This window comes from Scyliorhinus canicula, chromosome 11, assembly GCF_902713615.1.
Source record: "Scyliorhinus canicula chromosome 11, sScyCan1.1, whole genome shotgun sequence".
NCBI lineage: Eukaryota > Metazoa > Chordata > Chondrichthyes > Carcharhiniformes > Scyliorhinidae > Scyliorhinus > Scyliorhinus canicula.
In genome coordinates, this window is record NC_052156.1 from 138,656,522 (window position 1) to 138,908,983 (window position 252,462).

A 252,462-nucleotide genomic window follows, 5' to 3' on the forward strand; every position below is an offset into this window, starting at 1 on the left:
GTTAACACATGGATGAAGTCTTCAAATGTACAAGAGGGAAATGGGATCACGCTGTGGCTTCAGGTGCTACGATGATTGTGACTCAACCCCTCAGCAAGATAAGGAAAGCCCCCTGTTCAGCAGGACTATTATTAACAGAATACTATAATCGAGGAAGAACAGATGAAGCAACGCAGTGTTAACCAAGATTAAATAACCTTTGGAAATTCTTGAAATGTTAAGCTGTATGGTTTGGTCCAAGTGTGACATTTCCAGTCAAGTTACGTTACTAAACTAGGTAGGATTACAATTCATACAATCTCTACAGTGTGGAAGGAGGCCATTTGGCCCATTGAGTCTGCACACACTCTCTGAAAGGGTAACCCACCATATGCCCTGCTCCCCCCCCCCCCACCCCACACCGCCCTACCCCTAACCCCACCTAACCTTGTTGGTCGTTCTAAGTTAGTGTGTTTAACACTCCTCCAATAGAGGCAGTGTGCTTAACACTCGTTTGGCTCTGTTTCTTATTTCTATGCTCTGGAGTCGCCAGGTGCCGTAAGAGACACCGTCACAAGTGCTAAGGTCAAGTTCAAGTCAATAAAGTCATACACCGATTAGTAAGTCCAAAACAATTAGAGTTTATTATAGCAATTATAATAAATACTCATGCACACGCTAAAAGACTAATACTTATCTAAGTAGGAACAAGCAAGGTCAGGGGACAAGGCCTTTGTTCCTTTCCGGTCTGCAACTTCTGTTCGCTAATAGTCGGCAAGAGTACAAGCAATGCCTGGGTCACGTACCGATCGTCGTTTTGGCACTTACTGATAGATGGCTGTTGCTCAACGGCCGGTGATGAAAGACAGGATCTGGAGGCTGGAGTCGGAGGCCGAAGTCGGGATGCAACAGGCAGAACCATGTGCGGGTCCTTCTTTTTATAGGTCCCCAGAGGTCCGTGCCCCTTGGGGCGGGCTCTCTCACCTGCTGGGGATCGATTGGGTCTTTCCCAATCGATATGATTCGAACCCCCCTATCCTAGGGTCGTTCCTTGATGGCTGGGGCGGTTCTTAGGGCTTATTGTCCTGGTTTCGTTGGCGCCATCCTGTCTGCTTAGCTATTGAAAAGTATCGATTGATACTTAAATGTATCTATTGTATCTGGGACTGTCCCGGTATCACCTCATTAGTATGCAGATCGTTTTCCCATTAACATCGCTGCCTGGACTCTGCAGCTGTGGGGAAACTGGTTTTCACGAGTGTCTCACTTGTTGAAAGCTTCTGCAAGCTGTTTGTCCTGGACTATGTCCGTTTTTCCCTGCAGTCTTTGCAGTTCTCCACTTTGTATACTGGTGTCAATTTTAGATGGCTACAACCTGCACATCTTAGGACACTAAGGGGCAATTCCTTTTAGCATGGCCAATCCATCTAACCTGTGCACCTTTGGACTGTGGAAGGAAACCTGAGCGCCCAGCGGAAACCCACGCAGACATGGGGAGAACGTACAAACTCCACACAGACAGTGACCCAAGACCGGAATCGAACCCAGGTCCCTGGCGCTTTGAGGCAGCAGTGCTAACCACTGTGCCACCAAGCTGCCCATGGCTCAGTAAAATCTAATCCTCAGGTTATTTATCTATCCAACTAGCTATTCAGCTCATGATATTGATATTTTGATATTGATTTATATTGTTCAGTCCCTGAAGTGACTTCGTTTGATCCTGTTTAATGTAAGAGATTGGTGTTGTTCTAACAGATTAATTAGGATAAGTCTGAATGGACCCCATAATGGGCAGGTGAAGGTTGGAGGATTACTTACCCCCCAAACAAGAGCCGCAATGTGGCAACTAGGGCCTTTTCACAGTAACTTCATTTGAAGCCTACTTGTGACAATAAGCGATTATTATTATTATTACATTTGATCTGACTCTAACCTGCCATAAACATGTCTACTTCTGGTTTAACCTCAATGAGATTGGAGTCAGCCAAGTAACCCATTCTATAAAGGTGTGACACTAATTATAATATTTGAATAAATTAAGTAATTTACAGAACAGCCTCACACCAGGAGCAGGAGGTGCTCAGTGAAGTTTAAATCCCAGCCCTTAAAGCAAATATGCAGCCATCTCACCCTTTCACATAGTTGTTAATACCTCCCCAAAATCAGCTCACTGTACACAAAGCAATCGCTTACCCCATGAAATCTCTCCCTCACAATCATTTTGTTTATGATCGCTCCTCCACACTCACTCTTAAACACCCACAATCGCTGATTCACCCCCTTTGATCGCTCTTACCCCCATGGTCACTCTTACCCTCATGATCGCTCTTACACCCGTGATCGTTCTTACCCCTGTGATCACTTTTACCCCTGTGATCGCTCTTACCCCCGTGATCGCTCTTACCCCCATGATTGCTCTTACCCCCGTGATCGCTCTTACTCCCATAATTGCCCTTACTCCCGTGATCGCTTTTACCCCCGTGAACACTCTTAACCCCGTGATCACACTTACCCCCATGATCACTCTTACCCCCATGATCCTCTTATCCCCGTGATCGCTCTGACCCCCGTGATTGCTCTTACGCCCATGATCACTCTTACCCCCGTGATCGCTCTTACCCCCATGATCGCTCTTACCGCCGTGATCGCTCTTACCCCCGTGATCGCTCTTACCCCCATGACAGTCTTACCGCCATGATCGCTCTTTCCCCCGTGATCACTCTTACCCCCATGATCACTCTTACCCCCATGATCGCTCTTTCCCCCATGATCGCTCTTTCCCCCGTGATCGCTCTTACCCCCATGATCACTCTTACCCCGGTGATCGCTCTTACCCCCTTAATCGTTCTTACTCCCGTGATCGCTCTTACCCCCATGATCACTCTTACCCCCATGATCGCTCTTTCCCCCGTGATCGCTCTTACCCCCATGATCGTTCTTACTCCCGTGATCACTGTCACCCCCTTAATCGCTCTTACCCCCATGATCGCTCTTAACCCCGTGATCGTTCATACCCCGTGATCACTCTTACCCCCGTAATCACATTTACCCCCGTGATAGCTCTTACCCCCATGATCGCTCTTACCCCCGTAATTGATCTTACGCCGGGATCGCTCTTACCCCAATGATCCTCTTACCCCAATGATCCTCTTACCCCTGTGATCGCTCTGATCCCTGTAATCGCTCTTACCCCTGTGATCACTCTTACCCCCATAACTGCCGTTATCCTCATAACTGCTTTTACCCCCGTGATCGCTCTTACCCCCATGATCACTCTTACCCCCATGATCACTCTTTCCCCGTGATCACTCTTACCCCATGATCGCTCTTACCCCGTGATCACTCTTACCCCGTGATCGCTCTTACCCCGTGATCACTCTTACCCCCGTAATCACTTTTAGCCCCGTGATAGCTCTTACCCCCATGATCGCTCTTACCCCCGTAATTGATCTTACGCCGGGATCGCTCTTACCCCAATGATCCTCTTACCCCAATGATCCTCTTACCCCTGTGATCGCTCTGATCCCTGTAATCGCTCTTACCCCTGTGATCACTCTTACCCCCATAACTGCCGTTATCCTCATAACTGCTTTTACCCCCGTGATCGCTCTTACCCCCATGATCACTCTTACCCCCATGATCACTCTTTCCCCGTGATCACTCTTACCCCATGATCGCTCTTACCCCGTGATCACTCTTACCCCGTGATCGCTCTTACCCCGTGATCACTCTTACCCCATGATCACTCTTACCCCCGTGATCACTCTTTCCCCCGTGATCACTCTTACCCCATGATCGCTCTTACCCACGTGATCACTCTTACCCCCATAATCGCTCTTACCCCCGTGATCACTCTTACCCCCATGATCGCTCTTAACCCCCTGATCGTTCTTACCCCGTGATCACTCTTACCCCCGTAATCACTTTTACCCCCGTGATAGCTCTCACCCCCGTGATCGCTCTTACCCCCGTAATTGATCTTACGCCGGGATCGCTCTTACCCCAATGATCCTCTTACCCCAATGATCCTCTTACCCCTGTGATCGCTCTGATCCCTGTAATCGCTCTTACCCCTGTGATCGCTCTTAACCCTGTGATCGCACTTACCCCCATAACTGCTGTTATCCCCATAACTGCTTTTACCCCCGTGATCGCTCTTACCCCCATGATCACTCTTACCCCCATGATCACTCTTTCCCCGTGATCACTCTTACCCCATGATCGCTCTTACCCCGTGATCACTCTTACCCCCATGATCGCTCTTACCCCCGTGATCACTCTTTCCCCCGTGATCATTCTTACCCCGTGATCGCTCTTACCCCGGTGATCGCTCTTTCCCCCGTAATCGCTCTTACCCGCGTGATCACTCTTACCCCCTTAATCACTCTTACCCACGTGATCATTCTTACCCCCATAATTGTTCTTACCCTCGTGATAGCTCTTGCCCCCGTGATCGCTCTCACCCCTGTGATCGCCCTTACCCCCATGATTGCCCTTACCTCCGTGATTGCCCTTACCTCCGTGATTGCTCTTACCCCCGTGATTGCTCTTACCCCCATGATCACTCTTACCCACGTGATCGCTCTTACCCCCATGATCGCTCTTACCCCCGTGATCGCTCTTACCTCCGTGATTGCTCTTACCCCCGTGATCGCTCGTACCCCCGTGATTGCTCTTACCCCCGTGATCACTCTTACCCACGTGATCGCTCTTACCCCCGTGATTGCTCTCACCCCCGTGATTGCTCTAACCCCCATGATCACTCTTACCCACGTGATCGCTCTTACCCCCGTGATTGCTCTTACCTCCGTGATTGCTCGTACCCCCGTGATTGCTCTTACTCCCGTGATCGTTTTTTCCCTCGTTTTTTTCCTCGTGATCGTTCTTTTTTTCCGGTGATCGCTCTACCCCGTGATTGCTCTTACACCCGTGATCGCTCTTACCCCCATGATCGCTCTTACCCCCCTGATCGCTCTGACCCCTGTGATCGCTCTGACCCCCGTGATCGCTCTTACCCCCGTGATTGCTCTTACCACCGTGATCGCTCTTAACCCCGTAATCGCTCTTACCTCCGTGATTGCTCTTACCCCCGTGATCGCTCTTACCCCCGTGATTGCTCTTACCCCCGTGATCGCTCTTACCCCCGTGGTCGCTCTTACTCCCGTGATCGTTTTTTCCCTCGTTTTTTCCCTCGTGATCGTTCTTTTTTTCCCGTGATCTCTCTTGCCCCATGATCACTCTACACCCCGTGATCGCTCTTACCCCCGTGATTGCTCTTACCCCTGTGATAGCTCTTACTCCCATGATCGCTCTTACCCCCGTGATCACTCTTACCCCCGTGATCACTCTTACCCCCCTGATCGCGCTGACCCCCGTGATCGCTCTGACCCCCATGATCGCTCTTACCCCTGTGATCACTCTTATCTCCATGATCGTTCTTAACCCCGTGATCTCTCTTAGCCCCATGATCGCTCTTACCCCCGTGATTGCTTTTATCTCCATTATCGATCTTAACCCCGTGATCGCTCTTCCCCCTGTGATTGCTCTTACCCCGTATTGCTCTTAACCCCGTAATCGCTCTTAACCCTGTGATCGCTTTTAATCCCGTAATCGCTCTTACCCCTGTGATTTTTCTTAACCCCGTAATCGCTCTTAACCCCGTGATCGCACTTACCCCCGTGATCGCTCTGATCCCCGTAATCGCTCTTACCCCGTGATCGCCCTTTCCCCCGTGATCACTCTTACCCCTGTGATCACTTACCCCCGTGATCGCTCTTACCCCCGTGATCGCTCTTACCCCCGTGATCGCCCTTACCCCTGTGATCACTTACCCCCGTGATCGCCCTTACCCCTGTGATCACTCTTACCCCCGTGATCGCTCTTACCCCGTGATTGCCCTTTCCCCCGTGATTGCTCTTACCGCCATGATCGCTCTTACCCCTGTGATTGCTCTTAACCCCATGATCGCTCTTACCCCCGTGATCGCTCTTACCCCCATGATCACTCCTACACCTGTGATCACTTACCCCCGTGACTGTTCTTTCCCCCGATCGCTCTTACCCCCGTGATTGCTCTTACCCCCGTGATCGCTCTTACCCCCATGATCGCTCTTACCCCCGTGACCACTCCAACCCCATGATCTCTCTTACCCCCGTGATTGCTCTTAACCCCATGATCGCTCTTACCCCCGTGATCACTCCTACCCCTGTGATCACTTTTACCACCGGGATCACTCTTACCCCCGGGATTACTCTTAACCCCGTGATCACTCCTACCCCTGTGATCACTTTTACCCCCGTGATCACTTTTATCCCCGGGATCACTCTTACCCCCGGGATCACTCTTAATCCCGTGATTGCTCTTACCCCCGTGATCGCTCTTACTCCCGTGATCACTCTTACCCCATGATTGCCCTTACCCCGTGATTGCTCTTTCACCCGTGATCATTCTTTCCCCCATGATCGTTCTTTTTTCCCCGTGATCGCTCTTGCCCCATGATCACTCTTCACCCCGTGATCGCTCTTACCCCATGATCGCTCTTACCCCTGTGATCGCTCTTACCCCCGTGATTGTTCTTACCCCCATCATTGCTCTTACTCCCGTGATTGTTCATACACCCTGCTGCAGATCGGAGTTTTCGATTGGAGTCCCAGTCAAATAATCATGCTGCGGTTGTGAATACTTGGCTGTGATGTGTACCTCAAGTGGATGTTGCCAATGCAGAGAAATATATTAATCTTCTAAAGACCTATCAGAAATATCTGTTGCAAAATGAACTCCATGGACCTGACTCAACGGTCTAATTGCTTCCAACGTGGTGGAGGGATGAGGCCGTTGAATCCTGCATGTGTCTTCTCGCGAGGATCGCAATGATTGACACATCTCCTGCGTTTTAAAGGTGTCTCGCAAGACATCGGGGCCTGGATCTCGCCCTCGGTCGGCGAGATCCAGATATGCATATTTAAATTAGCCATTCGGCTCACATCTGAGAGACCTTGCCAGGACGCTGTTTAGTACTGTGATCCACTCATAATGGTACCTGGGGGTGTGGTCTCCAGGCCATTGGAGACGACCAGGTGGTTGGATATTGGGCAGGGTGGTACCCTGGCACTTCTGCTGGCACCCAGGCACCGTGGTGCTGCTAGCTTGGCACCTTGGGCACCTGGGCACAATGACAGTCCACTATGACACTACCAATGTGGCTGAGTGGCACTGCCAGGATGGAAGGGACACTGGTAGGATGCCAGGCTGGCAGTACCAAAGTGCCCAGGTTCCAGGTTGCCCATGCCAAGCCTGAGGGAGCCTTGCCTATAAGAGGTGGGCTGAGAAGCGGGGGGTCAAGGACCCTGCAAGAGGTAAGTTGGGTGTAGTGGGTGCGTCCAGAGGCTACTGTGAGTTCGCTGTGAGGGGGTCAAACGATTTACCCTAATCCCTGGCTGGTGAATCCCGGGCACCAGGAGAATCTGGCGACTGCATATTAAAATGAGCTGAATGGCTCCTTTAAATATGCATATCTGGATCTCGCCCTGCTCGCCAATGCAGGAAATGAGATAAGTGCGGCCTCGACGGGGTGGCCAGTTACAACAAATCGTCTAAGTGTTATATTTTACAACAGCAACTCACATTTATAAAGTGCCTTTCATATACATTCCATGCACAGCACAAGAGCAGTGTTGACTTGTGTAGAACTTAGAAAACAGGTGTTTAAGCACTGCACCAACATCCTCCCACCCATCTTTACCTAACCTTATCATAGAATCATAGAATTTACGGTGCAGAAGGAGGCCATTTGGCCCATCGAGTCTGCACCGGCTCTTGGAAAGAGCACCCTACCCAAGTACACACCTCCACCCCATCCCCATAACCCAGTAACCCCAGCCAACACTAAGGGCAATTTTGGACAATAGGACAATTTAGAATGGCTAATCCACCTAACCTGCACATCTTTGAACTGTGGGAGGAAACCGGAGCACCCGGAGGAAACCCACGCACACACGGGAAGAACGTGCAGACTCCGCACAGACAGTGACCCAAGCCGGGAATCGAACCTGGGACCCTGGAGCTGTGAAGCAATTGTGATAACCACTATGCTATCGTGCTGCCCGGTATCAGCAGATTCTTCTATTCATTTCTTCTTAGTGGTATCAAGCTTCCCTTAAAACGTACCAAGGGCACTCATCTCAAATACTGCATGTTTTTGCAAGTGCCACAATCTAATCACTCTGGATATAGTGCTTTTCTTGAATTCCCTATTGGATTTTTGCCCTCACGTACATCTTGGTATTGATATGCGAGCTACTAGAGATTGGTAGTACTGATGTGCCACAGTTAGTTTTCCTTTCAGCAGTCATGAGGTCTGTACACTCAGATCAATGTTGAAATTGTAACTGGAAGGCCCGAAACATACAACCTCAAATATCTATTGGTATTGAATATTGCTGTTTGTTTTCACTTTCAGTGATAGTAACTCGCAATTAGCATCAGAAGTAAAATACCTCATGGCAGAAACTTTTGAAAATATTCCACATAGGACCCAATTAAAGGCAGGAGTCTTCAGCTTTTTTTCATAAGATGTAACAGTTTATCCCTTTCTGAAATACTATGTGGTGCTGGGACACCTCCCCAAGCCTGGGGTTATCTGCATCAGTGAACAAAGGTTGACTACGTTACAGAAATACAAAATACCATTGCCGTACTGCTTGGCAGGACTTTCTCTTTAAGCAATGTATAACAAAAATTCACAACTACTCAAGGGAACAAAATGCATCACTGCGGTTTTTGTCATTACACAGCATGGTATCACACATTATAGTGCCAGTGGCATTTAATGACAATTCAAAAGCAGTCAATTCTACCCGCTCTATAAATACATTGGAAATCAATATTGATCCATTTTTAAATATTAAAGGCTGCACCCATTAAGCAAGTGGGAGGGGAGGGTTAAATAGGGATCAGCAGTAGATATTACAGGCAGTTTTCGTTCATTTAGCATTTTTTTCTTGCGTTTGCACAATAGCGGAATAGCAGCTCACAAGAGGAGCAAGGTACTAACTGTGATACGATGTGTGAGTTGCACTAGCAGATGCCACTGTCTGTATATTGAGTACTGCCCTGTGGGTAACTGTGCCAAAGACATGCTGGGTAAATGGACGGCATGCCTGCAGTTCTGTTTATTTAATGTTTTGGCAAGGCAGTGGGTCCATGCCACCTGCCACCAGCTGTTACTAAAGCCAGTGTATAATGAAGACTGTATACAATGTATTCTCCTGCTCGAAGAAAATGAGCGTCGTCATTCTGTATTTAACCAGCATGCACATTAAAGTTGGCAATGCACATCGAATAAATAAAAATCTTTCCTGACTAAATGGATGTAAAATAAGACTTAATAAACCACTTGTAATTCGGCTTACTGAGGGGTTTATAAAAATCCTACTGTTCGTAATTTCATCAGGATTAGCTGTCTTTAGAATATTACGTGGATTATTTACAGGGTAAGCTCTTTAAGGGGGAAATGCTCATAAAAATGTCTCCAATCTGCTGCTTCAAAAGTACTTTAATATTTTTAATAAAGGAGAACATAATGTGAAAGTTCAATGAAATGTCGGAGTTGTCACTGGGACAAGTGTGTTTAAGTGTTTCCTGAATATTACTAGCTTTGTATTCAATGTGTGCAATGCCCTATAATATATAAGTAATTCTGAAAATGTGGAATCCCTTTATGGGTTCCTGTGGGTTTCGTTTACTGGCTGATTACTTCAGTTGATGATAGTCCAATAAATGAGTAAGTTAAATATTAAAGGATTCTGCAATGCTTGATCTTGGTGTTACAATGTCTTTGTGAGCTCCATTTAATTGGTGTGCTATGTGTCTGCTGCCCCCACACAGGAATGCTGGCATGGACTGGCAGATTCAAACAGGCATATTAGCATAGCAACTGGAAGAGGATTAATGCCTGCTTTCGGTTACTGGAATAAGCATGATCAGTTAGAATTACAGCTTTATCGCATTAACTTCAATTTCTCTGGTTCTGTTTTTGTCAAGCTGTCCATGACCCAGCAAGGTTGAAGACTAACTTCCTTCAATACAAAATTAGATTGCTGCTGGTGACTAACTAACGCTGAAAGCTACAGTTTTTGAACAGATCTCGTTCTGGTCCAGTACAGGCTCCTCGTTTCAATAATCTATTTAAGCTTGGGCGACTCTCTGATGAATGATGTCATTGAATGCTTTTGACCATAGTAAGAAAAGCAGTAAACAGTGGAAAGTGAAACAATAGTGTACAGTGGGCTAAACGCTGCTGGAGTTACTACATATGGCTGAATGTGAGGTAAGGTAATCTGTTTTGAAATTGCAATAGGGGTTAGTTTGTTATCCCAGTGAATTTTTCTCATTTTATACTGCTCTTGGCTTTGAATCAGGAGTTAAACAGACGCCTTTCTGTATCTTAACGCAGTGAGAGCTTCCCTCTGTTGTTCCATTTCACTGTTTAGCCAACTTGAAACTGACTTGGAGGCACACACTGCGTTATTAAAGGTTGCACAACAACCTAGCAACCAAGAACGTTAGTGGCTGAGGGAAACCCAACCAGTTTCGGAAAGTATTGAGCCACTGCGTTTCCAACCAGCTTTTGAAAAGAGGAAAATACCTAGGGCAGATGTTATGACTCATTCTTGCGTAATTTCACACACACTGGAGTGCTGTCCAGGTTGGTTACCAGTTACTGATTCCTGCAGCCTCTGTTCACATTTTCGTGCACAGTCACTGTGAGCTTGAGGTCATGAGATTGATCGGGACAATTTAGGAAGCAATTCTCGTTGTGAGTAAATGTTTCCGTGCTCTTGGATAAATTTTTCAATCGCTGCTAGACGAGCTTGTGTAGTGGGAGTGCAGTGTCTTTGTGATGATATCTATTCCCATAAAGTTACTTTGATCCAAGGAAGTATATCTAGGTAATGACTGACTATATATATACTCAATGGGGCTAATTCATTCATGACAAATAAAATAATGACTGGAAGAACAGAGACATTTTTAAGAACCATGTGGATGCTTGGAAATCAGTCTGAATTTATCTTGCTTTCTCAGCAGTCTTTGTCCTTTAATTCCTCACCAGCTATGATATAGAATTAATATACAGGGTTTATGATAATCAAAGTTTATATTCCTATTAATGCAAGATTGGATTTATTGTTGTTTCTGAGTGAATCACTGGATGGAGAGATTCCCTGGGCTTTGCTGTTTTGAAATTCATCTCAGGATTAAAGTGAATGGGACATAATCTCATTGCTCCAAGAGAGGGGGATTTTTATTGACTTCTGGCAAATGTTTACATTATTCTAACTGAAAATGAAAATTTCTGTCCTGGGCTAAGGGCGAAGGATTGAAAGGTTGTTGATTGCTACAAAATATCTATTTTGTGCATGAATGTTAGAATTTTAAGCTGTGACCATTCTTTCAGGAAAACCGGCCATTGAAAATGAAATGAAAATCGCTTATTGTCACGAGTAGGCTTCAAAGAAGTTACTGTGAAAAGCCCCTAGTCACCACATTCCGGCGCCTGTTCGGGGAGGCTGTTACGGGAATCGAACCGTGCTGCTGGCCTGCCTTGGTCTGCTTTCAAAGCCAGCGATTTAGCCCAGTGTGCTAAATAGCCCCTTTGTTAATTTCTGTTCATTCGTAGCTAAAAGGTGAAATTATTAAACCGGTGTTAATAACTATTAATATTGTGAAATACTTTGCTATTATTAACAGTCCAATCATTACTGGGTAAAAGGTCAGTAAATGGCCAGCCTCTTAAAATACAAGTAATCAAATTGTAAATGTAGCAGGAATCTTAACTCCTGGGTATACGTGAACAGGTGGCAGCTGGATTCTTCACCTGTACAGAGTAAGTAGCTCAGGATATTGGTGTTGAAAGTTTCTTCAACATCTGGTGTATATTTATTTTGAGGGAGAACTTGTATGTGGGTGCAGCCTGTCCTGTGGTGATATGTGGGGTTGAGGTGGCCGCACCTTCCCTTATTTGAAAGATGTTTCAAAATTGTACTGAGTCCAGTTGTGCTCAGTGAGTCATATTCAATGGAGACGGTCTTCCAGACATTTCAGAGTATAAATAAAATGACTAATGTAAGTCGAATGAGTGTAACACAGCACAAAGGAAGGAGGAACAGGGGATTTCAGGATGTATAAATAAATTGAGTACAAATTGCTCAGCCCTCCGCGTACACATATTCTAACTCAGAGGTTTCCTCTTTAAGATACTGTGTAGACGTGCGAAAGCAAGCTACAGGAAAAACTCTGCAGCAACGGACACAAGGTGACACAGTAAGTTGTGGTAAATGCACATTTTGTTTTTTAGTTTAATGGCTTTTGCAGTTGAAAAAGATTTATGATTAATGATGTGAAAGTTCCTTGTGTTGGCAATGGTTTTCTGGGTGTAATTATATATCCACACGATCACATGAAACACAAGTGTTGCTGTGTTAGTAGTCAGAAAGTAAAGGGGCATAGATGGTGTATTTTCACAAGTTGTTTTTCATATCGCATTTCAAATCTTTTGTCTGAGAAGAAAAATATTGGCACTTTCATACTTAGTGCCCAATGTTAAAGGTCCCATTGACTTTATAATTGGCGCATTGAACCTTTGTTCAGCAGAGGTGTGTAGTCATTTGTATTTTAACATGGGGTGCAGCACTGTGACACTAAAGAATGTGGGTCTTAACCATTGAGGATAAAACAGTGATGGAGAGCCCAAGCATTAGTGCAAAAGATAAGGCTGAAGCATTCCCAACCAACTTCAGCCATAAGTGTCGAGTGGATGATAGATTGGCCTTCTCCTGGGGCCCCAACATCACAGATGCCAATCTGCAACCAATTCAATTCACTCCGTGTAATATCAGGATACAACTGAGACCAAGAGTCCTGAAAACATTCCAGCTGTAGTACTGAAGCCATACTCCGTAACTAGTCAAGCCCATAAGTAACTGTTGCAGTACAGCTACAACACTACCGTCCACCCGACAATGTGGAAAATATCCCCAAGTATTTCCTATTCACAATAAGCAGGACCAATCCAATCTGGCCACTTGTCACCTCTTCGGTCTCTTCTCAATCATCAGTAAAGTGATGGAGGATATCTTTGACAGTGCAACCAAGCAGCAGTACTGAACAATAATGTGCTAATTGGTGTTCAGTCTGGCTTCCGTCTGGGCCACTCAGCTCCTGACCTCATTACAGCCTTGGTCCAAACTTGAACAGTATAACTGAATTCCAGAGGAAAGGTAAGAGTGGTATCAAGGCAGCATTGGATTGAGTATGATATCAAGGACCACAAGCAAAATTGAAGTCAATGGGTATCAGAGGGTAAACGCTCCACTAATTGGAGTTATATCTAGCACAGAGGAAGATGGTTGTGGTTCTTGGAGGTCAATCATCTCAGCTTCAGGACATCACTTCAGGTGTTCCTCAGGTTAGTGTGCTAGGACCAGTCATCTCCAGCCGTTTCATCCATGACCTTCATTCTATCATAATATCATAAGGGGAGATGTTCACTGATGATTGCACAATTGTCAGTTTCATCGCAACTCCTTCAGTGCACACATGCAGCAAGACCTGGAGTACATTCAGGTTTGGGCTGACACATGGCAAATAATGTGCATGCCACACAGGTACAGGCAATGATTATCTTCAAGGGATATATTAACCATTTCCTCTTGATATTCAATGGCATTACCATCACAGAAACCCCCACCATCAACATCCTTGGGGTGCCCATTTACTAGAAACTTAACTGGGTGAGCCATTCAAATACTATGGTTACAAGAGGAGAACATGGGCTGAGAATAATGCAGCAAATAACTTAACGCTTGACTCCTTAAAGCCTCTCCACCATCTGCAAGGCACAAGAAAGGAGTGTGATGGAATACTCGTCCCCTGACTGGGTAGACGCAGCTCCTACAACCCTTAAGAAGCTCAACAACATCCAGGACAAAGCAGCCTGCTTGACCGGCACCCCGTTCACTACTTTAAACGTGAACTCCCTCCACCACTTGCACTCAGTGCACCATCTGTAAGATGTACTACAAGCCCTCTTCGATAGCTCCTTCCAAACCTGCAAACTCTACCATCTAGAAGCAGATACACGAGAACACCAGTACCTGCAAATTTCCCTTCAAATCACAAACCATCCTGACTTGGAAATAGATCACCGTTCCTTCATTGTTCCTGGGTCAGAAACCTGGAACTCCCTTCCTAACAGCACTGTTGTCCAACTACACCACATGGGTTTTTTTTTCAGCTGAAGAAAACAGACAGCTCTTCTCACCTCCTTAAGGGAAATTAGAGATGGAGAATTGTTATTGGTCTTGCCAGTGATGCTCACATCTCGGAAGGTAAAAAGCAACATTCAACAATCTGTTCAGTAAACCTCCCACTATACTTACAATTTTGCTGCTCTCCTCACAATCAACATCTAATCCCCTCTCCAAGCTGATGATCATCTGAGCCCTCTGATCGCCATCAGAACACCCTCTGCAAACCCCACCCCACATTGCCCAGCATAGTTGGGACACAACCACCCCCTTCCCCCCCCCCCCCCCCCCATTCCCCCGAACTCCCAAGACCAGCATCCAACACATTGTGTTTGGGTCCCTGGGAACCTTCCCGCCAGCAACCATGGGATCCTCCCATGACAATCTCTCTGGCTCTCCCAATAGTAGGCTTCGGCCTTGTGAAGCAGGCCTCTGGCTTGAAAGTCTATCAATTATGGCTATGGGTCAGAACTTCTCCGAAAACGAGCCTGTAGTTACATTCTGTCGCCCATTCAGCAAATATGTTCTTCCGAAGACCCCAACCTCAAAACAGCAACCACCTTCCACAGAGTTTACCTCCAGGCTAAATTCCAGGCTATGGTGTCAGGTATTCTGGATCAATTCAGGGCGAACAATTTGTGACCTTTCATTTTGACAGCAATAATACAATTGAAAGCTAAGCTCCCTGTCTGAAATAATCAAAAGTAAAGACACTTTTCAAGTGGTATCACCTGAGCTTCTATTCCCAGGCGGTACATAGCTGTTTGGAAAGCATGCCCTTGAGGATTTCATTGCACCTTTACTGCACCAATTCATCATCTGTGATGCGTCTGTATGAGGTTTCTCAATCTTTAACATTAAAACAATCTGCTGCACACAGGCTGCAGTGTTGTAGCAACCATTGTATATATGGGGCTGCTGCTTTCAAGTTGAATCTGATCAGTGCTAGACTGCTAAGATTTTACTTCAGGTCCCATACACGACACAGTGCTCACATATAAACCCTGTGGTACAACAGGAATATAACTATTCATTGAAGAGTGAATATTCAGATTGGCGATACTTACCATGAGATCCTGGTGTGTGGCGAACGGGAATTTTAATATTCACCGTGACCTATTGAAAACTCTCCCACTAACGCCCATTTGATTTGTGTTCATCCCGATTGGGAGCCTAATTTTAGTAACATCCTGCATGCTAATGAGGTCTTTGGCAAACTCCAAGTCTTGTAATGTTTAGGGGAAAGGTTACTGCCCAGTGGTACTTCCAGTAATTCTGAGCAGGCATTAAAAATAAGCCACTTGGTAACTCATAATTTAAAGGGCTGATTTTTTCTTTACTGATAACTTTGAATGGACTTTTCTTTTGTTTATCACGTCAGATGGTGAGGGGGTATTCATGTAATGTGACAAAAACCATTGTCACAGAAAACCTTCCTGTTAAGAAACTGTTTATAGAAACTCATCAGCATTGAAGGGTCCCTAAATAAGACAATCTTCGTAAAATGCCCTGCACTAAAGCATGTCATTGTAGGTCACATAGTATCTAACTGGAAGCTATCAAGTCCAGTGCCCCTTGTCAAGTTTCTTATCTCTTTATGCTGAGGGTTACTTTAAAGCAACATAATCACATTTTTTTTAAAATTAAGTACTGCTAGATTAATGGAGATTATTAATTGCCAAAGCGTGACTGTTTGCACTTGCCATGATGTCATCAAATCTATATGCAGACCTGTCACATATCTGACAATGACTCGAAAAATTGTCTCCATTGACTTTATGTCGGCATTGAGCCACATGTCGATTTGTTCCATCTGGTGCCTGGTCTGTGCAACGTTTTTGGTTTTTCCTCCTTTAAGTCTAGTACAGGGATTATCAACAATATCTGCCAAAGTGCTGCCCACTGGTGTATGGAACAATTGACTGATTCAGTCCAGCCAGTTTTATAATCTGCTTTAATAAGCACAAGGATGATTACGCAGCCACCTGCTAACATGACACTGATGCTCTTCTCAAATTCCAGTAGCTCTTTGGTTTGTTAACAGCTTCCTTCTGATCTTCTGCTGGCATCAATTGTTTTGCCACAGCTATAGCCTGTGACTCACCCTATATTGCCACCTCAATGTTCACAATCTGCATCCTCTGGGATTTGTGCAGAACTGTTGGGGTGCTTGCAAATATCAGGGTGCAGGATTGTGTCAAGTGTCCTTGCTTTCCAAGCGGACAGCTGTTTCCCGCCTCAAATGATAAGAAAGTGACAACTGTGACCAACCAGCTACTTTAATCAGAGCTTTCACCATAAGCTAATCATGGCTGATGCTGTTTATATGGATGTGCAGGTGGGAATGAGTGCATGATACAGCATTGGGTGATACTATTCCATAGCTGAGAAGATCGGCAGCTTTATCTTCTCTTACTCCCTGCATCCTGTTCCCTGTCACAACATTGTCCAGGATGATTCCTTCAAAAATTGTCAAAGGCCTGAATCTTTCATAGAACTTACAGTGCAGAAGGAGGCCATTTGGCCCATCGATTCTGCACCGGCCCTTGGAAAGAGCACCCTACTCAAGCACACACCTCCCCCCCCCCCCCCCCCCCCACCCCCCCACCCCCCCACCCACCCCCCATCTCCTTAACCCAGTAACCCCAATTAACCTTTTTGGACACTGAGGGCAATTTAGCACGGCCAACCCACTTACCCGCACATCTTTGGACTGTGGGAGGAAATTGGAGCACCCGGAGGAAATCCACGCACACACAGGGAGAACATGCAGACTCCACACAAACAGTGACCCAAGCCCGGAATCGAACGTGGGACCCTGGAAATGTGAAGCAACTGTGCTAACCACCAAGCTACCGTGCTTCCCCTGGTTCATGTCTTGCCTCTAAGTGGAGCAATAGTATTGCCACCATTGTAAATTGAAGCACCACGTGCACAGAGTTAGACATGGGCCTACGAAGCTGCCAATCCACATATCATGTGCTGCTATATGTGAAGTTGTTTGAAAATATTAGGCACGATTTAACCAAAAGATTTCTAAGTATCAATTTGGGCGAGATCTAGCAAGGCATCACGATCTGGATCCCGCACATTGAGGTCGGGATCCAGATTTGCATATTCAAGTGAGTAGTTAGTCTTACTTGAATATGCTAACACTAGATCTACCCAGCACCTGGGATCGAATAGCCTTGGTTCAGAGAATCCAGGCAGGCACAGTTTAGCACTGGTTTCCACACTAGCAGGTCAGATCCAGATCGCAAAGTCTCGCGAGATTCAACCGAACCTCGCGAGACGTCTTGAGCGTCGCGAATCACATGAGTGGCTTCTCTTCAGATTGAATGGCCTCAGCGCTCCACCAAGCTGGGTATGACGAGGCCGATGAATCACCTCCATCATTGACTTGTGCGTGGCTGACCAAACTGTAATTTACAGCTGTAATGCATACCACATGTGTATGCATAGTCAGATGTGAATGCAATCTAAGTTTAGGCGAGGACTTGTCATGAGCTAGTATTAACATGCAATACATGGCAGGATAACATTTAACAGCATTGATATGTCAGACATATACTGGTAAATGATACTGTTGGTGGGATATGCTCACCTTGGTTAGTTCTGATGGTAAGCACATGGGGGACCAGAGGCTTGCCTATGTTTATGTTGTAATATTGAAGAGATCTGCCATGCGGATCTAGTGAAGTCTTGCAACACTAAAACTCAGTAGAAATTTGAGTTAAACGTCTCGGATGCAAATAAGAATCTTTTATTGCCTCTATTTGATTACAATTGAGAGAAACATGAATCAATAAAGTCCAGCTAGCAAAAAGACTTGAAGAGAAGTAACTTATAAACAATTTAAAATAATACAGAAATGATTTCTTGCTTACGGCAAAACAGCTTGCATTTACTTCAAGAGTCAGAGTGGAAAAGTGAAAATATAAAAATAGAGATAGAGAGTCGTTAGATCAAAGTATAGAATGATCCCAGAATAAAGATGGCCATACGGACCATCATGTTTAAGGAGAATTTAGAGCAGCACGGTGGCCTAGTGGTTAGCACAACCGCCTCACGGCGCTGAGGTCCCAGGTTCGATCCCGGCTCTGGGTCACTGTCCGTGTGGAGTTTGCACGTTCTCCCCATGTCTGCATGGGTTTCGCCCCCACAACCCAAAAATGTGCAGAGTAGGTGGATTGGCCACGCAAAATTGCCCCTTAATTGGAAAAAATAATTGGCTAATCTAAATTTATTTTAAAAAAAATTTTTTTTTAAATGTTTAAGGAGAATTTTATCAGTCTAAAGTCATCTGTCTACACCTCTATCTTGTCCTAATTGGTTTGGGTGAGAATCAAATACATTTGCTTCGATGGTTAACTGTCAATCCTCAGTGTGCAACATAAGTTCTGAATGTTTCATGTTTGAATATTTGTGTATGCTACAGAATGCGATTTTGTGCTATTATCAAGACTGTTTTTTAATGGTTTTCTGCTGACTTCGCTTTATCCACATTCTGGACAATGGTGCCTTCATATTGCTACGGTGCTCACTTGGCCTTGATCTGATTATTGGCACAGCTTATTTCTTGAAGGCAAACTGACTTTGAAAATCTGTTCATTAGGACAATAGCTTGTTCATTTTATCAGCAAAAATGTTGTTTTATTCTACAATTAGTTTGTGCATGTGTCAGGCTTTTGTGCTTCTGTTGAAATGATGTCTTTTGTCATGGTCTAAGGTTATGAGTACTGAAATCCTTCTTTTAAAATGGGTATTAAAACTGGGCTTTAATATTTACATTAAAATAGCTTTTTACCTGTCAGATTAGGGGCCTCACGGTAGCATGGTGGTTAGCATCAATGCTTCACAGCTCCAGGGTCCCAGGTTCGATTCCCGGCTGGGTCACTGTCTGTGTGGAGTCTGCACGTCCTCCCTGTGTGTGCGTGGGTTTCCTCCGGGTGCTCCGGTTTCCTCCCACAGTCCAAAGATGTGCGGGTTAGGTGGATTGGCCTTGCTAAATTGCCCGTAGTGTAAGGTTAATGGGGGGATTGTTGGGTTACGGGTATACGGGTTACGTGGGTTTAAAGGAGGGTGATCATTGTTCGGCACAACATCGAGGGCCGAAGGGCCTGTTCTGTGCTGTACTGTTCTATGTTCTAGATCTATCAGAAAATAGTTGATTACTATCAAATATGCCTTAAAGGGATATCAGCATGATATCACTGGAAGGGAAATGTGTCATGCGCTGCAGTCTTAGTTCCACCTTTGCATTGAGCGAAACACACACACGCACACAGCTCCTAATAGCCAGCTATGTTAAACTATCATGAACCTAGTCTTAACAAAATTAACCCACAATGTTTACCCAATCCCCAATAAGTGATTTGTGCCTTTTGTCTCATACAACAAATAAGCTCAAGGAATATAAAAATAATTTATTAGACTACATTGAATACAGTGAGGCTCCAGGTGTGTAGGATGGATCTGACAGGGAGGGCCTCAATCATCATCAGCCAAGCTACATTTTAGTGCTTGTTTAGAAATTCTGGGATTGAGCCATTCTGCCAAATGATTTTGACAGTCAGGGAACCATCTGACAGAATTCATCATCTCCTTTTCTTGCAGGGCTATGAGGATGTTACATGCAGACCACTGCTTGATAGACTTGTGGTCAAAGGTGTTTTTATACATAAAATTCTCCACGAGGGACAGGTGATGTGGCACAATTCAACTGAATGGAGCATTCCATGGCAACATAGCCAGACCCCTTCTACACAACACCAGGGACAGATAGAACCTCTGTAGTGACACGTGGTGTTTGTGTACTGAGTATCTATGCACAGAGTGAGGCAGCCACACACAAAGGTGACCATCAGGATGAGGGAAATGTTGGGTGCTTTCTACCCTTCCTATCCCGCTTTGTTCAAAGACTTGTACATTATGATTTTGCGGACTCTCTCTATTTTTCATCTTCAGAAAAAGCAGAAGATGGTTCTAGTGATCACCACAGTGCAGGGATGAGGAATGGACCAGACCTGCACCACGTGCAGCAACATTGAGAGCATCTCATACCCGGTGACTAGGTTCTTTAAGCAATAGAGCAGGAGAAACACTCCGACATGCCCATTTATTGGTTCACCAGAGCTGGCTGTTCCTTCCAGTTTTTGGCACACGCCCCAGACCCTCTGGAAATCCTAAGCACCTTCAGGCAACCTGACCTAACAGGGAAGGATTGGGCAGCCAAAGAACATGACCGTCCTCTTGCTTTGGGTTTGCTTTGGCTCTCAAACTGATCATAGATGCTCACTGACGATAGATTCAAGTAAAAGATGGTGATGTCATCGATGTACAGAGAGGCTTTGAGCTGCATATCTCCACTGCCTGGGATTGTCTGTGCGCGCATCATTCCTGACAGACTTAGCAGAAGGTTCGACAAAACACGAACTGGACAGGGGAGAGAGGACAGCTTTACCTGATGCCAGATTTGATCAGAAAGCTTTTTGATTCCCATCCATTGATTGAAACTGCACTACTGAGAGCAGTTAAGTCCAATTGTGAATTCCTTCCACAAACCCATTTGGGAGAACACATCCATCATGTACATGTACAATTTTTAAGGCCTTTTCTGTTCTCCTGTTCCAAGCTGATCAGGCAGCTGTCCCCCCTCCCCACCGTCCTGAACATGGGCAATTGCAGCACAAGGCTCTCGGAGATCCTCCTGCTGGGTAGAGCGCAGATCCAGTCTGGGTATATCATCAACTCCAGTACAAACGTCACTGCATGATGACATTGGAGAGAATTTTGTAGCCTACATCAAACAGTGAAATGGGTCATCAGTTTCTTACTTCCTCCCACTCCCTTTTCACTTGTAGATTAGGGTCATAATGCCTTTCTTCATTGATTCTAACATGTAGCCAGCCTGAGCATATACTCCCATACAGCTCCGGCAAGTCTGGGTTGATCCAGTCCCAGATTGTCAAATAGAAATCAGCCATAAGTCTTTGGTTCTAGGAACTTATTTTATCTCAAAGGGTTTGAGAGCCTCAGTCAGCTCATCCAAAGTTAACGTTTGTCCAAACTATCCCTCGACCGACATAGGAGGCCTCCACGATAGAGGACAGGAAGGTCTGGGAAGCCATGCTATCTGTAGGCTTTACAAGATACAGTCCAACATAAAAGGATGTGCTGAGCCTTAGTATGTCAGGCTGTGATTATGGGTGGAATATTCGGGACTCTCTGGAGGTCAGCTTGGAGGGTGGGGATGGTGAGATGGTGGCGAACTTGAACCCGACATCTTCCTCTCTCCGGCAAAATTAAGATCCGGGCGGGAAGGCCCACAGTCGACCTTCCCACCACATGCCAATTTAGGCCCTTAAGGGGCCAAATAATGACCACTTAAGGGCCACATCCTAATCTGTTGGGATTAGCCCAAACAGGCTATCACCATGAAGCATGTACAACTGGTAAAACTGTGTGGCCTGCTTTTCACTCCCAGGGGTGGGTGGCTGGTGCCTGATTGAGGGACTGGATATTGGGAATGGTGGGGGGGGGGGGGGGGGGCACTGACAGCATCCCCCTGCCCTTGCTGCTGATGCTCGTTTCTGAAACCCCACCCCCACTACTTACCTGTGGCCTGGGTCGCTCTGTGACCTTGGGACTCCTGAAATTCCGACAACAACCACAGCTTCTCCAGTGGCACTGCTGAGCACCGGAACTGCAGGCAACTCTCGGTAGGTGAGGCTGCCACCCCCAGGGTCTTGCTTTCAGGGGAAAGCCTGCCTCTGGCTTCGCCACTGTCAATTGGCTTGTGGTTAGGAGGGCAATCTGAAAAAAGAAGCCGTGTGGCTCTCTCACCAGCTCTCCAGCCAGCAGGCGAGATCACCGGCACCTCAACAAAATTCCGCCCAGTGTTACCAAGCTGTCTTCTTCCTTCAGGCTGCTGATCACAGAGATCTCTGTCTGTATCTTTTGGAAGAAGAAACGCGAGCGCGGTTCAACCTGCTCCGCGGATGGACTCTGGACCGGACGCTGGATGTGTGACCTCTGAGTTGTGTGCCCTGTACCATAAACCGGAGGCTATGGTAGTACTAGTAGTCGAATACTAGTTAGTATAATTGTTTGAAATGTGAACTTTTATTCCATTTAATCACATATCTTGTCTTTGCCTTAAAAGAGCTGATGCTTTTCCCCAGACAGTGCTCTCTCCTGCTCGTGTGTAAGGCTTTGTATCAGAGTAAAGGAAAGGTTGATTAGGAGCGGATAAAAACAGTCACTGCCTACTTTATGTTTAGAGGCACACAGTATATCCTGTTATGTTATAATTTCCAACAGTATATTTCAGCAATGAGGACGTCATCTGATTATTATTTACAAGCAGCACATCATGTTTTGCTAATCATGCAATCCCATATGGGGTGAGCTGCAGTATTCGCGAAACGGGCAGTTGAGCAGATTTCACTGAGCTCAATGTAATTGGAGACCTCCAGTTTGCTTTGGGTCCCTCCCCAGTCAGACAGCGCCTTGACTGCAGCCTTGTTATTTGCTCTGACAGTGAGGAGCACGAGCGTCTGTTTCAGCTGTCACAGGGATCTTAAGGAACAGTTTGAGGCAAACCTTTTATATTGGTGGGGAGCAGGAAGACAATGAGGTTCCCAACGAGGTGTTAAACAAATCATGCATTGGCCAATTGTTTAACATTTGAACTGATTAACTACAATTCAACCAGTCGTCAGTCATTCAAAACAGTTTTCTGCTGAATATTCCTCTGACTGATTATAGGTAGGTACTGATTCTATATTGTTTTGTGATTTAGAAATGTGTGCACGGAAAAAAAAAGCATGCGGCATTGATGTGCTCCAGATAAGAAAATGTGCAATGACAAGTTTGACTATTTAGTAATATTAAATAGGGATTTTAGTGTGCAAGCTAATAGTTCATACTTAACCAACATCAGCGCTTTTACTTTTTAACTTAGATTTGTTGGAGAGTGGTAAAAATCTGTATTCTTTGGGCGGAATTCTCCCGTCGTTGCGATTCACTTTTCTTAGCGGGAGCGCACCCCCGCCAGCGGGTTTCGCAGCGGCATGGGGTGGTTACAGTAGAAAATCCTATTGACAAGCATCGGGAAAATAGAATCCCGCCACCAGCGAACACATGGCCGAGAAACACGTAGCAGGGGAACTGGAGAATCCCGCCTTTTGTGTCTTTAGTTGTATTTATGCCACAGAGGCCAGGCACGAGATTGAACTTCTATGATAATGTACACATTAAGATAATAATATAGAATCCAATTCATATAATGTTCAGATTGTTGAAATTTATTAGAATTTTCTAACTAATTCTTCAGGTATGGATATTGATCACTGCTATGTTCCAAAGCCTTTGTAGCACTTGATAGATATTACAAGTCTCTGCATAGCATGGTGCACTTCTTCTATGCACAGGCACATTATAGAAATCTGCGGTGGTGTAATTTTGTCATCCATCAATCTCTTGCTGTATGGCAGAAAATGCCATCATTCAGAATCCTGTGTCAGCTTCATTTGGCTTTGCACAGTAACAGTCAGATGGACATTCACAACTGAAAGACTGTCCGTTTTGATTCCTTTTTGCACCGTAAAATCTCACTGTCATTTCCAAACATTGTAGGTTTTTAAAATAAGTCCCTATTTTGTCTTTTAATTTTATGTTTTAAAATATTGATAAGGAGAGATTAATTAATGCCTTTGCAATAAGAAATAGGACAAAATTCTCCATGTGGGAGATGCTCTCTTTCCGAACCTGCACTGCACCTGATTTTCACTCCCGCTGAGAGTGCAGATCAGGAAACGATTCCCAGTCCTTCGCCATTTAACTTTATGGTCGGCGAGGATTGCGAGGGATTCCTGCTGCCGGTCATGATCATAATGAATGACGGAGCAGGCTTGAAGGACTGGATGGCTTACTCCTGCTGTGATTTTCTATGGGCATGATCTACTGGCTGTACTGCACCCGAATGGCAGCGCAATGCGGCCAGTAGATGCTGGGAGATCCCTCTTCCGGGATCTACGCCGCTCACCACCGCATCGTGAGATGGCTGTGCGGGATCACCATTTGGCAAATCTGCATATTAGAACGAGACAGCTAATCTCACTCTAATATGCACCTGATCTATCGAAACCCTGGGATCTAACCCCTTTGCATGGGGTGTCTCAGGCAAGTGCCATTCAGTGCAAGTCCTCAGAAATGGGGACTGGACAGAATGGCACTTGGGGAGTCCCCCGGGGATCGGAGGCCCCCAGCTGATTGCCATATGGCAGAGTGGCACTCTCACATTGCCAATGCCAGATGGGCACCTTGGCACTGCCAACATGGTGCCCTGGCAGCGCCACCTGGGTGCCAGTCTGGGTGTCCACACCAGGGATTGGGCCTGGGGGTGCCCTGCTCATGTGATGTGGGGTACAGGGGACCTGAGGACCCCCTTATAGGTGAGTTGGGATTCTAGGGGGGGGATCGCATTGAGGGGTCGAGAGATCAGGGCACCATTTAAAAATGGCGTCCTGATCTCTTCCTGCACTGAGGAGTTCTGGCGAGAGGAGCTCCTCAGTGTAGGAAACAGGACTGTGCCGACTCAGTGGGGCATTCCCTGCTGAGGCACCGGATTGCAACAAAGTCCCGACAGATAGCACAGTATTTAGGGGCGCTGTGAGTGCTGGGAAACAGCTGGCTAAAAGCACTCATCACGTGACTCTGTTGCCATTTGGTTTGATCACACCCTAAGTTTCTATAAAAATATAACAGGTGATGTCATTTGAGACTTTGGTTAGAGCCATTTTAGTGTTCCCCCAGGGATAGAAATCTGATTGGATCATTTCAAACATGGAATTGCAGGAACATTGTACACAGATTTTGGGGGTGACACCTCTTTCAGGGGCCTTGGAAGAGAAAGAGCTTTTGGAGATGGGCCCATAGTTTGCAAGGACAAGGATGGGTTTTATGAGGAAGAGTGATAATGCATGTTTTGACAAGGACGTGACTGTACTAGTGAAGTGGGAACCATTAATATGTCAGTCACTATAGTGGCAACAGGGATGTTGATTAATCGGTGAGTCAATAGTATTGAGGCCAAGGCAGCAGGAGCCGTGGCCCAAAGAAGCTGGACAGAGAAAATGCAGGAGGGAGACTCAGGACTGGTCGGTGAAACCTTGGGAAGGTTCAGCATGTTGGGGAACAGAGGGTGTGGATAGATACAAAATGGATGCGTATCATAAGATACATGTGACATGGATATAGTAAAGCACATGTAATGTTATTCTCTTATACTTGTGTCTCAATAATATGGGAGATCAATAAATTTAGAATGAATATTAGCACAGCTAAGTTATGCTTTATCTCTCAAAAACAGGTATTGTGTCAATAATATTGTTTCCAGCATTATACATGTGAAGGTGGTAGTGGTGGTACTGGTTTGTCCCAGGAGGCACAAATTTCCCTTGCGATTCTCATGGGCTAATGGTTAAATTTGCTGCATGGCATTTTTAAAATAGTTTAGATCTGACTTGAACATTTCTTCAAATCTAAATCAGTACTTTTGTCCGTGGGTTACTGCACAGGGTAACAAAATCGGTTTGAAACATTTCACAAGCAATCTTGACATTTTTCTAAATTTAATCAATTAGCAGACTAAGATATTTCCCAAATGTACAACCTTGTTTTAACAAAATTACATGAAGCATCTAAATGAAAAAAAAGTTTGACCAATCACAAAAATTGTTGCATGAACTGTTGTGGATTACCATAATTGGCAACGTACGTCGTCACCTTGCATAATAATACGCAGGAACTTGTAGGGTGAGGGTGCAGTTTATTCTCAGTTGATGTCAAAAGCCACAACAATAAAGTGCCAAAAACATCTGAGATTAAAGAATAACCTGATAATATCATAAGAGTTCTTCAATCGAATACTGCATTGAGAAAGCTCTTGACTTTTTAAATGTCCTTTCAGACTCTCAATATGCAATGGTGTCTGTTTTGTACAGAAAATATCCTTTCTGCTGTGTCAAATTTCTTCTGCCCGCCAAGGTGTTATGGCAGATAGTGAAGGGCGTTCTGCTGCCGCTTGTGCCTGGATTTATTTTTACGAGCAAATTTAATGGAGTGTCAAGGGGAAATTATCCACATTTAATACACAAGGCTGAGCAAGAGCATTGTCCAATTCTTCACAGAGTTACAAGATAATTACAGATGAGGACAGCCAGGCTAACCTTTTCAATGGCCTTAACAACGTCTTATTCCGATATAAGATCACCTTTCAGATGCGGGATTAAAAATTCCAAGTCTATTCAGTCTGTTCCTGACACTTGGTATCAGCTTTATGGTTCTCGCATGCACCTCCTCCAATTTAACTGCCTCTGCCATTCCTTGTAAAATGCGTGACATCTGCAAACTTTGCCAACAAAGTCTTTTCTGATTATCTGTCTCAAAAGATTTGTTCTTTTTTTTGCTGGTTCATATTTTAAAGTTACCGTGCACTATAGTAAATTATTTTACTCTTACACTTCACTCTGCTCATTGGATGCAAGAACATGGTGCTTATGTTTTAGATTTGGTAATGAATGGTGCTAAATGGAATTTCATGTGACTATCAATAAGTATCAAACCAGATTAAACATCATTCTCTTCTTGGACTTATACTTTATGTTCTTGGTCATGGTTATATTTTCAGTATTAGCTGCATTTGAGCTCCAGCTTGATAGACTTAGTTAAGGTTGGTTCATTGAAGAGTTTCAAAAATGGTTCTCTTTTACCTGTGGACTCATTTATATTGCAATTTAAAAAATGGTGTTGATCATAAAGTGTTAAAAATGCACCAGGTTATTAGCCATGAGCTTAGTTGATGTAATTCTGGTACAAAGATGATTTCTGTAGTAAAATATGCACGTCCAACAATATATTTAAGTCAGTTATAGCTCTGTAATGATTAACAATGGAAATTACATATTATACAAAGATGGGTATTCTCATAGAATCACAGAATTTACAATGCAGAAGGAGGCCATTCGGCCCATCGAGTCGGCACTGGCCCTTGGAAAGAGCACCCTACCTAAGCCCACACCTCCACCACATTCCTACACCTCCACCCTATCCCCGTAACCCCACCTAACCTCGTTTGGACACTAGGGGCAATTTAGCAAAGCCAATCCACCTAACCTGCACATCTTTGCACCATGGGAGGAACCGGAGAACCCGGAGGAAACCCATGCAGACACAGGGAGAATGTGCAGACTCCACACAGACAGTGACCCAAGCTGTGAATTGAACCTGTGACCCTTGCTGTGCAGCAACCGTGCAAACCACTGTGCTACCGTGCTGCCGAGCAGCACATTTTATTCTGAATGTTTCATATTCGAGAGGGTAAAAATCCACTTTGTCTCCAAATGGGCATTGTTTCAAAATATTGTTTCATTTAGTTTAAATTCCACTTGTCCAGTTGCTGTAGGTAAGGTCAATTTAAACAGAGACATAGAACATACAGTGCAGAAGGAGGCCATTCGGCCCATCGAGTCTGCACCGACCCATTTAAGCCCTCAATTCCACCCTACCCCGAAACCCAATAACTCCTCCTAACCTTTTTTTGGTCACTAAGGTCAATTTATCATGGCCAATCCACCTAACCTGCACATCTTTGGACTGTGGGAGGAAACCGGAGCACCCGAAGGAAACCCACGCAGACACGGGGAGAACGTGCAAACTCCGCACAGACAGTGACCCAGTGGGGAATCGAACCTGGGACCCTGGCGCTGTGCTATCCACTTGTGCTACCGTTCTGCCCACAATTCTGAAGCCAGCACATAAAATTTGACTTGCCTGATCATTTTCTGACTGCGCAGAAAAGTAATTCTGTCCATTTTAACATGGGTGATATCAGCCTGATATGTACTAGCTGGTCACAATAGCCTGTGGGTTAAAATGCAAAACACAGCAATCTTTCTATATGGATAGTATCTGTCGAGTAAACTCTAATTTGAACTTGAAGAATACCATAGTGCTAAACCGCGAGAGAAGGATAATGTTTAAAAAAAACTCCAAAAGTTGCTCAACAATATGCTGTCAGGTGTAACAAAATTATATCAGGGACTATACACACAGACACCGACCCGTAGATATTAAGGTGCATATTTAATGCGAGTGGTTCGCACTCCACTGGTATTACTTGGAAAAACAATCATTGATATGATAATCATCATCATTGCCATCAACTGAGACAAAGATAAGATATGGTGTAACTCCTATTAATATGAATGCCGCATACATTGTTGTCTGTGACTTATATTAAAAAATTAACCTTCCTGTTCAAGTTGGCTAAATGAGACTTTGGAGAACACCGTTGACTAGTTGTTTCATTAACAACATAATTGAGTATTTGAGGCAGATCTGGAAGTTCTGCAGGTGATGGTTAACATTTCTATAGCAACCCAGTATCACAGGTAACTGAGCATCTACAGCAAGACAGATGGCTATGAGCCTGAGGCCCAAACAATCTGTCATTTATGTTCATCTACTACTGCAGAATGTTGAGGTTTCTTAGTTCTCAAGCTGTCAGATGAAACAGTATCTCAGGGAAAGGGAGTGGGTGGTGGGAGATTCAAAATTTGAACGATCAGCTTGTCTTCCGTCTCCAACCTCCAATTTATCTACCACCAGCAAATCAAATCCCAGCATGTGCTTGCGGTAATCACAGAAATGCCATGTTTCAGACTGTTCCCCTGTTTCTGCTAAAGGTGCCGTCTGCTGGGGAAGAGAAACTTCACAAAAGGATATCAGAATTTCCAGTCTTTGAAACACATGCTGTTTCCATTTTACAGTGTTGCTGAGTTTATACAGAACAAAGCATGCACTAAGTTTGAGTAAGTCACTCTTCCTGCCGTGTGAAAAGATCTCACATTTTCTTTTCCAGTAAAACCACATGATATCCTATTGTGTTATCATTAGTGAGAAAATATGAACATCAATCAGCCAGATCCGGTCTGCTCAGCCGAGGGGTATTGAGACCAATTGTAGCACTTTCACTGCCGTCCCAACTAAGAATTGATAAATTCAGCACAGAGATTGACACTGGGATCTTTCTGGTTTTAGAATCAACATGGTAATAACTTTGCCCATTGATCCACTGGTGGTATGATGTGGAGAGGGGAGCAGGAGAGCACGAAAAACAGTTTGCTCTTACATTTTTAAAAAACGGCAACCGGGCAAGTGCTTGGAAAATCCTAGCAACTATCGTAGTGTCAAATTGGCAGATGTAGAGAATATGTATCTGTGCTAACTAAAGACATGAACGTGTGTGTGTGTGTGTATAGCAGAAAAAAATCTACAGATATGTTTTAACATACTCTTGGGATTCAGATGAGTTTTCATAAACATTGCAACAGAATCCCAGCTGCAAGATAATAGCACAGCCTTGGAACACATTCCCAGCCATCTGTTATACTTTAGCAGTGTCACAAATTGACATGACATTAATATGACAAGTTTGCTACTTCCTTATCACAATTTCTGATGTACCCTTCGCTTTCTACTCTGGTGATGCCCTTCACTTAAGGCCGTTGTCCTCCCCTACTTTTCCCAATAGAAATAAAACACTTGTGTCGGCGCAAAGTTATTTTCGTATTTTGTAAATGCTAAGGACGCGACAATATGGGAAATATTCGTGATCCTGCAATCCAAGGGAACCCACGGGAACCATGAATTACAGAATCAGGATGACTTCCTGTGACCTGAGCCACCTGTGAACACAACTCCCCATTTCGAAGGTCAGGGTCAAAGAATTAGCCATGTGATGCCCAAATCTATCTTACAAGATACTACAAATGTATATTTGCCTCCTTGATGTAAACGCTGATCCAGTATCAATCTGAGAAATCAACTGAAGATTCACTGTCGATGCTGTGCTTTGCAACATGCAAATAGAATGCCCTGGCGATAAAAGACGAGGAATAAGGCAATTGTTGGGCAGCACTAAAGAATTAATTGATGATCGGTGGATTTTATGTTGATTACAGTTTTTGTACTCCAGCACTAATGTTTCTAAAGCATTCACTTGCATATTTTTCATGTACAACAAATGGATGTGATCGGATATTGAGTTGTAAATCATGATTTTGTACAACAATGGCAGCTTTTAAATCTGCTTGCCATATGCTGTCTTCAATGTAAATTCAATGCTCTGTGATCGAAGCATCCTATTGTGATTAACCAGGACCTTTTCAATCCTTCTTATATTCAGTCAGCTTCCTGAACACTATTACTCTAAAGTGTTCTTTCATATTTCTCTTTTCATTACACTTAATGACTTTACTTTTGCATTTGAATCACTCCAAAGAGCTTTCATCATTAATATTACTTCACTTCAGCAATTAGTTTCAAAGAGGAAAAGTAACATTTATTAAGAACACTCTGGGCGCAATTCAACTAATTGGGAACAAAGTCCCAAAGTGAGAGCGTTTAGCCACATGTTTCCCATCTCGAAAGATCGCGTTAGATCTCGCAAAGCGTTGCGAACCGGGTAGATCCTGGGAGCAGGGTCTCCCGGCTTTTATCAACCATGCAGCGCCACAGCGGGCTGCTTTTTGTGTGCAGAGTGGCCGTTGGAGTTCTGTGTGCCACTAATAGACTGCTAAAAACGTATGTCCATACTAACAAAGAGGTTCATAGATAAAGATTTATAAAATAGTTAATGTTAGCATGAATGTGATGATGGTTAAAGCAGGTGGTGGTTATATGCACTAAACACCATATCAAAGGGCAAATATTTATCCCTCAAAGCCAGAAAACTAGTAAGTGTTTACATTTTTCATACACAGGATCCCACCACTGGTGTGGTCGATGGAAACAATGTTCATTCCTAAAAGGTTTTTCCAGGAGTGGGCCCTGTCCATATACAATGAAGATGGCAAACAGCTGGAATGGTCATTTCACTATAACACTGACAGAATAACACAGACAAGAATTGATTTCTAAACTGGAGATAATTGCACTTTGGGTGAATCAAGTTAATTTTGGCTTCATGAAGCTGTGTGGAATGGGATCGGGTCCGATGTGGCAATATGTAGTGACAGACATGCCAACTTGTTGGTAACTAACTCTCCATGTACAACCATGGAACCCGAATGACACAACTATTATCCTTTCATTATTTTAATTCAGTTTATAAACAACAACTTACATTATGGGTGGGAATTTCCAGCCCTTTCCGGCAACTGAATCTTCCGGTGCTGCTGAAGGTGACCCCCCACCCCCCTTGAGGCAGGGGTAGAAAGGTGGAGAGGTGTAACGAGGGTATTCCGGAGGTCAGGACCAAGGCAATTCAAGGTACAGTCACCAACAGTCGAGCAACAATCCAGGATGCACAAAAGGCCAGAATATGAAGAGGCCGGATATCTCAGAGGGTTGTGGGGCTGGAAAGGTCTACAGAGCTCAGGAGGGGCAAGGCGATGGCGACATTTGAAAACAAGGATGAGAATCTTAAAGTGAAAAAAAATTGCTTGGCAGGGAACCATAGGACAGTGAGGACGGTGAATTAAAGGAGGCAGAACTTGGTATGAGTTGAGACATGAGCAGCAGTGTTTTGGATAATAAGAGGGTAGAATATTGGAGAGCAGACAGCAGTGTGTTGGAATAGTTGAGTCCAGAAGTAACAAAGGCATGCTTTCAGCAGCAGATCAGCAGAGACAGGAGCAAAGTCAGGCAAGGTTACGGAGGTGGAAATTGACAGCCGCAATCATAAAAATGTCGATTGCTTCAATCTGATCACTTTCAGGTGCAGAAACTCAGGCAAGGCTTCAGAGAACATTAAACCAAAGTCGGTGATTTTCAATGTATTCATAAAATTGTAAACTCTTCCAATCTGATCCCAAGTTGGCAACTCACTTATGCCCTCCCTGCCAAAAATGGAAAGCAATTGTTTGGAGGACACCAATTGTTTCGGTGAATTAAAATTAATACATTATTCTCGATTGTCTCTCAACAGAATGGGCATGTTTTAAAAATATCTGTGTAACAGTTCTCTCTTGAATTTTCTGCAGCTTATTCTGATCGAATAGAATATTGATTGCTCGCAAAATGGCCAAATTATTTCTTCTTGTGGTCCTGGGAATTATTCTGGAGTCCAGAAAAATGATCAGCCATCAGCAGACCTTGCCACGTGTGCACCTCACTTTTGAAGGTAAGTGCAACATTGAAAATATAAATTCCAACCTTCCACACTGTTGAATATCTACTTCCTGATGTGCTTGGCTTTTCGTCAGCAAAGCAGAAACTAAAAGAAAGGTGTGTCTGCATGATGTGGAATAGACGCAGCTGTGATTACAATTCTGTGGAAGTTACTGAGGTCAAACTGTCCACGAACTTCTCATACAGAGTCCTTTTTTTTGCAAGCAAGTAAGAAAGTTCTTAAACCGATCGACAGATCTGATGTTGGCTGATTAGGAGCGAAGTGTGTAGTAAAGGGATTGTCTGTTAAGCAAAGACCATTTTGGGCAGCACGGTGGCGCAGTGAGTTAGCCCTGTTGCCTCACGGCGCGGAGGTCCCAGGTTCGATCCCGGCTCTGGGTCACTGTCCGTGTGGAGTTTGCACATTCTCCCCGTGTTTGCGTGGGTTTCGCCCTCACAACCCAAAGATGTGCAGGGTAGGTGGATTGGCCACGCTAAATTGCCCCTTAATTGGAAAAAATGAATTGGGTACTCGAAAAAATTTTTTGAAAAAGCAAAGACCATTTTAAACAGCATCAACATGTTAAATGATTTGTCTCTTCGATCAGCTCTCATATTCACTTCAACAAAAAATTAATTGCACCTTTGTATTTTGGGGAATTTCATTATGTGCAGTTGAGAAAATCTGTGCGTTAAGTGGGTGGAATAGAGCATCTGAGCTGAAATGCAATTTAGAAATGAAGGAAAGACGTGTATTTATTTTGTATTATAGACAAGAATTTACCTACTTCCATTGAAACATCTTTTTTTCACATTCAACAGTATCTGATTAGATTAACATGTCTGACACAACAATGAAAGAGGGACAATTTTAACCGAGTGACCTGAAAGTGGCAGCAAGAGGACATTGATGTCTCAGTGAGGGGAGAGAGGAAACCAGAGTTCAGATCCTGATCTGACTGGTTTTCATTTGCAGTGTTTTCTTGTATTTTAGGGAGCAATGATATAATCAATTACTAGGACTCTGAAGGAGGAGGGGAAACTCTCGGGGGAGGTGGGTGGTGATGGTTGTTTCTTTTATCCGCACAATGCATGGTGATATGTCATTGGCGGCAGCGGTAGAGAGCTCAGTGAGATTGGTCCATTCCAATCTTCGGCCGAAGGAAGGCACAATAGATGCAAGAGGTTGAAAACAATTGGGCAAGAAGAAAAATAACTCTGCACTCTGCCCAAATAGGTTCAGTTGTCCGGCTCATGCTAAAGAAGTTGTTTTTGTACCTTTGGACTCTAAGAAAGAGTAGAGAAATTTGCAAACTGGTTAAAAATCTGATAGGCCACAAAGTCAAATGCTACTTTCTTCATCAGAACCTTCTTTACACCTGCTGTTATACAGAGAGAGGGTTTTATCAGCTGAAACAACTCTTAAGATGGCACTGACATGGGAAAACCAACACCCACCAATCTCAGGTATCCCATTGATTGTCAATCCAGAATTCAGAGCTGGAACTCTGACCCCAGCTCACCAGAGATGCAGAGTGGGGTTGGAACCCTATACGTTCTGACTCAGAGTCAGGAATGCTATCAGTATGAAGCCATTATGATTTTTTAATGAAGTAGTTTCAATGCAAGGCTACCACATTTTTCACGATCAGTTGAGTTGTTGGCTAAAATAATACATTGGAAGGAATGTAAAATGTTCCTCTCATTGACGCAATGTGAAACACTCATGAAATAAATATCATGGAGGTTTTTGAGGATTCAGTGTTATGTCCACTTCCTGTTTGGACCTGCCATTTGTGTCAGAACGACCAATACAGCAGCATTCACCAAATGTCCATTATGGGGCCTTCAACAAGCTCTGCTCGACTGAACTCCTGCAGCTTGACATTTCCAGCCCTTCTGTCATTTGGGAGAAATCTGAGCTGGCAAACGTGAAGATGTTGAGAACACAGCAGAATTTGCTGAACGTGAGTGCAAATGTCATGCTACCCTGACATCCCCTGTGTTCTGTGACTCAAATTATTAGTGGCCGTGGTTGAGAAATTAAACGTGCACCCAAAACGGGCACAAAGTCAGCAGAGCAGCTTCCCCACAGGTTCATACTGATGGCTCCAGTTAAAGTCGGATATGAGTTTCATTTTCATGTCACAGGCACCAAGCAGGCAGCACACTTCAGCTCACCTCTGCAGGAAGGCAGTCAATCGCGCTGAGTCAGCCAGCAGCTGATGTATTAGATCATGTAAATATGCTGCTACCTTTGAAGGGGATCACTTACCTGCTGTAGGCTCCTCATTTAACTTGATTTCACTGGCAACAGAGTGGGTGACCAATTGCCTACATTGCAGCAGTCACTGTAATTCACTGTAATGAACTAAAGATTGTTGAGTATTGAGATAAATGTAAATGTTGTTACTAAGGTCAGTTCAACAAACTTGAAACCAGCAGTTTATTACCTTGATTTTAATTGCAAAAGTTTTCTGTGGCATTGCTAGGAGCATAATGCAAGATATCATTTCAACCTCGGAAAGTTGGAGTGAATTTCTCACTGTGGGCTATTGCTCTATGAGGAGCGGTTGAATAAACTCGGTTTGTTCGCACTGGAAAGACGGAGGTTGAGGGGCGACCTGATCGAGGTCTACAAAATTATGAGGGGCATAGACACAGTGGATAGTCAGAGGCTTTTTCCCAGGGTAGAGTGGTCAATTACTAGGGGGCATAGGTTTAAGGTGCGAGGGGCAAGGTTTGGAGGAGATGTACGAGGCAAGAGGGTAGTGGGTGCCTGGAACTCGCTGCCGGAGGAGGTGGTGGAAGCAGGAATGATTGTGACGTTTAAGGGGCATCTTGACAAATACATGAATAGGATGGGAGTAGAGGGATACGGACCCAGGAAGTGTGGAAGATTTTAGTTTAGACGGGCAGCATGGTCGGCACGGGCTTGGAGGGCCGAAGGGCCTGTTCCTCCGCTGTACTTATCTTTGTTCTTTTCATTTGCTGCAAAGTTTTAGTGATTTGCCAACACGGTCAGAGCCAGCATTCTAGGTATTTGGCAATCGATGAAAGCAAGTGATTCAATCTCCATCACGAAGAGGGTTATGAGTATCGAAGAAATCTGAGCTTGATTTACGTCTTAAAGTCAACCTTCAGAGAGGGCACAGAAGAGATTAACTCGAATAGTTCTCAGGATGTTACAGTTACATGGGTCACACCTCAGCTCAAGGGACTGGAGGAAAGCAAGGTGACCACCAGGCAATCCAATAGAAACAGGCAGGTAGTGCTGGAGTCTCCTGGGGTCCCACTCTCAAATGGCTTTTCCATTTTGGAAGCTGGTGAAAGTGCTGGTTCCACAAGGGAGTACAGTCAGTGCCAAGCTTCTGGCCCCACAGGTGGCAGACAGTACAGGAGAGGAGGAAGAAGGAAAGAAAAGTGATCATGATAAATGATTCATCAGTTCGGGGAACAGACATGCATTTCTGCAGCTGTGATGGAGTCCCCAGAGGGCGTTGTGCACTGTGGTGGTCTGCTGCATCCTGCACAACAGAGGGACAACATGCTGGAGGAGGGGGAAGAACTGCAGGCCTCTTCGGGCGATGATGGTGTCCAGGGTGAGCCAGACGAGGACCCGGAGCTGGCTCGACAGCACAAGGACTTCAGGGCTGTAGAACCAGGGAAACCTTAGCAGCTCCCAATTCGTTGGGTAGGAGGCCAAAAGACCAGCAATTCCATCGCCAGCACCACCCCCCTGCCCTCAGTCCTTTCTGTCCCATAACTCTCCTCCCCGCCTTCCCCTTAACCTTTCACGCCAATTTCCCCTGAGCCTTTCACCCCAACTTCCCCTTAACCTTTCACCCCAACTTCCCCTTAGACTTTCACCCCATCCTTTGTGGTCCATGGATTTTTAATGGAGACATCCCTCTCAGCCGAACAGAAGAAATGAGGACCTGAAACGTTTCAAAATAGTACACTGTGCTATGGGGTTTTAGATGTTGAACAGCAGAACCTAGACTTTATGGAACCCAAAATAATGGCGCGCTCCAGTTCAATTGGTTGGCCGGTGGTCAATGGATTGGCCAGGGACAGTATTCTGCCAGGCAACAGACAATGTGATGCACAATTATTGGACACGAAACGTAGATAAAGTCTGAACAATAGGCTTTAATACACAAGAAGTGTACCCGGCAGCAGACGTACAGAAGAATGGCAGACTGCTGGGGAACACGGGATCTTATACCCCGCCTCGTAGGCGGAGCTACCTACATGACAAACCTGGGCCAATGGGCAGCAAGTCCTCTGCACCAATGGCAGCTCACACTTCCAGGTACCATAATACCCCTAGTCACACTACCACATTCACCCCCTGTTGAAAAAGGAACCGGGGGGGGGGGGGTACGGGAAACACGGACATGTTGCCCCGTGAGTACGTGAGAGACAGGTAGTATGACTAGAGATGTTAGATCGTACCATTGCATTGATGGCTGCCCACTGACCCGCAATTATGTGCAAAATACAAACAACACTATGTACAGTGCATAAACAAACTGGGGGGGGGGGGGGGGGAATAAATGGAGAACAGACAAAAAAAACCAAGAGTCCATCAGCAGGTCACATGGATTCGATCAGCCGATCGGGTGCCTTGGATGTCCTGTTCGAACTGCGTAGCTGTGCCGGCGACCTTGGAGTGGTGGACGTCCGTGACTCCGGAAGCGATGATCCTGTTCTTGCGTCCGTACCCCTAGTCGGAGCTAGCGGGGGCCAGGCCGGGGGAGGGTCGTCCTGTCCGCTGAGCCGAGGGTGTGTAGGTGTCGGTGGGACCGGGGAGGGGGCGCCTGCCGGGGGCAGTTGGGGTTGGGGGGGGGGGGTTGAGGGGTGCTGGTGCCGGGGGGGGGGTCGCCGGGATCCGGCGGGTGCCAGGTCCTGAAGGGAGACCGTGTCCTGTCGGCCGTCGGGATACTCCACATACGCGTATTGCGGGTTTGCGTGGAGTAGCTGGACTCTTTTGACCAATGGGTCCGACTTGTGCACCCGCAGGTGCTTCCGGAGCAGGATGGGCCCGGGGGTAGCCAGCCAGGTCAGGAGCGGGGTCCATGAGGAAGACTTCCTGGGAAAAACAAGAAGGCGTTCGTGAGGCGTTTGGTTAGTGGAGGTACAGAGGAGTGACCGGATAGAATGGAAGGCGTCTGGGAGGACCACTTGCCAGTGGGAGACTGGGAGATTCCTGGACCGCAGGGCCAGCAGGACGGTCTTCCAGACCGTACTGTTCTCCCTCTCGACCTGTCCATTACCCCGGGGGTTGTAGTGGTCGTCCTGTTGGAGGCGATGCCCCTGCTGAGCAAGAATTGACGCAGTTCGTCACTCATAAATGTAAGCGGGGAAACCGAACAGGGAGAAGATGGTGTGTAGGGCTTTGATGATGGTGGTGGTGGTCATGTCAGGGCAGGGGATGGCGAAGGGGAAGCGGGAGTACTTGTCAATCACGTTGAGGAAGTACGTGTTGCGGTTGTTGGAGGGGAGGGGACCTCTGAAGTCCATGTTGAGACGTTCAAAGGGGCGGGAAGCCTTTATAAGATGCGCTTGTTCAGGGCGCTAGAAATGCGGCTTGCACTCCGCGCAGATGTGGCATTCCCTGGTTACTGTCCTGACCTCCTCAATGGAGTAGGGCAGGTTGCGGGCCTTTATAAAATGGAAAAAGCGGGTGACCGCCGGGTGGCAGAGGTCCGCGTGGAGGGTTTGGTGGCGATCCACTTGTGCGTTGGCACAGGTGCCGCGGGACAGGGCATCGGGTGGCTCGTTTAGCTTCCCAGGACGATACAAGATATCGTAGTTGTAGATGGACAGTTCTATCCTCCACCACAAGATCGTGTCATTCTTTATCTTGCCCCTCTGTGCATTGTCGAACATGAAGACCACTGACCGTTGGTCTGTGAGGAGGGTGAACCTCCTGCCGGCCAGATAGTGCCTCCAAATGTCGCACAGCTTCGACTATGGTCCATGCTTCCTTCTCGACTGAGGAGTAGCGGATTTCGGAAGCGTGGAGGGTACTGGAGAAGAAGGCCACGGGTCTGCCCGCTTGATTGAGGGTGGCTGCCAGAGCTACATCGAACGTGTCGCTCTCGACCTGGAATGGGAGGGAATCGTCGATAGCATGCATCGTGGCCTTTGCAATGTCTGCTTTGATGCGGCTAAAGGCCTGGCGGGCCTCCATCGACAGGAGAAAAGTGGCTGATTGGATGAGTGGATGGGCTTTGTCGGCGTAATTGGGGACCCACTGTGCGTAATATGAAAAGAAGCCCAAACAGCGCTTGAGGGCTTTGAGGGAGTGGGGGAGGGGGAGGGGAGCTCCATCAGGGGGCGCATGCATTCAGGGTCGGGACTTATCACTCCGTTACGCACTACGTAGCCGAGGATGGCTAGACGGTCGGTGCTAAACACGCATCCTTGTTATAGGTCAGATTAAGGAGTTTTGTGGTTCGGAGGGATTTTCGGAGGTTGGTGTCGTGGTCCTGCTGGTCTTGGCCGCAGATGGTGACGTTATCGAGATACGGGAAGGTTGCCCGTAAACCGTATTGGTCGACCATTCAGTCCATCTCCCGTTGGAAGACCGAGACCCCGTTTGTGACACCGAAGGGAACCCTTAAAAAATGGTAGAGTCGCCCATCCGCTTCGAAAGCAGTGTACTTTCGGTCACTCGCTTGGATGGGGAGCTGATGGTAGGCGGACTTGAGGTCCACCGTGGAGAAGACCTTGGACTGCGCAATCCGGTTGACCAGGTCGGAGATACGTGGGAGAGGGTACGCATCCAGCTGCTTAAACCTGTTGATGGTCTGACTGTAGTCTATGACCATCCTATTTTTCTCCCCGGTCTTTACCACCAGCACTTGTGCTCACCAGAGGCTGTTGCTAGCCTCGATGACCCCCTCCTTCAGAAGCCGTTGGACTTCGGACCTGATGAAGGTCCGGTCCTAGGCACTGTATCGTCTGCTCCTGGTGGCGACGGGTTTGCAATCCGGGGTGAGGTTTGCAAACAAGGACGGGGGATCGACCTTGAGGGACGCGAGGCAGCAGAAAGTAAGGGGGGGCATAGGGCCACCGAATTTGAACGTTAAGCTCTGGAGGTTGCACTGGAAATCTAACCCCAGGAGTGCTGCCGAGCAGAGGTGGGGAAAGACGAAGAGTTTGTAATTTTTAAACTCTCTCCCCTGGACCGTGATGCCTGCTATTCAGCACCCTGTGATCTGGACTGAATGTGAATTGGAGACCAGAGCGATTTTTTGTTTGACTGGGTAAACAGAAAGAGCGCAGCATCTTACCGTGGCAGGGTGGACAAAACTCCCTGTGCTCCCGGAGTCCAGCAGGCATGTTGTCTCATGGCCGTTGAGAAGGATCTTCGTGGTTGCCGTGGATAGCGTGCGAGGCCGCGATTGGTCCAATGTGACTGAGGCGAGTCATGGCAGAAACTCTGAGGAGAGCGGGGGGAAGGACCCGCGGTCGCTGCTCAGGACCGCAGCGACCGCTTTCGACTGACAGACGGCCGCAAAGTGGCCCTTCTTGCCGCAGCCTTTACAGGTTGCGGAGCGGGCCGGGCAGCACTGACGGGGGTGCTATGCCTGGCCACAAAAGTAGCAGCGGGGCCCCGTGGGATTATTGCTGCGCCCTGCGGCACAGGCCTGGGGGGGGGATTCCGAGTCCGCGGGGGTGAGGGAGGTCGCGTGCCACGCTGCCCAGGGGGCCGTCGCGCGGTCGGGGGCGTTACGATTCGCAATGTCTAGGGAGGAGGCGAGGGCCCGTGCCTCCATGAGGCTTAAAGTCTCTCTCTCTAAAAGTCTTTGGCGGATCTGCGAAGATTGCATACCCCCAACGAAAGCGTCTCTGATCAAAAGTTCGGTATGCTCAGCAGCAGAAACTTGTGGGCAGCCGCAGTTCCTCCCCAGAACGAGGAGGGCCCGGTAAATTTCGTCTAGAGACTCAACAGGAAGTTGCTGCCTCGTGGCCAGTAAATGCCGAGCATAGACTTGGTTCACCGGCCGTATGAAATGTCCTTTGAGCAAGTCCATGGCCGCGTCGTAGTCTGTCGTGTCCTCTATGAGCGTGTACATGGCGGTGCCTACGCACGAGTGGAGGATGTGCAATTTCTGTTCCCTCGTCGGGACATTTTCGGCTGTACTCAAGTAACTATTGAAGCAAGCCAGCCAGTGCTTAAATGCTGCTGTTGCATTTGCTGCGTGCGGGCTGAGTCGAAAACACTCCAGCTTGATGCAAAGCTCCATCCTTTAAAATTTTGTGTATTAAATTGATGCACAATCAATGGACACGAAACATAGATAAAGTCCGAATGATAGGCTTTAATACACAAGAAGTGTACCCGGCAGCAGACGTACAGAGGAATGGCTGACTGCCGGGGAACACAGGTTCTTATACCCCGCCTCGTAGGCGGAGCTACCTACCTCTCAGCCAATCGGTGGAGAGGCACATGACATACCCGGGCCAATGGGCAGCGAGTCCCCTGCACCAATGGCAGCTCACACGTCCAGGTACCGTAATACCCCTAGTCATACTACCACACAATGATTGAGTCCTGACAGGTGGGCCTTTCAGAGGACCCAGCAGAAAGCTTCCGGACTCTGAGACGAAAAGCTGCATTATAGTTCTCTCTCTCTCTCATATGTCTCCTGCCTGCTGTTTCTGAGTTTGCTGAGAAGACTCGAGACCCTGAAAGAAGAAGCGGTCTCTCTCTCTCGAATGCTGGCTGCCTGCTATTGCTGTGCAACTACAGTGAAAAATAACAGTAAGACATAAGCCAAAGATATCACCCAATTGTAGGCCTAGGCTGAAGGAAGAATCTAACTGGAAGATACCCATCTGAAACAGAGACTTATATTCTTTTTTTTTAACGATCCTCTTTCCCCTGTTTGTTTGTCATGTGTGTGTGTAGAGGGTGGGGCGAGTTAAAGGGGGAGGCAGGTTTAGAAATTAGATAGTTGTTAATCAGTTGTATTTGCTGCCTATTTAATTATAGTTATACTTTTTAATAAAAGTTAATTGTTTTTAAAATTACAAACCATGGCCGGGATTCTCCCCTACCCAGCGGGGTGGAAGGTCCCGGCATGATGGAGTGGCGTGAACCACTCCGGCGTCGGGCCGCCCCAATGGTGCGGAAGTCTCCGCACCTTTAGGGGCCAAGCCCTCACATTGAGGGGCTAGGCCCGCGCCGGAGTGGTTGGCGCTCCGCCGGCTAGCGTGGACGGCCGGTCAGGTAGGTGCTTTGATTTCCGCCGGCGGGAGTGGCTTGACAGCGGCGGGACTTCGGCCCATCGCGGGCCGGAGAATCACTGTGGGGGGGGGGGATCCGCCGACCGGCGCGCCGTGATTCCCGCCCCCGCCGAATCTCTGGTGCCGGATAATTTGGGACACAGCAGGAGCGGGATTCTCCGACCCCCCCGCCGGGTCGGAGAATCCCGCCCCTGGTGACTGTAGTTATTGAGCAGCCAAAGACTTTGGGTATTTTGAGTTAGCTTCAGTTGTGTTACGACTCTGGGTCAAGTGGAGCTGGAATTGACTGCACACTAGCCCAAGGGGTCGTAACAGTGCTCATCAGATTGCATATCAGGAGTGGAGGTGGCCTGCTCCTTGTCTCGCCCTCTGCCCCATGATGCTTTAACCTGCACATCCCTGGGCACTAAGGGGCAATTTAGGATGTCCAATCCACCTAACCTGCACGTCTTTGGACTGTGGGAGGAAACCGGAGCATCCGGAGGAAATCCATGCAGACACGGGGAGAATGTACAAATTCCTCACAGTCACCCAAGTCTGGAATTGAACCCGGGTCCCTGGCGCTGTGAGGCAGCAGTGCTAACCACCTGGGCCCCATCCCTTCCTCCTCCCTCAAGGAGCTCGCTGACCCCCTATGACTCTATGACTGGACAAGTTGAGGTGGTTTTTCGTGAGAGCAGGGAAAACCAAAAGGGGATTTGTTAAAACTTTGTAATATCTTGTAGCTTGGGATGATAAATAAAGAGAAGCAGTTTCTAATCGATAACCAGAGGGCATGAATTTAAAATAAAACAGAAAATGCTGGATGAACTCAGCAGGTCGAGCAGCATCTGTGGAGAGAGAAACAGAGTTAATGTTGCAAGTCTTCTCAGCGTCACACAGACTCGCAACGTTAACTCTGTCTCTCATTCTTTCTCCACAGATGCTGCCTGGCCTGCTGCGTTTATCTAGCACTTTCATGTTTTTATTTCATATTTCCAGCAGCTGCAGTATTTTTCTTTAAAAGGCGTGAATTTGAAGGTGACCCACAAAAGAAGCAAAGCTGACATAAGAAAAATCTTACTAGCACAAGTTCTTAGGATTGGGAATGCACTGCCTGATAGGGAGGTGGATATAAGTTCAATAGTGGCTTTCAGTAGGAAACTTTATAAATATTGAAGGCGAAAATCAATGTAGGTATAAAGAGGAAAGAGCAGGGGAGAGAGACTATCTGTACTGTTTCTTTTTTTAAAACACCGATGCAGACTCCCTGGATCAAATAAGTTCCTCTGTGCTGTCATGTACTCTTCAATGTATGATTCTATGATTGGATAAACATTGTTTCATCATTTAAACTATACTACAATACAACCGGTACTCTCAAAATATTACAGCAGGCATAATACATGTGTTAATCAGGATTATTGCTGAAATAGGAGCTGGAGGTATGTAGAACTGTGTGATGGTTATGTGTTAAAATCACTTGCTTGGTCCCTATTCATTTCTCCTTCAAATGTACAGTTTTGTAATTGAATCATATTCAGTCAGTAAAGAGTAAACAGGTGCAAGTTGCAGAGCTTTGTAAATAGTAAAGGAAAAAGCTCAGCAGTGAATGTGGAATGCAGAAAGCCCAAATGGTTTTCAATTGTACCACCGCCAGGTGTTCCTCACAATGATGCAACTGCAGGTGGCCCTGTGTCTATAGTTTAATTTGCGATAGTTCTATAAAAGTGCCGATGAGAATAATTGCGCATGTCGCAAATATATTCGCTTTCCTTGGTTCATGAAGTAGAACTCGTTTTAAAAGCCTGTGCAGCCATTCTTAATGATTATTTCGCAAGGCTGCATGATTTTCTAAACGGCAAGCAGTTCCCAGGCTCTTTGTAACTCTGTAATTGTGCACTGTTACCGAATGAATAATGTTGCCATTAGCGCTTGAACAGCCAACGTTAAAACAGATCTGCTTTACATTACCATGTGCCCATTTATTTCTCTAAATGCACTTGTCAATTCACAGGGCTTTTGTAAGTATGGCACAGTTTAATTTCTATACAAACATTAAATTAGTGGGGGAAAAATAGTCAAGGGTCACACAAACTCCATGATTTTTTCTCAGTTTCAGCATTAATCAATTAACTCACCCACTACCACCCTGAAAAGGCAGGAGTTTGAAGTCATTTACAACCTGAATGTGTAGTTAAATGAGTGAGTGTGTCCTAATTGGAAGTGCACAATATTTAATATATTCAACTTCTGTATGGGGTGGCACCTGCCAGGGAGGGATTACCCACAAATAATAACCATGATGTTGAGATGCTGCCGTTGGACTGGGGTGAGCACAGTAAGAGGTCTTACAACGCCAGGTTAAAGTCCAACAGGTCTGTTTCAAACACTAGCTTTCGGAGCGCAGCTCCTTCAGGTCAATTCACCTGAGGAAGGAGCAGTGCTCCGAAAGCTAGTGTTTGAAACAAACATGTTGGACTTTAACCTGGTGTCGTAAGACTTCTTACTGTGCCCACAAATAATAGAAATGGAGTCTAGCAGTGCTAACGAGTGCAGCTCTGGGCTGGGATTCTCCCCTACCCGGCGGGGCGGGGGGTCCCGGCGGGATGGAATGGCGTGAACCACTCTGGTGTCGGGCCGCCCCAAAGGTGCGGAGAAATCCGCACCTTTAGGGGCCAAGCCCTAACCTTCAGGGGCTAGGCCTGCACTGGAGTGGTGGCGCTCCGCTGACCGGCAGCAAAGGCCTTTGGCGCCACGGCAGCCGGGGCCGAAGGGACTTCGCCGGCCGGCGGTGTCCGCGCATGCGCCGGAGCGTCAGCGGTTGCTGACGTCATCCCCGCGCATGCGCAGGGGAGGAGGTCACTTCCGCGTCCGCCATCGTGAAGGCTATGCCGAGCGCGGAAGGAAAAGAGTGCCCCCACGGCACAGGCCAGCCCGCCGATCGATGGGCCCCGATCGCGGGCCAGGCCACCGTGGGGGCACCCCCCGGGGTCAGATCGCCCCGCGCCCCCCCAGGACCCCGGAGCCCACTCGCGCCGCCTGGTCCCGCCGGTAAGGTAGGTGGTTTGATTCCCTCCGGCGGGACCGGCATGACAGCAACGGGACTTCGGCCCATCGCTGGCTGGAGAATCGCCGGAGGGGCCCGCCGACAGGCGCGGCGTGGTTCCTGCCCCCGCCAAATCTCTGGTGCCGGAGATTTCGGGAGACGGTGGGAGCAGGATTCACGCCGGCCCCCAGCGATTCTCCGACCCGGCCGGGGGGGGGGGGGGGGGGGGGGGGGGGGGCGGAGAATCCCGCCCCAGATTCCCATTTTCCAACATGGGGTAACAAGTCACACTGCAATTGTCAGCTTCTCCTCCAGGATGCAGACTTCAGTAAATTCAGGACCTTTTGGTCTTAAGCCCTGGATTGAACCTCCCCATTAGGGATTAAACAGTCGACTTTCACAAGATCAGCACAGTAGCACAGTGGTTAGCGCAGTAGCTTCGCAGCTACAGGTTCTCAGGTTCGATTCCCGGCTTGGATCACTGTCTGTACGGAGTCAGCACGTTCTCCCCGTGTCTGTGTGGGTGCTCTGGTTTCCTACCACAGTCCAAAGATGTGCAGGTTAGGTGGATTGGCCATGATAAAATTGCCTTGAATGTCCAAAAAGTGAGGTTCCTGCGTTACGGGAATAGGGCGGAGGGGTGGGCTTGAGTAATGTGCTCTTTCCAAGGACTGGTGCAGGCTCAATGGGCCGAAAGGCCTCCTTCTGTACTGTAAATTCTATGATTCTAAGATCAAATATTCAGATTGTATTTTGCAAGCCCCTCGAGCCTGCTCTGCCATTTGATATGAACACAGTTGATCTGATTTCAGTCTCCACTTTCCTGCCTATCACATGTACCCTTCGAGTCCCTTGTCAGTCAAGACGGTATCTACCTCCGCCTTTAAAATATTCAGTGACTCTGCTTCCATTGCTCTCTGGGGAAGAGAATACCATAGATTCATTCTACCTGAGAATTCCATAGACTGTGAGGAAAAAATTCTTCTCATCTCCAACTTAAATAGGAAACCCTGTATTTTTAAACTGCATCCCGTGGGTTTAGTCTCTTCCACAAGGGAAAGAGTCTCTCAGTATCCACCTCAATGGGATCTTACATGTTTCGATAAGATCACTTCTCATTCTTCTATAGCTCTTGGGGATTAAGGGATCAAGGGATATGTGCGAATGTCTAGATCAAGGTATTGAACTTGATGATCAGCCATAATGAATGGTGGAACAGGCTCGAAGGGTCAAATGGCCTTCTCTTCCTTCTGTTTTCTATGTATGTTTTTAAACTCCAAAGGATAGAAGCCCAGCCTGCCCAACCTTTCCTCATACGATAACCCCTTCACCCCAGAATCAGTCATGTGGACCTTCACTGAACTGCTTCTAATGCAAGTATGTCCTTTCTTAAATAAGGCGACCGAAACTCTACACACTGCTCCAGATGTGGTCTCACAAATGCCCTGTATAATAGTAGCAAAACTTCCCAATTTTAATATTCATTCCTCTTGCAATAAACAACAATGTTCCAGTTGCCTTCGTAATCATTTGCTGTACCTGCTTACTAACCTTTTGTCACTCATATAGCACGGGGCAGCACGGTAGCATGGTGGTTAGCATAAATGCTTCACAGCTCCAGGGTCCCAGGTTCGGTTCCCGGCTGGGTCACTGTCTGTGCGGAGTCTGCACGTCCTCCCCGTGTGTGCGTGGGTTTCCTCCGGGTGCTCCGGTTTCCTCCCACAGTCCAAAGATGTGCGGGTTAGGTGGATTGGCCAAGCTAAATTGCCCGTAGTGTCCTAAAAAGTAAGGTTAAGGGGGGGGGGGGTTGTTGGGTTACGGGTATAGGGTGGATACGTGGGTTTAAGTAGGGTGATCATTGCTCGGCACAACATCGAGGGCCGAAGGGCCTGTTCTGTGCTGTACTGTTCTATGTTCTATATATCTGGACACTCCGATCCCTCTGTTCTGCAGAGCTCTGCAATCTCTCCCCATTTAATTAATGTGCGGATTTTTGATTCTTCCTGTCAAAGCGGACAAGTTAACATTTTCCCACATTACACTCTGTGGTGATATGCATCACTGTAGATACACAAGAGATTAATGTAAGTACACATAGACTAGCTCGACACTAGAGGGAGCACCAGAGACATGACATACAGACACTCAACCAATAGGTGAGTAAGATAGGACACGACCAATGGGCATTCATGATACACACAGAGGTGACACTACCACAGGGGGGCATTACACCAACCCATATATAAAGGACACAGCACACATGATCTTCCTCTTTCCAGTGGAGACACTCAGTGAGTACAGACACAGGGTTGATTGAACGTCGCACCCACCACGTGGATTGTAGCAGGCTGGTTCGTCAGTCTGAGTAGCTATAGAGGGATTAACAGTAGAAGCGAATCCGTGTAGGAGAGTTGTTAATAGTTTATGTTTTGCCCACATATCCTTTGCAGACTAAGGGGCGGAATTCTCCTGTCTGCCAGCCGCATTTCTCGGTGCGCCCCCCCCCCCGCACCCCCACCAGCAGTGGGAATCTGCGGTCCTCCAGCCTTGTTTTCCGTGGCATGCCCCCGCCCCTCCCCACACCCCCCCCCCCCCCCCAAGCCGGAAAATAGGGTTTCTCACTGTGGCCACCTGATGTGGGCACGCTTCCAGTGGAGACAGGAGGATCCCACCGACGGAGAATTCCGCTGCTTATCTCCTCTTCACAACATTACTTTCCTCCCTATCTTTGTGTCATCAGCACATTCCGTCACCATACCTTCAGTCCCTTCAGCCAAATCATTGATATGAATTGTAAATAGCTGAGGGCCACACACTGATCTCTGTGGCACTTCACTCATCTTGCCAATCTGAAATGAAGACCAATCTTTTTATTTTTCGGTAAAATTATCTAATTCTTTTTCTATGTTCTTAGCTTCCTGTGACAAGCAGATGGTTACAGGAAGGTTGAGGCAACTTAAAAACAGTTCTCTGTGAAGAGTGCTAATTCATGGCCTGTAGACCTTTATACATTTCCTGCTGCATTAAAAATCAAATCTGGTGAAATACATAAATCTCCTGCACATTTAAAGTGCCATGTCAGTATTCCTAACGCTTCACTGTTGGATTTGAAACTTATTTCTAAACTGCACTTTGCAATGATGCATTCTCCCGGAAAGTTAGAGATTCTTTATTTGGTGCAAAAGTATTTCATACAGTATCCCCAGTTTGGGTAAAAATAGTAAATCAGTAATAACAAATAAATACAATGATATAAAGTCTATCACAATTTATTTACTTCTTGAGCTGTATGCACATGATTATGACCCCTGGCTGAAAACAAAATGGAGCCTATGGGGCAAAGGTGGAATTATAGAATCAAGAATTTTCACACATTCTGGTTGTTTATTTTCCTGGATCCCACATGTACTTCTTGCTGAGGACTATTTTGGTTCAGTTTTCTATTGCAGCAATTCAGACCCAATGTGTTCAAGTTACTTGTTTCCTTTCATTCAGCCTCGTCACTGTGGTTTCTTGCAACCAAGAGATACGTTCATTCTTTTCTCTCATCCACCTCTCTAAGAGGAGAAATTAGGATCATCATTAATTTCAACCACTTTGCATCAAATTTCTCCTTGTACTATTTTAACGTCGACATTAGCTGTTCAAACACTTGTACAAGTAAAGCACTGAGAGGAATTTGATCAAAGCAAATAAATGGTCATAAGAGCATCAATCATGTGTTTCACATAGAAATTGTGACTTCGGCTCAATTGATTTTGGTATTAAAAACCAGTAGTTAGCTTGGACAGGTCTAGATCACTTTCAACCGTGCTCCTTCATTCCGCTCATTCAAAACGTCAACCATGTCTAAGGGACTAATCGCATTCCGCATTGGCATAATAGCTTCCAACTCTTGGTTAGCGAAAATAATCGTAAGGTATTGATGCACTCATCCACACTTCTCCGTGAATCTTGTTTGCCTGCACTAGAGTGCAAGGTTACCAAAGGTCAGCAGATCCAACGTCCAAGGTATTGTTTAAGAGCTTCCTCCTCCACAGAGCACACAATGACTGCTCAGCTTTTACACTAGGAATTGTTGAGTAAGAGCACACGAGAGCAAGCTCAAACTCAAACTCAACTCATGTGGGAAGATTCTACGGATGAAGCATGTGATATAGAGGGAAAAATAAGAACTTAAGAATTATAATGATTCCTTCAAAAAAAATGCAACGATTTAATGTTGCAGCTTGCATCAAAATAATCACCACCTCTGTTTTAACAAAGGTGCAGATTTCCACCACAGTGCTGACCCTCTCCAACACAGGCGAAATAGCAGAACTGAAATGAAAATCGCTTATTGTCACAAGTAGGCTTCAATTGAAGTTACTGTGAAAAGCCCCTAGTCGCCACATTCCGGTGCCTGTTCGGGGAGGCTGGTACGTGAATTGAACCGTGCTGTTGGTCTGCCTTGGTCTGCTTTCAAAGCCAGCAATTTAGCCCTGTGCTAAACCAGCCCCAGAACTGCCAGAACTGCCTGAAACAAGAACTGCCTGAAAATCCAAACTTCCTCCCCCAAATTTCCATTTTTGTGTGGGGATGGGAATGGAGGCGGGACATGTTTGGCACACATGCTCATTTTACAGAGGCAGCTAGTCATTTAAATCAACAGCTCTCGTCAGACTGTGGTAGCCTCGGAGCGTGGAACCCAAAGTGTGTGCAGAGTTGACCTGGTAAGATCAAATCTGAACTTCGTGTATTTCTTTGGATAGACAGAAATAACCCTCTGGCGAAGTAGGGTCTCCCTAAGGAATTTTCTTAAAAATGTTAATCACAGTCCCAGAAGTGACATAAAACAAATTCCAACTGTCTTCCTTTAACCCGAGGGAGTAGGAGGATGGGGCTCCAGGTCTCGCAGGTCAATTATTTTTGCTCCTATTGTTTCACTTGCCCTGGTGCAAGGGAGAACTTTGTGCTGGAGAAGGGAGTATAACATGTCTAGTGGATATACAAGTTGGGTACGACACCCTCACATATAGAGGCCACAGAAGCCAGTCACTGTGAGCAATGGGGGGGGGAAGGGGGGGGGCAGCAGATTAGGAGGAAGAGGCAGCTGTCCGCGCACCAGGAAGTTGGAAGAGGAGATGAGGGAGGAAAACTCAGTTCTCCCCTGTGGGAAGGATGTACAGATCTAGCACATGCTACCTCAATATGACAGAGAATCAGTGCCTAATGTGACCGAGGTTAAGCCATGAAATGTGACAGACATGGGCTGCATGGTCCAACAGCAACTTGACCTAGTAGGTAAAGCAGATTAATTTAGGGCTTGGATTAGTACCTGGGAGTTTGATGTTATTGCTATTACTGAGGCTTGGTTGAGGGAAGGGCATGATTGGCAACTAAATATCCCAGGATATCGATGCTTCAGGCAGGATAGAGAGGGGAAAAAAAGGGGTGGAGGAGTTACGTTACTGGTCAAAGAGGATATCACAACTGTGCTGAAGGAGGGCATTATGGAGGACTCGAGCAGTGAGGCGATATGGCCAGAGCTCAGAAATAGTAAGGGTGCGGTAACAATGTTGGGGCTGTACTACAGACCTCCCGACAGTGAGCATGAGATAGAGGTACAAATATGTAAACAGATTATGGAAAGATGTCGGAGCAACAGGGTGTTGGTGACAGGAGGTTTTAATTTTCACAACATTGATTGGGATACACTTAGTGTCAGAGGTCTAGATGGAGCAGAAATTGTAAGGAGCATCCAGGAGGGTTTTCCAGAGCAGTATGTAAATAGTCCAACTCGGGAAGGGCCATACTGGACTTGGTATTGAAATGAAATGAAATGAAATGAAAATCGCTTATTGTCACGAGTAAGCTTCAATGAAGTTACTGTGAAAAGCCCCCAGTCGCCACATTCCGGCGCCTGTCCGGGGAGGCTGGTACGGGAATCGAATCGTGCTGCTGGCCTGCTTGGTCTGCTTTAAAAGATTGGTGGAGTTGCAGATAACGAGGGGGACTGTCAGAGAATACAGCAGAATATAGATAGATTGGAGAGTTGGGCGGAGAAATGACAGATGGAGTTCAATCCGGTCAAATGCGAGGTGATGCATTGTGGAAGATCCAATTCAAGAGCGAACTATACGGTAAATGAAAAAGCCCTGAGGAAAATTGATGTACAGAGAGATCTAGGTGTTCAGGTTCATTATACCCTGAAAATGATTGCGCAGGTCGATAGAGTGGTCAAGAAGGCATACGGCATGCTTTCCTTCATCGAAAGGAATACAAGAGTTGGCAGGTCACGTTATAGTTGTTTAAGACTTTGGTTCAGACAGATCTGGAATACTGAGCACAGGTCTGGTCGCCACAATCCCAAAAGGATGTGGATGCTTTGGAGAAGGTGCAGAGGAGGTTAACCAGGATGTTGCCTGGTATGGAGGGCGCTAGCTATGAAGAGATGTTGAGTAGATTAGGATTATTTTCATTAAAAAGACGGAGGTTGAGGGGGCACCTCATTGAGGTCTACAAAATCATGAGAGGTATAGACAGGGTGGATAGCAAGAAGCTTTTTCCCAGAGTGGGGGACTCAATTACTCCGGGTCATGAGTTCAAGGTGAGAGGGGGATAGTTTAAGGGAGATATGCGTGGAAAGTTATTTACGCAGAGGGTGGTTGGTGCCTGGAACGCATTGCCGGCGGAGGTCGTAGAGGCGGACACGATTGCATCATTTAAGATGTATCTAGACAGATACATAATGGGCAGGGATCAAAGGGATACAGATCCTTAGAAAATAGGTGACAGTTTTAGACAGAGGATCTGGATCGGCGCAGGCTTGGAGGGCCGAAGGGCCTGTTCCTGTGCTGTAATTTTTCTTTGTTCTTTGACCCACAACCCATTGCCCCCCCCCCCCCCCCCCCCCCCCCCCCCACCTCCAAGCCCTGCCAAAGTTGTGAAGGTAACCGTCGTTCTCGGATCTTGTGCCTCAGGATCTTTTCAGGTATCATCAGGAAACTAATCTGGTATTTCCCAGTCAACAGCACACATCTGTTGGCATCTCACACACAGAGAGCCATGGCCTTTGCCCAATTGGCAGGCTTCCCTCAGGTACAGGGTGTTATGGATTGCACCCATGTTGCCACACCTTTGTCAACCAGATGTGCTTCCACTCAATCAACATGCAGGTGGTTTGTGACCACCACAAGGCTTTCCTTCATGTGTGCAAGATTCCCTGTGATAACTGCTCCAACTTCTTCATACCAATGCATTCCCAGCTCCCTCAGCTATATCAGCCACCAACGTAGATCCATTAGTGGTGTTATTACACTGATCATTGAGGCTTCTTAAAATCAAGCTTGGATGGACAATAAAAGGTTCAAGGACCATCTCAATGCTTGAGGTTTTGACCTCGAGAATCTTATGTGGTACTGCGCAGAAGGAAGAAGCTCTCTGAAGTATCACAAATCAGCTGAAAACTATACTCCTCCTTACAGGAAGATTACATGGATCTCAGCATTCTGCCCACATTGTTACTGGTTAGAACCACCTTAATAATGTTACCGTTGTCTGAAATGTTAGACACTTTGACCAGTTTATATTAAAATCCGTTTACCCAGGTGCCCTTACTCATGAGACGATCAAAGGACAAGAGTGGATTTGTGGTTCAACCCAATTTTATTACAAAATCTTATTATCCAAACTCTTTTCACACAACAACTCTAATTCCTTAAACAAACTTGTCTGTCTGAGACTCTGATACTGCCCATGCAATTGAGCTTGGCCAAGCTGCTCCGCCGGGTGCGATTCCGCTGAGCTCTGTCAATTCCGATGACCTTGCCTGTGAACTCAGGGTCTTCTTCGCAAAGGTTGGTCTCACACATCCTCTTCTGTCGTTGCTGTGTCTTCTCTTCACTGGGATATAGTCTTCACTCGGGGTGGAATCTTAGCTGGGGGTTGCTTCCAGGTAACTCTTCTTATACCCCCTCCCTTCTCTCTTTTGTGCCCTTCTGGAATGTTCTCTGGCTTCTAGCCAATTAGGCAACCGGTGGTCACAACACCCAATGGAATTGCCGATTCCATATATGGGAGAGGTTCCACGGGAGTAGCCCTTTCCATATATGGTGTTGAGGCGTTGTTGAATCTGGCCGATATTGGACCTGAGATGCCGTTGAGTCTGGTCGATACTGGCCAACACACAAAATGCTGTTTTTATTTGGTCAAGGTTGAGGACCGCTGGTCCCAGCTTCCAGGACAAGCCCAGACTTGCCTTTGTTCGCATCTGACCAGTGGCTGTGTTTATTTGACCTGTCAGAATTCCCATCAGACCTGGCGGCTCAAGCTGTTGGCTCCTGTTTAATTTAGATTGTCCAATTCTGTATCTGTCCTAGCCTATCAGGCTGTTGGCCATTTTGCCACATTACCATTCTTCTTGAGCTCTCCAGTGTGTGAACATACACAAGTCATGTACAAGTGCAGTAAATATATTAAAGAAGTGCTCAAATGCGCAAAATACAATTTGAGATATGTTACCACAGTAAATGCATTAATGCTCTAAGTGAGATGATGCCCTTTGCTCTTGCAGACTCCTACAAAGTACCCTTCAGATAGAATTGATGGGACTGGCTGCTGGTGCATCGCAGTTGTCTATTACAAATATTGATGTACCAATAATGCGACCTTCATGTTAGGGGCATACAGCTCCTCACGTTTCCCATGGATGTCAGCTCTTATACTCTGAGCAGACTGATCCAGATCACTGAGGGAGGCTTTTCTGACCAAATCACTGGTCTTGCATCCATTTCCAAGTGTTGCTGCTGACGTTTCTCCATGAGATTGATCAATCTCTCATGCTCAGAGCTCTGGGGTTGGATTCTCCGTAGTCCGATGCTGAAATCGTGATCGCCGATTGGCCAGAGAATGGGTTCTGACTCCGGAATCGGGACCGGCGCCAGTTTGACACCAGTCTGCCGTGCTCTGCCCCCTCCAAATCGGTATCATCGTGACGCGCACCCCGTGCCATTTCAATGCCGTTGGAGGGTCATCGGCCAGCCTACTCGGGATGCTCCACCCCCCGATGGGCCAAGTTCCCAATGGTCCGGGCCACGTGTGGTACCAGCGGTTGGGAACCTAGCATGTTCACTGCAAACAGTGTCCAGCGGCGCCACACTGGACCAGGATCCATGCCGCTGGCTGGGAAGGCTTCTGCCTGGGATGGGGGGGACTGAGGTGGCCAGCGGTTGGGCTGTGGGATCGCTGATGGCGGGTTAGGGTTTGAGCATAGCCGGCGCCATGTTTTATGCTCGACCGGTGGAGGTTGTCAGCCCTATGCATGCGCGGCCCGGGACATATCCATTCTTCGCCCATTTTCGGCATGATCTGCGGGAGTTTCGCGCGCTGTCGATGCTAGCCCTTCATGGGTAATAGAATCGCTGAGGGATTCACGCCAATTTTTCTGTCGTGAACCTCCCGCGGACTCTCCTTTCGCGCCGGCACTTAGCCTCAGAAACGGAGAATCCGGCCCCATGCGTTTGAGCCCCAGGAACAATGTGGATCAAGTGACTACGATGGGTTCACCTATTTGCAGTCCTGGAGCTCCCACTGCCTCCGGGAACTCTGCTTAATGTCAGCACATCTGCTGCTCATTATCAAAATACTGTGCCCCAAAAGGTGACTCCTGAGGACAACTGGTTCGTGATGCAGCCATCAGCGCAGGTTCAATTGCCGTACTGGCTGAGTTTATTCATGAAGGCTCTGCCTTCTCAACCTACTCCTCGCCTGAGGTGTGGTGATACTCAAATTAAATCACCACAAGTCAGCTCTCCCACTCCAAGGAAAAGCTGACTATGATGACTTTATGTTTTTACTTAGATCTGGAGGTAGGTGAGCACTTTGGAAACAGTGACCACAATTCAGTGACCTTTACGTTAGTGATGGAAAGGGATAAGTATACCCCGCAGGGCAAGAGTTATAGCTGGGGGAAGGGCAATTATGATGCCATTAGACATGACTTAGGATGTGTAGGTTGGAGAAGTAGGCTGCAAGGGTTGGGCACACTGGATATGTGGAGCTTGTTCAAGGAACAGCTATTGCATGTTCTTGATAAGTACGTACCAGTCAGGCAGGGAGGAAGGGGTCGAGCGAGGGAACCGTGGTTTACCAAAGAAGTGGAATCTCTTGTTAATAGGAAGAAGGAGGCCTATGTGAAGATGAGGCGTGAAGTTTCAGTTGGGGCGCTTGATAGTTACAAGGAAGCGAGGAAGGATCTAAAGAGAGAGCTAAGACGAGCAAGGAGGGGACATGAGAAGTCTTTGGCAGGTAGGATCAAGGAAAACCCAAAAGCTTTCTATAGGTATGTCAGGAATAAAAGAATGACTAGGGTAAGAGTAGGGCCAGTCAAGGACAGTGGTGGGAAGTTGTGTGTGGAGGCTGAGGAGATAAGCGAGATACTAAATGAATACTTTTCATCAGTATTCACCCAGGAAAAAGATAATGTTGTGGTGGAGAATGCTGAGACCCAGGCTATTAGAATAGATGGCATTGAGGTGCGTAGGGAAGAAGTATTGGCAATTCTGGACAAGGTGAAAATAGATAAGTCCCCGGGGCCTGATGGGATTTATCGTAGGATTCTCTGGGAAGCCAGGGAAGAGATTGCTGAGCCTTTGGCTTTGATTTTTATGTCATCATTGGCTACAGGAATAGTGCCAGAGGACTGGAGGATAGCAAATGTGGTCCCTTTGTTCAAGAAGGGGAGTAGAGATAACCCCGGTAACTATAGGCCGGTGAGCCTCACGTCTGTTGTGGGTAAAGTCTTGGAGAGGATTATAAGAGATACGATTTATAATCATCTAGATAGGAATAATATGATTAGGGATAGTCAGCATGGTTTTGTGAAGGGTAGGTCATGCCTCACAAACCTTATCGAGTTCTTTGAGAAGGTGACTGAACAGGTAGACGAGGGTAGAGCAGTTGATGTGGTGTATATGGACTTCAGTAAAGTGTTTGATAAGGTTCCCCACGGTCGTCTATTGCAGAAAATGCGGAGGCTGGGGATTGAGGGTGATTTAGAGATGTGGATCAGAAATTGGCGAGTTGAAAGAAGACAGAGGGTGGTGGTTGATGGCAAATGTTCAGAATGGAGTTCAGTTATGAGTGGCGTACCACAAGGATCTGTTCTGGGGCCGTTGCTGTTTGTCATTTTTATAAATGACCTAGAGGAGGGCACAGAAAGTTGGGTGAGTAAATTTGCAGACGACACTAAAGTCGGTGGAGTTGTAGACAGTGTGGAAGGATGTTGCAGGTTACAGAGGGACATAGATAAGCTGCAGAGCTGGGCTGAGAGGTGGCAAATGGAGTTTAATGTAGAGAAGTGTGAGGTGATTCACTTTGGAAAGAATAACAGGAATGCGGAATATTTGGCTAATGGTAAAATTCTTAGCAGTGTGGATGAGCAGAGGGATCTCGGTGTCCATGTACATAGATCCCTAAAAGTTGCCACCCAGGTTGATAGGGTTGTGAAGAAGGCCTATGGTGTGTTAGCCTTTATTGGTAGAGGGATTGAGTTCCGGAGCCATGAGGTCATGTTGCAGCTGTACAAAACTCTGGTACGGCCGCATTTGGAGTATTGCGTACAGTTCTGGTCGCCTCATTATAGGAAGGACGTGGAAGCTTTGGAACGGGTGCAGAGGAGATTTACCAGGATGTTGCCTGGTATGGAGGGAAAGTCTTATGAGGAAAGGCTGATGGACTTGAGGTTGTTTTCGTTAGAGAGAAGAAGGTTAAGAGGTGACTTAATAGAGGCATACAAAATGATCAGAGGGTTAGATAGGGTGGACAGCGAGAGACTTCTCCCGTGGATGGAGGTGGCTAGCACGAGGGGACATAGCCTTAAATTGAGGGGTAATAGATATAGGACAGACGTCAGAGGTAGGTTTTTTACGCAAAGAGTGGTGAGGCCGTGGAATGCCCTACCTGCAACAGTAGTGAACTCGCCAACATTGAGGGCATTTAAAAGTTTATTGGATAAGCATATCGATGATAATAGCATAGTGTAGGTTAGATGGCCTTTAGTTTTTGACTTCCCATGTCGGTGCAACATCGTGGGCCGAAGGGCCTGTACTGCGCTGTATTGTTCTATGTTCTATGTTCTATGTACTTTAGAGGAATACCCTCGCTGCCTCTGTGCAACACATGTGTTCTGTACGCACCTACATGAGCTGTCCTCAATGCTGAATCAGAGGAATGTGTCATGTCTCACACCTTAGCTGCAGCACGCAGATATGGCCCTTCCCTTTGGATGAGCCAAGCAGCTCACCTTACCGAAAACGGAAACTTTTCCGGCACTGAGTTTATGAATGCTGATAATCCCCTCCTGCGTTCATCACAGCTACAATTTCAATCCAAGCCCTCTTTGTTGCTGCAAAGGCCTCACTGGAGCCAGCAGGGTGGAGGATTGGTCTCCCCTTCCAGACCTCTTCCACAAAATGTGAAGATCCTGGTGAGAAAAGTGAGGACCCATCCCATCCTTCCCCTGCATCTCTTCTGTGTACCATTCTAAAATGTAAGGTGAAAAGGGTCATGGATCATTGAGATTACAATGCTCTCATCCATTTCAGTGTGCTTAGGTGCACTAATCATTTTTACCATATCAACAGTGACTACCTGTAAGGTTTTGTGGCTCTGTGCACATTCTTGGTGGCTGTGACTCTGAGGTAGTGATCTGCGACCACCTACCACCCCAATGGGTTTCCTTTCTCTTAGCCACACTGTTACACAGTGACCAGAATGCAGCTTTGAGGGCCCTGGTCAAGGGTCCACAGTGTGGGCACATTCTGATAGATGAGAGATAAGAGGGCAAGTGACTGGGATAATGACCGGCGGCCAGGATGGCCAGGATGGTAAAATCTGACACAACAGTAGCTAGTGCATTACTGGATTGGCTTAACAAGTGTTAAAGTTTAACAGTGTTAAACTGTTCATCATTCATCCACCCACTGAGTCTCAGCAGCTAATGACATGACTGTGTTATATCTGTACCAGGTAATGGTGGCAAGACGATGCCATCTCCATGGCTGTGGCTTGTGAATCCATTCCATGCTTTCAGTGGTTCACTCTGATCAGGCAGCAACAATGACAATTTTCCCACAGGGAATGATGGGCCCTCCATTCAAGGATCAGCACACAGATGGACAGCATTTATAGCTTTCACACTCACCTGGCAAGGCCATGCCATCTCCTCCAAGGCCTTCAAGGAGGAGTGACTCCTCCTCTCACAAATGGGTCTTTCTGAGGCCTTACTCTTTATCTGCGCCCGAGTTGCCCAACCTGTGCTTGATCTGCCTCCAATCCCTCAGCAATCCTGGGGTTGCCCGGCCCAACTCAAATTCTAAATACCCCCTCCCCGACTCCAGACTAAAAATTGGATGTTTGAGCAGACATTTTTAGAGGTGGGGTTAGTGGAGCCAGAAACTCTCCTGTATCTGTGCACCTGACCCAGGAGCAAACATCTGGGCCATAGTTTGAATACTTTAATACATTAAAAATTGACAAGAATGGCCAGGATGGTAAAATCCGACACAACAGTAGCTAGTGCATTACTGGATTGGCTTAACAAGTGTTAAAGTTAGGGTGGCCGGGTGGCACAGTCCTTAACACTGCTCCTTCACACCGCCAAGGACCCCGGTTTGATTCAGGCCGCCGGTCATTGTCTGTGTGGAGTTTGCATATTCCCTTGGTGTCTGTATGGATACCATCCCCACAATTCAAAGGTGTGCAGGTGGATTGACCGTGCTAAATTATCCCTCAATTGGAAAAACTAGAAAAAGAAACAAGTGTTAAAGTTGATGTGGGTCACAGGTATAAGTGAATATGGGCTTTCTCTGTGTGGAGTTTGCACATTCTCCCCGTGTCTGCGTGGGTTTCGCCCCCACAACCCAAAGATGTGCAGAGTAGGTGGATTGTCCGCACTAAATTGCCCCTTAATTGGAAAAGAAATAATTGGTACTCTAAATTTATAAAAAAGAAAAAATATGGGCTTTCTGATGCATAAAACCATCTGAAAAATATACTTCTGCACTGACATTTAAGGTTATTCCAGGAACCTTAATATTTCCATCAAGAGGGCAGCATGGTAGCCATGGTCCCAGGTTCGATCCCGGCACTGGGTCACTGTCCGTGTGGAGTTTGAACATTCTCCCCATGTTTTTGTGGGTTTCGCCCCCACAACCCAAAGATGTACAAGCTAGGTGGATTGGCCACGCTAAATTTCCCCTTAATTGGAAAAAATGAATTGGCCACTCTAAATTTATAAAAAGAAAACAAAAATATTCCATCAAGGTCACACAGAATTCATTCAACATTGCTGGTTTCTCAATATTAATAGGCAAAACTGACATAAATCAAGATATTGTGAAATATATTCTGCTCTCTACACATGGGCCAGTCCAGCTAAGTGTTGCCAAACTTTAAATTTTTCTTACCTGAGTCATCTTTGCCTGGGTGTGCATTGATTCCCCACTAAAGTGTCATACAGTCAAGAACTGGAATGCAAATGTTAGTTTGTGCCTTTTATGGGAAATGCTTTCCAGATCCTTCTAATTGCACACTTAGACACTGCTTGCAAGAGTCCCAGTTGGCTTACATTTTGATATGTTTCATATTATTTAATTTTAATTGATATGAATGAAGTAACTCAGGGGCGTGTGTAAATAACAATTATACAGCAGATCTTCTAACTGAGCTTATCTGCATTAATCCCCGGCAGACCAGAAATTAATTTTGCTATTTCAGCAGATGAGGCAAGCTGTGGGGAGTACGGGTGCTGTCCCTTAAGTGAAATGTTAAACAAGGCTGATTAAGTCGATATTAGTGATTTTAATACACTATTTCAAGACGTACAAGAAGTTATTCCGGCTAATGTTCTTCCTTCAACCAAACCACCAAAAATCTTGTCATTCACATCCTTTGTTCCTCATGGGACGGAAGTGACTGACCTGCCTACTCACAACACCAACACAAAGTAATTCATTGGATAAGAAACATTTTGAGATATTGCTGAGCAAGCTGATAAGTCAATACAAGTTGCACTAAAGTATCAGTACCATAAATATGTGTATGCTAAGCATTAAATGGAAAGATTTATGCTTTTAAATGACACAATGTTAAAATTGGCCGACAACTAAGTCACGACCAAAATATCATAGAATCCCTACAGTGCAGAAGGAGGCCATTAGGCCCATTGAGTCTGTACCAACCTTCTGAAAGATTACCATACCCAGGACCAGTCCCCTGCCTCATCCACATAATCCCACCTAATCGTTGGACACTACAGGACAATCATAGCAGGGCCAATCCACCGAACCTGTACATTTTTGGACTGTGGGATGAAACTGGAGCACCTGGAGGAAACCCACACAGACACGGGGAGAAAGTGCAAACTCCACACAGACAGTCACTCAAAGCCGGAATTGAAGCTAGCTTCCTGGCACTGTGAGGCAGCAGTGCTAACCATTGTGCCACCGTGCCTTGCTCATCTAGAGAAAATGCAGATTGTTTTCTACCTAGAAGCAGGTCACACTGAGCTATTGAATAAAAGATACCTATTATTTATGCTTAAAATCACCAGTTATTGATGATTTCAAATGACATTACCCTTCAGTCCTTGCAACCCTCTGGACCAGAATTCTCTGGACATTGCGATTCACTTTTCCGGCTGGCAGTGTACCCATGTCCATGGGGTTGCCAACAGCATGCAGTGGTTATAATGGGAAATCCCATTAACAAGCGGTGGGAAGATAAAATCCATCCCACCAGTGATTGGCACGCCATCTAGAAATACGAGGCTGGGGAATGGGAGAATCCCACCTATGGCTTCTCTATCAGTTAATTTCTTTCCTTCCTCAGAGAGACAGCCCAATTGCCTCTCAGAGTCCCAGTAAACCCCATCAATGAAATAGTATGTTATTTGGAAAGTATGGACAGGATGTCACTTTTTGTTTTGGGAAATCAAAGCCAGCTACCATTATGTAGCGGAATTTCCCTCCACCAGGTGCTGTGTGACTGCAGTTGTCATCAAATAGAAATGGGGTGGGGTGCCTCAGAGTCTGCCTGGAGCATTGGCCCCCTGCTGTGTCACTGGGAGGCTGCCTTGCACGCAACACCATGGGTACCCCCATGCCTCAGAGTCTGCCTGGAGCATTGGCCCCCTGCTGTGTCACTGGGAGGCTGCCTTGCACGCAACACCATGGGTACCCCCATGGCTTACTCGAAAATGTCATTCAACCTCTGATCAATTACCTTAATTGACCTTTAAATGACTTGAAGTAACTATCTGCCATTTGTGGGCAGGTAGCCCTTCCAACCCCCTGTTCTTGGCTACAGGAAAATAGCCCAGATAAGGATGGTGCCAGGAAACTGGCACACTGGCTGATTGCAAAATTACATGCCCACTTGCCTCAGCACCACCCCCCCCCCCCCCCCCCCCCCCACCCCCACCACCACCACTACCATCATGAAAATCTGCCTCAAATATCTTTGATGTGGAGATGCCAGCGTTGGACTGAGGTGAGCACAGTAAGAAGTCTTACAACACCAGGTTAAAGTCCAACATGTTCGTTTCAAACGCTAGCTTTTGGAGCACTGCTCCTTCCTCAGGTGAAGGAAGGAGAAGTACTCCGAAAGCTAGTGTTTGAAATGAACATGTTGGACTTTAACCTGGAGTTGTAAGACTTCTTACTGTGCTCAAATATCTTTGGTCTCCTAGTCACAAAGGTTCCCAATTGGCGCACCACTCATGCAAATTCTCTCTCGTCAATTCAACTTCATAATTTCCTCCTAACCTGGTCAGAATTCTGCAGAAAAAACATTGCAATTGCGCCTTTTTGTTTCATTAAAGTCTTTATGAGTTCATCGTTGCATGTGACATGACCTGAACACCACCCACTCACCCTTTCCATGCCTGCTGTGTGCAGGTCCAATGTCTGGCTCTGTGCAGCTAAAAATGGGAAAGCTGTTTTAAGGTATGAATCGTTAACACTGAGAGGATATTTTATGCTTGCTGCACATTTCCACTGCAGTCCTACTGTGTTTCAGTTGAAAATGACCCAGAACAATTCTTTTCAGTTGAGCACATGTTCTACTTATACGGTACAGCACAATCTGTTGGAAGAGCTCCTATCCTAATAACAAATCTAAACAATTACACAAAGCAAAACTTTGGAGAAAGAATTTTCCAACAGAGACCTCACCCGGAGTATTGTACAATCGTTAACATAACAAAACTTTCCCTGCGTGTGTGGCTTAATCCATTGTATGTAAATGATAATTAATACAACGATCCAAATTTTTAAAAGTGTGTGGTCCTTCTGAGCAGCATTTTGTTATGAAGATATAATCAGTTCAGTTTGCAGGAGACCTCATCACTTGATGATCAACATTTGAGCATCACAAGTTTCGGAAAATGAATGTGGAGCATTTTTCGACAAAATTGTTTCTACAAGAAACAGTTGTAAAACTTAACTATAACTTGTACTCTTTTCTTCTGATGAAGGAAGCCATCGGTATTGTCATCAGCTTTAAATGGATGTTTTATCCACATCTTCCGGAGCGGTGTAGCTGTTGCCTTCAGGGAAAGTTTGTCAACATGGTCATTCAAAATCCAGCTCTGCTGATCCGGACACTGTTTGCACATGTCAAACATCCAGCTTTCGAAGTAGAGTCTCTTCTCACACGAGGACAGAGCAATTGATTAAACGATGCCATGAAGGCCTCATTGCAAAGGGGCTAAATTGATATGGGAGGAAGTTGCCACAAACTGTGCCATGTGGCAGCGCCTCATCCCTTAACACGATCAAGCAACTGACTGCATGATCCCTGCTTCAGAAGGGCGATGGAAGTGGAAGGCGGGAGAGGAGAGAACCCTCGTAAACGGGTTCAAGCACCCACTCGCACTGATAAAATTTTGTCCTCTCTGATCAAAGGCCAGCATTGACCTGGGCTGTTGACTCCCCTGAGGATAAATCATGAAGCAGGGCAGACGTCATCCTTATTTCAAGGGACTGACAATGACAACACTAGTTTTATAGCTGTTAAGTGGTCATATTTTCTTTTCCTGATTATTATCTTTTAAGGTGTCAGCCAAGGGCAGCACGGTGACACAGTGGTTAGAACTGGGTACTCTAAATTTCTAAAACAAAAAGGTGTCAGCCTTGAATCAGTGGAGAGCACTCTCGCCTCTTGAGTCAGAGGTTCTATGTTCTGTTCCCACTCCAGAGAGTAGAGTATTATAATCTAGGCCGACACCTAGTACTAAGTTACCATTTTTCAGATGAGATGTTACACCAAGGCTCCCATCTGTACTCTGAGACAAGTTTTTTTTCCCTCATGTTCTGACCAATCCCGCAGCCAATGTCGCTGAAACATGGGCTGGATTTTCCATGGGCTGGATTTTACGCCTCCACCACACCCACCACCCCCTCACTCCCTCAGGCCTGTCTTCAGCAGTAGTGGCAAATAAAATATGACGGGTAGCTAGCCCACTGCCTGCCTCAACCTGTTCCCCATAATACAGTAAGTGGGCCGCCGCTGGAATTGGCCGCCCATGTGCCATTTATTTTATAAGTGATTAGCCAGAAATTGAGCTTGTTACCAGGGCAATTGACCTGAATATAACACCGGCCGTGCTGCCCATGCTATCAAATGGCTGGCGTAGGCAGGTGGCTGGAAGTGGGTAGGCCACTTTCTTTAAGAAAGCTATTTAAAATATGGGAAGGAAGGGGGCCACGTCGTTTGTGGAAGGGGGGGGGGGCTGGAGGATGCCCTGTCCATTTCGGCGGCACCCTACTCAAGATATTACCCCTCCTTTTGTTCCTTCCCGTCTGGGCTCCAAAACAAAATCAACAGCCATCACCCCACCCCCCTCCACAATAGGTCCCCTGATCCCTCCCTGTCCAATACCTCTGCCTAACATCAGGAACCAGGGGCGGGATTCTCTGACCCCCCGGGGGGTCGCCCGGGGCCGGCGTCAATCTCGCCCCGCTGTGTCCCAAATTCTCCGCCCCCCGAGATTCGGCGGGGGCGGGAATCGCGCCGGTCGGTGGGCCCCCCGCAGCGATTCTCTGGCCCGCGATGGGCCGAAGTCCCGCCGCTGATAGACCTCTCCCGTCGGCATGGATTAAACCACCTATCTGACCGGCGGGATTGGCGGCGTGGGCGGGCTCCGAGGTCCTGGGGGGGGCGCGGGGCGATCTGACCCCGGGGGGTGCCCCCACGGTGGCCTGGCCCGCGATCAGGGCCCACCGATCGGTGGGGGCCTGTGCCATGGGGGCACTCTTTTTCTTCCGCCTTTGCCATGGTCTTCACCATGGCGGAGGCGGAAGAGACCCCCTCTCCTACGCACGCACTGATATGACGTCAGCAGCCACTGAAGCTCCGGCGCATGCGTGCACTGGCGCCGGCCGGCAAAGTCCTTTCGGCCCTGCTGGCGTGGCGCCAAAGGCCATTCACGCCAGCCGTCAGAGTGGGAACCAGTCCGGCGCGGGCCTAGCCCTCAATGTGAGGGCTTGGCCCCTAAAGGTGCGGAGACTTCCGCACCTTTGGGGCGGCCCGATGCCGGAGTGGTTCACGGCACTCCGACACGCCGGGACCCCCCCGCCCCGCCGGGTAGGGGAGAATCCCGGCCCAGAACTTCATCATCCCAGGGCCTAGCTGCAGTGCCAGCAGCAGTCACCACTGAGTTCCAGCACAGCTGGGACTGCTGGAGATGCTGGCCAATCAGAGTAACTGGTAGTTCTCGAGGGTTGGACTTTCCTCCCATTGAGGGACTGAACTCCCACTCTCATCTGAAGCATGCTGCCAGCATTGCTTTATTGGTGTGCGGCAGACCTGTTGAGGTTCGGTTGGAGTGGCACCGACTTTGTTCCTCGGGGCGAGCAAGACACCCCAGTCCCCTTAAAAGTCAGCCATGTTTTGTGGGATCTTCCTGTCAACAAATTGGCTTTCACAATTTTTACACAGCACCTTGAGACATCCTGAGATCATGATAGACGTGATATAAATGCAAGTCCTTTCCCTTTTGAGTACTGGAATAATAGGGTCGGAAACACCTGCACTTTCAATTCAAAATATTCATATGATATTCTGAAAATGTAACTTTTGAATTAAATGATGATTATATTATGTCATAATGGATGGCTGAGTGTAACTTTCCAAATTCCAAACACATTCTAAACCACCAGAATGAAAGATTTCTTCAAGAGTATCATTTGAATTTTTTTTTCAATTCTCTCACAGGATGTGGGACAAAACCAGCATGTGTTTCTCATCCCTAATTCCCCTTGAACTGAGTGGTGCGTTCAGCCATTTCAGAGGTCAGTTCAGCATCAACCATATTTTACTGTGGATCCAGAATCACATGCAGCATTGCCAGATTTTCTTTGTGAATCAGACATTTTCATGGTCACCTTTCAGTTGGTTTTCAGTGCTAGATTTGTATGAGATGAATTTTAAATTCCACCAGTTACTGTGGTGAGATTTGAACCCATGTCCCTCAAACCTAGGCCTCTGGCTTATTGGTCCAGTGACGTAACCACTATGCCACCGTCTCCCCCTAGCCATGTATCTACCCCTTGGTGTTGCATAAAAGCAGTAAATACTAAGAACTGGATTGCCGTTGGCCAGATAGGATGTGAATGGAGATGAATATCTGACGCAGACAGTCGGCATGCTGGTGTACTACCTCTGTTCACAATGCCAATATTCAGGAGGACAGGCCAGCAAATTAACCCACATCAGTCATGAGGCAAATTGCAATAGTTAAAGGATTAATTAGGAGCTCGGTTTTGTCATTCTCACAAAGAGGGCAGCTGGCTGCTACACGTCAGCGCAATGGGGGTGATGACCAGGTCAGCTGTGAGTTCACGTGAGAAGATACAAGGCTGAACAAGGCAGAGAGGACCTCATTATGTAAATATTCACTCAAATTTGTCAGGAAGGCATGTCCTGTTCATAACTTCAAACACGGACTGTGTACCTGTGGAAGCTTCAGGAAGAGGGGGACAGGAGGTCAGGTGGACTTCTGTTCCACCCAACCCCCCCCCCCCCCCAATCAGTGTCTCAACCTGCATGGATACAGGATATCCCTCCGCCTCTGGACCTTCTCCACCAGGGTCTGCTGTGCCATGACCAATATCCTGTGTGCTCTCTCACTTGGTCCCTGAGCCATTCTGAAAGGTGCTGGTGTGGGTCAATCAGCACACTCCATATCTTCAATGCAAGTGAGTGAGCAGGTATCACATCACTTCCTCCACAGTGTTGGGCTGTTAAATCTGCAGATGTATAGTTTAACGTGTCCAGGGAAGATCAAATTCTGATTATCAACAATTCAAACCAAAACTGTGTGTTTCATCCAAATTCCAGTGTCTCGGGATCATAGGATAAATTTAATCATTGGAAGATCAAAGTGCTGTTAAACAGAGATGCTGAGATTCATTACCTGACTCACTAATTCAGCCTTGGGAGTGTAACTTTACAAAATATGTCTTTATAAGCCCTAAAGTAGATGTGGGTGAGAAAATGCTTTCATAATTACAATTTTTGATTTACAATTTGCAAATTTATGGACACAGCACCATTATGTTCTTTGTTGTAGCCACAAAGCAAAAGAGTTGTTGTCCTCAAGTCTGGCAGGTCAGAGGGCAGCACGGTGGCGCAGTGGTAGCACTGCAGTCTCACAGCGCTGAAGTCCCAGGTTCGATCCCGGCTCTGGATCACTGGCCGTGTGGAGTTTGCACATTCTCCCCGTGTTTGCGTGAGTTTCGCCCCACAGCCCAAAGATGTGCAAGCTAGATGGATTGAACAGGCTAAATTGCCCCTTAATTGGAAAAAACAAATTGGGTACTCTAAATTTATAAAACAAAATAAAAAAAAGTCTGGCAGGTCATTGTCCATACGCTCTGTGGTGTAAACATCTCGTACAATTTCTGTACTCCTGCTACATGCAGACAATAATTGGTCAGCATGATGATGCCAGATTGTTCATCGTCAGTTTTGGCTAGTACAATTACTGGTGTCCATTTTTTGCCTGAGGTGTTCTTGCAGGACAGTCATAAACTCATCATATAACTTGTCTGCAGGTTTTGCTGGGTATATTAAATTCTGTAGTAACAGTAATGTTTTCCTCCCAACTGAGCTGAGAAACATTGCAGGATGAAGGACAAATGGAATTTTGTCCTTCATTGCTAGAGGGATGGAGTTTAAGATTAGGGAGGTTATGTTGCAATTGTATAAGGTGTTAGTGCGGCCACACCTGGAGTATTGTGTTCAGTTTTGGTCTCCTTACTTGAGAAAGGACGTACTGGCGCTGGAGGGTGTGCAGAGGAGATTCACTAGGTTAATCCCAGAGCTGAAGGGGTTGGATTATGAGGAGAGGTTGAGTAGACTGGGACTGTACTCGTTGGAATTTAGAAGGATGAGGGGGGGATCTTATAGAAACATTTAAAATTATGAAGGGAATAGATAGGATAGATGCGGGCAGGTTGTTTCCACTGGCGGGTGACAGCAGAACTAGGGGACATAGCCTCAAAATAAGGGGAAGTAGATTTAGGACTGAGTTTAGGAGGAACTTCTTCACCCAAAGGGTTGTGAATCTATGGAATTCCTTGCCCAGTGAAGCAGTTGAGGCTCCTTCATTACATGTTTTTAAGGTAAAGATAGATAGTTTTTTGAAGAATAAAGGGATTAAGGTTTATGGTGTTCGGGCCGGAAAGTGGAGCTGAGTCCACAAAAGATCAGCCATGATCTGATTGAATGGCGGAGCAGGCTCGAGGGGCCAGATGGCCTACTCCTGCTCCTAGTTCTTATGTTCTTATGTTCTTATGTCTGCTAGTGCCTGATTGGCTTTAAGGAACGATTGGAACCCTTCCTCATAAAGAGTTCCATGTCTCCTCCTCCTCATCAAACGCATCCATGGCACCTTTTCTTTCTGCCATTTTTGGATTGCAGCAGCTTGATCAGTGTTATTCAACCTTCAACTTGTCTTCCCTGCTATTTGTTTTCTCTCTGTTTAAAGCAGACAAACTTGCAGCGCACAAGTAGACTAGCTGATTCTGTGCCGCTCTATCGATTCCCAGGCGGTAGCTTGCGGAGTAGCAAACCCGTAGGTTTGTGTTCCCGTGGCCCATTTCAGTACCTTGTGCGTTGTCTCTGCAGCTCTACCCACTACAGGGGTAAGTGTATTGAAAACTTTGATCCTCCATTTGAAGTAAGCCCCCAGTAACTCTCAGCTGTCCAATTGCTTTTTGGAAAAAATCCTTTGAATTTGTATTAGCGGCTGTCACGATCGATCGGATGATTCGCCAACGTCCTGCTACAACATGAGAGTTGTTTTTACTGCCGCAATAGTGATTTTGTCTTGGAGGTTGATGATATTTCTCCCGACCTCACTCCCGATTATGTATGTGTCTGGATCGCCATCAACGATTCCTTCTTCAAGCTCACACAATTGTCGTCAAACATTGTTTTTTAATGGCCCAGATCTCGTCGCCAGTTTCTCTTTTGCTATGTTCTTTGTTGTAGCAGCAAAGAGAAAGAATCAAAGGTGGCACACATCGAATTCATATAACAAAGTGCAAGGGGTTTATTTTGAGATCAGGGTGCAATGGTGAACTCCACAAAAGCACGTGAAACACTCCGATGACATCATTGCGTAACACGTGACATTGCACCAGCCAATGGTGTTACTCTGATAAATATCAAATATTCAGAAACCGATTGTCCAAAATCAAACTGACCTCATGCAGAGCACAAAGGAAACTTTGCCTTTCTTTATACTCCCACTGTCTGTTTAGAAAGTGGTGAATTGAATGGCGACTTCCTACCGTTTAAACCAGTTGATATTTTCTGAACAGTAGGCACTCAGTGAGGTGGCACTGATTATATTACTATGTATGGTGTTTCTATCTCTGTTGTATGTAATGTTATAAGTGCACAAAATGGAATAAAGTTTCATTATCCACCACACAAGGACAACATCAAACTACATTTATATTTTGTCATTAACACAATGAACCATCCTGTGATGCTTCATAAACTGCTGATGAGGGGTAGGTAGGAGAGCGGGTAAGTAAAATAAACACCAAGTAGCTCCAGGAACCTGAGTGTGCAGTGAGCGATGACATTGATGTTAGTGTGGAGGCAGGCACAGTAAACTTGAGAAGGCAGAGTAGGCAGTACAAATTGGGATTATGGTGTTGGAGGGTGCGGGCATATGGTGGAGCAAGGTCACAGAGAGTCAATAAGCCAATATAAGGTTACATGGCGAAATACACTGTATTAAAGAGTTTGTTAATATTCATATGGGTTGCCTGGTTTGACTTTTTAATCTCATGGTTGTAAGGTCTATTATTAACATGTGAATTCAGTACATAAAAAGCACAACTAATTACATGGATCTGCCAGGAATTTACTGATATCAATAGTAGTCACCATCAATTTCAAACAAAGATCTTGACTCTTAATTTATACCTGCTCTGTATCTTGTGTCTTGTGCCAGTTAATTTTGCATTTAGTAATTTCCCGACCATGTTCTGATGTGACAACACAAAGAAGCTGCAAGATATTTTATAATTACTACTTTATTTAGTTCAGCAGTATATTTATAACTGCAATGAACTGGTGAACTGTCTGTCACATGAGGCTAGAACTCAGGGACTTCTCTCTGAATTAGCTCTCCTGTATAAAGCCTCATAGGAATAGTCATTATTGTATTAAGGCCTCGCATCAACATTTTTGCAATGATTATTTAGGGTTCAGGCTTGGAGAGTTAAACTAGTTTAGTGCTCAATGAGAGTCTAAACCCTGACAACATTTATATTCCAATGCCTATGGAGTGGAAGCTGCCTGAAATCTGTGGCTGGAGTTTTACAGCTAGAGTTCCTTTGGGGTATAAGGTTTGTCTGCTTGTGGGTTACCAACATCACTTCAAATTGCATCCCTACTGAATTAGTGCTGGCACAAGTTTAATGGAATAAATAGATGTTAACCCAGTTGAACCTGGTCACGGTTCATTTCTTTTATTTTTAATATGAGAGATTATCTTTTCCTCGGGACAATTGAAAAGTATTACTGTTAAAATGGAATGGCCATGAAGTGGAATGTTACTACTTTTCAGGCACAGGCTAACTGAGGTGTCGGAAGCTGTTGCAACACCAACATATTCAGGGAAACAGTTAAGAATTTCACACAAGACTATATGAACTTTCAGATGGGGTGTGGCTATGATATGCAAACTTTAATATTTTATGTTCTAGATGCATTGGATAAAGACTCAGTTCTGTTATTATTGATTTTTGATCCATGTACAGCAACCAGTGCTTCAGATGTCGTTTTTAATCTGCATTAAATGAACTTAACATTAAATGCAAGCTCATTGAAGGCAGCACTAAAACTGACATAGTCAGTGCGTGTGCTGGTGAGTAAGTGGTACAGGAGAGTCTGAGTCATAGGCAGATGGGAACGTTTAGCAAGTGTAGCAGATCGCAGAGTGGCAGCGGAAAACAATACATCAGGGATGATAGTCCACTCCTCTCCTCTTCCTTGGCACCTGTCTCCCAACTGCAGTTTCAATTGCCCAGAACTCTACTACCCCCATTTCACTGCCCCTTTCCTCCATACTTGACCCATGATCCTAGAGCCCTCCTGTCAACTTTTTTCAACTGCTTTACCTTCACAGAGGCCCAGTTGCTTCCACCAATCCTTCCCCTCTTTCATATTTTCCTGTTCTTCTCCTTTCCCAGCTCTCCTCTTCTCTTCCTCACATTCCCTTGTCCCTCGTTCTCCTGGCCTCTTCTTCTACCTATCATCCAAAAGCCTTCTACTCCCATTGCGCTCTGCATTTCCCCGAGGTTTGAGCCGCCTCTTTGTCAATTTCCCACCACCCACCTGGGAAATTGAATGTTTGGTTCCGAAAGCATGTATGGAGTTTTAATATATTTGTTTCCAGTCATATCATAAATACAAAGCACACTTTAAAAACAAAAAGGTCTGAGACAGAGAACAGGTGGCAGAAAGTGGGACGGGTAGGGGCCGAAAGAGGAGCCTGAGGGTATATGGGGGCCTGAGGGAAGGTGAGGGGCTAGGCAGTAAGAGTGAAGCCATGAGGTATGACCGCCCAAGGTGCAAAGCCAAAGGGGGTGGAAAACAGCTGGCAAGCTGGAGTTTGAAGATTCAAAGAGCAGGCAGAAAGTGGGAACTGCAATGGCAATAAGAATAGAGATTCATGTGACCGTGAAGCCTGGTAAGGAGGCCATGGGGAAGGAAAAACATGGGTGGTGTGATGAGGTGCGAGGGAGACAATAGCAGGCAGAAGGGGATCAAGGTGGGAACAGAGATCTGGCTGCAATGGGAAGCAGGAAGGCCTGATGGGTTGCGCCAATTTGTGAAGTGGGTATTGCTCTGTAATGCTGTAGATCTGAGGTTTAAATCTCGAGGTACGAGGCTTGAGGTCAGTGGAACCAAGAAGCCACAGCAAAAGAGACAGAAAAAAACATGAACTGTGCTGGCAGTAAAAACAGAAGATGGAAGGTGAGGACAGGTGACCAAAGTCTAAAGGTGCTGGTGATAACTGGGGTGGACGTACATACCTTAAACAGCTTGGAACTGAAATGTGATTCCCAGGCAGGATTCTCCCTGTGATTGATAAATGTAATTTCTTCATTATAGAAAGATAACAAAAGTTTAACTTAGAATATTATTCCAATTAATACAGGTTCGGAGGGTCAAAGAGCATTAATTTATGATAGATATGTTTAGAAAGAACTTTGTACTCAAAGGATGAGAAATATTTGGAATAATCGAAAAGACAAGAGAGCAGAAGCCACGGATATTAGATGTTAGATTGTATACTAGAAGAGTTATGGCACGAGAAAAATGAGCTGTGATAATTCAAGTTACCTTTCCTGAACCTTGGCTGTTCCTTTTCACCTTATCTGTTGTGGAATGCCAGTTGAACAAAAAGCCATCTGTTGATCGGATATCAAAATGGAAATCACATTGCATGTAAAACATAAGACCATTGGTGAACTGTTTTGTTATATTCTTTCATGAGGTATGGACGTCACTGGCAAAGCCAATATTTATTGCCCGTCCATAATTACACTTGAACTGTGTGACTTGCACGACTATTTCAGAGGGCAGTTAAGCGTACAACCACATTGCTGTGCATTTGGAGTCACTGGTAGGCCAGGCCAGGTAAGGATGGCAGATTTCTTTCCTTGAAGAACATTAGTGGGGTTTTACAACAATTGATAATCATTTTAATGGTCACCATTCCTGAGACCAGCTTTAGATTCTAGTTTTTTTGCTAATTGAGTGTATTTTAAATTCCACCACCTGTCAATGTGTTGTGTTTCCCGATTTCCCCCACCATTCACCAGCAATGTCATGAGGTTAATGGCCACAAAGGCGTGAACCTCATTTAACTAGATTTCCATGAATTTAAATGTTATTAGCAGCCCCCCGCCACATGATTCCCCCCCTAGCCCCCCACCACATGATTCCCCCCCCCCCACCCCCCCCACCCAACCACCCTACTAAATATTGATACGTTGGTGATGTTTACAACAGGCCTGGCCAGATAAGAAGCAGTCAAGGGATCTCTCCAGGGGCGCAGAGCTAAGTATAGCCCTCGGAGGGGAGAGGATCATGCCCGTGCAGTGGTCTGGCACTGCCCCAGCATAGATTGGCATTGCCAGCTTGGCACAGTGCTGACTTGACAGTGCAAACCTGTGTCAGGGGCATTGGCAGGGTCAGGCCCGAGTGGGAGGCTCATGTGGGTGGGTTCATTGATGTGTGGTGGATGGGGGGTTGGAGAGTGGGCACTGGGGGGGAGGGTAGAATTCCGGTGAGGATTGTCGGGGGGGGAGAGGGGTGGGGAGATGAATGCCAGTGAGGATTGTAGATGTGGTGGGTGTGGTGATATGCATCACTGTAAATACACAAGGGGTTAATGTAAGTACACGTAGACTAGCTAGACACTAGAGGGAGCACCAGAGACATGACACACAGACATTCAACCAATAGGTCAGTAAGATAGGACACGACCAATGGGCATTCACGATACACACAGAGGTGACACTACCACAGGGGGGCATTACACCAACCCATATAAAAAGGACACAGCCCACATGATCTTCCTCTTTCCAGTGGAGCCACTCAGTGAGTACAGACACAGGGTTGATGCAACATCGCACACTAGTTCGTCAGTCTGAGTAGCTATAGAAGGATTAACAGTAGAGTTGAATCCAAGTAGGAGAATTGTTAATAGTTCAATAAACGTGTTGAAGCTATCTCCACATTTGAACCTTCCTTTGTCAGAGTACACATCAAGGAAGCAGCTTATGCTACACCAAGAGCATAACAAGACAGTGGGGGAGGGGGGGGGGGGTGGAGAGGCAGGGGAGGGGTGAGCCCCCGTATCTCTGTGATGGGGGCTGGGGGCCAATTGCCACTTCCATATTGCCCCACTCTTGAGAGTGACGGTGCAAACCACGTCCACTCAGTTTTATTTCTCTAAGAGGCTCAATATTTGGGGAGAAAACTGATCTGTGGAACTGGAGAGTTACACGCCAGTTTTCAGTTTGAACCTGACATTTTGTCAATCTTATTCCAGCCGGGTAGATGAAGTGGATTGTTCAGAGTTCCAGAAAGAATTCTGCAAAGCACCAGATCATTTGGAGTAGGTTGCATGCCACATGAAATCGAGCTGGGTAATGCTAGGAGGCATGCTGCCAAAGCTTGAGCCACTCAAAGAGGATTGGCTCACTCTCCTGGCCCATGCCCAAGTTCCACGCTTTGTCTCGCAACTTGTCCAACTCACGCAGGTAACCACTGGCAGGAAAGATTGTTTGCAAATGTAACAGTGTTTCTTTCAGTGCCATGGAGATAAGGCCCCAGAGGGTTATGTATTCATGTTCCAGTTGGCATTCCCTGGGAATGTAGCTGAGAAATGTTTTTTAAAGAGTGGAGACTGAGCATAAATTGCAGGAACCAGTGGCAGTTTGAATATGAGAATCCAGGGGCTAACATAAGCGAAGCGACCAATTTTATTCTCCCCGAGTCACGATACTGAGCTAGATGTGTAACCTGACAACATTGTGTCCTGCAGTCACACCAAGTTCAGAGGTGACAGCCAATGCAACGTATGCAGCGCCGGCCCGAGGGTTGCTGGCGCCCCGGGCAAGCTGAACTTCGCCGCCCTTCGGGGGGGGTCGGGTCGGGTCGGGGTCGGGTGGGGGTCGGGGTCGAGTGGGGGTCGGGGTCGGGTGGGGGTCGGGGACGGGTGGGGGTCGGGGACGGGTGGGGGTCGGGGTCGGGTGGTGGTGGGGGTCGGGTGGGGGTCGGGTGGGGGTCGGGTGGGGGTGGGGGTTGGGGTCGGGTGGGGGTGGGGGTCGGGGTCGGGTGGGGGTCGGGGTCGGGTGGGGGTCGGGTGGGGGTGGGGGTTGGGGTCGGGTGGGGGTGGGGGTCGGGGTCGGGTGGGGGTCGGGGTCGGGTGGGGGTCGGGGTTGGGTGGGGGTGGGGGTCGGGTGGGGGTGGGGTCGGGTGGGGGTGGGGGTCGGGGTCGGGTGGGGGTGGGGGTCGGGGTCGGGTGGGGGTCGGGGTCGGGTGGGTCGGGGTCGGGTGGGTCGGGGTCGGGTGGGTCGGGGTCGGGGTCGGGTGGGCCGGGGGGGTCGGGGTCGGGGGGGTCGGGGGCGGGGGGGGTCAGGTCGGGTCGGAGGGGGACCGGAGTGACCTGGTTATATGATCGGGACTCACCGATCGGCGGGCCGGTCTCTCTGTCGGCAGGTCTCTGACGCCGGTCACGCACTCATTGATGGCGCCCCCTAGCACATGGCGCCCCGGGCGACTGCCCGAGTTGCCGGTACCTTGAGCCGGCCCTGAACGTATGCCTCAGGAGCACTAACCAGTCTTCATCACTTATGAATGGAGCTGATCGTTGATTTTCCACCACTTAATTATGTGAATGATAAATTGGCATTTTTCTGGTTAAAAACTTTGTAAACTATAAAGGAAATGTACACGTTTGAAGGAGATGGTTGGTCACCAACAAGTGCAGTGAAGTTTATCTTTCCCATCTGCTCACAATTTTTTTTAGAAGGAAACTTTCATACATATTAATAGCAAATGCATTTTACACATCTTCTCATCCTGTGATTTCTCCAGCCTTGTGCTGGGTACACATTAGCTGCATTGTATAAGCGGTGAGAGTTGAATTGGAGGCTGTTTCACACTCTTGAAGAAAAACAGACCTTATCCAAACACCAACCAGCAGAGCAGTGCCCTGCTATCCAGCTGTGAAGAAAAGACAAAATACACTTTCAGCAACACTTTCCCTTGACAGCTTGCTCATAACATTGACAGAACCTTGAAAACAACTGAGCTAGACTCTATCAATACCCAATATTGTCTGGCACATGGACGTTCTGTAACTTGTGTTTCATAGAGTAGTTATGTGATTCTTTTCAATGAGTAATATCCTGTGCTGTGGAGTATTTGATGTGGCAAAGAGTTATAGCCACCATAGGAAACGTTTGTTATGGAAAGGAAACGTATAACGGCATATGTGTAAGAAATCAATTTTAACCCCAACTTGCCTGACAGGCAGTTAAAATGGTTTGTGTGCCATACCCACAACCGTCCTGCGATCTTCTCCCAGGTTGCAATCTTGACTTGCTTTCCTTAGCAAGTGAGAGGAACAGTGGTCAGAAGGTAACGGGGGCCATCTTTAAAGCTGTCGATTGGGCTCCAATAACTGACAGTGATTTTGTCTGGAGGTCTATGTGGAGCGGTTGTGGCTTCCCCATCAGGATAACCTGACAAGAGGAGACAGGGGGACCAGAAGAATGGTAAAAAATAAAATACATTTGCCTAGTTTCTTTGTCATTCACAGTTAACTTCATTGATGCTCAGGTGAAATGTACAAGAGTCAGGAAGACGAAGAGGTTCATCAAGACATGGTGTTAAACCGCAGCAGTATTACACAACGATGACACCAAACAACGATTACACAACGATTGACACATGTAACAAGACACGGGCCAGGATTTTAGGGCCCCACCAACCAGTGGTACAGTCCCACTGAGCTGATTGGAAATTTGAATGACTCGCTGTATTCACTGTGGGGAGATGCACTGAAACAGGACTGTAAAATCCTGGCCATGGTGACTTTGTTCCAATTCAAATTTGACATTAAAAATGCTGTACTTTCAGTTCCAGTTTTCTGTGACCTTTGCGCGAATCATATCATTGCCCAATACTGCTGTATGGTTTGGATCTGTGGTTTCCCCTCCCTGCAAAGCTCAGGGGACCTCTGCTTCAAAAGAGTTTCTAACCTACTCACAGGAAATCAGTACCATACCACAGCAAGCAGATCAATAACTATAGAAAAAAATTACTAAGCTGATAACAGGATACTTGTGACTTTTCAGATCAACAAAAGCAGTTTTTACCCTTGGATCATAAAACCATAGAACTTACAGTGCAGAAGGAGGTCATTCGGCCCATCGAGTCTAGGCCGGCCCCTGAAAGAGCATCCTATCTAATTCTGATTTGATTTGATTTATTATTGTCACATGTATAAGTATACAGTGAAAAGTATTGTTTCTTGCATGCTGTACAAACAATGCATACCGTACATAGGGAAGGAAGGAGAGACTGCAGAATATCATGTTACAGTTACAGCAAGGTGCAGAGAAAAGATCAACTTAATTCAAAAGTCTGATGGCAGTAGGGAAGAAGCTGTTCTTGAGTCAGTTGGTACATGACCTCAAACTTTGGTATCTTTTTCCTGACGGAAGAAGGTGGAAGAGAGTATGTACGAGGTGCGTGGGGTCCTTAATTATGCTGGCTGCCTTTCTGAGGCAGTGTGAATTATAGATTGAGTCAATGGATGGAAGGCTGGTTTGCGTGATGGACTGGGCTACATTCACGACGTTTTGTAGTTTCCTGCGGTCTTGGGCAGAGCAAGATCCATACCAGGCTGTGATACAACCAGAAAGAATGCTTTCTATGGTGCATCTGTAGAGATTGGTGAGGGTCGTAGCTGACATGCCAAATTTCCTTAGTCTTCTGAGAAAGTAGAGTAGTCGGTGAGCTTTCTTAATTATAGTGTCGGCATGGGGGGACCAAGACAGGCTGTTGGTGACCTGTACACCTAAATACTTGAAGCTCTCGACCTTTTCTACTTCGTTCCCATTGATGTAGACAGGGGCATGTTCGCCACTATGCTTCCTGAAGTCGATGAAAATCTCCTTCATTTTATTGACATTGAGGGAGAGATTATTGTCGTCGCACCAGTTCACCAGATTCTCTATCTCATTCCTGTACTCTGTCTCGTCATTGTTTGAAATCCAACCCATTACGGTGGTGCCATCAGCAAATTTGAAAATCGAGTTGGAGCGGAATTTGGCCACACAGTCACAGGTGTATAAGGAGTATAGTAGGGGGCTGAGGACCTCAGATTGTTGTAAAGAGAGGTTGAATACGTCTGCGAATACCCCCGCCAGCTGATCCGCGTAAGACCTGATTGCTCATCCGGGTATCCCATCCGGGCCACTGACTTTTCGTGGGTTGACCTTCGAGAAGGCTGCTCTGACGTCTGCAGTGGTGATCTCAGATACAAGTTCATCCGCGGCTTCTGGCGTGGAGGGCTCGCTCTCGCTGACCTCTTGCTCAAAGCGGGCATAGAATGCATTGAGCTCATCAGGGAGGGAATCCGTGTGGCTAGCCTGGGACTCGAGCTTGGTCCGGTACTATCTTTTGGCATCTTTAATGGATTTCTTTAGATCCTATCTGGTTTTCTTGTAGAGGTCAGGGTCGCCTGACTTGAACATTTCAGACCTAGACTTCAGCACAGTAAGAAGTCTTACACCAGGTTAAAGTCCAACATGTTTGTTTCAAACACTAGCTTTCGGAGCACTGCTCCTCAGGTGAGGAAGGAGCAGTGCTCTGAAAGCTAGTGTTTGAAACAAACATGTTGGAATTTAACCTGGTTGTAAGACTTCTCACTGTGCTCACCCCAGTCCAACGACAGCATCTCCACATCATAGACTTCAGCAAGCAGTGGATATCCCAGTTTATCCAGGGTTTCTGGGTGGGAACCATGGGGATTTGCTTCTTTTGCACACAGTCTTCTACACACTTACTAATGAAGTCAGTTACTCTAGTGGCGTACTCGTTCAGGCTGGTCACAGAGATTTTAAATACTGACCAGTCCACTGACTCTAAGCAGTCCTGTAGGAGATCATCCGATTCCTCAGACCAACAATGCACGACTTTCTTTGATGGATTTTCCCGCTTCAGTTTTTGCTGATAAGCCGGGAGCAGGAGCACAGCCTTGTGGTCAGATTTGCCAAAGTGTGAGTGGGCGATAGAGCGGTAGGCATGTTTGACATTTGTCTATGAGTCGCCCAGGATGTTTGGGCCTCTGGTGGAACAGGTGATGTGTTGGCCGTAACTTGGTAGTACGCTCTTGAGCTTGGCTTGATTGAAGACCCCAGCTACAATGAACAAGGCCTCAGGATGTTTCGTTTCAAGGCTATTAGTGGTGGTGAATATTCGTCCAGTGCGATTTTCACGTTCGCATGGGGTGGGATGTAAACTGCCGTCAGGGTAACGGAGCTGAACTCCCGTGGAAGGTAGTGGGGGCGGTATTTTAGCGATAGATATTCTAGGTCCGGGGAGCAGAAATCCGCCAGTGTTGCTACATCTAGGCACCAGGAGGTGTTGATTAGGAGGCAGACCCCACCTCCCCTTGCCTTGCCTGAGGCCCCCGTACGGTCTATTTGGTAGGTTGAGAAGCCGTCTAGTTGTAGGGCACAGTCCGGTGAAACAGGTGTGAGCCATGTCTCCGTGCAACAGAGCACACAGCACACCTCCACCCTATCCCCGTAACCCAGCAACACCACCTAACTTTTGGACACTATGGGGCAATTTAGAGTAACCAATCCACCTAACCTGTGCATCTTTGGAGTGTGGGAGGAAACCGGAGCACCCGGAGAAAACCCACGCGGACACGGGGAGAACATGCAGACTCCGCATAGACAGGGAACCAAGCCGGGAATCGAACCCGGTTCCCTGGCGCTGTGAAGCAACGGTGCTAACCACTGTGCTACCGTGCCGCTCAATAATACTGGCAGGATGACATTTATTTCCCAATCCTTAATCAATCTGAGGGCCAATGTATTAGTCAGTCAAATAATTTGGGACTGGAGTCATGTGTAGACCAGGCCAGATAGAGGGGGCAGGATCTCCCTGAGGAGGTAATTAGGGAAATAGCGGTGGGGTGGAGGGGGGAGTTTTCAAAAATTCAGTTGTTTTCATGTTTCCCACACCCCTACCCACCCAATTACCAGATTTACTGAGGTAAACATTTGGCTGAAGCATTGACATCCTGTCCACAGGCAGCTCGCGTCTCACTAGCAGTGGTCCAAAACTAAATCCCAGGATTTAGCTGCTGGGCCTCATTTCAATGCTGCTTGAATTTCCACCTGAGTGGTTGTGAAGAGGGTGCAGTGTGGCTGTGGGAAGTTGATGATCAGACAACCCGTAGGCACCCACCAATTTCCAAGCAGTGTCAGACAGGGATTTCAGGAGAGGATCGCATGTGATTTGGGAGGTGGAGAGCGAGGGGCAGCAAGACTGTGCCTGGGGCAGTTACAGCCTTCTTTATCACTCTGCTGTTTTCAGACCTATTTCAGTCTGTTGGGGAATGTGCAGCCACGTCAACCTTCAGATCTGGTTAGAAATGCAACAGCGTCCTGTCAGGACGATAGACCAGGATTTGCACATGTTAATGAGATCCCTCTCTATTTTAGGCGGAGCTCAACTGCCTGTAAAGTTCTGTGGGTTAATATAGCTCGTGGTTAGGATCTCTGTCAGATTTAACTGCTCGTTTTTACTTGCTCGGTTTCTACCAGAGAGTTAAAATCAACCCCTTCATTTCAGTTAGCATCTGAAAATAAAGGATTCATCCAAACCACGACAAATATTTGTGGCGGTGGTGAGGTCACTCAGAGTCTGCTGCACACATGTTGTAGTCTAGAGCTATGGGTAATGAAGCTAGAAGCACCAACTTCCTTTCGATCATGTGACTGACCAGGAGTCTCCCTCGCTCTTACCACTCGCCATTGGTGAGTTTTGGAAGGATTTGCAGGTTGACAATCAACCATGTTATGAATGAACCCCGCTTCCTTGACCATCAGGTCCTGGAGTGGGACTCGAACCGGCAACTTCTGGTACCAGAGGCAATGACACTACCCATTGTGCCACAAGACCTCCTCCGATAAGTATTTAGGAATGGATAATTCCAAAATGTTAACCTTTCTTTGATTTCCAAGTACTAACTAACAAGTGCATTGTGAGAATTTCCTGTGGTATTTCCTTTTGACCTTAAAGGCCAGTGAGTCCTGGCAACATGAAAGCAGCCCTTTTTATGTTTCCAATGATAGATACAAGCATGCTGGCCATTCAACTGGCTAACAATAAATATGATGAACCACATTTGTACTTAATAAGGCAACTAAGTGGGTTTTTGAAGACTACTTCATCACTCTCCACGGAGGCAAGGGGTGTTGTACAAAGGGACAGCAGATGGGGTGGATGGTGCCACATGAAACCAGGGAAAAAATAACAGAGAGAAGGTGAGAAAATGTGAAAGAGTGCTGTTTGTTTTGTTTAATTATTTCAATGTTTATTCAACTCGGAGTATTACATTTCTCTCCCCCACTCCTCGCAGGCATGTTTTCAATCACATAGCATCTGTATAGTCAATACTTTGTGAATTTCTCACACGGAATAAGGTGGAGAAGAATTATTGAAGTGTGCAGGACTTTTGCTTGAATTAGTCTGAATAAACTTACATATTATGCACTGTTTATATGTTTTCAGTTGGTTCAATTTACAACTGTGGCTCTGTACAATATTATCGTGCAAATACGTAATGTGAATGATCAAGCTCCTTGTCTGCTATTTTCAGTGAGGCATTAAGAGAGTTATTTTAACTGTTTCTGCTAAAATAATCAACAAAGGAATATGATACAAACACCCAAAGCATTTATACAATAATATGGTTCATTGTTATTTCTAGACTTCAATTCTCAAGGGTATAATCCCAAAGATGCTGGAATAGTCACAATCTTATTGACGTTTTATAGTGCACAATGACATCTTGTCTTGTTTAAATAGCCAGCCTATTTTGAAATGTTTCCATTTCAAAGAAATGTTGACAATGCCTTCGATTTTAGAATTTTCACCCTATTCATGGCCTTGTCCCTCCTTGTCAGGGTTACCTTCCAGCCCTGCTAACACCATCCACAAACTCTATAAAGGGGCTAGTTAACATCCCCGAAAGGGACGGAAGAGGGTCAGGGTGAACATTGAATTGTTAAAAGTTGTGAAAGCTGACCTCAACCAACCACACACCTGGTCCAGTTTGACTACAATGGGCCTGGAAGCCTCTAGAGAAGCAGGTCCACCATTATGACATTTATAAAGGGAGCTTCACTCCTCAGATATCTGGAGCCATTTAAAATCAATAGATTCCCAAGGATTGGAAAGCCCAGTAGTGAAGTGAAGGTGGAAGTTTCCAATCCAGCATGTAAATGATTTTCCAGCACTGCTTGTGGACCAAAAAGAGCAGAAGCGCTTCCCACACCCGCAGTCCCTGAAACAAATCTCTGCCACTATTGCCCCGTATAATTTCCTTCCCATGTGACCTCCCCTGCTGAGAATCTCTTTACTTACAATCTCTTTCCACACTGGCTCTCTCTCCATCCTGGCTCTCTCTCCCCTGCCCTGCACTCTTTCTCCACCATCTTTCCCTGTGCCATGGGAATGTCCCTTTAAGAAAGGTTTTTGTCTTGTCACATGGCTTCAGTGATGTCATTGTGTGGGTGGAGCTGGGCTGTGGCTTTGGGAGGTTTCTTTTGGTATCGCTTTCACATTTGGCTGCTGTGGACTCAGACAGAGGACAAAAATTTTCTTTTTGGCCTGACTTTCTTCGTTTTAAATGCTGTCCCAGACTGCTTGGTAACTTAAAAGAGATAATTGCTTTCTGGAAGGAATTCAAATCTACTGTTTGAAAAGGGGAACAGAGTGGCAATAACAACAATCTTACACAAGTGAGAATGCCGGGTGCTGGGCCGCGCCTTTGAAAAGGGGTTTCTAGTTTTACTTGGATTTTGTTATCGAATTGGAACAGTTAAGGGGGAATTCATTAAGGGTTATACATAGATTACTGTAGCTGTGTGGGGTCTTTATGTTTGTAATTGGTAAACATTTTTGCTGTATGTGTTGATACAAATGTTAACTAAATTCTGAGAATAAAGCTTGTTTTTTTATTAAAAGTGCCGAAGAAGTCTGTTGAATATCACCTGAAAGGCAGGCTCTTGTGCTCATCCTAGCAAAGTTCAACAAAAAGTTATAGGTCAGGTGAACCCCGCAATACACTTTGGAGTTTTTTAAACCCTGGCCCATAACATCTGCCACACTCTCTCTCCCACCCCATTCTCTCACTTCTCCCACCCTTTCTCTGACATCATTACTCGCTCTCTTGCAACCCCTGTCCTCTCTTAGTCTCTCTGTGCCTGTCCCCCACTTTCTCTCTCTCTCTGCCCTGTCCCATTCTTCTTGCTCTGTCCCAAATTCTCTCTCTTTCTTATTGTCCATCATCCTTGTTCTCTTTCACTCCTTAGTGCTCCACGCTTACACTCGCCATGCTCTGATTGTCTCCAGTTGACGGGTGCAGTCCCCAGTGATGGGTGGCTACAGAATTCTCCAATGGAATTTATTAATAATAATAATCTTTATTAGTGTCACAAGTAGACTTACACTGCAATGAAATTACTGTGAAAATCTCCTAATCGCCACGCTCTGTCGCCTAGTTCGGGTACATTGAGGGCGAATTCAGAATGTCCAATTCACCGAACAAGTCTTTTGGGACTTGTGGGAGGAAACCAGAGCACCCGGAGGAAACCCACGCAGACACAGGGAGAACGTGCAGACTCTGCACATACAGTGACCCCAGCCGGGAATCGAACCCGGGTCCCTGGCACTGTGAAGCAACTGTGCTAACCACTGTGCTACTGTGCCGCCCCAGCCGTACCATGCCGTACCTGGCAGCCAGCCAGTCTGTCAATTCCACCAGTGGTCAGGCAGGAAATTGAGTACAAAATTGCTCACGAGGTCTGACCATTAAATTCAACCGGACGACCACATTCCTGAAAATAGTGGGTTTCCCAGCTATATTTCACACCTTAATTCTCCCTTTCTTTGCCTGTAAATATCAAGGCCTATGATCCTGTGACTCTGACATCCTGTACAGTCCTCCCACTTCTACTCTACTATCAGCTGAAATACGTTCAACTGTGATGGCTCTGAAATACCTCTCCCTATACCCTCAGCTGCTTTATCTTCTTTGCCTCTTTTAAAACCCAGCTCCCCAATCATCTTCTGAACAAACCCTTTTCACATTTCTTCCATTGACTGGCTGTCCAATTTTGTCTGATTCGTTTCTGCGAAATGCTTTTCAAGACCTTCCTTAAGTAAACATGAGTTGTTACTATTCACGCCATCAAAATCATGGTTTGCAGTCTCCACTATAATCCTTCCAAATTGGATTTCTGTAATGAAAGCCCCAGCTTATGAATTCACCAAGCGCTTCTTGCATTGTCACGTTTGTGATTCTGTGCAGAAGTGCTACTGTTGGAGTTGGAATTTTTTTTCTCGCGAATCAGAGTGGTTATCAACCAATATCCTGCCAGACCTTCTGCACACATCACACTGCCGATACCAGCCTGACTAACATCTGTGTCATTTGCTGATGTGGTGTTTAGCCTGGAGGTTTAGCAGGTTTAAATGTCAAAGCCTTTGACAACAAAATCTGTGACACTGTTTTGAGGGCAAAGCTAATTGCTTGTTCGAGTAATGATTTAGTTTGGGAAAGTCTAGGGGTGAGTAAACCTCAACAACCCCGAAAGGCAAGAATTTGGTTAATGTGGCAGAGGTGATATAGAATGTAGCCACTGCAAGCTCCTAAATCAATTTTATATCCTTACCAAATGGTTGCTGCCAACATTACCTGATCGCTGACTGAGAACAGATGTAAGAATGGAGCTTTAAAACATAGTGCATATTTACAAATGAGCAGTGATTTAATGTTTTAATGTTTAGCTTTAGAATCAGATAAGATAAATATTTTGTGAAACTATCTTTTCTTCTCCCTGGTTCCTTGTAGACTGTTCTGGCTCTGAATCGTCGCTTGGACATATGGCAGTGTTGTCTATTCAAAGTTTACTTCAATGAGATCCTATATAACTTTTAATCATAAATTGTAATAACGGTTCTATAATTGCTACTATGCTACTATGTTCCTAAAGGAGGTGCTAATAAAGCACACAACTTCACTGATGCAGAATATTTTCAGTGTAACTCTTAAATTCTGGTTTATTATTCTTGTTTGTCAGTTAACTTTTTCAACATAACTATGCTGGTGTTATGAGGCATTAAAGCATTTAAAGGTACAGATTACACCAATAATTGCCGAGTTATTTATTAATGTTTTGAAGCATGGTAAGGTTTTGACTTGCCTGGACTTCATTCTAGAGGGTTTTCCATCACTCTTTAACTGAGCCAATTGTGGTGGGTGAGCATGTTCAAGAGCACATCTGACTAATGAAGTCTCAGTACTTAAAGACGTAGGACTGAATGGAAGCCTTTTACAACTGGAAACTGAGAAACAGCAACAGAAGTGATGGAATCCCAAAGTCCCAAACTGCACCCCAGTTCCCAGAGATCAGGAGATTATGCTGCGGGACTATTTGAACTGACAAAGAAACGTTGTCCCCAGTGCGCTGGAGGATGAAACCTGCAGGTAAAACCAAGGTCATTGAGGAAATGAGCAACAAGAGTGTGCTCATTTGCCCATGAATACGGTTGCATTGGCTTGCAGGATGGCTGCACTACCTCAGGTCAGCCCAAGCATGGCTGAATATCTCTGCCCGTGGTCGCTAATATTTGTGGCTGAAGATACTCTGGCTAAAGTATGCTACTCCTCTTCCTCCATTGAGGATGCATAGGAATCATCACGTCACTCCTCCTGCTGCTGCTCCAGTCCTCTCTACTGTGCTATATAATGCAAGATACAGCAGGCTGCCATCATCCTGAATGCCCTTGTCTGTACATATTGAAGGACAGCCCCAAATCAACCCAAGTAAAATCGTAACTGATGCTTGTTGAATGAGTATTCTTGTGTTTGTGCGACTTCAGTTGTACCTTTCCTGTGCGGCGGTGTTAAAGCTGCTCATATATGTCATCAGCCACTTCCTTAGAGGGGAGCAATTCTCTCCAAGGAGTCACCCACTGATATTGCATGGAGGTGTGAGAAGCTGTAGGAGATGTGACTGGTGTAGGCCAAAGGCATGAGACACTTTACAAGGATATCTTGCAGATGCGTCCATAGTCATCTTACAGTGACCATATTCCATATTCATACCTCTTCATTCACCTGAGGAAGGAGCAGTGCTTCGAAAGCTAGTGTTTGAAACAAACCTGTTGGACTTTAACCTGGTGTTGTAAGACTTCTTACTGTGCTCGCCCCAGTCCAACGCCGGCATCTCCACATCATATTCCAGTGAACATTGATGGATAGGAATCCCTTCCAATAAACAAATCCTGCTAGTTAATCTGAGAGTTCAAGTGGACAGCCCCAATGACTCCCTGTGCCTGCAGTAATCGAGCCACGGCAGCCAATCCCAATGCCCTCTCATTCTGAATTCAGTAGTGAAATGAACGCATGTGGCAGCCCTGGTCAACATGGCATCAGTGGCCCGGGAGATGCACATCCCGACAATAAATTTTGAGGTTCTGCAGATATCAGCAGCAGATTCCTGGAAGGAGCTGGATGTGCAGAAGTTCAGGATTTTGTGACATGCACTGACAATGTGTATCCACCTGGCTGACTGGGCAGGGGATCTTCCTCCAGTAGGTTGCAAATATCGGCAGTAATCTGTCATGTATGTCTGAGCCTCCTGAGGAACGGGTGTACAGTAATGTCAAGAAAGCTGATTCGCTGCCTGCGTACCCTGTGCTGGGGTATCGGCTCCTGTAAACTGGAGCTTTGTTTTCATCCTGTCTGTCCTGAGGGAGTAGCAGGTGGCTGAGGAGAAGGCAGCTGCTGATCCTTCCTGTTGTTGCTGCTTCCTCCTGTTGTTTCTCCTGCTGCTCCTGTTCCACACCAAAAGTTCAAGTTGCCCAAGCTGTTCCCATGCTACTGAAAGGCTGACAGCTGGAAAGGGCAGAAGGCAGGAATGACCTCCAAAGTCTTGGAAGTCGCCTCTGATGTAGTGAAAACTCCCTCTCAGAACAACCATCGTGAGATGAAGCTTTTCACTTCGGCAAAGAAGCAGCTGTCTTAGCTGAATATTTGAAGACTTTCCAACCTGTCACTCACTCCGCCCTGTCAATCGCTCACCTTGTTCACTTTGGTGAGTTTCAGAAAGCCAAGGAAACCAGTGCACTGGCAGGTAAAGCCAAAATCCAAGTTTAAAGAATCAACCAATTGCCTTTCAACCTACGTTAATCGCAGATCCACCTGTACCATAGGTTGGTTCCCATCCACTGATACATCCACATGTGCAAAGTGCAAAAATCGGCAGGTTTCTCCGGAATTCCTGCCCTTCCAGCATTTTCTTTTTTGCTCCTTTAACCTGCCGAATGCACCAAAGCCCGCCCATCATGGCAGGTTCAAACCCTCCCCCGGAAAATATCGGGTGGGATTCTCCGTCGCGCGAGCTCCATTTTCCGGTGTGGCGCAATAAACAGTTCCACCCTGCATGGATTTCCTCCAACATTGAGAGAAATCTCCTGTCATTACAATGTTTGCAATACTCGAAACACATGAGAGCGATATTTGACTTGGAGTGTAGGACGTAAACCAGTCAATATTGCATCTGTTCCCATTTTATACATCTCACTCACCCGATTATTCAGTTCCTTTGAAGTCAATAAAGCAGAATGTAAGGCGAGGCGTTTAATGGACAGCAGCTTTGCCACCACCTGTTTGACATCTGCAGGCCAAGTTGAACTCCCCCATTCCCCAGCCCCCATTGAGACACATCTGCCATTTGGAGCAAAAATCATTAAATATTCCAAAAGGGCAGTGGAGCCCAGTGTTACGTTTTTGACATGAATGCTCATCCGGCTGTAACCATGTGAACTTTTCCACCACATTTCTCATGTTGAAGATGCGATAATGGAAGCAAATTTCCCTTCACTGTTTCCAGAATTCCAGAGTGCCCTTTTACTTTCCCTAACAGAGACAGTAACCCATGTGTTACGGGTATTTAAAAGTGGGTTCAATTCCCGTTGAGGCTGAAATTATTCCTGAAGGCTCTGCCTTCTCAACCTTGCTCCTCACCTGGGGTGTGGTGACCCTCAGGTTAAATCACCATCAGTCCATCTCCCCCTCAAACGTGGGAGCAGCCTATGGTCATCTGGGACTCTGGCGACTTTACTTTATTTAAAGGTTTCCCAGCCTCTCATTTACTCGGCCCCATCAATCTGCATTGTCCTCTTGCCTTTTCCAATTTGGCGAGTTGCAGACAGACCAGGAAACCTGTGCGCTGGCAGGTCAATCCCAGGTTATATAATTAACCAATTGCCTTTTCAACACATGTTAATCACAGATCTGACTGGCGCCACGTTGTGGTTCCTTGTGCTAACAAATGCATGCATGTTAAATGCAGAAGTCAGCAAATTTCTATGACATGCCAGCATTTCTTTTGCTGCTCCCACACGCAGCAACACCTGACCACAATAGTTGCCCCCAGTCACCTAGTGCTGCTCATTTCACATTTTAGAACATGGAGCACATTTAATGTGCAGAGAGCTGTCTATCAAAAAGAAGCACAAGAACCACTGCAGCTGAGTGACAGTTTAATGTTATTATAGTGTAACAGTAGCACAACTTCAACAAATAATGATCTGAGGGATTTGACAAAGTGAAAAAACAGGGATTAAAACAGCAGTAAGTGAGGATTAAAGCTCAGAGCATTGCCCCTTCAAACTCCTCCACTATTCCAGCTCAAGTTCCTTTATTTTCCCATGTATGATTAAATTGGGTCCTTCAACACTAACATGTTATACGTGTTTTATCTGTTTGCTGCTTTGACTTCATTGATGGTGTTCTGCATCAACCTATATAACACCAATTTATTTTTAATGAAAGAAGTCTGCCAGTGACAAGGTGCTGGATGTGAAATGACATATTGCAGCTCCACCGTAATAAAAGTTTCCTGGTAAATGCTCTTTGCTATCTATTGTAACACCTCTTATGCTGCAATCTTTAATGATCTCATCTAAAGGTACCTCAATATCTGTGCTGCGCAGCTATAAAATGGCTCAAGGTTGTCATATGAAGACCGAAGCAGATGGCTGTCATTCTGTGTGACAGCCTTGACAGATGGAGTCTCGAACCTGTCTTCTCCTTGGCAGCTGTAATGGAGACAGCTGGATATTGACTTCTGCCAGTGACATGACCCTTAAACTGAGCTGCTGTTTACATATTCTGGCTTGAGAGCTCCTGGCATCATCTTGCCTGAAGCGTAAGAACTAGGTTTGTGCTCTCAGGGCTGTGTGAGAATCTGACATTTCACACAAAGTACAGTGCGTTATATAGCTGCAATGAAAAGAACCATAATGGCTTCAGTGTCTCATAGCTAATACCCAAATAATGGCAAATTATTGAACGAGTTAAGAATGGATTGTCTTGTTTAATCAATGGTCTTGTTCTGAACTTTGCAGTTTCTAAATGTCAAAGCATTGTGAGAATGTCTAATGGGTAATTTGAGCTCATGTAGCAATGAGGTCTGATATCACTGATTCGTGTCACTGGATTCTCTTGTGCAATACGAATATCACACCTCAGAGTCCTAAATGACCCCACCAAAACCATTCGGGGACTTGAAAGGGCCTTTGGCCAATCTTACTCAGCTGTACCTCCTGTTGTAGTCATGGTGTTATTTCCCTTGTCTCTGGCTCTTTCAAGGAGCAGCAGTAGGCAGTAACGATGATGTACTCACTCGCCTTGTCTGCCGATACGATTTTTATTTTCTTCAAGATTGAAAAATTCAAGAGTGTTATAGCTTGCATAGGATGTATATTGTAGGTGCTCAGGCAAAAACATGCACATATGGGCCAATTTAATAGATTTGCTGCTTTTTATCTTTCAAAAAAGAAGGTTGTTTTGATGAAATTTAGATGTCTCCATTAACCTCAAGATGATTGTCAGATTCCAGAATGTATCTAATAACACCTTCAATTCACATTGCAAAAACAGCAAATATAATTCACACACGATGGCCGTGATTCTACGCAACAACGATGGGTGGGAGAATAGCGGGAGGTCCGCTCCCGCACCTCCCGCTATTCTCCCACCCCCCAAAATGGCGTGTCCGGTTTTCCGACATGCCGCTCGGTGAAACGCGGGCCGCCATTTTTCACGGTGGCCCGCAATTCTCCGACCCGGATGGGCTGAGCGGCCTGTCGTTCCCAACCTGTTCACGACGGCGGCAACCACACCTGGTCGCTGCCATCATGAACATGGTGCACCAGGTAAGTGTGGGACCTAGGGGGGGCCGGATTGGGGATGGAGCACCACGACCGTGCTCGGGAGGGGACTGGCCCGCGATACGTGCCCACCGATTGTCGGGCCGGCGTCTCAAGGGGACGCACTCATTCCCCTCCGCCGCCCCGCAAGATCAAGCCACCACGTCCTACGGGGCGGCTGAGGGGAAAGACGGCAACCGCGCATGCGCGGGTTTGAGCTGTCCAACCCGCGCATGTGCGGCTGACATAATTAGGCTCCGCCGCGGCGTCATTCATGGTGCGCCGGGCCTTGAAGCCAAGGACAAGGCCCGGCCGCCGAGTTTCCAGGTACGGCCCGCCTATCCCCCCAGGTAGGGGAGAATAGGGGCGGCAGAGGCTTCCGACGCCGTCGTAAACCTCTCCAGGTTTCACAACGGCGTCGGGCCTTGCGGAGAATTGCGCCCATTGATTGTAAATAATTTCCCAGCATTTCCATAAACAGGGGAGCAGTTAATCTCACAGTCCCATTGTATTCTCTTGTATACCAATGATTTCTTAAAGTGAATCTTGGTGAGAAAGTTTGAAGAGGTCTTCACTTTGTTTCAGGAGGAGCAGAGTTCCTGCTGACATAGCAAATTATACTCTCCTCATAACCAGACTTCACGGTTATTTGACTTGCAAACGAGCTATGTCGTTTAGGTACAGTAGGAAAACAAACGCTGGTACTAGATTTCAAATTCCAAGTAGTAGTGGTGTAAGAGTGTCATGTTAATGCTGGAAGAAAACCCAGTCCACATTTGTCAAAAGGTCTATGACTTTCAGCTTGAGGTAAGCTCGGGGACATGGAGAGGGGGAAATAAGTGGTATATTTCCTCCAACTCTGCCAATGAGAGGAACTTGGGGTGCAATGCACGAGGAAAACGGAGAGGATGGATTTTGCAAGTCGCAGATCTTTCGTGTGACGGCCAACCTCCTGGCTCCCCACTGACTACATAAAGACTGTTTTGGGGGTAAGGCAGATCTGAGAATCATGAAACAGCAAAAAGCCGTTATTGCGCATAGGTGATCCTTCAGCAGCTGGTGAAAATCAAGGCAAAAAACACTGAAAAATTACATCAAAAGCGAAAGCTAAGGCTGAAGGCAAAAAGTTGGAGGGAGACTTAATCCAAGTCTCTCTCGGTGGTTAATTCGCCAGTCCAGCCTCTCAGCTGTGGTCAGGTCAGAACAGAAAGAAAATGTCCCAAAGGAAAGGCATTTAATATTCCAACCAAACTGTCATTATAGTTGATTGCCTCAAGTCTAGGGTTATGTGCAGGAGGAGGGAACTCCCACCCAAAGTCATTAGAAAATAATTATGCACCATTGCTCAGAGTTTCCTTGCTCCCTGAAACACATGCATTTAACTATCAGTATTGGCCGGGAACAATCTGGCTGAACATATTGGCTGATGGAACGGGTTGCTGATCCAATTCATCTTCTGCCAGATACCATAGGCTGTCCAGCCCATTGAGATGACTCGCAACATTTCTCCTGAGATATCGGATAGTCTTCCTGTGGGGCGTAGTAAGAGGGCCTCAAGTTTTACTTGGCTGACATGCCTCCGAACTCCAGTCCTTAGACCCACACCTGAAGTCCTGCATCATAACCATCGCAAAACAGTAAACAGTCGGCACACAAAAGAGCAGAGAATGCAGCCAGGGTTGCCAGTTCTCCAGGATTTGCCTGGAATCTCCAGGAATTGAAGATCAAACTCCGTGGCATTGCAGTGTGTAATCATCGGGACATTGGGAATACATTTTGTTTTGTCATTTTCTTTGGATATTTCTCTTACTAGAAGTAAAAATATTGCAAATGGGAAGAAAAAGCTGTTTGGCCAACAGTCAAGCATCATCCAATTGGGTAATAAGCTGTTTTGCTTTCCAATTGGCCTAAGAAGGCAGTGCGTCACAAGGTGGATGTGTTGGCCAACTAATAGCAAGAGCATGCGGCAAGTCACAGGATAAAACTCCCAGGATCCATCAAAAATATTCAAACAATCTCCAACCTCAGTTTATGTGGTTTTCGTATCTCCACTTTCCATTTGTCTTTTTCACAATTAAGTCACAAGGTTGATTTCACCTTGTACAAGGGGCACTGGGTTCAGACTTGTTCTACGGAGCTACTGGTTTCAGGTGAAAGATTTGCTATTTTGTTTGAAGATTTATCTCTTCTGCTTGTCTGATTAAGTTACTGCATCAGTGTCGACATGGCATGCAAAATGAAATTTCCTTGTGCAGTAAAAATGTCTGGAAAGAATCACCATTTTGGACAAACACAATTGTAATTCTGTAAGTGCAAACAGGGAGTGCACCAATGTCTGAAAGAGAAATGTAAGTGAACATTTTAGACCTGACCCTTGGAGACCTGACCCCTGACAAAGATCCATCTCACAACTCTAACGCGTCCTTGGGCGAGATTCTCCGACCCACTGCCGGGTGGGAGAATCGCTGGGGGTCGGCGTGAATCCCGCCCCCGCCCCCCTCCCAATTCTCCCGCCCCCCAAAAACCGGCCCGGCGTGAGTCGAGCCGCCCACCTCGGAGAATGGCGGGGTCCGGCTCCTCTCAATGGGCGCCAGGGCAGCCCGGATTTTCCGACCCCCGATGGGCCAAAGTCCCGCCCATCTGTAGTCGGTCCCGCCACCGTAAATTAGAGTAGGTCCCTTACTGGCGGCGCGGGCGGGCTCCAAGGTTTCTGGGGGGGTCGCGGGGGGATCTGGCCCCAGGAGGTGCCCCCATGGTGGCCTGGCCCGCGGTCGGGCCCACCGATCCATAGGCGGGCCTCTGCCGTGGGGGCACTCTATTGTTCCCAACCGGAGGCCGTGGTCCTCCGCCATTCCCGGTGCGGAACCTATTCCCTCTGCGCATGCGCGGGGATGACATCAGCACGCGCTGGCGCTCCTGCACATGCGCCGACTCTCACCGGCCGGCGGAGGCCCTTCGGCGCCGGTTGGAGTGGCGCCAAGCCCCATCCCGCTGGCCAACGGGGCGCCAACCACTCCGGGACGGGCCTAACCCCTGAAGGTGCGGAGGATTCCACACCTTTGGGGTGGCCCGACGCTGGAGTTCACGCCTCTCTGTCCCGCAGGGTATGGGAGAATCCCGCCACTGATCTTTCAAACAGTGATGGAGCTGCCCTACACTTCTGTTAGCTTCCTTGCTTTTGTTTCAGACTTCCAGCACGTGTGGTTTATCTTTCCATCCCTGGAATTTTTTATTTTATCTTTCGAAACCTTTCGAATTCATTTTGTTAACCAGAGTGAACGGTTCGAAACTTGTTCCAGAAATTTACGTCATCCTCAAAAGTCATCCTTAATGCATTGGCAACCCTCACAGCAGACCTGGCAATGTCTGAGCTTACGTAGTGTAAGAGAAGAAGTTTCAAAAAGTCATCTAACTTTATGAAAAATTGCCAGAACTACAAGTGAGATTGAAGCATATTCAGTCTTAACTCTTAAAGGATCCCTGTCAAATCAACAAGGTGTTTTTTAATCAAGATTCATAAACAAAGGTGCAGCACAGTGAACTGATGATGAGGCAATGATGCTATTACTTTTCAGTTCCATTCCGCCAACAAGCCCCTCCCCACACCCCCGGGTTAATTTTTAAAAGACTAAATATTTTGCAGAATGGATTGTTCCAGAGCGTCTGTATGGTTGAGTTGTCATCCCAAACTGTTCGAATGAATGCAATTCTAAAGAAAAGAACAGCAAATAGTGGAAATATCTGATTTGAAAAACAGGAATGATGGAAATATGTAACGGTTCAGTCAGCATTTGAGGAAGCTCGTACTCAATGTGTAACTCTTCATCGCAACTGGTGGATGAATCCAACCGAAAAGGTGATCTATCTTTCTTTATCAGCTACTAAGCAAGTTACTTTATATTTCCACTAGGCCCTCTTTCTCCCCCATCTCACTCTCCAAGAAGCTGGCTATCGATATTATTTGCCTATAACCACCTCTGCTTGCTTCTGCTGAGGTTATTCCACCATCAGGCCCATTTACCCACCCTCCCATTTTTTTAAATTTAGAGTACCCTATTCATTTATTTTCCAATTAAGGGACAATTTAGCATGGCCAATCCACCTAACCTGCACATCTTTGGGTTGTGGGGGTGAGACCCACACAGACAGGGGAACAATGTGCAAACTCCACACAGGCAGTGACCCGGGGCCGTGATCGAACCCAGGTCCTCAACGCCATGACCCATACCCCTACCAATAGTGCGATCTTCTCTGAAGCAGGTATGTCATCACCTGTGGGCATATCTTTATTTAGCATTAGTGAGGAGGAGGAACAGTTCAGAATGGAGAGTTTGATGCCACGTGAGAAGGATGCAACTGTCCCTAGGTATTACTCCACCCCCAGAGGAAACCTGGCATTGAAATTACCACAAAGAAATAGACCATTCAGCGCAACCAGTCCACATTGGCATTGACCTTCCTTGCAAGAAAGTAGTTTGAATCGCATTTGGCCACCATGTTTCCATGCCCTTTGAGACCTTTTTCCATCATCCATTTCTCCAATCTAATCTTGAATGTTGACAATTTTTCTATCAAATGTCGAAGTGAGTTCCCAAGTCTCAATGCTCCGTAGATAAAGGTTTTGTCCTCTATTCTAAACCTCTTGCATTTGATCTCTGTTAGGGCTTGTCCTCACATAAGCCTGAGAGTCAGGATTGAATAAACTGGTTGGCTGCTCATTCTGTCCAGAAAGCTCATGATCTGAGGCGATTTTCATCCCTAAGGTAGCATGCTCCAGGCTGCGACTTTCTCCTGTTTGCATTTCGGAAGTTTGCTCCTGAACAGCCTGGTGTCACTTTCCAAATTCAATTTGTGTGAAGGGGAGGGGAGGCCCAACACCTTCATGTGCTGCCTTCGAGGAGCAGTAATATCAAGCATGAAGACTGCGGCCGTCACGCTCCACGGGACACCGGATCTGTGACCCTGTTGATCAGCAAAGTGGCTGGCCCAGTGACAGGAATCTGATCATAAAAGCCTTGAAAGCTGCATGCATCCTGACTGCCATGGTCTGGAAGCCAACAAGTGGGTTGTTTTTTCATAGAATCATAGAATTTACAGTGCAGAAGGGGGCCATTCGTCCCATCGAGTCTGCACCGGGCCTTGGAAAGAGCACCCTACTTTATCCCCATGCCTCTACCCTATCCCTGTAACTCAGTAGCCCCACCTAACCTTGTTGGACACCAAGGACAATTTAGAATGGCCAATCCACCTAACCTGCACATCTTTGGACTGTGGGAGGAAACCGGAGCCCCCAGATGAACACGGGGAGAACGTGCAGACTCCACACAGACAGTGAACCCAAGCCGGGAATCGAACCTGGGACCCTGGAGCTATGAAGCAACTGTGCTAACCAGTATGCTACCGTGCTGCATATTTATTCCAGTCCTGTCCTGTCACCAGAGCTCTGTGGAGGGGAAGACACTGTGCAGCCCTTGGCTACTTCTTAGCTGGTATCTGCTGCTGATAATAATGAAACTGTAACATACTCCATCTGTTCCTGCATGAAAACAAAGAATCCATAATGTCGCTACAAAGAAGGACTATTCCCTCCTCCTCATTATCATTAATCTACTTCTGTACCCCTGAGACGAAGGAGACAACATTGCTTCCTGTAGGATATTTCAAAATTGCAATCATGGTCTCTAATGAATATTTTGTGTCAACACCTCTTGCATGAATCTTGGATACATGAGAAGAAGACTAGCGGTTGAGGAACGTGTACAAGTGGCATAAAAAGTCTGCAGGACGAGATGTAGAGATATCAAACAGCCTGTTGACATGAAGGAAGAGTTCTTGGGACTGAGAGGTGAAGTCGTGAATAGAAAGATAAGAGGAAAGTGTCACTGAGCCTCAGTTCTGCAGTCAATAAGATCATTAGTAATCTGTGATTTAATTCTATATACCTGTCCTTGTTCCATATACCGAGGTATTATCAGTCTCAGATTAAAACATTTTTTTTTAAATAAATGTTTTTATTGGGTTTTTTTTTCAGATTTAACATTTAACAATCGATTTAGTATCAATTGCTGTTTGCTAATGAGTTCAGAGTTCCTTGTTTCTAATTTCACTTCTGCAATGTTTGTCTCCCAGATCTAGACTACCCTACCCAACAGGCAGAAATAGATTTAATCTGCCCTTCCTTTTCCTCTTATTGTGTTGAAAACTTTCATTGAATATAAAATCTAAGGTGGCACCAGCAGTGCCAGGGCACTACCCTGCCCAAAGGGGATGCATCTGGGGACCTCCGATCTCTTTGGAGACCTCCACGAGTGCCATACTGCTCCCAGTTTATGGGGACCAATTTTTTTTTTTCAAAAAGTGGGCGAGGCCGTGACCCACGGTAGCCTTCACGCCCACTTCCGGGGCCGATTCTCCCCCCCGGGCGGGACTAGGAGTGCGGCCCCGTGCGTCACGGCCGCACGTCAAGCGTCACGCCGGCTGACGCGGCCAATGACGTCGGCCGCGCATGCGCAGGTCGGACAATGCCAACCCGCGCATGCACAGTTAGCGTCTTTACCCTCAGCCGCCCCGCAAGACGTGGCGGCTTGATCTTGTGGAGCGGCGGAGGGAAAAGAGTGCGTCTGTTACGGACGCACGGCCCGCGATCAGTGTGCACCAATCGCAGGCCTATGCCCCCCTTGGCACGGCCGTCATACTGCCGTGCCAATCGGGCCCCCAGATGCCCCAAATGGGCATTTGGCGCCCGTTTCACGACGGCAGCGAGCAGGTGTGTTTGCTGCCGTGTTGAAACGGGCGTGAAGGCCCGGCCGCTCAGCCCATCAGCCTCGGAGAATCGCCGCTCGCCGTAAAAAACGGCGAGCAGCGATTCGTGGCGTGGGGGGGGGGGGGAGAATAGCGGGAGGGCGTGAAAAATGTCGGGAGGCCCTCCCGCTATTCTCCCACCCGGCGTGGGGGGCGGAGAATCACGCCCATACTTTATTCATAAAATCTCTAATAAACATTACAGAACATTTTGAATTGTCTTGACTGTACAGTTCCATCAAAGTTACACATTCACTTGACTTTCTTCCATTCAATTGGGATGACATTACACACATATCCCTCTTTACGTTACAATTCTTTCTTAAATATTTACATTGTCATGTTTCTTTTATACTTTGGAGTGTTAATGACCCAGACCGAGGGGTTTTACACTGTTACCAGCCCCTCGGTGTACATTTGTTGGAAGACCTTACACAGTGGTCTTTCCCCATTACGCCTTGACGACAGCTGCCCCAAGCTTGAGTGCGTCCCTCAGCACGTAGTCCTGGACCTTGGAATGTGCCAGTCTGCAACACTCGGTCGAGGACAATTCAAGGCACATTCCACAAGGAGATGGGTGATCGTCTCATTTTCCCCCACAACCACTCCGAGGGCAGCATGCAACGGTGCTGAGCCTTCGGGTGCACATGAAGAATCTGACGGTGAGGGCCCTTCTCACCACCAGCCAAGCTAGGTCTTGGTGCTTGTTTGAAAGTTCTGGTGATAAGGCATTCTGCCAGATGACTCTGACAGTCGGCTCAGGGAACCATCCAACGTCCTCCACAGTCTCCTTTTCCCTGAGGACCTCGAGGACATTACGTGCTGACCACTGCTTCATTGCCTTGTGGTCAAAGGTGTTTTTCTTCAATACCAAACAGCGCTCGCCTGAAGTCACCGAGGTGAAGTGATTGAATCCCAAATCCTCAGGTACCTCAGGAATCTGCACATTAAAGTGAGGTTTACTGACCTGCTCTAATATGAAGATTTGCTAAAAAGTGATCCCGCCCATTGTGGGCGGCATTCCTCTTGCAAAGTCTTGCGAGAGTGCATTGAGTCTGGCGAGGTGTTGCGAGCCGGGTCGATCCTGGTAGCGGGGTCTCCGGCTTTCACCGGCCATGCTGTGGTGCGGCGCAGCGAGCTGGTTTTCCGGTGCAGCTTGGCCGGAGGATCGCGCCCAATATCCAAGAGTGGGCCAAACATTACAACTGCCTTACCTGTTTGTCTTAGTAAGACTGTACTGCCCTGCAACTGAAAATGGAGTTTAGCATGCATATAAAATTGAATCAAGTTTTTAAGGTCACAAAGGCGTAATGAGTGTAACTTCACAGAAATACAAAAGATATTAACCAATCTGATCTGCAGAGCGATCGAATCGTGAAAAACATTGCAAAGTATTAAAATTGTTGTTTTCAAAGCAACTAAATGTTAGTTATCATCCTTAAAGTGGTTGCAGAATATCATTACAATGGACGAAGTCTTCAATTGTCAATCCCATTTCAAAATGACATCAAACATCCATGTCCTGCAGTAACGACAGGCAATCAGATTCATTGCAATTGGGATTTTCTTGACAGAAGTGAAATAAGTACCATAGCGCTGAAAATTTGATGAATGTTGCAGAGCAGTCTATAACTGAGCACGTTTTACATTAAAATATAAACATCTGAAAGCTGTTTGCCAATAGTTGTTTTCAGTTTGACTGAAACTAAGACATTCTGGAAAAGTCAGTCACAAACCCTTTGGCAGATGTGACTGAAGCAGCTGTTTGGCAATGGACAGTGACTAGGAGTCATCTTTCAACAAAACTGGGAAAAATTGTTGCTCTTAGACCAAAATCTCAAGTATTTCACGGAGGAAAAATTCAACAACTCCACCCAACCTTTAGCCTATTTTTCCAAAATGATTTTTATTCCTCCAGTCTCTTTTCAGCGCGTGTCATTCACACCCGCGCCACAAGCTGTATGAGTTGCATTTACTGAAGAACTGTAAACACACCCATAGTTTCTCAGTGCAGCTTATTGTTCTCTTGTTGGTGAGCTGTGCTCACTGGCGGTTTAAGTGGCCTTCTCAGTTTATCGGTGACTATTTTGTGAGGATAAGCACCTGTCGGTAACAGAATACAGATAATTGCATCAGTGGTGAGGTGAACAGATTACATGTCACGACTGAAGGGTACTGAGAGCATCAAGTAAGAGAAAAAGACGTGCGTGTCTATAGCACCTTTCACCACCTCAGGCTATCCCAGTGCACTCTACAACTAATGAAGTGCTCTTTGAAGTATGGTTGCTTTTGCAATGTAGGAAACTTGGCAGCCCACAGCAAGCTCGCACAAACAGTAAGGCGATAATGACAGGATAATCTGGGCTTTTTTACGATAAATGAGGGATACATATTGGCCAGGACAATAGGTAAATGTCGACCGAGGAATTCCTCTGAGCTGCCCTGGTTCCACAACTGTGACTTTGCTGGAGGTTCAGCAAAAACCAGCTTGTGAAGGCCCAATGTCAGCTATGGAACATAAGGAAAGAACCCATGGAATATAAGGAAATATGAGGAAAAAGGGCAGTCGACCCACTGCTTCTTCACTATCTACCAGTGAGCAGTTTGTAACACATCCTGGTAAAGGCCTGGGATAATCAGGCTTTCTTATTGGGACAGGAATGGGAAAAGAAGAGAATTGTTGAACAACATTTCTGTTTCTCCACCACAGAAGGCTGCGGAGGCCAAATCACTGAATATATTTAAGAAGGAAACAGATTTCTAGTCTCGACGGTTGTCGAGGGATATGGGGAGAGCACGAGAGAATGCTGCTGAGTTACAGGATCAGCCATGATCATATTGAATGGTGGAGCAGGCTTGAAGGGTCGAATGACCTACTCCTTGTTGTATTCTTTGTTGTAGCCATAAAGCAAAAGAACCAGAGCTGGCGCACATCGGATTCATATGACACAGTGCAGGGGGTTTATTTACAGGATGTTGCTTAAACAGGGTACAATGGTGAACTTCACAAACGTCCCTAAAACACTCCAAAGATGTCATTGCAGAACACATGACATTACACCAGCCAATGGTCTTACTCTGATACATTACATCCCTCACTCTTTGCTCCTTTAGTGTCCCCAGCATTTTTACTTAATCAAACAATTTAACACAAATCCAACTCATTCTGCCATAACTAACATTGTTATGTTACAGATGCATATGTACATTAGTTAGTGTGGACGTCTGTCTTATTTTGGCCGAACACGACGTTCAGGAACTTGCCTGTTCGGGGTACTAGGAATGTTTTCCCGTAGACTGGTCGCTGTTACAGCTGGTGAAACCAACTCAGAAACTATCCATACTCTCTGTGGTGAAAACATTTGGTATAGATTCTGTACGCTCGCTACATGCAGACATAATAGTGTGTTGACGCTGAATTCGTTCATCGCCAGTTCGCACAGTATATGAAATCTGACCCATTGTGGCTAGTATGATTGCTGGAGTCCATTTTTCGCCTGATGTATAGTTTCGCGCAAGGACATGTTTCCCACAAAGACTCTGCTTTTGCAAAGTTTTTCACTTCTAACCACTTGCAGTGACGTTGTTGCCTGGCTATCTTTGAAGTTGAAGGGGAGTTAAAAGGTTGAACTGTGTGTGTAGTTTCCTTTTGAACATCAGTATAGTCGGTGAGCTATGTGTTGTTGAATGCGCAATGTTTCTGGATGTCATTAGAAAACTATTGCACATTTAGGTGGAGAGCCTTTATCCCTTGAAAGCTTCACTGCATGTTTGAGCGATTGTATGACATTTTCAGCTAAGCCATTGGTACTTGGATGTTAGGGGGCAGATTTGATATGGGGATGCCACACCCCTTCAGGTAGTCATCGCATTTGGCTGATGTTAACTGAGTATTGTCATCACCCATGAGTTGTTCAGGTAACCTGAATCTTGCAAATACCTCGTTAAGCCTCCTATGGTCTGTTCCGTAGTTGTCAATTTCATGACGTCAACCTCCGGCCACTTGGGATGCGCATCACTCACAACCACAAACATGTGTCCTTCGACTGTTCTGGTGGGCATTCCCATGGATGCAAAGGTTGTAGTGGAAGTACATTTCTCCATGCAACACAGGATTGACATAACACCACCTTCTCTATTTGGGCATCCAACTTGGGCGATCAGAAGTAGCTTCTCACCAACACCTTCATTCTAACAACACCATGATGGCCCTCATGCAGTTCCAGGATTCTACTTTGCATACACGACAGAATGGTTACTCTAAAACTCCATTTTGTACTATCAACTCAAGATGCCTGGTAAGATAGGGTTTAAGGTCTGGATTCTTTCTGTGCTCTTGTGTTAGAGTGATGTTTTGAAACATGTCTAACAGATTCCCCATCAATGGATCTGTTTGGGTAAATTTTTGCACCTGAGGAAACGTTATTGGAACATTTTCCACATGAGATAGATGGAATATATCATTGACATGTTCATTAGATACCTACTTATCTTTTTGGTCTTGTTGATCTTACTGCCACAGTCTAGACAAAGCGACTATGTTTGCATGATGTTCAGATCCACGATATTGGATGATATGATCGTGTGCTGACAGGATTAGCACCCAAATTTGTAATCGACTAGCAGCGGGTGAAAGTGTTCCCTTATGCAGTCCAAAAATTGGTGTTTAGGTGTGATGGTCAGACTTGTAATATTTTTTGACATTTGGGTAAGCATCCTCACAATCATTCGTCCACAGGCAAGCTTAGTTTTTACAAAGCAACGTGTGAAAAGACTTCAATCTTGTTGCTAAATGTGGTACAAACTTTCCACAGTAATTCAGTAATCCGAGAAATGATCTTAACTGAGTGATGTTCTGCAGTCGTGGAGCATCCAGGATCTCCAATATCTTCTTAGATTCTTTGTACAGACCATCTTGATCGGTGATGTGCCCAAGATAGTGAATAGAAGATTTTAAAAATCCGCACTTCTCCTTCTTGACCCTGAGATTTTGTAGCCTTGAAAGATTAGCTTCCTGGAGCGAGATTCTCCGCCCCGGCCCCGGCAGGGTCGGAGAATTGCCGGGGACCGGCGTCAATCCTGCCTCTGCCGTGTCCTGAAGTCTCCAGCACCAGAGATTCGGCGGGGGCGAGAATTGTGCCGCGCCGGTCGGCGCCCCCCCCCGGCGATTCTCCGGCCCGCGATGGGCCGAAGTCCCGCTGCTGTCATGCCTCTCCCGGCGGCGTGGATTAAACCACCTACCTTACCGGCGGGACCAGGCGGCGCGGGCGGGCTCCGGGGTCCTGGGAGGGGTGCGGGCCGATCTGGCCCCGGGGGGTACGGTGGCCTGGCCCGCGATCAGGGCCCACCGATCGGCGGTCGGGCCTGTGCCGTGGGGGCACTCTTTTCCTTCCACCTTCGCCATAGTCTTCACCATGGCGGAGGCGGAAGTGACCCCCTTCCCTGCGCATGCGCGGATTGACGTCAGCAGCCCGACGCTCCGGCGCATGCGCGGACTTCCGCCGGCCGGTGAGGTCCCTTCGGTCCTGGATGACGTGACGCCAAAGGCCTTCCACGCCAGCCGGCGGGACGGGAACCACTCCGGCGCGGGCCTAGCCCCTCAATGTTAGGGCTTGGCCCCTAAAGGTGCGGAGACTCCCGCACCTTTGGGGCGGCCCGACGCCGGAGTGGTTCATGCCACACCATCACGCCGGGATCCCCCGCCCCCCCCCCCCCGGGTAAGGGAGAATCCCGGCCCAGGTTCTTTACACGCTCTTCACCGTTAGAAACGGTGGTCAAAATGTCATCCAGGTAATATTGCACACCTGATAGCCCGCTCAAGATCTGATCCATATATCACTGGAAGCGAGCCACTGCTGATGTTATCCTGAACGGAAGCCTCCGGTAACATAACAGACCCTTGTGAGTTACTATGGTTAATAACGGTTGAGACTCAGCGCTTTTCGACCTTTTGGCTAAGATCAAGCCCAAGATGAGTTGCGATGACTTTTCTTGTCAGCTTGGCTCTTGCATGACCCTCTTGTGGATACATGAATTGGCTTCAATTTGAATTTGAATTGGTTTTTGAAGTAAGCAATGAGATGGATTAAGGGTTTACCCTGTCCACTCTGCGCATTGCCTTTGTAACTTTAACTTTAAGGATGGGATAAAAACATTTTTTTAAACAACGGTTGAGACTCACGAGCTACAGCACTATGGCTTCACAGCGCCAGGGTGCCAGGTTCGATTCCCGGCTGGGTCACTGTCTGTGCCGAGTCTGCACGTTCGCCGCATGTCTGCATGGGTTTCCTCCGTGTGCTCCGGTTTCCTCCCACTGGTCCCGAAAGACATGCTGCTGTTTGGTAATTTGGACAATCTGAATTCTCCCTCTGTGTACCCGAACAGGCGCCGGAATGTGGCAACTAGGGGGCTTTTCACAGTAACTTCATTGCATTGTTAATGTAAGCCTACTTGTGACAATAAAGATTATTATTATTACATTCATTTGCAGATAGGCTTAATGGAGGTCAATTTTGCTGAATTTTTGGCTACCTTAAAGGCCTGCAGAAAGATCGTCAGTAAGTGGTCGAGGGTACTGATCAGCACATAATACAGGGGCCGAGATTCTCCGCAACCACGATGGGTGGGAGAATAGCAGGAGGTTCGCTCCCGCATCTCCCGCTATTCTCCCACCCCCCAAAATGGCGTGTCCGGTTTTCCGACACGCTGCTCGGAGAAACGCGGGCCGCCGTTTTTCACGGCAGCCCGGAATTCTCCGACCCGGATGGGCCGGGCAGCCTGCCGTTCCTGACCTGTTCACGACGGCGGCAACCACACCGGGTGGCTGCCGTCGTGAACATGGCGTGCCAGGTAAGTGCGGGGCCTAGGGGGGGCGGATCGGGGATCGAGCACCACGACCGTGCTCGGGAGGGGACTGGCCCGCAATCGGTGCCCACCGATCGTCAGGCCGGCATCTCAAGGGGATGCACTTTTTCCCCTCCGCCGCCCCGCAAGATCAAGCTGCCACGTCTTGCGGGGTAGCTGAGGGGAAAGACGGCAACCGCGCATGAGCGGGTTTGAGCTGTGCAACCCGCGCATGCGCGGCTGATGTCATTAGGCTCCGCTGCGGCGTCATTCTTGGCACGCCGGGCCTTGAAGCCAGGGACAAGGCCCGGCCGCTGAGTTTCCCGGTATGGCCCGCCTATCCCTCCGGGTACAGGAGAATAGGGGGCCGGGAGAGGCTTCCAACGACGTTGTGAACCTCTCCAGGTTTCACGACGGTGTTGGGCCTTGCGGAGAATTCCGCCCAGGGTTCGTAGTCGTTTTGAAATCCCCACATATTCGTACTGAACCACCCTTCTATAATACAGGAACAGTTGGGATTTCCCAATCGCTGGTGGTATCAAGCTCAGACACCTGTCTTCAGTACCCTCTCAAGTTCTTCTTCCACTTCAGGTCAAATAACATAAGGCAGGATACATGCTTTCAAACACTTAGGCATGCTGTCTGCCTTTATCTTGAGTTTTACTTCAACCCCAGTCACAGATCCAAGTGACTTGTCGAATAATGTATACTTTCTCAGAAGTGGCTGAAAATCTTTCATAAAATCAACACGATGGTTCATGATAGCCTAGTTTAGCTTAATCTTTTTTCACCAAGACCTCCAAAACAATGTTGGAAAGTTTCCTTGAACAATATGAAGAGACAACTCCACTTTCTGCTTGTTAACCTCCGCAGTCACCTTGATGAAGCCCTTCAGCGGCACAGCCTCCTCGGTATATGTCCTCAAGACTACATCAGATGGCTGTACTGGCAGAAACTTCCATTTCTGAGGTATATAGATTCAGGTATAAGTCATACTGCAGCACCAATTTCCACTTCCATCATAATAGTGTGCCCTTTTACTTGTGGATCGACCCAAAATCATTGCTGGTCTCCTTGTACTGCTAAAATGCTGAGCTTAAATTCCCTAAGCTGACTTGACCTTTGGCTCTCGGTGAGTCTTCAGTTGGATCACTGAACTGGTAAACTTGCCCTGTGGACTTTGCAGTATTTTTTTGGTACACTTCTTTTGTGCTGATGAAGGTTGGTGTGAACAACATATCTTGGCAATGTGAACAACTTTACCACAATTTTAGCATTTATTCTCCTTGCTCCAACAATCTCCAGCCATATGTCCCACTTGGTTGCAATGATAACATGGAAGGTTCTTGGTGGGCCCGCTTCTCACAGACTCTATCTTATGGACATTAACTCAAATTTTAGGGTTAATGCATCTTCAGTCAAGAATTTGCTTTGGATGGCTTTATTCCTGAAGCCACAAGCTAATCGGTCGTGAAGTGTATTATACAGAGTCTGGCCATTTCACAGTACTTTGCCGGCTTTCACAGTGATACAACAAGTTGTGAAATGTTTTCCCCTTCCTCCTGAGCGCGAGGATGCAAGTGGAACCTTTCAACTATTAATAGTGGCTGGGGAGAGTAATGGTCTTGCAGGACCGTCATTAACTCTTCATATAACTTGTCTCCAGCTTTAGCTGGGTGCACTAAATTCTGTTGTAACAGGAATGTTTTCCTCCCAACTGAACTGAGAAAGGTCACAGTATGCAGGTCTGCTGATGTCTGATTGTCTTCATGGTACGACTAGTTGTTTCTGTGCTTCACTATCGATTCCTGGGCAGTAGGTTGCAGAGTCGCAGACCTGTAGAATGGCACAGTGGTCAGCACTGCTGTCTCACAGAGCCAGGGACCTGGGTTCAATTCCGGATTTGGGTGACTATCTGTGTGGAGTTTGCACTTTCTCCCCGTGTCGGTGTGAGTTTTCTATGGATGCTCCTGTTTCCTTCCACCATCCAAAGATGTGCAGTTTAGGTGGATTTGCCATGCTAAATTGCCCCTTCGTGCCCAAAAGGTTAGATGGGGGCCAGGATTCTCTGAGCCTCCGCGCCGCAATCGCGCTTGGCGCGGGGGAGGAGAATGGCGCGTCAGACTCTTGATCGGTTTCGACGCCTTCGCACGATTCTCCGGGGAGAATCAGCACCAGACAGGGGCCATTGAAAGAGGCCCCCGCGGCTATCCTCCGGCGGGAACTCGGCTAGTTCCCGCTGGCATGGTTCACTCACGGTACAACCCGGCAGGCACTCGGAGTGGTGGCTGCAGACACAGTCCGCTTCCGCCCTGGTGGGGAGCGGGGGGATCCAACACCGGGGGGGGCCTCCAGGACGGCCAGGCTCGCGATCGGGGGCCACCGATCGGCAGGCGCACGTGATCTGGGGGGGGGGGGGGGGGTGAGCTATATTGTTGGGGCTGGCCCGCTGTGTGGATCCGCCATATTGCGTGGGGCCGCCGCTACATGCAGTCGTCGTGCACAAGCCCGGACCCGCGGCCGGAAGTGCAGGGCCCCATATCAGTAGCCGGAGCTGCAGGGAGCACTCCGGGGCCCTGCAAACACCCTCAAAATGGAGAATCACTCTGGTCTTTCTCCAGGAAAGTCCAGAGTGATTCGCACCCCGTTTTCCTGCGGGCGTGGGGACATAGCCCCATTATCAGAGAATTCCACCCGGGGTTACTACGTTACAGGGATAGGGTGAGGCATGGCTTAAGTAGGGTCTTCTTTCCAATAGTCAGTGCAGACTTGATGGGCCGAATGTCCTCCTTTTGCACTGTAGGGATTCTCTGAATTACTAGTCCAGCGACAATGCCGTTATGCCACTGTAACCATGAGAATTAACCAAGCATACCCTGCATTAATTGTGCCAGTAATTGTTGTACTTTGGGTATTAGTTTTGTACGGTTGTGATTTAAACTAATGACAGGATATTGGACCTATTTGAAAGAGAAGATCAATCACTTCCAACTGCTGACAAGGGAGTCTAAACCTGCAGCCACCTGTCACACTGGCCGAGCTGTCAATCCAGTGATTTAACGTAAATATTACTATAACTGAAATGAGAACCATATGTAACATCTTTACACAACAACGCACCCTTTATTTGTAGAAGACAGGCACTTGACTTACAGCTCAAAGCAATTCAGTGAGAAAGTCATCACAGACTTACAGAATAAATAAACAAAACAATTGGTTTGTGAAACACAATCCTGAGGGTCCCAGACTCCATCTTGAAAGATGTCCAACATTTCTGGTTGGATGCTCAATTGGATTAAATGGCTAATTATGCCAAATCAAGCGAGATATGCAATTCATCCCACCGTCAGTGGAATTTCCCCCCTGGATAGGGCCTTCCTGAATTTACATGTATGGAGACTGAATTTTGATTACAAAAGGGCATTGGTGTGAGAGTTAGGCTCCTGTCGGCTCGATCATTGCCTTAGGATTTAATGAATGCAAAACGTACAAAGGGAATGTAAACCTCCCAATTAGCGATCATAATGAATAGAATCCTTCTGAAATCCACTTGGAAAACTGACTATGTTGCCAATGTGTGGTCAAGCTAACTCTAATTTGTGGAACTAAAACAAAGGTGCTTTAAGTAGAGTAGCGGGATATCATCAGGAGCACCTGCTACCGATGTAACTGTGACAAAATGTCACGTGATTAAGTAACCGACCTTTCCCCACCTGCAGCTCCAGGGGCTACAGGACAAGATGGCGTCAAAAACAGGGGTAGGTGAGGGCAGAGTGTCGGAAATCTATAAAGAGTTAATGGATTGGGAGAGAGCACTGATAGGGGTAGTGAAGCGCAAGTTGGAGGAAGAGTTAGGGAAGGAGGTGGAGGCTGGGTTGTGGGAGGAGGCTTTGAAGAGAATGAACGCATCCTCTTTGTGTGTTAGACTTAGCCTTAATCAGCTTAAAGTGGTTCACAGGGCGCATATGACTGTGGCCAGGATGAACAGGTTTTTTTGAAGGGGTGCAGGATAGGTGTGGGCAGTACGCGGCTGGGCACGCTAATCATGTCCACATGTTTTGGGCCTGTCCGAAGCTTGAGGGATTCTGGCGGAGATTCTGACGAGGGTTCGCTGACGTTATGACGGAGGTGTTGAGGGTGAAGGTGGTCCCGAGTCCAGAAGTGGCGATCTTCAGAGTATCAGAATATGTGGGAGTCCAGGGGGCGAGGGAGGCCGATGTTTTGACCTTTGCCTCCCTGGTAGGCCAGAGACGGATTTTATTGGAACGGCAGGACTCGGTGCCGCCGAAACCGGGGGTTTGGGTGAGTGACCGAGCAGAGTTCCTCAGTCTGGAGAAGATAAAGTTCACCTTGAGAGGATCTGTGGAGGTGGTTGTTCAGAGATGGCAGCCGTTCATCGAGTTCTTCGGAAACAGTTAAGATGTCAGCAGTGCAGTGGTGGGGGGGGGGGGGGGGGGGGGGGGGGATTAAAGAAGGAGGTAGGAGTTGGGAGCGGGAGGCAGGACGGTGGGGTGTTAGATATTTATTTGTTTTGATTATTTGCATTCCTGTTTGCTTGCTTTTTTATGGTAATGTTTGATGTATTTCAATATATATGCCTCAATAATATATATTTTTTTAAAAGTAACTGAGGTCTGGTGGTTAGCGAAAGTACAACCTTGTGTTGACACTGAGATATAAATAGGCCTGTCAATAAACAAGGATATTTTACAAATAACGGTCCATGGTAGCACTCTTAGGGAAATAGGCAAACCCTAAAGAAACCCCATCCAGACCCTGAACTCAAGAAAAAACATGGGGCAGTGGACAGAGTGTAAAGATCCAGACAAACTTCAAGAGAAGACTGTAGAACTGAAAGGCCAACAAATCCATGGGAAAAGGTTCAGAAGAAAAATAGATCGAAGACTCCACTGTGAATGGAGAAAATGGGTACAGCGGATGCAGGCTGGCGCCCAGCCCTAGAGTCCAGACTGCAGTGAATACAGATTACAATCTGCATGCCAAACTGCAGAAGCAGAAACAGATCCAGAGTTTTGGACAAATGTGAAGTCTATATTAACTTCCAAAACCTTTCTGAAATGCTGATGGCTTAAAACTGGCTCAACATTGGTACAATGGAGGAAATATTCTCCAGGTACAGAACTGCTTCAGGTTTACATAAGAAGAAACAAAAGAAACAGGGACGAGATTCTCTGATCCTGAGGCTAAGTATTGACGCCGTCGTAAACGCCATTGCGTTTTACGACGGTGTCAACAGATCCCCAAGAGCAGCTATTCTGAGTCTAACAGGAGGCCAGCACAGCACTGAAGCGATTCACACCGCTCCAGCTGCCGATACCAGCCTCAAATGGGCGCCACGGGTCTGCACATGCGTGCTGCGACCAGCGCAAATGCGCACATGCACACCACGACCAGCGCAATTGGCCACATGCACAGTGGCTTCCTTCTCCGCGCCGGCCCCGACGCAACATGGTGTACAGCTACAGGGGGCGGTGTGGAGCAAAAGAGGCCCTCAGCCCGCGGGGCCGGCCCGCCGATCGGTAGGCCCCCGATCGCGGGCCAGGCCACAGCGGAGGTCACCCCCCCCCCTCGGGGTTAGAAGCCCCTCCCCCCATCAGGCCCGCCCCAGGTCTATACTTTGCTTTATGTATTAGCGGCTATTGCAGACAACGTAATAGTGAGACAGGCAGTCACTGAAGCTTCAACTCATATAATTATGTCCTCCAAACATGTGGGGCGTGATTCTCCCAGACAGGGAGAAATCGTAAGGCTGGCGTCAAATCCGGGCGGGTTTGACGCCAGCCTCCCCCTCCCCGACCGGGAACCGATTCTGGTCCCCGGTCGGGGCTAGTATGCCGTGGCCGTGAACTCCGGCATCGCGGGCTTAACGAAATTCGTTAAGCCCGCTTGCCAGAGTTTGCGCCGGCTGACGCGTCACATGACGTCAGCCGCGCATGCGCGGATTGGAAGACTCCAAACCGCGCATGCGCGGATGACGTCATCGCGCATTTGCGCGAAACCCCCGCATGCGCGGGCCAGGATGCCCCTCAGCCGCCCCGCAAAGTGATACAGCGGGGCGGCGGAAGGACAGAGTGCGCGGAAATCGGACCCGCTGCCCGCGATCGGTGGGCACCGATCGCGGGCCCATGGCACCCTTGGCACGGCCGTGGTACTGCCGCGCCAATCGGTGCCATGGTTGGCAAGATCGGGACTTTACGGCCGTTTTTACGAACGGCCAGACCAGGTGTGTTTGCCGTTCATAAAAACGGCCGTAAAGGGCTTGGAACTCGGCCCATCGGCCAGCTGAGAATCGCTGCTCGCCGTAAAAAAACGGCGGCAGCGATTCATATCGGGAGTCGGGCGTGGGGGGGGGGGAGAATAGCGGGAGGGCGTCGGACTAGCGTGGCCGTAAAAATTTACGAACCCCGCTATTCTCCGCACCAGTGTTCGAAAAAAAAAAAATAATCGACAGAGCACAATTTAAGAAGAGTAAACAAAAACTGGGTGAATGCATGGATTCTGTGGTGGTTTGTGGTGATTGTCCCATTAAGGGCGACACAGCAGAAGAGGGTCACCTGGTTTGAGGGACCAATTGGGACTGAGAGTGGGTAAACCCCAGGTGCTGTAGCACTCCCTTACACAGAAGCCATCTAGAAGACACGTGGAAGATGTGTAGGGACTGGGGCAGCTGGTGGGCTGCTCTTGGGCAGTTGGGGGAGGGGGATGGAGGAGGGGGGCAGAGTTGGTTGCTGGCCTCTGTACAATGTTTCTAACTAATAAATACCTTTTTTTGTTTCTAATGAAGTCTGTGAACATGCATCTTTACAAATTCATTTATAAGTGACGTCTGCATGCTCGCATAAAATTGCGACTGCAGGATCCTCAAAGATGAATTAATACCCGATTGTGCAATAGTTGGGACCTTGGATGAAACCCAATCAGATGTCTTGCAAATGAGGGAAGGTTTATCTCTCACAAAGGCAGTCCAGCTAGCATGGCAGGCCGTGCTTGGGAAGCTAAACAAAATGGTTTGTCGTGGGGCAAGTGAATGTCCCGGGAAAAAATGTGTGAGACGATTCAATACGCCAGACAGGAAAAAGAAATCACAGTGAAAAGAAACCCTGTAAAATTGGGAAAACGTGTATCACTTACCGTATTGAAATACTCTCCGTGTCTGGAAAACCCTACACAAACAGGATGAGTGCCCAGCAGGGGGAGCAGAGTGCCACCCCTATCGGAAGACATTTTAAAACTGTCTGCCGATCTACAATAGAGCTCACAGGAAGAAAGGGAAAATGACAAGGCTAATTCAAAGCCATGAAGCGAAAGAGCAACTGTAACTTTCCTCGGAGAAGCGCGCACCTGAGACGTACATGGGCTGTTAAAATTACCTGCGGGAATTCAATGGCAGGTCTCGTGAAAGTTTTAATCTGCTCTTTCCTTTCTGTGAAGCCCCCCCCCCCCCCCCCCCCACACTGCCCCATACCTCCCCCCCCCCCCCCCCCCCCCCCCCCCCCCCAGGCCCACAAAAAGTTGTGAATGGTATGCTGTTGCTGATCCTGCAATAAGGTTTTAGGCCACCCATTCCCTGACACCATTCCGGGAGCACTCCGGAAACTCACTTATCCAAGTGCTTGGGGACTGTTTCTTCAGTTCCAAATATGGCTTCCTGCTACTTGACATTGAGCTCCTGCCTGCTCATCAGCTCCCGCTGATACACCATCAATAACACACGACGAGTGATGAACGTAACTGAGGCTTTAATACACTAAACAGCAAGCCTGCTGCCTCTGGACCCGAACTGGGTCGGAGGTGGAGACTTGCCACCTTTATATATAAGCCTGAGGGGAAGAGCCACAGGCGGAGCCAGCCTGGACAAGCCTAGGCATGCACAATACAATACAATGCCATACAATGCAATACCGTGGTTAACCACACCTACTTCCCTGTGGCTTTTGGTGGGAATTAACTGGGGGGCGAACCCTATGAAGACTGGGAGTTAAAATCTCCTGGGCCTCATGCTGACAAAAGTAAGAAGGGTTTTTACTGCTCTGTTTGGCTCCCAGTCACTTGATCCACGCGTCAAGTTAAAATAGCAACTAAAGTGTTTTTATGGGAATCACTGAGTGCCTCAGGTTCTCTGTTACAAGTACCTATTTGTGACCTCCCTTTTCTTTTACCCTCCAGCCTGCCAAACATCTTTTGCCAGCTGGAAAGACATCCTGTGGCTCAGGAACTTTTTTTTTTCCCTTGCGTAGTTTGTTAAAGGGAAGCTGGAATATGTTGAACCGACCACAAAATGTTGAGCTCCCTTCTGCTGGGGATATTTTGATCCGGCCTGCCACTGTACAGGCAGGAACTTGGAGATCGCACTCAGTGCGACAAGCCAGTTGTGAGTGATTGATGGGCTCAGGGTCCCAGCAGGTTTCACACTTAGCAATTCCAGAGAAACCTGGTGAAATGCTGGACGCACCACATAAATCGGACCTAACATTTTTCTTGGTGCCTGTTCGAAATCCAGACTTATTTATTTAGATACTGAAGCTTGTGAGCGTGAACAGACTGCAAGCTGCAACTTCACAGCTTCAGGAATCAAATGAGCTGCAGCATTCTAGGCAATAGCAGCAAACCCCAATCCATTTTTGGACAAGGGACCGCTCTAACTTTCCACTTTCACACTTCACTGGTGTTGTGTTGAAAACATATTTTGTAAAGATCGAGACTGCTTGCTGACTGACAAACAACGTTTTCACCCTGCTTCATTCAGAAGGCAGGAAGAACTTTCTGAATGGGGACCACAAGACTATATTTATACACGGCCAGAGATTAATGTAGATCTACCAAGTCTGTGAAAGGACATTGTAATGCATTGACCTTGCTTGTTGAGAAAATGAATACATTTCTGTCAGGTTTCGGAACAGCCTCTGAAAAAAAAACAGATAAATGTTCTTCTTTGTTCTTCCCCCCTTATCATGTTTCTTTTCAAAACCAATTACTTGTATAAAGAATTGTGCTAAATATTCTTACTTTAAGGCACCATTGTTCATCTCTCCGAATATTTGTGACCCAATGAATGCTGATTACATCAGTGAGGGAAACAAGCTTGTAGAAATCTCAGAGCCTGACAATGGGAGGGACTGGAATGAACACACACAATTGAAACTATTAGGGTTGCTGAAGTATTTTAAGTTAATGAATGCATATACTGACAATTAATCTCCCTCATGCTGTTTGGAGCAGTCAACTTCTTTCAGCCAGCTCCTTTCAGAACATGATTGAATAGCTAAGGGTGCAGTCAAATTATAATTGTCGTGTTGGTGTGAAATGTTGCACTTCGCATCAACACCCCTGTTTTCGTGCAAATATAACTGGAATTCCGAGATATGGTCCGATTTTACATTGGAGCAAAGAAACAATTAGGGCCAGACTGTTCAGGTTAGATGTTAGGAAATACTCAAAGGGTGGTGGAGGTTCAGAACTCCCTCCCACAAACAACAGTTGAAGTTAAAACAGTTGTTAATGATGCGCGATCAATAACTACAGAAACGAAGGAGTAGTCCGAATCGAAGGCTTTAATCTACAAGATGCTCGAGTACAGAAAGAAGGATGGCCGCTGGGAAACACGGGTTCTTATACCCCGCCTCATTGAGCGGAGTTACCTTACGTCTTGACCAATGAAAAGGCAAACACTTGGGCCAATGAGAAGCGAGCCTTCTCCACCAATGGTAGCTCACATTCCCAGGTATCATAGTACCTCTAGTCATACTACCACAGTTAATTTCAAATCAGCGATAGATTTTTGCTAAGCAAAGATATTAAGGGATATGCGCCAAAGGCAGATACATAGAGTTAGGCCATAGACCAGCCATGATCTCATTAAATGGCGGGATGAACTCGAAGGGCTGGATGGCCTACTCCTGTTCCTATGTTCCTGTTATAACCCTCACAGAGACCATGGGGGAAACATTGTTAATCTTCCCATAGGACCCGAAGAGCACGAGCTTCCCAGAGAAAGGTCGGATGCCACCCAGCTGAAGCTAGTTACAAACGAACATAAAAGCTGGCCCAAAGCAGGGTCTGGTGTGGTTAGTTTTCCCAGCAAGGACTGTACTGGGAGAGAGTTGCTGCCTTGAACAGAATATTGTAAATAGTTAAATAAACCTCTGATCTCTTACTGCTGGCTTCCTCAAGTTACTAAAGTTCCTATGTAAAGCAAGAACCTCTGGAGGACGTAGTTTTACTGTACTGTGCTACTGTGAGACTTGCCACCCAGTACGTCCCAAAAGGGTCTCTGCACAGAGGAGAATTTTGAAGAAATTGTAGAAAATAGTGATGTCTTGAATTATAGGCAGCACATATTTATTCAAAAGCTTGTTCAAAGAGGTAGATTGTAAGGAGTATCTTAAAGAAGGAAAAGGAAGTGAGGGGCGATGAGGTTTCAGCGATGGAATTCCAGAGCGTGGGGCTTCATCCAACTGAAAGGACAACCACCAGCAGTGGAGAACATTGAGAAGAACAGATGTCTCGGAGGCTTTATAGGGCTGGTAGAGATTGCAGAGCTCGGGAAGAGAAAGCTGGGCCATGGAAGGATTTTAAAACAGGGGTGAGAATATTAAACGACAGAGGTCATTTAACTAGGAGATCGGTGAGAGCAGGAGGTGAGTGAATTTGGTGCGAGTTCGGACACAAGTAGCTGAGTTTTGAATGAGAACCCGGGAGTAGGGTCTCCCGGCTTTTATTGGCCATGCTGTGCCACATCGAGCTGCTTTCCGGGCACAGTGTAACCATTGGATCACGCCCAAGAAATCAATAAAACATGTATCTCGCGTGTACATAATATATGTAATGGAATATTTCACAGCTTCTACAAGGAAGAGGCCTGGACACGGTACAAAGAAGAATGAATTTTTAGGGGTCACTTGGAGAGCCTGTATTACGCAGGGCTACAACTGTTGTTTTCTGTTGCACTTTCTATATATCAAGCAAGTGGGAGACTCCAAGGGAACATTTAGATGGCCATTTACCTAAAACACCTGCCTGTCTTCCATTGACTTGGTGGCAAAAAGTCACCGGAATCCTGTGGAATTTCCTCGGTAGGCTCTTTTACAGGACTTTTGAAGGCAAGTCACAGAGATAGGAGAGTGGTTTTAAAACAAGTATCCACAATGCAGGGGTTTAGTGATGAAATAATCAGTTGCTGATGGTAGAGCAAAAGGTGTACTGAACAGTGAGGGAAGTGGAGATACACGTGACTGCAGGAGGGCACTCAGATAGCGCAGAGTGAATTTGTGAATGTATTTGAAGAAGTGGGAAAGGAACTTGGAATTTTTAAACAGATGTACAAAAAGCTAATGGAGTTCTTCAGGGATGTGGGTGATGGGTGTATAGGTCTTTGCGTAGCAGTGACCATGGACTGCAGATTTCGAGCAAACATGTGAATTGTGGAGGTTATGAAAAGTTAACTCTTCAGCTGATGAAGATCTGGATTAGAGTTTCAACATTGGATTGGAAGTGGTAGCTCTTGAAGCAGACAATTCTCAAAGTGGAGAAGTGCATTCGTGGTGACACCCTGAGTGAGGAGAAATACGAGCTTGAAAAGAATACCATGGATGTGGAGGTAGATGCAGTCCAACAGGGTAAATGGGAAGATTGATGGAGTTGGAGCTAGAGACACATGGAGGATGGTGGGATCTAAAAATCGGTTTTGCGAACACCAATCTGAAGGAAATTGCAACTTATCCAAGGCTTGATGTTAGGCAAGCTGTTGGAAGATATACTAACAGTCTTAATAATGGAGAGGGAGAATTGGGACCTCAGCTGGAACACCTACCATTTAACTGCCTTTTACTTTTAGTTATCTTACTTCATCATATCGTACTTTATTTTAAAGGATTCATTCGAGCAGTTATATTTAACTAATCATTATCTTAAATATATTTTGTTAACAGATTTGAAGGCCACTCATACATCTCAGTTTTTTAGCCTATCCTCGAAACCTTTGGACTACAGAATCTTGCTAATGGATGAAGATCAAGATCGCCTATATGTGGGCTGCAAAGATCACATTCTGTCTCTCAATGTAAACAGTGTCAGCCAGAATCCTCTTACTGTAAGTTTCCTTCCTGAGGTTCTTTGTACATGGAAATGACTTCTGATTAATGCTGCTCCTTCTTAGATTTCCATCTGCCTTTTGTCGTAACACTGTTGCAATGTGATATTGTACGGACCACCCAGTGATCTATGAGCATTATTGGGTGTATCGAACTGTTCTGGCATCCTAAGATGTGACAGTAAGCTTCCTATCATGTTTCCTCTGGGTTTTAAGAAGCTCCAGCCAGTCCAGGAAATTCAGGAGCTGCTTTTAATAGGAAATTCCTGACCATAATCATGTCAACACATCCAAAAATCATACAATATTGCATTACCTTCCAAATAAACTGATAATAAAAGAATGATTTGTTAAAGTACCAGAAGACGACCGATTCAAGTGGCTTGGGCGAATTCCTGCTTTTTTCCTTTTTATGGCAGGAATGGAGGAAGGCTCTTCACCTGATACCTCTTTCTAATTGACCTCTCCTCCCCAACAACCTTTCTGTTGTAATAATACCTAACCGAAACATCTAACAAAAAGCACATTGTGGAGTCCCATCTACATTGGTTGTATTTTTCATTTATTGTGTCCTACATTGCTTTAATGGTGTGTTGAAGTACTGTGATATCTTTCATCAGGTTCACTGGCCAGCATCAAGCAATAAAATGGATGAATGCAAAATGGCTGGCAAGGATCCAAATGTAAGTAGCAAATGTTTAGATTCGCCATGTGATGATGGATATTTTTTTTGACAGACACGGAATGACTGAGAACTGCAACAAGGAAATGGGCCACTTGGCCCAAACTACCCATATCGGTGTTTATCCTCCATGTGAGCAGTGATTCTAATCCCAAGAGCCTACCCTGTTCCATGTCCCATTATTCCACTTTCCTTTTGTTACCTCCCAAATAATTTAATGTTGGCATGGTTTCTGCTGCAGTCACAACTCTCGGTGTAAACACATTTCCAAAGTCTCTCTCTCAAGTCTCTTCCATTTGATCCTAAATCTATGTTCTCTTGTTCAAGACTCCTCAACTATGAAAAACAATCAATCTCTAGCCATCTGTCCCCCATCTGTTCATAATTTGAAACACCACTGTCAAATTATCCCCTAGCCTGTTCTAATGAAAGTAGCTTCCATTTTTCAAACACGTCTTTGTATTTGTACCAAGCCTGTGCTTGCTGGCCTGCATTGGCTCCCAGTCAAGCAAGGTCTTCCATTTAAAAATTCTCATCTTTGTTTTCAATTTCCTCCATGGTGTGCCCCTCACTACCTCTGAAATCTCCTCCAGTGCTACAACCATTTAAGATATCTGCACTCCTCTAATTCTGTCCTCCTGTGCATTCACAATTATTATCCACCATTGGCAGCTATGCTTCCAGTTGTCTAGGCCCCCAACTCTGGAACTCCTTTCCAAACCTCTCGGCCTCTCCACCTTGCTTCCCTTTTTCAAGACATGTCTTAAAACCTACCTCTTTGACTAAGCTTTTAGTCATCTGTCCTACCATCTCCCCATGTTTCTCGATGTCAGACTTTGTTTTATAATGCTCCTGTGAACCATTTTGGAACATTTCATTATGTTAAGGTGCCATATAAATATATGTTGTTTTTTGTATTTCCTCAGACTGAATCTGTGCTGTATCCTATCTATTGCCTCAAAGATTTTGGATAGTGTGGAGCGAGACCTTGCACATACCAACTGCGATCTTAATAAAATTCCATGTATATTTCATGTACATTTCAACTATTCCAGCTCTCTTACCATTAAAACCCAGTATTTCAGCAACAGTCTTTTAAATAGTCTCAGCCACTGAGGCACTGCTCTTTTTTCTTTGTGAACCTGAACCCACAAATACCTCTGTTCTTCTACATTGCTCAGCCTTCCTCCATTCAACGTGTAATAATACACTTATCTTCTTTATCAAAATGTGCCACTTTGCATTCACCACATTTGAATTCCATCTGCCCATTTTTTGCCCCTTCGCCTAATTTATCAATATGCTCTAGTAGCTTCCTAAGGTCCTTTTCAATATTCGTTCAATGCATAACTGCCTGTTTTGAAGAAATGCTGGGCGGTTTTTGGACTTGAAAATCAGGCAGGGGGTGTGGCTGACAAGAAATGGGCACCTCAGCTGCCCCGTTAAGGCTCAAGGACTGCCTGCTGCCCGGCTCAGGGAGGCCTGTAAATGGACAGGCAGCCTTCCAACTCAAAGAGGCCTAAGGTTGCTACACTTTGTAAACTGGGATCCTTTGTCATTTTAGGACCCCAGGAAAAAAATCAGGGTCAAAGGCAGAGCGTGCACTTAACGCAAGCTCCATGCAGTTGTACCAGATCCTGAGTTGCATAACATCAAAGGACTGCTGGATTTTAACCATTCAAAAATGTTTCCAAAGTTTTTTGTTTTGTTGTGGAGGCACAGGAGCAGGGGTCCCGCCCTACACAAATACCTGAGGCTGCTGCTGGCCCAGGCCTATGTTGCTTGGCCTCACCTCCCCACCCACACCCATCGCCGTGCCTCCGTGCCAGCTGGTTCAGCACAGGAGCCAATCCTGTCTGACCCCATTTGACACCTGCAGCTTTCCATTTCCACTGGAATGTGGGCTGATCCCAACTTTGGTCTCAGGTCAGCTTGGAGTAGCATTGGGAGCAGCAGCTTCACTTTTGAATTTCGCCTTCCCCGTCCCCCTTCCATTTCCTCCTTGTGAATTGATTTCTATTCTAATTTGCAACCTTCACCCTAATTCTATAGTCTTTAATCTTCTCTAATAATTTTCTAGGCAATATATTGCCAAAGGCTTTAAGACAGTCCATGTACACCACATCCAATGCATTTCCCAATCCATTATTTCTGTTTCTTCCACAAATAAATTTATGTTAGCTCCTTCTAATTGGCTTCTCGTCATCTTGGTATTTAGAAACTCCAAAATGTTGTCAACCACAGATGCTAAACTAATTGGCTTGTGGATACCAAGGTTAACTCTCTCCCGCCATTATCCATTCCCATCACACATCCACTCTCCATGGAACTCTTTGCAATTTTTCCCCATTTCCCTCAGGATCCTTTCATATATCCCATTCTATCACTTCTCATCTAGTTTTTAACTAATTCAGTATATCATTCACTTTGTACACACTGAAACAAAATACTTGTTAAATGTCAATAACAATAATGCATCAAAGCTTTGAAAAAAGCTTAGAAGTGCAGTGTTGGTGCAAATAGTTCAGCAAATGTGTAAACAACAGCACTATGAAAAAGGGAAGCACAATTAATATTCACTGTGTCCCTTGAAATCATTAAATGCGTTTTAAAATTCTCATATTTGTCAAAGAGAATATTTCATTCGGTTGTATCTGTTAATATGAACGGATGGAAAACCCATGTTGATTCTGTAGGGAATGCTTGATCAAGTGTAGGGGCAGCATGGTGGCATTGTGGATAGCACAATCGCTTCACAGCTCCAGGGTCCCAGGTTCGACTCCAGCTTGGGTCACTGTCTGTGCGGAGTCTGCACATCCTCCCCGTGTGTGCGTGGGTTTCCTCCGGGTCCTCCGGTTTCCTCCCACAGTCCAAAGATGTGCAGGTTAGGTGGATTGGCCATGATAAATTGCCCTTAGTGTCCAAAATTGCCCTTAGTGTTGGGTGGGGTTACTGGGTTATGGGGATAGGGTGGAGGTGTTGACCTTGGGTAGCGTGCTCTTTCCAAGAGCCAGTGCAGACTCGATGGGCTCCTTCTGCACTGAAAATTCTATCTATGTAAAATGAAATGCCTCTCAACCATATAACTGGCTGGCAGCGGGATAACCTGGGATTTAGACCCTGAGTCAGAAATCCCATCTGCTGAGAGCTGCCGGCCAATCAGGGACTGGCATTTCTCCATTGCCAGCAGCTCCATTGGTAGCAGTGGCTGCTGCCGGTAATGCTGTTGAGACTTCACCAGCAGTTGTCGTTGGATTCCCCACACTCAGGTGAATGAAGGTGGGGTGGAGTATGCGAGCAGAGGACTGCAGGAGAGGGGAGGATGTTGGAGACAAAGGCAGGGTTTGACTTTCAGTGGCTCCCACTTTGCAATGTCAATTCCCTCAATTGGATACTGAGTACCTGACAAGGGCACCCCCCCACCCCACTCCCTCCATGGCCCCTATCTGCCCCAGATTCTTCCCCACAATAAGCCACTAGAACCCCCAAAAGGGAGGCACAGGAAAGCCACGTGGCTTCCATTTGATCCTTGAGCCACCACTAAATTCTGGTGGACTCAGGGATAACTGGTGACAATTGGCTCATTAATGAGCCTAACTGACACCCCACTGCAGGTGGGTGAGCTTCCTGCATGGGCCTTATGGTGATATGCATCACTGTAAATACACAAGGGGTTAATGTAAATACACGTAGACTAGCTAGACACTAGAGGGAGCACCAGAGACATGACACACAAGCATTCTACCAATAGTTCAGTAAGATAGGACACGACCAATGGGCATTCACGATACACACAGAGGTGACACTACCACAGGGGGACATTACACCAACCCATATAAAAAGGACACAGCACACATGATCTTCCTCTTTCCAGTGGAGACTCTTAGTGAGTGCATAGAGGGTTGATTGAAACACATCACACCCACCATGTGGATTGTAGCAGACTGGTTCGTCAGTCTGAGTAGCTACAGCATGATTAACAGGAGAGTCGAATCCAAAACGGTTTAATAAATGTGTTAAAGCTATCTCCAAGTCTGAACCTTCCTTTGTCAGAGTGTACATCAAGGAAGCAGCTTATGCTACGTCAAGAGCATAACAACACAGGCCTCTTCCCCAACTCTAACGTAATCATCGCAAGGTGCTTTCCTGCAACTCGAAGGCTGACACACGACATCTCCCACAATTAAGTGAACCTGGCTCCCATGTTTGATGGTTAAATGCGACTAAATTCTGCCCTTCATTGTTTTTAATTCATATATATTATAGGTTTTTAACAGTGACTCCTTGATTACTGCCCTCTTCATGATTTTCTCTTGTTGTTGACAGAATGGATGTGGCAACTTTGTTCGTGTGATACAAGTTTATAACCGAACTCATCTATTTGTTTGTGGGAGTGGTGCATTTAGTCCTGTTTGTACATATATTAACAGAGGTCGCAGGTCAGAGGTTAGTATCATATCATCAATGAAATGGCCATTCTATAACATCGACAAATATTTGACTCAAGAACTAACCACAGGGATGATTCTTTGTCATTGTAATGCTGTGATATCCAGTTTAATATGCTGTATGCACATTAGTTTTAGATCCTTCTCATTCTCGCCTTGCATTCTAGCTCCCAATTATTTCCAGTTCTTCTACTTTGAAAGGCTTACATTTACAAAATACTTTATCACGTTGCTCAGAAACATTTCAAAGTATTTATTTAATTAATTATTTTGATGTGAGTTGTTATTGTTAGGTCAGGAAAAGCTGTTCACTGAACTGCGGTGCAATGCGTTAAAGCGTTCTTCGGGCATGAGAGGAAATATAGTTTCAGGGGATCACATACAAAATGGTATAACGAGCTCCACCTTACTTTTAAATGGCATTTACCGAAATTGCTACACAGACTTTGTTAGCTGCCAATAAAAGTGCCCTGAAGTGTCCAACTTTTGTTCTTAGAAATGTTAATTTTACAAAATACAAAGGGCACAATTTAATGTGGAGTCTCATTTTGGGCATATTTAGCGGGGTGTTTCCCAGCGCTTGCTGCACCGATTACGACCCTGAATTAAATGGGACTCTACTTCTATTTTTGGCCCTTATCAAGGAATGCCCCACCAAGGCTGCACTTAGATTCATTTTTACATGAGCCATTTTTGAACGGCGATCCAATCTCCCGATACCAACCCCCCCCCACCCAACCTGGCCACCAGATCCTCCAAAGCTCCAATTTAGGGGATTCCCGAGCCCCACCCCACCACCCACCTCATAAGGGCAGGGCACCCCTGGGCCCAATCCCTGGCACATGGATACCTTGGCACTACCAGCCTGACACACTGGCAGTGCCTCCTGGGTATCCTAGCCGTGCCATGGTGACATAGTCAGGGTCGCAGTGCCAAGGTGCCTGGGTAGCATCGGGAGTGCCGGGGTACCACCCTGCCCAGAGCCCGACAACCTGGGGCCTCCGAACTGCTGGGACATCCTCCCCCCTCTCCCCTCCCAAGTACCGTTTGCCTGGTCCAAATTTGTGGAAACCAGTGCTAAACAGTGCCATGGCAGGGTTTCTGAGGCAAGGCTGTTCGATCCCGTGCCTTGGGTAACTCCGGTGTAGACATATTCAAGTGAGACTAACTGCTCACTTGAATATGCAAATCTAGACCCACTCATTGAGGGCGAGGTCCAGATCGTGATGGATCTCACGTCACTGAGTTGGCTGTGATGGGGCTTGTAGATTGCACCCAAAATTACAACTTACTTAACCAATTTACATCATATTGTTTCTATTTCTGATGATGAACGGTAACATGTCATCAAAACTAGCTTTGATATCATGGAATTTTTTTTCCCCATTTGAATCCAACCTGTGGTCCAATACCACCATGCAATGATGCTGAATGTGCACGAGGCCCATCAGTGTAAGGCCTACGATTCACTTGAGATTTTGTTTCCAGTTTTTTAGCCTACGTTTATTTCATATCCTTTCACACTGTCTTCCAACTGAGAAAGGAAATAGCAGGTTATTTAATTCTTCATGGTTTTACTTCCTTAAGGTTTGCTACTTGACCTAATGGATTGCTTTAAAAAAAAACCCTTATCACAGATAATGGGAAGAAACTCAAGTGTTGGCCAAAATGACCTCTACATTATAGAGACAAGGGTGTACAGTAGTAGAAGCATGAATAATGAAGCTTACCCTGTATCTCTAACCAAATAGGCTGGAACACAGAACGCAGCCGGCACAGTGGTACAATGGTTAGTACTGCTGTCATGCAGCGCCAGGGACCCGGGTTCAATTCAGACCTCCAGTTACTGTCTGTGTGGAGTTTTCACATCCTCCCCGTGTCTGCATCGGTTTCCTCCCATAGCCCAAAGATGTGCAAGTTAGGTGGATTGACCATGCTAAAATTGCCAAGGTTAGGTGGGGTTACGGGGATAGGGAATGTGATAGGGTGCGGATTGAGCCTAGGTCGGGTGCTCCTTTGGAGGGCTGGTGCACACTCAATGGGCCAAATGGCCTTCTTCTGCACTGTTGGGCATCTATGATTCTATACTTTATGACTTCTACAACCTTTAAGGTGGTAATTACTATTGGCTGCCCCAAACCTGAGAATCTGGATTCCAGTAAATGTTCTGGCACAGTTTGATGTATGGACACTGTAATGAACTCCAATTGGCTTTATTGGTTGTCCAAGTGGAGTATGAGCTCCCTCAATGATAGCTCATTGAGGGGGCCCATATAAGCACCTGTGTAGGCTTTGTGAGCCAGTCTTAAGTTGACTGGACTGCTAGCAGCACTGTTTGTAGCTGCTCCTGTAATATCGTTATTGTAAATAAATATTGGTGTGGTGACGGAACTCCTGCCTCCCGTGGATTGCTACAGTGGCGACGAGGTAAACTAAGAATTTTGCGGAGACCAGCTGCCGCACTTGGAGGGTAAGCCTTGCCATTTTAAAAATGCCGTTTTTTGGGAGGTTAGAGGCATTCGACCCAGCTATTGAGGACTGGTCCCAGTATGTGGGGAGAATGTGTTACCTCTTCTGGGAAAATGATATACTGACGGACGAAAGGAGACGGCTTATCCTGCTGTCGGCGTGCGGACCTTCAGCTTTCGCCATTATATGTAGTCTGACTTATCCCGATGCGCCGGACACGAAAACTTTCCAAGAATTAATGGAATTGGTGAAAGAGCACTACGACCCAAAGCCACACCTCATTTTGCATAGGTACAGATTCTACACAGCGAAGTGGGAAGACAGGGAGTCAGTCACGAATTTCTTGACCCGCCTGAGAAGGCTGGCGGAAAAATGTGAGTTCGGCCCGACGCTAAATGAAATGCTTCGGGACCGGTTAGTGTGTGGTATAAACGACCTCACAATACAGAAACGCCTGTTGGCGGAAACGGAGCTAGACTGCAGGCAGGCGTTACAGCTCGCACTGTCCCTGTGGGGCGCAGAAACTACAGGGCATGCCAATGGAGGTATATACCTGTGATAGGGACTACCACAACGGGTCCTGCTACCAGATAGCCACTCTCAGTTAAAGCCTGAGGAATAGAGGTAAAAAGAAAAACCCCAGAACTTCCCCCAAGTCTGCCAGGACTAACTGGAGACAGAGGGAAGTACCGGCTGAGGCTCCCCCAACAGAGAAGGACCGTTTCTGGCACCAGACAGAGTGGGGTAACAGCGACAGAAACCCTAGAAGGAGGTGGCAAAAGAGGAATAGCAGGTGGGGACGCAGGGAAGTACACAACCTAGACGCCCCATCCTCCTCCGAATGGGAACAATTATATAATATTGCAACGAAGAAAGCAGAACCCATTAGGATTACCCCACGGGTGAACGGGCGGCCGACAATAATGGAAATAGACATGGGTGCGGCCGTATCAGTAATGGGAGTGGCAGCATTTAGAAAAATCAAAGATTGACTCCAGCCACTAACTCTAACAAAAACATCGACAAAACTTAAAACCTACACAGGGGAAACCCTGGGAGTTCTAGGCACGACTCATATACCCGTGGAATATGAGAATCAATTGCTCAGATTACCGTTGACGATAGTAGAGGGCTCCGGACCGAGCTTAATTGGACAAAACTCGCTGAAAGACCTAAAATTAGATTGGATGAAAATTTTCCAGAGTGGAAGCGGGCAGTTGAGTGGAGTACTCCAAAAATACCCAGAGGTCTTCCAGGACGGTTTGGGGAAAATCATAGGCACCAAAGCAACTTTGCACGTGGACCCAGAAGCCCTTCTGAAATTTTGTACGGCCAGGCCGGTACCTTTTGCATTAAGAAAGAAAGTAGATGACGAAATAGAAAGGTTACGGAGCGACGGCATTATCAAACCAGTACAGTTATCGGAATGGGCAGCGCCGGTGGTACCAATTTTGAAGCCAGACGGCTCGATACATCTCTGTGGAGATTTCAAACCGACTGTAAACAAATACGCACTGCTGGACAAATACCCAATCCCGAAAATAGACGACCTAAATGCCAAATTGGCAGGTGGGCTTTTGTTCACGAAACTGGACATGAGCCATGCCTACCTGCAGTTAAAACTGGACAAGGACTCCCAGAAGGTCGCTACGATCAACACCCATGAAGGGCCTTTTTCGTTATACTAGGCTACCTTTCGGAGTGTCATCAGCCTGCGCTATATTCCAGCGTACGATGGAAAATATTCTGCAGGGACTACCGCAGGTGGCAATTCATTTGGACGATGTCTTAATCACAGGTAGGACAAACAGGGAACACTTAAGGAACCTGGAGGAAGTGCTCAGGCATTTCGCAAAGGCAGGCATACGGCTAAAAAGGGAAAAATGTGTTTTTCTGGCCCCACAAGTGACGTACCTGGGATATAAAGTAGACGAGTCAGGCTTACACCCATTAGAAGACAGAGTAAGGGCAATAAAAGAAGCCCCAGCTCCCACCACGGTCCAGGAGTTACGATCATTTCTAGAGTCGGTAACCTATTATGGAAAATTTATTGAAAATAGGGCATCCATCCTAGAACCCCTCCACCAGCTACTAAAAAAGGGGCAAGAATGGAAATGGTCCGCCCGCCAAAACCGAGCATTTAGGGACATTAAGGAACAGCTGTCATCTGAAAATGTCCTAGAGCATTATGACCCAAGGAAGGAGTTGGTGGTCACTTGTGATGCATCCCCCTACGGGGTAGGAGCCGTCTTAGCCCATAGAGGAAGGAATGGGAAAGAACGGCCAATAGCCTATGCTTCGAGGACCTTGGCGATGGCTGAGAGGAAGTACGCCCAAATCGAGAAGGAAGGACTGGCGGTGATATTCGCAGTAAAAAAATTTCACCAGTATCTGTACGGGCGGAAATTCACCATAGTGATGGACCATAAGCCGTTATTAGGGTTATTAAAAGAAGACAGGTCAATACCCCCGATTGCATCAGCTAGGAATCAATGCTGGGCATTGCACTTGGCGGCATATAGATATGTTCTGGAGCACAGACCGGGATCGCGAGTAGCAAATGCAGATGCTTTGAGCAGACTTCCCCTCCCGGACACTCCGCCGCAAATACCAAAAGTAGAGGAGACAGTAATGACTCTAAATATTTTGGACACCCTACCAGTAGACGCACAACATATTCGGTTGTGGACGCAAAAGGACCCAGTTTTAGCCAAAATGAAGCATTTACTGCTAACAGGGGAACTGGAAAGACCAGTGGAGCCACAGATGCACCCATACTGGAGCAGAAGGGACCAAATAACCGTAGAAGACGGTATCCTATTATGGGGAGACCGGGTAATAGTCCCAGCCCAGGGCCGTCAGGCAATCTTAACCGAGTTACATCACGGACACCCAGGGGTGTCTAAAATGAAGATGCTAGCTCGAAGCTACGTTTGGTGGCCAGATTTGGACACAGACATAGCAGCCTTGGTACGTCAGTGCCAGGAGTGCCAACAGGGGCAAAGAGTGCTGCCAGCAGCGCCATTGCACCCGTGGGAATGGCCAGGCAGACCGTGGACCCGCCTGCATATTGACCACGCTGGCCCTTTCATGGGCTCAATGTTTTTGGTGATAGTGGACGCCCACTCCAAATGGTTGGACGTCCACCGGGTAAACGTGGCAAACACAGCATCAACAATTGAAAAGCTCAGGGCCTCATTTGCAACACATGGACTTCCGGAGGTATTGGTGTCGGACAACAGAACGGCATTCACAAGTGGGGAATTTGGAAAATTCCTGAAGGAAAACGGAGTCCGTCACATCAAAACAGCCCCTTACCATCCAGCGACCAACGGCCTGGCAGAGAGAGCGGTCCAGACACTTAAAGCAGGACTCAAGAAGCAGCCGGCAGCGTCAATGGACACAAAGCTCTCCCGCTGGCTGTTTGATTACAGGACCACACCGCATTCCACAACGAGCATACCGGCAGCTGAACTCTTAATGGGAAGGCGGCTGCGAATGAGGCTGAGTCTCCTTTTCCCAAATTTAACGGGGAAAGTGGAGAAACAACAGGAGGCCCAACGCAGGGGGCATGATAATAGTCGGCAGCAGAGACATTTCCAGGTGGGGGCACCGGTTTGGGTCAAGAATTATGGGAATGGACCAACATGCGTCAAAGGCACGATAGAGTCCCAAACAGGGCCCATATCCTATGAGGTTTCGATAGGAGGTAAGGTGCTGAAGAAACACCTAAACCAAATAAGGGCAGCGGAACCATACCTGGAGGCAGGCGAAGCAGGACCGCCTCAAGCTGGGATAGCCCAGACGGAAAGGATACCCACACCTCAGCCCCGAGCAATTTCTCCAGACCCCGTCATCCACCCATCAGAGTCGGAGATGGACACGTTCGACGAGGCCGCCGCGACACCTCTCCCCAAGGAGGAGGAAGAACAACTTCCAAGGAGGTCGTCAAGGAAAAGACGGGCACCTATAAGGTACACCCCGCCCACTTCGGAGAACGACCCGGCGGACGACACAGAGGTGACAGACCCAGACATGAGGAGCAGGAAGAAGCTCAGAGGAATGCCAGCTGGGAGGAATTCCTCGGACCTTGGGGGGGAGGGGTGTAATGAACTCCAATTAGCTTTATTGGTTGGCCAATTGGAGTATGAGCTCCCTCAATAATAGCTCATTTAGGGGGCCCATATAAGCACCTGTGTAGGCTTATGTGAGCTAGTCTTAAGTTGACTGGACTGCTAGCAGCACTGTTTGTAGCTGCTCCTGTAATATTGTTATTGTAAATAAATATTGGTGTGGTGACGGAACTCCTGCCTCCCGTGGATTGCTACAGACACCAAATAGAAGAGGGAATTGGCACCAACTTGTTTTAGCGCTGAAAGTAAAAGGAAAATAAAGTGAAAAAATTGAACTTTTACCATTTTTAAGCTGACAACATTTGTCCACAATATTACTTCAGCACAGAAATAATGGGGGGATTTTCTGGCTGCTCTCAGCAGTGGGATCTTCCGGTCCTGCCAACAGTGAACCATGGCGGAAATCCCATTGACAGTGGCAGGACTGGAAGATCGCACCGCCAGCCAACGTGGGCCCCTCCCGCTGCCGAGAACGTGCACGGAAAATCCCCCCAAATAGTAGTATTTTAGAATACTATATATTTCAATGTGTGCGTTTCTCATTATAATTAGCTTCCCCTTTGAAAACAATGATGGATTTATCAAGTGCAGTGCCTTTACCCAAAACCCTCATACAGCTGGATCTCATTGAAACAGCAAATATTTAAATATATATTGAAATCGGTGGGAAATTTGACATTAAAATTGTGCATGGGTAGAAATTGGCCCTGAAGCTTCCCAAATGTGGACCAATTTAAAGAAAACAGTGTGCTATTGCAAAGGAGGTCTGAACGGATATTATTCAGAACATTTCTGAGGTGTTCCTGTGGTTGCGCAGTCCAGGCATTAAGCTGCTTCCATAGCCCAGTGATGGGTCAAACACTGATTTAAGTTTCCTCGGTGGAAATTGGTTTGCGATGACTGAGAGTAGGAGCAGGATCTGACTCACTCCATATTCCCCAGTGTCAGCTGCTAACGAAAGATGGGATTTTATTTGTACTTTTAAATATCATTCCCGTGGAGCTAAAAGGATGTCGAGCGCCTGTAGGCTCCACATCACCCCTCAGTCAGACCACTACACATTCCTGCACCACTGCTCCATTGCTATTCCACCATCCCCCCCACCCACCAAGACCACCCAGAAAGAAGCATCACAGCCTACATTTGTGTTCTACCTCTTACTCACTCCAGCTAACTGCATGTTGCACTTGTTTTATACTTCAGCGAGTAACCTCACCCCACTGTACCTTTTTATTTTGCAGGATCAAATGTTTATGATTGAATCAAAGAATGAGTCTGGAAAGGGCCGCTGCTCATTTAACCCTCAGGTTAACACAGTATCCTTTATGATCAGTGAGTAGATAGACAGACTGAAAGAACCGATCATATTTTTAAAATGTGACAATTTTGGAATATGCTTTAAATATATTACATTTATGATCACCTTGTCATTTTCTCTCCAGATGAAGAACTATTTTCAGGAATGTACATAGACTTCATGGGCACCGACGCAGCAATATTTCGCAGTGTAACAAAAAGAAATAGCATCAGGACAGACCAGCACAACTCCAAGTGGTTAAGTGGTATGTGTCTTTCTTTGGAACTCATGTTATGGATCTTGGTCAAGACCCCACCCCATGTTGTTGGCAAGACCCACTTATGGACCAATAAAATTTTGTTTGAAGTTCGCAAGGTTTGAAGTTCAAGACACTTGTTGGATTCCTGGGTTTTGAACAAGCAAAAATGAACTTACTGCACAAGGTCAGAAAGTTCAAGCAATTTATATCATCTACCCTCATATTAACTCTGAATGTTAGAATATATACGATTGACAAGCATATGGCCCAACTTGCCACACTGCACAATAGATGCCAAATGTAACCAAAACAGAGTCCCTGGATTTCTCAACAATACACCCAGACATCTGTAAATACTGAGTCAACATAACTGAAACTCTGTCTCTGTCAAGAGGGATTCTAACCTTCAACTTTGAAGATCTAACCTGGGAATTCGCTCTAAAAGTCACTCCAACTCGGATGAAATCAACAACAGCCTACCCCACAGTGTTTCACTTTTGTCTCCCAAGATCCTGTTTCCCTGGATTCCTGAGTACTCACGCAAACACCAACTGACAAGCACAGCTCCAGCTCATCAGCTGTGCTGGGCAGAACACTATATCTCCAAAGGGATACCTTCAACCCAACGGCTCACAGCATGCAGTCACCAACCTTTAGCTGCCTTCTTGGATGTCCAGCTACTCCTGAGCCCTCTTCACTTAACATTTCCTATCCACATCCCTTTTCCTGTTTCCAGCCTGTTACTGTGTTCCTCCCTTTTTCTCTAACTTAAAAATTAGTAATTTCTGTCCCATATCTCTGTTGCCTACCTGGGACTTCCTTTTGGGGCTCTCCCTTTTGGACCATTCCTGTTCCCCTCTCCCTTTTGGAATCTCACCCTGTCCCCTGTCTGGGACGCCTGTTTTAAATGACAATCCGCTCCCAGTCACATGATCTAGGTTTTCACGTCATTTTTCTTTGTGCACGGGCAGGCTGGCAGGGATCCTCGCCCCAACGTTCTCAAGATGCCAAACTGCACATGTGTATCTCGCTCCCGGTCTGTGAATGCATGGAAACTCTGACGCCTGCCGGAGCTTGGAGTTCCCAACTCCGTTGGGACGAGAAGTAAATCTGGCTTTCATAACACTCATCTGCATGATTAGATTATGGTGAACGTAGTCACAGTGGCATAGTTTAGTCGAAGCTAATCCACCAATGCAACCAATAATTAAATATAATGTTTGCAAGTTTTTTTCCCCCACTTGATTGAACTTAATGCCACGTCTTGTTTAAATTCTCACTTTCAGAATCACGTGGGACAGAACTGTAAACAAGAAAGCTCCATCAGGCGCCCTCGCTGCAAAACTATAACTGTAAAGCAGGGATATTTTTAGGTCTAATTATATTTTTAGTTTAGTGTGCATATAATTTAGTAATTTCTGACATATGAAACTGACCTGAAATTTGTTTGTGGACTATTAAGAGAAAATAGTAAATAAATGGCAGCTGTAAGCGATGTTACTTCTTACGCGGTTATAGAAACTAGTCATTTCAGATGTTTCGGTCATATGGACCATCATTTTGTATAATATTTTAGCTGGGCTTATTAAGTAGTGCTTTTCATCTTTGAATCAGAAGGTTGTGGAATCAAACCCCGTTGCAGAAGAGAAGTATGTAATGTAATCTGCTTTTTAATCACAGTGTTTCAGATAAATTTAATTGGTCCACCATATAGAATTATACATGATAGCGTTGCATACAATTGTCAGCAGAGAAGCAGCATTTCAGCTAAGATAGTCCATGCCCCACGACTATGCTCCACATGAGCCTCCTCCAACCCTCCTTCCTCTCACCCTCTCTGCATATCCTACTATTTGTTTATCATTTACTTATCTAGATTCTCTTTAAATCTACACACGTACTGTTTCATTAACTCTTTTCATGTGGTGATGGTCATATTCCAATATGTCCTAAAGTTTTGAACTATCTATTGGATCACAGAATCACAAAATTGTTACGGTGCACAAGGAAGCCTATTGTGCCTGCATCGCCTCTCCAAATAAGCATCATGACTCAGCTCTGTTTCCCTGTCTTTTCCCCATACCCCTGCACATTGTTTCTATTCAGGTAATCATCTAATTCCCTCGTGAATGCCTCGCCTTAACCTGCCTCCACCACCAGCAGTGCATTCCAAATTCCGACGACTTGCTGTGTGAAAACGTTTTTTTCTCACATCATATTGGTTTCTTTTGCAAACCACTTCCAATCTCTCGTTCTTGATCCTTTTATGAGTGGGAGCAGTTTCTCCCGATCTCTGTCCAGCCCGCTCCTGATTTTGAACATTGCCATCACATCTCCTCAGCCTTCAGCTCCCCAAGGGGAACAGTCCCAACCTCTCCAATCTATCCTCACAACTGAAGTTTCTCATCCCTGGAACCATTCTTGTAACACAAACAGAAAATGCTAGAAAATCTCTGCAGGTCTGACAGCATCTGTGGAAAGAAAACACAGCTAACATTTCGAGTCTAGATGACTTCATTTATTTTTGTTTCAGATTCCAGCATCTGCAGTAATTCACTTTTACCATTTCTGTAAACCTCTTCTGCACTCTCCCCAATGCATCCACATCTTTCCGATAGTATTGCACCCAGAATTGTACATTCCAGAATTGTATATTCCAGCTGAGGTCTAACTAATGTCTTGTATGGGCAGCACGGTGGCACAGTAGTTAGCACTGCTCCCTCATGGCTCCGAGGACCTGGGTTTGATCCCAGCCCCAGGTCACTGTACGTGTGAAGTTTGCACATTCTCCCCATGTCTGAATGGGTCCCACCCCCACAATCCCAAAGTTGTGTAGGGTAGGTAGAATGACCACGCTAAATTACCCCTTAATTGGAAAAAAATTGGGTACTCTAAATTTATTTTTAAAAATTAGAGTCTTGTATAAGTTCAGCATAATCTCCTTGCTCTTGTACTCTATGCCCCTATTAATAAAGATCAGAATACTATAAGCTTTATTAATGACTCTCTCCACCTCTCTTGCCACCTTCAATGATCTATGCATATATGCACCCAGCTCCCTCTGATCCTGAACCCCTTTAAGAATTTTACCGCTTATTTTATATTGTCTCGCCATCTTCTTCCTACCAAAAAGCATCAGTTCACACTCCTCTGCATTTAACTTCATCTGCCACCAATCTGCCCACTCCACCAACTTGTCTAGGTCCCTTTGACGTTCTCCATTGTCCTCTTCACGGTTTACAGTACTTCCAAGTTTTGTATCATCCTCAGACTTTGAAATTGTCCGCTGCACACCAAGATCTAGATCATTAAGGTATAATCGAGAAAATCAAGAGTTCCAATACCGATTCCTGGGGAACATCACCATGAAACTTCTTCCAGCCCTAAAACATTTGACTTGAGTTTGAACTCTCTTTAATGTAAGCTCAAAGACGTTCATCTCCTATTCATTACTGGATCTCGCCTTCTCTTTTGTTAGAGCCTGTGTTTGTGGATGCCCAGATCATTCCTGACGGCACAGATCCAAATGATGCAAAATTGTACTTTTTTCTTCGGGAGAAGGTGACAGATGATAATGGTAATACCAAACAAATTCACTCCAGGATTGCCAGAATATGTCCCGTAAGTAAAGCTCTTGACCGCATCATCATATTACTGCAAGGTTTATTGAGTATACGTCTGCCAGGTCGCAAAGATGTTGAATAAACAAAGCCTGCCTTGTTTTAAAAGATTGAAGTTCTGAAGCAGATTTAATTTTGGGATCAGAGTGACTACCTCACTCACAGTATGAGTGACAGTCTAATTTTAGTGGGGGCTTAATTTATGCCAATCCCGTGACTCAGCCCTTGACCCAGCCTATTTCCTAAGGGTTAGAACTATTTATATAATTTGAAGGACTCCAGGCAATGCTTCAGGTAGGCCAGGCCAATTGTTTTGGGAGAGTCAAGCAGTTGTGTCGGTTGGCTGGTGGTGTTGTTGAAGTGCTGGAACTGTTTTTTGTATTTTATGATTTCAAAGTTCCTGCTTTGCTGACCTCAAATAATCACTCTGTGCCCACACGAGGCAAAGTGGCCGTTCAATTTTAAAATCCATCTCTGCAGCCTATCGAAAACATAAATGTAAGGAACACATCAGACTCCTAGTGCCCATAGTTGCTAAGATACCAATGACAGAAAATATGATTTATTCTTGCTGTTTGCGTTTCATTGTGATACAGCTGCCCACATCAGAACTGATGTAGGGGCTGTTTAGCACAGGGCTAAATCGCTGGCTTTGAAAGCAGACCAAGGCAGGCCAGCAGCACGGTTCAATTCCCGTAACAGCCTCCCCGAACAGGCGCTGGAATGTGGTGACTAGGGGCTTTTCACAGTAACTTCATTTGAAGCCTACTTGTGACAATAAGCGATTTACATTACATTTAGGGACAGCAGGACAGCAGGGTAGCATGGGGGCAGCAGGGTAGCATGGTGGTTAGCATAAATGCTTCACAGCTCCAGGGTCCCAGGTTCGATTCCCGGCTGGGTCACTGTCTGTGTGGAGTCTGCACGTCCTCCCCCTGTGTGCGTTGGTTTCCTCCGGGTGCTCCGGTTTCCTCCCACAGTCCAAAGATGTGCGGGTTAGGTGGATTGGCCATGCTAAATTGCCCGTAGTGTCCTAATAAAAGTAAGGTTAAGGGGGGGGTTGTTGGGTTACGGGTATAGGGTGGATACGTGGGTTTGAGTAGGGTGATCATGGCTCGGCACAACATTGAGGGCCGAAGGGCCTGTTCTGTGCTGTACTGTTCTATGTTCTATTTACATTACTGTAAACCTTGGGGATGGGACGTTTCGGCGTGGCCCATTCGGCGTGGCCCTTTCGGCGTGGCCCTTTCGGCGTGGCCCTTTCGGCGTGGTCCATTCGGCGGAGGAATTTTTCGGCGGAGGAATTTTTCGGCGGCGGGACAGGCTTCAGAAAGACAGGTTAGTGCAATGAGCAGACATTTAATATCGGTCTTGCTCTTGCTCTTAGTTCTAGGATGCGCAGCATTTCTCTCCCGCTTTAGAGGCTGTCCCTGGTTTGCACATGAGCAGTGGGTGACTCCGGAAGGAGCCGGCGAGGTGAAGCGGACAGGCGGCCCAGTTCAGGGGGACAGCAGCCGGCGAGGTGAAGCGGACAGGCGGCCCAGTTCAGGGGGACAGCAGCCGGCGAGGTGAAGCGGACAGGCGGCCCAGTTCAGGGGGACAGCAGCCGGCGAGGTGAAGTGGACAGGCGGCCCAGTTCAGGGGGACAGCAGCCGGCGAGGTGAAGCGGACAGGCGGCCCAGTTCAGGGGGACAGCAGCCGGCGAGGTGAAGCGGACAGGCGGCCCAGTTCAGGGGGACAGCAGCCGGCGAGGTGAAGCGGACAGGCGGCCCAGTTCAGGGGGACAGCAGCCGGTGAGGTGAAGCGGACAGGCGGCCCAGTTCAGGGGGACAGCAGCCGGGGAGGTGAAGCGGACAGGCGGCCCAGTTCGGGGGACAGCAGCCGGCGAGGTGAAGCGGACAGGCGGCCCAGTTCAGGGGGACAGCAGCCGGCGAGGTGAAGCGGACAGGCGGCCCAGTTCAGGGGTACAGCAGCCGGCGAGGTGAAGCGGACAGGCGGCCCAGTTCAGGGGGACAGCAGCCGGCGAGGTGAAGCGGACAGGCGGCCCAGTTCAGGGGGACAGCAGCCGGCGAGGTGAAGCGGACAGGCGGCCTGGTTCAGGGGAACAGCACCCCCCCACCCCCAAGGTTTAAAAGGTTTATTCAAAACCTTGGAACCATTTCACCTTTGCTCCCGAGAGGGGAATGGGAGGTTTTTAAAATATTTTTAAAAGTGACGCCGAAATGTCCTGACACCTAAACGGCCACGCCGAATCAGCCAATTATTTCCCTATCGCCGAATCGGCCACACCGAATGGGCTACGCCGAAACGTACCAAACCCGTAAACCTTGTACCAATTCTCGCATTATATTAAATAAAATAGCATGTGGTAGTGGAGAGGCAGCAGAATGACCTCCGGGCTGAGTTTCCTCTCCTGCCAGCCAGTTTGTACTGGTGAATTGAGGTGGAAATTCAATTCCACGAAGTCCAAATAGCTGGAATAAAAAACAAATGCATTTGTCAAATTTATTTCTTTTGTTAGCGAAATGTCTTTTCAGGTTAATGGGTATTGTGGGGGATAGCAGAGATGATAGCGAGAAGGGCATCACGGTGGCCTAGTGGTTAGCACAACCGCCTCACGGCGCTGAGGTCCCAGGTTCGATCCCGGCTCTGGGTCACTGTCTGTGTGGAGTTTGCACATTCTCCCCGTGTCTGCGTGGGTTTCGCTCCCACAACCCAAAAATGTGCAGAGTAGGTGGATTGGCCATGCTAAATTGCCCCTTAATTGGAAAAAATAATTGGGTACTCTAAATTTATTTTAAAAAAAGATGATAGGGAGAAACTGATCTCATTGGTGGAAGGGTCAAGAGCTAGAGGACACTGATTTAAGATGTTTCTCAAAAGAGCAAATGGGGACACGAGGAAAGCTTTTTTATGCAGCGGGTGATTAGGACCGGGGGTGCACTGCCTGAGAGTGTAATAGAAGCAGGTTCAGGCCTGGCTTTCAAAAGGGAACACAATAAGTATCTGGAGAGATACAATTTTCAGGGCTATGGGGGAAGGCAGGGAAGGTGGGACTAGCTGTGTTGCTCCTGGAGAGAGCCAGCATGGACACAATGGGCCGAGTAACCTCTTTGTGTGTTGTAATCATCATATGATTCAATGACTCTGTGGCCCACTGATTGGAAAGCATTAGTGATTTGCCTCAAGGGCGGTATGGTGTGCACTGGTTAGCACTGCTACCTCACGGCGCCGAGGAACCGGGTTCGATCCCGGCCCCGGGTCACTGTCCGTGTGCAGTTTGCACATACTCCCCATGTTTGTGTGGGTCTCACCCCCACAACCCAAAGACGTGCAGGGTAGATGAATTGGCTACGCTAAATTGCCCCTTAATTGGAAAAGAAAAGAATTGGGTACTTTAAATTGTTTTTAAAATTAAGCTAATGACTGAGGGCTATTCAGTGGATATAATTTACAGAAATTTGAGAAGGCATTTGATAAAGTTCCGTATGTAAAACTTTTCAAGAAGTTCAGGGTTTAAGGCATTAACATCAAATTAATTGGCTCCACTGGAAGCTGGCCAGTTAATAGGAAACTAAAGCAGTATTAACTGACACAAAGCTCAATGTGGGAGTAGTGACTAATAGAGTTCAGCAGGATTCTGTTCCAACTCTCATGCTGTTCACATTATTCATGAATAATTTGGTATTGCGCATTTGTAATATAATTTAGAAAATATCAAGTTAAGTGATTAGACGGGAGAGGTCATTCATATGGGAACCGGGATAGATATAACAGTAGATATTTTACATTAAAACATGAAAAGCAGGCAAAATGGTGCATGAGGAAGGGTGTGAGATCATTCAGATTTAAAACAACATTGGAGCAACCACATCACTAAGTACCTCCACTTTATCAACACAGTGCACAGAAACCCTTTCACCCATTGGCGAACGGTCAGAGTTTGGATGTAATTATTGGTCATGACTGAAAGTTTCTAGTCCACATGAAGGTGTTGTCGACATGGCTAACCAATTGAAAACAGAATACATTAGAAATACTCTGCAGGTCTGGCATTATCTGAGAAGAGAGAAGCAGTTAACGTTTCAGATCAATGACTTCGTCAAAATAGCCCTCCGTTAGCCCTATTCCTCTCTCCACAGATGGTGCCAGACCTATTCCAACATTTTCTGTTTTGATTTCAGATTTTCAGCATCTGCATTATTTTAAGGTTAATCAAATATTATTTACTGTGTGAAGATTTTTGACAAAGGAATATGGGATCCATGTTTTCAAAACCCTGAGTCACATAGATCAGAGAGAGAGAGAGAATGAAATCTCTTGATATTATCTGCAATAATTAGGGAGCATGGGATGAATCATAACAAACCTCAAGAAAGACTAGGCATTGGAAAGCTTTAAAAGATCTTCAAAATTACTTGGTTAGAAAGACATATCAGGGTAGATTTAGATTGTGGTGATTATGTACTCCATGATATGAAGGGGAGGAAGCTTCTGATGATTACTGTGAGGATCTTAGCGTAATTTTAGAGAAAAGTCCCCATGAGATTAAGTAAAGAAGAAGGAAGTGATGCAAGAAGAAGGCCTGATAGGCCAAACCTTGTTTTGTCTCCTCTTATGTTTGTTATAATCCCGGTTGATGTTACAACTGGACGGAATGATCTCAGAATAGAACCCTGGCTCAAAAGACCATAATTTTGTTTTATAAAATGTGGAGGAACAGAGTCAAGGGATCACTAATTAGTTTTAACAACAAGAAAGAGGCATTTTTAAACATGAAAGAAATGAATTATGATACAATACGCCTTTACGCACTCTTTGGCTGAAGAATTACACACAGGTTTTAGGATTAGCATGGAGTATAAAGTACATCTTAATCTACAATGATCTCATTAACACAAAATCCCTTTAAAGCATACAAGATGACTGTGGGCAAATACACTCTCCACTCTGAACCCTAGGTGAATGTTTGTGGATGACTTCTCAGAATCCCTCCAGAACCCCCCCAGGGGCTGGTTGAGCTCACTAGGGGCTGGTTTAGCTCACTGGGCTAAATCACTGGCTTTTAAAGCAGACCAAGCAAGCCAGCAGCACGGTTCGATTCCCGTACCAGCCTCCCCAGACAGGCGCCGGAATGTGGCGACTAGGGGCTTGCAACTAGGGGCTTTTCACAGTAACTTCATTGAAGCCTACTTGTGACAATAAGCGATTTTCATTTTTCAGATGACTGTCACGTGAGAGTTTCCACACTCCATTCCCAAAAACATGTTTAAAATCTTATCTCATAATAATAATGTTTTCCCTTGGCGATTTGCATTCTGAAATCCAGACCAGGGGTTCCAAATGACACATTTGAACAAAGCTTCCACTCCATTCTTAACAGTAAATCCAGTCCATGATTTTACACTAACTCCTTTTGGATTTCTTTGTCTTGACTGCTGTGCAAACTCTTTAACTCTCGATTTCCAGAATGTATTAAATTCTGGACGCATTGGACGTTTCATCTACCTCTGAAGTCTGCTGTCCCCCTTTAAATCTTGTTACTGCAATTGTCTCTTTAATTCCGAACCTTTTGTTTACTCTTCCTTTAATTCTCCTCAACAATACCCTGGGCCGGGATTCTCCCCTACCCGGCGGGGCGGGGGGTCCCAGTGTGTTGGAGTGGCATGAACCACTCCGGCGTCGGGCCACCCCAAAGGTGCGGAGAAGGGGCCAAGCCCTCACATTGAGGGGCTAGGCCCACGCCAGAGTGGTTCCCACTCCGCCGGCTGGCGTGAATGGCCTTTGGCACCACGCCAGCCGGGTCCGAAAGGACTTTGCCGGCCGTGTAAGTCCGTGCATGTGCCGGTGCATCAGCGGCTGCTGACGTCATACCGGCGCATGCGCAGGGGAGGGGGGTCTCTTCCACCTCCGCCATGGTGAAGGCCATGGTGACGGCAGAAGAAAAAAAGTGCCCCCACGGCACAGGCCTGCCCGCCGATCGGTAGGCCCCGATTGTGGGCCAGGCCACCGTGGGGACACCCCCCGGGGTCAGATCGCCCCACGCCCCCGCCCCCCCCCCCCCCCCCCAGGACACCGGAGCCCGCCCGCGCCACCAATTCCACCGGTCAGGTAGGTGTTTTGATTCCCACCGGCAGGAGAGGCCTGTCAGCGGCGGGACTTCGGCCCATTGCGGGCCGGAGAATCACCGTGGGGGGCCCGCCGACCGGCACGGCGCGATTCCCGCCCCCGCCGAATCTCGGGGGGCAGAGAATTTGGGACACGGCGGGGGCGGGATTGACACCGGCCCCGGGCGACTCTCCGACCCCCTGGGGGGGGGGGGGGCGGAGAATCCCGCCCCTGGTCTCAGTTCACTTAACTCCAGTCATCTTAAACATTCTTTCTATCCCAGTTCCCTGGTTATCTGGGCTGTAACTTGTACTTTAGGAGGCCTGCCTCCTTTCAGATCCTGTCCTGTCCAGTCTTTCTTCTGGCATAGTTGAAAGCTTTCCATTCCCCAGTTTCCTCTCCAACTGCTCTGGATTCCAGTTAAAACTAAGAGCAAAGGAAAGCCCTTCCCTCTGGAAAATGGCCTTCGTTGCTAAGTGCTGATTTACTTTTATTTATTATTCATAACCCTCTCTCAGCACAATAGAAATACAGTTAGAACTTGACCACCCATACAAAAATCTACGTCCAGTATGAATCTAACTGCAAGGTTTACCCTTGTAGGCGCGGAAACATTAAATTAAACCCACTTAAAACTACACCTTATTTCTAGTGTTTACCTACAAATATAAATTCCTTGAAACTACCTTTGTTTTCCTAACATGTTCCTAATGTCACATAGGCACATAGTGAATACTTTTTTGAAGTCGTGGCCAGGTGCATTGTACCTAACTAAAGTCCAAAGTCCTGGCACCCAGAATTTGCATGTGGCCTGATCATTTTGAATGTATGTTCATAATGGTTTTTAAAAGAAAAATGACAGCAAATGTATATATAAAACTGAATAAAGAGCAGGGTTTTCAAAAGAATGTAAGGAAGATCAGTTTTCCGAGTTTATTGTGAGATCTCGTCACCGTAGCATTCGGCTCTTCTACAACATAAGCAGAGCAAAGATATTGCAAACCTCCAATTTAAACTCTGTACCTATGTGGGTAGGATTAGAATGAGTTAAAATTGGGCCCTTTATCTTTGTTAGTGGTGTGCAAATTATGGGTTCTCTGCTTGTCTAAAGGAGTGACATGACCTTCAAATAATACCAAGAGACAAAAAAATGATTTAGAAAACCGCAGACAGCACGTTTTTATATGATGATTCATTGTATAAGAAAATTCCACCAGGCAATCTTGGACAGGGCGAGGGCTCTCCAGGGAGTCTCATAGGCTGATCTTCCTTTAGTTCAAGTTAGGAATGTGCTTGCGACATTTCTTATTACCATCTAAAACCATCATAAAAAAGGTTTTCACCGCAAAATATGAGTTTGCAAGGCCATCAGAGAGCTGGGAAATAGAGATATTTGTGGCATTCCAGATGTTTAACGTGCCTTTGTTGCTCTGCAAAGAAACAGGTTGAAAATAAACTGCAATAAAACCAAAATATGAAATTATAACAAATGATGAAGATACAAGTGTATTTTTCAGAATGTTGACATTGTGGGTGTGAAATTAATTCATGGATAAAGCCCAAAATGAACTGAGAGCAAATTGCCAACCCATTTTCTACAACAACTGCCCATTGGCTTCAAAATGGTTTGTCAAATAAACACATTCATATTGCAAATATAGCAAGAAAAAGTATATGATTACATTATATTAATTTTGATCTTTATAATCATGAACTTAAAGATTGTCAAAGCAGTTTAAGGCCATACCATAGAACATTGAGAAAGCATGGAGGTCAGCCCCAACTGTTGGTTACACTCAGTTCTACCTCGCCACCATCACTCTCAACTCCTCCACTGCTTCTATCTAGATTGTAAAATGTTTATCCATCACCCCAGTCTTAAATGAATTGCAGTTTCCTCCAATTGAATACTGGGAAGACAGAAAGCATTATCTTTGGAGCCTATCACAGACTCTGCACCCATTTCACTGATTCCACACCTTTTTCTGGCCGTGGTCTCCAGTTGAACCAAACTGTTCACAAGCCTGGCATCAAATTTAATTCCAAGGTGAGCTTCCAACACCATATCCTCACCATCACAAAGGATCCGCCTCCCTTCACCTCTGCTACATCACCCCCTTCGTACCTCCGAGCTCCTCGCACTGAAAACCTCATCCACAATTGTGTCAATTCCACCCACGATTGTTCCAATATTCGCTTGACCAGTCACCCACACCCAACAAGCTCGGTAAATTTCAACTCTGCCACAGCTCTCCTGCCTGCATCCTATTCTGCACCAAGCCCTGCTCACATATTAGTTCCATTCACGATTACCTACCATGGCTCCTAATCAGGCGTCAGGTTAAAAATTTTCATCCTCTTTTTTAAAATCCCTACATATCTTATCCTCTGTTTGACTTATCTATAACTTCCTCCAGCCCAACAACACCCAACCTGAACTCTACATTCATCAATAATTGCATTTGATCCTGTTGTGCACCACCCTACACTCCATCATCGACTGTCATGACTTCAACCATCTTGACACCTTCACTATGGGATGCCTTCCGAAGGCTGTTCCAACATGCTCACCTACTTTAGGCAGGTTGTGAGATGTTTCTATGTCCCGTCCTGGAGAGATACTCATTATCATATTTGAATCATGCCCCAACAATGCAAATGAGAGACTGATTTAAATTTATAAACTGCCAGCTGGGTTTTGAAGGACGCAGAAAGCCCAGCAGCAAAAGGTTGGCAAGCTCCGAGCTAAAGAAGGTAAGTACTCTCAAATCAATTTATAAAACTGCTTATGGATGAGGAAAAGACTGAATTCTCCTCTCGGCCTCTCAGATTATCCCGCCTTCCTTCTGCCCATCACAACCATCTGTCTCCATCCTGCTCCAATCACAGATCTCCTCTGAAACCTGCCTCAGTCCTTGGCCAACTCTGTAGTCACAATTACCGGGGATTGTCCCCATGGGTCAGTCTTCTACAGTTTCTTTTCCTCCCGACAGCTGGTCAATCTGGTCAGTTGTAATGAAAGAAAAACAAGGAAAGTTTATAATGAGAAGTACTGCTGTCAAATTTGGCCAATGTTTCTGTGGCAGTCTAATGGGATCTCTGCAAAGCACCAATCCAGTGCCCTGCTTGATAGGAGGTTCTTCATGGAGCAAACTTGAAAGAATATAAATGTTCCATACTGTGTCTTATATTAAAGCTATTATGCACAATTTAAAACATTTGACAAACAGATGTGTAAAGTATTTTGAAAACCACCAGAATCCGATATAAACCTATGTGGTTGTGATGTTGTGCTAACAATGCTGTAACTGTGAGTCACAGACCATTGAGCAAGTGTTAAATCTATTTTTAATCCCGCAGATGTTTTAATGTCTTCCTTTACTTCGCATTTACTATAACTTTCCTTTACTGTTTAGAATGACATAGGTGGTCAACGTAGTCTTGTTAACAAATGGACAACTTTCTTAAAGGCCCGGGTGATATGTTCAGTGATAGATGATGATGGCACTGAAACTCACTTTGATGAATTGCGTAAGTGAAAAATTTTATAACCATATTTTATGACTCATGTGTTTTATTGTTAAATCTATTATAATGGGAAAGTTAGAACTTACCTTTTTGCAGGTGCTTTCTTAACATAAGAACATAAGGGCAGGAGCAGACCATATAGCCCATCAAGCCTGCTCAGACATTCAATACAATCATGGCGAGTCTTCTGCCTCAATACCCATGCCTGCTTGGCTCATGGTCACACCTCCTGTCCCCAACCATTGACGAACTCTAAAGTTCTACTTAACCTAAGGGGTGTGACTGATTTCTGCATCAAAGTGCCCAGGTAGCTCTCCCCATACCTGATGCCCCATAATGTCTGCAGCTCAGACTCCAACTCAACACAGTTCAGTATGCAGTGGTCCAATTCAAATATTGAAACAGAACTTTTTAAAATATGAGTGGTTTTCATTTATGTCTTGTGGTGGGTCACGTTAGAGCTGACAGAAATCAACAGAATAGGAAAAGACCATTACAGTCCATCTGGTAGATCACAAGTTTATAGTTTATTCCTCAGTTTCTTCTGTTGGCAATAATCAGCCCACTCCCTGTAGAAATTGCTGAAACTATCCAGCTCCATCATTTCCCTTGATAGCATGGGCCACACGTTCACTGTCCTCTCTGTGAAGTTGTCAAACCTAAACCATGTGTTTCATAAGGTCATAGGTTGGGATTCTCTGTTCCCCATACTCACCCAGCCTAGAGTCCCGCTGACGGGAATTGGTGCAAGTCCTGAGAAGAGTGGGCTTGGCGCCTTGCAGTCTCAGGGGTGGCAAGGTGGCAAGTACCCTCCCAAAAATTTTCACCAGGGTGCCAAGGGTGTTTCTTCCTGGGAGGTGGGATTGGGGGGGGGGGGGGGTCATGCTGTACTGGTGGGGCTCAGGTCAGAGGTCTTCATTGGGATGGGGTTCCTTTGGCTGCTCTCCACATCTGTAGCCATGAAACCCATGTATGTCAAGTCAGTATGTTAAGGTTCAAGTTTTCCCATAATGAAATGAAAATGTGCCCATCTGTACCCCATATACCATTCAAACATTCATTAATTATCTCATAAATATGCATCCCAAATAATAAAGTGAAAGTGATCCCATCTGAGTCCCTAAACCCTTTAAAACATCTGTCAGTATGCCAAGTTTATTTTTTTTTAAATTCAGGGTATGCAATTATGTTTTTCCAAATAAGGGGCAATTTAGTGTGGCCAATCCACCTAGTCTTCACACCTTTGGGTTGCTGGGGTGAGACCCAGGCAGACACGGGAGAATGTGCAAACTCCACACGGTGAACCAGGGGCGGGATCGGACTCGGGTCCTCAGTGCCATGAGGCAGCAGTGCTAATCACTGCACCACCGTGCCACCCCCACCCTCCCACCCCCCAGTATGCCAAGTTTAATGGTCTGTGAGATGAAGGTGAAAGTTATGAACTTTAAAAAGGTGGAAACCTTTGAAGTGGTTTTCGCACAGTCAATTTCATTTCCTTTTGAAGTATTGAAAGCAGTGCGTATGGCTAGGAGGCCAAATACTTTGAACTGTATTGTTTACATTGCATTCGCACTCCATTGCTTGCTAAAAGCATTGTTATTGACACCTTGCTGGGATTTCAATGTGATGAATCAGATTGTTATTTATATAGCTCTGCAGAGATCCATTAAGCCAGGGTAGCAGCAGTTTCTCTAACTCTCGCATCTTTTTATGAGTCTACATCTTTGTTCTCAAGGAAGTTCATAGTTCATAGAATTTACAGTGCAGAAGGAGGCCATTCGGCCCATCGAGTCTGCACCGGCTCTTGGAAAGAGCACCCTAAACCAAGCCCATACCTCCACCCTATCCCCATAATCCAGTAACCCCACCTAACACTAAGGGCAATTTGGACTCTAAGGGCAATTTATTGGCCAATCCACCTAACCTGCACATCTTTGAACCGTGGGAGGAAACCGGAGCACCCGGAGGAAACCCACGCACACACGGGGAGGATGTGCCGACTCCACACAGACAGTGACCCAAGCCGGGATTCGAACCTGGGACCCTGGAGCTGTGAAGCATTTGTGCTATCCACAATGCTACCGTGCTGCATTTTCCCTAACTGGATCAATTAATGACTAGACTTGCTGTCGAATTAAGGTTGTATGTGTGTGTGTGTGTTCGGGGGGAGGGATTGGTGGTCTTAGAATTGGAGGGTGAAAATGGGGCCATCAAGCTCATAAGAAACAGCAGATTGCCATTCAAGTGAGGGAGAGGATGCCCCCAGATGGGGGCACCCTCTCTCCGGCTATTTTATATCTAAGATTTAAAAAGGCTTTGCAGGTGGGTTGCAGGACAGCCTGTGTCTGCAGCTGAAGATAAGCAGGCAGAGAAGGCAGCCATCCCTTCTCCAATGCTGTGGAGTCCTGGAAGTCAACCGGCAAATCTTAATCACAAGCCTTATCATTGTTAGCAATCTTATTCATTTAGGTTTTACTTTTCCATTTTGGAAGACTAAATTTGGATGATGAAAATTATTAAATGAGGAAAAATCCTTCCATGGCCATTAAATCCAGGCATAAATCTGAGTTCTCTGTACAAATGTGAGGGTTTTCACTTTGGTACAATGCAAAGCAGCCCTACAAGTTTAATAGCAGAAGCTTTGTATTTCATGAAAAAACACTCTGACTGTTCAGCTCCTTTCCTTTCACATCAGGCCAAGGATTTATCAGTTTCGAACACCGGAGAATCCCTGATGGGAATGTTTTCAGAATCAACAAATGACTAATAATTACATTTTTTTCCCTCTCAGAGGATGTATTTTTATTAGAAACAGAAAATCCTAAAAACCTCCTTGTCTACGGACTGTTCACCTCTTCAAGGTAAGGCATAATTCAAACTTTTCAAACTCAATTCTTAATGCTTGTTTTTATCCTGAAAAACATTTTGCTGTATTTTTATTGCAATGAAAACATTTGTTTTATCTTGTTAAAAAAATGACAGAGATCGCTTATCAAATACTTTGATTGCAAGGCAATTTACGTGACTGTTGCTGTCCACAACTGACTTTTTTCTAAATTAACGCTAGTAAGCTTCTGCCGTGCCATTTTTGTTTGCTGGTCAATAGGAATAAGAATAATATATAGTGCTAACTAAAACACAGACACATTTTTTAATGCTTGAATTAAAACGATCTTGAGACAAAATTTTGCACTTGTGCCACATCCAGTTCTGAATGATGGTAGACAATTGAACAACTAATTGGAGGAGAAGGCTCCACAAAGCTCAATAATGGAGGGACCCCAGCACATCTGTGCAATAGATAAGGTTGAAGCATTTGCAACCATCTTCAGCCAGAAGAGCTGAATGGCTGATCCATCCCGGCCTCTTTCTGAGGTCCCCAGCTTCACAGATACCAGCCAATTTACTCCATGTGATATCAAGAAACTTCTGAAGGTGGTGGATACAGCAAAGACTGTGGACCCTGACAATATCCCAGCTGTCATGCTGAAAATCTATACTCCAGAAGTAGCGATGTCCCTGACCATGCTGTCGGGTACAGCGACAATTCTGGAATCTACCCAACAATGTTGAAACTTGTCCTGGTATTTCTTATCCATGAAAAGCAGAACAAATCCAATCCGGCCAATAACTCTCCAATAATCTACCCTCAATCCAATAATCTACTCTCAATCCAATACTCTACTCTCAATTACCAGACAAGCAAAGGAAAGTATCTTCAATAGTGTAATCATGTGACACTTGCTCACCAACAACCTGCTCTCTGATGCGCAGTATAGATTCTGCCAGGGCCACTCAGCTACAGTTCTTATTATAGAACATAGAACAGTACAGCACAGAACAGGCCCTTCGGCCCTCAATGTTGTGCCGAGCCATGATCACCCTACTCAAACCCACGTATCCACCCTATACCCGTAACCCAACAACCCCCCCTTAACCTTACGTTAATTAGGACACTACGGGCAATTTAGCATAGCCAATCCACCTAACCCACACATCTTTGGACTGTGGGAGGAAACCGGAGCACCCGGGGGAAACCCACGCACACAGGGGGAGGACGTGCAGACTCCACACAGACAGTGACCCAGCCGGGAATCGAACCTGGGACCCTGGAGCTGTGAAGCATTTATGCTAACCACCATGCTACCCTGCTGCCCTATTATAATCTTGGTTCAAACATGGACCAAAGAGTTGAATTCTAGAGGTGAGGTGGGAGTGACTGGTCTTGACATTAAGGCTGCATTTCACCATGTGTGCCATCAAAGAACCATAACTAAATTAAGGAAATAGGCATTAGGGAAAATGTCCTCCACCAGATGGAATCATGGTTAGCACAAAGGAAGATGGTTGTGGTGGCCAGAGGTCAGTCATCGCAGTCTCAGGACATCACTGCAGGAGTTCCTCAGGGCCGTGTCCTCGTCCCAATCATTCATCAGCGGCTCCAACAATGCCATACGCTGCAACATTAGATCAGAAGTGGCGATGTTCGTCCATGACTGCACAATGTTGAATCTAATTTGCCACTCTTCAGATACTGAAGCAGTCAGTCACCAATACAGAAAGACTCTGCCAACATTCAGGCTTGGGCTGTGATAAATGCCAAGTTACATTTGCACGATACAAATGGGCATCTCCAACAAGAGAGAATCTAACAACCCTCTTTACACTCAATGGCATTACTTTTGCTGAATCTCCCACTATCAACTTCCTGGGGATCACCATTGACCAAAACCTTCACACCCCATGAACAGTGGCAGCAGTGTGCTTTATCTGCAAGATGTACAGCCGCAACTCGCCAAGGCTCCTTTGACAACACCATTGAACCTGTAACCTCTGCTGCCCTTGCTTTTCTAGGTGGTAGATATGAGGAAACCACCACCTTCAATTTCCCTCCAAGCCACACACCACCGTAGTGGAACGACATCACCATTCCTTCATTACCTCTGAGTCTCAATTCTGGAACTCCTTTTCTAACAGCACTGTGGATGCACCTACAGCTCATGGACTGCAGCAAATCAAGATGGAGGCACACCACCACCTCCTCAAGGACCACTAGGGATGGGCAACAAATTTTTGCCTAGCCAGCGATGTTCCCGCCTGATGACTGAATGCCAAAAACAAATATCAACACTATAGAATGAGTGCTTTTACATTTTTGGCATTCATTGTCATCATCAAGTGATCCAAGTATAATATTGGCATTACAGATTAAAGGCATTTTTATTCCACTCTCTCACGCATTAAATATAACCTAACCCCAAGAAATGTTTTGATTTCTGGAATTGAAAAAAGCCTTTTCCGAATATGAATAATACACCTTCAGTCTCTTGTCTCTCTAACTCTCCTTTTTTTAATCTAAAGCTTACTTTCTCATTTGTATTATTTTGATGTCTCAATCTGTATGTGGACCGGAATTCTCTGGCTGTTCGCTGGCAGTAGAATTCTCTGGCCCCGCCAGTTTCCTGATGGCGCGGGGTGGCTTCAATGGGGATTCCCATTGACAGCGGCAGGAGCAGAGAATCCCAGCGATTGGTGCGCCGCTTCCCGCTGCTGAGAAACATGCAATTGGGAGGCCGGAGAATCCCACACATGATAGTGAATAAATGCTGAATAAATAAAAATTATACTTTCCCTACCTTATGGAATTCATCAGCAATAACGATGTATTTTCCCTACTTCCCACAGCTCAATATTTAAAGGTTCAGCTGTGTGTGTTTATAACATGCTCGACATTCACACCGTATTCAATGGACCATTTGCTCACAAGGAAGGACCAAATCATCAATATGTTCCATACCAAGGCAGGATTCCATATCCAAGGCCAGGCACAGTAAGTCAGAGATATCTCCGATTCATTTACCAAGTTTGCAAAATAATTCACTCAACTTTAGAAATTATTTTCGCACTTAAAGGTGTCACATTGGCACTGTGGTAACACGCTCTTCTTCGAGTCACTGATTATGGGGTTGAATTCAAAAGCGGTCTGGCCCACGATCGGTGCCCACCGATCGGCGGGCCGGCCTCTCTGAAGGAGGACCTACTTTCCTCTGCTGCCCCGCAAGATCCATCCAACATCTTCTTGCGGGGCGGCCGCGGGAAGGACAGCAACCGCGCATGCGCGGGTTGGCGCCGGCCAACCTACGCTTTTACGCGGCGCCAAGGCCTGGCACGCGTAAATGACCCAGCGCCGCTCCTAGCCCCCCGGGGTGGGAGAATAGGGGGCTGGGAGCGGCCTCCGACGCTGGAGTGAAACACTCCCTTTGTACACTCCGGCGTCGGGACTTAGTCCCCCGATGGGAGAATTGTGCCAATGGTTTTAAACCACAATGCAGACACTTGAAAATGTAACTTAGACTAACATCACTAGCAATAGAGGGTGTGCTGCACTGTCTGGTGGTTTTACTGGCTTGATGAAGTGTTAGAAATGCTGAATTGTTTCATTTTTAATTTATATTTCCAGGATGGCACAGGGGCACAGTGGCTAGCAATGTTGCCTCAGAGCGCCAGGGACCTGGCTTCAATTCCGGCCATGGGTCTGCTTGGAGCTGGTATATTCTCCCTGTGTCTGCAAGGGTTTCTTTTGGGTGCTCCGATTTCCTCCCACAGTCCCAAGATGAGCCAGAAAGATGGATTGGCCATGATAAATTGCTCCTTAGTATCCAAAGGTTAGGTGGGGTTTTGGGGATAAGGCGGGGGAGTGGGCTGAAGTAGGGTGCCCATTGAGGAAGAGATAGGCAGATTTTTAATTGTAATGGGTTGAAGGGTTATGGAGGACAGGCAGGAAAGTGGAGATGAAGCCGGGATGAGATCAGTCATGATCGTATTGAATGGCAGAGCAGGCTCGAGGGGCTGGATTGCTTACTCCTGCTCATAGTTCTTATGTTCCTTCGGAGAGTCAGTGCAGACCCAATGGGTCAAATGGCCTCCTTCTGCACTGTAGAGATTCTATGATTCTGTTATGAAATAAATAATTAGAGGAAGTGGGGTGGCTGCAGAAGGATCCAGACAGTTTGGGAGAGTGGTGCAGGAAATGGCTGATGCAATTCAACGTGAGAAAATGTGAGGTCTTGCACTTTGGAAAAAAGAATCCAAGCATAGACTACTTTCTAAACGGTGAGAAAATTCATAATGCCAAAGTACAAAGGGATCTGGGAGTGCTAGTCGAGGATTCCCTAAAGGTAAACATGCAGGTTGAATCCGTGATTAAGAAAGCGAATGCAATGTTGTCATTTATCTCAAGAGGGTTGGAATATAAAAGCAGCGATGTGCTACTGAGCCTTTATAAGGCTCTGGTTAGGCCCCATTTGGAGTACTGTGTCCAGTTTTGGGCCCCACATCTCAGGAAGGACATACTGGCACTGGAGCGTGTCCAGCGGAGATGCACACGGATGATCCCTGGAATGGCGGGTCTAACATATGAGGAACGGCTGAGGATCCTGGGATTGTATTCATTGGAGTTTAGAAGGTTAAGGGGAGATCTAATAGAAACTTACAAGATAATACATGGCTTAGAAAGGGTGGACGCAAAGAAATTGTTTCCGTTAGGCGAGGAGACGAGGACGCGTGGGCACAGCCTTAGAATTAGAGGGGGTAAATTCAGAACAGAAATGCGGAGACATTTCTTCAGCCAGAGAGTGGTGGGCCTGTGGAATTCATTGCCGCGGAGTGCAGTGGAGGCCGGGACGCTAAATGGCTTCAAGGCAGAGATAGATAAATTCTTGATGTCGCGAGGAATTAAGGGCTACGGGGAGAATGCTGGTAGGTGGAGTTGAAATGCCCATCAGCCATGATTGAATGGCGGAGTGGACTCGATGGGCCGAATGGCCTTACTTCCACTCCTATGTCTTATGGTCTTATGGTCTTAATTGGATTAACATAGAAGCTACGGTAAAGATAAACTTTCAAAAAAGAGAACAAAATAGCAATATGTTGTTACAGTAGCATTACAGAGCAACTTAACAGCCTCCAAATATAAAATTAGCTTTTGGGGCCAATTGGGTTGCTTAGAATTAATCATGAAGTTGGTGCACTCTTTAAAAACTCAGCTATTCCTCATTCAACAATGTGTAACGAGGAACAATGAAAAAGTGTTAGAATCAGTTCAGAGAAGGTTTGCTAATCCAGTACCAGGAATAAGCAGGTTGTTTTATGAGGAAAGGTTGGAGAGATTAGGTTTGTATCCACCAGAGTTTAGAAGATTAAACTTGATCAAAACCATTAAGAGCCTGAGAGGTATTGGCAGGGGAGATAATGTTTCTTCTTGTCGGAGAATCTAGTAATAGGTGTCACGGCTTAAAAATGTATCGCTCATTTAAGGCTGAGATGAAAAGAAATAGTTTCTCTCAGAGGGTCGTGAGTCTCTGGGACCCTCTTTCTCAAAAGGCAGTGGAGTCAGAGCTAGATAAATTCATGATTGAAAAGGGGGTGAAATGTGATCGGGGGTGGCCAGGATTGTGAAGTAGAGGTTACAATCAGATTGACAATGATCTAGGGCAGCACGGTGGCCTAGTGGTTAGCACAGCTGCCTCACAGCGCTGACAATTTGACCACCCTAACCACAGCAAAAGCCCATGCCTTTGTTTTCTGGGTCTGTTTGCATTGCTGAAAAATCTTTTGCCACAATTGTATGCGTTAACTAGTGGACAAAGTTGTCAAGAGCTTAAAGCTGAACATTCTCAATTCACGAACATCTAAATAGTGTATTGCTCGTCCCTTCAGGATTAGTTTGAACTTTGAGTCAATTCTTCACATTCGCCCATAATTATTGATATAGGTAATCTCAGTCAATGCAAAATTCATAGAAGCGGTTACTGAATATTGTTCTTGGCAAAAAAGCACAGAAAGGATGTATAAAGCATTGAGTACATGTTCCATCCAAAAAGCCAATCCCACCTTGGCTATTGTTTTCAATAACGTGCTTAAAATAGTTATTCAATAGAAACTTTGAACTAGAAAAAGGTATGCAGCTGGAACTCATTCTTTTTTTTGCATTTACTTTGGCTCCAATAACATCAAGTAATATTTAGATTTAGGTTTGTTGGTAATTGAATCAATCCAAATCAAGTGGAGCTAAGTTACTGATCTGTAGCCCTTTCCTTCGGTGGATGTGTGAAATTCAAATTATACCATCTGGGAAAAACACACCTGAACATGTAATCCCAGCCATATATATACCCGTTAACTGCCATCTAACGTCTAAATATTCTGAAAGGTAAAATTTGTTTTGTCAAATAAACAGAAATATTTTAAGGGCAGTGGACACCCCACAAGAACTACTGTACGTGCCCCTCAACCCCCACTGAAAGCACACCCACTGAGGGGTGGGGTGGAAAAGCCTGTAAAAGTCCTCACCCGAGACTTCAAGACACAATCTTTTAACAATGTCACCTCCTCCACCCCCTAACCTGGTGAATCTCAGGTATCACCCTGGTTAGCTCTGCCCAAGAGAGGAATGTAAATATGGGCCAGTAAACCTAACTATTGACCCACATGTCCAGGAGATTCTGGGATCAGGTCAATGGCACATCTATTTCTTCACTAAATTGTGCATATAAATAATGTAGATCGTTGAAGGTGGCAGGACAGGTGGGGAGAGCAGTTAATAAAGCATATAGGGTGGGATTCTCCCAACGGGAGTCGAAGTGCCGACGCCGGAGTAAAAATCCGGAGTGTTTTACTCTGGCGCGGTGCCCATTCCCAGACCCCTATTCTCCCCCCTCCGTGGGGCTAGCAGGGGCGTCGCACGATTTATGGGGGCGGGGCCTCGGCGCGGCGTCAGAGACATAAAAGACGCGGCGCCTTGGGTCCTGCGAATGCGCAGTTGGGCCGGCGCCAACTAGTGCATGCACGGTGGCCGTCCACCCCAGGCCGCCCCGTATAAAATGGCGGATGGATCCAGGCTCGCCAGCGGAACAAAGGAGGCCCGCCGACAGAGAGGCCGGCCCGCCGACCGGTTGATCACGATCGTGTACCAGGCCACTCCGGAGGGCCTCCCCACAGGCCGCTCCCGGCCCTTGAAGCCTCAGGACCCGCCGGCCCGACAGCAGGTTAGAATGGCGCCGTCGGAGAATTGGCGCCCGTCATTTGTGGCGATTCTCCGAGCGGCCCGGCGTAATTCGCGCGGTGCTGGTTTCAGGGGGGGTGGGGGTGGGAGAATCGCGTGTAGGGGTCGGGGCGGAGTGGCGCGATTCACGCGGCGCCCCGGCGATGCTGGTCCGACGCCCTCCCGCTATTCTCCGAACCCCGCACAAACTACACGTCGGCATTCCCGGCAAAGGCCTCGAATGCGCCCCCGACACGACCAGAATCGTGTCTGGGGGAGTGGAGGAGGGGGGAGTGGAGGAGACGGAGGGGGGAATGGGGGAGATGGAGGGGGGGAGTGGGGGAGACGGAGGGGGGAGTGGGGGAGACAGAGGGGGGAATGGGGGAGATGGAGGGGGGGAGTGGGGGAGACGGAGGGGGGGGGGAGTGGGAGTGGGGGGGGTAGGGAGAGAGTGAGCGAGTGACCCGTCCAACCCCGGTTACAAAATGTCTGCCACCATGCCATGGCGTGCCGGTCACGAATACACGGCCGCTGGTTGCCCTGTGGCTTACGGACACAGGCCACTGATGCACCGGTGAAGAGGACGTAGCTAACTGCCCGTTGGATGCAGAAAGTGACCAGGGGTTAGGCTGCCCGCGTGTCAGCAGCGCGACCAGGCCACCGGGACACACAGGTATCCCGTGGCAGGCGGCTGCCGAGGTATCGACTAACCTCCGTCTAACATGTCCCGTTTCTCTGCCTCCCACCACCCTTCTGTAGGTTAGCACAATGTTTGCGAACAGAACGGCTATGTTCTGCGCAGTGGTTGGGGCCGCTGCGTTGCATTTGGAGATGCAGCAGCATCCACAGCCACAACCCGCAGTGGATGCAGGGCCAGCTGCAGCAGCAGAGGGAAGGGCCGAGGAGTTGCCAGTCGTCGAGCAGCATGGGGGGGGAGGAGGAGGGGGAGGGGGAGGAGGAGAGAGTGAGGGTGCAGCCACGGCACCAGAGGCGATAACCAAGGCCGAGAGTGTACCGTGCCCGGATCTCTTTCCTAACAATGACGGACATCACCTGCAGGAGGAGACTCCGGCTGAGTAGGGGGACGGTGATACATATCTGTCACCTCGTGGCGCACCTCGCCCCATGTGGAACGGGGGATGGACACGTGATCCCGGTTGCCATCAAGGTGACGATCGCTCTTAACTTCTATGCGACCGGCTCCTTCCAGTCTCCGAGCGGGGACCTCTCCGGGATCTCCCAGTCATCGGTCCACAGGTGTATCCGGGATGTGACCGACGCCTTCTATGCAATCGTGGACCGCTACATCACCTTTCCCAAGGACCAAGCAAGTCAAGACTCACGAGCTCGTGGATTTGCCAGCGTGGCCGGGATACCGATGGTGCAGGAGGCAATCGATTGAGTTTGCGTCCCCTTGCGCCCGCCTGCAGGGGACAGGGAGGTGTTCACAAACAGGGGGGGGACCTACTCCATGAATATCCAGGTGGTATGCGACCCCCACATGAGGATCATGGACGTCTGTGCAAGGTTCCCAGGGAGTGTGCATGACTCCTACATACTGGCGCAGTCGTACATCCCTGCGATGTTTGAGGGGCTCCCCCCCCCGGCTGAGGGGCTGGTTGCTAGGCGACAGGGGTTATCTGCTGAGGTCTTGGCTGATGACGCCAAACGGAGGCCTCAGACCAATGCGGAAACATGATACAACGAGGCCCATGCAGCAACCAGGGGTGTGGTGGAGCGCTGCCTTGGCCTCCTGAAGATGAGATTCAGGTGCCTGGACCGCTTCGGAGGGGCCCTGCAGTACCAGCCCGACAGGGTCGCTCGCATTGTTGTGGTCTGCTGTGCGCTGCACAACATCGCGATGCAGAGGGGAGATGACCTGCTGCAGGAGGCGGAGGGAGAAGCCAGTGGCAATGGTGCCAACACAGAGGAGGAGGAGGAGGAAGAGGAGGAGGAGGAGGAGGAGGCTGGCGGAGTGGCGGGCGCAGCCCGCAGACACGACCCAGGTGCTGGTGATGTCCAGGAGGCGGCACGACGGACCCGGCGAGGACGGCGGGCACGCGACGCCTTGGTGGCAGCACGGTTCACGCGTCGCATGTGACGTCCCCGCTGAACACCAAACCACCACCTGCATCGGTAGTCATGCAGAGGGTCAACACACAACTGCCACCACCACAAGCCCCCCTCCCACCCCCTCTCAGTGTACACTGCTCCACTTAGACATCACCCTTACCACTGGGTCCAGACGGTATGGTACAACATCGATGGCTGTGTCAGCGGGTGTGATCAGTGCCATGTGCAATGATGACAGCCCGCTCTGCGAAGAGCTGTGAGCTCAGAATCGTTAGAGAGAGTCTGACCCATGGCAATAGCTGAACCATCCACCTTGGTGGCCGCTGAGATCGTCACGGACACTCTGTCACGTGCCCGCGTGGGCTAGCTGTGGGAGGGGGTGGGGCGGTGGGGGAAGGGACTGCACACCCGGCACCGAAGTTTCACCGCTCGTCAACCCCAGCGACACTCGGTCACCATCACGATTTCTGTGGCTGTGGAACAATCACAAGTAAGGTTGAACAGTGCGTTTAATGTGAACAAACATTTACAGGTGCCCTAGCCCCTACAACTAAACTGTGCCCTTCACCCGTGCCAACTTACTCAGTGTCTATCTTTGTTGCCTTACGGGCCCTACCACTATGTCTAAGTGATTCCCCAGATGATACAGCAGGAGTGGAGGAGGACTGCTGCGAATCGCCCCCTTCGACTCGTTTCTCCTTCGGCAAGCGTTTCCTGGGGCGACCCGGCCTTGATGGGCCAGGCTGCTCTGCGGGCGTCTCGGGTGACGTTGTGCCACCCTGCTCTGCCTGCTGCCCACCCGATGCACCAGGGATGGGACGGGGGAGGCCGAGAATTCCGGGACGTCCCATGATGAAGTTAATGGGACGGGCCCCGAAACCTCCTCCTCCCTCGGGGAGCCCGGTGGCCCCCGGGCCTCACTTTGGGACAGAGGTGCGAGCGGGGAGGTGCCCCATAGGGCCACCGATACCTGGCGCTGCCAGTCCTGGAGTCCTGCAACAGTACCCACCAGGATCCGAAGGTTTGCAGAGACGGAGTCCAGGGAGTTAGACATTCCCGCCAGGGACTGTGTGACCTCAACCTGTGAGTGCATGACGCCATCCAGCACGTGTGTCAGGCGGTTGATGCTCTCTGCGACTGACTGCTGCGACTGGGCCATGACCTGCTGAGACTCGGCCAAGGCCCGCAGCGTGCTGGCAATGTCGTTTTGGCTCTGGCGCATTGCTGCCTGTGAGAGGGCAACCCTGTCCAGGGCCGAGGATGTCGCCTGCACGTGAAGCCCAATGTCTTGCATAACCTGACCCATGGCCAAAACCGTTTCACCCATTGCCCCCACCGCGGATGCCACCCGTGCGGTGTCGGCCTGGGTTTCTGCCATGAGCGGCACCACTCCCTGCTCGTGGACGCGATTCGACTCCTCTAACAGCGTCTGCAGAGTCTGGAAATCCCGGTCATTGTGTCCCTGGGTTTCTTGATGCATCGGCTGTGCGGGTGGGTTGAGAAAGTCCAGGAACTCTGAAAACGCCTGGCCTCCGCCAGTCCGGGCCCTCGGCTGCTCCGACCTCCACCTGCTGCACCTGCTCAGCTGTGATGTGCGACCCAGACTGTGACCCAGGAGCCTCATCACTAAATAGGCCAGCCGGGGTGAGTGTATCTGGGATGGTGGATGGTGTGGGAGAAAGCTGTGCCGCAATCTCGAGGTCGTCTTGGGTGGACGCCTCCTCGATGTCATCGGCCCGCTGAGAGGCCGCAGGGCGTTCGCAGGCCATTTCTTTATCTAGTGGTGTCGCCGCCCTCTGGACGTCCTGCTCCACAGATTCTGTTGGGGAGGATGGGACTCCCCGCTGATCAGGCACCCTCTGTCGTGCGGCCCCGGGTGAGGTGGGGGCAGATGCCTGTGTCCGTCTGGAGCCAGACGGCCCTGGTCGTTCGGCATCACGTCCTAGGGAAGAGAATGAAACGGGTTATTTAGAGACGTTCGGCCGGGCGCTGGACGGTCCCAGTGGGCAGAGTATGAAGGGACAGAGGATGGGGGAGGTATCCCAGTGGGCAGGGTGTGTGATGGGACAGAGGATGGGGGAGGTGTCCAAGTGGGCAGGGTGTGTGAAGGGACAGAGGATGGGGGAGGTGTCCAAGTGGGCAGGGTGTGTGAAGGGACAGAGGATTGGGGGGGGGGGGGGGGGGTATCCCAGTGGGCAGGGTGTGTGAAGGGACAGAGGATGGGGGAGGGGGGGTTTTTGTTGTGCAGGGTTGTCTCACTTGTTGCAGCTCCGCCAACCTCGCATTGCGCGATCTCCCGAGTAGCAGATCCGCCAACAAGGTCCAGGGCCCTCTGCACATAAGTGGTGAGGGGCCGCAAGATGGGCGAACCCCCTCCCGTCTTGTTCTGCTCATGGGTGTTGTGAGCGGTCTTGTCCTGTTGGGGGAGGGGGCATAGGTAGATCATTACAATATGGCAGGTATCAGCAGTCCGTTCAGATACTGGTACAGTTTGGGGGTCAAGTTGTAATAAGAAGATTGCATCTCTCCACGGGGGCCAGAGCGCTGGGTCTGTGACAACTTTGTGAACCACCCTCAACTCACTCTGCCACAATCCCCCTCCACCCCCCGTGCCAGGGGAGGAGGTGGGTGATTAAGTAAAGGGGGGAGGGATGGTTGTGCCCCGGGTGCACCCTCTTGGCACTTACCCTGGCAGACCTAGTGAGGTCGTGCATCTTCTTCCGACATTGCTCTGCTGAGCGAGGGGTCTGCCCCACAGCACTGACGGCAGCAGCAACCTCACGCCAGGCCTGGCGACCGCGCTGGCAGGGTGGCGATGCCCTTTACGCGGGCAGATGATGCCCTTCCTCTGCTCGATGGAATCGAGCAACATCTCTACATCAGCCTCCACAAATCGCGGGGCTGCTCTCCTCAGCTCCGACATCCTGGCCTACAGTTTCTGTGCTCGCCCGCGCCTTTTTACGGTGTCGGGCTGCGTCACGTGGGCGTGTCCGTAGCGTCGCCGCGTTCCGGCGTCATCGCGCACGTGATTGACGCGGCCCCGTTCCTAGCCCATTTCCCGGACGTGAATACCTCGGGAAATGGGTCGTGTCGGGCCGTCGCAAAACTCGGCCGTTTGGGGCGGCACGGTGGCACAGTGGTTAGCATTGCTGCCTACGGCGCTGAGGACCCGGGTTCGAATCCCGGCCCTGGGTCACTGTCTGTGAGGAGTTTGCACATTCTCCCCGTGTCTGTGTGGGTTTCACCCCCACAACCCAAAGATGTGCAGGGTAGGTGGATTGGCCATGTTAAATTGCCCCTTAATTGGAAAAAATGAATTGGATATTCTAAATTTATTTTAAAATAAAAAAAAAATAAAAAACTCGGCCGTTTTCACGGCCAACTTCGCGATTTTCCGCCGGTGCGAAGAATCGCGCCCCTGGGCTTTACTAATATGAGCATTGAGAACAGAATCAAGGAGGCTCTGTTGAACTTGAAGAAGACTCTAATTCGACCTCAGCTGGAATATACAGTTCCGGGTGCCACTCTTTACAAAGGGTGTGAACACACTGGAGAACGTGCAGAAGAGGTTTACAAAAATGGTTCCAAGGATGAGAAACTTCAATTATGTGGATAGATTGGAGAGGTTAACACTATTCTCCTTGGAGAGAAGAAGGCAAAGGGGAGGTGTGATAGTATCATAAAATCCATACAATGCAGAAGGAGGCCATTCGGCCCATTGAGTCAGCACCGACCCTCTGAAAGAGTACCCTACCTAGGCCCACTCCCCTGCCCTATCCCCACCTAATCATTAGACATTAAGGGCCAATTTAACATGGCCAATCCACCTAACCTGCACATCTTTGGACTGTGAGAGGAAACAGGGCACCAGGAGGAAATCAATGCAGACATGAGGAGAATGTACAAACTCCACAGTCACCCAAGGTCGGAATCAAACCTGGTGCTGTGAGGCAGCAGTGTTAACCACTGTGCCACCATGTTTAAAATCATGAAAGGGTTGGACAAAGTAGATAGGAAAACCTATTCACACTCATCGAAGGATCAAGAACGAGAGGGCATAGACTTAAACTGATTTCTCATGTGAGAAAAAACTTTTTCACACAGTGAGTGGTTTGGATCTGGAATGCACTGTCTGGAAGTGTGGTGTAGGCAGTATTGTGTGGTGTGGTGTATTGAATAGAAACAGAGTAGGAGGTACGGGTTGGTAATTTAAGAACTGATACAGAAATGATGGACCTGACCTCCTCCTTCTGCACCGTAATATTCTGTGATCCTGTAAAGAGAGGAACAAATATCCAGCAAATAAAATGGAGAATTATTTAAAAGCATTTACCTGTTTATAGAGGCTAGAATGCAGTCATGGACTAATTGCTCCAAACAAGCCAGGCCAGTGTTTCCTCTTCATGTGGCACTTTGCAAAACCTGGGGCGGAATTCTTCTAAGCCCCTGCTGGCGGGTTCGGTGGTGGGTGTGGGGGGAGAATATGACGGGATGGCCAGAAATCGGTTTTATGCCAGCGTGAGTTTACAACGGAGTCTTCCACTTGCGCCCGCCATGGTGGGTTGGAAAATCCACTGGAGGCCGGCATGGAATTCATTTTCACCCTGTTAATCAGATGCATATGAAGGCCCAATCCCCCATGCCAGATTCTTCACGATACCAACAGGAAAACACGTTGGCGCAAAATACAGTCGTAACAACATGTTCGCACAGATGTCAGGTCTCATCTGAACAATGCCTGTTGCTGCCTCCAGAGTTCGGGATGGGGCCACCAGCAACCCTAGACCCTGGAGCACCACAGCAGTGAATGGGGATGGTGGGGGGAGGGGGGGGGGGGGGGGAGAGCATCCACAGATGGACATTCCAGAGTTGTTGTTGCCCTGGAGGGTGTGGATCTTCCAAACATGGGTCAGTGATGTTGGACGCCTTTCCAATATGATGCCTATGCATGGCAGTGGACAACATGCCATCCAGTTCTGCCCTGTCACCCAAACATCAGGTGCATAATTAACAAGGTCACACCAGAAGATTTGGTTTGTTTGCCTCCACAGCGGGAAATAGTCCACTCTCCCTCCCCCGCCACAGGACTTAGTCCCGAGATGGGAGAATTCCAGCCATGTTCTTTCTGTGAGGATTTTTTTCCAATACTCAGGGCTGAATGTTCCTGATCTCAGAGGCAGGTTAGCAGGAGCAAAATTAGAAAATAGCATGTTGGGTCATCCCCCTTAAGGTTCTACTTCTGAGTGATCTTGCGAGACGCAGCACTGGTTTCCTGCTTTAGGACTTTCCCAATGAATAACAATTCACTGAGTGCCAAACCCAGGAGCATCTTGGAGGGCATCACTCAGTCGCAGGCTGGGGAAACCATTGAAGCCTCCTGGGGGGGGGGGCGTCAGCTGTCCTGTGCTGCGGGCATGCTCATTGGATCTTCTGATGCTAGAACATTTCCTAATTGGTTGGGTATTTCGGGCGCAGCTTCTTAATTGTCTGCTTCTGGGAAGATGACCTCCACAGTCCCATCTTGGCCACTTCCCGGCTCCCAACCCGGAATTTATCCTGACGTTGGAACTGCAACACACCCAGGAAAAGTTAGCCCTTAGTGACAGTGCAAAGCATTCAGTGTCACATTAGGTATAGCATAACTAATCTCAGAACAAAGCTCCTTCTATTTTCCCTAATAATGTGCTCCATTCCGACATCAAAAGAACACAGAGCTTTTCCCCAATTCCCACACCTAACTACCATTGCTCAGGCTCTTCAAAGTAGCATTGCTGATTAGTCCGAAATTCCTTTGCTCTGGAGGTTATAGTTCACTATAAACCTCATTGAAACTGATCAAACATGTTTCATGCAGAGAGATGACAGATTTGGAGACTTTCCGCCCTTTGGTCTGGGTTTGTTTTGAACCTTTGTTCCAGGAAGAAATAAAAAATATTCTTCAAGAACATTGAACATACAGTGCAGAAGGAGGCCATTCGGCCCATCGAGCCTGCACCGACTCACTTAAGCCCTCACTTCCACCCTATCCCCCTAATTCAATAACCCCTCCTAACCCTTTTGGACACTAACGAGAATTTATCATGGCCAATCCACCTAACCTGCACGTCTTTGGACTGTGGGAGGAACCCGGAGCACCCAGAGGAAACCCACGCACACACGGGGAGAACGTGCAGGCTCCACACAGACAGTAACCTAGCAGGGAATCGAACCTGGGGCCCTGGTGCTGTGAAGCCACAGTGCTAGCCACTATGCTACCGTGCTGCCCTATCCTGGCCACACTCAAAAATGTCAATGAAGGTTGTGTTTGGGTGAAAGGCAATGCCACAGCTTTCACAATTAGACAACAAAGTAAAAATTCACTGGTTATGTCAGTTGTCCTACAATGAGAATTTAGTCCCACAAAATGGAAGGCTCCTACAACACCTGTCACCAGAGGGATAAACTGTTTTCCTCTTTACAAATTCCCACTTTTCATCATAACACGTGCTGATAAAACTATGCTATCCAGCTGTTCTACTCTCTATTGTCTAAAGAAATTCAAAATGCCTGCCCAAATGATTTTAATTCTTCTGTTATGTAAAGTGTAGGTTGTCAGGGATGTTTTATCATTGCATTTCATGAATGAATGGTGTAAACTCTGATTCATTTCAAACAGAACCAATGCTTAAATTTAATATTTATGAATACCTAGTTGATTGCAGCAGAAGACAATTAATAGGCATGACGTATCAGTTCAAATAACTAAAATAAAAACCACAAGAATCACATAATTTAAATCAAAAACTGAGACAACCAAGGAACATTAATGTCTTTGGAATTTAATGAAACAGATTTTTGCCTGCTTTATATGATATTCTTGTCTTCATCTTCCATTGTTAGTGCCCTGGAGGAGCATTTACACCAAACACATTGTCAACAAAGGATTTTCCAGATGACGTGGTTACATTTATCCGGAATCATCCTATGATGTATAACGCTGTTTATCCAATTAATAAGCAGCCTCTGATTGTAAGGATCAACACCGATTACAAGTACACCAAGATAGTAGTAGACCGGGTGAAGGCTGCAGATGGAAGGTATCATGTCCTCTTCCTTGGCACAGGTAAGATGTCAAAAATGTCAAAACCCCAACAAATAGCCTTGCATTAAAGCAATACAGCTGCCATTGAGAAACTTTTTCTTGTTTGTTTGCTGTCAGTTATGGCTTAGTTTGCTTAGCTTGCACTCGTGCCTCTGAATCAGAAGGTAGTGGGGTCCAGGCCCCCTCCAGCACTTGCAGCACAAAGAAATCTCGGCTGACACTCCAGTAGAGGACTTTGGGACTGCTGCACTGTCAAAGATGTTAAACAAAGGCCCATTCTGCCCTGTCAGGTAGACATAAAAGGTCCCTTGGCAGTATTTCAACAAAGAACAGAGGGTTATCCCTAGCCAGCGAGCCAATATTTATTCCTTAACCAACATCACAAGATGTATTAGCTGGTCATTATCACATTGTTGTCTGTGTGAATTTGCTGCGTGTAAATTGTCTGTTGTATTTCCTACATTATAACAATGATTATATTTCAAAGGTACTTGAAAGTGTTTTGTGACATCCGGTGGCCATGCAAGTTTCTTTAGCCAAAGCATCACAAGAACAAAGCTCCTACTTCTGTGTTCCTAATAAAATGGGTATATATGGATACTGACAGTCAGGAAAGCCTGATTGATCATATCCAATAAGATGCCACCCGCCAAACATAAAATATTACAACTATGTAATAATAATGCTGGAAAGATGTCACCATGAAACAAAATGAAATGCAGAGCCATGCCATAAGTTGCTAAGATAGCATAGTGGTAGCAACCTGAATCCTATCTCCACCTCCTTGTAGACATGCTGCAATTATGACCTTTGAGAGTGGTGCCTCATAGTGACAAGGAATGCCAGTTTCCTCACAAGCACCCAGTACTGAGCCACCTTCCCTTCATCCACAATTAAATAGAAGTCAAACGGTAAGTTGCTCGGTCACTTACCGACAGCTTGGATCTTGGACATCTTTTCATTTTATTTTTGCCTGTAATTCTAAAGTTTGTCCCTCTATTAACCTGGGCAAATGCTGCTCAGCATCTTTGCAGGAAGGATTTCTTTTTATCCTATCCCCTTTCAATTGTCTGCCTCCCTTTATATTCCACCTATGAATATTTGTATCATTGTGGTATGACAACCAACCACCAGAGTTGCTCCTTCTGCAACTGAAGCTATGTGTGACAATGATGATGCACTTTCCATGAAAAATTATGTAGCAACAGCACACATTTCACTTCAGGCCGACATATGACACATTTCAGGCCCACCAGCGGACATTTTTAACTTCTGACATTTGAGTAAAATGGGCATTAATGGATTGACTAACTGATATACACTTCTCCCAATTTTTCTTTCTGTTCCACATGTGCCCAGACTAACAGAGAGACAGACTGAAGAAATCACCGTTAAAAATGAAGTGAAAGGAAGTCTGACCAACATACAATACACAGCCCTTAGGGAGGTTGCCCGGCAACCAAGTATTTTTATAATAATAATCATCTTTATTGTCACAAGTAGGCTCACATTAACACTGCAATGAAGTGACTGTGAGTCGCCACACTCCGGCGCCTGTTCGGGTACACAGAGGGAGAATTCAGAATGTCCAAATTACCTAAAAGCACGTCTTTCGGGGCTTGTGGGAGGAAACCAGAGCAACCGGAGGAAACCTACGCAGACATGGGGAGAATGTGCAGACTCCGCACAGACAATTACCCAAGCTGGGAATCATACCTGGGACCCTGGCACTGTGAAGCCATAATGCTAACCACTATGCTACTGTGTATTTGACCGACATTTAACTGTGGCTGAAGTGGATGTGGTTTTGTACTAGGTGCTTCTGAGGAGACCTTGTCACTCGGTGGAAGATCCTCAAAGGTCATAATTGCTGCTTGCCTTCCATGAGACCATTATGGCCCATTTTGTACCATCGCCAAATTAGCGTTACACTACTACACCTAGCATGGAAAATCGCGGCAAACATTTAACAGTTAATCAAACCACACTCAAAAATTGTAATCAATAATGAATCTCAGTGTCCCACTTGAACCGATTTTCATTTTGTTAAGGCATTTTTTTCCAATGTGTCTTTCAGATAAGGGAACGATCCAGAAAATTGTTGTTCTGCCGAAAAATGCATCAGCTAATGAAGAGCTTATCTTGGAAGAGATGGAAGTTTTTGAGGTCTGACTCAGTATTTCTATCGGAGCAAGTTGAGCAGCGCTGCCAGATTTTATTTATTAGATTGGAATTTGTAAGGACGTCTTTCCAAGTTTAACTCAGCAGGGTTGCGTAGGTGAAAAGATGTTGGTCAAAATCAGAAACAGAGAGCGTGAGGTGCCGTGTGGCAGGCCCATGTGGAAATAATCAGGCCTCTCTTTTGCATTCAAACTGCTGTTTCAGTATCAAACCAGAAGACGTGCAGAGCGTGCTGCTAATTATACAAGTCCCCAAAGATCTATCATTTTTCTTTAGGCTGCCAAACCATTTATGCTTTGAAGTAGAATGCTCTGGGTTTAATGTTGGACTCATGGGGTGCGTATGCATGTTAACGCTGCACAGACTGTGGCCTGTTGAGATTCAAAGTGAAGTTTATTTATCACATCATTTACTTATTCTGCTTTCACAAACATTGGACATATATTTCAGGCAACTGTCGATGTTGTGTGTAAAGGTGTTTAAATTAAATAGCAACAATAAACGCACTCATATAATTCCTTGAAATCCTGCAACTAATATCCCCATGATCCAATCTCCTTTCCAACATGTGGTAGTTCTGTAGTTCTTGTCAACATTTGGAACACTTAGGAAGAAACAGTTTGGGGTGGAGTATGCGGCAGCAGTTTCGAAAAGTACTTGATATAAAAGAGTAATTTGAATGTTCATAAAATGAACGATTTATTTAAAGCACGAGCTGATCTCCCGTGTCCCAGCACACAGGTAAGTATGTTGGCCAACTCTGGTTGGCGCAATTCCTGGTGGTTTCATCCCATGATCCCCTGCCGCCAATTCCCACAGCTTCCAGCATCGATCAGGCCACATGACCATTCTCATGTTACATAGCCTTGCTCTCAGTCAGCTGAGGTGATGATGTGTGACTGTCAGTCGAACAACATTTTTATTCCCATTGCCAATATTTTTCTAGTTAATTCATTTTCAAAATAAATGGCAAAATTATATACTGTTCTTTGAAGCCATTTTGATGGATAGCTTGTGGCAATGTCCTGGAAATTAATCTTCAGTTCCTACATGGAGATTGCAGCACAGTTCTGGAGGGTTTTCTGAACTGTGGGAATTTCCATGCTATTCTCCCAAGTTCCCATCTTTATTTGAGCAGAAACATTGGGCTGGATTATCTGTTTTTGGGACTATGTCCCCACGTTGTCATAAAAATTGAGGCCTTTCTCAACAGAAAACCTGGCGTGAAAGGGCCACATGTCCATAGCCCTCCAGCGAGCTAGCAATGAACCGTCGGGAGGTTTGCAGCTTTTGGACACCTCCGGGTCAGAAGCCGCTCATGGGCATGCCGGCGGCCTCCACCAGCCACGCCGGGCTCCATGGCGGACTCAGACCACGGAGCTGGACCCTCCAAATAGTGCCCCGATCGGCCGCGTGCCCGACCCGGACCGCCCGCCCAAAATTTGTCCGGTGCCATATAAAGCCCTGCCCTCCGATCGGCCCGTCCCCGATCATGGCGACCGTGAACACGCTAGTATCCCGACCGGCAGAACCACATTAGATCCACGCCGTCGGGACTTTGGCTGGTCAGGAGCGAAGAATGGCGGGGTGGGCCTCCAGCAATGGCCGCGACGTACTCGGAGATTCTCCACCCTGGCTCCGGCCGTGATTTCAGGATTGGGTTGCGGAGAATCCAGCCTCTTGTCGTTTATACTGCTTCCCAAGTGGTCCAGCCACACATAATCGCGAGACAAGTGGGTCAAAACAGTACAGCTTTCAGGTGAAGTGGGGATAGAGGAAGCGATATTTGGATTAGATTGTGTGGGCATTATACAGCCCTTATTTTAAAAGTGCACATTCTGCCTTTATTTCCATTAAAGGAGATATTTTAAAGAAATGTAACCTGTTGAAGACTTACTGTAATGTCCATGTTGCTCTGAGGAGAATCAATATATGAAATATAAAACAAACCAGTGATACATCCCCCCCCCCCCCCCCCCCCCCACCCCCGCGTCCATTTCTATTCTGCTTATCCTTCTGTATCTTTGTTTTATCTTCTTCCAATTTCGGTGAGAGACTATAGGTTGTGTGGTGCCATGTGGTGAGAAAAAAGCCACCAAAAGCCACAGGTTGTCTTTGTAGTGGGATGAAATGATAGTGTGGCTCCCGGCAACTACACTCTGATCTCCTACTCCGACCACTCCTGCTTCTCACCATCCTGCTCCATCATACCCGCAAAACTTACCTCTTCCACCCCTCAACTCCCTTCACTCACACAACAACTACTGCATCTTACCCTTTGAACTGCTCACCCAACCTCTGCCTCCTTATCCTTTCTGCTGCCGCCGCACATCTGTACAACCAATCCCACGAGTCCCCAGTGGCGAGGGGAAAAGATGCCCTCGAACCATCAACTTCTTTCTTCCTCCCCTCGCTCACTCCTTCCTCCTATCCGTCTCCCTCATCTCACTGGTTTCTTTCAAAAAGGCTTTTTACAACTTATTTTGTGCTCTAAAAAATAATTTATCTTTTTATTTGAGGAAAATATGCTGATCAGGGAGTGCTGGAATCTAAACAATAATATTCCATTAGTCTGGCTGCCTGATTTATCGTTTCATTATGAAACTGAGGAACATAGGGTGGAATTTTCTCATAAAGTAGCAAGGTGTAATTTTTGACATGAAATTCGGTACAATTCCCACTGACCGCTGTAGCTTGAACCAGATTGCAATCTCTAGGCACTTTGGAAAAAATATTTCCCCACGTGAAAAACGCCACGCCTAAGGTGTGATGCTCACCACAACCACTGAGAGAGAAAACAAGCGGTGGATGCCGGAGCTGAAAATCCTGATGAGGTGGGGCATAAAGCTTGCAGGGGAGGAGCAGGAACGGGCCTGCACTGTGAGCGAGATTAAACTGCAGAGAAAAGTGAGGAGCCATTGCACCTTCCTCCAGATGACCAATCTCAAGTGAATGTTTCATAGCCCAAACCCTTGAGTAGATCTTGTTCTAAAACCATGGCCTCTGCCTTGCAGGAACATTAACCAAAGTGCCTGGCTCATCTCCCAGCAGTGCCCCACTGCTCCCCCTCGACCCCACCTCAGAGGAAATTTCATTAAGAAACAGATGAAGCATCACAGCTATCACCTGTACCATCCACCATTGCAGAGACTCACACCTCAGTGGGCGAACTTAGCAGTCAGGCGTCTGGGTCACTATCTGGTGAGCATCACACAGCTTCTGATTCACATCAGGTGGAGGCAGGAACGTCCCAGGATCGGACAGTCGGAGGTCTGCTGGATCCCAGGACACAGCTGTGCCCCAGGCAGATGCCGTTCCTTTGGACACGTACATCGCTCAGCCGCTGGAGATGCAAAGGCAGAGCCGAGAATACCAGGAGGGGGTGTCAGCGAAACCTCTGCGACTGCCAGGCCAAATGGAGGAGTCCTGAAGCTTTCTGTCACAGGAGATGTTGCCGGCAATGCGTGGCACGCAGGCCAACACTGCAAGGGTTGCATTCCACAGTGGAAGGCCTGGGGAAAGATATCAGATCCATGATGGGGAGAAGACCATGAAGACCATGACTGAGGGGTTCAACACCATGATGCAGATAATGACGGGCTTCCAAGGCTGGCAGCACCAGATGACATTTAGTCTTCTGGAGCTCTCTCCAGCTGTTCTTACCTCCTATGGAGCAACCCAGGGGCCCATGAGCACCCAGAGGGAGCAGGAACCTGGAGCACTTCCTGGGGCCTTTCACCCAGGAGAATCTGGGAGTGACCAACCCATCTGAATTCCCCCTTTCTGATACCCACACAACTCAGGGGCGGCGGGCAGAACAGGGTGACACAGGGCGAACAAGATAATGCAGCAATACCAGTGTTTCTAGGCATTGTGGGAGTGGAACCTCTTCCAGTTGTTGAAGGGGCCTCCCTGATACCACAGGACATGTAGGGCGGCATAGGTACAGTCGATCGCCCAAGGCAACTGTGGCAGACCAGCTATGGGGGCCAATCCCTCAGCTGGTCCTTCTATGTCAAAATGAATGAAGTCCGATGCTCTTGCATAGAGTGCACCTGTCACCTCACTGATGTACTTATGGGTGGATTACTGCAAGATGTTGCACACGTCAACCGTGGAGTCCTGGAATGATCCCGTCGCATAGTTGACAGCTACCGTGATCGTCATGGCCACAAGGACCGGGTGATAGCCACCTCCGTGTGGCACTGAGTTGGAAAGAATATGCCACAGGTACCCACAGTGTCCCTGGTGAGGTGGAGTCTCCTACAGCACATTTTGTCTGACAGCTCCATGAAGGACACACGGGTCCTGTATTCCCACCAGTCTCCTTTTGTGTCTTCGAGCACCTTGTTTGGGTGGTGCAGCCTCCGGACCTTCAGCCTGTCCTGTGGGCCCTTGGTCTTGTGCCGCTGGGTTTTCCCTGGGTGCTGCCGCTCATTGTTGCTGGGGTCTGTGTTCCTCTACCATTGAAATACGCAGAATTTCCAGCTCCACTGGCCCCATGCCGATGTCTCTCGGTAAGCTGCAAGGAATGAGAGTGAAACCGTCAGGTTGGTGTCACAGTCGCTTAACTTCAGTAGTTACCCTCACCCATTGGCCTCCCAATCCTGGAAGCAGCCAACCCCACACCTGATCCTAAAATTCACTCACATCGCTGGTGCTCTCCGAGCTCCATTGCATGATGGACCCTGGTCAATGCCCTCATTCCATCAGAGTCCCCCTGGCCTCCCATCAGGTTGTTTCCTCCCTTATTCTCTACATCACTGGAGGTTCTGACAGGAGGTTACTATGGTCGCCCATCCCTCATGGTCAACTGGAAGGTGAAGTCCATCTTTGGGCTAATAGATCCCCTATGGCAGGCAACTCATATGCAGACACAATCCCTTGGACTCAAACTTTTATCCGTGAAACGTGGAGCTGGATTCTCCGTTTTTGGAGACTAAGTCCTCACAGCGGCGTGAAAACAGTGGTGTTTTACACCAGGAAAACTGGCGTGAAATGGCCACCAATTCCACGTTTTGCTGGGGCTAGCAGGGAGGCAGCATAGAACTCGCACCTCTAGCTGCCGATTTCTGGTTCCGCGGCCGTGCATATGCACAGCGGTAGCCTGCAGTGGCCATGCAACTCAGCCCGCGGACCCAGACCGCAAAAGTAGTGCCCCCCTTGGGCCGCACGTGCGCCCCGGACCACCCGCCCACAGTGCCCCCCAACCCAAATAAAGCCCTGCCCGTGGATCGGCCCTCCCCCCAATGTGGCGGCGGCGAACTCAGTTCGCCACCACGCATGGTTCCCGGACAGTGTGAGCACACGCAACCCTCGTCATCGGGAATTCAGCCGGTGGGGAACGGAGCAATGCAGGGCGGTGGATAATTGGCGCAACGTACTCGCCCCCCCCCCACCCCCACCGTGGATCTGGGAAGCGGGCTCTGTCCTTTGGACTCCCTGGTGCTAGATTGAGAGGCTGCGCTCACCTCCTTCATCCCTCTCGGAGGTCATGGACCTGGCTCCTGTTTTTAAAAAGCAGTATTAATTTGCGTCCGTGTGGCATGCTCGGTCGGTGAGAAGATTCAATGAGGTCTGATGATTCAACTTTACAAGTACATTAAAATGCATTCAAATTGATGAAAATCAGATTCACAACCTTCCTGGGGGTGGACCTGATCACATCATCAGGGAGGGCCCGGGAAGATCACATTCTGAAATCACGTGGCCCAAATCACGTTTTTGGCCACTCACAATATTTTTCAGGCCCACTTAATCCCACCCATGATCATATGTGACTCTAAGTGTAACGCAACTTGTCCAGCAACCTGTATTGGGCATGTAGAAATGTCCTCCAATTAAATATTGGGAACAGTGAAGTAATTGTTTTTGGCCCCCACTTTAATCTCTGCTCCTGAGCCACCAATCTGTTCTATTCATGCACCATTCTTCTTTTGGAACAATTAGTTCAGTCCTTCTGTTATTTGTGGTTGGTGTCGATGGTCACAATTGTGAACTTATGTTCTGTCGAACAGACATTTTGTAACATTTAAAAGTTGCATGGCTATATTTCATTATTGTTTAAACATTAATCCACGTACTAAAAGGAAAAACATTTTCACACAGCAAGTTGTTAGGGTCTGGAATACACTCCCTGGAAGTGTGGTGGAGGTCGGCTCAATCGTTCAAGAGGGAATTAGATGATTATTTGAATAGAAGCAATGTGCAAGGCTACGGGGAAAAGGCAGGTGCAGACATGATGGGCTGAATGGCCTCCCTCTGTACCATAACAGTTCTGTGATTCCATGATTTTGTGAGGTACAGCCATAGTTCTGTTTGGTCAGAATCCTGGAATTCCTTCCCGAAAGATAGTGAAGGTTCGGCAATATAGCTCTAAGTCAGGATGTGTGTGACTTGGAGGGGAACTTACAGGTGGTGGTGTCCCCATGGGTCCTTGTTCTTCTAGGTCATATTGGTTATAAATTTAGAAGGTACTGTCAGCCGGGACTTGTCAAGTTCCTGTCAAACCCCTTGTAGATGATACAGGTTGCTGGTGGTGGTGAAGGGAATGAATGTTTAAGATGGTGAATGAGCATAAGAACATAAGGACATAAGATCTAGGAGCAGAAGTGGGCCATCTGGCCCCTCGAGCCTGCTCCGCCATTCAATAAGATCATGGCTGATCTTTTTGCGGACTCAGCTCCACTTACCCACCCGCTCACCGTGATCTTTTATTCCTTTACTGTTGAAAAAACTACCTTTGCCTTAAAAACATTTAATGAGGTAGCCTCAACTGATTCACTGGTCAGGGAATTCCACAGATTCACGACCCTTTGGGTGAAGAAGTTCCTCCTCAACACAGTCCTAAATCTGCTCCCCTTGTTTTGAGGCTATGCCCCCTAGTTCCAGTTTCACCCCCCAGTGCAAACAACCTCCCTGCTTCTTTGCTATCCATTCCCTTCATGATGTTATATGTTTCTATAAGATCCCCCTCATTCTTCTAAATTCCAATAAGTATAGTCCCAGGTTACTTAGTCACTCTTCAGTAGGCTACTTTGACCTGGGTGGTCGAACTTCTTGAGGGTTGTTGGAGCTGCACTCATCCTGGTAAATGGACAGTATTCCAGCACATTCTGGATTCTTAGCTTGTAGATGGTCGACAGTATTTGGAGTCATAGGGCGGTATTCTCCCACAATTGGCGGGATGGCCCGACGCCGGCGTCAAGAACAGCGCGAACCACTCCGGCGTCGGGTCAACCAGAAGTTGCGGAATTCTCCGCACTTCCGGGGGCTAGGCCAGCGCCGGCGGAATTGGTGCCACGCCAAATGGCGGTGAAAGGCCAGCGCGAGTTGGCGCATGCGCAGAACCGTCAGCGTGGTTCCGCGCATGCGCAGACCGGCCAGGGGGGTTCTTCTCCGTGCCGGCCATGGCAGAGCCCTGCAGAGGCTGGCGCAGAAGGAAGGAGTGTCCCCACGGTACAGGCCAGCCCGCAGATCGGTGGGCACCAATCGCCAACCAGGCCACCGTGCCCCCCCCCCCCCGGGTCGGATCCCCCCTGCGTCCCCCCAAGGACTCCACTAGACGGCCTACCAGCGAGGTCCCGCTGTGTGGGACCAGATCCATTTCATGTCGGCGGGACTGGCCAGGAACTGGCGGCCGCTCGGCCCATCGGGGCCTGGAGAATTTCCGGGGGGGGGGGGGGGGGGCGCTGCCAACGACCCCCGACCAGCGTGGCGTAAACCCCAACCCCGCTCGAAAACTGGCGCTGGAGAATACGGTAGCCGGCGTCAGAGTGGCGGGGCGGGATTCATAAAGCCCCCCCCCCCCGGGGGATTCTCCAACTTGGCGGGGAGTTAGGGAATCCCGCCTGGGGGTGAGTAACTCCCCACAGAATTCCAGTCTCCAACCTGTTCTTGTAGCCATTGTATTAATGTTTCTGACCAAAGGTAACCACCAGGACAGTGATGTTGATGATTAGAGTGAGATAAAGACAGTAATACATTCTCAGGTCGCCAAATATTTATAAACTGCTTGAACATGATTATGATATTTAATGGAACCATATGAGGTCCTTGCATTCTTGTCTGTAGCATGCTCTGACTAAATTGGTTCTCACTATAACATTGCATTAATCTTTTAGACAGTGTCACAAACAGTTTGTAAGCAAGTTAAAAAAGGAAAGGAATTCTGTCACTATAATTTGCTAATGAAAAAATTGTGAATTTTTATCATTACTAGAAAGCACTTAATGTGTTTTAATGTTTCCTGTTATTTTCCGGATCTCTTAATTATATAAATTCAATCAAGTGAGACTAATTTGATTTTGAAGTAAGAATGTACATTATTTAACAAAGTAAAAATGTGCAAAAAAAACAGCTGTAAGGCCAGAGTTAATGCAATTTTAAAATGACATGTTGACGAGGTGAGCTGGAGATATTTCCACGCCAGTCATCATCACAGCTGTGCCTTCCCTTCGACAGAGGCTGCAGCAATCAAAGGAGGACCCAGCAAAACTCTGTTACTTTTCATTCTCCCCAGAGTGCAATGCCTTTCTGTTACATCACATTTAGTAGGACAGCTTGGCTGAGGAAAACACATGGACCTCACCCAACTGAGGAAAATGAGTGCAAGAGACAGGCAGCCAGTGGAACTTGCATTTGTGATCTTCTGATTAGGAGCCCAAATCTCAACTGCTGGAACGCTCAGGCTGCCAAAATATTTACTATTTAATATTTAAATTTACATAGTTTTTGTACTAAAGTATGTATCCCAGTTGGAGACACAGAAACATTTGTGATCTCAGATTGTACTCCCAGAAAATGCAATCCAAAATGTCGACACTAAATTTTTGCTTTAATGAAGAATTTCAACGTGTCACTTTTTATGGAATAAAGCACTTATTTTGCATTCTGTTTCCCATTAAATACGGATCATTTAAATTTGATACTAGCAGGGTGGAATAAATCAATAGAATCAATAGTCTTGTGTCCAATATGCACTTATAAAGTTAAATCTTTCAAAGGCAAGAGCCCTAAAAATGAACTTAGAGGACACACCTGTCACTCAAATATATGAATCATGTCAAAATTAGCTCCTGCATTTCGATTAATTTATCCTGAACCATCCAGAGCCCTGCTTACCACCATATGGATGATTGAAACCTTGGGCAGCTATTTGGTGTCAATTGAAACAGCTTTAAAAGTAATCCTAAATGAACAACTAGGTTTTGGTTGTAGAGTGCTGGTGGTATGAAATGAAACAACTATTGAAATAATTTCATATTGGTAATACTTAAGTCTTTGATTGGAATCGATAAGCTTGATTTTCAATCCAGAATTGAGAACCCAATGCCTGAACAATTTCCGACCCCACGCCATTTCTGTGTTGCGCCTACGACGCAAGTGTCAAATGTAATGCCCTAAATTGGGCCGGAAGTGAGCTCGGTGGCCAATTAGTGGCACTCAACATTAGTAGAAGGCAGGAGCAGCCTGCAAAGCATGAGTGGAAAAAGTGGATGGCAGCCATGATGGGGCCTGCCACTGCCTTGTAGAAGAGAGCAGGCAGCACCTCTGAGACACAGTTCAAATCCAACCAGGGAAACTGGGGAATTTTAATTCAATTAATTAATTAATCTGGAATAACCTGCTAATATCATTAATAATGATTTTGAAACTACCAGATTGCCATAAAAATCCACCTGGTTCACTGATTCTCTGCAGGAGAGGAAATCTGCTGTCCTTCCCCAGCCTGGTCAGCATGTGCTTCCAGATTGACAGCAATATAGTTGACGGTTAGGGCAGCACGGTGGCCTAGTGGTTAGCACAACCGCCTCACGGCGCTGAGGTCCCAGGTTCGATCCCGGCTCTGGGTCACTGTCCGTGTGGAGTTTGCACATTCTCCCCGTGTCTGCGTGGGTTTCGCCCCCACAACCCAAAAATGTGCAGAGTAGGTGGATTGGCCACGCTAAACTGCCCCTTAATTGGAAAAAATAATTGGGTAATCTAAATTTAAAAAAAAAATATATAGTTGACGGTTATGCCATGAACCAATACATAAAACAGATATTACGTGGTGATACAGAATGAATACAAGTTAGCCTTAAAATAATCGTAACCATTTTCTCTTTTGCAGAATCAATCAGCTATCACAGCTATGAAAATTTCATCTAAAAAGGTAATTTTTATGTTATTTGCTGCAATCTTTTTGAATCTATTTTTTGGCATTTCGTTGCACTTTGAGATTAAAACTGTTGGCTGTCAGTGTGTTATATCTGCAAATGTCATGATGCTGTTTCAATAAATTGTTTCTTACTGCTATAGCCCAGTTTTAATGGAATATTTAGATTAGTGCAAGGTATTTTTCATTTTGCATTGACAGAAAAGCTGCAGTATAACTAACTAAAAGGTGAAGTGGCAGATCTAATGACATCAAATTCTAACAAGCAGTGTAAGACAACTTCAAACAGATAGTTGACTTACCAGATGCCGTATGACTAATAAGAAAAAAGCAGCAGGAAAAATTAATAGGTGGAAGCTTTGTCCCAAAATGTCTTCGAGTCCTATCAATTCCTTATTAATTAAAATAAAACTGTAACCAACAATCAGATGCTGGTGAACAGAATTTTTCATGTGTATCAAACCAATGCCCACAGTGGATCATGTTATCACCAAGCCAACAGGAGTGAATAAATTCCTCACTTTTCCACTGTCAAGGTTGGTTATAACGGTTTGAATTTTGAAAACGTTGTGAACTGACCACATGTAAAGCCAAATGAAGAATGTAAGCCAGCCAGAACTCTTGATCTCCAAAGTAAGTCGTTAGTTTTGTTATTTAAAACACACTCAGATAAAATATACTACTTAGTAAAAAGGTAAAAACATGTCCTGCATCCTGCGACACACACATACCAGCGTTCAAATAGAGTCTGAGGCAGAATTTTCCAAGATTAAAAAGTGGGTAGAATGAAATTAGTATCTGTAGAAAAAATGCTTAAACTCCTTGGGGCAGCAGGGTAGCATGGTGGTTAGCATAAATGCTTCACAGCTCCAGGGTCCCAGGTTCGATTCCCGGCTGGGTCACTGTCTGTGTGGAGTCTGCACGTCCTCCCCCTGTGTGCGTGGGTTTCCTCCGGGTGCTCCGGTTTCCTCCCACAGTCCAAAGATGTGCGGGTTAGGTGGATTGGCCATGCTAAATTGCCCGTAGTGTCCTAATAAAAGTAAGGTTAAGGGGGGGGGGAGGGGTTGTTGGGTTACGGGTATAGGGTGGATACGTGGGTTTGAGTAGGGTGATCATGGCTCGGCACAACATTGAGGGCCGAAGGGCCTGTTCTGTGCTGTACTGTTCTATGTTCTATGTCCTGAACAAGCACCGGGCGTACTTCCCAGGTCTACCTTTGCAATGACCTGCATTTATAATGCTCAGCGTGAAGAGATCAGATGACCTGGATCATCATCAACGAACCTTTGGAAGTTTTCAATGAAAGCAAGGTGCCAAGATGTCCTTTTCCATAATATAATTCAGGGAGTTACTTTAAAACAAAGTTTCTAGCATTATGACTTAAATGGTTACAAAGGTGGTTTAATGCAAAAAAAGATAGAGCAGCAATAAATATCTAATATATTATCGGGTTAACAGTTTCAAATCAGATATTGAGAATGCTAACAAATACTTTTGTATTTATGAACTGGCTATTGTGAACGATTCTGATTTAAGTACTGACAATTCAAACAATCTAAATATATAGAACAAATTCAGGAACTACAGACCAATTGGCATTGTCAGTGGTGGGAAAGATATTGGAACCCTGACTCAAAAACATCTGAGCTGAAATTTTCCAGCTATTCCTGTTGGCAGAATCTTCAGACTCCACTGATGGCAACTTCCCACTGCTGGTTCCTTTGCGGCCGAGGAAGCGGCCATTGGGAAAACCAACCATTGCAAAACACACCACGGAAAGTGGATGGAAAATTCCCACTCCTAGAAACTGAAAATATAATAGCGCAGAAAACATCAATTCCAAAAGGACAGGTCATTCTTAACCAACCTTATTGAATTCTCTGAAGAAGTAACCGGAGTAAAATAGAGTAATTCAGTAGACGTAACATACTTGAATTGCCAAAAAGCTTTCAGTAAGGCATCATACATTAGACCCGTGACTAAGGTCAGGACATGTGGGAGTTTGTGGGGTGGGTATAATTTTAAATTAGGAGAATGCGGGAGGGGGTTCAAGTCAAGGAAAACTGTAAGCATATTAGGAAGCTGCTTTCAAGCCTCCAACTTCTACGCTTGAACTCCTGCACGGTGGGCTGTATGTACACGACTTTGGGAGAGGCAGGTTGTCACTTTCAGTAGGTTAATTGCTCAGTTACTGCAACATTAACATGGCTTTTGCAATGTACTGGTGGATCCATGGGGTTCGCAGGCTTCCTGGAACTCACCAGTGAGACAAGTACATAATGGTGATTGAGGACATTGAATAAGTGGCAGGGAAACTTGACAATAAGTACTGAACACTCACAGCTGCTCTCTCGCCTGCTACTGTGGAAGGTTCATTTACAGTGCCTGTGCTAGGAGGCTACCTTAGCAACTTTGAAGGTCTGTTCTCTGATCTACATTTTGGAGCTCTGATCAATCCACACTGCACAAGTGTCATTTATGCTGCGTTATTTTGGACCTCAGGTGAGGGCTAAGGTGACCAGCACCTGCAGGAGCAGCAACTTAGTGCCGCTCACAGACCTGCAGCTGCACAGTGGAAAGGGGACTGCAATTTCTGACAAATATCTCCGTATGAACATATGGATTATGTGGAGGGGGAGGCATTTCTGCCCCTTGCGTCATTCAATAAGATCATGACTGATCTGACTTTGGCCTCTATTTTCCTGCTACCTGCTTTGACACCCAACTTTCAAGCAAGGATCGATCTAATTCAGCCTTAAGTGCATTTAAGGCAGAGTTGGAGGAGCAGATGAGGGAGATGGGAATTGCTGATGAAGGTTGTGAAAAGGTTCATGTGAAGCATGATGTGTCAAGTGGCCTGTTTCTGTGCTGTAAATATTGCATATATTGTAAAACTTTGAAAAAATATTCACGCAGATAAAGTTATCCACATATATTTAAAGGTCTAATTCTTTAATGAGGAAATGTCCACTCAGTGCACAGATTTATAAATATTTGATACTAATGTGTCAGGGTATAAATACATCATTTGGTATATTCCTCAAACATACAAACCAGGAAGGACTCACTGTTATAACCAGCAAGTAGCCTAAGGGATGGGAACAATTAACTTCCCCATGGTCCTTGCAGAATACGAGCTCCCGGTTAAGTGGTGGGGGAACCTCTAAACAATGTACAGTTGTACCACATACAAAGCCGCCAGTTAGGCATCAGCTAGTGAGAGACCCAATTGGGATCTACACAATGGTTATTGTAAATAAACTAAGTTGTTCGGACCTACTCGGTGTGGACTCCTTTGTGGCCTTATAAAACTCACATTTGATCTCTGGTCCCAATCAGATGCCGAGCAGAGGTTAGTTTCTCTGGCCTTAACTTTCCAGGCTGGTAAAGTGAAAGATCAGCCAGTTGATTCTTTGTCACATATTGCTGTGTCACCTGTATACGTGTTGCTGCGTCACGTATACAAATGCTGCTGTGTCACGTGTGCACGTGTTGCTGTGTCATCTACAAGTATGAGGAGAAAAATGAGATCTCCTGCATTAACCGTCATTTACGATCTTATTTTTATAACAGCAACAGCTATACGTGAGTTCAGATGAAGGTATTACCCAGGTGTCTTTTCACCGTTGCCACGTCTATGGTACGGCATGTGCTGACTGCTGCTTGGCGAGAGACCCTTACTGTGCTTGGGATGGGAAATCCTGCTCCAGATTCTATCTCACTGGCAAAAGGTGAGAGAAATGACAAATAGTGGATGCTGTTTTATGTCGCCCAAAGACCCCATTGGTCAAATAGTTACACCTTCAAGTGGACACCAACAATTAAAATAGTTGATGTCTGCAGAAAATTATTCAAATAGATTCTTCAGTTACAAGATTGCATATATATTCTGTTGGCAGTGCAAGGTTACTGATGCTTCCAATCAATTATACAAACGACCAGCCTTAATAGAACCAGTAAGTTTTAACCGACCGTCAGACCACTTTAGAAAAGGCATTAATTCAACAGCCTTGCTCTCTCTCCCTGTGGTTCGAGTGTTGTTGTAGCCATCAAACTCTGCTGGGAGGAGGTCTTGCTAGGTGCTTCCAGTATGAGTGCCTTTGATGTCAAAGCTAATGACTGTTCATGGCTTTAGGTTCATTGCTTTGGCTCTAACTATAAGGCAGCCAGGTTTGCAGTTCACCCCTATGGACAAGCAATGCACAAGTAATTGTTCAGTTACTGCAAATCCACCTGCTGATAGATGAAGCAATTTCTGCATCCATGGTGATAAACTTGAAGCAAATCTGTAATTTTAAAATGGCAAAGATAGGGATTCATTCAGAAAACTGTCACTAAATATACAATATTAGCTACGTCCAAAGGCCCTGGTGTCTGCATTTTCTATAGCACCAGGGCTGTTCTTGAATGGGTGTTTCATCCCCATGGAAGAATGACACATTCATCAGTCTGAGGGGAATTATTTTGTTTTTAATGAGCTTTACTGAATGGGTGCTCAATTTAGTGCCACCAAGGATAAATACAATACCAAAATGCCACATCACATCCATGAATGATTCTTTTCACATTTTACCAATGCAAATCAGCTCTTGTTCAGCCTTATGAATGGCCACTCAAGTTCCGTCACTCCGATTTAGAGAGTAAATGAGAATGACCAGCTTTTCCAGTGAAGACAGCAGCACAGCAGCAGTGGAGAGGGAACAAGGTACTGAATTGCAGGCTTAATTCAGGGAATGGAGTGGCTTTTCATTGATAAGACCAATCATGTCTCAGTCATTATTTGAGAGGCACAGCAGGCAGGAGGTGACAAATTATTCATCACAGCTACTTACTGTCGATGGACTTAAGGCACCTACCAACCCAGTCATATACAAAATAACACCTTCAATATTATATGATCATGATGTGGAGATGCCGGCGTTGGACTGGGGTGAGCACAGTAAGAAGTCTTACAACACCAGGTTAAAGTCCAACAGGTTTGTTTCAAACACGAGCTTTCGGAGCACGGCTCCTTCTTCAGGTGAATCTGAAGAAGGAGCCGTGCTCCGAAAGCTCGTGTTTGAAACAAACCTGTTGGACTTTAACCTGGTGTTGTAAGACTTCTTACTGTGTTCAATATTATAGACTTGAACTCTGCAGTCCTGGCCTCTAGACCTGTTGACAGGTGAGACAATAACAATGTGCCAAGAAAAATGGTGAATCTCCAATTGTGAAAGCAAAGTTTTTCTGGAAGAAGATTAAATAATAGCATTTTTCATTCTGGAATTCTCGGCCACAAGATAAATAGAGGTGACTTCTTTCACAGAATCTCACAATCTTTTATTCAACAAGTAACCTTTTTCAAACACCTGAGGGTGAATTTTGTCCCTATGTAGATGACTATCTACCGGCTGTAGAACCCTCTTGATCTTCACTCCAATGATTTCAGTCGCTGCTTTCAATAATAGATGAGAGGCAACGTTCGTCCAGATTGCTGCCCATTAGGTGAAGGTGAAAATTTACTCTATCTTATGGCCACAGTTCTACCTGCCATATTGATTAGAATTACCATGGAACTCTTACAGTGAAGAAGGATGCCATTCGATCCATTGAGTGTGCAGCGACCCTCTGAAAGAGCACCCTACCTAGATCCACTCCCCCGCCCTATCCCCGTAACCTATAACCCCACCTTTTCTGAACACTAAAGGGCAATTAACCTGCACATCTTTAGACTGTGGGAGGAAACCAGAGCACCCACAGGAAACCCACTCAGGCACGGGTAGAACATGCAAACTTCACACAGTCAGTCACCCAAGGCCCGAATTTAACCCAGGTCCTGGCGCTATAAGGCAGCAGTGCTAACCACTGTGCCACTGTACCGCCCCAAACACTACATTACAGAAATCGCTGGTTACATCTCCTACTAAATTGTATTTTTGTTTTGGTTGCAGGAGAAGCCGTAGGCAGGACGTGAGACATGGCAACCCGTTGACACAGTGCAGGGGATTTAATCTCAAAGGTGAATTTCACAATCTGCTATTAATGCTGCAACTTCCTGAGAGTCATTCCTGTTAACATCAAAGTTGGCATCAGACAATTCCTCATTTCTTGTCACTAAAAAGTAACAACAATTAAATTAGAAATTGTGAAATAATAATTGTTCCAGAAAAAGAAAAGTTAGATGATCTGGGAATCCAATGAAAAACATGGGAATATACAGCAGTCACATAGTTAGATAAATGCATTCTATATGCGATGGAAAAACAGCCATTCAGCCCAAAAGGTCCATTCCATCAGGTTTATGCTCCACAGGAACATTCTCCCACTCAACCTCATTTAACGCCATCAACATACCCCAGTGCTTTGGTTGCTTTTTTAAAAATGTCCTGATTACCCTTATGTGTTTAACTAGCTTCCCCTTAAATGCATCTCTGCCAGTCATCTCAACTGCACCTTGTGATAGTCGGTTCCACATTATAATCACTCTCTAGAGAAAGATATTTTTCTTGGATTCTGCATTAAATTTATTAGTGGTAATCTTATATTTATGACCCATAGTTCTGGTCTCCTCCAGGAGTGGAAACATCTTTTCTTCATCAACCCGACAAAACCCTTCCATGGTGTAAATGAGTGCAGGAGGGCATGGCAGGAGCAGTAGCAGGTTGAGGTGTCAATCAGGTGAAACTACAAAACAGGACTAATTTCTGTGGAAATTAGACAGAGCTAGGTGATTCCACAACCAATGGAACATATCTAAGCTCTGCATTCCTCCTAACTCCAGTTGTGAATGGTAGTGGACAATTAAGCAACTAACAGGAGAAGGAGGCTCCACAAATATACCCATCCTTGATGAAGGGAGAACCCAGCACATCAGTTCAAGAGACAAGACTGAAGCAGCCGTCATCTACCAAATGGGTGATCCATCTGAGCCTCCTTCTGAGGGCCCCAGCATCATAGCTGCCAAACTCCAGCCAATTTGATTCACTCCATGTGATATCAAGAACCGACTGAAGGCACTAGGTACTGATATGTAAAGGGGTTGCACTTAGTGTGGTGATAGAGGTTTGTATGGAGTGTGTTCAAGGATAAATAAAGGTGTTTGGGAAAGAAGCAGAACTCTCGACTCTTTACTCAACAGCAGCCCTCAACTTACATCCGAGAGGGAGGAAGGAGTTGAGCACCACTGTCTCCACCTAGTGCCACGGAATCCCAGGCGATAAAGCCCACTGTCCATCTCCAGAGAAGGAGATGGAAGTGGCGGGGTGAGGCATGAGTGTAGAAGGGGTGGAGGTCAAGGGTTACCGAGATGGTGGTTACGGCTGGTGGTGGCGGTCCTGAAGGCTGCTGCCTGTGTTGTTTAAAAAGGTTTGAAAGGAATTTGTGAGGCTGGTGCCTGTGGCATGGTGGCATGGGCCAGCTGCGGGTGTGGGCCACATGGGGTGGGGAGGGTACGGTGAGACGAGAGTAAAGGAGGTGGGCTGAATGGGCTGGTTGGATGAGAAGCTGGAAGAGAAACCAACAAGGTTCCCAGCCTGGGGGGGGGTTCAAAAAAATGGGCCATCATCTAATGACTTTGTTGCACCTGACTCGGGTTGTGACGAGGCCGGTAGAATGGAATGACAGAATCCCTACAATGCAGAAGGTGGCCATTCGGCCCATCGAGTCTGCACCGACCCTCGGAAAGAGCACCCAAACCCGGCCCAATCCCCCAGCTTATCCCCATAACCCCACATAGGGGTAATTTGTCATGTCCAATCCACATAACCTGCAAATCTTTGGACTGTGGGAGGAAATCAGAGCACCGGAGGTAATCCATGCGGGAGAAAGTGTAAACACCGCACAGTCACCCGAGGCCAGAATTGAACTCGGGTCACTGTGCCGCGCAGGGGCAGGAAGGCACTGAAAATAGTGGTGCAGCTAAATCTCGCGAGAGGCACTGTGTGAGGGCATAGGTCCAGCCAGTTATGCTATGGAGATGGGATGGCACCTGTGGTGTGAGTGAGTATTAGGTGTCGGTTACTGTTGTTGAGCGGAAACAATGCCAACCTGACTGTCTCTCTCTCGCACTCATCCCTCTCATATATAGTGCGATATCGGTATGGAGTCAGTGCCGCTGGCTACTCTTCAGCGCTGGAGGTGCACAGAGTGCAGCAGTGATGAGCAGTGGCACCCAGAGAAGACCCAGCGCCAGGAGACCAGGGGCATTAGGGCAGGCTCAGGGACCGGTGGCCGCACGAGCCCAACAGTGAGCTCTAAGGTGTAGGAGACCAAGGGTGTACAGGACCCTTCATGGAGCTGTTGGATAACATGTGTTGTGGGAGACTCTGCCTCAACAGGAAGACTGTGTGGCACGCGTGCCACACTCTTTCCAACGGCGCCATGTGAAGGCGGACACACTCTCCCTGTGGCCATGAAGATCACGCAGCCCTCAACTTCTATGCGACAGGGTCATTCCAGGATTCCACGGGTGACCTGTGTGGTATTTTGCGGGCATCTGCCCATAATTGCATCCGTGATGTGATGGATGCATTCTATGCAAGGGCCTCAGACATCATTCATTATAACATGGACCAGCCCAGCAGAATGAGAAGGCTACGGGATTCGGCAATATTGCTGGCCTGCCACTGGTGCAGGGGGTGAGCGATTGCACCCATGTTGCTCCCTGCGCCTGTGGTATCAGTGAGTTCCCTTGGTCAACAGGAAGGGGTTCCACTCCTTCAATGTCCGGCTAGTGTGTGACCATCAGCTGAGGATCATGCACATCTGTGCATGTTTTCCAGGGGGCGTGCATGACAGCTTCATTCTTGGGCAATGCCAACTCTCTGGAACATTCGAGAGTCACCATAGGCTGTGGGGATGGCTTGTAGGTAACAAGGGATATACCCTAAAGTCTTGGCTGATGAAGCCAGTGCAAAGGCCTGAGACCAAATCAGAGGCCCAATACAACGAGACTCACAATGCCACCCGGTCTCTGATAGAGCGATGCATCAGGCTGATTAAGATGCGCTTCCGCTCCTTCGACAGGTCAGGTGGGGCCATTCAGAGGATCTCCAGCTTCATGGTCTGTTGTGCCTTACGTAACCAGGCTCAGCAGCGGAGTCACAATCTTACTGATGAAGATCTGGAGGTGTGTCACGTTTCTTCGGATGAGGAGGAAGCACTGGATGGAGTAGAGGAAGAAGCTGAGGAGGCGCTGAAGGATGTAGGCCAGGTGGGGGCAAGTGTCTTCATGGGCGGGGGGGGGGGGGGGGGTTAGGGAAGCCCTCAGCGCTTCCCACCATAGGACAAGTATATTGTCTGACAGCTCAACAAGCACCCCACCCCCCAGTCCGTCGTGACCCCTCCGCGATCTCAGGATGCGGGTTGCAGAAACGTTAGACATCAGAGTGCTGGGGCTTGGGAGTGTATGAGTGCCTGCTGCCCAGTCAGTGCTGGAGGGTGATGATGTCTCACAGTGAGGAATGGTCTGTGATGCTCCTCAGCTATTGCTTATGTCTGACTCCTGCCTGTCTGCTGCCAGCACGCTGACTCCCCGGCTCTGAGAACACGGACGAACAGACTCAAAAACAGCTTCTTCCCCACTGTCACCAGACTCCTAAACGTCCCTTTTATGGACTGTCCTCATTAATACTACACCCTGTCTGCTTCATCCGATGCCAATGCTTATGTAGTTACATTGTATATATTGTGTAGCCCTATTATGTATTCTCATGTACTTTCTTGAATTCTGTTCAATTCCCTTTCTTCCAATGTACTGAATGATCTGTTGAGCTGCTTGCAGAAAAATACTTTTCACTGTACCTCGGTACACGTGACAATAAACAAATCCAATCCAATCCAATCCAATCAAGATTGAGTGACTTAGATTCCTTTGTCCCTTAGCACTGGAGGGGATTAGGGGTGAAGATCAAGGTTTCACTAGTTCATGCCTTAGACTTTTCATAATGAATGAAACACAGGCTATGAGAATGCCGCACCATCTGCCTGACACTGAGGACCAGTGAAAAGATCTTTGTCCAGGTGGGGGGTAGAGCTATGCCACTGGGAGGAGGTTAACAAAAGTGAGGCCTTCAGGTTCTAGAATTTAATACAGTGACATGTGCAGATATTACAAGTGATAAAGACCCCCAACCAATGCCCACGTTGTGCCTCTACAATTCATTATACTTGCATATCATCCCACTACATCTAGCTGCACTCCCAGGATGCATATCAGAAGTGGAGGCGGGCTGCTACCTTCCACGCCCTGCTGTGGAGCTTTTTAAATGCAGCTCCCCCTTCATTGAGATACTCAGGTGACCTCCTAGGCGAACGAATCAGGGACTTTGCACCTCAGGCGCAGCCTTTTCATGTGAGGAATAAAAAATGTATAAAATGCCTGAAAATAGCGGTCAGGATTGCTCCAACTGGAGCTGGCGGGAATCGCACTGATATGCTTGCCAAAAGTGATGCTTCACTATTTTGGGGGAAAATCCCACCTTCAAGGATTGTTTACCTCGTAAACAGACAGCAAATATTAGTTGCATGACATATAAAACCTGAAAGCACAAAACCACAGTGAAGGATGCCCCTTAGAATTAAATGAAAATGCCTCCTATTGTTTTATCACATCTCCCAATGTCAGTGCGAGGTTGTTCATGCTCCTTTGGGATTCCATACTTTTTAAAAGAGAGCAGGTTTATTGATCATTTTATGAAAGCACATTTTAAGACCACAATGCGACTGGAGTTTCAAATTGGTACCTGTGGACCACAATGTGTCGTTGATGCATTGCAGAGTTATATTACCAGCTGCGCCGTGCTTGCAGGTCACGAGATGAACCTTCATGGAGCTCTGCTCATAGTTATTTGCGTGTCTGTGCAGAGCTCAATGCCTGTGCAGGTCATTTTATTTAATGTTATCAGAGCTTCTGGGAGTGCTCACTTTCTTATAACATTCAGAAGTGAAAAAATAGGGAATTGTATCCTTTTGATGTGTTTCGTCCCTGAGCCTTCCACACAACCATTGGAGGCTGATCCTTCAGCCGTTTACCCTATGGAGTTTTTTTCATGGCTAACTAATTATCTCCTTGTCTTCAAAACTCTCATAAAAACCAAACGCATCGCCTTCCCTCCCCCCTCACGTCCGCTCATTTCTTCCTCCTCGTAAACTGCTTTGAAAGTAGCGCTGAATATAAGAACATAAGAACATAAGAACATAAGAACTAGGAGCAGGAGTAGGCCATCTGGCCCCTCGAGCCTGCTCCGCCATTCAATTAGATCATGGCTGATCTTTTGTGGACTCAGCTCCACTTTCCGGCCCGAACTCCATAACCCTTAATCCCTTTATTCTTCAAAAAACTATCTATCTTTACCTTAAAAACATGTAATGAAGGAGCCTCAACTGCTTCACTGGGCAAGGAATTCCATAGATTCACAACCCTTTGGGTGAAGAAGTTCCTCCTAAACTCAGTCCTAAATCTACTTCCCCTTATTTTGAGGCTATGCCCCCTAGTTCTGCTGTCACCCGCCAGTGGAAACAATCTGCCCGCATCTATCCTATCTATTCCCTTCATAATTTTAAATGTTTCTATAAGAATACCTCTCAATAAAATAAGATGTGTGCTTTGCCAACCTGATGAACTATCCACCATGGGAAAATACGATACTCTGATCTGCCTGTTCCCACATACCGCTCACTGGTTGATAGGCTGAGCTATACCAGCAGATAAAGTCCAAAGATTAACCTGTCCTTTTGAATGGACAGAAGCTAATGACAAAAAAAAACTCAAGTTTTTAAAATAAGTCCAAATATTTGCACAGATGTAGTCACTGCTGGGTTTTCTAATTGAAAGAATTTAGTCCACCTTTCGGGACATCTTATTTTGATTTGATTTGATTTTTGATTTTGATTTGATTTATTGTCACATGTACCGAAGTACAGTGAAAAGTATTTTCCTGCGGCCGAGGGAGCGTACACAGTACGTACACAGTAGACAAAAGAATAATCAACAGAGAACATTGACAAATGGTACATCAACAAATAGTGATTGGTTACATTGCAGAACAAGGGGCCAAACAAAGCAAATACATGAGCAAGAGCAGCATAGGGCGTCGTGAATAATGTTCTTACAGGGAACAGATCAGACCGAGGGGGAGTTGTTGAGGAGTCTTGTAGTTGTGGGGAAGAAGCAGTTCCTATGTCTGGGTGTGCAAATCTTCACACTTCTGTACTTTCTGCCTGATGGAAGGGTCTGGAAGAAGGCAATGCCTGGGTGGGAGGGATCTTTGATCATGCTGTCTGCCTTCCTGAGGCAGCGGGAGGTGTAGTCAGAATCAATATGGGGGTGGCAAGCTTGTGTGATACGTTGGGCTGAGGTCACCACACTCTGCAATTTCTTGCGATCTTGGACCGAGCAGTTGCCACACCAGGCTGTAATGCAGCTGGATAGGATGGTCTCTATTGCATATCTGTAGAAGTTTGTGAGAGTCGATGCAAACATGCCAAATTTCTTTAGCATCCGTAGGAAATAGAGATATTGTTGGGCTTTCTTGATTGTTGCATCAACATGAGTGGATCAGGACAGACTGTTGATGATGGTCTCATGTATATTTTCCATTTTGCTTCACATTTTTATGCTGCTTCCCCAAATTATTTTCACAATGCCTGAGGAGAGGTACAAAAATTAAGAACTGAAAGAAAGACCCTTTGGGACAATTAATTTACAATCACCTCACGTTGAGCCTGAGCTGCATTTGCTTCACGTAAGAAAAAACGAAATGTTCAACACTGATTGGTGATGGGGGAGAAAACAATCCTTTGTCAGTTGTTCTGCACTGCAAAGCCAGATGCCCAACAAAATCATCGGCATCAGTTTTAATAGTTTATAAACGCATGTATCCAAGCTTTAAATGCAGGCGCTTGCTTCACTTAATTTATTTTTATTTTGTTCTGTTTCTTTTGTTAAATTATAATCGGCACTATATATATGGGCTGGCATTCACCGAGCCTCTGTGTCGAAATCGTGATCGGCGTGGGTGTGGAGAAGGGGCGTTGACGCTGAAATCCGGCGCGACGCCGCTCATGCGATTCTCCGACCCCGGACAATCATCGCGAATCATGCGCGTGCGGTCTACGCAGCGCGGGTAGGGGACCATTGACAGGGGGCCCCCGCGGCGATTCTCCGATGACAACTGGCCGAATTCCCGATGGCGTGGTTCTAATCATGTTTTGCCTGTTGGGAACGGCCGGAGGCGGCTGCGGAGTCAGTCCGCGGCCGCCCTGGTGGGGGATGGGAGGATCCTTCACTGGGGGGGGCCTTACGGACAGCCAGGCTAGCGACCAAGGTCCACCGATCCACAGGCGCGCGATCTCGGGGGTGGGGGGGCCTATATTTTCTGGGCCGGTATGCAGTATGAGTCTGCCATGCCGCTGTACACATGCTCAGACTCCCGACCGGAGGTGCAGGGCCCCTTTTCGGCAGGCAGAGCTGCGAGGAGTACTCCGGAACACTGCCATCCCCCTTCAGGTAGAAGAATTGCTCAGGGCTTTCTTCAGGAAAGTCCAGAGTGAAACGCCCGCGTTTTGACGCTGGAGTGGGGTCATAGCCCCATTATTGGAGAATCACGCCGATGATTAGAGATATTTGTTTTAATTATTTTTTGGGTTGCACGGAGGTGGTGTTATAAGAGAGAATAGACAGGGTTGCATGAAAGATCCCAGTCATCAATCATCCTAAATCTGCTCACCGACACACTTTTAAATGAATATTTGCATTTTACTTTCTTTCATTATAGTTTCACCCAGTTACCCAACCTGTACAATATATGGATTGCAGAGTGCTGCTGTATGGGATCTGAATTTTATTCCACTCATTGGGTATCTGCCTGGCTCTCATTCAGATGTCTATTGGATCATTTTCTTTTCCCATTTCTGCACAATCTCAGATCACTACATTCCATTGAATGTATGTAGGGAGTTATAATCTTGTGATATTTAAATATATTTCAAGTTTTATCTGTTTGTCTGTCTGGCTTCATGTTTAATATAATATGTGTTATTTTTGTACCTTTGAAATATATTGCAGCATACAGAAATGCAGTGGAGTCTGTGCAATACGGGGTGAAAAACAGCACGGCCTTCCTTGAATGCACACCAAAGTCACCCCAAGCTTCAGTTAAATGGTTGATGCAGAAAACAAATGACAGAAGAAAGGAGGTGTGTATTCATATAACTATGTCACAGATTTCGCTTAGAAAAAAGTCTTAACGCAGAAATAAGTATTTCAGTATCCTGGTGTTTGACCATAAAGTGATGAGAGGTTTTACAGCATTGAAGGGTGCCATTCATACCATCTACGTGTAACACAATTGAATGAGTCCAATAATGGCTTCAGCAAAAAGTTCTCGAGTTTTTTTTAATAAATTTAGAGTACCCAATTAATTTTTTCCAATTGAGGGGCAATTGAGCGCGGCCAATCCACTTACCCTGCAAATCTTTGAGTTGTGGGGGTGAAACCCACGCAAACACGGGGAGAATGTGCAAACCCCACACGAACTGTGACCCAGGGCTGGGATCGAATGGGACCTCGGTGTCATGAGGCAGCAGTGCTAACCGCTGCCCTCAAAAAGCCCTAGAGTTATCAACACTTGCTGCGGGATTCTCCGTCAGCGCGTTCCTCCGCCCCGCCGGCAGTGCACTCACGCCCGCGCGTTTCCCGACGGCGTGGTGTGGCCCACGCTGGGAAACCCCATTAACTGGCTGTGGAAACGGAGAATCCTGCTGCCGGCAAGGGTGCGCTGTGCAGGAAAATGGGGCTGTTGAGATGGAGAATCCCACCCGTGGTCTTCTTCATTTGACTATCTCCCTAATGATTAGAAATATGCTTGATTGACTGTTAGCTATGGCATTTGGGGCAGAGGGAATCATAGGATATGGGGGGAAGCTGGGATTAGACTATTTAGTTGGATGATGAGTCATGAGCATAATGAATGGTGGAGTAGGCTCAAAGGGCCAAACGGCCTCCTCCTACTCCTATTTTCCCGGTTTCTATGACACATAAAGGCTGTTTCAGCAATCCTGGCTGAAATGGTGCTGAGATCATTGCCCTTGTACAAGGGCAGCAGAATTGGGACTGGGGGTTGACCTCACAGAGGACAGCAGGTCATAAGAGGCAAGTGCTCTGCTGCCATTTCGAGACACCTGGAGACTTCAGGAAATATGTCAGTCAGCAAAGGAATTGGAGCAAGAAATGTTCCCTTTGTGGAAGAACAAATTGGATGTCCACTTGGAACAGGCACAGCAAAGAACAGCAGCTGTACTTGAGGGCAAGACCAACTCTCCTTTCTGTTACAAGGTACACCAACCAATGGCATGTGGCAGTTCAATATGTTGAATTGACTTTCAAATCCAAAGGCATCAACTGAAGAATAAAAACTCTCAGATCTGAGGAACAGTTCTGAATGAAAGCTGTCCAGCTGGAATACCGGCATTGCAAGCATTACCTCCAAGCACGGTGCATGAAATGTAATGGACATACTAACACAATTGTTCACGCCTTCTCCTGTTCCTAATTCTGTAGAGTTTTGTGGTTTCTAATATGACGCCCAACCTTTTCATGGTGCAATCAAACTGGCTCCGGAAAGCGACCTCTATGTTGTGTCGTCATGCATTTGCATAGGGTAAACTGCATGGACTGACTCCTTTTGTACTTGTAAATGCTGCCCGTTCTAACCATTCCCTGGCTTTCCAGGAGAAAACCACCCATGACCAAAGGATTGCTAATGATCCTTGCAGCCTGAGGAGATTCTCTTGCTAGCAGGAGAGAGATCTGCAGTGAGTTGGTGGGGAGTGGAAGCAACTAAAGGTGCAGGAAATCAAAAGCTTATTGCTGGTCCATCAAGGCATGTCTCCTCTTTTACTTCAACTACTTACATCTTCAAATTCTTCACTAAGAAGAAGGTTCCTTCTGTGCTATGGGTACAACAGCATTCCACTCACCTCAATAACACAATAACGTCCTTTTCTGTTTTATAGGGGACTGGCACCTTGGGTCATTGGGAGGCAGATCCATCACAAGATCACCCATCTCACATTGCTACTTGTACAAGCACTGCTCAGACATACTCACCTTGGGCAATTCACTTTGTCAAAATCAGAACGTGCACCCAGCACATGTGAGAAGGAGTCAATGGCAGTAGCAGCACGGGAACAGGGTCAACAAAATGGAAGGAGTGACAACTTTATGAGCAACAGTGAAGTTGCTGACATTGAAGTGAAGAAGTACAGATGTGCATAAAATCTCCAACATTCAACTTGTTAAACCCCAGAGCTCCAATTTACAAGCGTTTGTCACTTGCAGATTAGTTAGGTTAGAAAACCAGCTTTGGCATCCTGACGGCAGGCTTCATATTCCTCAGTGTGGAGCCAATGGTCTTGCACCCTTTGGATATTTTTTTTTGGTAAAGGTTCAGCAGATGTTACACAAATCCAAGGACTTATTTTATAGAATGCAGATCTGAAGAGAGATCTATTAAAAAAAAAATAAAGAGGTATAACAATCGCAAACAGGTGGCCCAGTTGTCATTGCCACACTCAGATCCCTCGTTATCTAGAAGAAATGACGAACAATAAGATCAGCGTAGGAGGCATGGATACACCAGAATCTTTTGCGGATGCGACAGCACCAGTCAAAACTGGTTTCCCTCCATTAAGGACCAATGAAGCAATGCACAGAAACCAAAGAGAAAGAGCGGGATTCTCCCTTGTGGGCACTAAGTCGCAAGAAAACGGGCGAGAATCACTCGGATTTTTCCTCGAAGGTCCGGGGTGATTCTCCATTTTAAAGGGGGCTAGCAGGGCCCCGGCGTGCGTCCTGCAGGTCCGGCTGCCAGCGAGGCCCTGCAGTTATGTCCGCCCGGCCAAGCGGCCCCCGACCAGCGGCGCATCGCCCGCACGCGCACGCCTGGTGGGTCTGTGGAGAATCGCGGAAGCGTGCCGGATTTGCGGCGTGAACAGCTATTCTCCACCCCACGCCGGGTGCGTTTCCGGCTCGGAGGGTCGGAAACCCTGCAGGGGCTCGTTTAGCACAGTGGGCTAAACAGCTGGCTTGTAATGCAGAACAAGACCAGCAGCGCGGGTTCAATTCCTGTACCAGCCTCCCCGAACAGGCGCCGGAATGTGGCGACTCGGGGCCTTTCGCAATAACTTCATCGAAGCCTACTCGTGACAATAAACTATTATTATTATTATTATTATAAAATCCCGCTCAAAATGCTGGAAAATCTCAGCAGGTCTGGCAGCAACTGTCAGGAGAGAAAAGAGTTAACGTTTCACGTCCAGGTGATCCTTTGTCAAAGCTAAAAGGCAGAGAAAGTGGGAAATATTTATACTGTGGAGTGAGAATGAAAGATGAGTCATAGCCGCAGATACCAAGGGAAAAGAGTGCGACTGGTAGTCCCCAAAGAGAACAAAAGGTGTGAAAGGCTAAACAGCAGAGTAACTAGCATCAGAGGATAAACTGTGACAGATGTAGATGTGTCTTAAACCCACCCTCTCCCTTCCCATTGCCTCTCTCTCTCTCTAAACCTTCGCATTCCAAGGCCCCCAAATGTACCTGCTCCGGGGATGCGAGGCTTTGGGTTCCTTTCTTCAGCCGCAGTCCCGGAACTGTCACTGACACCCACATGGCACTGCTTGGAGCAATGGAGCTGCTGGGTAATCTGAATTAGCCAGCAGCTTGACAAGACGGGACTTCTGTCTCAAAGAGAAGTGGAAGTCCCACTTGGCCCTCATTAATCAGCCCAAAAAATCAGCTTTGCTGCTCTGGGACTTGTTGGCATGTAGCCCGTCAGCTTCACAATGATGTGGTACCTCAGCCCACCCACCCACAACCCCATATTATTCCGCCCGAGGTACACGATGAACAGCTAATGGGTATATATGGTAGTTGAAGCACCATTTATTGCAATGAACAGTATGGTGTACATGTGGCCACTGTATTGTGTTTTATTGGATCAGACAGTTGGTTAAGAGACAAGTTGTGTTTGCAGTTAAAGCCATTTCATAATTGACTCATAAGCCCCTCTGCTGTATGTCACCATCAACTATTTCAACTCCCACCTCCTCCTGCTCCTCAGCCCAGGATGCGTCTCGTAGTCTTCTGATTCTTCTCATGGTGACAGTTCAGTACAACAATAAATAGACTTGGAGGATTTTGGAATATTTCCCAGAGATAAAGAAAAAGAATATTCCTGTTATTTTCAAACAGTGGAATCCTTGCTTCAGCAAGCAAGTGGGAGGTTTCACCAGAATTCAAGGGAAACATCTGGGTTCCTCTCCTCTTATAACATTGTGCATTCACATGCTTGATTCTGGTTTTGTCGTCTGGTGTCACCTGCACCTGGAACTTTTCCCTCTTCCTGGAAGCTTTGGGTTGTCTTGGGATCCAGATGACCACATCTGTGCCATCAATGACGGCCTGCATTTGTGCAAAACCCACCAACTGGGAATATTGAGTACTGTGCCCTCCATGGGCTACTGTCTCACCTCACTGGGAAAATGACAAAAGTATTCTCTCTGACAAACAGGTTTTGTGCTATTTGTTTGGTGTGTTGGTTTGCTATCTTACTGGCATTTTGGAAATGTCTCGTGGGCATTTGAAAGCACAAAAATGTAATGCTGGATAATATGAAGCCAGTGAACAAAGTATACTTCTAATATATATAGGAAAACTATTTCCGCTGGTCGGAAGTCTAAGAATAGGGGACATAGAGAGCTTGGGATGCTGATCAAGCGGGCTGCTTTTCCTGGTTGGTGCCGAACCTCCTCAACGGTGTTGAAGCTGCAAGCATCCAGGCAAGTGGGAATATTCCATCACACTGGGTCACTGCCTGTGCGGAGTCTGCACGTTCTCCCGGTGTGTGCGTGGGTTTCCTCCGGGTGCTCCGGTTTCCTCCCACAGTCCAAAGATGTGCAGGTTAGGTGGATTAGCCATGATAAATTGCCCTTAGTGTCCAAAATTGCCCTTAGTGTTGGATGGGGTTGCTGGGTTGTGGGGGTGGGATGGAGATGTTGGCCAGGGTGGGGTGCTCTTTCCAGGAGCCGGTGCAGACTCGATGGGCCGAGTGGCCTCCTTCTGTACTGTAAATTCTATGATTCACTCCTGATGTGGAACTTGAAGGAGGTGAAAAGATTTTGGGGAGTCAGGGGATGTGTCACTCGCCATAGAATTTCCTCTGACCTGCTCTTGTAGCTATAGCATTTATATGGTTGGTCCAGTTCAGTTTCTGGTCAATGGCAACCCACAGGATGTTGATGGTGGGGGAATTCAACAACAGTAATGCCAATGAATGTCAAGGGGTGGTGGTTAGACTCACTCATGGTGGAGTTGGCATCGCCTGGCACGTGTGGTATGAATGTTAACTTGCAACAATTCTGGATGTTTTCCATGTCTCACTATATGGAGGCACGGACTGCATCACTGTCTATTCATCAGCGAGCATCCCCATTTCTGACCTTATCCATGGTTATATCAATACAAAAATACTACTTGCGATAGGATTATTGATGACATCACATTGATGTCACTAAGGAAAGCTGTCATTGCACATTTTAAAAATTCATTCACGGGATGTGGCGTTGCTGGTTAAGCGAGCATTTAGCATTCCATCCCTAGTTACCCTTCAAAAGGTGGTGGTGAGTTGCCTTCTTGAACCTCTGCAGTCCTTGAGGTGTGGGTACACCCACTGTGCTGTTAGGGAGGGAGTTCCAGGATTCCTTATGTTGCCCCAGCGACAGTGAAGGAATGGCAATATATTTACAAGTCAGGGTGGTGAGTGACTTAGAGGGGAACCCCCAAGTGGTGGGGTTCCCAGGTATCTGATGCCCTTGTCCTTCTAGATGGTAGTGATCGGGAGTTTGGAAGGTGCTGTCTGAGGAACCTTGGTGAGTTACCGCACAGCATCTTGTAGATGGCACACAAGGCTGCCACTGTTCGTCGGTGGCGAAGGGTTTGACTGTTTGTGGAAGGAGGAGCAATCATGTGGGCTGCTTTGTCCTGGATGCTGTCGAGCTTTTTGAGTGTTGTTGAAGCTGCACTTATCCAGGCAAGTGGGGAGTATTCCATTACACTCTTGACTTGTGCCTTGTAGATGGTGGACAGGCTTTGGGGGGGTTAGTTATTAGCTGTAGGGTTCCTAGCCTTTGACCTGCCCTATTAGCCACAGTATTGATGTGGCTCGTCTAGTTCAACTTCTGATCAATGGTAACCCCCAGGATGTTGATTGGATGTAAAGTAGCTGGAATAAGTAATTTTATAAGTATAGGTACTGATATAATCTCCAGTGACTAGCCAAGCTGTTGGGTATGCCTTGTATGAAAAAGGCACAAATAAACATTGATATGGATCATGAAACAACAATAAATTTGGAAAATAAAGTTGATCTGCAGTTTACCCAGTAAGGATATTATTGCACCCTGTTAGGACACAGCAGGGGCATAGCAGGGGCTGGTTTAGCACACTGGGCTAAATCACTGGCTTTGAAAGCAGACCAAGGCAGGCCAGCAGCACGGTTCAATTCCCGTACCAGCCTCCCCGAACAGGCGCCAGAATGTGGCGACTATGGGCTTTTCACAGTAACTTCATTGAAGCCTATTCGTGACAATAAGTGATTTTTCTTCTTTTCTTTTCTTCTTACATAGTGATAAAATAAGAAATCCAATAATGTGTCCTGGATGTCAGTAGGTTTAAAGGGAAAATATGCTATTTTTTTCAGATGGAAAAGAGACAAATTGTCTGATTTGATAGAACTAGGCCTTTGATATGCTGATTAACACAGAACCACATGTGGTTACCTAAGGCAGATTTTGTAACGAAGGAGGATGGGGGTGGATTTCACGTTTACATTCTAAAAGGTGAGCTCAGGTAGTGAAGGTAATTAAGCGTAACCTCTGAGGAGGTTAGTTCAGATAACGTAAGTAAAAAAAAAAGATAGTGGCCATAATTTTCTGGCCGTTCCTGACAGTGGGATTTTCTGGTCCTGCTCATGGCCCTCCCCCCAACTCCCCCACCACCACTACCGCGGGTTCTCAGGTGGCGGATGGTGCCAACAACAGGTAAACCCATTGACAGTGGTGGGACTGGAAAATCCTGCAGCCAGATAATTGTGGGCTGCCTCCACCACCATAAATCCACAAATCACATTGCATGGTTGGGGGCGGGAGGAGGCGGGTCAAAAACTCCCACCCACCAAATCAGGGGAAATTCACCCTACACTGGGAGCTGGTTTTCAATTGCAACACACACAGCAGTAAGCTGTGTTCACTCCCAAGTACTGTCTGGAAAAGGCTTGTTTTGAGACGCCAGTTGTCTCTATTCCAAATTGGAAGCAATCCCAACATATGTAGATGCTCAGTGCGGTAATTATTGCTAGGTATTGCTTATATTTTAAAACCTATGGGATGTTATTTAGGGAGATTTTGCTCTGAGGTTAGGAAAATCAGGGACTTGGAAGTGGATAAATCCAAGTATCCTGCAGATAGCCATTAATGTAGTTAACTGTATTTTTAATTGACTTTCTTGTGTGTTTTACTGTATAATAAACTTGTTTATTGTTCAAACTCACCACAAACGAGTCTCAGGCACCCTTCAGTGGCCGTCACATCTTTCCTCACGTATACCATCGGGCCGGCGTCTCAAGGGGACACACTCTTTCCCCTCTGCCACCCCGCAAGATCAAGCCACCACATCTTGCTGAGGGGAAAGACGGCAGCCCGCATGCGTGGGTTTGAGCTGTCCAACCCGCGCATGCGCGGCTGACGTCATTAGGCGCCGCCGCGGCGTCATTCTTGGCGCGCCGGGCCTTGAAACCAGGGACAAGGCCTGGCCGCCGAGTTTCCTGGTACGGTCCGCCTATCCCCTCGGGTAGGGGAGAATAGGGGGCCGGGAGAGGCTTCCGACGCCATCGTGAACCTCTCCAGGTTTCACGACGGCGTTGGGCCTTGCGGAGAATTCCGCCCCTTGCCTTGGAGGGACTGTAGCCAATGTCCATTTTATCGATTATGAGATGGGAGGCTGTCTTATTAAGATATATTGAGTAGAATGGGCTTATATTTTCTGGAATTGAGAAGAATGTGAGGTGATCTCTTTGAACTATATAAAATGCTGAGGATTTGGCAGTCTTAATGCTGAGAGGTAGTTTCACCTGGCTAGAGAGTCTGGGAAAGCAGAATTGATGTAGAAGTTACGCCAAGATCTTATTGTACAGTGGAGCAGGCCTGAGATATTATATGGCTCATTCTTGCTCCTGTTCTTATATTCTCATAGTGAAGTCACTTTCTTTGTCACTGCAGAACTAGAACTGTTTTTGCGATGGCATTAACACAGTGGTCCTGTTTGAGAATGTGACAAAACTTGGTTTTGGCCTTGGGCGCGATTCTCCGCAAATGCTGCGAGTCGTAAACGCTGCTGTGAAACTGGCCGTGTTTCACGGCAGCCTCCGCGCCCCCTCCCGGGACCTGATTCTCCCCCCCCCGGGCGGGGCTAGCAGCGGGGCCCGTGAACCACGGCATCGCGGCCTTAGCGACCGTCGCTAAGTCCGCGCGGCAAGCGTCACGCCGGCTGACGCGCACGATGACGTCAGCCGCACATGCGCGGATTGGACGGCTCCAACCCGCACATGCGCGGGGCCGTCATCTCCCTTGGACTGATCCTGCGGGGCGGCGGAAGGAGAAAGAGTGCATCCATTACGAACATTGAGAAATTCTTAACTCTTGCTGAGTACTCCGTTACGGACGCACTGCCCGCAATCGGTGCCCACCGATCGCGGGCCCATGCCCCCCTTGGCACGGCCATGGCACTGCCATGCCAATCGGCGCCCTGGATGCCCAGAACGGGCATGTTGCGGCCGTTTTTACGACGGCAGCAAGCAGGTGTGTTTGCTACCGTAAAAACGGCCGTAAAGGCCTGGGAACTCGGCCCATCGGCCTGGGGAGAATCGCTGTTCGGCGTAAAAAATGGCGAGCAGCGATTCGTGTCGTGGGGCGGCCGTGGCGGGGGGAGAATAGCGGGAGGGCAGGAAAAATGTTGGGGACGCCCTCCCGCTATTCTCCAACCCGTCGTGGGCAGCGGAGAATCGCGCCCAGAGTTTATAGATGACAAAGATAGGTCTATTCAGACAGGCCCAGGTAGACGTGTCTGGGTCTGAACATATGGCTCCTGACGTAACTAACCCACCAGATGCATCTGCTTTTTCTCCTCCATGTAAAGTCATCTTCCTTGCCTAAATCAAGAGCTTCCAAAGGACACCTAAAAGAATTAGCACGCTGAAAATGTTCCCTCTCACTATCAGTAAACTAGCTGCAGCCAACAATGCTTAAATTATGGAAAAAAAAACAGTGCCAACTCCCAGTAGCAGCTAATTCACCAAGGACAATACAGAAGTAGTACCGGAATGTTTGAGGAGGGAGTAATTAGTAAAACATGTCAGAGTAGCAAATGCTAGCAGCACCCACTTAATATGGGCAAGCAACAGAAAAATAATGACCAGGTGAAAAATACTACTGACTTTAATGGGGCCAGATTTTCAGGACGTCACATTAAATTGTGATCCCTAATAGAATTCCCGGTGAATCTTAGAAAATATAATTACATTTCTCATGCTTGGCATGGCTGGCTGGATTCAGTGGAGTCTCTGCCAAGAATTATTGAGTTGGCTCCCACAATTCTTTACTTTTCCCTGAACATTGAGAAATTCTTAACTCTTGCTGAGTACTGAAACCGCGGTCGGAATTTACGGCCACTCTCGCCGGTGGGGTCTCCCTGTCCCAGTGAAGCCAATGGCGATTAGGAAGTTTGCCACGTTTGCCCTCCCCTCCCACTGCCCCGCCCCAGCAATTGGGTTGTAAAACTCTGTTACAATTGGCTCTTAGTATATAGAATAGAATAGAATTTACAGTGCAGAAGGAGGCCATTCGGCTCATCGAGTCTGGACTACTCAAGCCCACACCTCCACCCTATCCCCATAAACCAGTAACCCCACGGGGCGAGCATGCAGGCTCCGCACAGACAGTGACCCAAGCCGGGAATCGAACCTGGAACCCTGGAGCTGTGAAGCAACTGTGCTAACTACTGTGCTACCGTGCTGCCCCTAGACATGAATGTAGAGGGGAGGATGCGGTCGTTTTTGTGTTACGTACAGTAATAATTAATGCACCAAGGGAAGATCATTTCGTGTTCATGAATGAGTTCCTACATAAACAAAAGAAACATGGTTTCTTCAGATTTTAGATTAAACTTTTTTTACCACTGTAAATTTCTGTGGCAGTGCCTGCACTGTCCTTTCAAAATCCTGGGGAAGAATTTCCCAAAGCTGTAGTTTTGTCATTCTGACTTTTAATGCAGGTGATCTCGTTTCAATGTGAGCCGGTGAACAAATTTTTAAAGATTCACCAAGCATTCTGCATGAGCCAGAGCCCCTTCAATTAAATGAAGGTTGTCATTTCAGATCTGTTTTCAATGAGTTCGTGCTGTTCGAAATTCTATTCTCCTCCCTCTCAAACTGGTCTACCTCCGCACATTCCAAGACAGAGCCAACATAGTGATCGGAGATGTTGAACAGCAACTCTCCTCCCTTCCTCTTATCCATCCTGATAACAGTCTGCAAAGGCAAGTAATCCTCCTAAAAGCTCCCCACCTCTTCATCTCCCAATCCTTCCAAATGACCTTCCTTAAAACCCATTTTTTCACTGAGATTTACCATGATTTTAGTCAATATGGCTGGAAATTGATGTTTGCTTCTGTGAAGCAAATTAGGATGTTTTTTTCTGCACTGGAGAGATGTAGAGGGTGTTGTTGTTGCTTTGTTTTAATTGCCACCAAGGGCCAGTGAATGATTTGTACATTATGAAGTATTCAGCTGTCTATTCATTGTGTTAAGATGAGCATGAAAGCATTGAATCATGCTTGAAATTGGATACCACAAGTCTATTAGTCTAGTTTTTGGTCCAGAAAAAGATCTTCAATATCTATCTAGGTTGCAATATTAGATTAAGCTATTTAATTAGACACATTTCACAAAAAAAATGGATGCTTTAAAAAAAAACAATTCATCGTCGCCCTGGCAACAGATGGAACGGAGGGAACTGTAACTTCTGCAGTCTCTATAAATCAATGTTCCAGGTTATGAACAGATAGAATCATGAGGGTTGACTTTCAGTGCACAGCTATCTGTTTTTCATCTGAATAATGGGCAACCAGCAGAGGAAAATCAGCGAGGGAAGAACCTTGGCCATCCTTGGATACCTAAGGATGATGTAAGTTACAGGTGGGCCTGTAACTGGACAACTGGGAGCTGCCTGAGGATGAATCATGGGACACTCTCGATGAAGGACTGAATGAACCAAACTCTGGGACACTCCAAGACCCAAGCCAAGTGGTGGTCCCCACCTCTTGGGATTGGAGAGTTGTAGCTTTCAGTGAATGTTTATCATTTTAAAATGGAGAACAATGTCCTGCTCCCAATCCCACACCAGTCAGAAGCCATTCAGTCTCCTTAAGCCAGAGTAAGCAAAAATCTATTGTACAACGTGTCACACAAACTACTAATGTAAAAACCTGCAGTCTACTCATAACATGGACGGTTGGACGCCATGCTTTAGTTATGAAATAATGCTCTGATGGTGCTAGGATCATATTGACTGGTCTTGAGCAACACAGAGCTTTTAACAATAAAATGGGCTAATAATTTCAGAAGGGAGAAATTTGATTGTCGTTCCAATATGCACTCGAACACTACAATATTAGTTTGTTCTCTCTTCCATGTAGGCAATAAACATATTTAAATATCCTGTACAAAAATGTATTGATTTGATCTTTTTCTCCTTTTATTTGCTCAAAAATGGTTATTTTTTAATTACGTTTCTTTGATTTTGACTTGTTTTCCCATTGCCCCCCATTATGAATCATCATGGTTGAGAAAATGGGTCAATGACTAGTGTCCCAGCTTGCACCAATACCGCTATGGACTGGTCCCCAAGCAGGGGATGAGAGTAGGTCAGGCATTCTCCCACCCTACCTGTTTTATGCACTTCTCCAGTGGTCTGAATCTATGTCTCTTGTGACTTTTGTGGTGTCGCACATTGGGACTGGTATGACAGTTGGGACTGGTATGAAATCTGGGATGGGCAAGTTTTTTAATCAGTGACTTATGTGATTTAGGCCGAAAACACTGCTTTACGTCACGCATTCATTTAAAATGCATGTCTATTTCTTAACAGGTAAAGCAAGATGACAGAATTCTTGTAACTGAGCACGGCCTACTGATTCGTTCTGTACAAAGCATTGACCAAGGGCTTTATCACTGCATTGCTACGGAGAACAACTTTAAAAGCACAGTGATGAAGATTAAACTGAAGGTTGTGGATACCGACCTAATTCCATCCATAATCAGCAAAGGGACATCCTGGTCCTGGGGGGCTGCTCATGGCCTGAGTGGTTTGCAACTCCTTCACAAGGACCTGGCAGGACTATTCAGTTATTCAGAAATGCAGGCGATCAATAAGTACTGTAAGGAGAGTTGGCATCGGCAGAGACAGACTGAGAAGGGACAATCAATTAGAATAGATCACCCAAAACTAAAGGCACTTATCGATAGAAGAAAAAGTCGAAATAGAAGAAATCAGTTGCCTGGTACTTAAAGAACTGCCTTGAGAAATAATTCTTTGATGGTATGAAACTATTTAATATAAACTGTACAGAATACATCTGTAGCCATTTTGTTCCTTTTTTTATCTTTACAAAGCACAGCTAAATTCTTAAGTAATGTCTGAGCATGCTGTGATTAACGGAGCATTAGATGCTGTAATATCTGTTATCTAATGCCTTTCTCATATATGAAGTCCAGATATGTATTTAGATTTAATTCCTGGCGATTCACTCAAGAGGAGGCAGTTTTCTTTTGATCCATTTTTTAAAGTAACCTGGTTCAAACATGTGCTTTCATTCAGTAACCTACAGCTGCTGTCGCTCTTTGATTTTACCCTACTTATATTTTAGCTTCTCAGCTGAGGCTAATGAATTTGACAAGCTCATCTGAAGTTGATGAACAGGCTGGGCCAAAGCATCCCAGTTCATTGATGAGGAAATGTTAAATGAAGTGTGGTGTGATTCTACTACTGCTCTAATGACTAGTGACGTCCTAGTTTGGGTGAGGTCTGGAAGGTCGAAGGAATAACTGGACCTACACTTCAGTGTTATATATAATGCTGTAATATATTAGAGTGATGCCATTTTAAGTGCACAAAAATTATCTTAAACTCTGAAGAATCAAGTTGTGTAAATACCCACTAATGTATTGCAATATATTGGAAAGATGAGCTATTGAACTGTAGAAGGACCAGAATAATATGTTACCCGGAAAATTTCAAGCTGCTCTGTGACTGAAATAAAAATGGGGAATGTTGGAAATACACAGCAGACCAATCAGTGTTTGCAAAGAAATTATACCTAACATTTTGTAGAAATGCTATTTCTCCATTTCAAATGAAGGGTCCTTCCCAAAACATTAACCCCTCTTTATCTTTCAGGCATCACTTGTTTTGCTCTGTATTTTTAGCATTTTCTGTTTCTATTTCAGATTTTTAGAATTTATGCTTTGTATTTTGCATTGTTGTCGATTCATGTTAATATGATCACTGTCCCTTGTCATACAAATAATCTACAATGAAAATAAGACAATATTGGGTCATTTGAAAAAAGCAAATCTTCAGAAGGTAAATAGTAGATTCACAGACAAGGACCAGTGACCCAAATATATGTTGAACCTCAAAGCACGTTGACTAATGTTGCTGAACACATCCCTGTCTGCCATAAGTAACCACATATTGGGCGGGCTTTTCTGGATGTTCAGACTGGCAGGATCTTAACGCCCTGCCAACGTTACACCCCCATCGTGTGTTTCCTGGCAGTGAGGTGTGTGTTCAATGGGCAGCCTAACCCTGTTGACAACGGTGCGACCAGAAGATCCTGCCACCAGTAACTGACGAGCTGCCCTCCGTCGCTGCAGACCATGCCGCGGAGGGGGTCAAATGTCCCACCTATTGTCTCCATCATTCCATCTAGAATTAAACCTGCAAAGTGTACAGATGAATGTGTTCCAAGTCTTTATTGTAAATGAAATGTTATAAGGTATTATTTCCTATGTTTAAACGTTATTCTGTATTTTTAAGTGTTATTTGGTATGCTGTTCTGTGTAGGGTAAGTACAAAAACTCATAAATGTAAACATTTCTCTTCCATTTGCCAATATATACTGCAAGTTTATTTCACCAGGAAGGAGATTAAATATTAGTGTACATTTTTTACTGAAGTTAAATTGCTGTCACAATATCAACACATTAAGCAAACAGAGAATTTAGTGTTCCTAAAAACAAAGGCAATTAGCATGTAGATGAAGTATAGATTAGGCACTTCTAGCTGAACTAATTTATGTAAAGCAAACATGACTCAATGTACTTTCATGGTGATGATAATAAACCTTTAAAGACACATTTAACCTTTTCCAGGGCGTGTCTTCTCTCTACTTCATACATCATTCCACATGTTGCATGGATTAATAACCTTCAACCTTTTATCCTTTCTCATCCCCAGTTCTGGCAGTGTGCACTTATTGTGAGATTGTGGGGCAGTCCATTGGGCACCAACCACCTCACACCTCAACTCCCCCAGACTAAAGTGTGTAACCCAAATGATGATGCTGGATGAACGAATGTGTACTTTTGTAGCAGTCATTGGACAGCAGACAGGAAGGGACTTTTCTTTTAATCTCCACAATTCACCGGTATTGAGGCCAGTTGTGTCGTCTGCCACTGCTCAGACTGAGATAGGCTAATGCAATATAGATTCAGAATACTAATCAAAACTCCCCTATTGGTGAAGCTTTTGGTTCAAATACATAGAAGCAATAAATTGAGCTCACAATTGTCCAATTTTTGGCAACTATAAGAGCCATTGGAGATCAATAATTAGCATCATCAGCATGCGCACATGTGGAGCAAATGACACTGGATTGGGTGAGGCATTAGCACACACGCAGCAAATGTCTGTCAGAAGTGTGCCAGTGATGCCATTTTGGGTCTCAATGCTCCAAAGCAACATTCTTTATAACCCCACACAACTGGAGCATTCAGCAACAGAAAGAATACTATTTAAAGGAACCATCAACTATTTGTTGCTTTATTTTCTGGCTGCTGTTATCATTTTGCCTATTTTCAGTGCTAGCTATAGTTATATCAAGTTACAAAAGTCTACTGGAAGAGCTGCTGCGAATGCGCAAAGGCTTGTCACTGATTTCAAAGATTTATGTCCATGCAATTCCTCCTATCCATGGGTGCTCTATTCCCCTTTGAATACAACATTACTTGGAGAATAGACAGAGGCCATGCAGAGCAAGACAATCTGCTGGAAGAGGGAGGAGGAGAGCAAAGGGCGTTCAGCAAGAGACCATATCTGCACATGATGTTTTGGAGCAATTATCCAACCTGAACCTCAATGAGGAACAATGAGTGAGACATGTGTGCTTTAGTAAGGGGTCATCATTGAAATCTGCCCCCAGCTACAGCCTAAACTACAACCTCAGTAGGTCAAAGATTGTATTGTCAGTGGTTGGGAAAGTGACTGGGGTATTGCACCTTTATGCATCTGTTTCCTTTCAGGCTGGAGCTGGAAATAATTGCAACATCTTGCAGTTTTTTCATGAACTGCAAAACAGGTCACAGATATTGTCCATTCATTGAGTGCTAACTACATTTAATTCTCTATTACCAGAGGCAAGCAGGTCGAGTGGGCAAGTGGCTTCACCAGGATTGCAGTTTTCCCCATGGTGTAGGATATTATTGATGGCGCACACATTGCTTTGCAAGCACCACATTTCAACTATGCCCTATCCCAGAAGCAAAAGAGATTCCACTCCCTCTATATTCAGCTGGTGTGTGAACATAGGAAATGAATCATACAGGGCAATGTTTGATATCCTAGAAAGTCATTCCACACTTGAGTCACCATATGATGGCTACTGCGTGACAAGAGTTATCCACTGCCCACATGATTGTTAATGCCAATGTGTAACTCAAGAACACATGTGTCACATGGATGTAGTGAAAGCCATATTGACATAAGAAATGAGAAAGAGCAGGTCATTGCGTGCTGATGCAATGCTCCCATTGCCTGATCTGGTCAGGATGAGTCATGCAATATTCAACTAAACATGTGTAAGATTTTTTTTAAATAAATTTAGAGTACCCTATTTTCTTTTTCCAATTAAGGGGCAATTTAACATGGCCAATCCACCTACCTGCACATCTTTGGGTTGTGGGGGTGAGACCCACACAGACACGGGGAGAATGTGCAAACTCCACACGGACATTGATCCGGGGTCGAGATCGAACCCAGACCCTCAGTGCCGTGAGGCATTAGTACTAACCACCGCTCCACCATCCCGTCCCCATGTGTAAGATTCATAGTGATCTGCACCATCTCACCACTGTGAAGGAACATCCTCTGCCATCTTTATTTTGTCACAAATATACTTTATTCATAAAATGTCTGGTAGACCATTGCAAATATGTCAAAATGGCCATCACAGAAAGTGCAATAACATTCAAGTTTTCTACATAGATCATGTTGCTCTCTGGGGTGCTTCAATACAATCAAAAGAACATTACAGACATTCCAAAATGGTCATTACAAAAAGTGCAATAGTATTCAAGTTGTCTGCATTGATCAAATTGCACACTGAGGTGCTTCAATACAATTGTGGTACATGTAACCTTCACCGTATACATTCAGTGTGAGTCCCACAGTCCGAGGGGGTCTATCCAATTGTCCTCCCCTCAGTGCACTCTAGCTGAAAGGTCTTAGCCAGTGACCTTCCCCCATTGCGCCTCTGTGGCGGCTGCCCCAAACTTTAGTGCGTCACTCAGCACATAGTCCTGGAATTTGGAATGCGTCAGTCTGCAACACTCAGTCGGGAACAACTATTTGCACTGGAAGACCAAAAGATCTTAGGCAGACTAAAGAGTGCCCTTTACCGAGTTCAGCAGCAGCTGATGTTTGTCTCTGTGTGTGTCCCTGGGGACAGCCCATAGAGCACAGAGCCCTGCATCTCCTTGCCACCAGCTATACAGCATGCATCTGAGGAATGAAAACATGTGATAGAGGAGGAAGAAGAAGTGAGGAGGCAACCTAGAAAGCCCCTTTCTAGTCAAACTGTCCTGGAAGAACTCATCCAAGTGCAATATCCATAACCACTAACGGTTCAATAATGTCCTTTAGGTAAGGAAATCTGCAGTCCTCACCTGGTCTGGCCTACATGTGACTCCAGAGCCACAGCAATGTGTTGACTCTTAAATGCCCTAGCAAGCCATTCAATTGTATCAAACCGCTACAAAGTCTAAAAGGAAAGTAACCGATCAGACCTCCCTGCATTAATCTAGGCACCGGAAATGACAACGTGAGGGGAGGGGGCGGTATATAGAGGGGTCTGTGTGTGAGTGTGGGAGGGGTGGTTCTGTGTGTGGGGGGTCTGTGTGTGGGGAGGTCTGTGGAGGGTATTTTTTTAGACAGGGCATCCTTGTGGCTGGTCCCCATATTACAGGGGCTGCTGGGGGGGGGTCCCCTATTACAGGAGTCATGGGGGGTGGGTTGGGTCACCCTCTTGCTTGGGGTTAGGAGGTGCCCAGGCAATCCAGGGATTGGGAGCTGCTGTGCTGTGTGGGAGGGGGGGATTGTCTAGGATGTGCTCTATGACTGTGGCCCTGGCATGGTGGACCTCACAATGGGCCAAGGGAGCAACCACGTGAATGTTGCCAATGTGATTCTCAGCCGCAAGAACTGAAAAATGATGGGAGGGCGGGCACAGGGCACCTGGACCGCTAAATAGATGCAAATGCGTCATAATGATCCATTTGCCTTCATGTCCATGCTTTGGCTGGCGTGCGGCAAAGAACTTGTTCACTTGGGCGACCTCTGACCTTACCGCCCAACCATGCCGGCAGGGGTAGCGGTGGCTGCGCTACCCATGCCAGCGAAACGTTCTGCTGCCCTTGTCCTGCGCCCTCCTGTAGGGTTTACCATGGATGTCCTCCTTTGGTAGACCGATCAGCAGGGTGGCACCTGGTTGTAGGGTGTGGGGTTGGTACCGTGGGACAGCTTCTCCTGTGGAGACAGAGTGCATCGTTAGCCGCACATGTGGTTCACATTGCACGGGGGTGGGGTGAAGGCAGGTTGGGGGGGGTGAAGGGAGAGAGGGTGAAGGGAGGGGGTGAAGGGAGGGAGTTAAGGGAGAGGGTGAAAGGTGGGGGGTGTAGGGAGGGGGGTGAAAGGAGGGGGTGAAGGGAGGATTGGAGGGGCGAAGGGAGAGTTGGGGTAAAAGGAGGGTGGGGTGAAGGGTGGTTGATGTGAATGGTTGGTTTGGGCTGAAGGATGGGGTGGGCAAATGGAGAGTTGGAGGGCTGGTCATGTGGGGGCAGGAATGTTTTGGGGGGAGAGGGGTATCAACTCATATGCGCGGCCCGGTGTACGTCATTGACTTTCTTGCGGCCCTGAACGCCAGTCCTCCTGGTCACGCTTCCCAAGCTGACGGCCGCTGCCACTTCATCGCAGGTGGCACTGGCTACCTTGTGGCTCACCCTCTGGGACCCTCGGGGGAACAGGACATCCCTCCTGGCCACAACCGCATCTAGGAGCCTTCTCAGGTCTACGTGTCCAAACCTTGGGGCCGGTCATCTCGGTGCCATGGTTGCGAGCTAAGTGGGGTTGGCTGTGCAAGTGCTTCTCGACCTTGTCAGCGGGGAGCTGGCAAGCACGGTCTGGCAAATCAGCTGGTGAGTCTTCATTTGTGGGGCCATGTTAAGTGGACCAATTAACGTGGTGTTGCGTTGCCCCACTGAGCGCTAGGAAGCTTGCTGCAGTTCCCGTTCGCTGGAGCACTTTGAAATCTTTCCGGAGAATCGTGCCCTCAGTATCTGCTTCAGACACAACGGCCGCAATTCTCCGAGCCTCCGCGCCAAAATCGCGCTCCCCGTGGGGGCGGAAAATAGGGCCTCAGACCGGCGATAGGTCCAACGCCTTCACGCGACTCTCCGCGGACCGGAGAATGGCCGGCAGTTGTGCGAGTGCAGTCAGAGCAGCGCCGGCTGGGGGCCATTGAAAGAGGCACCCGTGGCGATTCCCCGCTGGCAGCTGGCCGAGTTACCGCCGGCGTGGTTCTAACATGGTTCCCCCCGGCGGGCACTCGGAGTGGCGGCTGCTGTGGCCGCCCTTGTGGGAGGCAGGGGATCCGTCACGGGGGCGGGGGGTCCTCCAGGATGGCCATGGTTCCGATCAGGGGCCACCGATCGGCGGGCGGGCGGGATCTGGGGGGGGGGCTATATTGTTGCGGCCGGCTTGCTGTGTGGGTCCGCCATGTTGCGCAGGGCCACTGTCACAGGCGGCCACCACTCGCATGCACAGACCCGCAGCCTGAGGTGCAGGGCCCCATATTGGCAGCCGGAACTGTGCGGAGCACTCCGGTAGCCTGCTGGCCCCCATCAGGTAAGTGAATCGCTGGCCCAAGGGGCCCGTAGCCACCGTTTCGGACAATCCCGCCCAATACACCTCCCCTATACACAGCACAGGCTAGCTTTAAGTGGTGTTAACTAATCACAGTATTAGGTCTCGTAGATCCATCCTGCCAGTGAACATCATGGTTAGTAATGGCTGGATGCAGATATCATTCAAATGCATTACAATCAACAGGCATGGATTAATCATGTATCCAAATCTTTGTGCCAGTTTATGGAGATTATCACATTGTAATGTGTGCAGGTTCTCTACAGAAGGCAAAAGATGCGAACTTGGGATGTTCAGGAACATGTCCCTGAAAAAGACTAAACAAATCAATTTGAATGTCACTGTGCTCTGGACTAATATATAGAATGTAAAATAACCCCTCTAAAGCATGTGGCTGGAATTTTGCACCCATGTTTGCCGTGGGCACAAACGGTGACATGGGTGCAAAATCCCACAAGACACCAAAAGATCTGTTAACGCAATTGTACCCAGCCCCTGCCATTGATGTAAAGAAGTTACCTCACAGGAAAGGTGAGAACCTCTTTGAAATACAATTAGTGGGCTTCCCCACTGTATCGGCCACCCCCACATTGAGAAGCAGAGAGGTTTGTAACTAATCTGGAGCAATAGAAGCCAAGTGAAGAGAAGCTGCCGAGGGTACACAGGTAGGTACAGCCGCCTGGGGGGAGATGCCTGGACAGTATCCTGGCACTATCCTCCTGTCACGGCCTGGGCATTGCCTGACATTTGAGTGCCTCGGGGCAGTGCATGGGGGCAGTATCTGGGGGCAGTACCAAGGGACAATGCCAGGGGGTTACTCCAGGGAACTCCATTGTCCGTTGTGGGGTAGGATCCCCCTGTCTATGGTGGGGATCCCCATGTCCATGGTGGGTGGATTCCCCGTGTCTGTGGGTGTGTTCCTTGTGTCCATGGGGGGGGGGTTGCCCATGCCTGTTGGGGGCAGGCCCCGTATCTGCTCTGCTGCATTTCCATTGGCAGTTGGCGGGTGTTCTCATGTCTGTTGGAAGGGGAGGATACCCCTGTCTGTGGCTGGTTCTATATGTTGATTTTTAGTGCTGGAATTCAGGGTGCCCTTTACAAAGGGCCTGATCTCTGGAAAGTTGACATTGCCAGCTCCGCCGGTGTGACAGCATGGGACACGTCTAGAAGCATTTTGTGTACTGGAAAATATGGCGGGAAAAAACAGTTGTGCAACCTGTGAGCTGCAGACTGCTTTTCTCACCTGAGCTAGCGCTGAGACAAACAAAAACTCTGCCCTGTGTGAGCATTCGGATCCCATTCTATAAACCCCCCCCCACCCCCCTCGCACCCCCATTGCCCACCTTCAGAAGCCTTGTCACAGCAGTTTGATACTCAGTGAACCAGTGTTTAACATTTATTCTGATTTGTGGAATATAAAGCAATGATGAGATCTGTCCTGGCATAGTCCCTTTATCTCCCTATGACCTTTAGATAGCAATGCATCAATCTAAGCAGAATGAGGAAGTCGGTATGTTTTTTAATATTAAAGGTTAGTTAGAGTAGTGACTGTGGGAGGCATTCTGTTAACCTTCATCAAAGGCGACAAAATCAGAAAAAATATTCTCATGTCATCACTCATGTATCTTTTAAAAGAGCGTGGCCTAATTTTAATGTTGTATTAGGATTACAGCGCACCACATCAAGATACAGCAAAAAACACTTGCGATCAAGGTTTCACCCTTTGTGAATCACAATATTATTTGCATCGAATTCTATCCTTACATATGGACTTGAAACATTAACTCTGTTTCTTTCTTCACAAATGCTGCCAGACCTGCTGAGCTTTCCAGCATTTCCTGATTTACAATGGCTGCCACAAGTCACCTGATGGTTGATAATGTAAAAATGGCCACTTTTCTGGAAAGTTGTGTGTGGGTGTGTGTTCGGTGTGTGTTGTGTGTGTGTGTGTTGTGTCTGTTCTGTGTGTGTTAGTGGGTGTTGTGTTTGTGTGTGTTGTGTGGGTGTGTTGTGCGTGTGTTGTGTAAGTTGTGTCATGTGTGTGTGTGTTGGTGTGTGTGTTGTGGGTGTGTGTTGTGTGTGTATGGGTGTCATTATTTTTTAAGAGTTTAGTAACTGATAAACTTACTCTTTCATTGACTGAAGATAATTTGATTTGATAGGTTCCTTTTTAACAAATAAATGCATGTAGATTGAAAAAGGCACTTTGAGGGGAAAATACATTTTTAAAATATTTGTTGTGAGCAACCAAGGGTGCTGAATAAAAGGGGAGCTGATGCATTCCTCCTCACCTGATTGTAACAATAAGGAAGACTCTTTTTCATCATGATACAGCTTTCTGAATCTTTATGAATCATAAAATGTTATTATCTATCTCTGTTATTATCAATAATATTACCAAATGTTCTCGTGCAAATCAGAGCATAGGCAAATGTGACATGAGCTTGAATCATTTCGCTCGGGCTTGTTCCCAGCACATGAGAATGATGCACCTTAACAGAATGATTTAGGACATTTTTTTACTGGGAATGACATTGCCTGAACTTTCAACATTTAGAAGATGATTTGTGCTCCTATTGACATATTTTTGTCTGCTGAGAGTCCCTATTGCAATTATACCAAATGGCATGTTACAACAGCTTTGAAGTAAAGCCTCCAACAATAGTAAATGGTGCAACTCATTGACCCTCACGTGAGCATTTCATTGGTTCAGTATTGACCATGCATGACTACGGCGTTCCTGTGGGGGCATAGTCTGCTTCACTTACTCAGAGCGATAGGCTCAGTAAATGCAGCTGATTGGATTAATGCCCAAGTTCTACGGGCAGCACGGTAGCATGGTGGTTAGCATAAATGCTTCACAGCTCCAGGGTCCCAGGTTCGGTTCCCGGCTGGGTCACTGTCTGTGCGGAGTCTGCACGTCCTCCCCGTGTCTGCGTGGGTTTCCTCCGGGTGCTCCGGTTTCCTCCCACAGTCCAAAGATGTGCGGGTTAGGTGGATTGGCTATGCTAAATTGCCAGTAGTGTCCTAAAAAGTAAGGTTAAAGGGGGGGGGGATTGTTGGGTTACGGGTATAGGGTGGATACGTGGGTTTGAGTAGGGTGATCATTGCTCAGCACAACATCGAGGGCCGAAGGGCCTGTTCTGTGCTGTCCTGTTCTATGTTCTATCTATACAAGGCAAGGGTAGACCGTCTTTACCATGGCACTTTGACATTTACAACTTTTCTTAGAACAACTTGGAGTACAAATTCTTCTTGAACTAAACTGAGAAATGGGTAGTATTGCATTAGCCTGGTGTATATCCCATCTCATACCCAGTGTCATTCGAGTCAACAGAATTGAGCTTTGGAAGCATGTAACAGGCAGCCCACATGATGGCACTTGAGATAAATGCAGCAATGCAGCTATTTATTAATGGACAGTAAACAACATCTTGGTACCTATCTCTATGTGCAGTGCATCCTCAATTAATTCAGTAATGTAAATCAGACAGCTGGCTCGAAAAATTCTCACAACATCCAAATAATTATTAAAGCTTCACGCTAGATTTATGGCCTTGCAATAATTATGCTCACATTTTTCATTTCTGGTATCCTAATTTAATTTATTAATATTACCTCAGGACACCAGCATATTCCACTGATATTGCAAAATGAGGTGAAACACTGGAAATGAATTAGCAAAGGTTGTCAGGAGGTCTAACTACCCTAGCATTGTTCCTTCCCGGCAATATTTGATATCAACCATTTGGTTGCAAGTCCTTTGGCCCTACACCATCAGCTCCTTTGTCATTTCATCCCTCCTGCCATACACCCTGTCACAGACTTTCGCTTTTGTTCTTCTAATTCTTACAACTAAACAATGTGTATGTATCCATGACGAGGTGCTACACTGCTACAGCTATGAACATTCCCTTCTAGATGCCTCGTCATGTGCTCTCTTACATTGGGTGTTATTTACACTGTCCGATGCATCAACCCTTACAAACCCGACTATAACTTCCTCTAAGTCTTTGTCCATATTTGTAACATTCATGTTTACACAATTCCGCTTACCAACCCCCAAGTTTCTGACATCACAGATTCAATCTGCCAAGAGGCGTCACAACCCTCCCTGGTTGTGTTTCTGTCACACATGGAAAATCAGTAATCTCTGAACTCCGAAATGGTTGTCATTGAGAGTTGTCGTATCAGGGGCTGGATTCTCCCAAAATGGGGCTACGTTCCCACGCCGGCGTAAAAATAGCATTCCCGAGTTTCCTGAAAAAAATACAACCCGGTTCACTTACCTTCAGGAGGCTGGCAGGAACCCAAAGTGCTTCGCGCAGCTTTAGCTGCAGATACGGGCGCCCGCACTTCGGGTTTCAAGTCCGCACATGCACGAGGCGGCGGCCTCCAGTGGCAGCACCGAGCGCCATGGCGGACTTGGACCACGGAGGCATCTGGAAGATGTATGTAGGCCCCCCCCCCCCATCGGCCGTGCACCCGAGGATCCATCCGGCCCGATCTCTCCTCCGGCTGCCCATAAGGCCCCCTCCGGTCGGGAGCGGAGTATTGCTGGGCGGGCCTCTGTCAATGGCCTCCCAGCCGCGTGGAGTAATTCACGAACGCGTGGATATTCGGGGCCCAGAGAATCTTCGGACCGCGCTGGGCCTGATCTCGTCAAGAAAATTGATTCTCCGCCTCGCACCAAATGCGATTTCGGCGCGGGGCTGCAGAGAATCCAGCTCCAGGTTCTTTATTCATTTCTGACTCAACATCCGGTTCATCCAAATGTATGACTGATTGCCGCCTTTGAGGAATAGAAGTAAGGGGCGGGATTCTCCCGTACCCGGTGGGGCGGGGGGTCCCGGCGGGACAGAGTGGCGTGAACCACTCCGGCGTCGGGTCGCCCCAAAGGTGAGGAATCCTCCTCACTTTTAGGGGCTAGGCCCGCCCCGGAGTGGTTGGCACCCCACCGGCCGGCCTGGAAGGCTTCTGGCGCCGCACTAGGAGGGACCAAAGGGACTCCTCCGGCCGGCGCGGGAGCATCAGTGGCTGCTGACGTCATCCCCGCACATGCGCGGAGGGTTCACCTATGCATCGGCCATGGCAGAGGCTTACATGGCCGGCGCGTAATAATAGAGTGCCCCCACGGCACAGCCCTGCCCGCAGATCGGTGATACCCGATCTCGGCACGATTCCCGCCCCCACCGAATCTCCGGTGCCAGAGAATTCGGCAGCCAGCGGGGGCGGGATTCACGCTGACCCCCGGCGATTCTCCGACCCGCGATGGGGATTCATTGAACTATGTACAGTACTCGGCCCACGGCAGTAAACTCTCTCTCAATCCAGTCCTTGTTGGGACACCAAGAACCCTGCTGGGCCGGCTTTTATGTGTCGGTGTTAACGAGGTCCAGCTGGGTGACCTCTGCCCCCTACCTGGGAAGATCGTACTCCACATGTCCCGCAGAGCGATTAACAATGGTTTCCCCACGGTCTTCATGAGGTTATGATACCCCTACCCACCAAAGTCCGAAAGCTCCCCTTCAGCCGCCAATGGTGAGGGCCTTCTGCGCCACTTCGCCCGAGGTTGTATTTCAGCTAGCTGCATTTCTGGGATGGACGGTGTATATCATCAACCGTCTCTTCCTGGGCGACCTCTGAAGTGTTATCGCCAGGGCCTCGGTCCTGGACATGACGTCGTTCAACTGCATGGATACCTCCGTGTTCATTTCCAAGCCGGAGTCATCCTCCTTCTGCTGGTCTAGGTGCTTGGATATGGACGGCTGTCTCCTCTGGCTGAGGGGCGGTTCTTGGCATGGAGGGGACATCAATGCTGCTGGTTGGGTGCCTTGCAGCACCGGCTCCTTCTTCTTGAGATGGTCCAAATGTTTCCACTGAAATCTTCCCTGAATTTTAAGTTCTTCCCGTCTCCAAAGTTGCGGCCATAGACCGCGTCCCCAAAGTGAAACTGCAACCTTGGCATCCTCCAGTCGAGGTGCCGCTTCTGCGCTTCCTGCTGCACCTCCACTTTTCTGGCAAGATTTGGGAACGTGAGGCTCAATTGGGTACGAAGCTTTCTACACACCAGCAGCTCTGTAGGGGCTAACCCCTAGGCGATCATTAAAATGGAACCATGCCATCTGTACACGCCGTACTCCTGTATCCATGGAGCCCATAGTTCACTATTTTAATCAATTTTTGGAAGTCTGGAGTGCCCTTTCTGCCAGGCTGTTAGATGAGGGAAGGTACAGGACAGTTGTGACATGCCTGATGCTGATCTGTTTGCAAACATGGCAAACTCCTCACTCATGAAGGGCGTCCCATTGTCCACCAAGACCTCAGGTATCCCATGGGTGCTGAATGAGCACCTGAGATTTTCTACCATGGCCCTGGACATCGTCAAGCCCATCTTGTATGTCATAATATACACCAGTATATCATGGTGCAGACACACACTGATTGACACATAGCAAGACTAATCAACACACACAACACCGCAGCCAATCACCAGTTAGAGTACACTCACTATAAAGGCAGAGGGCATCAGTTTTCCCACTCATTCGGGATGCAGCCTCTCAGAAGGACAGAGCTCACAGCTTGCAGCACAGATATTCACCATGTGCTGAGTGCATAGACTGGTTAGGATAGGCATAGGTCTTTAGTTTAATCTAACATAGTGTCGACCCACAGTGAAAGTATGTTCAACAGTTTCTAGCTTAATAAAATAGTGTTGTACTATTTCAAGTGTTGGTCGCCTGTTTGTGTTACTGCTGAGGTAAACGCAGTCTCCACGGATCCAGAGTACCCAACACATCATTGTATACTTCAATCCACTTCAAGTGGGTGCCCACAATGACAAGGACCATGGACCCCATGAAAGGCCCTATGAAGTCCGCATGCAGTTGCACCCATGGGCGTCCCAGCCATTCCCATGGATGAAGGAAGGCACCCAGCGGGAGCTTCTAACGTTCCTGACACACCGTGTAGCTGCGTACAAGTGTCTCAATGTCCCCATCGATGCCGGGCCACCAGACATAACTGCGAGCCAGCATCTTCACCTTAGAAGTGCCGTGGTGACCACTGTGTAGGTCCTTCAGCAGGGACTCCTGGCTGTGTGGTGGTATGACTACATGTGTTCCCCACAGTATGGCATCATCCTCCACGCTGAGCTCTGGGAGCCTCTGGGAAAGAGGCTGTAGGGATATAGGGGGATTCCCCTGCAATCCGCCGCTCAAAAGCATGTGACAGAGCTTTGCAGACCCGGATCCCACTGCGTCCATGCTCATACATGAGTAGCTGTCACTGGCAAGGTAGCATTAAAATTAAAAGCTGCAACCACTTAATTCACTGCTGGCAGGGACAGGTAACTCATGGGCAATGGTACATGACTGAGAGAGTAGGCATGGGCAATGTTCGTACCCGGGCGGTGTTGAAACAAATATTCATATGCAGCGAGTAGAAGTGCTGAACACTGAATTCTGGCTGATGCAATGGGTGTGAATCTCTTATCTCCCCTAAAAAGGCTGAGCAGGGGCTTGTGGTCAGTCACAATAGAAAAGTGCCTCCCGTAAACGTATCGGTGGAATTTTGTGCCTTCAAATATTACCGCCAAGACCTCCTTCTCAATTTGGGCATACTGATGTTCTGCATCAACCTAGGTCCTCGAGGCAAAAGTGATGGGGCGTTCTGTGCCATCGTCCCATCTCTGGGCCAGCACCACCCAATGCCTGAGGGGGGGGCATCGCATGTTAGGATTAGGGGCCGAGCTGGATCATAGTGAGTGAGGAGCTGTGTGGACGACAGACGCACTTTTGCTCTGGCGAATGCTTTGTTTTGAAAGGAATCCCAGAACCACGTCTCATCCCCCTTCAGCAGAATGTGGAGTGGACCCTATAACGTGGCCAAGTTGGTGATGAACTTTCCATAATAATTTACCAGGCCTCGAAACGACCGGAGTTCAGTGGTGTTCTTCAGGGTCGGGGGCTTTTGTATGGCCCCAACCTTGTCCTTCTGTGGGCGTAGACAACCCCTGTCCACCCTGTATCTGAAGTAAGTCACCGCTTTAGCGCGAAACACACACTTGCTCCTCTTTCGCCGGTTGCCCACTTGGGAAAACCGCCTGAGCACTTCTTGCAGGTCGTGCATTTGCTCCTTCTCCATGGCGCCTGTGATGAACACATCGCCTAGATAGACGGCCACTTTCGGCAGACCCTGCAGGATACTCCCCATTACTCACTGGAAAATCACAGGGGCAGATGAGACCTCAAACAGAAGGCAGGTGCATTCAAATAACCCTCTATGGGTGTTTATGGTCCAAACTTTTCCAGACATTAGATCTAGCTCCACCTGTGAATAAGTGTGGCTGTCATCGAGTTTCATAAAGGAACACCCTCCAGCCAGTTTTGTGCACCAACCTCCACTCTGGACATCAGATACCGGTCGAGGCATGAAGCTCTGGTTACCGTGAGTTTGTAATCCATGCAGAGTCGGGCAGACTTGTTGGGCTTCATTACCAGAACCACGGGCACGGCCCACTCCGCAAATTGTCCAGGGTGTATAATCCTCAGATCCTTCAGGCTCTGTAGCTCCACATCAACCTTGGGAAGCAATGCGTAGGGACAGGCCTTGTCCTGAAGTACTTGGATTGAGCATCAGGACCAATGCAGGTTCTGGCCTCAGCCACTTTCACCCTGCCCTAACCATGCTGGAACACTTCAGGGTATTTGCCCAGTACATCATACAGATTCCTGGTGCCATCCAAAAAGACCTGTTGCCAGTTGAACCAGAGGACTTGCAGCCTGAAAATAGGGCCCTAGTCCCCATACTATGCCCAACGGAAGTCAGACCGACTGTTGCCCGTGTGTAACCAGAGTTATAGTGTTCCTCACAATGTTTCGTGGCTCACTAGTATAGGTCACCAACCTCACCTAGGTGTCGCGCAACGTCATCAGCATGATCCTGCACGGAGTCGTCAAAACGCCAGATGGTCCACAATGGAGTTGGCAGCTCCAGTGTCCATTTCATCACTACAGCATGACCATGTATTTGTAATGTGACCCAGATCGCACTACCTTCAGGGCCGTGATGCAGTTCAGCTGCATCAAACAGTCCTCCTCATCCAAGGGGCGCATGTGCAAGGCCCTGGCTCGCGGTGATCTTTGCGGCTGCCTTGAATGGCTTCTCTGTGCCGAAATTGGCAGCTTTGACCATCACATGTCCTCCAACCACACATCTGACAATGTGGCCAGCTTTCTCTTTATCCTCGGGGAAGTATCCCGCAGGTCTGTGGTGGCGCCCGAGTGCTTGTTCCCGCTGTGGAATTGCCTCCGGGGTTGCCCTTTTGGAGGTGATCTGGCATTGTCTCATGATGCTGTGAGAGGTTGAAACGGAGAGCAGGCCAAACTGTGGATGCCACAGTCCACGGACCCCTGCAGCTCCTGCACTCTTTTCTCTGCGTGCTCACGGGACAGTTCAATGGCCCATTTTAAACCTATGGTGGGCTCAGCCGACAGCTTCCTCTGAGTGACCGTGTTATTTGCCCCATAAACCAGCCTATCCCTCAACATTTCAGAGAGGAACGACCCAAACCCGCAATACTCTGCCAATCGCCTAAGACAGGTCAAGAGGTCAGTGACCGATTCGTCTAAAGACTGCATCGCTGTGTTAAACCTGTACCGTCATAATGTTCAGCTACAAATGTGACTAGTTCATCAAATGATTTGGAGTCTGGTGCGGCCAGGTAAGTGAGACTCTTTATAATTCAAAAGTCAAGGCACCACAGGTGGTAAGGAGGATGATTTTCTGATGGTCCTCCCACAAATCACCATCAGCCTGGAAGAAGTACCTCACGCATTCAGCATTATGTCACCAGGCCTGCATCAAAGGATTCTAGCTTACTAAATAGTGGCATCTTGAACTTGTCCTCAAGTTCCAGGACAGTAATGGTCCTGGGCAGTTCCACAAGCGAGTCCGGAGTCTCCTTGTCACCAGTTCAGTAATTGAGGAAGCCAGACGTATTGAATAAAGGATTTATTGAACTATTTACAATACTCTGCCCACGGCTGTAACTCTCTCCCAATCCAATCCTTGTTGCGACAACCAACAACTCCGGGTCCTGCATGGGCCGGCTTCTATGTGGCGGTTTTAATTACCTCCAATTGGATGGTCTCTACCCCCTACCTGGGAAGCTCGTACTCCATGAGTCCCATGGGGAAATCGACAATGGTGTCCTTGTGGGGGTTTATGACACGTACCTTCTGAAATATGCAGTAAATCATACCTCTGTTGAATGTCCTCCCTATGGATTATTAATCCTGCTTTCCCTTGGCCTGACTTCTGGATCTTTACTTGATCTATTTGTTTCTCTCCTCACTGTTCTACTTTTCCCAATCACATTCCTCTCACTCTTCATTTGAGTTTTCACATTTCTCTCTCTCTTTGTGTTTCACATGCTCCCTATTGTTTTTTTTCTGTCCTTCCTACTTCTGGAGCAATGACTCCTTGTAGTCTCTCGTTCTTCAACACTCAGATAGTCCATGACTTCTAACCCTGGAAGTGAATCTTTGGATAAAGTTGAAAGCGGTGAGGAATCCCCCTGATCAATGTCTTGGTTTCCCACAAAATCCAGCAGACCTGGTTTCCCACGAAGTTCATTTTCTTCCCACATCAAAGAGGCAGGCATTGCGTGGTTTGCATCCATGTCTAGCTTTTGACTTATTTGGCTGCTAGGACCTTTGATGACCTGTTTTGGTGGATGGATAGGTGCAGACATACTTTCTAGAAGGTTCCATCACCAGATTTTCATCTTCTACTTTTGAAGCAATAATTAGAGTGTAATTATTGATCACTCTCATCCTCATATATTTTCTGGTCTAATCTTTTTCATTGTACTTTTATTGTGAGTGAGTGGGCCACTCTTGGAAATCGTCCTGCAAAACAGCCCATATCAATGGGCTGTTTAGCACACTGGGCTAAATCGCTGGCTTTGAAAGCAGACCAAGCAGGCCAGCAGCACGGTTCGATACCCGTAACAGTCTTCCCGAACAGGCGCCGGAATGTGGCAACTAGGGGCTATTCACAGTAACTTCATTGAAGTCTACTCGTGACAATAAGCGATTTTCATTTCATTTCATTTCAATGCCTGCGAAGGGTTTCAAACAGTCATAGCTGAATCACAATCCAGATCCTCATTGCAATCGGATTGTTTCCGAGATTCATTTCTGAAGTCACCCTTGGATTCTTGTCAATTGACTGCTTCCACTTTCCTGATAAGATTGTGGGAGAATAAGATTGAATTCCTGATTCTGTAGAACAGAGAATCTCGACCATGAACATATGCGATAGGAGAGGAAGTTGGGGACTCGACCCCTCAGGTCGGCTCCACCATTCAATAAGATCTAAGATCATGACTGAATGTGTTTTACAGTGTTTTACACTATCCCACGCAGTAACCCTTTCGAACCTGAAGAGTACAATGCCCACAGCTGCCTGTGGTGATATGCCTATGGGCTATATTATAGATGGATAGTGTGTGACCTCCAACCAGCAGGTGGCGGTACAGGCACACCATGCGGTCTCTTGATCATGGTCATGTGACCTGTGACTCTGCTATAAGGGGAGACACAGCCAGCCATCTTGAGAAGAAGATTGAGAGGGTAGTAGGACATACATGTGAATGGTCAGTGCTCGAGGCAAGTTTTAGAGGAGTAGTTAGCAGACTCCATGATAACGTGCTCTGTATCAGATTGCTATCTTACCACACGAGACTCAATAAAAGATTTTGGTTTGGACCGGTGGTGGATTCCTTCGTAAAGCACAAAGGACCAAACACAACACTGCCTAGGCTAAAACTGGAACTTAACATGGACCAGGAATTGAATACCAGAGGGAAGACATTCTTTTTTGCGGCAAAAATAAGTAGATTGTGGCTTATTTTGCAAGGGCTTTTTGTCTGCTATATCCATATACCTGGCTTTGAAGGAGAAAATGTACTGCCACATCTCCACAGCCTGTATGGATTTATACCACATCACTGCATTACACAAAGCCTTTGGAGTAGCTGTGAGCACCCTTTCTTTCACTGGATGCCACACACAATTGTGGGCTTGATAACCTAGCGGTTGTGCGGTCTAACAGAGGTTAGGAATTTAAATCCTATCATGATAAGCATTGAATTCAGTAATGTCGGTATTTTGTTGACTTTAATCAGAAAAACTGATACTGAGAGTGTTGTAAAACCTCAACAGGTTTGTTTTGTCACCTGTATGGCAAGTAACATGTGCTACTCAATTCAGTTACAGCAAAGGCTTTCGGAAGAAGGCCCGAAGTCATCCAGAAATTTAACATAAAGTTTATTAAGTAACACAACTTAAATAACTGCGTGAGCTCTTACTGTAAGAACTGTACTAGTGGAAAGGTTACACCTTTTCTATACAATATAACTAGGCCTGACCACACTAGCAGCCCTGAGCTAAATCTCTGCCTTTGTTCTCCTCACAGTCTAATCAGCCAAAGAGGCTTGAGGGCTGCTTTCTTCCCCCTTTATACCCGTCAATGCTGTCCCCTAGTGGTCTTTCCATGTCCCATCAGCCCTTCTGTACATACCCAAGTAAAGCCCACTACATGGTTTATAAAAGGCTTAAGGTGTACCACCTCTCATCTGAAATGGCCCATGGGTAATGCGAGTCCCACAGTGTGTGGTTCAGTATTAATACATTCTGTGCAAAGTGGAACGCGCAACAAATACAACTTTACTAATGTTGCTTACATCCTAAGAACAGCCTTAAAAAACAGAGCAGCTGTGTGATACTTCAACATGGATCAACTTGGGAAATTTAATGATCAAACGTGTGTGCCATCTCCCTGAATGGGAACAGAGTCCCATAGCATGATTAGTCAGGTGTTTCCCGGTGCTTGGAGCGCCACAAAACACCACGCTATCGAACAGCCATTCGGGAGATTGAGGGCCTCAGCGGGGAACGCGTAGCCGAGGCCGCATTTAGTCCCATTTTCTGCACTGCCGCCCTCCGCTCGCCAGAGTGCCATTTTTAAATGGCGCCCCGATCTCTTGACCCCAGACTCAACCCCCGAACCCCCGAGCCCCAACCCACCTATACGGAGGTCCTTTCCCCCAGCACCCAAACAAGGCACTTCCAGGCACAATCCCCATCACACAAAAAATACCAGCTTGGCACCTTGGCAAAAAAAAGAGCTTTGACAAAGAGTCCTCAGTCTCAAAACATTAGCTCTTTTCTCTCCCTACAGATGCTGCCAGACCTGCTGAGATTTTCTAGCATTTTCTCTTTCTGGCACCTTGGCAGTGCCCCTGCCCGTGCCACCTGGGAAGTGCCAGGCTGGCAGGGCCAGGATGCCCCGGTGGCACCAGCAGTGCCAGGGTCCGCCCTTCCCAGAGTACAAGCACCTGGGGGCCTCCAATTCCTTTGGAGACCACACCAGGGTTGTACCATCTGGACCCCGTTTGTGGAGACCAGCACTGAACACCACTTGCCCGCACTCTCCAAGGTGAGGGGGTTAGATCCCAATGTAGATTGCGGAAGTGCCTATTAGAGTGAGACTAGCTGTCTCACTCTAATATGCAGATTTGCCAGAAATTGCTCCCGCCCATGATGAGCGAGATTCACATGGTGACGCCCCACGTGATTGTGTTACATCTCGCAACGAATGGCAAGTAGGGTAGATCCCAGAAGTGCGATCTCCCGGCATCTACCTGCCATGCCGTGCTGCTTTTCAGGTGCAACATGGCTGGTAGATTGTGCCCATGTTCCCAGAGTTGAAAATACAATTGAAATTTATCCTTTGTGCGAATGGAGGCTGTGTACTCTTTACAATCTTCACTGAGTTGTGAAAAGTGAGCTCTTCACAATGATTGGTTGGGTTGGATGGTGGCGATCATTGCCTGTTGTATAGACCAACGGGTGGTATAATCCACTTTGTCCCAATGATATGTGGTATTTGTCATAACGATAACTGTCATGCAAGCAAGAAGAAAAAATATATAAGCGGGTTAATTATGGATTGTGAAGGCACTTCCAATTCATGACTTAAAGAAATGTACATCGTCCAAGGCAGGTAGATACCAATGTGTTTCTGAACCTCCTTTTTGCTCTTTTCACATCTCCGACACAAAACCATTTAATGCAGGATTTGGGTTCCTCAATGGATACAATTTCAGTGTGTTGAGGAGCTCTTACAGCCATCAAGTCTGAATTGATTTTTCTTTATTCTTTTATGGGTTATGGGGCATTACAGGCCAGCATTTGTTGCTCACCCCTAGTTTCCAGTGACTTGTTCAGCCATTTCAGAGGGCAGTTAAGAGTCAACTACATTGCAGTGGAGGCACATGTAGCCAGACCAGGTAAGGACAGCAGATTTCCTGAGTGAACCGGATGGGTTTTTATGACCAAAAAAAAGGATAGTTTCATGGTCCCCATTACTGAGGTTAGCTTTACATTGCAGATTTATTAATTAAATTCAAATTGCACCAGTTGTCCTGATGGGATTTGAACCCATCATAAGCCTGGGCCTCTGTAATACGAGTCTAGCACTGCACCACCATCTCACCTAGAATGTGAAGCTCAATGTGGGCTGACGACTGGCCACAAAGTCAAGCGAGTGTGAAGAGTGAGACACATACACACAAAATTAAGAATTGGGAGGGACTGAAGCATATTTGGCAACACGTAACAGCAGCCACTAATAGAGGGACAGCTGTACAAAGGCAAGGCTGTACTTGGGAGTGGTGAGCCAGAGTGAAGGGATATTCCAATTCTAAAAACACGCACTTCTAACCATGGGCATGGACTTCACAGAAAATCCAGCATTGGGATTCATATCACAATGCACACTCTGACCCTCTGGGTCATAGCCAAACAGCCACAACCCAGCTGTTGACAACTGGAAGTTAAAGCCTCCACGAACAAGGGAAGAACAATGGGCAAAGGAAGGAGAGGAAGGTCATCAAAGGGCCAGTCACATTGCGGTAGTGAAGAGCAATTCAAAAGACTTGGTCAGAGGGAAGCTTCAGGGGGACATGGACTCATACGAGCTTGGTGCCTTAACAATTTCAGGATGTTGTGCCCCCCTCCCTTACAGCGCAGGCACAGGCACGTACTAAACTTCAAGATCAATAGAACACGTTTAAAATAGATCATAGCAGCTAAGAAAAGAAATAGATTCTGCAAGTGGCCAAGGGTAGGAAATAAGTGGCCAGGAGGTGGACCAGGATAAAACCTGAATTCACATTAATCGGCTTCATCCCAACATGTTTCCTTCACCTTCACTGGAACAAGATCCGAGAATGTTCCCCCGACCACAGATCCTTCACCAGCTGGCCTGCAGTTGGCATGAAAGAAGATTTACCGCCACCTTCTTGACATCAGCTAGAGATGTAGAATAAATGCCAGCTTTGTCAGAGATGCCCACATCGTGTGGATAAATCTTAATGTTTGCTGCCTGTGAAATTAAATTAATGGTGCAGTGAGCCACCTGGAGGCCATGTTGCTGTATTGCGTGAAGATCCACGATGACCAGATAGTACCAGTTTAATCTAACATTGGGTCAGTGGTTCGCAAACTGGGATCCCTTTCCCTGGAAAACTGTAGAGACTTTGCAAGGGTCCCCAGAAAATAATACGAAAGTGCTGACTGGGAGCAGGGGCATCCTTACACATGGACACCATGGTCAAGGGCCAGGTGGCCAAGAGTAAGTAAACAAACGGTGGGTCAGAGGCAGGCTTGTAGTGAGCCGCAAGGCAGAAACAAAGTGTGACCTCCACATGAACAGTGCAGCCTGGGCTGACTGACTGTCTGACCTCAGACAGACTCTGCAGCTGGAGCAGGCACAGCCAGCTCATTGGCAGAGCATTGCCAAAGCATCCTTCACATCCAGCACTTTCATCTTTGCACTAGTACGGGCTATTATCATTTAGATTGAGGGTGGATCTGCAATTGGTAGGTCATTAATACATTTGAAAAGGAGCCCTCAATCAAAAAGGTTTGAGAACCATTGCATTATGGGATATATTTATTGTGGAAATGGCCGATCCCAATATCTCCAAAAGGCAGAACTTTTATTGTATCTGATCATTTTAAAATTAATTTTCCCATAGACACAGGCTGACATGGTAAAAGTCGAGGCATTTTAAAATGTAATGTTGGAAAGCACTCGTTGATTTTAATGTAGAATAGATATTTTCATTGTCGCCTTCGAAACTGTTTAATGAGTTCTCGGTGACTGTGCATCAAAAGGATACGGGCATTGAAAATTGCAGCTAGTGCTTTTGGTTTCAGATTATTCTTGTCCTTTATTCCCCATTTCATTGTGGTTACTAGCAAGAGTTGAGCATCCCGATTGGCCATCATTTGCATCATTTTAGGTTTGCATCAATTATTGATTGATGCCAACCTTGTCTGAGTGTAGTATACTCACCTCTGTGTTAGGACATTGTAAGCTCCAGTCCCACTCCAGATAACTTGAAGATATAATGGAGGCTGATACTTCAACACAGTTCTTCCCCTGTGTGATCTTCCATCTGGCAAAAGTGACTGAATTTCAAGTGTACTTCATTGGATGTAAAGTGCTTTGGCACATTGTAAGATTTCAAGAGGAGCCACGCAAACACTATTCCTTTCCATAATGTGTAATGGAAACTAGTGAAAATTAAACTCCGTCATTCCCAGCTGCGTCAAGCATCAAAAGTTAAAAGGCCACATTAACAAATTAGCAGGCATTTTACAAAATGTTTGTGAAACACCGTCTTGGCAGTAAATCAATACACTCCTGCAGCTTGCTGACATCTTTTAAACGGATCTTGTTTCTTAATGGGCTTCAGTCTTAAATCTGATACATGGTATGTGTAACATCTGGGGCTAACATCATTCTTTATATATGTAAGTATATCGACTTGGGAGAAATGTTTTCATGTTTCATGTATCCCGTTATGTTAACAAAAGGGATTTATTAATTTGGTCACCGAGCTAGATAACAATATTAATCATTCCATTATTTCACTATGAACTTATCCAGCTCTTGCTCCGTAGCATTGTAGGTAACAGGTGAGGAACATATCAGCCATGATAGAATGGAGGAGCAGACTGGATGGGCCAAATGGCCTAATTCTGCTCCTTTATCTTATGAACTTATGAACATAACTGCAGAAAGGCAGATTTTTAATATTTCAAACTTATTTTGTTGACAGTAATACATTTACAGTTTATAGAATCTAGAATGCATTGGATAGCTGGTTATGAGTTTGCACTGAATATTTCATCATATCTATAATGATCCAGGAGTCCGAGGAAGAAGATTCACTTAAGTTTATTATAAACTTGAAGGTTAAGGCGTCTACTGCAGCAAAATAGGGTCCCAGTCGAGGTCTAACAAGAGTGCCGGTCCCAGTTCGATTTCACAGTAACTTCATTGCAGTGTTAATGTAAGCCTACTTGTGACAATAATAAAGATTATTATTATTATGGGAGGTATTTAGAGTGTTAAGTAATGAGTGCCAGCTAGGCAGGCCTCCGCCTACTAGTTGGGAAGCTCGTATTCTATGAATTCCATGGGGAGATCTATCGGTGTATCCTCGTGGGCCTAGTGACAGTCCTCACCGCCTTACCCCCCCCCCCCCCCTTCCCCCCCCCCCCCCTCCGAATGTTCCCCCTCAGCCTCTTCACATGAGGCCGCATGTCTGCCAGAGGCGGAGGTGGGTCGGGGGGCACATAGTGAGTCGGGGATTGTCGACCTCCACGCAGAACATTGATGGGACACTGCTGGGGGCTGACCTTCGACCACAACATCCCCTGGTAGTTCTGCTGTCTCCATGTCCATATTGGAAGCCGAGTCTTCATCGCCCTGGTGATCACTGGTGGGCTGTGCCTCTGGGCTGTAGTATGGCACAAAGGATGGTGAGGGTATCAACTCACTTGGTGAGGTTTCCTCCAGGGCGGGCTCCCTGAACTTGAGATGGTCCACATGCTTTTGTACATTTTTTCCCCCCTGGTCTTGACCTTGTACGAGAACGGCCCCATTTTCTCCACCTTGACCCCTGGGATCCAGTGAGAGCCGTCCCCAAAATTACGGGCATGTATGGCATTCTCAGCCTAAAAGCTCTGACCTGCATCTGGTGGTTATGATAGAACAAAGAACAAAGAACAAAGAAAAGTACAGCACAGGAACAGGCCCTTCGGCCCTCCAAGCCTGCACCGACCATGCTGCCCGTCTAAACTAAAATCTTCTACAATTCCTGGGTCCGCATCCCTCTATTCCCATCCTATTCACGTATTTGTCAAGATGCCCCTTAAATGTCACTATCGTCCCTGCTTCCACCACCTCCTCCGGCAGCGGGTTCCAGGCACCCATTAGCCTCTGTATAAAAAGCTTGCCTCGTACATCTCCTCTAAACCTTGCCCCTCGCACCTTAAATCTATACCCCCTAGTAGTTGACCCCTCTACCCTGGGAAAAAGCCTCTGACTATCCACTCGGTCTATGCCCCTCATAATTTTGTAGGCCTCTATCAGGTCGCCCCTCAACCTCCAACGTTCCAATGAGAACAAACCATGTTTATTCAACCGCTCCTCATAGCTAATGCCCTCCATATCAGGCAACATCCTGGTAAATCTCATCTGCACCCTCTCTAAAGCCTCCACATCCTTCTGGTAGTGTGGCGACCAGAATAGAACACTATCCTCCAAGTGTGGCCGAACTAAGGTTCTATACAGCCAACATAACTTGCCAATTTTTAAATTCAATGCCCCGGCCAATGAAGACAAGCATGCCGTATGCCTTCTTGACTACCTTCTCCACCCGTGTTGCCCCTTTCAGTTATCTGTGGACCTGTACACCTAGATCTCTCTGACTGTAAATGCTCTTGAGGGTTCTGCCATTTTGCTCCTATATCTTATGAACTTATGAACATTACTGCAGAAATATATTCCCTACCTGCATTAGACCTTCCAAAATGCATTACCTCACATTTGTCCGGATTAAACTCCATCTGCCATCTCTCCGCCCAAGTCTCCAAGCGATCTAAATCCTGCTGTATCCTCTGGCAGTCCTCATCGGTATTCGCAATTCCACCAACCTTTGTGTCATCTGCAAACTTACTAATCAGACCAGTTACATTTTCCTCCAAATCATTGACATATACTGTGAACAGCAAAGGTCCCAGCACTGATCCCTGCGGAACACCACTAGTCACAGCCCTCCAATCAGAAAAGCACCCTTCCATTGCTACTCTCTGCCTTCTATGACCCAGCCAGTTCCGTATCCATCTTGCTAGCTCACCCCTGATCCCGTGTGACTTCATCTTTTGTACCAGTCTGCCATGAGGGACCTTGTCAAAGGCCTTACTGAAGTCATATAGACAACATCCACTGCCCTACCTGTATCAATCATCTTTGTGACCTCTTCGAAAAACTCTATCAAGTTAGTGAGACATGACCTCCCCTTCACAAAACCTTGCTGCCTCTCACTAATATATCCATTTGCTTCAAAATGGGAGTAGATCCTGTCTCGAAGAATTCTCTCCAATAATTTCCCTACCACTGACGTAAGGCTTACAGGCCTGTAGTTCCCTGGATTATCCTTGCTACCCTTGTTAAACAAAGGAACAACATTGGCTATTCTCCAGTCCTCCGGGGCATAACGTGAAGACAGTGAGGATCCAAAGATTTCTGTCAAGGCCGCAGCAATTTCCTCTCTTGCCTCCTTCAGTATTCTGGGGTAGATCCCATCCGGCCCTGGGGACTTATCTACCTTAATATTTTTCAAGACGCCCAACACCTCGTCTTTTTGGATCTCAATGTGACCCAGGCTATCTACACACCCTTCTCCAGACTCAACATCCACCAATTCCTTCTCTTGGTGAATACTGATGCAAAGTATTAATTTAGTACCTCGCCCTTTTCCTCTGGCTCCACACATTAGATTCTCTTGCCTATCCTTCAGTGGGCCAACCTTTTCTCTGGCTACCCTCTTACTTTTTATGTACATGTAAAAAAAAAAATGATGGTTTGTCTTGTTTTGCCTCCACTTTCCCATTGAGATTTGGGAACATTAAGCTCAGGTGATCCTGAGGCATCAGCGCATGAGTAGTTCTGCCAACCCGGTTGTTACAGTATATAAAACAGTTTGTGACCCATGCCTGCCTTGCACACATTTAGACTGAGACCCGTTACTGCCTCATACACACTTAGAGTGACTTATTCTAAAATGGTCACTCACACCCACCTTTTCATTAAAGTTAACAAATATAGAAATTTCTCTTGCACTGATGTCAAACCATTTTGAACTGATTTTATTTGCGGGGGGTGGGGGGGGGGAGGGGAGTGTCATGGCAAGTGTGTTGGACAGCAATCTTCATGATTAAACCATGTCATTTGACATTGGGATTCCCTTGCAGACAGGGTTAATTTTTATCATCATAGCTAGTATATATAAAAGTAACTCAATGATTATACATTTAACAATGATTTCAGTTGCTAATATTGTAATGTTGCACTCAAATAATTTAAAAAATAAATTTAGAACACCTAATTATTTCTTTCCAATTAAGGGGCAATTTAGCACGGCCAATTCACCTACCCTGCACACCTTTGAGTTATGAGGGTGACAGCCATGCAGACAGGGGAGAATGCGCAACTCCACAGGGACAGTGACCAGGGACCGAACCACTGTTTTCGGCGCCATGAGGCAGCAGTGCTAACCACTCCACCACCGTACTGCCCCCCATTGCACTCAAATAATGTGTTACTTGCCATGAGTCCCACTATTCCACAAATTGGAGACTGACAATATTTTCACAACAATTAATTCGTAAAAGACATGAGAAAGGTTAAGGCAAGAAATGCCGGCTAAGCTTTTGGATTTCACTCATTTCTGGAAAGCTTTCTGTCTGTGTTCTACATGTGGCAGAGTGATATCTTATCTTCAGGCAGTCAGCCTGTGTTCCAAAATTTTGTTCTGCTTTTGTTATTTTGATTTTAAAAAATACTCTCTGTTTGCCAGCATTGCGCAACACATTGAGCAAATCTGGCTTTGATTTTCTTCATCCAGTCAGCAATGTACCCTTTAATTATCATCATGACAAGAGAAACATTCATTTTTGTCAGACAACTGTTTTATTGCTGAAATCAGTTAATTACAATAAAAGCTCTCATTAAAGGGCAAAATCATCCTGCCCTACACTAGTTGTGCAGTCTGTGGATTTTTACAGTGTTGTGAATGCACTTCGAAAGACCCTTCCTCAAAGAAGCAAAGAGTTAATTTTTGATCGCACACAATGCCATGAAATGAATCCCAAAGTGCAATTTGCAGTTACTAAAAGCAGTGGCGAAGATAACGTGGATCTTCTGACTTTACTTCCATATTCCCACCCTCGCAAAGCTATTGATTAACCAAAATGTTCCTTGTTCATTAAAACTGCGGTACTTTATTTAACGAATGGGAAAACTAGTGTTTTCTCCCCCATCATATAGATGAGTTTAAACATAATCGTTTCTTCAATACTTGAGTAAGGAAGTCACATTCTGGACCCCTGCAGTTGAGTTAATTGTGCCTCACTGGAACATCTGGAGCTTTCCATTGAAGGGAATGTGCTTTTTCACCCAATTAGCCTACTTGTTTCAGTAAATTCTGTGTCAAGTTATCAATCAGTTAACAACTATAGCTCCTGTCCATTCCAGTGTGAATTGGCGATCATTAAACATTTCATGAGGCGTTTTATCCACCCCATCAGTGTGCTTTCAATAATGGCGTGGATGTGAAATGTCATGATGAAGCGCTGATCTCAATAACCTGGGAAGAAAGGAATTAGTCAATCAAATGTTCAGGCTATGGGTTGTATTTTGCAATTAGTTGAGACAGTTTTATTTTTGTCTGCACTTAGCAGCTTGTTCAATTTTGGTTTTCTATTATCTTTTTTTTAATCATAACCTTTAATGGTGAATCCATGAGGAATTTCGGGTCCACAACAACTACCAGATTTTATTCTACTCACAGGATAATATCAAAAAGCAAACGAACAATTTCATTTTTTGGAATCCTAATTATGTTATTTTGTGTTCAGTTTTCTCCCCTTATTAGGGGCTTTTCACAGTAACTTCATTGCAGTGTTAATGTAAGCCTACTTGTGGCAATAAAGATTATTATATTAATTCTTATTATTTCATTCAGCACTGTCATGTTAAGGATTATCCATTCAACCCTTTGCCAAAGTGACTTTCCTTATTTGTGTGGGCAGATAGTGAGAAATTCCGATTAGCTTTCAAAGCCTTGGAGACTGGATTCTGCTGTTTTGGCCGTAGAACGATGGAACTTTATACCACAGGGAAAGTCCATTTAGCTCATCAAAATTGAGCCAGCTCATAGAATCGTACAATTTACAGTTCAGAAGGAGGCCACTCGGACTGCACCTGCCCTTGGAAAGGGCACCCTACACCTCCATCCTATCCCCGTAACCCAGTAACCCCACCTAACCTTTTTGGACACTAAAGACAATTTAGCATGGCCAATCCACCTAACCTGCACATCTTTGGACTGTGAAGGAAACCAGAGCATGCAGAGGAAACCCATGCAGAGATAGGGAGAAAGTACAAACTCCATGCAGACAGTCGCCCAAGGCCGGAATTGAACCTTGGACCATGGAGCTGTGAGGCAATAGTGCTAACAACTGTGCCACCATGCCGCCCTGCTTTGCCAAAGCAATCTAAATTTAATACCATTTGCCTGTCCTCATCCCAAAGTCCTGTATGGTCCCTTGCTTTAAAAAATAACCTAGTGACAAATCCACACAATATCAAAAAAATCTTTTAAAGCTTTTATTAATAATCTCTGTTTGCATGGCCCCAATGTTTTCAGGTTTTTTCAGAAACTAGTTTATCAATTGCAGCATCATCCCTTGGTGAAATTTGCACGCTTTAGAACCATAGAATCTCTACAGTGCAGAAGGAGGCCATTTGGCCCATCAGGTCTGCACCGACCCTTCGAAAGACCACCTACCGAAGCCCAATCCCCCACTTAATCCCTGTAACCCCATTCAACCTATGGACACTTATGGGAAACTTCGCATGGCCAATCCACCTAGCCTTTTGATGTATATTCAGATGTGCATAAAGCAATCTAACTGCAAAATGATGGCATTTTAATCAAATCCAACCCAGCCTTTACCTGACATCCAAATATGCCAACCGGGAGGGTCAATCGGCCTGTTTCTGTTCAGTATATTCCAAATAATTGTTTGTGTAAACCTCTCAGCTGAGACCGCTGGGCCTCTGGAGTGGGGAGCACTCCTTCCCCATAAGTAGCTGCTGCGACTGAGATCGGCTAACTTGGCAGAAAAGTAACTGAAGTGGGACTGCCGACAGCTTGGGGAATACTTTGGTCCACACACTCATGCAGCTGATCCTTTAATCCATTAATCATACACTTAAGACATTTCTAATTATGTTCACAGTCCTTCATCCCTGATAATCCAATAGTGTAATAAAATTGATTGTAAAGAGGAATTATGCAAGTTGTGAATAGTACAGCAGGAAGTTTTGTGGTGCAGTGTGTAATGTTCCTGCCTCTGAGACAGAAGCTTTGGGTTTACGTTCCGTCGCAGGACTTGATGGCCAAAGAAGGTGCATTCATAACGTGGCCAAACAGGTTGGGTGTGTCAACCTGCAAATCTTTCCAAATATGCCCATGGCTGGCGGTACGAGCGGGAGAGACTCCGGATCAGACACACCTGATGCGGAGTGGTGCCCAGCAAGCTGTAAGTCCCGAACGACAGACTGGCGACTTGTTCTAGGAATTACTAGCTATGTAAACAGACGAAGGTCCACCTTAGTGCATCACTAGGGGCGGGAAGGAAGTTAGGGAATGGAAATAGCATAACAATAGGTCCAATCAGCTTGCTGTACATTAGCATAAGTTCTGCTCCATAATGAACATTTACCCAAACTACTTTTTTAACATGGTGTTTGCAGGCAAAGAGTATCTAAGGATGAAAGATTTTCATGCAAAGGAAAAACCATGGGCAGCACGGTAGCACGGTGGTTAGCACAGTTGCTTCGCAGTGCAAGGGTCCCAGGTTCGATTCCCGGCTTGGATCACTGGCTGTACGGAGTCTGCATGCTCTCCCTGTGTCTGCGTGGATTTCTTCCGGGTGCTCCGGTTTCCTCCTCCACGTCCCAAAAGACGTGCTTATTAGGGTAATTTGGACATTCTGAATTCTCCCTTTGTGTACCTGAACAGGCGCTGGAGTGTGGCGACGAGGGGCTTTTCATAATAACTTCATTGCAGTGTTAATGTAAGCCTACTTGTGACAATAAAAGATTATTATAATTATATTATAAATCCTGCAGATGCTGGAAATCTGAAATAAAAACAGGAAGTTATGGGAATGCTCAGCGGGTTAGGAAGCATCTGTGGAGAGAGAAACAGGCTTACTGTTTCACGCCAATGACCTTTCATCCGAACTGGAAAATGTTACACGTCCCTTAATGCTCTTGTTTTGGATGCCAAAATTGGTGACTGAACATTGACCCATGTGTCCCATGACCCATGTGACCCATTGACCATCTGTCAGTCTCTTTGCCACTGCCATTTTTTGATGCCTACTGGTGACCAGTTTCTAACTGAAAACCTGCACATTATACATTTTAATGATGATCTACGTGCAACCTGAGGAGTCAAAGCAGAGTAATGTAACTATACATGCATCCATAATGTGTGCTCAGTATAAGCTGGGGAATAACCAATGACATTGATCATATCATTGATCATGTCACCCAAGCATACAAAACAGATCCCATTTTTAGGAGCTGTGGAATCCTGTGATAAACCACAAGATCACAGATTAGAATTTGCGGTGAGCAGTGAATGAACAGCAGCAGCAGTTTGTTAGACTGGCTCCAGCCCAAATACATGGGAGCTTTGCATGGAAAGCTACAGTCAGTGGTACATCCAAACAGTTTAGAGCCCTCTGCAGAGAATTTAGGGCATGTGTGAACAGCGGAAGAGATATATTTTTGATTTTAAAAAATGGGTTAAAGGGATATAGTGGGCAGGCGGATTTGACACCAGGAAGAGATCAGCCATGATCTGATTGAATGGCGGAGCAGGCTCGTTGGGCTGAATTGCCTACTTCTGCTCATAATTCCTATGTCCCTATGTTTAGTCGTGAATTCAATGTCAAATCGGGTACAGAATGTGAAAGAAAGAGTGAGGAAAAGTGGATTATAAAGACCGACCCAAAAGGCATAGAAAAAGATTTTTAAAAATTAAATTAAACTCCAACAATAATTAAAATTTGAAGGAACGAGCCTTCGCTCTTGTTAAGGTTAATTTTCAGTGCCAGAGAGGTTGTTTAGGCAATAATTAAAGCTTTCTCTGTTGTTCAAACGATACTTAGGCTGGAATGACTTGACATCATTTTTTGGCAAGTTTAGTCAGGACAGGAGATTCATGTTACAGTTCAATGGGCAGCCAGGTGGCAAGATGCAATTTTCACAATGGTTACATGGGAGTGACATGTCTCAGACATCGGCCGGAATTCTCCAGTCCTTGCAATTAATTTTCCCGCCGGCAGAGCACCTCCATCTGCGGGTTTCCTGACAATGTAGGGTAACTTCAATGGGAAATGCCATTGACAAGTGGCAGTAGCATTGAATCCCACTGCCAGCGAATGGCGCACCGCCCATGAAACACACAGTTGGGGGACCGGAGAACCCAACCCATCATCTTCTGGATTTTCACATTTAACTATACACTGTGTGCTTGCTGGAAGTTGTTGTAAATTTTATGCAATGGTAATTGGAAGGAGTAATATGACAAGGAAGTATTCAATGAATGGCCTGACACTGGGAAGTTTCCGAGAACAAAGGGACCTTGGCGTGTTTGTCCATAGATCTCTGAAGGCAGAAGGACAGGTTAATAATGTGATGAAAAAGGGATATCATACACTTGCCTTTATCAATCGTGGCATAGGTCACAAAAGCAGGGAAGTCATGTTGGAGTTGTATAGAACTTTGTGAGGCCGCAGCTGGACTAGTGTGTGCAATTCTGGGCACCACATTATAGGAAGGATGTGATTGCACTGGAGGGGGTGCACAGATGATTCACCAGGATGTTACCTGGAACGGAACATTTAAGTTATGAAGAGAGGTTGGATAGGGTTGTTTTCGCAGGAGCAGAGAAGATTGAAGGGCAACTTGATTGAGGTGTAGAAGATTATGAGGGGCATGGATAGGCTGGATAGGGAACAACTGTTCTCCTTAGTTAAACGGTCAGTTACAAGGGGACACAAGTTCAAGGGCAGCAGCAGGATATTTAGGGGGGATTTGAGGAAAACCTTTTTTACCCAGAGTGTGGTGAAGGTTTGCAATGTACTGCCTGAGAGAATAGTAGAGGTGGGTTGCCTCACACCCTTTAAAAAGTACCTGGATGGGCACTTGGCGCATCATAACATTCAAGGCTATGGCCAAGTACTGGCAAATGGGATAAGGTATGCAGGTTAGGTATTTTTCATGTGTTGGTGCAGACTCAATGGGCCGAAGGGCCTTGTCTGTGCTGTATTATTCTGTGATTCTATGAATAACGGTGAGCCCAGATAGCCTCATTCGTGGTTGAGAGTTAAATGCGGTCAATTTCCAGCTGAGCAATGCCCTTAACTCTCTTTGAAGTGGTTGATGTTTGTAAACATTGTGGTTGCAGCACTTCAGAGTTACTCAACCATGAAGGAAGATGAATGAAGCCAGGCTTACAGCGGTGTGTCAATCACTGCCCAGTGAGGGAAATGACTGAATGGTTTGCAGCTCAAGGATCTGAGGGATTGAAGCCCAGATCACTGCTTTCTCTTTCCAGGAATTGGCATGTGGTGTTTCCTCTGTATGAGTCAACAGGTGAGTGTTACAACAGTAGTTTTTTCACTTCCTCTGTCTAGACTGCTCACAAGCTGCCAGACAGGGATCTCTTTTCTGGGGGGCTTCCTGACAGGTTTCTCTTTTCTGGAGGTGCCTGTGGGGGGCAGTGTTCCTGTTTAGGGGGTCTCCGTGGAGGTCTCCCTGTCTAGGGGGTCTCTGGGGGCCTCTTTATTTATGGATCTCTGTGGGGATGTCTCCCTATTTCGGGGGTCTCTGCGAGAAGTCTCCCTATTTAGAGGTCTCTGTGGGGGGGTCTCCCTATTTAGGGTTCTCTGTGGAGGGGTCTGCCAATTTAGAGGGTCTCTGGGGGTATCTCCCTGTTTCGGGAGACTCTGGGGGGGTCTCCCTACTTAGAGGATCTCTGGGGGGGTCTCTTTATATCAGGGGTCTACGGGGGATCCGGTGAGGGTGGGGCGCGCAGGTCTTGCATTGTGGAGGGATGGGTGGCCCTCGGGTGCAATTTGGGGACAACTCCCTTAAGGAGTTACCCCCTTGGCCCACGTTGAGGTCTACCACGTCGAGGCCATTTTGGGAAATATTTGTAGTGAATCTGGCCCGTGTGATTACCGGCCTAGAGGACCGGAGAATATGGTGCCCAGCCCGCTAAATGGATGCGTCATTTAGACCCATTTGTATCCTCCTGCGGGCAACACCTAGATCCCACTGCCAGTGTGGGGCCTGAGCATTGGAAGGGTGCCAATCCCGCTTTGTCCCCAATGTCCGATTCTACGACACATCAGGATTCCCGCGTCCAGCGGCGGGCAGCGGAGAATTCCACCCAGTGAGTGTGGGTGGAATTCTCCCAAAAAATGGCAAAGTGTCAGATTCAGTCATAAAACCGGCGTGTTTCTTCCCAGACAAACCTGCAGACTTCCCAACGAGAATGTCCCGCACATTGCCATTTTTTTGAAGGGGCAATATTTTGTGCCACTATTGTACGGGGCGGGGCCTAAACGCGCCAGCAAGCCAAGCTTCACAGAGGTCAGGCGCCCTTTTTAAAGGACATCCCAATCTCAAAATGAAGTTAAAGACTCCTCTCCGCCCCCACCCCACCCCACCGACATCAAACCCCTTCCCACCCCCCACCAAAGGATCATAGGCATTGGGACCCTCCAAGATCCCTGCCCTGCTATGTCCCCAACCACCCAGGGTTACAATCGCCTCCGAGCCCCGATTGTGGAGGCCACTAGTGGTTCCCTCTGACGCTGCGTCCCCGGCACAAATCCTGATTCAGGCCTCTCCCGGAGATCTCTCAACATTTCCGCCAGGTGCAACGTGGCCAGAAAATCGCCCCTCATGTTTTCCATGCTGTGTTCAGGTTGCTGAACCTGTTCACTAGATGTCGTCATGTGTCTTCACTTCTTTTCTGTAGAAAGAGGAGGATCATGGTGATTTTATTCACTTGTTGGAGGAATCCTGAGGGCGGGATTCTCAAATCCCGCGGCAGAGTGTCCACGCCGGCGTGCTCTACAACGGCGTGAACAGGCCGACCCCACGACTAATTCTGGCACCTACAGGGGGCCAGCACAGCACTGGAGCGGTTTACGCCACTCCAGCTGTTCATCTGAATGCGAACTGGGCACCGCGGGATCTGCACATGTGCAGTGGCACTGGCGCCAACGCACGCATACCCAGCGGACTCCTTCAACGCGCCGGCTCCGACACAACATGGCGCAGGACTACAGGGGTCGACGCGTAGGAAAGAAGGCCCCCAGCCAGAGGGGCCTGCCTGCCAATCATTGGGCCCCAATCACGGGCCAGGCTACACCGGAGGACCCCCCAGAGTCAGGCGAAACAGGGGGATACCCCCAGAGGCCACACACACCCCCCCCCCCCCCCCACAGGCCGCCCTCCAACCCTTCCACGCCGGGTTCCCGCCGGCTGAGAGCCAGGTGTGGACGGCGCCGGCGGGACTCGGTGTTTTCACAACGGCCACTCGGCCCATCCCAGGCCGAACATTGGTGGGCCGGCCACGTAGAGCGGCCCGCGATCAGCGCTGCGCTAACCACGCCGGCACCAATGGCGCTGATTCGCCACTCTGCAGAGAATTGCATGCCGGCACCAGTCGCAGGGATTCTCCGGCCCAGCCCGGGCTGAGAGAATCCCGTCCCCGATGTTAATCTTAACGAACAAGGTAATACTTGTGTCCCCTTACAGAATGTGTAGACACTGCCCGGGATTCTCCCCTACCCGGCGGGGCGGGGGGTCCCAGCGTGATGGAGTGGCGTGAACCACTCCGGCGTTTGGCCGCCCCAACGGTGCGGAGACCTTTAGGGGCCAAGCCCTAACATTGAGGGGCTAGGCCCACGATGGAGTGGTTGGCGCCCCGCCAACCGGCGTGAAATGCCTTTGGAGCCAAACCAGCCGGGGCCGAAGGCACTTCACCGGCCGGCGGAAGTCCGTGCATGCGTCAGAGCATCAGCGGTTGCTGATGTCATCCTCACGCGTGCGGGGTGAAGACTCTGGCAAAGGCGGAAGGAAAAGAGTGCCCCCAACGCACAGGCCCGCCCGACGATCGTGGGCCCCGATCGTGGGGCAGGCCACTGTGGGGGCACCCCCTGGGGCCAGATCGGCCCGCGTCCCCCCCCAGGACCCTGGAGACCGCCCGCGCCGCCTGGTCCCGCCGGCAAGGTAGGTGGTTTGATCCACGCCGGCGGGAGAGGCATGACAGCGGCGGGACTTCGGCCCATCGCGGGCCAGAGAATGGGGGGGGGGGGGGGGAAGACAGGCGCAGCGTGATTCCCGCCCCCGCCGAATTTCCGGTGCCGATGAATTCGGGAGACGGCGAGGGCGGGATTCATACCGGCCCCCGACGATTCTCCGACCTGGCAGGGGGTCGGAGAATCCCGCCCACTTTTTCCACATAATCGTTGTGGGAAAAATACTTTTAAACAAAGTGTATTAACACAAGTTTACAAGAAAATGCCAAAACTGCAGGTGGTTAAACTTCCAATGAACTACGAGTTGTTTCCCCTGAGGCTCAAAATAAAAATGAATTTGTCAATGTGATAACCCTCACGAGTACCACGGCTGAATAGCTGATTGATCTACCCTTGAGCTTCGTAGAATGAGTTCCTGTAATGAGAGCGCAGAGGGAGGTCTGCTCGGCTGGGACTTTTTAGTGGGTCATTTAAATGTAGCCCGTAGACCCAGACCAGCAGTTCCTGATAGTCCTGGGCTGGGATGTTTGTTTTGTGTGTTGTGATAGTGGCTTTATTTTTCAGTTTAAAATAAACCAATTCGGCCTTTCATTCCACATCTCCTGGAATGATTGCAGTCGGCATATTTCCGTAATTAATCAACAAACCACACCCAAACCCACACCCATTCATGTATTTTTTAGATGCTGATAAAGAACAGAGAGACAGGGCCAGAGGCAGGTTTTGAACACAATGCTGTGAGGTCAGGCTTTAGGAATTCGTTTGTAGAAGTCCAACAAGAAGACACTTTGATGGTTCCTAGAACATTACCATGGGGCCTCATTGGATCAATGTGATTGCTGATCTGATTTTAGCTATCCGATCCTGAATCCCCTGAGAGACAGCAGGCTCACAGCTTGGAAGCAGTGATTTCTGCTGTCTTCTATTCTGTCTCCCATTGCCTCCAAGGCTATAGTATCTACTCCCATGGAGGGGGAGACACTGACCGGTCCTGGCCACTTGTTCGCTGGAGATTAGCTGTGCATGGAATTACCATTGGAGCCACAAGGATGTTATAACCTCTGTGATGTTGCCACAAATAACAGCTGTTGATCGAGAATTGCACGTTGTAATTTCATTGAATTTTCAGTGCAGAAGGAGGCGATTCGGCTCATCGAGTCTGCACTGACTCTTGGAAAGAGCACACCATTTAAGCCCACACTTCTAACCTAACCCCGTAACCCAGTAACCCCACCTAACCTTTTGGACTCTAAGGGCAATTTAGCATGGCCAATCCACCTAACCTGCACACCTTTGCACTGTGGGAAGAAACCGGGGCACCCGGAGGAAACCCCCGCAGAACAGGAAGAACGTGCAGACTCCGCACAGACAGTGGCCCAAGCCGGGACACTGGAGCTGTGAAGCAACTGTGCTAACCATTGTGCTACCGTGCTACCATTTGCTGCACATCCTTGCTGATTGATGGCAGAATTTGTATGCAGGTGCAATGTTCATCTTGACCTCTGCTAGAAAATGGCTCATGTCTCACTCCTCCAGACCCTTCAGAATTGGTAAACCAGTTAGTTCCACATTCCCACTCTCACTAACTAATTTCCTTGCAAGTGAAACTGTCCGAGCTGCTGCCTGTGAGGCAGGGTGTGCGTTAGAATGGGGTTGGGACAGCGAAAGATGGTGCAGACTGAAGCAACAGCAACTGGTGGCTGTTTATTATCGTCTTTGTCCTCGCCACCTTCACTGCCGAAAGGAGAAAACACACTCCTCTGCTCCTCCTCCTTCACCCATTATCGTCATCTTGCTCCCTGTCCTGTGCCCCCCTCCTCCCCCATGCCCCTGTGATTCCCGAGACTGTTATGAAACTGGAGGAAAGCTGCATAGAAAGAAAGAATGCGTTAACATTACTCCCTCCGTTTAAGGAGATAGAGAAAAGATTTAGAAGGCTCTATATCTGTGTTAGCTTCGTTGGCTGGATAGCTGGTTTGTGAAGCAGAGCAACGCCAACAGCGAGGGTTCAATTCCCGTACCGTTGAGGTTATTCATGAAGGTCCTGCCTTCTCAACCTTGCCCCTCACCCGAGGTGTGGTGACCCTCAGGTTAAATCACTACCAGTCAGCTCTCTCTCAAAGTGGAGAACAGCCTATGGTCCTCTGGGACTGTGGCGATATTCACATATCTGCAGCTTGCTACTGATGCCAGGATGAGGATATTGGTGCTCAGCTATTAACCTTGCACAGGTAAGGTGCAACCAACCTCACCATCAACCATAGCAAGACTTAGGCAAGTGCCTGTAAGATACATAGCCATATTCTTGGAAGGGGTAAGAAAGTCAAAGGAGGGCAGGCAGAAGAAAGGTATTTTTGGATTTAAGAAGCAATTTCTGCTCGGGTAGTTGGACAGTCATTGACCATAGAACAGGGGTGGGCAAACTTTTCCGTGCAAGGGTCACATTCAGAAATTTACAATTTTAAAGGGCCGCATAGTATATTAAGTAAAATAATTACTTCACCCGTTTATGATTCTGGGCGCCTCATATAGAACATAGAACAGTACAGCACAGAACAGGCCATTCGGCCCTCGACGTTATGCCGAGCAATGATCACCCTACTCAAGTCAACGTATCCACCCTATACCAGTAAGTAACCCAACAGCCCCCCCCATTAACCTTAAAAAAAAAAATTTAAAATAAAAAAAAACATTTTTTTTTAATGACTTGGTGGGCCGCATAAAGACCTTTGGCGGTCCGCATGCGGCCCGTGGGCCGTAGTTTGCCCACCCCTGCCATAGAATACACAATGCAGAATGAGGTATTTCGGCCCATCGAGTCTGCACCAACCCACTTAAGCCCTCACTTCCACCCTATCCCTGTAACCCAATAGCCCCCCCCCCCCCCCCCCCCCCCTTACCTTTTTGGTCACTAAGGGCAATTTTATCATGGCCAATCCACCTAATCTGCACGTTTTTGGACTGTGGGAGGAAACCGGAGCATCTGGAGGAAAACCACGCAGACATGGGTAGAGTGTGCAGACTCAGCACAGACAGTGACCCAATGGGGAATCAAACCTGGGACCCAGGCGCTGTGAAGCCACAGTGCTAACCACTGTGCTACCTGGCTGCCCAGTCCTCGTGCATACCGAGTTGGAGCCATTCTCAACCCCAGTGAAGAGTCAGTGGTAGAAGTGTTACTTTAAGAGAGTGAGGAATGTGCTGGTGTCTAAGGTGGGTGAGGAAGTGCTCAATGTATTATCTTGCCACTCCTGGAAAGGTCATTGAACATTCGGCAGTACTCGAGGTGAAGGAATTGGCACTCAGTGCTATTACCACATTCCTCCAGGCGGCGCAGTCGATTGCTGGCCGATTTAGCAGCATCCATACCCAACAGTCTGTACTATCTGCCTGCGATTTCCCCGGAGATCTGAATCAGTAAAGTTCTGCTTCATCCTCTGCCATTCCCACTTACACTCAAATCCAAGTGTATTTGCACAAATATAATACAATAAAAATACAGCTCAGGGAGCAGTGAAGTTATCAGAGGGTGGCTATCTTTTTAAACCCAACTATAACTCCCTCTGCAGATCACCAGCCTGTACGATCTTCTGTTAAAAGTGTAGTGTAACTCCATTCAAGCAAATTCTTTCTCATTTTTCCCAGCTCCGCATTTTGCCAAAGTTTTCAGTCATTTTTTTGTGCGAGTGAAGGCACTGGAAGCATTTGCATCCTGAAAACATTTTATTGATCAAACTTTCTGGTCAGGTATTGGTCTATATTATGATTTTAACAATCTTTAGTAGATGGGCAATAGTGAACATCTGTCTTCAGGAAAAGAAACTTCAATGGTTTCTGTGAGATATAGCACCATCTACTGGGCATACAAACTAAATGATGGGGAATCTTCAAAATTTGTAACCAAATTTCATCTCAATGTCCCAATGACTATTACTGCGTCACCATAACATTGAAATGTTATTTCATAACCAAAGCACCTTTTGTTTCAAATAATAGCCACCAAAGTAACATTAATTTTGATTGTGCTGATCAGGTTATGTCCTCTTTTAAGATTTTGTTTAATACATTCTCTCAGATCTAGGCTCTTCTAGTGTCTGTCCAGGTGCACTCTCACCATAAGGTTGTGGGTTCGCCGTCCCCGCTCCCGCCCTTCTCCCCCCCACCCATTCACTTCAAGAATGAAGTACGAGAGCTGGACCGACTACTGCTTTGTCAAACGTGTTGCCCATGGGTGGACTCAGTCTGTTTGTTTGTGTTGTGTATGTAAAAGCTTCCGTGATTCTATCTGTAGAAGATCAGTAGAGTGTGGTGATTGTAGATCTGACTAGATGCAATACAACTGAGCAAGCACTAGAGGGAGCATGGGAGAGCTATATATGCACAGAGACAGGAAGTAACGATGTACAGAAAATATGTAAAGAAAAAGGGGGGATGTGGTGATTGTAGATCTGACTAGATGCAATACAACTGAGCAAGCACTGGAGGGAGCACGGGAGAGCTATATATACATAGGGACAGGAAGTGACGGCACACTTCACGGAAGGCAGAACTCGTAGCAGGACACAGACACACAGGCAGGCAGCATTTGAGGTAGCCGTAAGTTAAGCTCTGAAGAGAGAACAAATTCACAATAAAGCATCTTCTCCACCTTTGAGACTATGAGCTTTATTAAGACACGAGGAACAACACATGGTACCAGGATTGGCTTCAGACGCTTACTACAGGACAACTCAGCTGCAGACACAGAAAGAACAAAATGGCATGGAAATCTCCTACTGGACATTGGACTTGGGAAGACATCGCTGATTCGAGGATGTGGCTTGGATACCCACCTCAGCTGGACACGACTGGCAATGGAAGAAATGTCTGGAAAATGTTTAAACAAATGTTCGATTTTTATATCCTAACTAATGATGTAGCAGCAGCCTCAGACGAAATTAAAATAGCAATGCTCATCACAGGACATGAAGCTAGGAAAGTATATAATGGATTTAAATACTCAAAAGGTGAAGACAGCAACAGCTTACAAACAATACTAAACAAATTTGAAGAGTACTGTAAGGAATTTTAACAGCATGGTATGCTCAGAGGCCAAACTGCACAGAGACTGAGTGATGCAAAAACTTAAACAATCACTAAAAGAACAAGAAATCGCGAGTGAAAAGTACAGATCAAAAAGAAGAAATAACTTGAATTTTTCACAAAGCCAAAATGCTGAAATCCAGTCCAGATCGAAAGGAAAATAACTTACAACTTTCAGAAAGAAAAAACGCTGAAATCCGCGATAAAATGGCGTCCGACCACATTTTACTGTCTTGGGCAGACAAAGAACTACAAACTGCGTTTGCGCATGCACAGGAAATGGAAGCCGTGCATGCGCAGTTACAATCACCCGTTTATCGTTATGGACACAAAACCGCACAGTAAAGGAAGGCCGATTTGCGCATGCGCAATTGCTTCCTACGCATGATGTCATGAGCGTCATGACGTCTGAACATCCGGACCACGCCTACTTAAAAGGGAAATGCCCGAAAATTGAAAACAAGATACTTAAAGCGGTAAAACCAAATTTTCTTGCCTCAGAAGACAAGAAACCCCTGAACTTAAACCAGCAGTTGAAAACAACTCGTACAACACCCCGGAAAAAGCAGTCTGCACCACCCAAAGTGAAGAGAACAAAAAGAAATCCAAAACAAAAAAAGATGATTTGTTTTTCGAAGAATACTACTCAGACATGGCTGAGTTATTCGGATATGCTGATCACAGCATCAGCGACACGGTCGCAAAGCTCAACACGAATCTACTCGTGGTAGATGAATCCAACACCATGGTGCCATGGCAGATCGTCGAGACATTGGATGACAGCAATACCCAAGACGAAGACAACGCCACACAGAGAGCACAGAAAGACTCCACACAGAGAGCGATGACAGGCTCCACAGTGAGAGTGATGAAAGACTCCAAAAGCAAAGCAAGCAAACATCCCTGGCGAACACCATGCATGAACAAGACCATGAAGATCAACCCGCCTTATCTGAGCAACCGCAAGCAGACTATGAAAGTCTGCCAAGCTCACATAAACAAGAAAAAGAGAATGTACATCTACCCACTGCATGCAAAAACAGTGACAAGGTGATCACACTCGACATACAGGAGGTACAGGATCACAGCGAGACTGACAGTTCTCAGCTTGTCTGTACAGAAGCACAGAGTCGGGCCACCCAAGAGTCCAGAGAGACAACGCCAATAGAAACCATGCATATTTTGACTCCAGAAGAGGAGCACCAAGAGTCCAGTGAGACCACATCAAAAGAAACCATGCAGATTTTGACTCCGGAAGAGGAGCACCAAGAGTCCAGAGAGACCCCGTCAAATGAAATCGCGAAGAATTTGACTCCAGAAGAGGAGCACCAAGAAAGTAAAGACGAGGAATCAAATCCACCACAAATGACTGATGTCACCAGCATCAATGCAACATCAGATCATTCTCACCATTCTCGAGACAAAACGTTCAATGACTCAAATTATCCACACGGGACACTCATTGAGCATAACAAGAAAAACAAAAGCCAAAAGAAGCACAGCAGAAACGAGAACAACAACAGCAAGAACAAAAGCAACATGAAGTGCGACAAGAACAACAAAAATCGCAAGAAGCATAGCACAAACAAGAACAACAACAGCACCAACAAAAACTACAAGCACAACGACAAAAACTACAAGAAGAACAACAAAACCAACAAGAAGCATAACAAAGATAGCGACAACAACAAAGACAGAAAGGACAAAAACAGCAACAAGAATGGCAACGAAAACAAAGACAGGAATGACAGAAACAACAGCAATGAAACAACGACTTGGACAAAATGGTACAACTCTGCACATGAAGGACAATGGCACAGCACACTGCAAAACAATGACAAGACTACAAACATGCCATGGCATGACAACGAATCGCACAAACTCACATCTGCTCCAGAACAAGCAAGCACACCAGCTTTCAAGGCAGATGACATAATAAATCGATACCACAAACACAGAAAAAAGTCCATGTCAGTCAACATCAGTGGTTCGACCATGCAAACACCTCGGGATGACGCATTGGGTACTTAAAATAACAAGAACACTGACAACATTCACCACGTCAACAACAACAAAAGAAAAAACTCAGTGAACAAATTCATCAAGTTTGGACTCATAAATGTTTTTATTAAGAGTGAACTCATAAATATAAATTGGCTTTGTAAAATATGCAATAGAACCATCACTTGTATAGATACACATATCATAAGTAACTGTTTTGTACAATTTTCTTTAACGATGTACAGAAAATATGTAAAGAAAAAAAGGGGGATGTGGTGATTGTAGATCTGACTAGATGCAATACTACTGAGCAAGCACTAGAGGGAGCACGGGAGAGCTATATATACACAGGGACAGGAAGTGATGACACATTTCACGGAAGGCAGAACTCGTAGCAGGACACAGACACACAGGCAGCAGCATTTGAGGTAGCCGTAAGTTAAGCTCTGAAGAGAGAACAAATTCACAATAAAGCATCTTCTCCACATTTGAGACTACGAGCTTTATTAAGACACGAGGAACAACACATAGAGTATTCCCAGTTTCCTCGCAATCATTACTCCCTCAATAAAAGCATCAAAAAGAGATTAGGTGATCATTCATTTTGTTTTTGATGGTGTGACTTTGCTACTTGAAAATTGTCCTTGTCTCCAAACCAACAGTGACCACATTTCCAAAGTCATTAACTGGCTGCAAAACAGTTGAGAATGTCCGGAAGATATAATCGGGATCCTACATCAATGCAAGATCTTCTCTTTTTCTGACATTGTTGCCTTTTTGGACAAAAGCCTTAATAGATTTTTTTTTAAAATTTAGAGTACCCAATTCATTTTTTCCAATTAAGGGGCAATTTAGCGTGGCCAATCCACCTAGCCTGCACATCTTTTGGGTTGTGGGGGTGAAACCCACGCAGACACGGGGAGAATGTGCAAACTCCACACGGACAGTGACCCAGAGCCGAGATCAAACCTGGGACCTCGGCGCCATGAGGCTGCAGGGCTAACCCACTGTGCCACCGTGCTGCCCAAAAGCTTTAATAGTTTACTCACTGAGATACCCTCAATTACGACACATGAGAGAAGATAGGTAATTCAAAGACTTTAATCATCTGAGAACTGAACAGCAGCCGAGAAGTATGCTCATCACATGCTGCCGAGTGAGCCTCATCTGATATACCGTTTCCTGGGGGCGGAGCCAGAGGCGGAGTCCCCCAGGGTTCCAAGCCCGGTCTTAAAGGGCCAATGCATTAAAGGTAAGATACCGTTATAGCAGCTACTGATAACATTCATCACACTCACATACATTAAAGTACATGAGCTCATCTTGTACCTAGCCGATCAAACAGTCCAGCTCCACAGGAGATCCTTCCCATTCTCACTGCCACTCACTGCATTGTCTGCTGATGAGAACTCAGTTCTCTTTTTTATATTTGTGAACAACCTGCTGTGTGACCATGCTCTGAAGAATCTGTTCCCAAAATCTTTCTCCTTAATAATGCAGAATGTGTTGAATTGACTTTCAAATTCTGCAACTTTCAGTTTGAGGTGTGCAACCTTTGTAAGCTTTATCCAGACATTATCAATCATTATGGGAATGAATGCAACACACATCACTCTGGACTCTGATCCAGTCGTACATCTTTATATATTTACTCTATCATTCCTTTTAGGGTGGCACGGTAGCACAGTGGCTAGCACTGTTGCTTCACAGCAGCAGGGTCCCAGGTTTGACTCCCGCTTGGGGCACTCTCTGTGCGGAGTCTGCACGTTCTCCCTGTGTCTGCGTAGGTCTCCCCCAGGTACTCCAGTTTCCTCCTACAAGTCCCGAAAGGCGTGCTGTTCGGTGAATTGGACATTCTGAATTGTCCCTCTGAGTACCCGAACAGGCGCTGGAATGTGGCGACTAGGGGCTTTTCACGGTAACTTCATTGCAGAGTCAATGTAAGACCACTTGTGACAGTAATAAAGATTATTATTACTTTGGAATTATTTTTATTTACTCAAACTAATTGATTTTCTTTTGGTTTGGAAAAGTCTCTTTTTGCTCTTACCCATGAAACTATTATATAGTAAAACTAAATTAGAGTTTGATGAAATTATACACATTACAGATGTACATACCTGTGTGTATATTATTTATTCACATACATGTGAATATCTGTACATCATGCATCTATAAAGGCTGACCAAAGATTAAACATTCAGGTTCCCTAAGAGACTAGCACCAACTGTGTATCAGCCATTCTGTGCACTCCAGGAGCAATAGTTAGAGATTGCCGAAGAATCATATATAAGACCATGACACACCTTGATGGTTGCACAATATTATACAGCTCTTTTTGCAATGAAGTAAAGGAAGAAAGATTTGCATGTATTTGGCACCTTTTACAACCTCAGAATATCCCAAAGTGCATTTCAGTCAATAAAGTATCTTTGAAATATAGTCCCTGCTGTAACAGAAGAAATGTGTGGCTTCCAATTTGCATTTAGCAACCCCCAGAAATATCAATACCATAAGAACCAGATAGTGATATTAATTGAGGGATAAATATTGATCAGGATACCAGGTGTAACTCCACTGCTCTTTCACTAGGTAGCATTAAGGTATCTTTTATGTGCACCTATGAGCACAGACAAAGTCCATGGTTTGATGCACCTGGACTTCCTCAGAGTGGCAAGCAGATTCAAATTCCCATTCCATCCCTAGTTTTTTATCTTAATTATTTTTCCATCCTGTCTCTCCCGACCTTCCGACTCAGGGCCAGGCATCACGCTCGAGTAGCGCAACACATCTGGAAGTTCAAACTTCCCAGGCAGTTTTCATGTCGGTCAGATTCTTTTTTTTTTTAAATAATTTTTATTGGACTTTTTTGAAAATATATATCAACAAAACAATAATAACAATAACAATAAGAGTAATAAACACCCCCCCCCCCGGCACCCGTAACAACGCATATAACAACCCCCCCATCCCCCCCCCAACCTCAACAAACAACAAAATAAATTAACAATAAGCAAATTAACTTAAACACTATCCCCCTAAACCCGCCCTTTCCCCCCTTCCCCCCCTTTCCTTCCCCTTTCTCCCCCCTTTCCCCCCCTTTCCCCCCCCCCTTTCCCCCCTCTCCCCCGGGTTGCTGCTGCTGCTGACCTAGTACCTTATCGTTGAGCCAGAAAGTCGAGGAAAGGCTGCCACTTCCTAAAAGACCCTTGTACCGACCCCCTCAGGGCGAATTTGACCCTCTTCAGCTGAATGTATCCCGCCATGTCATTAATCCAGGTCTCCACGCTCGGAGGTCTCGCATCTTTCCACTGCAGCAAGATCCTCCGCCAGGCTACTAGGGACGCAAAGGCCAAGACATCGGCCTCTTTCGCCTCCTGCACTCCCGACTCCACCCCAACCCCAAATATCGCGAGTCCCCAGCCTGGCTTGACCCTGGATCCCACCACCCTCGACACCGTCCTCGCCACCCCCTTCCAGAACTCCTCCAGTGCCGGGCATGCCCAGAACATCGCTGGACTCCCCAAACACCTGACGCACCTGTCTTCGCCCCCAAAGAACCTACTCATCCTAGATCCGGACATGTGGGCCTGGTGCAGCACCTTGAACTGGATGAGACTAAGCCTCGCACATGAAGAGGAGGAGTTCACCCTCTCCAGGGCGTCCGCCCATGTCCCCTCCTCAACCTGCTCCCCCAGCTCCACCTCCCACTTAGCCTTCAGCTCCTCTACCGATGCCTCCCCCACCTCCTGCATTACCTGGTAGATGTCAGACACCTTCCCATCCCTGACCCACACCCCCGAAAGCACCCTATCCCTTACCCCCCGCGGGGGCAGCAAAGGGAACCCCTCCACCTGTCGCCTAGCAAACGCCTTGACCTGAAGGTACCTGAACATATTCCCCGGGGGGAGTTCAAACATCTCCTGCAGTTCACCAAGGCTCGCGAACCTCCCGTCGATAAACAGGTCTCCCAACTTCCTAATGCCCGCCCTGTGCCACCCCAGGAACCCGCCATCCATGTTCCCTGGGACAAACCGGTGGTTCCCCCGCAGCGGGGCCTCCACCGAACCCCCCACTTCCCCCCGTGTCACCTCGACTGCCCCCAAATTTGGAGGGTAGCCGCCATCACCGGGCTCGTAGTGTACCTCGTTTGAGGGAGCGGCAGCGGCGCCGTTACCAGTGCCTTCAGGCTCGTGCCTCCACAGGACGCCATCTCCATCCGTTTCCATGCTGCCCCCTCCCCATCCATTACCCACTTACGTACCATCGAGACGTTAGCCGCCCAATAGTACCCAGAGAGGTTTGGCAGCGCCAGCCCCCCTCTATCCCTGCCCCGCTCCAAAAAGACCCTCCTTACCCTCGGAGTCCCATGCGCCCAAACAAATCCCAGAATGCTGCTGTTCACCCTCCTAAAAAAGGCCCTCAGAACGAAAATGGGGAGGCACTGAAACAAAAACAAAAACCTCGGGAGCACTGTCATTTTAACGGACTGTACACTACCCGCCAACGACAACGGCAGCATGTCCCACCTTTTAAATTCCTACTCCATCTGCTCCACCAACCTAGTAAAATTGAGCTTGTGCAGAGTCCCCCAGCTCCTAGCCATCTGAACCCCCAGGTACCTAAAACTCCTCACTGCCCTCTTTAGCAGGAGCCTACCAATCCCCTCCTCCTGATCTCCCGGGTGTACGACAAACAGCTCACTCTTGCCCAGGTTCAATTTATATCCCGAGAAACTCCCGAACTCAGCAAGAATCTCCATCACCTCCGGCATTCCCCCCACCGGGTCTGCTACATACAACAGCAAGTCGTCCGCATACAGCGACACTCGGTGCTCCTCCCCACCTCGCACCAAACCCCTCCACCTCCTCGTCTCCCTGAGAGCCATGGCAAGAGGCTCAATTGCCAGCGCAAAAAGCAAAGGGGACAGGGGGCACCCCTGCCTCGTCCCACGGTAGAGCCTGAAATGCTCGGACCTCTTCCCATTTGTCGCTACACTCGCCATCGGGGCCTCGTACAGCAACCTCACCCATTTAATAAACCCCACCCCAAACCCGAACCTCTCCAACACCTCCCACAAGTACCCCCACTCAACCCTGTCAAAGGCCTTCTCCGCATCCAATGCCACCACAATCTCCGCCTCTCCTTCTGCTGCCTGCATCATTATCACATTTAGCAGCCTTCGCGCGTTAGTGTTCAGCTGCCTCCCCTTCACAAAACCCGTCTGATCTTCATGTACCACCCCTGGCACCCAGTCCTCTATTCTAGTGGTCAAGATCTTCGCCAGCAACTTGCCGTCTACATTCAGCAGTGAAATCGGCCTGTATGATCCGCACTGCAAGGGGTCCTTATCACGCTTCAGGATCAGGGAGATTAGCGCCCGAGACATCGTCGGGGGCAGAACACCCCCCTCCCATGCCTCATTGAAGGTCCTAACCAACAGGGGGCCCAGCAGATCCGCATATTTCTTATAAAATTCAACCGGGAACCCATCCGGTCCCGGCGCCTTCCCCGACTGCATGTGGCCAATCCCACTGACCAGCTTCTCCAACTCGATCGACGCCCCCAGTCCCTCCACCTGCTCCTCCTGCACCCTTGGAAATCGGAGCCTGTCCAAAAAACTCTCCATTCCCCCTCCCACCGCCGGTGGCTCCGACCGGTACAGTTCCCTATAGAAGTCCCTAAAGACCTCATTGACCTCTGCCCCCTGCCGCACCACATTCCCATCTCTATCCTTCACTCCACCAATCTCCCTAGCCGCGTCCCGCTTACGCAGCTGGTGCGCCAGCATCCTGCTCGCCTTCTCTCCATACTCATAGACCGCTCCCTGGACCTTCCTCCACTGTGCCTCCGCCTTTCTGGTGGTCAATAAATCAAACTTGGCCTGCAAGCTACGCCGCTCCCCCAGAAATCCCTCCTCCAGGGCCTCCGTGTACCTCATATCCACACACAACAGCTCCTCCAATAGTCTCTCCCTCTCCCTCCTCTCCCCCCTCTCCCTATCGGCTCGGATGGAGATCAGCTCCCCCCTAATCACTGCCTTCAGAGCCTCCCAAACCATCCCCACCTGGACCTCCCCAGTATCATTGACCTTGAGGTATCTCTCGATACATCCCCGAACCCTCCTACACGCCTCCTCATCAGCCAACAACCCCACGTCCAGACACCAAAGTGGGCGCTGGTCCCACACCTCCCCATCTCCAGATCCACCCAATGCGGAGCATGGTCCGAAATCGCAATAGCCGAATACTCGGCCTCCTCCACCCTCGGGACCAGTCCCCTACTCAAAACAAAGAAATCAATGCGGGAATAAACCCTGTGCACATGGGAGAAAAAAGAGTACTCCCGAGCCCTCGGCCTCCCGAACCTCCAGGGATCCACTCCTCCCATCTGGTCCATAATCCCCCTCAACACCTTGGCCGCCGCCGGCCTCCTGCCTGTCCTTGAACTAGAACGATCCAGTAGGGGATCCAGCACCGTATTGAAGTCCCCCCCCATGATCAAGCCCCCCCACCTTCAGGCCAGGAATTTGGCCCAACATGCGCCTCATGAAACCAGCATCATCCCAATTTGGGGCGTATACATTAACCAACACCACCCTCTCCCCCTGCAGCTTACCGCTCACCATCACATATCTGCCGCCACTATCAGCCACAACCTCTGACGCCTCAAACGCCACCCTCTTCCCCACCAGGATCGCCACCCCCCGGTTCTTCGAGTCGAGCCCTGAGTGGAAAACCTGCCCCACCCACCCCTTCCTCAGATGGACCTGGTCCGCCACCTTCAGGTGGGTCTCCTGGAGCATGGGCACGTCTGCCTTCAGCCCCTTCAGGTGCGAAAACACCCGTGCCCGCTTAACCGGCCCATTCAACCCCCTCACGTTCCACGTAATCAGCCGGATCAGGGGGCACCCCGCCCCCCTCCCCCGTCATCTACCCATAGCCCATCGACTGCTCGCCCCTGGCCAGCACCCATTCGGCCCGTTTCCCACGGCGATAGAACCACACCCCGACCCCCCCGACCCGCACCAACTCCTCCCTGGCCAATCCAGCAGCAACTCGGTATCCCCCCCCCATCAGCTCCTTGGCACCGCTTCAGCACGGGAAACCCGGTCTAATAACCACGCCCCTCGCCACCAGCTCCACCCCCTCGTCCCGCAGCGCGGGAAACCAGAGAAAAGCCCGCGCTTTCACACTGCCCCACCCCACCAACACAGCTCCCAAACCGCAGTCCCAACCCAACCACCAACTCCGTACAAACAAAGATACAGATCAACCACCAACCCCAGTACCCCCCTTAGAACACAAACCATAACCCACATCGTCCGAAAGCGAGAGAAAAAACAGAAACAAACAGAATAACCCGCTACAGCATAAACAATGATACAGAAATAGAAAAACTCCCACAGCCCCCAATCTTTAGTTCAAGTCCAGCTTTTCAGCCTGCACAAAGGCCCACGCTTCCTCCGGGGACTCAAAGTAGTGATGCCGGTCCTTGTAGGTGACCCACAGGCGCGCAGGCGGCAACATGCCGAACTTCACCCGCTTTCATGGAGCACCGCCTTCGTCCAGTTAAACCCAGCTCTCCGCTTGGCCACCTCCGCACTCCAGTCCTGGTAGATACGCACTACCGAATTCTCCCACTTACCACTCCTCACCTTCTTGGCCCATCGGAGAACACACTCCCGGTCACTGAACCGATGGAACCGCACCAGCACCGCCCGCGGGGGTTCATTTGCCTTAGGCCGCCTGGCCAGCACTCTATGGGCCCCCTCCAGCTCCAGGGGCAGATGGAAGGATCCTGCCCCCACCAGCGAGTTCAACATCACGGCCACATAGGCCGGCAGGTCCGACCCCTCCAGCCCCTCCTCGAGGCCCAGGATCCGCAGGTTCTTCCTCCGTGACCGAAGCTCCATCTCCTCGAACCGATCTTTCCACTTTTTATGAAGCGCCTCGTGTATCTCCACCTTCCCCACGAGGGCCGAAACCTCCTCCTCGCGCTCAGAGGCCTGCTGCTGCAACTCAAGTATCGCTGCACCCTGGGTTGTCTGGGTCTCCAGCAGCTTACTCGTCGTCACCTTCAGGGATTCCAGCAACTCTCCTTTCAGCTCCATGAAATAGCGCAGAAGGGCCGCCTGCTGCTCCTCAGCCCACTGCCTCCACTCCTCAGGGGCTCCACCGGCCGCCATTTTATCCACCTTCCCCCGCTTTTCCAGGGGAGCTGCTGCCGTTTTTCTCCTCGCCCCACTTCGAGTCCGCACCATAAATCCCGGGGGGTTTTGCTTCAGACCCCTTTATCCACCGGGAATCGTCGAATCGGCGCCGTTTGGGGCCCTTAAAAGAACCCACAAGTCCTCTTAAAGCGGGAGCTGCCGAACGTGCGGCTTAGCTCCGCATAGCCGCAACCGGAAGCCGTCGGTCAGATTCTCTGCTCCCGCCACTGCAAATGGGATTCCCATTGAAGTCACCCCGCGCCACTGGGAAATCCATTGGCTGGGGTGCGCTGCCGGCGTGACCAGAGAATCCCACCGCCAGCAAATGGCAGGAGAGGTCCGTGCCATTATCTTAGTTAGATTGGTTAAATTGTGGACCAAATTTTCTGCTCTCCGGATTGTTGAAGACATAACGTACAACTGAAGATGCATGACAGGACCCCTGCTGAAGCCCTGACATACTCACCTACATGGAAATTGCCTGAGACGTTTGGACTACCCTGTTCCCTGGGACTCTCCTGAATATCTTAGAGTATAAGACTTTGGATGGTTCTGTAGCACTTACCTGGATAGTTACACAAGAAATGTTAGATTAAAACTCAGTCTAACTCCTGGTTAACACCATAACTGACTCCCACAATCACTAACCCTGTTCCCCGCTCCTCGACACCTCCCCACCCCACCGACCAGGGCCGGCTCAAGGCACCAGCAACTCGGGCAGTCGCCCGGGGCGCCATGTGCTAGGGGGCGCCAGAGACTCGGGTCCCGCGCATGCGCAGTTGGGCCGATGCCAACCAGCGCATGCGCGGTGGCCGCCCTCCCCCAGGGCG

At 47.0% G+C, this 252,462-nt stretch overlaps 1 protein-coding gene across 10 annotated transcripts; it reads left to right on the forward strand.

Annotated features, from left to right (window-relative positions):
- The first annotated feature begins 9,973 nt into the window (after positions 1–9,973).
- Positions 9,974–201,720, forward strand: sema3c (sema domain, immunoglobulin domain (Ig), short basic domain, secreted, (semaphorin) 3C). 10 transcript variants are annotated; one of them, XM_038811493.1, is made up of 19 exons: positions 9,974–10,306; positions 12,237–12,313; positions 32,339–32,478; positions 114,969–115,129; positions 115,750–115,812; positions 120,138–120,257; positions 128,103–128,193; positions 128,304–128,423; positions 131,896–132,038; positions 141,562–141,676; positions 144,465–144,534; positions 147,359–147,503; positions 160,668–160,890; positions 162,947–163,035; positions 173,165–173,206; positions 176,783–176,940; positions 179,140–179,207; positions 187,254–187,384; positions 199,442–199,861. In XM_038811493.1, exons 3-19 carry the CDS (start codon positions 32,376–32,378, stop codon positions 199,859–199,861), a joined length of 2,262 nt encoding a protein of 753 aa, XP_038667421.1. In that variant the 5' UTR covers positions 9,974–10,306; positions 12,237–12,313; positions 32,339–32,375. The 10 variants fall into 10 exon arrangements, with proteins under 10 accessions (XP_038667421.1, XP_038667417.1, XP_038667416.1 ...); XM_038811489.1 differs by having other exon boundaries at positions 12,237–12,303; XM_038811494.1 differs by lacking the exon at positions 9,974–10,306 and adding an exon at positions 10,570–10,684 and having other exon boundaries at positions 12,237–12,303.
- The last annotated feature ends 50,742 nt before the right edge of the window (positions 201,721–252,462 follow it).

What these genes read in the sequence shown, in the direction of transcription:
- sema3c (XM_038811493.1), top strand. Translation starts at nt 32,376, where the DNA reads ATGGCCAAATTATTTCTTCTTGTGGTCCTGGGAATTATTCTGGAGTCC. An exon ending in CACAGTATCCTTTATGATCA is followed by an intron (nt 128,194 to 128,303) that starts GTGAGTAGATAG and finishes TTTTCTCTCCAG; the next exon opens with ATGAAGAACTATTTTCAGGA. An exon ending in CAACTCCAAGTGGTTAAGTG is followed by an intron (nt 128,424 to 131,895) that starts GTATGTGTCTTT and finishes CTCTTTTGTTAG; the next exon opens with AGCCTGTGTTTGTGGATGCC.